Source organism: Phaethon aethereus (genome assembly GCF_964289735.1).
Source record: "Phaethon aethereus genome assembly, chromosome: 3".
In the NCBI taxonomy this organism is placed as follows: domain Eukaryota; kingdom Metazoa; phylum Chordata; class Aves; order Phaethontiformes; family Phaethontidae; genus Phaethon; species Phaethon aethereus.
This window is the reverse complement of record NC_138576.1, coordinates 3,246,240-3,516,316: the sequence shown is the minus strand read 5'-3', so window position 1 is coordinate 3,516,316 and position 270,077 is coordinate 3,246,240. Positions and strand designations below refer to the sequence as shown.

The 270,077-nt window shown below is 48.2% G+C and overlaps 2 protein-coding genes across 2 annotated transcripts; both read left to right on the top strand.

Annotated features, from left to right (window-relative positions):
• Nucleotides 1–34,217: 34,217 nt before the first annotated feature.
• Nucleotides 34,218–35,573, top strand: LOC309403737 (small basic protein 2; the record flags this gene model as incomplete). The annotated part of the gene is made up of 2 exons (XM_081997984.1): nt 34,218–34,275; nt 35,440–35,573. The coding sequence occupies 2 exons, from the start codon at nt 34,218–34,220 to the stop codon at nt 35,571–35,573; spliced, it is 192 nt and encodes a 63-aa protein (XP_081854110.1).
• Nucleotides 35,574–75,384: 39,811 nt separating this feature from the next.
• Nucleotides 75,385–266,155, top strand: XKR6 (XK related 6; the record flags this gene model as incomplete). Its single annotated transcript, XM_081998221.1, is given in 4 exon segments — nt 75,385–76,099; nt 76,102–76,117; nt 243,785–243,981; nt 264,687–266,155. Coding segments are annotated over 4 exon segments (1,893 nt in total). The 3' UTR covers nt 265,652–266,155.
• Between the last annotated feature and the right edge of the window lie 3,922 nt (nt 266,156–270,077).

Sequence of the window (270,077 nt, the reverse complement as noted above, 5' to 3'; positions counted from 1 at the left end):
AGGGCACGGGATGAGCCGGGAACGGCAACCCCGGACGGCGGAGGGGGAACAGACGCCGCGCCGAGCCGCCCCAGGACGCCCGGGCCCCGCCGCTCCCAGGAGGCGCCCGGCGGAGCGATAGCGGCCGGAAGCGCACGAGCCCTTCCCCGGATGTTGGGCGCTCACGTGATCCGCCAGGCGCCCAATCCCCGCCCGTGCCCGCCTTCTGGGGGCGGACCGCCTGCCCTTACCGGAAACCGTGCTGTCGCAAGAAGCCCGACGCGCCCCACGACGCCACGACAACCGTTCCGCCGCCTCATAGGGAATTTAAGGGAGGTGGGCGGGGTCGGAGGAGGGGGCTGGGACGATAGGGGCGGTGCTTTGCCGTAGGGGAGCCAACGGGGAAGGGAATCGGCGAGGGGGCGGGGACCTCAGGGGCGGAGTTTAGAGGAAGGGGCGGGGCGATGGGGGCGCGCCCTGGGGCGGGCGGGCTGCGGGGCAGCACTAAGGAGTTTTCCTTGCTGAAGCACTTCGGTGGCGGTTGCTGCCCACGAAGGCGGTCAGCAGCCGCAGTTTGAGTGCAGAACCTGCCTGGAATAAAATACTGACCTCGCAGAGGCCCCTACTGACCTCATCCCAGTGCGGCTCCGCTCTTGCTCATAGAAAAGGCCAATAATTCAGACCTCCCGCCCCACATTTGCATTTTCTGAAATACCCCCCAGATGCTCATGCAGCTCTTCTCCAAGACCACCCGGCCGTGGCAGAGGCACCGCCTGGCAGCAGGGTCCCCCTCGAGCTGCCTGCTCCGGACCTCCCCCAGCATAGCCTTCCTCCACGCTGGGTCATCACCCAACTGTTTTTGGTTTGGGGTGAGCAGCGGGTGAAGGGAGACAGCTCCATTCCCTGAAGGGGGCTCAGCAGCACACCAGGGCTCCAAGTGATGACTTCCCTTTCTCTCCACTCCTCTCCATTGCATAAGGTCCAGCCTTGAGGTCAGCATCTTCCCTACACGCCTCTCAGCAGCACTTCAGCCCTATCTCGTATCCCCATCTCTAGTGGCATCAATATTCCGTTACATTATACGCTGTTATGTGCCGGGTTTGGACATTTCCCAGCCTGCACGTCCCTATTACTCATCCTGGGAAGGAGCTCTCACAGCCCCCTCCAGCCCTTCGACAGCCCCCACACAGCTCACTTGTTATCTCTCATCTGCTGCTGTATTATTCCTGCTCCCAGGTTCCCCAGTGCTTTGGCTGCACCTCTGCGATAATTAGACCTCCTGATTGCCAGAATGCGCTGCCTGCACGGAGGACAGGCAAAGGCAGATGTGCCAATGCAACCCCTGCTTTAGGCTACGTCCCTTTTTTAATTCCAAGCATGAGTCCCAACCTGTGCTGCGATCTGAACTTTCCTTAGAACCACAGAAGGATTTGGGTAGGAAGGGACTATTAGAGGCCATCTAGTCCCACCCCTGCAGCGAGCAGGGACATCTTCAACCAGAGCAGGTTGCTCAGAGCCCCGTCCAGCCTGACCTGGGGTGTTGCCAGGGATGGGGCATCCACCACCTCTCTGGGCAACCTGGGACAGGGCTTCACCACCCTTGTTGGTAAAAATTCCTTCCCTATATCCAGTCTGAATCTCCCCTCTTTTAGTTTAAAACCGTTACCCCTTGTCCTGTCGCTACAGGCCCTGCTAAACAGTCTGTCCCCATCTTTCTCCTCAGCCCCTCCAAGCCCTGGCAGCTGCACTAAGGTCTCCCCGGAGCCTTCTCTGCTCCAGGCTGAACCCCCCCAGCTCTCCCAGCCTGTCCTCCCAGCAGAGCTGTTCCAGCCCTCGGAGCATCGCTGGGGCCTCCTCTGGCCCTGCTCCAGCAGGTCCATGTCTCTCCTGTGCCGAGAGCTCCAGAGCTGGACGCAGCACTGCAGGGGGGTCTGCCCAGAGCGGGGCAGAGGGGCAGAATCCCCCCCCCTCGCCCTGCTGGCCACGCGGCTTTGGGGCAGCCCAGGACACGGGTGGCTTCTGGGCTGCGAGCGCACGTTGCCGGCTCTTCTTGTTATCCCTACAGCCTTCGGACAGGGCGGACCACTCTGGTTCTACCACCCTGGGCACCATTTTCCCTTGCCAAAGGGGACAGCTGTGGGCTGTAGCCCCTCCTTTGTAGCGTGGTGCCTGCCACGACACGGCGAACATCCTGCGGCGGGTGGTGGGGACGTGGCCAGGCGTGCGTAAGCTGGAGTGCTTCTCCCGGGGCTATCACTGTATAGTCCATCCCCAAAAGTGCGTCAGGAAAGTCAGAGAGCTCGAGCACGGCTGAAAGCCAGACATCCCCACTGAATTTGTCGGCAGAGGGGCAGGCAGGGACGTGGTCGGCAACACCAGGGAGCAGCTCAGGGCTCAAGCAAGCCAGGACTATTCCCACGCCGTTTTGGAGACCAAGAAAATCTTAACATTGACATGGCCGGAGTAAACCTGAGGTCCAGAGGAGAGGTCCTGGCACGGGGCGGTTCACTAGCAGTTGGGTTTCACCAAAACCAGTACGTCAGCAAGATCAAAAGCCGAATTTGAGGTTTGTAATGCTGAAATCCAGCACTACCCTGAGAGTACTTGCGAGACTGAGAAGGGCTGCCTACAAGCCCCCGCGCTTCCAAGCGAAAACAAACTTCTAAGCAGTGATTAAGAAGATGAAGGACCCTTCGCACTGAGAGCAAGTACCAGACTTCTCCAGAAGAGGGGCCCTGCTGCCATGGCCGCTCCCCAGAGGGGGAGGCTGGACGGGGCGGGTGGATGTGGGCTCTGATGCAGAACCACAGGTCTCGCCCACTTGGAGAAACTCCGATTCCTTAGCCTCCATCTGCTTTATCTTTAAAGAAGAACAAAGCATGAAAATCAGGTCACCAGACATTTCTAGGGCTCTCTTTGGAGGCGATGAATAGCCCCTTGGTACCGTCCTGCCCATGATTACTTTGGTGGTGCAAGCTCAAGGTTGTTCAGTCCCTGCGTGATGGAAACAGCCTGGAACTATCTGTGCAGATGCAAACAGGCAGCTTTTGATGACAGCCTGTTCTAGGCAATTGCACACGAGGAGGATTGCATAGGTGTTTAGATATGGTGACCTGAATTTTTATACTCACCTCTGGTGGTGAGTTCATTCTGAGTTTGTCCAGGCTGTTACTTGCTTGTCTTATTAATGCTGGCAGTTTAGGTGGCTTCAATATCTGAGAATGATTTGAAAGTCTAATTAATGACATTTTCTTCTCATAGATATATGCAAAGGTTCATAATAATGAAGATTAATTCTCCCCTTACAGCGGTTTGCACTGATCCACATAACCAACCCCTCCAAAAGAGAAGAGGGGTCTCTCCTAGGTCTGGAGTGACCAGGGCATGGGAGTCCCACATGTAACTTAAAATAAAAACGTGTCTACACTGCTGCTTTCAGTCCAGTGCTGAGATGACCTGGAAGCAGCACAGGACTAATCCTCTCTGCATTTTACTGTACAGACTGGGAAGCTTTTGGTATGAATCCAGAGCTAAACACGAACTCCTGTTCTCAGGGCATCAGCAGGACTGTTAAAGTGCTGCTGGCCTGTCCAGTTTGTACTGACTGAAGATAAGAAGTTGTTTCACTGTCCCTCACCACGCACAGCAGTGATGGTTGGACTTGATGATCTTGAAGGTCTTTTCCAACCTTAATGATTCTGTGATTCTGTCAGATCCCTCTGCGATTACGTAGGGAGGGACAGTGCTTTGGGGATATCCTCAGCTTCAGGAGAGGTGCCTGGGCTCCCTGGCAATCAGTGTCTGGGTATTAACCATCCTGGACCTTCTAGAAGACATTTCCTGGGCTCTCACATGTTCACCCTTTCCATCCCCATGGCCCCTACAGCCCCCATCCTCACAAAGCACCACCAGACCCGACAGACCAAAGGACAGCTGCTTTCTCGGTGGGGTGGCCTCCATCTCGTGGAAGGTGCTGTGGGGAGTTTTATTTATTAAGAGCATCCTCAGAAGAATCATAGAACAGTTTGGGTGGGAAGGGACCTTTCAAAATCATCTAGTCCAAGCCCCTGCAGTGAGCAGGGACATCTCCAACTAGATCAGGTTGCCCAGAGCCCCATCCAGCCTGACCTGGGGTGTTTCTGGGGATGGGGCATACCCAGCTGAAGAGTGGCTGCAAAGGAAAGCAAAGGCTTCGTCCCCATGGGCAGCAGGGAAACAGCACTGTCGCCCCAGTGAAGGAGGGAAAAGGAAAATTTGGGCAGTGACTGCACACCCCGGGACTAATTATAAACCTAGCACTTCCCCCACGTTAGTCCTGATCAGTCTGCAATCCCCAGGTGTTGCGTGGAAGCGGATTGTCTCTCTCCCAGCTCAGAGAAAAAAAACCATTAAATATAGACCCCAAATCGAGGGCATATCAGATATCACACTGACAAAAAGGAGCAAGAGGTGCTTTAGAGATGTGCCTAAGAAGAGGAGCGACCGACGCGCAGATGGATTTCACTGCCTGCCTTTTTCTGTCTTTTTGCCATGTGCTTTAGGGAAAACGAACTGCTGTATGGCAAAGCCGAAAGACTTGTACTCAAAAAAATTCGGCTCAAATCTCATCTCTTCCAGAGGAACCTCTGAATATTGCAGTGAGAGTCATCCTGCTCTTTTGGACTCATTTTTCCTCCTGTAAAATAAGGATCAGTAACGTTTGGAGCAGGTTCCTTCCCTTCCTGTGTTTCAACACTGCCTGGTGCAATACAGCCCTGACATCGGTCAGTAAACGCTGCTACAATCTTCTGAAGAATGGAAGATGTACGTGAAGAGCACAACATGTCTCTGGTGCAATAAAACCCCACCGGGTCTGACAACCTGTTCTGTTGGTCCTACACAAATGATTCTGTCCTGCATTCCCAAACCCACAGCTGCCGCTCCCGACTCGAGGAGAAATAACCCAACCCGCAGGCTGGGCTGTGCACACCAACGTTTTTGCTATAACCTCATGGCAAGGGGGTAGAGATTTCCCTGCACGAGGGAAAGAGCTTGTACAGGTACTCACGAGGATGCATTTGGTTCATAATAACAGCTAATGGGTTGATTGGAGCTCACCAGCTGCCATGCACCGTAAGCCCTTGCTTGCTCTGATAAAGTGTCCTAAGAAACCGCATCCCTACCAAGCAGGAGTAGCGCGCACGTCCAGAGAGCGTCCAAGCAGAAGGAAATTCTATGGTTCTATTCTATGATTCTAGTCTATGATCCTAGTCTATGTTTCTATGACAAATGCAGCTAATCAGAACTCTTTACCAAATGCCCAGAGATTCCTCCTGCCAGACCCCTAAATGCCTGGCCATCTGCTTCCCTCTGCCCCATAACGTGTCTTGAAGACCTTCGCCAAGATGCTTGTCTGGTCTCAGCAGGAGAAGGGGGTCTTCCCACGTCTTCCTTTCCTGGCTGGAGAGCAGGATCAGAAACCGTCTGGGTCTCCGGCCACTCGTCCCGCATCTCCCCGGAGGACCCCAGGGCACAGGGCAGACCCCAGGGAGTGGAGGTTCCTCGCCCCGGTTGCTCGCAGTTGGTCTGGGTTCACCGGTGAAACCACGTCTCCCAGATCAGAGGCAATTATCATGATTTTAGGCTTTTCAGCGAGCGAGCTCTCCCCCACTACGCATGCTCGTACCAGCAGGGTTTCGCCTGTGAAATCCAAGAAGTAATTGGCTGCAGAATAGCAGAGAATCACCCTCCATATGCTGCAGTCCCATGATCATTTACCTCTTGGATGAGCACTAGCATTTTTTAGGGCTCTCTATCTGCTTGTTTTCATTCCTGAAATAGATTGTGATCATCTTATCCAAACACCCATCCGCTTTACCCTCTGATGTTTTCCTAGGAAGAGGAATTAAAGAGCAGCAAGCGCAAGGTAAGGATGTTTGTGGCTGAAAATCATCTGTGATTGCAGTGACCACATCCGTAGTGGTAAATCCAAGGCAGCCGTGAGGCCAGCTGGCACGGTCAAGCCATATGCAGTATATTAAGGTCTCCTGGCTTCCCAAAAAGGGCTCTACAGCGGGCAGCTTGCTGCGCGTTAGTCCCTGTGCTATCTCCTGAGCTCTGCCTGGGAGCCGGTTTGCCCAGACCAAAAGCGTGCCAGTGACTGTGCCAAATTTTATGTCTCAGCCTGGTCCTGGCACTGCTTTGTTTACTGGTGTGGATGAAGCCAGGGGGTCTGGAAAAGAAAGAGGTGGAGAGCAAAACCCTCCCATAAAGCAGCAGATAAATTATTCTGTTTATACGAAATTTGCTAGAATAGCGGGAGAGTCAGCTGGAGCTGATTTATTTGTTGTTGTCCACTTGACATCCGTCAGTATGTCGGAGCACACAGCACTTCCTAAGAGCTCCCACCCACCCTTCTCAACTAAACCCTGCCTGAAATATACGGTTTCCCACAAACCAGGTTCATCTTCTTGGGCAGCTGGGAGGAGGGAGCCTGCAGGCGTGGGAAAGCTTCCCAGTCAGCTCTCCTGAAACCACAGCAATGTCAAACTGGGGATTTGGCAACTGGAAGGTGAGTGGGCAAGTCTGAAGTCAGACCGCAGGAGGAAGGAGGCTGGCATGTGATAGAGCAGACGTATGTACCCAACACCACAGACACAAGTGTTCCTTGGGTCTAAGTTTCCATAATAAATTATTTTTAGCAGAATATAATTTTATTTTTGCAGGGAATAGCTAGTTTCTGGTGAAGCTTTTCCATTTTGTCATAAAGAATCCTGGGCCACTGCATAACACCCAGAAACTTAACATTTTTTGCAAAGCTTCCTGTCTTTTCCATCTCAAGGAGTTGTTTTTTTTTTTTAGTTTTCATTTGTCAAACTGGGAAATGTCTGGACAATGAAAAGGGAACTCTAGATTTGCTTTCTTCTCACTTTGGGAAAATCCTTTCTTGTCATGGAATTAGCCAGGCACTCACCAAGGACAAACCTACAGGTCTCTGCACTCTTGGAGTACCTTCAGGGCTGGCCATCCGAAACACACGGACATCTTGATGCCAAAGCTGTACGTAATTATACTGAGTGAGAACAATTGCTCAGGTACAAATTGTCCCCAAAACTTTCCCCAGCACTCATTACTACCCATGTGGGAAGGGTAAAATATCTGATATCATCTGCATTTGGCCTTTTCAGACATTGTTAGGGAGCAAAACCCAACCTTTTTCATCAACTCAAAAAATATGGAATTCTGAAGAAAACATCAACTTAGGCCACTGCCTAGAGGTCTGATAAATATTTGATGTGTTGATGGGCCGTGACCTGTTTTATTAGGTGGAAACATGGATGTTTTTTGAGAGTTTAGTTCTGGACGTGATTTAACATTTGGGGAGCCCCAAGATATCAGTGTGGTGGGAGAAAAACAGAAAGAGAATGTGGTAGCAGAGAAGAGAAACCCCTGTGGTTATAAAAGTTTTCCGTTAGACAGCAACGTGAAAAAAGGGGCATTAATGAAATGATCTTGACCTGCATATGGTTTTAAGTGGAAAGATAATTAAACAGAAATTTATACAGCGACCACAGTTTGCAATAGAGATAACTATGGTTTCTCTGGAGCCCACAAGAAAGCATTAAGGCATTCAAACAAACAGGGCTCTTCTTCCACCTGTTTCTGAAGGGGCAAATGAGGATAACATGAAGGGATAAAACAAATTGTTTATGAACTAATTTTTTATTATTACTGTTTAAAAGCTGTGGTGCTTTGCAAATACAGTTCTGGGTGCTTTTCCATAGGCTATGGTCAGGTTCTGAGTCCTGGGAGGTACAATTGTTGGGGTAATTCTTCCTGACTTTTCAGCTGGGTTCTTGGGGTCCTACTGAATTTAGGAAGTTACCAGATCATTCCTGAGAGAGCTGCATCATGAATTGCCTCTTGAAGAGTATAAATTAATATATCTTCAAAATCAAACCCTCCTAGACTTGATGGAGACTCCATGAGGGTTTCTGCTTAAAACAAACACAAAGGGTTTTATGCAGGAAGATCAGAACTGATGAAACCTGGCAAGCTGCCCCATAAGAAATTGCAGCCTGGTTAACTATTAGTTCATCCCTAACAAAGTGAACATGCTTGTCACAGTTATGTGAAGGGACTTAAGAATTCATTTCTTCCCCCTGTGTCTCAAAATGTGGTTATGCCACAAATACATCTGATATAGCTGTGGTCCTTCATCACAACCTTGACGGACAGAGAGGAAAATCTCCAACTGAAGTATTTTCTGAAGACCATGTTTCACAATGGGTTAAACAGGCAACACTGATAGGACCCACGGGACCATTTAATCAACTCCAGGATGCCCTTTTGATGCTCAAACCCACCAGCATGGAAGTCTGACTCAAAGGTTTAGAAAGTTTTGCTTGAGTGGGCAGAGGGACTTAAGGAGCTACAGGTTTCATAGACCCAGTACGAGCCTCATTGGAAGAGAGTGGACAGAGCCAGCAAAGCCAGCTCATGTCTAATTCAGAGAGAGCAGTGAACAACCTGTTTTGGAAAACAGGAGAGGAACAGAAGCAGCCGACCACCTTCTTCCTCTATGGACCCTCCTTGGTCATGAAGTCAGCCTGAGGAAATATCTTTATGCATCAGCCATACTTCCCACATTTTCCTACAAATATCCATAGATTTGTGCATGTTGGGTTACAGTAGACACATCTGCACATTTCACTGTCTGTCTACAGGTCCCATGAACTTCACAACCAGGGAAAATTGTTTTAAGTATCAGGAGCTGGAACTGTATGCCGGTGTTGTCAGTTCAGCAGTGACTGCTTAGGTTGTGCTGAGTATTTAAGATCAAATATGAATAGGCTGATTCAGGGTTTGCTAGCTTGAGTGTCTAGAGTACCTTGAGGCTATGTCTGAAGCATTGCTTCTCAGGGAAAAAAGGGTGCTCAGCGTGGGAGTAAATGTTCTCTCTGTTGGATGTTCAGAAGTGAAAATCTTTTCCTTCAGAATCCAATTAACGGTTCCGGTTAATAAAGAACAAATGGACAGAGTACCCATGCTTATATGTGACAAAGAGATTAGAGATAGGGTAGCCCAGTAGGGTCAGACATGCTCCTACAGGCTGAAATGCCTTTTGTTCCACTCCCTGTTGTAGGGAGTGGGATAAATTTAGAGCAATGACTCGTCCTTTTTGAAATCAAAAAGGATACAGAGAAAGTGAGCACTGGAAAAAGTCAAGCTGTGCTATAACACACCAACAGTGCTGAAGCAGAGTAAAAGTCTCTTTAGCCATAAGATCAGAGACAAAGCGGAGCCGCTATTGTAGTACGATGGTTTTGCGGAGAGCATCAGCACAGCTGATGGACGAATATTGTGCTGCATTGTTCAGAAAATCAAAAATAACTGGGGATGGCCTCACTGGAGGTTAGTCCCACAGAAGGGGAGAGCCTGATTCAATACCATCCTTCTCCAAATTCAGAAAAGTGGCATATAAAACTGGGCTGAAATAAGAACTTCTCAGGAGCATTTTCAGTCTTGTGACTCCACTGTAAAATTTAAGAACAGCCAACACAGTATTACAGTTCAGAGCAAGAAGAAAAAAAAAATCATCCAGGTGAGTATGATCTGATCTCAGTATTATGCAAGGCTTTGAGAACAAACAGGTGAGCAAGAATACGACAGAAAATGCATCGTGGGTTCTCTGCTGAACAGATTTCAACAGACCGACCTGATGAAATAGGGTTTCTTAGTAAAGAGAAAAAAATCAGATCTCATCAAATGCACTTTAATGAAGAGCATTAGTAAAATGTTCATGAAAACTACTTTAGATGAAGTGGAGGGGATTAATAAAGGCACCGTAAATTGGCTGAAGTACAACCTTGAAAAGGAAAGGGTCAGGCAGGAGGGAGGTTACTGAGAAATTTTCTCAAGTGTCATTATTATAACAAAAACTCAGGTGTGAAAGAGTACTGAACCCAAAGCTGGCATGTGCCATCAATACAGGAAAAGAATAAGGTAACACACAGACAGAACTGGCCATCATAAGGACTGGAGTTACAGAAACGAGATGAGATTCAGTGTAAAAAATCATGAGACTCATAGTGTAAAACTGTTCACGGTGTGAAATTGTTGCTCATGTGCCAGAAGACTAAAACCAAGACTCTGTTCTTGCGAATACCTCATCACCAGGATGGATAAAAAGAAAAGCTGTATTATTCTGATCACAGCAGAGCTCTGGGCCAATTATTTGATGTAGCTGTGGAGAAGGCAAATACAACAGAGGCCTCAGACTCTGGATAGAAACAGAGCAGGACTCATGCCTTTATTGATAACTTTCTTGTACTGAGGAGCCCAAAACTGGACACAGGACTCCAACTACAGCCCCATAAGTGCCAAGTAGAGGGAAATAATCACCTCCCTTGACCTGCTGACCATACTTTTGCTGATACAGTTCAGTGTGCAGTTGACCTTCACTGCTGCAAGGATACCCTGCTGACTCATGTTGAACTGAATGTTTGTGGTTGGTGATGCTACTGGAAAGAAAATATTTTGGAAAAAGGATGTGGATTTACATTGTGAAATGGAGGAAATGTCACCTTGAGGGAAGATAAGGAGCCACATCAGGGCGGCTTATCAAAATTCTGCGCTGAGGAGTGATTCAGTTCAGTGTACAAGTATCTTCACAGGGAGAACACACTAAAAAAAAATACAGCTGTTAAATTTAACAGAGGAAGGCATAACCTCCTGATGCTTCTTCTTAGTTTGATAGACTAAACTGAGAAAGAAAGCTTAGTTCTTAAGAGTGAGAGTGGTGATGTCTTAATTTTCTGGAGATCTTCAACTCATCACTGGATGCCATTCACCAGGGAAACTTGTCACCCAGAGTGCAACTCCATGGCTTTTGAAACCCAGAAGATCTGATTATATTTTCTCCTCTTTTTTTCTTTAATACATAGAGATGTTGTGATCTTGAGCTACCCTAGGGTGCACCCATACTCTGATTTAAACAGTGCTGTACTCTTAAATGGTTGGCATAGTCCTGGGAGCTGTTGTGTCCCAGGACAACTAGCCCCAGTACCACCAAATCCCAAGTGCAAGTTCAGGAGTTACCATGGACCAAGGACCATGCCCAATAGGCATTTTGGGTAAAGCCACACTGTTTTGGATGTTGAGAGAGTTGAATATCATCGCGATGGCCGAGACAGACCAACTGGTCCTTGGACCAGGGGACGGGCTCTGATGCTGTTTGTAGCAAATGAACATGTTTGAGCAGGTCAGCAGAAAAGTAAAGACAGCAAGATGAACCAAGGCTGCAAACACCCTTACCTCCACAGCTGAGCTAAGTTACCCTTTTGACATCTCCTTGCTGCACAGCATAAGGTTCAGCTGACTTAGACATGCCAAGGACTTGGCTTCAAATTTTCAGCTGCAAAGAGCCGGAGGAGAGGAGTTGAGAGATTCCAGTTCCCTTTGCTGTCTCACTATCTAAGCTGTTCACTCCCTTGTCTTTCCATCTTCTGGATCAGATGAGCCAGGAACAGTGGAAAAGGGAGGTTCTCTGGGCACCAGGAGCCACAGAAATAAACCACATCTTCTTGGAAGAACTAAGTGAGGCTTTTTATCTGCTTGAATGAAAATTAACAATGAGAAGGTTTCATGGATAGCTTGTAGGTATCTGATACCTTTGAGAGGTGATATGATGGTGTAGAATAGGGTAGGATAGGATAGTTGTCTTACTGCCCTCCTCCCCCATTGAAAATGTGCCCAAGCCCAACATTAATTTATTACGTGTGAAAAACAAGGGGTCTAGCTTAAAAGCAGCAAAGACCATCATTATTTAAATTGCTGGATAATTGATCTCTAGTTTTGACGAGCTGTCAAGGTACCCACTTTCTTCAACTGCATCCATTGCATCTGCCTTTCCTGGAGCACCTAATGAACAGTAACATATGAGTCTAATTAATCTGGGAATTACCATTGCTGCACAGCAGAAATACTCAGTAACTAATACTCTGAAGTAGGCTAGAACAAGTCTATGTTCACGGCTAAGCATTTTGGGAAAGATTCATGAAAACTGATAATTGCAAGGTAATGGACAAGGAAAAATAAACCCAGATTTATATTCATAATGGTGGACTCTACATTTCTTATTACCACTATTGAAAATATTTCATTTGCTGGTACAGAGGCAGCCTGTGTAAAAAAAATACAAGGATTACAGAGGAGGAGTATGGAGGTCACTACTCTTACCAGGAAAAAGCTGGAAAGAAATAAGCCCTACAAAAACTTCTGTACAAGGTGACTGGGAGATCTCCCTGGGGGCAAATAGTTCTAGACTTTCTGAAGGAAACAATCTGGGAAGTAAGGAAACAATGTGGGAGGCGAGGAAACAATCTAGGAGGTTCCTGGAGTGTGTGGAGGATAACTTCCTGACACAGCTGGTGAGTGAGCCCACCAGGGGAGGTGCCTTGCTGGACCTGCTGTTTACAAACAGAGAAGGACTGGTGAGAGATGTGGTGGTCGGAGGCCGTCTTGGGCTTAGCGACCACGACATGATAGAATTCTCAGTTGTGAGGGAAGTAAGGAGAGGGGTCAGCAAAACTGCTACCATGGACTTCCGGAGGGCAGACTTTGGCCTGTTCAGGTCACTGGTTGAGAGAGTCCCTTGGGAGACAGTCCTGAAGGACAAAGGGGTCCAGGAAGGCTGGACAGTCTTCAAGAAGGAAATCTTAAAGGCGCAGGAGCAGGCGGTCCCCATGTGCCGTAAGAAGAGCTGGCGGGGAAGGCGACCGGCCTGGCTGAACAGGGAGATTTTGCTGGGACTCAGGGAAAAGAGGAGAGTTTATCACCTCTGGAAGAAGGGGAAGGCAACTCATGAAGAGTACAAGGATCTCGTTAGGTCAAGCAGGGACAAAATTAGAAAGGCAAAAGCTGGTGAGGGGTCTGGAGCACAAGTCTTATGAGGAGCGTCTGAGGGAACTGGGGTTGTTTAGTCTGGAGGAGGCTGAGAGGAGACCTTATCGCTCTCTACAACTACCTGAAAGGGGGTTGTGGCGACGAGGGTGTTGGTCTCTTCTCCCAAGTAACTAGTGATAGGATGAGAGGAAATGGCGTCAAGTTGCGCCAGGGGAGGTTTAGACTGGATATTAGGAAACATTTCTTCACCGAGAGGGTGGTCAGGCATTGGAACAGGCTGCCCAGGGAGGTGGTGGAGTCGCCATCCCTGGAAGTGTGTGGATGTGGTGCTTCAGGACATGGTTTAGGGAACATGGTGGTGCTGGATTAATGGTTGGACTTGATGATCTTGAAGGTCCTTTCCAACCTTAGTGATTCTGTGATTCTGTGAAGATAAAATATAAGTTACATAAAGGCTAGATCGTATCCAATTAAAAAATACAGTGAAAAATATGTTTTGTGAAGAAATATAAAAGATCCTTCCCCTCCTCTGCTGGCTTTTCTCCAGCTCTCCTGTTTCTCCTGTGGTGCAGAGTGCTTCAGCATCTCCCAGCAGTGGTATCTGTAGACTCATCCAGACTCACCCTTTCTGGCCCTTGTGCCTTAACTCAAAGGAGGAAATCATAGCTGTTAGTTTTGCATCCAGAAAAGATGACTCCACACAAACACTGCAGCTCTGCATGCTGAGCCAACGTTAGCAATGCATAGTGGTGTTTATTTAAATTCAAATGTGAATAGCTTGAGTGAGGGATTCCCTGTTGAACATTTATAGGAACATACACAATCAGTATCTCTAAAATAAACTCTGCATCTGAAAAACAAACCGACAGTTGCTTGTCAAGAAAAAGCATACGAGTAATGACTTCTTTTGCTTCAAAATTCCAGTAAATGGAATTATTTACTTTAAAAAGTTATAAATGGTCAATTGCAGAAATGTTATTTCCCTGTAGTGGTCATGGGAAACAAGGAAAAGATAGAGTGAAAAGCAAAGGGAAAAGGCAAAGAATGAAGGAAGGGTCTAGGGGGTATGAACATGTACTGGCAAATAATTGGGGGAAGACATAAATAAGAGAGAATGAATGGTGAAAGCTGGAAAGAGGGCAAACAACTGACAGATGAGAGACCGGGAAGAGTCATTCTCCAGTTCACTCTTCAACAATCTTAACATAAAAAATGTATGGCCACTGGAGACTGTATTCAGAATTGCCCCACTGCAGATACCCAGACAAGAAGACTGTGAAGGAGGTAGTTCTTAGTTTTGGTGTTCCAGCTCTCTCTGTCCTCTCCAGCATTCTAGCTGCCGTATTACCTGGGTGGGCATAGAGAAAAACAAGAGAAAAGCAAAACAGTGGAGAAAATGCTCATGCCCGGAGGCCAGCGGAGATCTCGGGAGCAAAGAACAATACTAATCAGAAACAAAAATAGAGACATAGGTGCTTACAGATGGACTCCTGCCACGAGCGGCGTGGCGGGAGGAGCAACTTGAGCAAACCCATCTCCAAAGAGGCGTTGTTTGCTTTCCGGCATGTGCAATGTCACCCCGACCCACTGGTCCCACTCACAAAGGCACCTGGCAGCCAGGTCCATGCTCCAGTGGGCTTCTCCTCGCCACTCACCGGCCACTTTCAGCAACCCGGACGTGCGGGGGCACTTCCCCCTCCTCCAGATCCGGCTGCCGGGACTCGTCCGCCAGCACGCATGGAGCCGCCGGGCACAGCTCTGCCCGACCCGGCGCCAGCCGGGGCTGCCGACAGCAGAGCTGCTCCCCAGAGGTGCAGGAATTAAGTCTGAGCACCCTTCTGATAAGCTCTGGACACTGTCTGCAAGGCACGGATACAATGGACAATGCTGGGGCATCAGATCCATCACAGGGAATAGTTTTCAGGGTGCATTCAATACCCATCCAGTGCATTGGCAGTGAGGTTCCTCAAGGGTCTCCCCAAAACACGCAAACTCTGCAACATTTTCATCACATTAATTTGGCTGAGTATTTTGTCTCAGTTTTGGTTAGTTTTTTTCAGTATTGATCATGGCCTAAAGGAAATGAAGGAAAAATCATTTATGAACAGGAGTTAATAAATTTCCAGTTACCATGGTGATGGTAGAAGGACATCTCAGAAGGCTGTTCCAAGTCCTGAACAATTCAGAGTCTTCGTTAAGAAATTGCAGAATGCAATAAATACTGTGCTTACTGAATTTGCAAATAGCAGGCTGAAAGGGACTGCAGCACATTGGAGGACACTGGAGATGGACTTTTTTTGCAAAAGACAGGAACAATTGGTGGAGAAGGTGGAATAAGCAATATCTGGCAACGCAATGATTCTGCAGGAGAGGCGTAGGCCTGCAGTGGGCAACGAGGTGCGCATCATGGTACGATGTCATCCTGTTATGGAGAAGGCAGAAATAATTCTTTCTAAAAAAACCTGACAAGGTTATCCCTTGTCAAGCACTCAAATTAATCCATTTCTTACTCCAAGCTGCTTAGACTTCCAGGTCCTGTGCCCTTTACTGCTTAGGGCACCACACTTCAAGATGGGGTGGAATGGTTTGAGAGAACTGATATGGGTAAGGGACCAAGAAAATGCTATCTATAACAAGAATCTGGAAGAATTGAGATCATGATCATATGCTGGAATAAAGAGTACATAGGAAGGGAATAGTATGTTCCCCGTGACTAGGGCGGTCCAGGTGAGAAACAGTGGGCTAAAACTGCAGTGATGACAGTTCAGTGTTGTATATAGGATGGCATTTCTAGTGGGATGGAGAATGATGTCCTGAAGGAGGGGAAATGATGTGGGGGAGGCCAGTTATTGGTAGTATTCCCAAAAAGGCTTGGCATCTTACTGAAAGGGATGATTTAGAATTGTAAGGAACTCTGCCTGGGGGGTGTGGAGCAGTGACTCTGAGGACACCTACAGTTCCATGCATTTTCAGTAACAACACACATGAAGTATTTATGGTTGCATCTTTGTTGGTAAACTGAACAGTGCCAGGGCCAAATCTGTGGTCCTGAGGCCCGCCCACATCCATCGTATTAAACGCAATTCCACTCAAAGCAGAATGGCCACATCCCAGTCATGTTGGAAATCACAGAATCATTAAGGTTGGAAAAGACCTTTAAGATCATCAAGTCCAACCATCAACCCAACACCACCATGTCCACTAAACCATGTCCTGAAGTGCCACATCCACAAGTCTTTTGAACACTTCCAGTGATGAGTCATACCTGTCCCATGGAGACTCATGAAGCGTGGTGAGAAATGTGTTTGGGGAAAGTCAGACACAGAAGAGCAAACCAGGCTATAGCAGGGAACCATCTAGCCAAGTGTCTTCAGTCTGATGGGGGCAAATAGCTGATGCTTAGAAGAGTGGAAGAACATGGCAAACATACAGTAGCATGTGTTTGGAAACATCTATGATTCCAGCAGTCTGAGGTTTGGGGGGGTTGTTGAATTGTATGTAAATCTGTATCATTGAGCTGAATGCCCCTCAATGGATTTTATATATTTCATGGAAGTATAGAGTAATGCAGGGTAGAAGGGAGCTCTGGAGGTCATCTGGTCCAACCAGCTGTTCAGAGAAAAGCAAACTTCAATGTTAACTTGATGGCCCTACTTGCTTTCTGAAGACATTTACAGTTTCTTTCTCCACAATATCCATGGCAATGAGTGACGCCATCCTGTTGTGTGGTGAGTGAAGGAAGAATTTCTTTGTTCAGTGCATTGTACTTTTGTATGCCATCTCCAACTTCTCTGGTTATGAGAAATAGAAAACCAAATTTCTCTCTTTGTAAGGACATGTACAGTTTTTACACCGCTGTCACATATCCCCACCTACTTGTCTCCCCCTGGAGTGGAAGAGTCCCAGTATAATGACTGTCTCACTGTCTGAAAATAAGTCCCCAGCTTTCACCACCCTTGCTGCCATCCTTTGTACCTCTTCTTGTCCTACTCTAGGTTTGCAGAGACGGGGACACCGGCAGTGCGCACAGTATGCAGCACGAAGTATCCTCGAAACTGTTAGCGAACACACTGATTTTTGTCAGTGCCCATTCCAGTAAATCCGAACACTCAGTTTTTCTTTCTGGCTACCTCTGGACACTGAGGTGACTTTTTTCCTGAAGTGCTCTTTGGGAGCCCCTCTTTCTTGCAAAGTGAAAGTAAGTTTGCCATCATGGACTTTCATTTGCCATCTGCTTATGCTGCCACTCAGTGCTGAGATCCTTCTGCCTTGCAGACTCCTTGCAGCCAGCTTTCGTTTCACTGCTCTGAAAAACCTTCTGTCAGCATCAGAGCTCCCCTGGCAGCAGGGATCAGGCTATCTCCATCGCAGAAATTAAGCATACTTGAGACCCCAGAGCTGTCTGGAGGTTTTGTGAGGAAGAGGTGATGATCAAAGTGTCTTCAAGTGGTCAGCTCATGCAGGCTGCCGGGAAAAGTCTCGCAGCTTCTGCCTGTCAGTGGGGTAAGAGAGGACAACAGAACAGGCTACATTGAACATGGTGTTTTCTAAATTTATCAGAGGTATTTTTCAACCATGGTTCCCAAGAGGGTGATACATTGACATTGGGTCCTTCCCAAGCCAAGGCTGCTCACACCAGAGCCCCTCTCATCTTGTCCAGCCCCACATGGTGACAGGTCTAGAGAACAGAGGGAGAGTTATCGGCACTCAGCCCTATTGCATGCAGATGCATCTCTGCCAAGGGTTGAGAAAGGCCTGAAGCCCTTTGATACTGATCTTCTTTCCTATCAGGTCCCTCTGCCCCAGCAGATCTGTTCTATCTCCTCACCATTCGCTCCTGTCACACTCAATGGTTTTCATTTGAATTGGGTATTGATACCAGATCTGGGGAGAGCAGAGTTTTGCCAACATAACCAGGTGCAGGGTGGAGGGGCTGGTGGTTGTGCTGTGCGATGAACCATGAGAGGTCCCGTGAGCAACAGGACCTCCCCCAGAACCCTCCTCTCTGCTCAGAAATGCAATATAAATATGAGGATCCCCAGCCTTGCCACTCAGCAGCGTCCAGCTCAGGCTCTCCCCAACCCTCCAGCCTTGCTGAGATCCCAGCTCAACTCCAGCCATGAGGTTCCTCTACCTTGTCTTTGCTGTCTTCCTACTGGTCTCCTTGGCTGTCCCAGGTAAGAGGGTGAATTGTGTTGGAAGGTGAGCTGGACAACGGTGGGAGAACTAGAGTGAGGAGGGTCAGTGGGCCATGCTTGATAGGCAGCTTGACCAAACGTGGTCTCTATTGGCTTTAAAGGCTCTGCTTTTGTTGCCCACATAAATATGTCTAGTCCTTCAAGCATGCAGATGGGTGCTGGTGTCCTGCAAATGCAGAGGTGACTTCGTTACCCCAGGTTGTCTTAAATGGGTCTTTATGTTCATGTGCAGACATATGAGTCTTTAAAGAAAAAAATCACTATAAAGTAGTATGAGAGGCACATTTAGGATATTTTAGACATTTTTGACACCTTATAGGTCAAGGTGAGCTGGGCCTTGGTGTAATTATTTTAGCCATGGAGTACCAAGCAAGTGGTGGATGTCCTTTTCAGAGACACCAGCTTCATGGATGTTTCCTCTGCTCAGATGGTGCCACGTTTTGTGTCAAACCAGTTCTGAGTATATCTTCAGGGTCCAGTTACCTCGCATTTTTAATGTGCAATGCTGACAGATATTCCTCCAGTTCTGGTTCTTGCCTCCCTCTTCAATGAATGAAAGGGAGATTTGGGGCTCAAAAAGATTCACAGTCCAATATCCATTCACTCTGGACATAATTTCCCAGATATTTTAGGCCAACAGTCTCCCACCCTGGTGCCTAGTGTTTGGCACCTAAATCTCTTTTACCACATGCAGGTCAGATTTCTGGTTACAACAAGAACTGCCACCTGTGAAACCCTCCATATTTTTTGGAACACCAACTCAGTTTTTTGATACTATACTGGTGTTGCTTTTGCTGTTTTGCTCTGAAAACACTGATCCTGTCTCTTAAAGAGAGGTGCAAGACATCTGTAGAGTCTTGCATAGATGAACATCTTTATGAACTTTGCTTTTGGGTTGTCTCTCAATGTGGGGCATGAATGTGCTCTCCTTGGGAGCATCTCTTTCCCAAACTGTGTCATCAGCTGGCCCTGTAGTCACCAGCTGTGGGGAGAAGGATGAACAAGGAGTTTCTCAGGATTGTGCTCTTCAGGGTCCCTTCCTCCTTTGGGACTGGGTTTGGGCAGGAGCGTGGACATGTGGGAGAATGGAGCAGAACCTCCCTAGGAGCAGGGTCTCATCCTTCTGACCACTGCCACGCTTATACTGGGAGGTCATGGGAGGGCATGAGAGTGGGGCACAGCAGAGGCACCTGTCCTGACCCAAGCACTCCCCGTCTGTCTCCCCTTGCAGGCTACGGGCAGATAAGGAAGCACTGCCCCAAGGTGGGGTACTGCTCCAGCAAGTGCACCAAGGCGGACGTGTGGTCCTTCTCCTCCGACTGCAAGTACTACTGCTGCATCCCGCCCGGCTGGAAGGGGAAATAGGAGCTGAAAAGGAAGCACCTAGGGAAGAGGAAGCACCGTGGTGGCTTTGAGAGCAACTTCTCAACTGTCTAACTCAATTGTCATCCCCTCCTCTCAATAATTAAAAAGAGAAAAAAAGGGAGATGTAACCCTGGTGTGTGCAGTGTGGTTACCTGTGTCCCCATATCCCACATAAAGCAGGAGGACAGGTTCTCCAAGCCCAGCCCAAAAGGCCCATTAGCACATCTTTGTTCTTTTTGCAGAACATTTGCTAAACATATGGAGTTTTCCTCTCTGTTTCCTACTGTGAATTCAGTCAATGGTGGGTGAAAAACGTCTGGTTGGAATAACAACCTCCTGGGTGTCCGTTCCCCACTAAGCCTCACAGCAAAACCCATGGGTCTCATGTGTGTGAGGGAGCCTGGTTCAGTCCTGTTATTGCCATGGCTGAGTAACAAGCAGGAATGGATGGGTGCAGTATTTCACACTTCCTTTGGCGTATTCCAGAGACCTTCTCTAGAAGCATCTTTGGGAGAGCATCGTTCCTGCCTTCTAGTTCCCAAAGGCTTCTCTGCTAAGACCAGCTACAGGAGCATCCACTGGAATCACCCATAGGTGCCTGCTGTGGCCATACAGCAGCCCTAGCAGGGTCTGTAAAGGAGCCATGATGATTATGTCCATCCCCATCTTGGCCTGTGGAGTCACAATTGGAACCTTCCATATAGAAAACTGGGCCACTGTCTTTTTAATACTGTCCTGTTTCAATCTGCCTGTGTCCTAGATGTGTTTTCGTGAGTGCTGCTAATGATCAGTTCTACTGCAATCTTGTAGCATCTGAAGGTGTCCTTGGATTGTGAGGAGAAAGAGCTACAGGGTTGGAGAAACCCAAGAGTTGTAAGGGAACAAAATGCAACAAATCAGGGACTGGTGAAAGTGAAAAATGTTGATAGAGGGACCTAAAAGGGAGCACTGAGAGACCACTCATTAATGACCCACAGCTGCTGAAGGTGTTCAAGAAGCTACCTGCAAGCATGATAAGCACACACTGGCCTGTGGAAAGCTTCTACGTCTTTCTCATCCAGTAAATATGAGTGGTGTCCCTCAGGGGTCTATATTGGGACCAGTACTCTTTAATATCTTCATCAATGACCTAGGCAGTGGGATCAAGTGCATCCTCAGCACGTTTGAAGATGACACCAAGCTGAGTGGTGCAGTTGACATGCCTGAGGGACGGGATGCCATCCAGAGGGACCTAGACAAGCTCGAGGAATGGGCCCAAGTCAACCTCATGAGGTCCAACAAGGCCAAGTGCAGGGTCCTGGCCCTGGCTCGGGGCAACCCCCGGTATCAACACAGGCTGGGGATGAAGGGATGGAGAGCAGCCCCAGGGAGAAGGACTTGGGGGTCCTGGTGGGTGAAAAGCTGGACGGGAGCTGGCAACGTGTGCTCACAGTCCAGAAGCCACCCGTGTCCTGGGCTGCCCCCAAAGCCACGTGGCCAGCAGGGCGAGGGAGGGGATTCTGCCCCTCTGCCCCGCTCTGGGGAGACCCCCCTGCAGTTCTGTGTCCAGCTCTGGAGCTCTCGGCACAGGAGAGACATGGACCTGCTGGAGCGGGGCCAGAGGAGGCCCCAGCGATGCTCCGAGGGCTGGAACAGCTCTGCTGGGAGGACAGGCTGGGAGAGCTGGGGGGGCTCAGCCTGGAGCAGAGAAGGCTCCGGGGAGACCTTAGTGCAGCTGCCAGGGCTTGGAGGGGCTGAGGAGAAAGATGAGGGCGGACTGTTTAGCAGGGCCTGTAGCGACAGAACAAGGGGTAACGGTTTTAAACTAAAAGAGGGGAAATTCAGACTAGACATAAAGAAGAAATTTTTCCCACTGAGGGTGTTGAACCCCTGTCCCAGGTTGCCCAGAGAGGTGGTGGATGCCCCATCCCTGGCAACACCCCAGGTCAGGCTGGACGGGGCTCTGAGCAACCTGCTCTGGTTGAAGATGTCCCTGCTCACTGCAGGGGGTTGGACTAGATGACTTTGAAAGGTCCCTTCCCAGCCAAACTGTTCTATGATTCTATGAAATGCATATGCAGCTTGAATATGGCAGTATTATATATATATATATATATATATATATATATATATATATATATATATAATGGCAGTACCATTCCCAATGACCTCTGTGGACCTTGCATGAGAAATGGGTAAATGGAAAGGTGAAGAGAAACACATAACCAACATCTCTGCAGTGGATTAGAAAAGGGGCTGCAAACTGCCTGTTTTGTTTTCTCACTCAGTTGTTCCTAGAAGAGGAACAATTTGGAGAACCTAGAACATCTCTGACAGCATCAGCTCTGACCTCCCAGTGAACTTCGGTGTTCTCAAAATACCTTCTCACCAACTCTGGAGAAACTATAGGTCTCTATGTTGTAATATTAGGCCGCTGTTAATAATCTCTTTCAGGACGTTCTCTGTGCTATTGTTCCAGGAATTGATTTGGTGTATGTGAGCCCAAGTATTTTACAAGTCTCGAATCACCCATGTGTCTTGGTACCCTGAAGTCATGGTGGAAATTCTTACTATTTCAGCAGAGGATACTTTCCTCAATCTTCATCTGTATTTCTCTTCTAATACATTTTCTTAGACCAGTGAGTTATAGTAAGAAAAGCAAAAAAGATGAGAGACCTTAAGACTTGGGGTTCACAGGGGTCCAGACAAATCTGGAAAAGAAGCCATATTTTTCAATGACAAAGCAGAGAGAGCCTCATGTTTGTAGACTGCTACGGAACATGTGCAGGAGTGGACTAATGAAGTGATCATTAATTGCTGTTAGTTTTCATCTAAAACCCCATCACTTTAATACAGTCATTTATTCACCCCTCTCATGTGAAGCTTTCATGGTGTTCCACATCTCGAAAGGACAGGTATTTTGGGAAAAAACTCTTTGTCTTTTGTATCTGGCAGCTAGAGTAACTTGAGAAATTATGGTAAGTACCAATTAAAACAGCACCATAAATAACAGCTCCCAAAGGAAGGGTGTTTTTCTGAGCCCTGCTTCTGGAAGCCGCAGGGTGATAATAGATTGGATCCTGGGTTTAAGATTTTTTTTTTTTTTTGCCCCCACTGCTTTCCTCTGTATCTTATTTTTAGTGAAATATAATGACTTCTGCAGAAACATTTTAAAGGAAACAAGCTGCATAGAGCAGCAAAAAAAACACTTTCCACACAAATCTGGAGTTACCATATTGTCTGGCACTATACATTTTAAAGATCTGTCTTTTCTTGTAGTGACAGGCAGTACATCTGCCCTGGAAGAAAGAGGGATGCAAGGCATAATGAAGACGTCTGGTCCAATGATTCATGCTAATATGCCCATCTGCTGCTCTGTCACTCGTACCTACGTACAATCGCAGGCAGCGATAGGTGCAGAGTCTGCTCGGGCTTTTTTTGTGTCGGGACATGGACCTTTCTGGCTGAGTGTAGCTTGTATAAGTAGCAAAGCAATGGCCCGTCAGGGCTTTTTCTAGTTGATGCTTCCCCGGTAAGAGGGAGGCTGAAGGCTCACCAGATCTCAGATTTCACTCTCCAAATGGCACATAGAAGTCTTGGAGCCTCCAACTCTTCCCTCATCTTGCATGGGGATATTAGCTCTCATTAAAAGGAGGTGAAAACTTTCTCCCTGAAACAGAGATATCAAAAAAGAGCAACAAAAGGGTCCAAAAATTTCTGGCTAAAATTCCCAAGATTTATCAAGCAATACAGTGTAATGATGCTGTTCCCTAGTCTCTGTTCCTCTCCTAACTACTTGCATTCCCAGTCTCTACTGGGCAATATAAAAACCAACATAGAGCCATTAATTCGACATATAAAATTAGTTTGATTTTTCCTATGTGCATCACTCTACATTGATCTGCACTGTATCTCATCAGCCAGTTTATGAGCCAGCCACTCAAAACAGCAAGATCCTTCCAGAGCCGTCACCTTCATTACCATGAACAATGCAGCACCAGTAGCAAATTTTGCCACCTTTCTGTTAAACCCCTTTTCCAGATCTTTTATGATCAGATTTACCACTGTAGCCCAAACAGCGACCCATGTGGTGCCCATGAGCTCCCTCTCCTGCAACTCAGCCCCATAGTGTTGGTCCCTGCCTCCTGCATCCTGATCTCGCTAGTCCTCAGGTCCACTGCCTCCCTTCAGGGAGTTCCAGCAGGTTTTTAGGACAGGGTTTTCCTCTGTTTTTTTCCTACATTGTCATATGTATAACTGGTACAATCATGGCTTACAACCCTGTAGAACCTTTTAAGTTTTGGGGTTTTTCTTTGTAACATTAGCATCTCTCCACCTTCACACAGTAAATCTTTGTTAAGCCGTAGATCACACGCTGCAGTCAGGAGGGCGGCTATTTCATCCTTGAATTCCCTTAGGACTTTTGGGAGAAGTAGATGTGGGTGCTGGTGATTTGTTGCTGCTTATTTCCTCTCTTCCACCTCCTTTACATTTAAGACAAGTCCTTTGATGAGTCCCCACAAAGGAGAGTTCAGCATGAAGACCTCCCTTCTTTCTTGCAAGGTGAACACAGCTGCATATATTTCATTTAGCTTCCATGGAGTGGCCTTAGCTTTTATTAGCTTTAGTGCTCTGCCCATCTCCTGCCCTACACGCTCTTCATCAGGCTTCCCATTCTTGATGCATTTGGGAAAAAAAGACTTATTTTAAGAAGTTTCTTCACCTTTTGCAAGTTCTTCCTGCAATTCTCTACTGAATTCCCTTATTGTGTTTTACATTTTGTCAGGTACAGTTTATTATCTTTTCTGTTTTCCGTGTTTGGACACAATTTCAGCTGCTTCTCTCTAACAACCTCCCTCATCCCACTGTTCTGCGATGACCTTTTCCTTTTGCTCTTTCTCAGGGCTTTTTTTAATAGGTGTCATACATTTTCTCTGAGTCTCCAATATAGTGGCCTTAAATAGCTCCCACAGTGCTTGCAAAGAATCTGTTTGCAAGGATTTAACTCTTTTAGTTGTCCCTTTTGTCTTCTTTTTAACCATTCCCCCATTTTTATGTAGCCCTCTTATTGAAATTAAGCACAAAAGTAGTGGTCTTTTCATCCTTTGCTGCTCCTGCAAAGATGTGGAGTGTAAGTACCGTATGATCTGTGCGGCAGAGCAGCTCTCCCAGGGTACAACCTTGAACCAAGCCCAGTGTGTTAGTCAGAAGCAAGTGCTCTTTCTCTCTTGTTTAGCATAGCAAAGGCATTGCTGGGAAATCACTTGTTATGTCTTTGTCTCCTACTGCTAGGTCAGTGACCCTGTAGCTGGTGTTTTCTCCCTGTAAACATATGAAAACCCTGTAATCCAGTAATTTATCAGTACTGGCTTCATAAGGTAGAAATATTCAACTGTTTCACCTGTAAAAGGTGCTTGCCAGGACATAAATCTGTTTCTTGGCATAGCTAGATTTTATAATATGAACAGATTGAAATTAGAAAGAGACTATATTTTTAGCAGTAATGGGGACTGACCACGCTAGGGAAGATATGTTTTCTCTTTTTCTTGGACATCTGTTCACCCCTGGATACCTTTGTCCAAGAAATTCACTTCTGGGCAACTAATCCCCTCTAAAACAAGGCCTGGGCACAGTTTCTGAGATGCACAGTACCAGATCTCTACCCTGGCAAGACAGGACTGTGTCTTCCAACCCTATTTTGCACCATCATACCCAAAGCACCATCCAACGTGCAACAACTAGCACACGTTCAGTGTGATGCTGTAAAATGTGTGATGTCGGGGGTTGCTGTTTTAGGGTCTATGCTTTTGCTCACCCTTCTTCTGAAAACCCGAAACTGCCACAAGCACCTTCCATGTGTGTAATATCATTTGATTGCATGTCTTTTTTTGGATGCTAAAGCACATGGAGAACAGGGAGGTGATTTGAAACAGCCAGCATGGCTTCACCAAGGGCAAGTCCTGCCTGACCAACCTACTGGCCTTCTGTGATGGAGTGACTACATCCGTGGACAGGGAAAGAGCTACCAATGCCATCTCGCTGGACTTCTGTAAGGCCTTTGACAAAGTCCCCCACAACATCCTTCTCTCTAAATTGGGGAGATATGGATTTGATGGGTGGACTATTCGATGGATGACGAATTTGTTGGATGGTCGCATCCAGAGGGTAGTGGTCAATGGCTCAATGTCCAGGTGGAGATTGGTGACGAGTGGTGTTTCTTAGGGGTCCATGTTGGGACCAGTACTCTTTAATATCTTCATCAATGACATAGACAGTGGGATCAAGCGCACCCTCAGCCAGTTTACAGATGACACCAAGCTGAGTGGTGCGATTGACACACCTGAGGGATGGGATGCCATCCAGAGGGACCTGGACAAGCTCGAGGAATGGGCCCATGTGAACCTCATGAGGTTCAACAAGGCCAAGTGCAGAGTCCTGCCCCTGGGTCGGGCAACCCCCGGTATCAGCACAGGCTGGGGATGAAGGGATGGAGAGCAGCCCCATGGAGAAGGACTTGGGGGTCCCGGTGGGTGAAAAGCTGGACAGGAGCCGGCAATGTGTGCTCGCAGCCCAGAAGCCACCCATGTCCTGGGCTGCCCCCAAAGCCGCGTGGCCAGCAGGGCGAGGGAGGGGATTCTGCCCCTCTGCCCCGCTCTGGGCAGACCCCCCTGCAGTGCTGCGTCCAGCTCTGGAGCCCTCGGCACAGGAGAGACATGGACCTGTTGGAGCGGGGCCAGAGGAGGCCCCAGCGATGCTCCGAGGGCTGGAACAGCTCTGCTGGGAGGACAGGCTGGGAGAGCTGGGGGGGTTCAGCCTGGAGCAGAGAAGGCTCCGGGGAGACCTTAGTGCAGCTGCCAGGGCTTGGAGGGGCTGAGGAGAAAGATGAGGGCGGACTCTTTAGCAGGGCCCGTAGCGACAGGACAAGGGGTAACGGTTTTAAACTAAAAGAGGGGAGATTCACACTGGATATAGGGAAGGAATTTTGCATAATGCGGGTGTTGAACCCCTGTCCCAGCTTGCCCAGAGAGGTGGTCGATGCCCCATCCCTGGAAACACCCCAGGTCAGGCTGGACAGGGCTCTGAGCAACCTGCTCTGGGTGAAGATGTCCCTGCTCGCTGCAGGGGGTTGGACTAGATGGCCTTGTAAGGTCCCTTCCCACTCAAACTATTCTGTGATTCTATGATTCTAATTTTGGGACAAAGAGAAATAAACTTGTGAGCAGCCTTATGCTCTGTTAAATTATCCTTAGGACATGGGATAAATGTGAAATCCAATAACATTAAAAACTTTATCAGTTTAAAGACTGACCAAGGGTCCAGGAATCCTGATAAAGCTGTGGCAGTGGTTGGATTTCTTAATGGTATTTTTCTTGGTAAGAGTAATGAGTCTTTTTTCAAACTATGTGCATACTGTGAGATATTGTGAGGGGGTCAACATCTGGTCCATGGGGGCTGAGATCAGGCAGGGACAGGCAGCAGGTAAATGTCACAATTGATACAGGATGGTCCATCAAGAGCCACAGACTGTTGTCTTCTAAGCACTAATTTGTCAAGCTTCACCTGACCTCAGACTACAGGATATGAAAGAAGGAAGAATCACCTAAAACAACACTGTGCTGGTGAGAAGACTTTCACAGACACACAGGGTTGAAATTTTGATAAAATAATAAAAATTGCACAAGGAAACACTGAACAACAGTAAAAAAAAAAAAAACCTTTGGTGTTTCTTTCCCATTTTTCCCTGAGAAAAAAAATAAGAATTTTGTGAGGAGAGTGAAAAGAAAAGCCATGTGAAAGTGAATGGACTGCAAAATGGGTTTTAGAAGTGGTATCTCTTGCTCTGCTGCATCTCCAGCCTTCAAAATGTTTTCTGCAGCTAAAGAAAGTTTCCAACACCGGTAGTTTACTCTGAATTTCTGTTGTTGGAGAATGACAGTTCCCCCTGTTCCTGCCTCTATCATCTGCAGCTGTGCAGCCTCCTGGGGCACCGTGTTGCAGCCTCTTGGGGAGCAGAGGGACCCTGCAGCTGCACTAAGCAACAGGAGGGAAGGCATGGTCCTGTTTTGGGGGATTCAGCCTGGAGTTTGATATGAGTGTAATGCAAGGAGCGGGGGAGACAGGGCTTCTTCATCTTTGAATCCCACCTCTTTTACAGGCAGAAGGTTAGATCTGGGATCCCCAAGAAGACCACACTGCTCCCAGCAGTAGAGAAGCTCTCAAAGACATGGCATGTGGGGTTTTCTCTAAAAAATAAAGCTGCTCACAAGCTTATTTCTCTTTGCCCCAAAAATTAGAATCATAAAGTCATAGAATAGTTTGGGTTGGAAGGGACCATTAAAGGCCATCTGGTCCAACCCCCTGCAGTGAGCAGGGACATCTTCAACCAGAGCAGGTTGCTCAGAGCCCCGTCCAGCCTGACCTGGGATGTTTCCAGGGATGGGGCATCGACCACCTCTCTGGGCAACCTGGACCAGGGATTCACCACCCTCATTATGAAAAAGTTCTTCCTTATATCTAGTCTGAATCTACTCTCTTTCAGTTTAAAGCCAACATTGCCTGCTACATGGTCATTTGGTCTCCAGTGGTTGGTAGCAAGCCCCTCGGAGCAGCTTATGTTGCATGTACAGACATGAAAGGTGGATTCACCTCTCCGGTCAGCAGCAGAGACACTTCTGCAGGCACTGTGTGTTCAGACTCCCCATGTAATTGGAGGAGTTTTGAACCAATACAGAAGTTAGCTTTGGGAAGAAATGACTCTCCCTTGAACTACACGTACTGGTTGTAGTGCCCAGATCTCTGCTGACCGCAAAGGATGCTGCAGAAGAGAGGAGACACAGACCTTCCCCTTGCAGAAATTAAGCAATCTTTCTGCAAGGGAGAGGTTTATATCCTCTCTCTTCTCTTGCAGCATCTTTCAGTCTGACAAGTAGCCTTTTTCTGGGTTTGAATGGCCCCATGGATAGAAACTTATTCTGTTTCCTGAAGTGTTTGAGAAACAGGGCTGTTTTCTGTCCCATGAGACAGACAGGGAGTTGATCCTTTTTGACACAAACGTCTCACCCTCCCATATTGCTCCTGGGACTTGTCTGGCTGCCCTTTGCCAGGATGCCCTGGGCCACCCACCACCATATCGCTCCATGTCCCTGTCCCCCTGCAGAAAGCCTGCGGTGAATGGTTTATCACATAGTGGAGGGGGTAGGAAAGGAGACACTGAAGAAATCCACCTTGCCTTTTCTTCCATTAACGGTGACCCCCAAGGGAATAATCTGGTCACAGGCTACATTGAGAAGTCACCTACTTTGTGCTACAATGTCCAGGAGAGCCATGGGACCACGAAACCTGAGTGTCTGCACTGGGATGAGGATGCTCTAGAGGCACCCCAAGAGTGGGATTTTGGGGGCGTAAGGGGGAGACGATGGCTGTTTGCCTCCATTCTCTACCCCTGCAATGGGACTGAGGTCCCCAGTGCAGAGGTTGAATGGGACTGCTAGGACACTGGGGGCTGTTGCGTCCCCTAAAACTGGACTGGGATTCAACTTGTGGAAGAGGAAGGCACAATATTAGGCAGTCAGTCCTCTCCCAGCTTTTGCTACCACCCTCCACTGAAGCAATGGGAAAATCCCAAAGCTTTTTCTCTTCCAGTGTGTCACTTCGGTGTCACGGGTTTGGGGCTGTCAGAAATGTCCGTGTCAGAAGTGTGTCGTGATCATTGTCCAGGGAGGTCTGGCTGCAGAACCTCTCCTGATGTTGCCTTCCTGGGAGAGAATGAACAACGTAGCACACAGAAATCATGTCTACCCATCTTTACTTCAAAGCAGTGACCACCATCTCTATCACACCGTGAATACAGTGCTGGGAGCCCCACTGTGACTGCTGCTCTTTTTCCACGGATGGACAATCTTGCAATCATTTTCCCTTTTTGGGTGGGGGGATGCAGCAATACATCTTCCCGCAGGACTGGCTGAATGTCCACTCGTCCCTTTTGGCACACATGTAGGAACAGTACCCGTTACAACTGCCCTTAGGCTGCCCGTACCCTGCGATGGGAGAGAGAGAGAGATGGGTTATAAGAGAAAATGTCAGATACCGTAGGAGGGCAGAGCCCTAAAACCTATCTCCTTGCTGGCTCCAGGGTGGTGCTGACACACAGGGTACCTTTGGGTTTGAACTCATACAAGATAGGACCCATACTTTCTGTCCCCATTGAGCTGGGAGACCGCTGGACTCTTAAAGGTCCTCTCTGTACGTTTGTCAGCACTGCAGCTTGCTGGCAAGATCCCTCTGCACGGGCACGAGACACCGGCATTTGCAGTGCAGCATTCATCTCCTCCCACATTGGCCGTGCGAGCTAGGTTGGGTAAATTATGCCCTAAAGTGCCTGTTTCTGCCCATTCGTGCTGACGCTGCAGGGAACAGGGAGTGAGCAGCCAGAGCTGAGCTCCACCGCCAAAGCTGGGTGAGATGAACCACCTCCCTCTTCATCAAGGCACAATGGCTGGATGGGGGACAGGCACACGTTACCCCCAGCCTCCGGGATCAGCTCCTCTTTCTCCCGCCTCCACGCATTGCCAACTTACCTGGGGTGGCCAAGGAGAAGAGCAGGAGCACAGCAAAGACTGCGCAGAGCACCCTCATGCCTGGAGACCAAAGGAAATCTCAGTGCACTGGTAGCAAAGCGGGTCTGAGATGGCCACAGTGGGGGATGTTGGAGGCCCTGGATTTTATAGAGGGATTCCTGCCACGAGCGGCGTGGCGGGAGGAGCAACTTGAGCAAACCCATCTCCAAAGAGGCGTTGTTTGCTTTCCGGCATGTGCAATGTCACCCCGACCCGCTGGTCCCACTCACAAAGGCACCTGGCAGCCAGGTCCATGCTCCAGTGGGCTTCTCCTCGCCACTCACTGGCCACTTTCAGCAACCCGGACGTGCGGGGGCACTTCCCCCTCCTCCAGATCCGGCTGCCGGGACTCGGCCGCCAGCACGCACGGAGCCGCCGGGCACAGCTCTGCCCGACCCGGCGCCAGCCAGGGCTGCCGACAGCAGAGCTGCTCCCCAGAGGTGCAGGAATTAAGTCTGAGCACCCTTCTGATAAGCTCTGGACACTGTCTGCAAGGCACGGACACAATGGACAATGCTGGGGCATCAGATCCATCACGGGGAATAGTTTTCAGGGTGCATTCAATACCCATCCAGTGCATTGGCAGTGAGGTTCCTCGAGGGCCTCCCCCAAACGTGCAAACTCTGCAGCATTTTCATAGAATTGTAGAATCACAGAAGGGTTTGGGTGGGAAGGGAGCTTTCAAAGTCATCTAGTCCAACCCCCTGCAGTGAGCAGGGACATCTTCAACCAGAGCAGGGTGCTCAGAGCCCCGTCCAGCCTGACCTGGGGTGTTTCCAGGAATGGGGCATCCACCACCTCTCTGGGCAACCTGGGACAGGGGTTCACCACCCTCATTGCCGAAAATATCTTCCCTATATCTAATCTGAATCTCCCCTCTTTTAGTTTAAAACCGTTACCCCTTGTCCTGTCGCTACAGGCCCTGCTAAACCTCATCTTTCTCCTCAGCCCCCTTTCAGTCCTGGCAGCTGCACTAAGGTCTCCCCGGAGCCTTCTCTGCTCCAGGCTGAGCCCCCCCAGCTCTCCCAGCCTGTCCTCCCAGCAGAGCTGTTCCAGCCCTCGGAGCGTTGCTGGGGCCTCCTCTGGCCCCGCTCCAGCAGGTCCATGTCTCTCCTGTGCCGAGGGCTCCAGAGCTGGACGCAGCACTGCAGGGGGGTCTGCCCAGAGCGGGGCAGAGGGGCAGAATCCCCTCCCTCGCCCTGCTGGCCACGCGGCTTTGGGGGCAGCCCAGGACATGGGTGGCTTCTGGGCTGTGAGCGCACATTGCCGGCTCCTGTCCAGCTTTTCACCCACCAGGACCCCCAAGTCCTTCTCCATGGGGCTGCTCTCCATCCCTTCATCCCCAGCCTGGATTAATACCGGGGGTTGCCCTGATCCAGAGGCAGGACCCTGCACTTGGCCTGATTTTTACCACATTCATTTGGCCTGAGACCTATTTGTATATTTTGCCTGAAATCTTTCAAAAATGATTATGATGCTGATTAAAGGGGATGCAGGCAAGTATGTAAATGAAGTTAAGGTAATTAATTGCCACACCACATCTGATCTGTTCTGAGTCCAGTGCTATCCTGTCTAATAATTTTCATGGTTGTCTAGAGAGTATGCTTACTAAATTCACAAATAAGAAGTTGAAAGGGACTGCAAAGCCTTAGAGGACAGGATTAGCATTCCAGTGGAGCTTCTCATATTAAAGAGATAATGAAAAAAATATAATTAAGTAATAGGGAAAGCTACCTTGTCTATACAGACAAGAACAGTTACCTGGAGAATACAGAACAAGGAGTTTCTGGCTGTATCGGAGTTCTGCAGGGAAAATTTGGGTTGCAGTAGATCATAGGCAGGCACAAATGAGCAATGTCATGGTGTTGGGAAACCAGCACTAATTGTCCTACAAGTATCAACAAAAGCTGAGTTTGTAAAACACGGGATGTACCCACTGCACTGTGCACCCCTTAAAAGTGCATCCATCCAGTTTTGTACAACGTGGTTCAAGAAAGCAGTGAAAGGGCTGAAGGGAGCTCAGAAAATGACGGGAGGTCAGGAAGGTGTGACCTATAAGAAAAGACTGAAGCAAGTGGAATAATGATGATCAAGAAAGAGAAGACATGGAAAACATGAAAGTCCTCAAATCCACAAAAGGCAATACATTGGAAAGGGATAAGAAGTCAGTCACTCCAGCTGCAAGGAGAAGTCCTCACTTCAGGTATAGGAAAGGCTTTGCCACAACAGGATCATACAGCAGCAGAGAGGGTTGAATAGGGGGAGTGTGGAAATACCGTCGCTGAAGGTCTTAAATAGAAAATGGACAAACTCCTGAGAACAACACTTAGGAACAGTGGTGATGAAGCAGACAAGGTGCACAGTCCCCCTCACTCTTACTTTTACTTGGTTTCTGTACTCAGACAAGATCAGAGAGAGGAACGTAAGGCTGAGGCAAGTCAGAATGCAGAGCCTGGTTTGGGCAGAAGCGAGTGAAGGAGTACAAGAACATGTGTTTTCACTTGGTAAAACTCCCCACCCTCCAGTAACATGACTTTTGCTGGCTTCCTCAAAAAGGTTTTATATCTAATCTTTTATTTTGTACTTGCTTCATTAATTTATAAATTGCTTTTTTAACACATCTGTCATTTTGACCTCTTGAACTACTTGGGGCAACAAGTTCTACATTTTAGCTATGCTCACTGTGAAGGAGGACGTCTTTGGTTACTTTTTCAATAAATGCATGATTTACCAGTGCATCCCACCTTGGCTTATGAAAATTGGAGAACCAGAGTTCTCTCTTCCTTAAGCCTCCAAAATTTTTACAGCCTTGTGATACACCTGCAATAAGTGTTTCTTCCTTGAGCTGATGAGTGCCATTATATTTAATTTTATGACGAGTCCCCAGCTCTGCCACTGTTCTTTTAATCTCTTGTTGCCCTACTGTAGCCCGTCAGGGATGGGGAGATGAGCAGTGCACACACCACAGTGCGGTACCCCACCGACTGATGCAGTGAGGCAATGTTTTCTCTTGTTTTAATAATTTTCTTAAAATTTCTTAAGGTACAATATTCCATTTTTTAGTTCTTTCATGCTGTTTTCAGACCACTCTCTTCAAGGACTCACAAACCTCCTTCCTAACTGGCTTTAGGTAATTTAGACCCATTATTTGTACAGAGATTATATATTTTTACAAGGTCACAACCTTAACATAACTGACACTGAATCAGCATTTGACACTTTGCTGCCCTGTTACTCAGCGTTGTAAGATCCTTCTGCTGCCCTTTGCAGATTTAGGTTTGATGGTATTCAGTAATTTTGCTGCAGCAGCTTCTGTCCCTTCACCAAGCACCTCTCTTTTCTGACTGTTTATAGAGCTACTACACAGCCCAGTGAACTGAGGTTGGAAAAGTTCTTTTTACAGAGCTTTCCTCATGTTTGAAACCCCAGGATTGTGAGGAAGAGGTGATGATCAAAGTGCCTGCAAGTGGTTGGCTCGTCCAGGCTCCTGGGAGCTCTTAGCCCCAGTACCCCTGCCCCATCCATCAGAGGGATGAGAGGGGACAACAAAAGAGACTACATTGAACATGATGCTTGCTGAACTAATCAGAGAGATTTTGCAGACATGGTTGCCTTCACAAGTGGAGATGGGAACATGGGTCCTTTCTAAGCCAACAGCCCTGCATGGTGACCAGTCTGGACAATGGAGGGAGAGTTATCGATGCATCGTGGCCACAACTCAGGCCTATCGCATGCAGTTGCATCTCTGCCAGAGGTTGGGAAAGGCCTGAAACCCCCTGATACTGATCTTGTTCTCCCCTCATCATTATACCTGCAGATCTCCATCAGGTCCCTCTGACCCGTCAGCCCAGTCCTAACAATTCTGCTGTTGACAGCCCCTATTCCTTTGTGCTCTCATCAAAGCCAGCGTGCTGAAATGGTATCTGATGTTGGGCAACCAGGTCTGGGGGAAAGAGGTAGCTGCCAGCACATTTGGGCACATGTGGCAAATTCTGGTGTTTGTGCCATCGCTGCACGTCCAGACACAAAGAGCATGACTTGGATGAATTCCCCTGTCTCCCCAGCATCCTTCGCTCTGCAGGCAAACGCTCTATAAAAAACAGCAGCCGCAGCCTCCCTGTATACCTCCCCCTCCCTTCGAGCTCTTTCCGACTCCTCTCTCCAGCCTCGCTGAGATCCCAGCTCAAGTCCAGCCATGAGGTTCCTCTACCTTGTCTTCGCTGTCTTCCTACTGGTCTCCCTCGCCACACCAGGTAAGATGGCAAATAGGGCAAGATGAGCTCATAGTAGCTGGGATTCTCTCAAAATAACTTTGGCTCTTGAAGATGTAGTTATTAACATTTGAGGTGACTGCTATAACCTGGACAGGTACTTTAATGACTTCTTTCAAGGGACAATGAAATAAGGACTGCCTCAGAGAGATTTGTGTAGGAATAACGGAGGTTAAAACTTTGGTATCCAGTTTGGGAGTGAGCCCAGGCCAAAACATTGCCAGAGACTGGATGTGGCCACATCTCTTGGGGACTCAGAGAGTTTCATAGTACCAGAGGAGACTCTTCTGTGAAACTCAGTTTCAATGTCGAGGCTCAGTCCTGGGTACGTTTGATTTACTGATGTGACATCACTATTGCTGCTAATGCCTGTTCCTGAGATTCTAAGGCTTTCTGGTCCCTTTACAGGAGTCAAAAGGGGATTCTGGGCTGAGATCACCCAGACAGGCATTAGAAACCCCCTTTGCATATCAATTCTCATCCACCTGGGCCAAGTCTTTCACTTGGCCCACTTTTAACCACCACGGTGACTATTTGGTGCATGGCTGCTGTGGGGCCAATTTCAAGATCTTTGCAGCATCCTTTCATTTCTGAGTAAGAGAGAAATTTTTAAAAGCATGATATAAGTACAGAGACCTGAGTGGACAGCTAAGTTTTGAAATAAACTTGATGTAGCTTTTGCTGTTTTTCTCTGAGAACACTGCTCCTATCCCTTAAGGGGAGGTACAAGACAAGGAAACGCACATGCGCACAGATGAGCATCTTTACGAAGTTGCACAGATGATCATCTTTATGAACTTTGCTTTTGGGTTGTCTCTCAATGTGGGGCATGAATGTACTCTCCTTGGGAGCATCTCTTTCCCAAACTGTGTCATCAGCTGGCCCTGTAGTCACCAGCTGTGGGGAGAAGGATGAACAAGGAGTTTCTCAGGATTGTGCTCTTCAGGGTCCCTTCCTCCTTTGGGGCTGGGTTTGGGCAGGAGCGTGGACATGTGGGAGAATGGAGCAGAACCTCCCTAGGAGCAGGGTCTCATCCTTCTGACCACTGCCACGCTTATACCGGGAGGTCATGGGAGGGCATGAGAGTGGGGCACAGCAGAGGCACCTGTCCTGACCCAAGCACTCCCCGTCTGTCTCCCCTTGCAGGCTACGGGCAGATAAGGAAGCACTGCCCCAAGGTGGGGTACTGCTCCAGCAAGTGCACCAAGGCGGACGTGTGGTCCTTCTCCTCCGACTGCAAGTACTACTGCTGCATCCCGCCCGGCTGGAAGGGGAAATAGGAGCTGAAAAGGAAGCACCTGGGGAAGAGGAAGCACCATGGTGGCTTTGAGAGCAGCTTCTCAACTGTCTAACTCAATTATCATCCCCTCCTCTCAATAATTAAAAAGAGAAAAAAAGGGAGATGTAACCCCGGTGTGTGCGGTGTGGTTACCTGTGTCCCCATAATCCCACATAAAGCAGGAGAACAGGTTCTCCAAGCCCAGCCCAAAGGCTCATCATCAGCAAAAAAGCCTGAATATCCACTGACAACAAGCTGCAGAGATGCCAGTGGTCTTACAGGATAGGAATTGGGGAAGAAGGTGTCATTTTCCTCTTGCCTTCTCTATGGCCTTGAACACAACCCTCTGGAGACAAGAGAGACTCTTGCAGTTCCTTACTGCTTTTTCAGGCTACAGGTTACCTGTAGATGTCTTAAAAAATGTGGGTAGTTCAGCAGTGTCTCCTCTAAGCATATGACAACCCTTTTCCATGAAAATTTCAGCAAATCCCCAGAGGTGGGCAACAGAGAAGCAAGCAGTCCCTCACAGACCATATACAATGGGTTTTATGTCCTCTCTGTGCCCAAGTCCCAAGAGTGCTCATTCAGTGCTTCTCTTTTATTTGCAGATCCATACTGTACTTAGGGTTTGGTTTCTGCTCTCCCTAGCTCAGACTGGTTGTGTTGGAACAGAAAAAGGTCTGGAGCAGTGCCACGAAGGTGATCAAAGGTGTGTGGAAGCTCTGTAGCAGGAGCAGTCATGCACCTCTGCATAGACCAAGCGTTTAGAGACTCTCACCACTGGATTGGCAGTTTCATACTTTTACACCAGCCTAGGAAAGGCAACGCAGTTTTTAGGCTTCTCAGTAAGAAAACTAATTCTTTCTGCCACATAGCTATAGGTGTGAAGGTACAGCTGTAGTATGGGTATGTGGATATAAGCAGGGAATAAGAGTCTGTGGTGTGTTGACCCTGGCTGGACGCCATGTGCCTACCAAGCCCCTCTATCATTCCCCTCCTCAGCTGGGCAGGGGAGAGAAAATGTAACGAGAAGCTCGTGGGCCGAGATAAGGGCAGGGCATAAGGGATAAGGCCGTCACGGGCAACACAGACTCGACTTGGGGAAATGAATTTAATTTATTGGAAATCAAAATCAGGATAGGATAACGAGTAAAAAAATCATAAAATACCTCCCTCCTGTCTCCCTCCCCGGCTCAGCTTCACTCCCCATTTCTCCACCTCGTCCCCCCAAGCGGCGCAGGGGGATGGGGAATGGGGGTTGTGGTCAGTCCATCACACGTTGTCTCTGCCGCTCCTTCCTCCTCAGGGGGAGGACTCCTCACCCTCTGCCCTGCTCCAGCCTGGGCCCCCCCATGGGTGCTGTCCTTCAGGAACAGGCTGCTCCAGCCTGGGCCCCCCACGGGTGCCGTCCTTCAGGAACAGGCTGCTCCAGCCTGGGTCCCCCCACAGGTGCCGTCCTTCAGGAACAGGCTGCTCCAGCCTGGCCCCCGGGGGGTCCCAGGTCCTGCCAGCAAACCTGCTCCAGCCGGGGCTCCTCTCCCTCCCCACAGGGCCACAGGCCCTGCCAGGAGCCGGCCCCGGCGTGGGCTGCCCACGGGGTCACGGCCTCCTTCGGGCATCCCCCTGCTCCGGCGTGGGGCCCTCCCCGGGTGCGGGTGCAGATCTGCTCCCCGTGGAGCTCCATGGCCGCAGGGGCACAGCCGGCCTCCCCAGGGGCTTTCCCGGGGGCTGCCGGGGACCCTCTGCCCCGGCGCCTGGAGCCCTCCTGCCCCTCTGCTCTGGGCTGGGGGCTGCAGGGCTGCTCCTCTCACACCTTCTCACTCCTCTCTCCGGCTGCAGTTGCTGTTGCCATTTTTTCCCCTTCTCAGCTCTGCTCCCCCAGAGGCGCTGCCCCCGTCGCCGATGGGCTCGGCCTTGGCCAGCGGCGGGTCCGTCTCGGAGCCGCTGGCACTGGCTCTGTCAGACATGGGGGAAGCGTCTGGCAGCTGCTCACAGAAGCCACCCCCGCAGCCCCCACAGCTGCCAAAACATGGCCACGCCAACCCAATATGAAGTCCAGCCGTGAAACAGCTTCTACAAGGAAAAGCTGCTACAACCAGCTCTTCTCTCACTTGTCTGAGGAAGGGTCTATAGGACATTACCCACCAGCAGTGGCCATTTGCATGTTTGCTGGATGGTATTTTTCCAGGAGGAATTCGTTCTGAGTTAATGGCAGGCATCTCTGAACTATCTAATGGATACAGTGGTTGTTATTGGTAGAGGAGTCAAGGACCAGAAGAACTCTAGTGACCATTTCCCTTTGAGAAAGAGGCCAGCTAAGGGGATGCACCAGGAAAATTTGGGGCAGTTTAATCCTTCTTCTGCCTTATCTTTTCCGCTGCTTATGTCCTGCTTTCTTACCTTGCAATGCAGTGGACATACTCGGTGCAGAGAGGAGAACGACTGCAAATGGACTACACGGACTGGGATCTGCTCAGCATCTTAGAACTCTGCTGTCCAAGTCGGATGTGAAGGCCAGAGTGGAAGATGGTCGCAGTCCTTTCATGTCTTTGTCCACCTGGCACTCTCTGTAAGATCAAAATGGAGTTTAGGGAGAAATAAACTGAGGTGTTTACATGGAAGGATTTACAGACATGCTAGTGGTTGATTGAGTTGCCTAAATGAAGATGTCTAGTAATGTGTGAGGCACCAATGATTGCCTGGGATATCTATATGTGGCTGGCAGGTGTGACATGGAACCTATGGGAGACCATTACCCTCTAGACACAGATGGAGTCCAAGCTGGACTTCTCAAATACGCACCTAAGATGTCTGAGTCATTGGGAATAGTCAGTTCAGCCAGTAGCGTTGAGAGTGTTTAAAGCATGGTACTTACCTTATCAACTTACCTTAAATAATGCCCCCCCTCCAGTAAGCTGACCCTCCCAGCTCCGTGGATTGTATTGAGTCGATCTCCATTGACTATCAAAGGAGCGTAGACATTCATAACAAAAGGAGACACCCACATGAGAAATCAAAATATAGATGTATTCATCTCTGAATTAATCCCACTCAGAGTGGATAGACTTGGAGCAAGTGCTGCTGCAATTTCTGCTCTCCAGGGCAGGTAGCCCCAGCCTGCTTTCAGGCAGTTCTGGAGGGAATGGTGTAATGCAGTGCCAATATTGTTCAGTTTGAAACATTCACTCATTGCCAGGGAACACAACCTACAGTCTCTGGTTGAGTTCAGTTATTTCTTGGACTGGAGGTGCTGTGGTAGCTATTTCTTTGCTTCTCCTGAAGGGAGAAGGAAATGAGGGAAGAAACACATCAGTCACAATCTGATATAAATGTAAATGCTAGGACTTCTTCCCAGCTCATGGTGAAAGAGACTTTAGGTGGACAATGAGGCATAAACTACTTGCCACTCTTCTTTGGTCATGTCTGCACTTAGTGCTTTGCTATATTCTGTTCATTTATGTTTACAAAGTCCAACACTCAGAGACTAGAAATGAGTTGCTATTTATCCTATCTGCAGAAAGTGGCTTCCAAATCACTTGGACATGGTTGATGTAGGAGAGTAGGAGAAACTTAGGAAATTTCAGGAGGTGTCGAATGGTGCTGTCTGTGTTCAGGCAAATTAATTGATCTCCAAATGACATGGGCCTGTTGGAGCGGGTCCAGAGGAGGGCCACAAAAGTGCTTCGAGGGCTGGAACAGCTCTGCTGTGATGACAGGCTGAGACAGTTGGGGTTCTTCAGCCTGGAGAAGAGAAGGCTCCGGGGAGACCTTAGTGCAGCCTGCCAGGGCTTAAAGGGGCTGATAAGAAAGATGGGGACAGACTTTTTATTAGGGCCTGTAGCGATAGGACAAGGGGTAATGGTTTTAAACTAAAAGAGGGGAGATTTAGACTAGATCTAAGGATGAAATTTTTCCCAATGAGGGTGGTGAAACACTGGCACAGGTTGCCCAGAGAGGTGGTAGATGCCCCATCCGTGGCAACATCCCAGGTCAGGTTGGAGCAACCTGCTTTAGTTGAAGATGTTTTGATGAAGCTCATTGCTGGGTGGGGGTTGGACTAGATGGCCTTTAAAGGTCCCTTCCAACCCAAAGATTCGTTGATTCTATGATTAGCTTAGACTGGTGACCTCACCTTCAGACAGCCAGTGTTTTTCTGCAGGAAAGATATTTCAAGTTTATAACAACTTGCATGTCCCTTGCCACAGCATTTTGGAACCCAGCAGAGGGTCTAGGTCTTGATATACAGTTGGGAATGCATATGGTGGCATTAGCCAGTGTAGTACCAGTCTTCTGAGGTGTCTGTTTTGGAAAGGAAGAAAGGGTGTCAAACTTGTTGCTATAATGTCTACCACAACCATTCCTACAAGTCAATGCTTGACCAGGACTGATAGTCCCAACTGTCTGTGCTAAAAGCTTTGGCAGCCACACTGGGAGGAGCCCAGTTCCCAAGGAAGAGATGCCTGCACAGGCTACATGAGATGCCTTCAAAGAGCGAGTGACAAATGGGCACAGAGTGGATGTCTCATTGTCAGATGGCCACTGGGTTGGAGTGACATAATATTCTGTTAAGCAGCAAACAATGTGTCCTTGGACAACAGGGAAGTCACGCTCCTCCTTAACACTGTCCTCTCTGTCAAGAAATTACTATAAATATTAGGATCTCCAGCCTTATTCTTAGCAAACGATTCAAGATCTCTCTAGACGGCTGCATCCCAGACCTGCTGTGATCCTGGTGGATATCCAGTCATGAGGATCATCTACGTTGTGTTTGCTGTTTTTCTAATGGCCTTGATGGTCACCCCAGGTAAGGTGGCAAATTGTGTGGAGCAGAAATGAGGGATAATAGTCAACCATAACGGAATTAAGATTAAAAAAAGACATTTCCAGGAAAGTAGGTGTGGGTGGTGAGTCTTGTACAGAGGTTTTAGTTGGGCTTGGTTCACGAGAGTTTTGGGGTGGAGTTCAGCTCCAGAATCACACCATCCTAGATTTAGACATCCACCATCTGGGGGTCTCCGTGTGAACTGGATCCCATCACAGTCATTGGACATAAATCGATAGAGTTAGAGCAATGCAGTTCATCTCAAGCTAAATACCCAGGTATGACTATACTGATGAATTCAGCAGTGCCAGGGCTGAGGTCTCAGCTTGATGTTTGAACTAAGTCTTCCACATCATTTAATTGACAGCACTGTCACTAGTTCAATTTTGCTCTTGGCCCAAATAGCATGGACTCAAACCATTCCTGAGATGTGCTAACAGTGGCCAGAGTCCATTCCCAAGCATCAGTGCGGATGTGGACCCTTTATTTTAAAGAGAGAGTTTACTGTGTGGTGGTGGTATTTCTGTGCTGTTGATCATGATGAATTAGCCAACATAGACATACCTCTCTTTCTTTCTACAGGCAAAAGTCAGTCAAAAAAGAGCTGCAGTGGGTATTGTTCCAGGACATGTGCTAAAGGAGAGAAGGAGGAGCATACTGAAGACTGCAGGAGGATGTACTGCTGCCTGACACACAGGAAAAAGAAGTAGAGCAGAGACTTCTGGTGCTGAGAGGAGGAGTGGAACAGTGATGTTTGCATTAGTGTCTTCTTGTTTAATGGAAAGGGAATTTGCTCCTCTCATTAAAAAAGACCTGTTCTCACCCTGAAGTGTTCTGTGTGGTTCATTGTCTTCCAAAAAGTTGTGTGCAGAGGATCAGGAAAGATCTGATAAGTCTTGCCAGACAAGTTCATGTTTATGGAGATGATATGGTCAAGTGCAGATACTGCACTTTCTCATACCAGCCTCATCACAAAAGCAGTCATAAGTGAGTTTCTCAGTAGTCTGTTCATGTGAAGTTGCACCTTTGTGTGGTTCAAGTCCTGCAGGGATGTACAGGAGCAGAGACAGTGGGGTGGTATCAGGGAGAAATCCACTGTATGCCCCATCACTGTTCTCCAGAGGCCCATCCCACACTTTGCCTGAAATGATCTATCAGCAGTGACCATTACCAAGACTTTGCATGTTCACTGCATCCATCACCAAACATACTCACAGTGATAACCCTGAGTCGTGTCCTCTAAGCTCAGACTTGCTCATTGTTTGAGTTGTGGTACCAGCCAGCAGACCCCAGCAGGTCCCACAAAACCACTGAACTTGATTCTCTGAGAGGTCAGCCAGCACCAGTTGAAAGCTGTGATCACCAAGGTATGCAGCACACTGCAAACGCCATCTTTGCCTTGTAGGACCAGAGACCTCTACACAGGTTTTCATTACCTCTTTTTCTGGTCCAGACAATCTGATCCAGCAGCCCAGACATAATCCCATGAAGGTGATGGTTTCTGTTCACAAAGCCCTTCCACATTTCTTTAGAAGATGTATTTAACATGTGAGTAACCTTACAGGCATCTGAGATGTCCTAGCTCCAATCCTCAATCCCCTGCACCGCCAATACATTGGGAACGAATTCTCTAAATTCATTTGTACCCCATGTTGTTGATGCTTCCTCCTGTTCTTCCCCCACCGTTTGTCCATAGGGAGTTCAGAGCCTGCTTGCTCAAAACAAGAGTCGGGTGAAGGCAGCAAATTCCTACTAGAGCCTTCGGTTTGGACTGCGGTAGGGTCTTGATCCTGGAGTCAATATTTCATGGGCAAAGCTCTCACTGACTTGCATGGTGCAAGATCAGGACTGGAATGAGAGGGGGAATACGGTAACGACCATCGCTTTGTGAACAGCTCTGTCCTGTGCTGCAGAGGCACTTTGTACGCACAGGCTCCTCGGGACTGAGTGGCTGGAGAATTAAGCAGGAGGAGAGACACAATCTGTCACATCTCAGATTGGACCTAGCTAGGGCTGGTGCAGCCTGAAAATTGTGTTGCAGCTTCTGAATCTGCAAATGGCTACTGGCAATTAAATATTATCCCCGGATTGATTTTGCTTTTTTCCTTCAGCAGCCTTGTGTCATTAGCCCGTTTTCTCCAAAACAGGGGAACTCTCTCAATGAGTTTGCACAATGGGGTAGATAGCCCATGGCGTCCAGGCTGAGTCACGAGGAGACTCTTCCCAAGGACACAGCATGGGGAACTTGCCCTCCAACTGCTCATTCTTGGCCAAGGCAGCATCTTTTAGCATCACTGAGTCCACTTGAAGGAGGAAAATCTGGTCAATGTGAAAGCGATCCGTGACTGGTAAGAGCAGAGCTGCAGCCACTGACAGCAGCAAAGAGCCCGACGTTGTGTAGTGCAGCGCTTAGAAAATATAAGTAGTCGGGGAAATACATCCCAAACCCCAGAAATCGGCTGTTTGGAAAAATTCCAGAGGGTCTCACCATGGGTAAGGCATGTCCTGCCAAGGTGCTAAATAACACCTCTGAGACACTTGCCTTCCTGACATTCATTTATATCTCACCCTGCCGGAGAAATCCAACCAGGAATGTGCAGGGAACACAACGGCTCGAACCTGCCCCCTGCAAGGCACATCGGTGGCTGTTTCTGCTCAAGCCAGGCACTCTCTGCAGCCTCTTTCAGCTTTTCCCTCCCATGTCGAAGCAGCAGGGCTTGCTCCCATCTCGCATGTTCCCCAGGCATCAGCCAGCCTCGCTGAGGTGGGATGGTGCTGTACACATCAGGCAGTCCTCCACGTGGCCCCTTACCTTCACCTTTTTGTCCTCTGCTTTTATTTAAACAGGAATTTAAAATGCCCAGACATGAAAAGAAACATTTTGCCTGATCTCAAAGGAATCCTTTCTTTTTTTTTTTTTTTTTTTTTTGACAAACTGAAAAGGCAAAAACTTCATTTCTTTTTAGATCAAAGTCAATTTTGTTTCAGTTCTTGGAGTTTGCCAGTGAACCAGAAAATCCACTGCATGCCCCACTCCGGTTCAGAGAGCAGGGGCACGCACCAGTGCTGCAGTGGGAAGCAGAGCGCACAAGCTAGACGAGAAGGGAGTATCCAGGGTTCTTCTTTGCTCACTGTTTTCTTGGAAGACAAAGCATAAAGCAACCCAAACCAGCTTCATGCTTCCGTTCATCACTGTGATTTTCTCCTCTTTTCTAGTAATGCCTTCAGAAGGGCACTTAGAAACCCCTGCTGTGAGGTATCGTGGATGCTGAGACTTCACCTTGGTTCAAAGGGAGACTGGGTGGGTTTCCTGGAGGGGAATTCACTGTGGCTCAGGGTATTGCCTTCTGCAGATGTCTGACGCTAATTTTTCCTTTCACTCCCATCAGTTTCCTCAGCTGCGGACTCTGGTGTCACCTCCTACAAGGCACAGGTGAGTTACCCTAAGCACAGGGGAGGAAGGGCTCTCCTGTCTCTCTGAGGGGAAGGAAATTATGGTTTTGCTCAGTTCTAATGTACAGCAAAGGGAAATTATTTAAAAGCTCAAAATATCTGAGAAAAACACTCAGTTGAACCCAAATCTTTTCCCTTCCCCAGCTGTCCTCCATCAATCCCAATTTCACCTTGTGGGACATTTATTTAAGGACATTATTTTCTTTCTATGGAAAAATACCTATGAAAAAATGTCGGTAATACCGCTATCACATTGCCATTTCACTTTTGCCCTCATTTCTTCCCCATCTGCATTCCTGGGGCATAGTGAGATACTTTAGGAGGGGCAGGAACATCTATTTAGAGAACTAGGAGTGGGACTGATGCCTGCTGCTTGTGCATTGCCCAGCTTGCTGGTTGCTGCTTCCAACGTACCTTGAGGACACACAAAATACGCCGTGAATAATGACAATTTCATCTTTTAGTGAGGTTGGAGTCAACAAGGGTCAACACAGAGCCTATTACAGGTCTAACTTGGATGCAGGTATCAGTGATGGACTTCCCTCCTCATCTGACGTGTCAGTTCACTTTTCTGTTTGGAAATACCTGAGAATGTTCATAAAGGCAATTTCCATCCCACCTAGTGGTGCTGCAAAGCACCCTGGCAGGATCCCCCACATGTCCTGACCACCACACAGGCCAAGAACTACAGCCAGCCACAGTCAGTGCTTATTTCTGGGGTTTTCATTGTTATCATTGCTGCAGTTATTGCTTTTATCACTGTGGGAGCTCTTTGAAATGGTCCCCATCCCTGTGCCCTTGTAACACTCGATGCTGGGCAGTCAGGGAGCAGAGGACAGCAGAAGTCACCAAGAGCTGAAGACTTACAGTCTTCGTCACAGAAGCCAGCTCAGCAGAAAGCCAATGATTTTACTTCCAAAAGTTATATTTACCTCCAAAAGTTTAAGGTTACTCAGCAGAGACAACTCCTGTCTGGCAGGGAGGCTGCAAGGCCAGGTGAGGACAACAGAAAAGCTGCCCACCGGTGAGGGACAGGGGTGGCGGACGGGTGTGGGATTGCTGACACACCAGTCATGGACACGGCCCGGTAGTGCCAGTTGGCGTCAGGGACAGAAAACAGGCCCTGGCACTGTTTAATTCACTGGAAGAGATGTCTCCAGTGTGTCCAAGGCCACAGGAGTAGAGCCAGAAATACACTGCGTGATTTATTTCTCTTGGACTGGTGAACTCAGAGAAACAGAGGTGGGTGAAATAGAGCTGAGGATGTTGTTTTGTATTTGGGTCTGCCTGCAGATTCCCATAGGTTGCAAATGTAATGGGGAGGGAAGGGTGACCTGGTGGAAGGGATGCTTGGAAAAGAAAGGATTTTATGTTTGTATTCCCATATTCCACTTCCAAAGACAAAGCCTGGAGAACAAAGATACATGAGATGGGGACATGGAGCGGACCTTGCTTCCAATCCTGAGGAGGTCCTGCAATGAAAACTGACGAAGTGGAAAGCTCTGGGAAGGGAGGTGGGGATTTGTTGAGGGGACACACTGGTCTTTTGTGGTTGGGTGACCAGTGGCACAGTGTGCTTTGCCACATGATGAAGGCACTGGGTGGTAGAACTCTCCCCCACCATGTTTTTGGGTCCTTCTGCAAGGAAGGACGATTTGGGAATAGAGACCAGAAGACAGCTGAGACCACAAGCCAGTGTATTCCTGGCTCCTACAGCCTCTTCCTCCCCAGGTTCCCAATCCAACCACCCCCTCCCAAAGGAGCTGCTCTGAGCACTATGGATGGTGAGGAAATTCTGCAGCAGCAACTCAAGCTGCCAGGTCTGCCAGCATAAAGGCAACTTGGCTCGTACAACCAAGAGGAAATCCAAATCTCTCTTCCAGGAGGAGGCAGGTGTGATCACTTTTCCAGGCAGAGACGCGCACTAGCAAAACACCAAAAGCACTGCTAGAGACACAGCTTTTAGAAGGTTTCTGCAGCTTTTGAGCTCTGTCTCCCATGGGCCGTGCCGGCTGCAGTGTCAGTAGTGAAGGTGAGACGTATGTCCTGTTCAGGGTCCAGACAGCTGGTGAGGAAGAAGATTTGGGGAAGGCTGCCATCTTTTGGATGACTGCAAAATAACGGCACCTGCTTAGGAAAAGCTGCTCACAGACCCTAGAGATGTCAGCTCAAGCCTTTTTCTTGGAGGACGAGTTGCAGTCGCAGATGACTGAAGTTATTCCTGCTCGGCTCTTGCCTCCCACAGACCAATCCAGATATTTATTTACGGCAGACTAGGATCAGATCTGGAAATGATCTGGCAGTTTTTCTGTCTAGCCCTTCGTGTCCTTCAGCAGTTGTTGCATCTCCAAGGATGGAGACGCACATCTGGAGAACAATATTCAAGCTACCTTCCACCTGGCTGGCTCAGGTCCTACAAGCAATACAGAGGATACAGGTGGAAGAGGTGCAAGTAGGCTTGGTACATTAGTTTTTGGGGTTCTCTCTCTCTATCCCTGCTGCTGTTAGGTGATTTCAGGGGTTCATTTTACCTTTCCAGAGAAACCTTTTTGGTGTTTGTAATTGCTATACCTGCTCTCTCAACCCCTGGGGCATAAGCTCCAACCCTGGCCACCTCGGTCCTACACTCCCCTGATAACCTGTCCCCTGTGTCCCCTCCACCACTCCGTCTCACAGCCCCAGCTGCTCCATGGTCTTAAATGCATCAGAGCACCTGCCCGCCTGGTGGCCCACTTTCCTGCAGATTAAACATCCATCTAATGGCCATAAGCTGCTTAAATATGTCTTGGGCAAAGCCCCTTTGTGAGAACAAATGGTTCCCTGCTGGGACCACTGCTATGCCCCGACACCAAAGCATTTCTTATGGATGTGTCATCTGTTTTCTTTCCCTTTTGTGCATCCAGTCTGTTCATCTCCTTCCCACGGGCATGAACGTGTTACGGGACGATGATCAAGCTGACCGATTCTGGGAATATCTGGCCCAGACAGTAAGACTTGGGACTTTTTTCAAAGGGAACTTTTTATCAAGATGACTTCAATCTGTTACTCAATTTTTGCCTCCAGAGGATGTATGATATAGACCACTGTCCCTCTGCTGCATCCCTGCTTTGTTATACATAGTGAAAGCAAATATTGCCTCTAAAATCTAAACAATAATACATCTTACCATGCTCTGAATATCCAGCAAATAAATAATAGAAAAGATCCAATACAGAATGGAAAACACTAGAAACAAGGCAAGGAATTCCAGCAACACTCTGTGCCCTAAAACGAAGGGGATTCATGCAGGGCATATGCTGTTAGAGCGGGACAATGGGATGCGCACATCATGCGATGCTAAGCTCAGGCTCCTAAACCACGGCTCCTTGAGGATTAGCGAAGGAAAGCGTGTGGGGGAGGAGGCTGGAATGGAGTAACGGGGAAGGCTTAGCATTGCCAAGTATCATGGCGTTTGGTGGCTGTGATCCCCTTTGGGAGGGAGAGGTCTGGTAGAAGGGAAGGGCTCGTGGGCTGCGTGGGAAGGTGAAAAAGAGGCAAGGTGATGCGATTGCCCAGAAATACATTCCTGTCCAACCTGACCTGGGGTGTTGCCACGGATGGGGCATTGACCACCTCTCTGGGCAACCTGGGACAGGGCTTCACCACCCTCACTGGAAAAAATTCCTTCCCTATATCCAGTCTGAATCTCCCCTCTTTTAGTTTAAAACCGTTACCCCTTGTCCTGTCGCTACAGGCCCTGCTAAACAGTCTGTCCCCATCTTTCTCCTCAGCCCCTCCAAGCCCTGGCAGCTGCACTAAGGTCTCCCCGGAGCCTTCTCTGCTCCAGGCTGAACCCCCCCAGCTCTCCCAGCCTGTCCTCCCAGCAGAGCTGTTCCAGCCCTCGGAGCATCGCTGGGGCCTCCTCTGGCCCCGCTCCAGCAGGTCCATGTCTCTCCTGTGCCGAGGGCTCCAGAGCTGGACGCAGCACTGCAGGGGGGTCTCCCCAGAGCGGGGCAGAGGGGCAGAATCCCCTCCCTCGCCCCGCTGGCCACGCGGCTTTGGGGGCAGCCCAGGGTATGGGCTACAGTCCCTCAGCTCCCACCACTCATGGTGCTACAAGGGCCCACAGGAAGGAGCACAGTGGCATAAGGGAGATGTGGAGGAGGGAAGAGAAGCAGAATGGCCAGCAAGGGCAAGGAGGGATGCAGGTAGGACAGGCTCCAGGTGCAGAACATGACCAGAGACCAGAAAGGAGTAGGTCGCATTAACCAAACTGACGTGATGGCTTCATATATATCTCAGGACTTGGCACAGGGAAGGGACCTGTGGCTTGAAGGGGGCTAAAAATAGAGGGAGGAATAGTTTCAGGGAATGAAGGCAATTCATCCAATGCTTGTATGACCAAGAGGATTTAGAGGTGGTCCTGGAGAACTGGTCTGGTCTGGTGTTTTCCTGGAAGGGAAGAGTTGGGTGCTCAGAGTCAGTTGCTTAGAGAATCAAAAAAAAGATATGAAGTGCATCCAAAGTTGCTCAGAAAGGCACATGTACCCTGGGTAAGAAAGGGTCCAGTCTCACCAGTTCCAAGGCCGAGTCTGATGGAAGATGTGGCCCGGGCACAGATCTGTTCAATCCTCCCTAAAGACCTCTCTGTGGTGGGAGTCCCAGGCCCACTTAGATCTGTTTACAGCTATGTTGCAGGCATTACTGGTGCCTCCAGCATGCTTTTGCAATATCCACACACCACACACCTTGGGGCATCTCCCAACCCAACATGCAGCCAAACAGCCCTTCCAGCATCCTTGGATAGGCTTCTACAGCATTTGCCTTGAGCTTGACTTTAACCACCTGCCACTGGGTTCACCCATGTCCTGTTACACCCTTGGAGGGTGGATTCAGGCCTCCAGTCCCTATTTTGGATGGTTCTCCCTTTTGGAGGCATTTGTTGACTACAGAGGGAGTGCAGGATGATGAGGCCCAGGGAATGTTCTTCCATACTCATGGACCCTGCTTGCAAGCCACCTTGGGGGACAACGGCCTGAGCTATGCCAATATCCCTGTCGTGGTTTAGCCCCAGCCAGCAACTAAGCCCCACGCAGCCGCTCGCTCACTCCCCCACGGTGGGATGGGGGAGAGAATCGGAAGAGTAAAAGTGAGAAAAATCATGGTTTGAGATAAAGACAATTTAATAGGTAAAGCAAAAGCCGTGCACACAAGCAGAGCAAAACAGGGAATCCATTCACCACTCCCCATGGGCAGGCGGGGGTTCAGCCGTCTCCAGGGAAGCAGGGCTCCATCACGCATAGTGGTTTACTGAGAAGACAGATGCCATCGCTCCCAACGTCCCTCCACGACTTCCTTCTTCTTTGTCCCAGTTTTATATACCAAGCATGACGACATATGGTAGGGAATATCTCTTTGGCCAGCCTGGGTCAGCTGTCCCAGCTGTGCCCCCTCCCAGCTCCCCGTGCACCTCCAGCCTCCTCGCTGGCGGGCCAGCACGAGAAGCTGGACTGTCCTTGACAACAGTCAAAACATCAGCACGTTATCAACATTTTCTCATCCCAAATCCAAAACACAGCCTCACACCAGCTTCTGTGAAGAAAATTAACTATCCTGGCTGAAACCAGGGCAATCCCATAAAGGTCTAAACCTCAGGGCTATCTGCGTTCCTCTCTGCTCCCCCCAGACCAGACCAACCTCTGTTTAGTCCATTTGACCCAGGTTTGTTCTTGCCCACAGGCACAGCTGCCTCTGCAGAGTTGACCCAGCTGGGAAGATGGACAGGACCAAGCAGGCTGTAGGGCAGCAACCCAAGGAGCAGTATGGTGGTGTCAAGGCTGTGTGCTGTGTCTGTCTCATGCCCTGCACTCTTGTGCAGGTCATTGCTAGGTGGATCTGAGTCACTTCGCTCTCCAAGTGTCCTGGGCTTCTGCACTAAGCACAGAGATAGGGACCAGGCATGTAGATGCTGTAGCTGTGCTAGTCCACAGAGACCTCTCCAGAAAGGCTGATGTGAGCAATGACCCAAGTTGTACCCATGTGTATAGGGCAAGAGCACCTCAACAGACTCTCTTCAGAGATTTAGAAATCTCTTAAGAGACTTAGAATTTAAAAATGCTCTCATGCATGCACCAAAAAAATAGGGCCAGGCTTGCTCTCTAGTCCTGAGGCCTTTTGGCACAGTCTGGCCATGTCTGTGCTATTAAACTCTCGCAGTCGTCAAAACAGGGTGGTCCCTTCAGATAGTCTATTGGGAATGGTCCCTGGTCTACGCTAACTCCTGAGCTTCCCAGGGTTGTTTGGGTCAGTGCTTGTTCATCTGGGCTGAAACTAGCAATTTAGCAGTATGGGTGACTACCTGTGCCCCAGATTTTATCTCCCAGGTATAGACATAGCCCCAGGGAGTTCAGCTTCAAGTATGGTAGAGTAGGACAGTGGCCATGTGGACATTATGACCAGGACTTGAGCAAACCAGAAGGACTATAAAGCAAAGACAGACCTTCACCAACAGTGTCAGCTTATAAAATATGATGCAAAATTGTAACCCATGCAAAGAAAAGAAGTCTCCTTTTTGCTGTAAAAGTGAAAATGCTGCAACGAAGTAATTACTCCAGCCCTGGCTATCCAGTCAGAAAGCATCAGGCATTCTGAGCAGCGCTGAATGAGGGACCGACGGGACTGGCTGGCATTTCATTCCAGCTTCCTTTCACTTGAGCAATCCGCTCTTGAGACTCTTGCTTTAGTCACTTTTACGGCTCCTTGCACTCAAGGCTGGAGCAGCATGTGCTTGAAGAGATGCTAAATGTTTTTTGTGGCATTGTTTTTCTTAAAACTAACATTTTTTTCCTTCTCCCTGAATAGCTGTTCCTCCTGTTGCTTGTGATACCTGGTATACTTTCACTGAGAACTGTGATCTCTAGCCAAATTATACTCTGAATCACTGACTTTCTTCTTGTCTATAAATTTTCCCCGAAGCTTTAACTGGGTGCACTCCTCATCTTAATTCTTCTCCTGGTGTCAGCCCTTGAAATGACCTTCCTTCTTGCATTTGTATAATAGTCATGTTCTTTTCCCAAACATATCTGAAATCTTTACCCAGAGAAGCCAAAGGATATATAGGACAATTCATGGGTGATACTCACCTTTGCTCCAGGGTGCCGGAAAAGCCAGAAGAGCAGCAGAAGTATAATCATGTTGGAAGAAAGAAAACAGTCAAAAATCCAGAAATGTTTTGTAAAGGCAAAAGAAGAATTTGAGGATATTCAAATGAAAAAAAAAAGGGAACAACAGGCCTGAAACTCCCCTTCCATTTTACCCTGCCGTGTATAAGTCACTGGATGTCACTCGTTGAAGGTAAAGTTCAATGGAGGTGCAGAAAATCAGAGCTCCCTCTGCTGCATATAGCCAATTTATGGACTTCACTGCCAAAGAAGGTCAGTGAGTCAACTGCTGTGACTGGATAATTGCATGACCGTGAACATTTGTAGCTCTGCATGCGAAGATCCTGTAATAAAGGTAATCAAATCTTGTGCTTCAGCGCACAAATGGATCTTCTGCGGCAGCCAGGAAAGAGGTTTTCCACCCGCACACCCAGAACCGTGCAGTTAGTTTGGTGTGCTGTGCAGGTAACCTCTGAAGCCTCAGGTTTTGGCCATTGCTTGGAGGCAGGAAGCAGGATTTGATGAGCCAGTCGTCTAACAGGGTATGGCAATTCCTACAGAAGAGCTGGGGAGATCACAAAAAGGGAAATGTGCGATCGATGTGCTACCGTGAGCCATTTTGCTGCCACATTTAGAAATATAGGCGGTTCAGGAGATAGCCTCAACAGCAAGCCATAGTCAGAAACGTCGAGAAAGGACCAGAGGGCACTTATGCAATGGAGTCTGAAATATCCTGGGAGACTGCAGGTGGCACTTTGCCCAGCTCAAGAATGAGGACTGATGAAGAAGCCCTCAGTCCTCGGTGAACACTAAAACACTGAACCTCCCTCCCATGACAAGTCATTGGTATTCATGTTAACGAAAAGACCAGCCACAGTACTACCAGCACTGCAAACCAGGGAAGAAACATAACACCCCAATGGGTATCATGCTGGGGGTCAAATATTGTGGTCTACATGCATTTATGTGGATAAATCTTGGAAATCGGAATCTGTGCGGGCCTACCCTAAGTAAAATTTCCAAGAGAAAAAGAAGTAATGTGGCAATAAGACAACTCTTTGAACTGCAGCATGAACAAAGCACTGCAGAGCTGGGATGTTTGGAGGTAAGAAGATGGTACAGACAAGCAGCATCTTGGAGAAAATGGCATCATCCAGAAGCATGAACACCGGTCAGACAAAAACGCCTGCTGTGGCTGGTACAGGGAATGCTGAATTAGTGCTTTTCAAACCTCAATGTCCGAGTGGCTGTGCCTCTGATTACAAGGACCTAACCTCTGCGTCAGGAGGCTGTGAAAGCCTGTAACTTCAGCGGGTCAGCACAGACTGGAGCAGAAATGGATGTTTCCCAGCAAGCAGAGAGCTGTGAAATAATCTATTGAAAACCAGTGCCAGGAAACTGTTCCCATCTGATACACAGTAATTTTGCACAGTGGTGAAGGTTTTCACACATAGCAATAAAGAGTGATTTTGGAAGGCAAATAGCTGAAAGAGCAGTTGCACCTGAAAATGAAGGTATCACCTCCGGTCACGATTGCAGCTCCCTGACGTAGCGAGACAACACGAGCCCGGCATAGGATTTCCCACTGGGGTACCAGCCGCCAGACTGTTACACTGCCTTCACACTGTCAAATGCACTCGGATTCGCGATTCGCCAAGCACTGGGTTAAAGTACACAAGGCTCTAAAGGAAACAAGCTTTGCTGCAGTGCTGGCAGTCAGCTGTGACATTCACCGATCATTTCTGTGCATAGGGTCCATACAGCCTACTCTGTCCAGCATCCTTCACCGGTGCAAGTTTTTTGCTGACATATCCAAGCCCTTCTGAAGTAAAAAACATAGGTCCTGGAAAATGGTTGGGAAGGCACGGATTATTCAATAATATTTTCTGAATGTTGAACACAAATTAAGCTTGATCCAAGAGGCATTAGATGGAGCCATCTTGTCCCAGTGAAGGGTAGATCTGGAGATCATCAGTCTCAAGACTCTCTCACTGAGGTTTCCTTAGTTTCAACTGATCTATGTGCATCTGTTGCTGTGAAGAAGCTGCAAGCACCTACATCAAAGTCTCTGCTTATTTAAAGCTTTGCCACAGCAGAGCTGTATATTTTTCACACTGTTTAAGAGGTCAGTCCTCAGCAGACACCAGTAACAGGCTGAGTGGCAGAGCACTCATCCCTATTTCCCAGCAGTGATGCCCCTGAGGGAGTGTGTGGCAGAGTCTACACACTCACCTGCTGAGATCCAAGCTGTGGTTCATGTGCTTTGGGTGGGAAAGCCAGAGATGAACACAGCTTCATCTATCAGGAAAAATCCAAAGAGTGGGTGCACTGAGGCCAACGCACAGCCTGCCTGAATGAACAATAGGGATGGAAAATATACGTGCCCCAATACTGAAAACCTTCTCTCTCCTAAAGTTAAGTGCATATATGGCTTTGACTCTTAGGTGAGGCCCAACTATCAAGTCACCCTTTACCATAATCTCTATTAACCAATTCAAGATAGACCTGAAGGCTCAGGAGGAACCTGAAAGGTCGTTCCACCCACATTTGCTCCTGCAAAGACAGTGATAGCTTGCCTCTCCTGCAACAAATGGGATGTCTTCTTGCACTGCACTTCTCTGTACCTAGATGGTTGTCCTTTGCACCGGGAAAGCCAAGGTCCTGATTCAGCAAAGCATTATACCCCAAATTAATCTGAAGCCTGTCTGTGCTCCTTGGAAGAGGCACTGAAAGCTAGTGTTTAAATACTGCCACGTGGGCATGTCTCGGGCACGTGCTTCAGTAGGGATAAGGATTTAAAAGCTTGGTTTAACCAAGACCTGATAAAAGAGCTGTCAACAAAGAGGTGGAAACGGCAGCATGCCTTTCTGCACCAAAAGCACACGCGAGCAATGCAACGGCATTGCATTCCCTGCGCGGAATATGGGGCAAGGAACGGTGTCTGCCAGTGTGTGTGCGCCAGTCCCTGGTGCGTCACGACGCTACCACGGCTCCTGAAAATAAGATTTTGCTGTCTCGCATCCAGCCGGCCCAGCCCAGCTGCCATCTTGCACCCAGGCCTCCCGGCAGCCGCGAGCCGCAGCACGCCGCGCAGAGAGCAACTTGCTCGCACAAGTGGAACCGGCGACTTCTCTCCTGAATGTTAATTAATCAACAGCCAGCACGACCGACGCGCTGCGCCTTCACAGCACCTTGCGAAGCAGTAAGCGGCGGTTACTTGAAAGTACATACAATGAACGCCATTCCTTGTGATGAAAGTGTTTTCTCTAACGCAGAGATTTCTCGGTGGGATTTTCTGACCAGTCTTACGCAGGATCAGCAGAACTACTCTCAGTGTTCAGGTCTATGAATTAAGACTCTCTTTACATCTCAGAGGAATGAGAGTTCTTTCTTCTCTTCCAGGTGAAATACGAGAGGAGACGAGGAGTGACTAATCAAGGCCGCACAATCTCCACTGGAGCTAGAAGGACAATTAAGAACTTTTGGGGTCAAGGTAGGTCTCATTCAACAGGCACAGTTTTGCAGTCCTTACGTGGACAGTTGCCCCATTGGATTCATTGCAAGTACAGTGATCTGTAAGATTTAGATCAAGAGTTATTGTTTGCTGCTGTTTCAGCTGCTGGTTTTTTTTTTTTCATTCTGCCCTGAAAGTGCCAGAGCTTGTTATTCTCTCACAGATTCAACCTGAGCATTTGTGCTGCAGAATCCCCTATGCCCCTTTTTATCAACCTAACTATCAGATAACTGAGTTCCTCATGCTTCTCTTTGAGGAATCCTTGCTATCCTGCTTTGCTTGACCTCTTCAGGCTTCCCTCCGTATTGCACTGACCATCACCTGAGGAGAGCAGGAGGTAGGCTTCTCTGGTACTGGCTGAGCTTCCCACAGGAGATGCAGCAAAGAGTGCTGTGTGACATCTGCTCATGCTACCCAAAGACCAAGCACACCGTTCATAGCTCTCAGGCACTAACAACCCACAAAGTGAGACTCAAAGTGTCACCTAATCAAAGCATTCAGAGTTGTTGGGGGACAGCTCTATCTCTGAACATGACTTTGCTCACTCTGCCGAGTCTGGGTTCCTCTTGCCTAACTTCAGCTGTCTAAAAGTTAGATTTCTTGTGCAGTCAGCAGAAAGAGGACAGGCATCTCCAGAACATGGTTCATCCTGTCCCGAAGTGCATGCCTAAAACAGGGAGAGGAATTTTCTTCTAGATGACCTGGCATCCTCTCCATGTCCTGCAGTCTCTGAAGGACCAGCTTGAACAAGACACCCAACTTTTACATGGCTAAAACAAGGTGAGATCAATTCCTGTGCCTAGCCTAGTATTTAGGAACCTTATGGGGAAGAACAATTTATACAAGAGCTTTTATGCCTCTTCCATTGCTTTATTAAGCAATCTTCAAGCTATTTATAACTTCTTTCCAGTCTCTTTAAATGCCACTGAAGTCGCTGCCATCATAAATCAGAGTCATCAGAATTGCCTTTCAAAGCAGAACTTCTAACCGAGAATGAAAGACATCACTGTGATGTCAGTGAAATGACAGTGGATTATACATTGCAGAGGTAGCAGCACAGGGTCTGCTCCAGCCTCATCTCGCAGTGGGCCAAGCTGATGGACTTGTGGTGTGCATCACCCTGGGGAGCAGTCTGACCTGAGAGCATTACAACAGCTGGGCTGGTGCAAGGGTTCACCCAGTATTTTCCCCCAGCGTCAGCCATCAGCAGGACCCAATAAGAAAAGTAAGAACAGGGGAAGCACGTATAATACACGTACTAATTTCCCACTTTCCAGTCATTTTTAGCTCAGGGGATTCCTTGAACCTGTTGCTATTTGTCTCTAATGGATTGTTCTTCCTAGTTATAATTTTGGAAGAGATGGTGAACCGTTGGTCCCTATTCACAATTCGCAACTCCTCCAGGATTTTGCAGTCTCTGCTGCACAGAGCTCTGGGTCAGTCCATGCAGAACACATCAGGAGTCCCACTGGAGAGATTTGTCACCGTCCAACCTTGACGGCTGGGTGTCCCAGTGGTTCCCATGCTCCAGCAGTTTAGCATGCAGTGACCTGTTTCCAAGCACTGACATGACCGGTGATCAGCTGGCGGTCCCCAGTGATGACTGATCAGCTGATGAACGAAGCTTTTCTCTCAAAGAAATGTGCGTCAACCCTGGAGTGAATCTGCAGCCTGTGTTGACTTTGAGTCCCGAGTGAGCCCAAGCTGGACAGTGAGACTAGGAGATGGTGATTTATAAAAGAGCTTGAAGCGGTGAAGCAGAAAAGAGCAAAGGGAATAAAGGCTCTTTTATGTCTTTCTGGTTTCTTGAGGAAACAAGGCTTGGGAGATCGCTTCCTCAGAGTGCCCATCTGTGGTTTTTCCATGTCCTTATCATTCCTACCCCCTCCAACAACTCCTTCATCCCTTGGGCAGTTTCTACTAGATCCCGAGGAGAGACATCTGATTAACCTCTTCTCCCAGTCAAGGCTACAGATTACAGGCACAGCTCCAAAGGAAGGGAAATCTTAAAGCTACTCCTTGTTCAAAGATGGTTGGTTTCACTTCATTCGTTTGGATTATTTTTGCCATCAATAATTTTGTTTGATTAAAAACAAACAGCATCACTGATATGCATATATACATTTTAATTTCCATCATATAGTATTGCTCTGCTTGTGGGTTCGATGTATCTAAGTTTGTGATATTCCCAAAGTATTTGTCATGTGCTGGTGAACTACTCTACCTAAGCAGTTGGGGAAAAGGACATTGGAACAGGTTGGAGAAAGGACACATTCATACCTGAAAATGATATGTGAAAACTAGTTTCAATGGCTATTCGTGTGTTAGAGCAAAAATCTCACTCTATAAATTCCAGAGCTGAACACAATGAAATTGAAATTTATTTTCAGTATCAAAGAAACATTAGAATAAATCCTATCGTGAATTCAAAGGTAGCAATACCTCACGTCTGTGTAGCATGCATCCTCGGAGGGCTTTCTAGACGTTAACTCACGTGTGTATCATGAACAGCCTATGAAATAACTTTGTTGGCCCTTACTAGGACTCTCTAGGCTTGGTCTTTTCTGCTTTAGTATGGATTTGGAGTATGGGGTTTTTTCTCCTATGACCGACAGAAGATGCTTCTCTCAAGGGCATAAAACAAAGTCCAGTTTATATCCTGCAGCGGAGTTTCGCTCACCACTGGTACTTCAGGAACAGGTCTATAAACACAGCAGCTAACTCTGCTTGGCAAGGGTAGATTTTCCCCACCAGTGCATTACTGCTCTGTGAGAGTGGCCTGACAAACCCATTGACAGGACATAAGGGAAGATTTAGGAGTGGTTTGCAAGCGTAATAAATGAATCCCTCGTTGAGTTGACTATACGTTCCTTGGATCTATCAAGCAATCAGAATAAACCCTTTGGATTACTTGAGACAAATGCCTGTCTGCACAACAAATCACTGCAGATTGCTTATGACAGCCAAATGAGACATCCTTTCAGAACATCACCCAGCAACTCTCACACAGCTCTGGACCACATTATAAAGCAGGAGTTAAGAAATTTAAAAACCACCTCAGCCCCTTACACGTCTTCTTTCACAGGATAAGGACAAGTGACTCCAAATGTGTGTGGGAATGCCTGCTCTTACAGGGCAGTTTGGCCAAATGTTTGCTACAAGGCATTAGAGCTTTTGCATTGTCTTTGACGTTTCAGGTTACTAAAGGATTATATCTATAGACTGTAGTAATCCCTGTATATTTAGAAAATACATGCGTGGATCTCCAAACATCAGACATCTGCCTCATGGTGCCGCACATCTGCCATTCCTGTGGATTTTTGAACAATTTGATTTGATGAGCAGGTTTATTTCAATGGAAATCTGCAAATAAGAGAAGCTCCCATTCCCTCCGTGGCCGTGTCGAGTCTGCAGTTTTATAGCTTAACATTTTTATCCACGACAAAATACGCAGTCAGTCTGGACATCACACAAACATGCATAAATGCTCAATGATAAATAGGTGGAACACACATACATGCGCACACATACACACGCTAAAATCTGCTTTGCTAAAAAATCTGTCTCTGAAACAAATGTATATTTTTTAAATTAGCATTTTTTAGAGACACTAGCTGCATCTTGAGTGCAGAGAACACATTATTTTGTAGGCGTTTTCAGTAGCACAATACCAACCCCTATTTTTAACTATTGACTAATTACCAGTAGATCTTAATTACATGGTGTGTGGAGGCACTAATAAGTTTACAAATCTGCCAACAACACTAAACACATATGTCTTTCCAAGCATTAGCCTCCTTCTCTTTTTAAAAAAGCCCTTTCTCTTTTTTCCCCCTCCAATTTGGCAGCAGAAGATACTGGAAAAGGCTGTAATTGTGGCTGATTAGAAGGCGAGCATCTAAACACCCATCCTTGCAGAGAGAGGAATCAAAAGAGAAGCCAGCAGAGCCTGGAGAACTTGTCTTTTCAGCAGGGTGAGAGAAGGGTTGCCTTTGGAGTAGTTGACTTTTGTCTTCTGTGCAAGCTTCATGGAGCCGTGTGAAGGTTTTATTTATTAGCTCTGTTTAGGAAACAGGGGCATGATATGTCCCATATTTTGTGACAGGGATGAAAATCAGTATGAAGGGCAGCAATGCAGAAGGAGATGCCGGTTCTGCCCATGCCACCATGTCCTGCTCACAGGAGCCTCCCAGATCTGGCGCACACGACGGCTCTATTGCAAACCCAACCGTGACAGGATCTTCCCCTGGCCCCAGCTGTCCTGCTATGGACGTGTCCACAAAATCAGACACTCCAAAACTTCAAAAAACTCTTGCAAAAAACCCCCAACTTCCAAGATAAGGTAACTATTTCCTATACTAAGATGGATATAATCTCTGAGAAGCAGCATGGTGTTATCTTACGCAGTTACTTTTGAGCTTCTTATGCAAAAAGCTTTTGGCCCTTCCAAAAGTAACTAGCTTTCCAGGAGTTCCCCCTCTGTTCTGCTTTGCTGGGTTATGGCACAATGCAGCCAAATCCATCCCAGGGTGATGTTCTGACTGGCTTTTCCGCTCTTGTTTGAGGATTTTGACAAAGTTTTTGCACTCTGAGCTCCCCTTAGATGTTTTACACAGCAGCTGGACCCTCACATCTACCAAAATACCTTTCAGAGCCGGAGCCCACAAAGATGCCCGCTCGTGCAGACTCTTCCAACAGCCCCGAGTGGGGCTGAGAGAAGCTGTGAGCCACAGGGGATGCTCCTTTTGTGCAGAGTGGGTCTGCCAGGGAGGGAAAGCGGGTCCTGCAGCACTCCTGTAAGTCCACACTGGCATTGGCTTTCTTGGGGAGGTTTGCTCCGTCCCAGTGAGAGGTTTCACAGGGATCTATGAGGCAAAGAGATCGCTGCAGTTATCCGATCCTCTGGAAGTCACAGACTTTCACAATCCCCTTCAAAACTTGGTCTACCTCCATCTGAAGCCAGGGGGATGTGCATGTACACGATTAAAGAAATGTGCATTTGATAATTGGAGTTCCATCCCTTATAATATACCTAATAATCAAACCATACTTTATCATGCAGAATTCCAAGTTCTTCACAAACTTTCATCCTCTTGAACACCTTCATGTCGGTGACCACACTGTCACGCACAAACTTCTCCTCACTCATCCTGCTCCCTGAAGACACATACCCATTTGCTATCCGTGCAGAGTCTAGCACTGGTCAGGATTTAAGATCCTGAAAGTGGTTTTCTGTGGCACGTCAGGGATTTAGTTTTAATGAAATGTGAGATAAAAAACCTCCCTTTTGTGTTCCCAAGAGCAAACGTTCCCATGTTCTGCACAAAGCACCCATGCACTTCTACATGGTCCTTCCATCTCAAGCCACAAAGTTGATCACTGTGGTCTCTGTTAGCATATGAAGGTACTCTTCCAGGAAAAGAGCATTAGGAGGAGGTGCTTGTTTGACATCAGGCACAGAGGATGTCTGGGAGCTATTGAAAAATCCTTCAAGTAAATGTTTCCAAAAGGGCAACTCAAGTACTGATGACTATTTGCTCTGCAGATCGGCATAGAGAAACATAGAATCATAGAATCTTTGGGTTGGAAGGGGCCTCTAAAGGTCATCTAGTCCAGCCCCCCGCAGATAGCAGGGACATCTTCAACCAGAGCAGGTTGCTCAGAGCCCCGTCCAACCTGACCTGGGCTGTTTCCAGGGATGGGGCATCCACCACCTCTCTGGGCAACCTGGGACAGGGGTTCAACACCCTCCTTGCCAAAATTCCTTCCATATATCTAGTCTAAACCTGCCCTCTTTTAGTTTAAAACCGTTACCTCTTGTCCTATTGCGACAGGACCTGCTAAACAGCCTGTCCTCATCTTTCTCCTCAGCCCACTTTCAGTCCTGGCAGCTGCACTAAGGTCTCCCCGGAGCCTTCTCTGCTCCAGGCTGAGCCCCCCCAGCTCTCCCAGCCTGTCCTCCCAGCAGAGCTGTTCCAGCCCTTGAGCATTGCTGGGGCCTCCTCTGGCCCCACTCCAACAGGTCCATGTCTCTCCTGTGCCGAGGGCTCCAGAGCTGGACGCAGCACTGCAGGGGGGTCTGCCCAGAGCGGGGTAGAGGGGCAGAATCCCCTCCCTCGCCCTGCTGGCCATGCGGCTTTGGGGGCAGCCCAGGACATGGGTGGCTTCTGGGCTGCGAGAGCACATTGCCGGCTCCTGTCCAGCTTTTCACCCACCGGGACCCCCAAGTCCTTCTCCCTGGGGCTGCTCTCCATCCCTTCATCCCCAGCCTGGATTAATACTGGGGGTTGCCCCGACCCAGGTGCAGGACTCTGCCCTTGGCCTTGTTGAACCTCATGAGGTTCACATGGGCCCATTCCTCGAGCTTTTCCAGGTCCCTCTGGATGGCATCCCGTCCCTCAGGTGTGTCAATCGCACCACTCAGCTTGGTGTCATCTGCAAACATGCTGAGGGTGCACTTGATCCCACTGTCTAGGTCACTGATGAAGATATTAAAGAGTACTGGTCCCAACATGGATCCCTAAGAAACACCACTTGTCACTGATCTCCATCTGGACATTGAGCCATTGACCACTGCCCTCTGCATGCGACCATCCAACAAATACGTCATCCACCGAACAGTCCACCCATCAAATCCATATCTGCCCAATTTAGAGAGAAGACTGCTGTGGGGGACCATGTCAAAGGCCTTACAGAAGTTCAGATAAACGGCATTAGTAGCTCTTTCCCTGTCCACGGATGTAGTCACTCCATCACAGAAGGCCAGTAGGTTGGTCAGGCAGGACTTGCCCTTGGTGAAGCCATGCTGGCTGTTTCAAATCACCTCGCTGTCCTCCATGTGCCTTAGCATGGCTTCTAGGAGGATCTGTTCCATGATCTTCCCAGGCATAGAGGTGAGGCTGACAGGTCAGTAGTTCCCAGGGTCCTCCTTCTTACACTTTTTAAAAATAGGTGCAATGTTTCCCTTTTTTTCAGTCTCCAGGGACTTTGCCTGACTGCCAGGACTTTTCCAATATCATGGAGAGTGGCTTGGCAACTACATCAGCCAATTCCTTCAGGACTCTGGGATGCATCTCGTCAGGTCCCATAGACTTGTGCATGTTCAGGTTCCTCCGGTGGTCCCAAACCTGATCTTCTCTTACAGTGGGAGGGTCTTTGCTCCTCCAGTCCCTGTCTTGCAGGCCATCTCCTCGAGAGGTGCGGGAAGAGAGAGACAGTGAAGACTGAGGCAAAGAAGTCGTTGAGTACCTCAGCCTTCTCCTCATCCATTGTTACCAATCTGGTGGCAAAGGTTTCTGTGTACTGTTCCCAGCAGCTGAGTGTCGAACAAAAAGGACCATCACCCTGAGCCCAGCCTCACCACAAGTCTCTGCACACTCAACAGCACTTATTACAAGAGGTGAGCACTTGTGGGAGGTTTAATGTTGCTTTAGAAGCTGTACAGACACTAGTAATAATATCTGAGAGCTCTCAGAAGCAGGAATTTATAGCAGAGTTGCTGTATGGGATGACTTTTAGTATAAATAATTCTAATAAATTAACAGAACAAAAATTAATCTTGCATTTTCAAGTGCAAGTATAACCAAAGAGTGAGGAATGTGCATATTCTTGGGAAAAAAGTTGGGGACATTTTCAGTCTGAGTCCACACTGCTGTTGATCTCCTGAAGTATTTGCCATGGAATCACTAGATAAACTTGAGTTTTACAACTACATAAATGAGAGCAGGTGTCGCCTTTCCATATCCATATTTCTAAATGCAGAAGGGTATTTCTGTCTGGGATGATTCAATGTTTATTTTTACATGGTGGAGCAGAGGAGATTATTGTCATTTGCCTTGATGAAGGAGGTAGTTGTCACCTTCCCATTTTTCCATATTGAATCTTTGTTAGCAAATAACATGTCTTGAGTAAAATGAGAGTAGGAGATAATTTAAATGGGTGCCACACTTAGCCTCGGCAATGAAATTACAAAAGTGAATCAACATGAAAGCAGAATCATTTTTCTCAACAATTTAGGTAATTATGGACAAGGCAAGCATTAGTTTTTGCTGCAAAGAAACTGAACCAGTTACTCTGGTATCTTAGGGCAAAACTTCAGTTCCTTAATTAACAGATTCAGAAATATTGTGTGTGCTGGCAGATGGAAGAAATTATAAGAGGACTTGCCAAACTGGATACGCTGGTGATGTGCACACCACAAAGAGGGTCTTTGCTCGCAAGCTAGTGGGGTTTATTGACAGGGCTCTAAACTAGCCAAAAAAACCCATGACAAGCTGTGGGATGACATGCCAAGCTTACAGGGACGGGGTGCTAGCAGGGCCACTCAGCCTGATGCATCAGAGAAAGACCCTCAAAGGATCTAAAGGGTGCTCCTCTAAGAAGGTGACATGGCCGACAGCCTAGCTGAAGTGCCTCTACACCAATGCACGCAGCATGGGAAGCAAACAGGAGGAGCTAGAAGCCACCGTGCTTCTAGAAAGCTATGACCTGGTCGCCATTACTGAAACTTGGTGGACAAATCCCATGACTGGAGTGCGGCTATTGATGGCTACAGGCTGTTCAGAAGGGACAGGTGAGGAAGGAAGGTTGGAGGTGTTGCCCTCTATTTCAAGAAATGGATGGACCGTGAAAAGCTGTCTCTGAGGAGCAGCCACGAGCAGGTCAAAAGCTTATGGGTAAGAACCAGGGACCGAGGCAACAGATGAAAACTTGTGGTTGGTGTCTACTACAGGCCATCCAATCAAGGGGAGTCTATAGACAAAGGCTTCTCACTCCAGCTACAGGAGGTGTTGCGATCGCAGGCTCTCGTCCTGCTGGGGGACTTCAACCACCACAACATCTGCTGGAGAAGTAGCACGGCAAGCTGTAGGCAGTCCAGGAGACTGGATTCAGGGATGGGATCAGGAAGGCCAAGGCGTGGCTGGAGCTGAACTTTGCAAGGGATGAAAAGAATATTAAAAAGGGCTTCTACAGGTCTGTCAGCCAGAAAAGGAAGGCCAAAGAAAGTGTAACCCCTTGATGAGCAAGACTGACAGACTGGTAACAACGGATGAGGAGAAGGCTGAGGTACTGACTAATTTCTTTGCCTCAGTCTTCACTGGCAGTCTCTCTTCCCACACCTCTCAAGTGGATGGACTGCAAGATGGGGACTGGAGGAGCAAAGTCCATCCCACTGTAAGAGAAGATCAGGTTCAAGACCACCTGAGGAACCTGAACATGCACAAGGGGGTCCTGGTGGGTGAAAAGCTGGACAGGAGCCGGCAATGTGCGCTCGCAGCCCAGAAGCCACCCGTGTCCTGGCCTGCCCCCAAAGCCGCGTGGCCAGCAGGGCGAGGGAGGGGATTCTGCCCCTCTGTCCCGCTCTGGGCAGACCCCCCTGCAGTGCTGCGTCCAGCTCTGGAGCCCTCGGCACAGGAGAGACATGGACCTGCTGGAGCGGGGCCAGAGGAGGCCCCAGCAACGCTCCGAGGGCTGGAACAGCTCTGCTGGGAGGACAGGCTGGGAGAGCTGGGGGGGCTCAGCCTGGAGCAGAGAAGGCTCTGGGGAGACCTTAGTGCAGCTGCCAGGGCTTGGAGGGGCTGAGGAGAAAGATGGGGACAGACTGTTTAGCAGGGCCTGTAGCGACAGGACAAGGGGTAACGGTTTTAAACTAAAAGAGGGCAGATTCAGACTAGATATAGGGAAGAAATTTTTCCCACTGAGGGTGTTGAACCCCTGTCCCAGGTTGCCCAGAGAGGTGGTGGATGCCCCATCCCTGGAAACACCCCAGGTCAGGCTGGACGGGGCTCTGAGCAACCTGCTCTGGGTGAAGATGTTCCTGCTCACTGCAGGGGTGGGACTAGATGGCCTTTAATGGTCCCTTCCCACCCAAAGATTCTGTGATTCTATGATTCTCTATCAGAAAGCACAGTGTGTGCCTGAACCAAGAATTCAGAATTGCAATACTTAATTTTTAGACAGTCTGAAATATAGCCACATGATCATTTCTGCCATACAGATGAGAGACCTTAGGAGTCCATTTCAAGCCGGGCAAATCTCATCTGTCCCCCAAGCTATTAAAGAACTTGTGCAAAGCCGCGTTATTTAAAAGCATTTAAAAAATAGAGAAAGGGAAATGGTGATGCTTTTAATATGGTGAGAGAATCAAAGGAAGTAAGAAATAAAGTGTTCCTGATATGCTACAATCACAGAATCACAGAATCACAGACTCACTAGGTTGGAAAGGACCTTTAAGATCATCAAGTCCAACCATTAATCCAGAACCACCATGTCCCCTAAACCATGTCCTGAAGTGCCACATCCACACGTTTTTTGAACACTACCAGGGATGGCGACTCCACCACCTCCCTGGGCAGCCTGTTCCAATGCTTGACCACTCTCTCAGTGAAGAAATTTTTCCTAATATCCAATCTAAACCGCCCCTGGTGCAACTTGAGGCCATTTCCTCTCGTCCTATCACTAGTTACTTGGGAGAAGAGACCAACACCCTCATCGCCACAACCCCCTTTCAGGTAGTTGTAGAGAGCGATAAGGTCTCCCCTCCGCCTCCTCTTCTCCAGACGAAACAACCCCAGTTCCCTCAGCCGCTCCTCATCAGACTTGTGCTCCAGACCCCTCACCAGCTTCGTTGCCCTTCTCTGGACACGCTCCAGCACCTCAACGTCCTTCTTGTAGTGAGGGGCCCAAAACTGAACACGGGATTCAAGGTGCAGCCTCACCAGTGCCGAGTACAGGGGCACAATCACTTCCCTATTCCTGCTGGCCACACTATTCCTGATACAGGCCAGGACGCTGTTGGCCTTCTTGGCCACCTGGGCACACTGCCGGCTCATACTCAGCCGGCTGTCAGCCAGCACCCCCAGGTCCCTTTCCGCCGGGCTGCTCTCCAGCCACTTCTCCCCAAGCCTGTAGCATTGCATGGGGTTGTTGTGGCCAAAGTGCAGAACCCGGCACTTGGCCTTATTAAACCTCATACAGTTGGCCTCTGCCCATCGATCCAGCCTGTCCAGATCCCTCTGCAGAGCCCTCCTACCCTCCAGCAGATCAACACTCCCACTCAGCTTGGTGTCATCTGCAAACTTACTGAGGGAGCACTCAATCCCCTCATCCAGATCATCTATAAAGATATTGAACAAGACTGGTCCCAGAACCGAGCCCTGGGGAACACCACTCGTGACCGGCCGCCAGCTGGATTTAACGCCATTCACCACAACTCTCTGGGCTCGGCCATCCAGCCAGTTCCTCACCCAGCGAAGAGTAAACCCGTCTAAGCCACGAGCCGCCAGTTTCTCCAGGAGAATGCTGTGGGAGACGCTGTCAAAGGCTTTACTAAAGTCCAGGTAGACAACATCCACTGCCTTTCCCTCATCCACTAGGCGGGTCACCTGGTCATAGAAGGAGATCAGGTTGGTCAAGCAGGACCTGCCTTTCATGAACCCATGCTGGCTGGGCCTGATCCTTTGGCTGTTCTGCAGATGCCCTGTGAGCACTCTCAAGACCAACCGCTCCATAATCTTCCCTGGAACAGAGGTCAGGCTGACAGGCCTGTAGTTCCCAGGATCCTCCTTCTGGCCTTTCTTGTAGACGGGCATCACATTGGCAAGCCTCCAGTCTTCTGGGACCTCCCCTGTTAACCAGGACTGATGATAAACGATGGAGAGTGGCTTGGCAAGCTCCTCCGCCAGCTCTCTCAGTACTCTCAGGTGGATCCCATCAGGCCCCATAGACTTGTGGGTGTCCAGGTGGCTTAGCATGTCCTTGACTGCTTCCTCCTGGATTATGAGGAGTACATTGTGCTCTCCATCCCCGTCTTCCAGCTCAGGGGGCTGAATACCCTGTGGATACCTGGAGTGGCTATTAAAGACTGAGGCGAAGAAGGCATTAAGTACCTCAGCCTTGTCCTCGTCCTTGGAGACAATGTTCCCCGCCATATCCAGTAGGGGATGGAGATTCTCCTTGCCTCTCTTTTTGTAGTTAATATATTTGTAAAAACATTTTTTATTATCCTTTACGACTGTGGCCAGACTGAGCTCTAGCTGGGCTTTTGCCTTTCTAATTTTGTCCCTGCTTGACCTAACGAGATCCTTGTACTCTTCATGAGTTGCCTTCCCCTTCTTCCAGAGGTGATAAACTCTCCTCTTTTCCCTGAGTCCCAGCAAAATCTCCCTGTTCAGCCAGGCCGGTCGCCTTCCCCGCCAGCTCTTCTTACGGCACATGGGGACCGCCTGCTCCTGCGCCTTTAAGATTTCCTTCTTGAAGACTGTCCAGCCTTCCTGGACCCCTTTGTCCTTCAGGACTGTCTCCCAAGGGACTCTCGCAACCAGTGACCTGAACAGGCCAAAGTCTGCCCTCCGGAAGTCCATGATAGCAGTTTTGCTGACCCCTCTCCTTACTTCACTCACAACTGAGAATTCTATCATGTCATGGTCGCTAAGCCCAAGACGGCCTCCGACCACCACATCTCTCACCAGTCCTTCTCTGTTTGTAAACAGCAGGTCCAGCAAGGCACCTCCCCTGGTGGGCTCACTCACCAGCTGCGTCAGGAAGTTATCCTCCACACACTCCAGGAACCTCCTAGACTGTTTCCTCTCTGCCGTGTTATACTTCCAGCAGATGTCCGGTAGGTTGAAGTCCCCCACAAGAACAAGGGCCAGCGAATGCGAGACTTCTGCCAATCGCTTATAGAATGTCTCATCTGTGTCTTCATCCTGGTTGGGTGGTCTGTAACAGACTCCCAGCAGGATGTCTGCCTCATTGGCCTTCCCCCTCATCCTTACCCACAAGCACTCTACTTGGTCTTCACAATCTTCGATTTCTATGCAATCAAAACACTCCCTAACATACAGAGCCACCCCACCGCCTCTCCTTCCCATTCTATCCCTTCGGAAGAGCTTATAGCCATCCATTGCAGCACTCCAGTCATGAGAAGCATCCCACCATGTTTCTGTGATGGCAACTACGTCATAGCTGTCGCGCTGCACAATGGCTTCCAGCTCCTCCTGTTTGGTGCCCATGCTGCGTGCATTGGTGTAGATGCACCTGAGCCGGGCTATAGATTTCAACTCTGGCACGTTGAACCTACCCCTAGGTTCAACTCTAGTGAGCCCGGTTTTATCCCCTCCCCCCTCCAATTCTAGTTTAAAGCCCTCTCAATGAGGCCTGCCAGCTCATGAGCAAGAAAGAGATCTTTCCTTAGTTATGGAATAAACAGTATTTATGCCCAATGTCTTTATATCACTCAATTCCAAGTGGCAAAGCCAGATGAACGGTTCTCTTCAAAACAGGTAAAAAGTCCATGTTGCTGCCTGGAACTAGAGCCTGCTCCTGCCAAGAGAGGATGAATCAGAAGGGGACAGGGGCATGGAGTGGGACGGTCCAGGGGAAGCCAGCTGGCTACTTCTGCAGCTGTTGGGAAGGAGCTGACAGCTCTTAGGGAGATGGATCTTGTCCGTGCCTAGAACCAACATCAGTAATAGGTACATGCGGATGTGCAGTGGGGGCCTAACCCTGCTCCTACCAAAAATAATGGCAGAATACTCTGGGCTAGATGCGGTTTCTGAACGTCTACTGCCACTTGAGATGCCCCAAGATAGCTGGAACATCCTGCTCCAAGACTGACGGGTATGATGCAGGAGGTACGGGAGACCCAAGTCCTCTTGGAGCATCAGCTGGAGGCCAGGTGAGATTCCCCGGGTCTGTCAAATGCCACTAGATGTCTGCACGTGGGCAACTGAACAGAGCCATTGGTGCGCTCCTTCACGCTCAACTTCCTTCCCAGTTGCGATGGGAACTCGGACACTTAACTCACGCATTGATGCAGACACTCCAATTGAATCCAGCTCCCACAGACTTAGGATAAGGGCTCTACCAGGTCAAGGCATTTTATTCAGGACCATAGAAATGGTGGTTGTAGCAGAGCCAAGGCAGGGGGCAAAAGAATTACTGCGTCAAAAAGGACATGTAGAGTGAGAAATCCCACGTGGTTCATGGTGAGAAGGGCTGCAAAGGTGTAACCAACATAAATAATAGGAATAAAATGGTAATGGAAATTCTCTCCTCAGGATAAAAAAGGAGAGAAAAACAAGGAGACCTTGTGTGGACAGAGCTTTAGGAAAACAGTCTGTGGAGGATCTCACAACATCAGTGGGGAATCAGGGGAAGATGATTTCTCTGGAGTACCTTGACTAGAGGAAGGACCATGAAGAGAGGAAGTAGAGACACTGAGGTGTAATAGCCCACATTAGAAACAAGCAATGCTTGGGCTGATGTTTCAGCTAAAGGGAGATGGAAGAAGCTACAGTCACCAAAACAGGTACCACCAGCAGCCTTTTCCTTGTTTTCCAAGGGGAAACCCAGGCAGGTTGGGATTCGTGCAACATTCTGTCTTTATTTGGTTTGATAGAAAAGGTCATGCATTTAATTAACAACTCTGCAGTGACAGCATTAATTACAGGAAAATACTTTATTCTGTTACATGCATGGGTTTGGATGAGGTTTACAGCATTATCAGGTAGTAAAATCAGCATCAGGGGGTGTGTTTGGAAAGGGGGGGTCATGTTACAGGGAATACACTTTACCTTAGTTAAGGTGTGAAATCCAGCTCTGCTTCCTCCCATGGCCCGTGGCTATACATTGGCTCTCCCCGTGACCTAGAAGAACAGAAAAGCTATATGCTACGTGCAGTTCCTATGGGGACAGTGGCCAACCTTTGCATGCACCCAGTTCAGAAGGGGAAACATCATCTGATAACTTTATTTTTCACTGAGCTCCGAAGAGCAGTGTGGCACACTGACAACAGCAGCCAGCTACTCTATGAGATACGTCCCTGCCCTTCATAGTCAATTAAATCATCGGAGCCCCATGGGGGGAAGTAGGAAATGCTGTCTAGCTGCTTTTCCTAAATCCCAGCTTGGAAAAGCACCAAGCAAGTCCATCAAACTGGAGGTCTTAGCTGTTAATGCTTTTCCAAGGGGAGAAACATACAGTTCCCTGCACCACTCACCACCTTTTTTGCCTGATGAAGTCACGTTGCATCTTCCTACCCGGTAACCTGTACCTTGAAGAGCACGACTGAGGGGATTAGCCTGTGCTTGGTTTAACTGGAAAGCATCAAGTACCGCCTTTGCAAAGAAAAGGCAGGGAGGTCAGAAAGCTTCTTGCAGTCACCCTCTTCTGCACAGGCCAGTCCCCCGGTGGCCCTACGATCACGCTTCCAATGTCACTGGTTCAGCCGATTGCATCTAGACGGTGTCCCACAAAGGCATGCTTCTGAAAGCGGAGAGACAGGTTCCTTCTGACGCGCGGTAATGAATGAAAGCAGTGGCAGCTCTCGGGAGATTAAAGGAAGCCCGAGGAGAGCTGAACAAACCATGTTACCGCAGGTAAGATCTAGATAACAGGAGCCATGAAGTTTGCTAATGCACACTTCCCAAGACCGTACTAATTCTTAAAATTGTCAGGAGTTGTAAAGTGATTTAAGTAAGTATAATATTACTGTCCAATAGAGAAAAGTTTGGGATTCATGTAATTATATATTTAGTAGCGAATCATTATCCAGCTTTTATCATGTAACTCATGGGGACCTGAACATCTTTTGGTCCCTATGTTTTAGGGACGTTAATCAAGCTTCACAACCTCTGTAGGTTATATCAGTGACTCTGTTTTGCCAAAAATAAAGCCAGAAAGAGGAATTTGTTTTTAAGGAATAGCCTCTTGGTTTAGATGCCTTCCTCTGTGATAGCCGCACCCTGCTAAAACCTCAGAGAGCGAAACCAGTGTGGCTCACAGGGATATTCACTTTGACAAGGACGTGCCCCTGGTTGGACTACTGGAGCCTAAACATATTCTTTAATTTGAATGTATTTCCTGGAAAGTGTAAGTCATTCAAAACCACTCAGTTGCATGTGAAATTATAGAGTTGTAAGGAACTGGGATTAAAAGTCAAGCACCTGGTCCAGCTGTGAGAACACATCACGTTCAGTTGTTTCAAGATATCAGTAGGAACTAACACACACATGATTATTGGCAGTCACTGATAACACTTAGCCCAGCTGATTGCATTGCTAAATGGAAAGGTCAAAAACTAAGCTCTCAAATAAAAAAGTGCTAGAACTGGAAAGCTTCACCAAACGTTCCTCACACTCTCTTAGAGGCAGTTCTTAGGACAACTGACAGCTGGCTTTTCAATACATAACACTTGGCACCTTCTGCTCCCTTCCTAGAGAGCCTAATGTCACAAAGTGCTGTCACAGGGAGACAAGTAATAGCAAAAGAAGCATCGTGTTAATCCTCCCCTGATATATACACGTAGCATTCAAAAAGTCTAATAGAAAGTACAGAAGTTAATCAGCGTGTAGACATGGCACTTCGGGACATGGTTTAGCGGGCATGGTAGTGTTGGGTTGATGGTTGGACTTCATGATCTTAAAGGTCTCTTCCAACCTTAATGATTCTGTGATTCAGTAACAGAAGGACTGACCTAAGAGTGTTTTCTAAGTCAAGCTCACACAATAACTCTTAAGTTTACCAACATATTCAACTTTTAATACTGCAAAGACTTTAACGTTGTGGCGAAGGAAGCTCGAGTTTTTTCTGCCTCATGCATGAGTAACAAAGCCACCTGCTATATTCCAATGGTGGATGCTTTATTGTTAGTGATGATGCATGAGGCAGAAATAATGCAGTTTGATTTTTAGAGACAATACCAAGTTGAGCTTGCAAGGCTGTCAGCCCACACTCGTTTGACTTGGGAAGTGAGCAAACAACATGGAAGTAATTGATGGAAACTAATAACACAATAAGATGTCATTTTTCTGACCTACTTCGCATAAAGTAAATCCTTATTAATTGCAATTATCTGTGCACGCCAAACACTCAGCTGGATCCATCCCCCTGTTATTTAAATGAGGTAGTTCCAGATCTACAGAACTCTGATTCCGGCTTACATACATCTCTCTGTATAGTGTTTGTTCCCCTGATCTGAATAAATGCCTGGAAGATGGAAGACCACACAGCTCAATTAGTGTATTGGTCAGGAGGAAAAATGCCTTTAACCAACTGGCACAAGAAGGTTATGATCCCATGCCTTGGTTTGCTGGCTGCTGCTGGAGTACCAAACGTCTTCCCTTCTCGGTGTCTCGCTGGTGCTTCTGAAGAATAGAAAAAACATGAAACGCAAGGCACAGACAGATCAGCTCTGAGTGCTGCAAGGGAAAAACCCTTGCTAAACATGTTTTATAAATACATGCAGATCTAAGGGTCACCCAGAGTTTACCCGGACCTCTGGACACAAGTGCCTCCAGCGTGATGGAAGCGTGGGTTGCCGCTTAGCACAGAGAAAAGCTTTCTCCTCTCAAACATGGGAGTTAAGAGAGATACCAACACGAGTGTGATTGACACTCGCAACTTCCAGAAAACCCTTAAAAATACATAGTGTTGGCTAATAAAAGAAACAGGCTCTGACTAATGACTCTTCTAGCTCTCTGTAAGGGCCGGTGCTACAACAAAGCAGGACTGCAGCTTGTCTTGATTGGAGGGGCAAAGCACCTTTCCCATGTCCTTGGCTGAAGCGACCATGCAGCGGTGGCTGTGGGTACCAGGGAAGTGAGGGGTTTGTGGGGTGCTTTGAACATGGCTGTGTCTCTGCTGTGTGATAAGTGAGTGAGCGGGAGCTGGAGAACATCATGGGATAGTCAGGAATTAAGATGTAAGCGGTGGAGATATCACTTCTGGCCACCCACGGAGTCATGTATCCGTGACTCATTGCCTGATGCAGGAAGGAACGTATCATACCACGCACCAAAATGGACAAGATCTTTCCAAGGAGAGATAGATGATCTGGGCTGGAAAACCTTGCAAGGGCTTTCACCCCAATAGTTTATTGTTTCAAAGTGGTACGCAATTTCCTATATAAAATTATCAAGCTATGTGTTGAAAACTAGTTACTTTTTTTTTCAGTCTCTGTTACTCCTACTGGGAAGGATCTTCCGATTTCTAGACTAAATATATTCATGGCCAGTTCCTACTCATTTACTCTTCTGCTGTTGCCCTTCAGTGTCATAACGCCTTTCCCTGCGCTTGCATTTACTTTCCAGGGTGTATTTATAGGCAGAAAACATATTCCCTCTCCAGTCTCATTTTGCTAAACTAAACAAGCCAAATTCTTTCAATTCACGGTAGAAAGACAGACCGTCCTGATCTCTGATCAATGCCTTGCAGGCTCTTCCCTGCACGTATTCCAGCTTGAATTCACCCTTCTTGGACACAAGCGGCCACAACTGCACCAAGAAATTCAAAGGCAGACTCAACAGTATATTGGATCATGTCACATATTGCCCGAGAAACTGCTTTTCTCATTTAGTGTGCCAATGCTAAAATCCTTAACTGCTGTCTTCTCCCACCGGTATGTCTCATCGCAGAAGTTTGGGTTGTTTTTGTGTCAAAACAGATGACTCTTCTGCCCCCTTATTGGTTCATAAAATGCGATGTGCACCTACACTTCTATTTAAATAATAAGACTTAATAGTTTTATTACTTCTGTGCTGTTTTGGTTTGGTATTTTTTGTTTTTTTCTTTCAAATTATATGTAGCAAATTTGCCACACAGAAAAGTTTGAAGAAATGAGGAATGCTTCCATTTATATCTCATCATACTGCAAAACAAATGTTTAAGCTTCATACGGGTGCCTCTCACCCAAGAATACAGGTCCTAGGCTCCTTTTCCCTTAGCGCTATGAGAATTAATATACATATTTACTGCTTAGATTTTAAAAGTGTCAAACAGGAGAGGGATTTTATGTTGTATATTATTATACATGCCTTATGCACATGAATTTATCTTTGTCAAGTTGAGGGCTGGCGCTTGTCTCATTTATTTCCATATTAATATTTCTTGCCACAGCTTAAGTCAGCAGAAAATAAGGGACTACCCGCAACATTTGAATTCAGCGCTGTGGGGACCTACGGGATCATGTCCTCTCCGATCCCATTATATCTATTACACCAGTTTTCTTCTTTATAAAGAACTTTGTGCCAGAGTTTCATGTGCTACAAATGACTTTGATTTGGCCACATACGGGTGTGCATCAGAGTGCCTTCATCCGGCCAACACACAAAGCTTTGCTTTCTCTTTCCTTTCTTCTGTTTCTCTGTGACAAGAGGACCCAACCGCTTCAAAACCAGCAGCGTCTTTCAGACTTCGCAAAACTTTTGAGCTCCTTCGACATCACTCGGAAAGGCCAAATACATGTTTCCTAGAAAGCTTATTTAATGTATGCAAGTCCTCCCATTCTTCTCAAGATGAAATTAATTTTCCCTCCCTGGAAGAAGCATTTTATCTGTACTTATGCACCTTTCCACCTGCTTGTTTTTTTTTTTTTTCTCCCTGTTGAAATTTAGACTCTGCAAAGCAGCAACTTTGGCAGCCAGTTCTGGAGCCCTGAATCTATCAGACCTGATAGTTTGCCAGGATAAAAAAAAAAAAAAAAAGTAACAAAAGGGAAAGGGCAGAATTCAAACTCCCACAAAAAGAGGCAGAGAGAGAGCAAAAGAGCTGGAGAAAGAGCATCTGGAAGGCGCACGCTTATCAAACGGGAAAAAAACCTGACGGAGGGGGGACTGTAACCTACAGAGGACAGCACAGGACAGCACAGAAAAGCTGGATATGATGAATGAACAGATGTGAACGTGTAGAAAGGAAACTGGGGAGGGAAGGACCTTGAATTTGGCTTCCCCAGCCTGCCAACGGGTCCTTCGGTCGAACACCTGCCTGGGGTGCAGCGCAGCCCCGGGCAGATCCCAAAACCGGAGCTGGGAGCCCTCTCCTCAGCTTGCCAGAGGTTTGTCTCCTCCAGCAAGGAGCTGGGCCCATGGAGAGGAGCCGTCTGGCTTGCCTGACCCCGGAGGAACAGAGTGGGTGAAGCCGTGTCTCCCAAAGTGGGCGAGGAAGGGACAAGTGCAGAGGGCAGAGGATGGGGGATCCTTGTGCTCAGAAGGACCCGGTAGCGGGGGATTTGGGAGGTCACCGAGGCCACGAGAGGTCGCGGTGCTGAGGCGTGCTTGGAGAACGCTGCTATGCACTGGGGGACCTACGGGATGGGGGTGGGACAGGAGCCCCCTTCCCCAGCACGGCCATGGGGAAGGGAAACCCAGAGGAGAGCCTGGAGCCTCCCGGCAGGGAGCAGGGAGATGCTGGAGGTGGGAAGGGGCAGCAGGCTGGCCGGGGGGGGGGTGGGCTGAGGACAACCTGGGAATGGTGGTTCTGGGAGTTGAGGGTGGGCGGGTGACGGGGCGGTCGCTCTGCAGGACGGGGACCTGAGGCCAAGACCGCGGGCTGGGGAGCGGATCTGGGGGTGGGATGGGGTCAGCACAAGGGGCCCCAGCCCAGGATGGTCTGGGCGGCGGGTGGGTGCCGGTGCCAGCGCACGCTGGTTGGGGGAAGACGCGCGATGGATCCCGCGGGTGCTAAGGCAGAGTGGCCGGGGAGAAGCGCAGCGGGCGCCGGTGCGACGGCAACGGGGCAGAGGGCCGCGCCGGACGGGGGCAGCGCCGGGTCCCGGCCCCGCGCCGTCCCGGCCCCGCGCCGTCCCGGCCCCGCGCCGTCCCGGCCCCGCGCCGTCCCGGCCCCGCGCCGTCCCGGCCCCGCGCCGTCCCGGCCCCGCGCCGTCCCGGCCCCGCGCCGTCCCGGCCCCGCGCCGTCCCGGCGCTGCCCCGCTCGGTCGCTAGGCGGCCCGGCCCGTCCTGCGCGGGCGCGGAAGCGCCGCCCCCGGAAGCGGCGGGCGGGCAGGCGGGCGGGCGGCGGGTGGGGGGGTGCCGGGAGCGGGGACGGGGGGGGCAGAGCGAGCGAGCGCGCCCGGCGAAGGGGCCGGAGACGCGGCGGCGGCAGCAAGATGGCGGCCAAGTCGGATGGCGGCGGCGGCGGCGGCGTGGGCTTCGCCCAGCTGCACAACCTGGACGAGGCGGCGGCGGCGGCGGCGGCGGCGGGCGTCTGCGGCGGCGGCGGCGTCGGGGCAGCGGCGGCCGAGGGCGCGGAGGAGCCGGGCGGCAGCAGCTCCTTGCACATCTGCCACTGCTGCAACACGTCGTCGTGCTACTGGGGCTGCCGGAGCGCCTGCCTGCGGAGCCTCTTCGGGCGGGCGGCCGCCGCCGCCGCCGCCGAGCCGCTGGCCCCGCGCCCCGCCGCCGAGGGGCCGCCGCGGGCGCCGGAGGGCGCCGAGGCGGCCGAGCGGCCGTGGCTGGACTGCCTATGGATCGTGCTGGCGTTGCTGGTGCTGCTGGGGGACGTGGGCACGGACCTGTGGCTGGCGCTGCACCACTACGGCCGGCGGGACTACGTCTGGTGCGGCCTGACGCTGGCCTTCGTGCTGCTGCCCTCGGTGCTGGTGCAGATCCTCAGCTTCCGCTGGTTCGTGCAGGACTACACGGGCGGCGGGCTGGGCGCCGTGCAGGGCCTCACCAGCCGCGGGCCGCCCATGATGGGGGCCGTCGGCCGCCGGGGGGGACCCGCCGGCGGGGTAGGAGGAGCCGGCGCCACCGCCACCCCCGGGGCGCAGCGCCTCTGCAGGATCTCCGTCTGGGTCTGGCAGTCCGTCATCCACCTGCTGCAGATGGGCAGGTCTGGAGGTAAGGGGGCGGCCGGGTCCCGCCGGGAGCGGGTGGGGAGCGCGGGTGGCCGTTAAGCGCGTTGGCCGACATGGCGATGGGTCGGCGCACCCTGGGCGCCGGTCGCTGTCCCCTGGCGGAGGTGGGGCGGATGGGCATCGCTGTCACCTCGTGGTCTGAGATGGACGTGGATCACTGTCACCTCACGGTCCAGGGTGGACGTGGGTCAGCGTCACCTCATGGTTTGAGGTGGGGGACGGTCCCCTGGCTGAGATGGGGCAGATGGGCATCACTGTAACCTCATGGTTTGAGACGGATGGGGGTCACTGTCCCCTGGCTAGGTGAGGCCAGTGGGCTTAGTGTCACCTCTTGATCTGAGGTGGGGTGGGTGGGCATTGCTGTCACCTCTTGGTCTGAGGTGGACATGGGTCAGTGTCACCTCATGGTTTGAGGTGGAGGGGGGGTCACTCTCCTGTGCCTGACATGGGTTGGATGGGGGTCGCTGTCACCTCATGGTGTGAGGTGGGTCAGTGTCCCCTGTCTGAGGTAGGACCGATGGGGGTCATTGTCACCTCATGATCAGAGGTGGATGTGGGTCAGTGTTACCTTATGGTTTGAGGTGGAGGTGGGTCACTGTCCCCTGGCTAAGGTGAGGCGGATGGGCATCGCTGTCACCTCATGGTTTGAGGTGGATATGGGTCAGCGTCACCTGATGCTCCAAGGTGAACGTGGGTCAGTGTCATCTCATGGTTTGAGGCAGTGGTGGGTCACTGTCCCCTGGCTGAGGTGGGGCGGATGGGGGTTGCTTGTGGTCTGAGATGGACATAGGTCAGTGTCACCTCATGGTGTGAGGTGGTCATGGTCAGTGTGATGTCCCCACGTGAGAAGGAAGGGAATTTGGGGGTTACTCCCACTTTGGGTGAAGAGAGACCCAAAGGGAGGAGAGATTCCAACAAAACGAGCCTGGGGGGCTGAGGTGAGGGACATGGGGGTTGTTGTCACCTCATGGTCCGAGGTAGATGTGGGTCAGTGCTCCCCCGGGTGGAGGAGGTGCGAGGGCCCGTCTTGTGCTGAGAGGACATCCAAGGGGAAGAGAAGTTCCCCAAAATGTGTCTGTGGGGCTGGGGTGGGAGGAGTGGGGTTTGTTGGTCCAAGCAGGACATGGGTCAGTGCCCCCCTTGTGGAGATTTGGGGTGACCCCTGCTTCACTGAGGAGAGATGACCCCCAAATGAGTGTGTGGGGCTGGGGAGAGGGGAGTGGGGGCTGCTATCACCTCACACCCTGGGGGGGACACGGGTTGGTGCTCCCCACAAGCATGGGGGGTGGAAGAGGTTCTAGCTCTGAGGGGCTGTAGATGGTGCCTGAAGAGATGAGCTGGGTTCTTGCAGCACCACAAACATGGGGCAGGATGAGGAGGGGGGGATGGAGCTGCTCTTCCTACAGGAGCTGGTGGGGGACACACCCCACGGGTGACGGGGTGGAGGCAGGCCCGGGGCTGGGGGTGACCCTCACACCGGCAGTGCTGCAGAGGGAGGCCCTGTGGCCCTGGGTGGCGCTTGCCCCACCGCTCCCCTCCTGGAGCCGGGCAGTGGGGCAGCCATGGAAAGGCCCCACAGAAAGCGGGGGGCTGCTCCAGCGAGGGTCGGGGGGGGGGGGGTGTGTGTGCGGATGGTGGACCTCTGGCTGCCCAGCGCTGGGATGTGGCTTTTCCAGAGTGTTGGTGTCCTCCTGGCATGGATCAAGCCCCCCATAGATGCTGAGGGGGTGAGGGTCACAGTCCCCGAGAGCTTCTCCCCACCCGGCGGGGGGGGGAGCCCCTCGGCTGGCTGCCCCCTCCCAGCACCGAAGGAGCGGGTTGTGGGAGTGGAAAAACGCAGCGCGATGCCTCGGCTGTGGCTTTGGCGAAAGAAGAAACCAAGAAACGCTCTCCTCGGCCGGGCGGCGGGGCGGTGGGGACGGCGGTGGGGTTGCCGGTGTGAGGCTGAAGGTCGGGGACGGGGGCTGGTGCCCCCGCCAGCAGGAGAGGTGCTGGGGTAGAGGAGACGCTGGCCAGAGGAAGGGTCTGGGGAGTGACCCCAGGCTCCGCGGGAATAAAAAAACCCATCCTCTAGAGTGAGCTGGAAATTGCGTTATCCTCCCCAAAAAGAGATGTGGGAGGAGGCGGGGGGGATTCTCCGGGATGAAAGCCTGTAGGTGCAGACACTTCCACAGAGATGTCGGTCTTACGGAAAGGGGTGTTGTAAGGACAACTGGGAAGACCCGGCGTGGCCCAGCGTCCTCTGAGACGGGACGCGGGTTAATAAGATGGAAGGGGTGTGAGGTGCGGGTGACGGAGGGTGGAGAGACGTCTCCGGGTCGTGTCACGGGGTGCTGGATGCACCCCTCCGCCCCACGGGTGGGTTAGACTGTGGGGAAGAGGCTGCAGGTGGGGTTGGTAGCTTTTAAAATAATCCTTATGGAGAAGACGCTGAATTTTTTTAAGGGGGGAGGAGGTGGCACGTCACGGTGAAGCGGTGGGAAGCCCTGGAGGGGCTCGCCGGAAGGGTTAATGTCCCTGCCGTGATATTGCCCAGATGATTTAATGGGACAAAAATAACCTCGCTGGTGGATTTTAGGGTTTCTTCGCTGGGGTATAGATGAGGAAAAAAAAAGGGGAAGATGGAAAGTGATGATTGGTGGGGAGGCCCCCCCCCCCCCGATCTGGGTAGCCGAAGGGGTTAACCCTGGTGCCTAATGACATCGGTGAAGAAGTGGCTGGAGTTAAGATGGAGACAGCATGGTTGAGCCTGGGGGAGGGGTGCGTGGGTGGAGGCAGGGGAGGGCCTTGACACCTCTTCTGGGGACACGGCTGGCTCTCCGTAAAACGAATATACACATCAAAGATTTTTAGTTTTTTATTATTTTATTTTTCAGGAAGCCGAGGGGGTGAAGGGGAGGAGATCCGTGTGGGAAGGGTGCGTGAAATGTGTACCTGGGAAATAAGCCCACGGAATTGTGCAGCTCAACAGCAAATACATATTTCTTCTGCATCTTCAATGTCATTTGTGTGGCGTTCAAAGCACATTTGTTCTCAACTTCTGCTTGGGGGTTTATTCTATTTCTGGTTTTTTTGTTTGTTTTTTGCGTCGAGATTTGGGCTGGGTGATGCCTGCGAGGATGATGAATTGGTACGCGACCCTTTCCCCTGCGTTCCCCGGTACTCCTGAGTGCTGATCCCATCAGCAAAAGCAGTTCTCGATGCAGATGCTCCTCTGGCAAGTTGGATTTTCCGCCCCCCCCCCCCTTGGAGCCAGGCAAAAAGAAATAATCATATATTAGCCGGCGTTTGCCAAAACGCCCCGTGCCATGGCACGGGGAGGGGGACACCGGCAGAGATGGGGGGGGTGCATGTGGAGGGGTGATGCTTTTTTTTTGTAACGTGAAGCAGCAAAGCTGAAGTTGCCCCGACTTTTCCCAGCTTTGCTAATGCAGAGGAAAAACGTTTTTTTCTGAGGTTGTGCAGGGCTGAAAGGGACTGAAAAGGAGCTCTGCGGACCGGACCACGCTGGGTGAAATAAAGAGCTTTCTCTCCTGTTGATCGCTAATCCCACTAGCGCACAGCTCCTGCTTTTTAGGGCACGCTGGGCAGCGTGGAGCTGACTCCCAGTATCTGACCAGGGCATGAATTAACTTCATGGGATCTGTGGGCTAACCTCCACGAGGGTGTCTTTTTGCATTCCCACTATAGCTATTGCAAATGCCATGAAAATTAATCTTGAATGCGGTGATGGGACTAACACTGGGAAGCGCTGCTTTAGCGGTGTATGCCTGCAGCTAAATCGCTTCGTGCTGGTAAGAAGTTGATACGTGGGGACAAGGACCTAGGACGATGTAAGTTCAGTGCGTAATGCACCGAGCCTGGTTTCCTGCATAATCGCGGATACGCGCCGCGACCGCATGTAGCGTAATGGGGCTTGTACGCGAGGTAGAGGCTGTCGTGGCTGTCGCTCAGCGGCTGGAAGCAAAGTCGTAGGGAATAGAGGGGGCAGGTTGGAGTTGTGCAGAAATCCTCGTCCTCAGTTGCCAAGGGCTTGCTTCTTGGTAACTTTAGGTAATCTGGGTTTTGGTTTGGGGGATAACACCATTCCTGTAGGGACTGCTTTTCCTAAACAGGGGGAAGGCTTGCCAATAAGATGATGAATAAATAACATTTTATGGCAGAAATATAAACGTACGTCGGGCGCTTATTTTAGCAAGATTGTCTCTTCGTTTTGTCAGGATTGTGGGAGAAGTAGCAGCTTTTTTTTGGGCAGCCTGGGTGGGGGCTTTGTCTTCCGTTCATGTCCTCTCCTGTCCTATTCAGAGAGTGAATCGTGCCCAGGCAGGAGTGCTGGGGGCCAGTGCAAGTACTGAGGGGGGTTTTAATGATTTTTTTGTGGTTGTTTTTTGCTTGGTTGACAACCAAAGGCTATGTTAATACTGTCTGCCTATAGCAGCTGCTGGAAAGAAAGTATGCGTATACATTGTAAAAACGTGCGTGTGTGTATACATATATATGTATACAGATATTTTTAATTCTTGCTTGAAGTAGTATGATCTCAAGTGGCATTCCCACTGATAAGGTTCCGGTCCTGGGGTTTTTCACCTTGATAAATCTACAGTTTTCACCTTTCATCTCAAATTTTCTAGATTATCTTGAGGACTAGAACAATTCAGCCACACTTTCCAAAAAGTAATGGATGCCAGTTGGGCACACGACGCTCACTACTGAGCTGCTCCACTGCAAGCTGCAGAAGGGTTTTTCATTGAGGAGGGATGTCGCAGTGCTGTGGTTTCGCTGGAAATAGGCTGAAGGCAGGTCGGTCTTCAGAGGGCTGTTGCTTTTGCCGAAGCCGTTCAGCTGGGTAAATTCAGGAGACAGTTTTGACTTGAAGTTTTCTTGTCTTGGATGGTTGCATGAGTTGTCTTAATGACAATTAAGAGTACAACTTCTGTGTCTGATGTACCTTTCTTTAACCTCTGTTGTTAAGTGGGTTAGTGGGTCATGATTGCTGTCCCGGAGCATGAGGTTTAGAGTATACAGCATGATCCTTTGCGTTGCGGCGTGCTATTAAAGAAAACATTATTGGATTCCATTGGATTAACAGTATGTGGAGTTTGAGCTAAAATGAATGCTGATCAGCTGGAAATTGCTCTGTGTCTGTTCGGCTGTCAGTAAGGGTAAGTTTCGTGACTTGAATGTGATACTTTGTGGGTTTTGTTTTTCAAACTGATTTGAATAGGTATTTAGAAGAAAAACATTCTGTAAAAAAAAAACAACCAAGCAAAACAGAACAACCCTTGTCACTGTTTTGACATTAAAAACACCTTGTGTATGTTTGTGATTAAAAGAAAAATTCCTAAAATTGAGACGAAGACTTGACAACTTGTTTATTAGTGGAAAGACCAAATCTATGAGTTGTTCGTCTTTCGGCGTGCCTGGAGGTGGAAGGATGAATCAATGGGTTTAAATGGAATATGTGGTATTTAATGCCTACGTGATGAGTGGGCTTAGACTCTGCTAAAATACTTTGCTCTGGGATGAACTGTGAGTTAGATACATGCTACTTCGGATAGTTTAGAAATACAGGCAGCTACAACTCTTAAGATACCTGCCCAAGTCCCTTGGAGTGGGAGGCATCTGCTTGTCAAATGACAGATGAACAAGAAACTGCTGACCTAACAGTGCCTTGTTGTCTTGGTTTGGGATGTTCAGCTCCGTAGAGCCTTTCTGTAAATTTACTGCCTGCCCTGGCACACTCGAATATTTTTTTCAGCTTTTTCTGGTTAGCTTGTCTGGCAGCTAAGTTTTTCCCTTTAGCCAAGTTTTAACAGCTTGCTTTTATAGTATGGAGTTTTGTCAGCTTTTGACAAGTTGGCAGAGGGAAGACATTCTGGGATAGATGATAAATATGTTCTCCCTACAAAATCAGGTCTGGGGTATAACTTTTTTTTTTTCCCCAGCAAGGTTGTTCTCCCTGCCAAAAAGCTTACCTGCTCTGCCTCCATTTCTAAGAGTTTGCCGTGGCATCTCTGTAAGTAAGCGTGGGGCTGAGGGTGTAGATGTCCAAAGGCATTGAATCTGAAGTGCAAGGCAGGTAGATTGTGTGTGGGGGAAAATAAATAATCATCATCATCATCATGAAAAAAGGCTTTATCACTTGAGTAGGGTCTCCATTGGTTGCGAGGTGGTGGTGAGGCTCCGTGTCTTGTTGAGTGCTACCCACTAGAGGGGGTCAAACCACAGATGTTGAAGCAGATCTGCTGTGCCAGCCTTGGGAGGGCAGAGTTTTCTCCAAACCTTTTCTTGGACGAAACAAGGTGCTGCCCTGACCTGGTGGGAGCTCGCCTTCCCATGCAATTCAGTGTTGCTGCAGTGACAGCATGGCTTGGGTAGGTGGGTTAGCAGAATTCAGAGGAGAAACTGGAATTTGGTTTCCTCTTGGACTTGGGGATGCTGTTGAGGAAGAGCCATGTGGGCACTAGGTACCTGGTAAGGCGGTCGTGCAGTGACAGAAGCTCATCACCTCTCTGCCATGATATGTGGGGAGGAGAAAGGGGAAGCAGAAATGCTGTGGTGACCTGACTTTCATAGAAAAGTTTGGGTTGGAAGGGACCTTTCAAGGTCATCTAGTCCACCCCCCTGCAGTGAGCAGGGACATCTTCAACCAGAGCAGGTTGCTCAGAGCCCCGTCCAGCCTGACCTGGGATGTTTCCAGAGATGGGGCATTGACCACCTCTCTGGGCAACCTGGGCCAGGATTTCACCACCCTCATTGGGAAAAATTCCTTCCTTTTATCTAGTCTAAATCTCCCCTCTTCTAGTTTTAAACCATTTCCCCTTGTCCTGTCGCTACAAGCCCTGCTAAAAAGTCTGTCCCCATCTTTCTTGTAAGCCCACTTTAAGTCCTGGCTGGCTGCAGTAAGGTCTCCCCAGAGCCTCCTTCTCTTCTCCAGGCTGAACACCCCCAATAACTTCGTTTTTACTAGGACCAGCACAAAGTTTCCATGGCTTTCAAGGTGAAGACAGTGGTGCTAAGTATTTTCAAGAGACGATCTCCAGGAATCTCAAAACCATCCGGGAAGACAGCTGCTTTGAAGTTGGGCTGCAGGCTGCTTCCCTAAATGCTGCTATCCGCACGGTCTTTGACCAGAACATCTCTTTTCCGTTGATCAAGCCTCATGCTGAACTCTAGGAAGGAGAGTCGTGCCTTTTTTTCCAGTTGCCCTACGGCTTTATCTCCAATACCAGCGGCAACCTGAAAGCCCTCTTCCTGGTGGAGGGGAGGCAGCGTGCAAAGGGAGGGAGGAAGGATGGCTCACCTTTTTGTGCATTAAAATTATAAGCTCTCTATATTCCACCTTTCTAGACACTTCCATTTTGCTTTTAGCTGCACTGAGCTAGCTTTATTTCTTGCAGTGGTTCTCCTCTCAGTACAAATGTAGGTTATTCAGGGAGCATTTCTGTTAATGAAAAGGATGAAGGTAGAACTGATGGTGATAAAGCATCTCTTTGGAGGAGAGCTGCTTTTGCTGTCTTGAGACTGCAAGGTACAGAAATTGGACGTCAAACGTGTAATTTTCCTTGGTGACTGAAGGTGAGCCTACAGAGAATTCTGGATCCCTCACAGTACCTCCTGGTACTTTAATTTTCCTTTATTTCCTGTGAATCCTGACTTGATTTTTAGCACCTCACTGTCACGAGAATCAGTGGTAGTACACGCCAGTGTTTTATCACCTGAAAGCTTTTAGGAAGAACCATGAATCAGAGTAATGCTTTGCTATAGCTAGAGATGAAATTAAATTGCAATTAAAGGTATAAGCAAAGAACATGTGACAAATATTGTTACTTCATTGACCCACCTTCTCTGATGTGCTGGGATTCAGACTGATACCCTAGTCTGCTATGACTGCTTTAGGGCACTGAGATGCTTTTCCAAACCAGATCCCAAGAAAATGGGGAAAGAGCTTTCCTGGGGAGAAGGATCTTTAGAAAATCCTCAAACCTAGCAGCAGTCTGCTGGCAGTGGGAGGAACAGCTTGCATTTCTAACCCTGTGGAGCAGAGCAGCATGATCTTTGCAGAGCAGATCAACAGGCACATACCTTGTCCTTGGGGGACTGGTGGTGCCTGCAGGTCAAGGATGCTCCCCCGGAACGGGGCCAGAGGAGGCCCCAGCGACGCTCCGAGGGCTGGAACAGCTCTGCTGGGAGGACAGGCTGGGAGAGCTGGGGGGGCTCAGCCTGGAGCAGAGAAGGCTCCGGGGAGACCTTAGTGCAGCTGCCAGGGCTTGGAGGGGCTGAGGAGAAAGATGGGGACAGACTGTTTAGCAGGGCCTGTAGTGACAGGACAAGGGGTGACGGTTTTAAACTAAATGAGGGGAGATTCAGACTAGATAAAAGGAAGAAATTTTTTATGTTTGAGGGTGGTGAAACCGTGTCCCAGAGAGGTGGTGGATGCCTCATCCCTGGCAACACCCCAGGTCAGGCTGGACGGGGCTCTGAGCAACCTGCTCTGGTTGAAGATGTCCCTGCTCACCGCAGGGGTGGGACTAGATGGCCTTTAATGGTCCCTTCCCACCCAAACTATTCTATCATTCTATGAAAGCCTCCTGGGTTGTGGGACTGAGCATTTGGCTGTGTCCCAGGGTGGCTCGTAGCAGCCCACTGGAGCTCCCCTTAGTTGGATTTTTATTTTTACATTTTTTGCAACTCTGCCCACCCTAGGAATTTGTATTGCCCAGCACCATATACTTCAGTGTCTGCCTACGATTGGTTATATGTATCTGCTGTAGTGCAGGAGCCACGTTTACATTGCTCAGGCGGCATCTCAAGAGTTGCTATTTGTCCACCCTTAGGCAAAACTGACCCATGGACTGAGTACTCCATTTAAAGTATGCACATGCTTGAATGGCTACGCTTTTGTTATTTCAATATAAATGGGTGTGTTATTCCTGCCATCAGTCTCGAAGCCCTAGTTGAACCAGCAGCCCTGTTAGAGCAAAATCGGATCTTGGCCAAGAGACAAAAAAATAGAGCGAAAGGCAATCTTAAATGTGTCCCCAAAACTATAACAGGACCTGAAGACTCTGCTTCTCCTCACGTCTCCTTTCTCCTGAAATCTGTGAGAGCTCAGGTTCACCCATGAAATATTCAGAGTCTGTCCTTAAGTGACTTCAGCTGCACAGAGGAGCTTTTGCAGAATTGGCAGCTTTGCTGAAACCTCCTGTATTCGAGCCCAGAGCCTTTATCACGAGGACCCCCTCCTCCTCTGCTCTGCCTGCGCCGTTGCAGGTTGTGATGCTTTGGTTTACCTGCCGCAGAGGCTGTCGAGGATTTTTGCATCCCAAATAAATACCCGTCTATCGTATCCCCTTTTGCACAGGATGGGTTGAGGGAATAGGCGTGTTCTCGCCTCTCCCAAAACCCCGTGGGGAACAGTCCTAAGGCAGGAATGCATCACAAGCGCTGCCTCAGTGCCACGCCGTCGACGGTCTGTGGACGGGGACTAAGGAAAACAAGCCTGTTGTGAACAGGCTTAAATTAACGCTGCAGAGGTCTGCGCTCGTGCTGGAAAAACTCAGTACGCTGTTGTGCTACATCCCCCTTTCTACGTCCGCAGGTTGTTTTGGTGCGGGAAGAATTTGCTGTAAAACCCCCACCAACTTGGCAGAGCTCTTATGAGCAACTCTTCGGGAGCCACAGCGCAAAAGGCGCCGGCAGCTGGAGCTGCCTTTATCACCTTCCTAATTAAACCCACGGAAAAAGCAAAGCAAACCCAAGCGACAGAGACGCGTGGCCGGCTGCCCGAGCCTCCTTCAGCTCGCGGGTCTCGCTCGATGGAGTTCGCTATGGGGCAGCAGTGGGGCGGGGGTGCCAGGCCGTGCTTCTGCTCGCACAATGGGCACTGGACTTCACAGCTCTCTACGAAAATAAAGGAGTGATGGGCTCCCCCGTCCTTTCAGTGCGGTGGCTCAGGAGTGTCTGCTAAAGCAGGGCGATGACAAGTATCGCTGTGAGTTTGCAGAGAATTCCAGTGTCTGGGAAAATCACAATTTCCCCATTTTCTGTTGTAAAGGAAGAACAGTTTAACTCTTCGTGCTTGGTTCCCCCACGCAGGCAGTCCTGGATGACAGGACTGGCAGTAATGTGTTGCCTGATGTACCAAACACAGAAGACAGCAGTAAAGCACCAGGAGTGGTTTTGAGTTTGGGATTGGAATTCATCCCAGTTATGTCTAAGTGAGGGAAAAAAGAGCAACGGAGGACGATGTTGTTGAAGTAAAAATTGTAAAGAGTGGTATAAGCAGAAGGCATTTAAATAACGTAAACAGTCTGGCATAGAAGGAAGGATGGGAGGCATTCCAGAAACAAAAGGAAAATAGTTTTAAAACATGGCTGAAAATACACCAACTCTTGAATTCCAGAGGTTATCTCAATTAGCGCTTTTTCAATGTATCTTTACAACAGAATTGTAGGACTTCACAAAAGAAAATAGAGGCTATGAGATACGGAGAAGTGATATGAATTTGTTTAATTAAAAGGATGAAGGGCTCCCTAAAATAAGATTCACTTATCTTCTGTCGCAGGGAGGAACGAGGTTATATTCAGAAACCCGCAGCTTGTAGTGTTGTGGAGAAAGCGTGGCGAGCGCCAGGGCTGGGCGTGAGAGCCCTCTTCTTCAGCGTCGGCCGTTGCCTGCTCAGTGGCTTTCAATAGCAAATCCCTTCCCAGGGGATTAATGTGCTATTAGAGCAGAATGGTATGATTTTACATTTCCATGAGGATTTTGTTTGATGTTCAGGGAGCAGAAACTGGACACTTTCCTCCAATTAAAAAAAAAAAATTAATCTATCGGAGCTTTCAGGTGCAGGGAAATGCTCTTTTAACTGGGCATCTGTTTGCGTGGAACTATGCGTGCATGTGCTTGATGTTCTCTTTGGCTTTGGAGGTGTGCTAGGATGTGTCAGAATTTATGTCCAGCCTCAGCCCTTGGCATGGGGGAGAAGCATGCATTTATATCCGGCCATGTTTTAGGAAGTGGAGGGGGAGGGAGCAGGGGCCAGGGAGGAGAGACGACCCTCATGCAGATCTAAATTAAATAAGCCCCCCTGGATGTATATTAAAATGTTAAGCAGCACTAAGCTCTGTATCCCAGCTCAGCAATATTTCGAGGCACTTTATTGCTTTAATGGAGGGATAAAATAGAACCTGCAATTATAGTAATTTTTTCTAATTGAATATTTTGCTTTATTCTTTCCCTTTCAAAGCATGACTGTAACTACTAGCCTTCATAAAGCTTTGGAAATATTTATACTTTCCCTTTCTGACGATGGGTGTAAGTGCGCTTTTTCTTGGGCAGACCGTTTCAGTCCCTCATGGCTGGGGAGCAGAACGGCTCTGGAAAGCGCTGGGCAATAAATGTTTCTCTGCTCATTTTAACCATCGTGCCATTATCACTGGGAAATACTAGTTTCCCATCTGGTGGAGAGGGGAATGCAGTGTTACAGATGAAATGCTTTCTGTCACTGTACATGGGCTTGATGTGATTTTGTTGGGTGTCTTTTTAATGAATTTATTGCTCATGTAGGACTAGTGCTTGACAGCTGTATCCAGTCTTTGATCCCCAGGCCATGTTCTGCGTGGGCGGGGGAGATCCGTGATTTCTGACACCTAGGCTGAGTTTGGGGAGGAGGGTAAGAAAAAAGCACTTTCTGGATCTTGCTTGAGCAAGATGTAAACGGCAGGTAAAAGCAAAAGCTGAAGGGCAAGGTCCTCACCCAAAACCATCTGAGACTGGTGGGGCAGCCATGCCGACAATAGGGACGGGGAATTAGACTCGAATCACTGATGGTATAATAGGGTGTTGACTGAGGTTTTTGAAGTAGCCATTTTCGGTGACACAAAATTCCAGATTTTCAAACATAAGTTCCTACCTCTGGCTCAAGCCTCAAGTGGGCAGAAAAATGCAGATAAATTAACATAATAATTGCGTTGTTCATTCTCTGTGCTGAATCTCTGGTTTAAAGAGGGAGATTTGCTGATACTTGCTCCATGCGTACACCCGCAATGGGATGCTATCAGTTTTACGCTGTTGCAATAGCTGTCTTCTCGTCTAAAGGGGACTTTTGATCCGATAAACTGGTTATCTCGTTTAAGTTGTCCTTTCATCTGGCGTGGGTGGTGTGTGACGGCTGATTGAAGGCGCGGTATTGTGGTTCGTTTATGAATATTAATTAGGAATGGAAATAATTTGGAACGGCGTGCGCCGAGGACTCGCGAAGCACCGACTGCAGGAATGCATCTGTTCCTCCCGCGCAGCAGACGTGCGGCTACGAGTCCTCTCCCAGGGAAGACGCGAACTTGCGTCGGGGTGTGAAGTCACCGCAGACGGGCTGTCACGCCGACGCGTTGACTTGGTGATGCAGCAAGAGGTTTCTGTACTGCTTTGTGTCTCAGCGTTCGCTACGACTGGGCTGGGGAAGGAGTGGTTTCTTCGGGGAAAGCTGCGGCAGCGCCTCGCCAAGCCATGTGCATCAGAGCCAGAGCAGGAGCTGGAGGTCGAGGCTCTTGCGTCGCCGCGCGGCTGCGGCAAAAGGCAGAGCGACAGGCTTTCACGCCCTTCTTCTTGTGAAGGACGTCTTTTCTCCCGAATGCTTAATCTTACCTTAGTCCTTGTCAGTCCTCTCCCCTTGTCACACGTTGACGTAAACGCGTTGTACCACCGATGCCAGGAAAGACTCCAGCCCAAAATGTGGTACAGCCTGCTTTTGGGTGATAACAGAGCCTCTCTGTGGGTCTGTCCCATTACTTTCCTCTCCTTTTGCAAATAATAGACCCACAAAATCCTACCGTGTGCGCTCTTCAAGTGTAGACCCCTTTCTGTCTCTCTGCCTGGGAATTCACCCTCAATGGCCACGTCCCTGCGAGTGAAGTAATGGCAGGATCTGTCCTCTGACCCGAGACGGGCTGGCGCAGCGTGGCCGTTTCTATCACGTTAAGCTTTCTTGGCTTTCGGGAGAGGGTGGCTGCCTCCAGCCTGCCAGCTGGGAATGGCTTCTGGGCTGTGCCGACTCTTGAGCGATGCTGAGGAGCTGCTGGGGTCAGGGCTGGTAGGTCCTGGCCAAAGTTGTGCCAGGGATGGTCCTATAGCGGTTGAGCTGCAGAGGCTGCAGTGTCCTAATGTACAAGAAAAAGCCCAGAAGGATACAACACTTTGGAAGGAAAATATTCCCCTTAGGGTTATTAACCCTTAGGGTTAATTTTTATTTTCTTAGGAGAGTATGTGGGATTTTTTTCCCAGCTGGTGAAGGTGTATCCAGCCTATCAGAGTTGGGTAGGTTGGGTTCCCTCTCCAACCTAGAGTCTCTAGCAAAATGGTGACACCCTGTCCCAGGTTGCCCAGAGAGGTGGTGGATTCCCAATCCCTGGAAACATCCCAGGTCAGGTTGGACGGGGCTCTGAGCAACCTGCTCTGGGTGAAGATGTCCCTGCTCATGGCAGGGGATGGGACTAGATGGCCTTGAAATGTCCCTTCCCACCCAAACCCGTCTGTGATTCTATGAAAATCCACTTCTGGCTCTCGAGTGTGGACACGTGGTTTACCTGTTTGGGTCTAAATTTATTTTATGACCCATGTGTGTGGCTCCAGTAGTGGAGACCACATCCCGTCATTGGATTAGGTTGTAAATAACCGCCTTTGGGAGATTTATATTCAGTATGGCATTTTAGTATTAATGCTTCGGGGTGAAATCCAGGTGAGCGATGGGGAAAGGAGAATTCACTAGGCATGTCCATCCAGCTGAGACCCCAGCGCTCGTGTCCTCGTGAGCCCAGCCAGCTCAGATGCTGATGGGGGTGGACGTGGATCGTCATTCCTGCAGCGTGCTTCGGCGTGCTTTGCTCCGCAGCGAGGGCTTGGTGGGTTTGAGTTGGGACCATCCCGGGAGCGCACTGAGCCAGAAACGTGGATTTCTGGGGTCACCCATCTTCACCCAGACCCAGCTGAACTCGATTTGCGAGTTAATTATTTATATATACACATTTTAAAGCGAGCTGAGTAATTAGCTGGTTTACTTCAAAACTCCTCAGAGCCCTTAAAAACAGCGGTTTAAAAATGGGTCGGTCATTCCGCTTTCTTCAAAGCCGGGTATTGGGAAGAGCCGTCCCCGACGGGCGTGCTCCTCTCGCCATGGCTGTCAGAGGGCCGTCGTCTTGATCTGCCGGCTCCGTTTGGCCTTGGCTCCGTTCCCGGCCTGGCCGGGTTAGGCCTTTGAACCAGCACACGCTTCGCTTTTCAGTTGCGGGCTTTAGATCCGGGATAATAAAACATCGAAGTAGGCTATCCTGTTGTGGGTACAGAAAAATCAGGACACTCAGTAGGACTTCAGGGAGTAATAATTTTGTTCTATATTTAATCTCTTATTTATCGCAGCGTCGGTATGAGACCACTTCATTTTACTACTTTAACTGTATCTAAGAATAACGGAACGCTTGAAATCTTGAGAAAGTGGCTAATGCCTGGTGGTAGCGGATGGGATCCAGCTTTAATAGTTATTGATTTGTTTCAAAAAGCTCCCAGTAATATCACATCTTAGCTCCTGTATATTGGGAGTTAAAATCCTATCGGTTATTTAAGATTAGAATTAATTCTAGATTTTCAACTTAATCATCCTTCAGTAGGTGAATACAGCCAGGACTTCAGGTGTCATTTACAATTTTGCAAAAAAATTATGGTTGGTCTGCTGCAGTTTTATTGTGTGAAAACCTTGGCACCCCGAAATTCAAATGTTCTCGAGCATTTCCTCAGCTGTTCTGAAATTGATGTGGCTTCTCTGATCGGGATTGCAAACACCAGTTCGAAATCTGCTTTTCAGACAACGAACACAAGAGGCAAATGAACATTCTAGGGATGATCTTACTGCTTGATCGTTTCTGATAAAGCCCCGTATCTCAGAACGTGCAGGAGAGTCTGCAGAGGTAGGGTGAAAAAACCCACATATTCTCATAAGAAAATAAAAATTGACCCTAAGGCGAATATTTTCCTTCAAAAAATTCAGGAGAGTAAGAAGTAAGATTAAACACTGCATTTTAGTATTAAAACCCTGCCTGGGTAACTTAGCATTAGGCAATTAGTTATTCAGGCAACCTGAATAATCCCTCCATCGGTGTGCTTCAAAATACCGCCTTAATTGATGCTTTATTACCGTTTATGCAGAGCGTTGTTTTACTGCGCTGGAGTTTAATAATTCCATTTATAAAAACGTGGGTTTTTTTCCTGGTATGGCCTGTTGCACAATTACGACTTCGTTAAAGGCCGTCATTAGTTTTCCTTGTTCTGATCAAGCTCTGCCTGGAATGAAACACTGAATTTTCTGTTTGAACAGGCAGATTGCACTGTAATTCCCTGCTGCTCCTTTAACCAGGAACCAGCTCTTTGCGGTTCCTGGGAAGTGACCAATTTTTTAGCAGTGAGGGCAAATTATTTCTGACCCTTACATTTTTCTTGTTGGTATTCAACTGTGTTCTCAGAGCAAAAAAAAAAAAAAAGCCACTACAATTACCAGGAACTACGTAACTGCAGCACGGAGTTTGAATTTCTGAAGCTTTGCTGACTTCTGTGCCGGGGACTGGATTATTTCCCCTTTCTTTCACGGGATTAGGGGATTTGTAAACCAGCACTCCTAACAAAAGTGTCTAAAAAAACTGGGAAGGTCACATCTCTCTTGTTTGCTTTGAGTGAAACACTTTTACGGTCCTGAAAGTGCGTTTTGGGGGCAGTGGAGAGGAAAGGCAAAATCATACTTTTATTTTCGAGGGGAGCTGCTGAAATATTTCATGTTGGAATTGATGAACAAAAAGGTACCGATTGAAAATTCATTAGTCGGTGCCATTTCCCGTATCAAAAATTGGGCTCACGTGAAAAGAAAGCTGTTTAAGCCTCCCGACTTGCCTGAGGAGCTGGACTGTTTCTGGTTGGGGTCTGCTGCGGGGTTCTTATGTGCTGCTGTGAAGTTACTGCTCGTAAAGGACCGCAGCCCTCCGACAGCGCGCTTACTCTTCCCAAATACAGCGTTAAAACGCCTGTGTTTAGACTGGATACTTTGCCTAGCGTTGACCCTTATGGTCAATGAAAGGGTTCCTGCCTTGGTAACGCTTTCTGCTGGGTATAAATTGGTTGTGTGACTTAACTGAAGAGTAAACTTCATTATGCTGACGTTAGAGTTGCATTTGTGTTCTCCCCCCTTAATCCTCAGTGAAAACATCTGTTAGTCACTCAAAATAGAAGTCTGAATTCTTAGGAGCAATTTCATCATCACAAAAAAAGTGGATTTTTACTGATTAGGCTTAAAGAACAGTCGGCTTTAAAGAAATTTGTCTTCCAATGCCTTTTCCAAGAGGAAACCTTTCAGTAAGACACTTAATCTGTGTTAACTGTAACTGCAAGTTTGCATTCGTGTTTGTGCAGTTCGGCGGCATCCACCAAGAGCTCCGAGATGAGCAATGTCCTCCTCCCTTGGCATTGCTGGTCTTCTGCTTTCTGCTCTTTACCCATTTTCCTTCTGTGGGAGCGTATTCAACTTTTGGCTTGGAAGGTGGTGGTGTTTTCTTTAGCAGTACTGCTGAGGTAGGACGAAGTGTTTTATTTGGACTCTTACCTGTTCCCAGACCTGGGGTTTCTGTGCAATTGGTGCATTGAATTGCTGTGGTCATTCCTTTTTTTTTAAAGCGAGTGTCTCCAGTGTTAGCTACTCGCTGTATTTATGGAACTGACTAGCAGAAACAGCAATCAGCAACATATCTTTATTTTAAAGTTTCAGTATTTTCTTTGTTCCACACAGACTTTGTTGGGTCTTTGAGCATCATCTGCTGGGGTTACATCCAGAGATTGACCCTCATGAAATTTCAAGTTTTTGGAGCTTGAGTACCTTCCCCTTATTTGCCTTAAATGCAGAAGCAGTGCCTGGCAGCTGCCTATACCCTTGTAGCCCATCTGAGTCCGGCCAGCTCTTCCAGCAGACAGCCAGGCATAGCAGGTGAGAACTAGTGGTAACTGAAGGAAGAAAAACCAAACAACCATTATTTTTAGCCAAGGAGTCTTCAAACTCTCAAACAAAGGCTTGAACTTGCGGACTGTGCTGCAGCCTTGCTAGCTTGGCTTTTCCACCCTAGCTAGTCTTGGCTTGGGTCTTCAGCAGGCAGCCTTCCTGCTCGGGGCCCTTAACATTAACCCAAAATTTGGGGAGTGTAAGTCTACAAGTTAAAAGTTTTGAAAAGTGTCGGAGGCTGAGAAGCTAATAGTGATTTAAGGTGAAGAGACATTCATTGCAGGAGAAGTCATTTAGGGTCATCTTCCTACCAATAATGAAGAACTAGCTGAGAAGAGAGCAACAAAAGAGAAGGTTCATAACAGAAATGCAACTTAAAAGCCTGAGAAATTAAGGCTGGTTTTACTGAAAGTGCTGTTATGCACTATATTAGATTTCAGAAAAGCACATTCGTAGGAGCAGGGAATGACCATGAAAATTTACTGTCCCAAACATAAAATTTGCTCATGCATCCTTTGCTTGATGATTCTAATGATAACGCTGAAATGACTTTATTTGCCCATTAACGGATATATATTACTCTTCTTAATCATATGAGTAGAATTATAAAAAGAAATTTCTGCTTTAAATTAGGCTGTTTACCCAGCTCTGTGGAGTAGCTATTATTTTCCTCTATACACCGTTACCCATTCTGCGTATCTCTGCAGCTACACAGACCGCAGTGGTGGGGCTGATGTGCGGATGTGAAGAGTTAGATACACGTAAAACTTCTGGATTCAGTCAGCAAAGACAGCTTTATGTCAGTTTATGATCTCATGCCCTTTTTTTTTTTTTTCCTTTTCCCTGCGGGAGTTCCGTTATCTGGTAAGATCCTATCGCCTTGGGTCAAACCAGCGGGATTATCTAAATGAGATATTGTTTGCTACCCTGTCCTTCCCGACTCGGCAGTGGGTTTTCTGGCTCTGCGTTGGCTTTGATGGGGGCCGATCCTGGGGTGTCCTGCAGTTTTTCAGTCCTGCTTTTGATGAATTAAAGAAATAACTCTGTGTCCTGAATGGGTCAGGGCCCTGGGTGACAGGTATAACTAGCTATTGTGCAGAGCTCCCTGTGATCTGTAATGACTGCCTGGGTTAAAGGAAGAAACCACAAAGAAGCATCAATGTTTGGTGTTTTTAATGGAGTTCCAATTCAAGCATAAAATACCTCTTCTTTTTTTCTTTTTTTTTTTTTTTTTCTTTTGAACCCTACCAGCTATTGAAAACAGTTCACAATGCTTGAAAGAGCTTTCCTGGGAGTATAGGAAAGTGCAACTCAACCATTTGTATCTTCAGAGATCTCGGGCCAAAACGCCGTGCAGCTCGTTATCGTGTTTCTGATGGCGAAGAGAGAAGAGCACCGGTGGCCTAGGAGGAGGCGTTGGATCTGGGCAGTTGTGTCGTGGTTTTCTTCCAGGTTATCGTTCCGTCATCTGGCGTTTGTGGCTTAGAAAGTTCCCAGGCAGGAGGTGGCATGGGTTTAATAGCCCGTGATGAATCCTGTAGTCCTTTGATGGTTTTTGATGTTTGACAAAATTTTCTTCAGTGCTGTTTTGAAAATTGTGCTTCGCTTGGTGTCTCCTTGCTGTTTTGATCAGGGGGATTCCCACATAAGGGCGTGAATTCTGAGGGCTTGAAACTGTTTTCCTGCAAAAATCGAGAATGGGATAATTACAGCTGTATTTTTTTTTTTTCCATTCAAGTTCCTGTGTGGAATGGGGATCTCATTCAATCGCTTGAGCTTTAGATATATTAAGTTATCCTGGAAGAGCTGAAACCAGCAGGCTGAGTTTCTGCCCCTTGCAGGAGCAAAGAATACCTGTGCAAGAAGTACCTTTCCATGGATTAATTGTGGAGACTCTTGTTTTTGAGTGGAACAAGATACTGAATGTTGCAAGGTCAGTTTTCCAGCTTGTCTCTGGTGTAGGTGTGGAGGACCAAGTTCTTTCCTTGTGACTTATCAACAGAGTAATGTCAATTGAGAATTTGTCTTGTACTGAAAAGACTTGAAGATCCTTGCAGTTTCTAGTGTTTGTATGTGCAATTCTTCTGGCTAGAGTTAGCACGTGGAGTACAGTCAGGTGAGAAGCTGGGTTGAAGAGACATTTATTGCAGGAGAAGTCATTCAGGGTCATCTTCCTACCGATAATGAACAACTGTGAGGAATAATGAAGCACAGTGAAGAAGATTTGGAAAAATTGTCTTTGTTCTTGCTACTTTTGTTAGGTAATTATGCTTCGTGTGTGTTGGACTTTAGGAATATGTATAGAGAAAGTACTCTTGCTGTTGGATTTTTTAGCGTGAATGCGTTACTTACTTTGCAGTCGAAGCATGTTTTAGTGTGAAGGATTTTAGAGGTGAGATTGCCTTAAAAAAATACCCGTGCTCTTTATGACTGCTGCAAAGAGAGTTGAGCACCCTTCCAGGAGGTGGGAAACTGAGCTCTGAAAACAGGAGACGGGAGCTGTAAGACCCCCTCAGGATCAGATACTGTCTCCCACCCGGGACGCAACGAGCAGGGTACCGGAGGTGATTTTACACAGAGATGCCTTGGCGTGAAACCAGGAATAGCTTCAGCAGCAAAGATGCGTTCTCAGGCGAGTCAGCAAGCTGTGGTTTCTCTTGCTTTTTCTCTTTTTTTTTTTTTTTGCCTTTTGGAGTACTCAGCGCAGGGTCTAGTGAGAATTGGGTCCCTCCAGATTTCGCTGCAGCAGGTTATGATCCCAGCTGCAAGATGTACGGCTTGTTTGGAAGAAAAATCCTGGAAGAGGGCAAGCAGTGAGAAGGGAGCGTGGGCGTAGCAAGAAGATGCGTTGGCTAAATTCTTTCTGGGAGGCTACCAAGCGGTGCAATAACTAATCTCAAAGGTGATAGCTGTTTTAAAAAGAAAAGCTCGTTTCTGATTTCAGCTTCTAGATAACGTGGTTTGGCTCTTGCTTTGGAGCTGTCATTGCGGGAGCGGGTCAGGAAGAAGGTGGAGGGCTGGTGGATGAGTTGAGGAATATCATTGCTTCAACAAGTGGCAGCGTGAAGTTTTGTGCGGGGTTCTAAATTCGTAAGAGCAGGAAACAAAGTAGAAAAGCAGATGAATTCAGTTTCTTGAGAGCTTTCTGTGATCCTGCCTTCTAGGAAGGAAAATTCAAAGTACCTCCAGCCTGTTCATGTTGTGCAGTTAATAGTACCTTTCCATTAAAATAATTTATTTTCTCAGAACAGAAGCAAATCTGTAGGACTCTTTTCTGAGGTTTATTCTGTGCGTAAACTTTTGATGTCTCTCCTCACCCCTTTTTCTCTGTTTTTACCCCATTTTACATTTCTGAGCCACCTCCTCTCATATTTCCCACGGGGCACTGACAGTGTTACTGCTGCTTTCGAGGTCCACTTGCAGTGAGCGCAAGCACGCAGGCACCCGCATCTCCTCTGAAACACAAAGCCATCAGCTGCGTGATGCCTTCCCAGCCCTCCAGGGAGCACGGTCGTCCTCTGCTACCCCAGCCTGCCGCTGCGAAGTTGTCTGCTCTGTCTGAGCACGGAGCAGATCTGGATCCCACAGAGCCTTTTCATCTCCAGCGGGACTGCAGGCCACAGATCTCATGTTCTCCGGGATGTGAGCAGAGTGTAGTATTGATTATAATGCTTACTGTAGTTATTTATTACATTCATTAGCAGGGGAGAGATGAGAGGCTATCTTACTGTATTAAGTTGTCCCAGAGACACCTAGATAGTAAATAATAAATAAACAATCGACGGTAGAGTAGAACTGGTGGAAAACTGGGATGGTCAATGTAAGGATCTACCAGCCAGCCTTTTTAAATTAATAATGTGCAGATTCAGTGTGGTTATTACTTTCTGTGGCTGGGTAATGCTGTATTAAAGGACCTAAGTGGCTGGAGATGTGTCTCGACTGAGCTAACTGAAGTCCGTCTTGGGATGCCTGTCTTCCTCTCTGTTGCACAGCACCGTGACTTTGGATACATGTCTCCTCAGGATTTCACCCGGACATAAAAACCTCAAAACTGATATTTTGCTGTAAACACACGCTTCTTCTAAAGAAGCAAGGATATAGTTAAAATGATTAATGTCCCTGAAGTGGTGATTTGTTGGAAAAGGGAGGTAAAAACCAGAGCAGAGCAAAGGTGTTTCCTTGTGCTGCTCATGTAATTTCCTTCTAGTTTACTACCAAATAGACCTTTCGCTATCACAGGAGAGAGACGAATGTCTGTGCACAGGCAGGGGATTGTAGCATTTTCTGACTTTACTGGTTATTATGGTCATTTACCCAACAGTCAGCTTTACTGGAGGCTTTTGAACCCAGAACCAGCCCAGAGCCCAGTACTGCAGCTGTGTTGCCCCATTTCATAAGAAAAATAAAACTCATCATTTGGCCAAAGGGGCTTCAGAAGGAGGTCAGTGACAGAAGTGGCAGGAGGACTAGTTGAAGGCAGCTGAATAGAAAGCATGGTAGAATGGCCAAACTTTTTTGGCTGCTTTTAGTTGTCTTAACTATTAAAAAAAAACCCAAACAAACCTACAACTACGCTTTACCTTAAGCAGAAGTGACTCGTAAATGAAGCCGTTCAGCTCTGTGTTCACAGTGTAAACTGCTGGAGATGTATTTAAAGCCATAAACGCTGTAGTTGCACTGGTATTTTTTTTTTAAATCCTGTTTGTGTAAGGCTGTTAATTTACACAGGACTTTACAAACACAGATAAGACATGCTTTCCCTGCCCAGGTAACTCATTCTTAGAGGCTCGGGCTTTCCAAATTAGAACTTTGTCCAGGTATTAGGGCATCCCCTCGCTTCCTTGTGTACCCTCTGCTTGGCATCTGTCAGTGGTGCTTGAGCCAGAGCCTGTTTTTTTTTGTGTACAGACAGTGGTTCACCCGAGGGGGCTCTGATCCCCCGGTGGGCACCGGGCTCTGTTTTGATGTTGGCAATAATTTTGGGGGTGGTGACTACCGCACCCAGGAGTTGAGCTGCCATCTCGTGTAACGGTGGTTGTAGGAGCAAGCCCAGGCTCACGTTACTGCCAAACGCCGTGTGTGTATGTATAAATAATACTCCTGTTGTGACAAAGACTAGTTAGGACATTGTGCATCTAATAATGACAGTTCTTGGCGTTTCTTCTTGTAGATCTGTCCTGCTCCTCGACTTGGGAAGGATCCTCTTTAACGTTGGAGGCACGGGGAGTTTGGCGCGTCGTAGCGCCGGTTGCGTCTCCGGCGCGCTGCCGCGCTCTGACGCAGAGCGTGCTTGTTCCTGCGAGGTTTTTCTTTTGCTGGCGATTGCTTGTGGCGTCGAGCCCTTCAGACCGGCTGAAGAGCCCGAGTGTTTCCTGCAGGAGCGTGTTGTATCCTCCTGGTGCCAAATGGGTCAAAATCCCTGATGCGGTGGTGGCAAACTGCAGAGCTGGCAGAAGAGCGAATAAATCGGAGACCAGATGAACGTTATGGGGAGATGATCGTTAACCAGCATTCATGTGTAAAAAGCGGCGTCTAGACATTCAAACACTGCTAATAGCCTTTGATTAACCATTTTTGTTTTGTTCTTGCTCAGTGTGTTAATCACTGTGATTAAAATGCTTAGCCACCATGGAGCTAGACATTGTATAAATTAGTAAGTAAGCAAATCCAAACAGATGGGGCAGGGAAAATTAGTGTCTCTGGCAAGGCCAGCGTTAGACAAGGCAGGGCCAAGGAGGATTTAAGGAGAGACCCTAAATAATCTAAGAAAAGCAAATTTGCCTGTTTAGTGACCTCCCCACCCTCCTGCTTCTATAAAGCTTCGCCTCCTTGAGCCTTTTTTCTTTGCCTCTAGAACCATTGCTGTCCACACCTGGGCCACCAGGTCCCAGGATGAGCTGGGACCAGGATGCTACAGCCAGGCCTGGAAACCGCTCTTCGCTTTGCACTAGAGGAGTTACTAACGTGTCAGCTTTTCTGTGGCGTGGGTGCTGTCCCCTGCGCTGCAAAGCCCCTCCAGAGCCTGCAAATGGAGGATCTGGGGAGGAGGGTCAGCCACTTGGGCTGTTCTGGCTCAAGACCAGTCCAGCTTTCTAGTCAGTTGTTGGGTTTTTTCTTTTCCTTTTTTTTTCCCCTCTCTTTTTTATAGCAATATCAAGGAGTACTACTGATGTTCTACGCATCCACCACCAAATGTGTGTGGATACCATCCTTCACTGGGAGGACAGACTAATTTAAGCTGTTGGGTTTAGGGCTAAGCCCTCGTCTGATGCAGTTTTTCAAGGAAGAAGCAGAGCTGGAAAGGGTGGGAGGGGCACCTCACACTACTTGTAGGGTCAGGAGCCTTGGTAGGTGTTGAGAGGCATCAAAATCAGAACCCAATCATGTCAGCTCTGAAGAGAAATCATAGTTAAAATAGGTAAGCGCGTGAGTTTCTCTGCGGTAGGCTTAGACAAAGATAGAACTAACCGGAGGAGGGAGCGTCCGTGGAGGTGATAGTGAAACCACGCTAACAGCCCTTTCTGTTCTTCCTTCTCCTTAATCTGGTTTTCTCTGTAACTCATGTTCTGGTAGAGCTGTGAAAAAAATTAAATGGGTGGTTTTGGTGACAGCAGGATTTTGCCTATTATGTGCTGGGATCTGTAGCTAGGGTTTCCAATTTCCCTTCTAATCAAAAGGCTTCCTAAACCTTTCAGAAGTGCTCTCCTGGGATGCCTGCACTCACAGAAATGCAAGCGCTTTGGTTCTGCTGGTGTCTGTCTCTTCAAAGGTAACTAAAACATGGTGCAGCCAGCAACCCAGTCCTGCTCTTGTCGGTGCTGTCATGGGGCTGGGGGTATCCAGTGCTCTGCCTTTTCCAGTTGCTCCAGCCAGCCCTGTGTACATGATGGTCCTACGATATTGCAGTGTGAAAAGTTGGAAATTCTTGACTTTTCCTCATGTGTATGGAATGCTGAATTGAGAATCACAGAATAGTTTGGGTGGGAAGGGACCATTAAAGGCCATCTAGTCCCACCCCTGCAGTGAGCAGGGACATCTTCACCCAGAGCAGGTTGCTCAGAGCCCCGTCCAGCCTGACCTGGGGTGTTTCCAGGGATGGGGCATCCACCACCTCTCTGGGCAACCTGGGCCAGTGCTTCACCAACCCTCATTGTCAAAATTTCTTCCTTATACCTAGTCTGAATCTCCCCTCTTTTAGTTTAAAACCGTTACCTCTTGTCCTACCGCAACAGGCCCTGCTAAAAAGTCTGTCCCCATCATTCTTACAAGCCCCCTTTGAGTACTGGCAGGCTGCAATAAGGTTGCCACAGAATTTAATCTGAACTGGTGCCAAATCAGTGCCTGTGTGGTCCTTTTCAGGTTAAATTGAATTTTGTTCTTGCTTTTTTGCTGTGCCAGAGGGATTTTTACTGATAATCGCTGTTGGGCATTGGGCTGATGGGCAGCGGAAGGTTTCAGGCCGTGAGACAAGTGAGGCTGGATGGGGACACGTGTTTGGCAGAAGAGGTCACTGGCCAGAGCTCAGCAGTGAGGTGTCAGCACCCCTGTGGGGTTCAGGATGAGCCAGTGCAGCTCAGACCCACAAGAGGCAGGAGGTGAAATCCTTAAGAGTCCGTGGGAGCACTGGTGTTAACTGGAATTTGTCCCGTAGGGTCGGGTCACAAGACATCACAGGAGGCCACGTCTGTTGGCCGGTGCTTGGTTAAGTTGGAGGGTTTTCTCCATCCACCTAAGAGCTGAAAGCAGCTTCTGTTCCGAAAAGCGTGCTGCGGGGATGGGCGCTGGTGGGTGCGTGGGTCCGGCCGTCAGCAGCGGGTGGGCTCAAAAAGCCTCGTACCAGAAGCAAGGAGGGCTCCAGCCGAACAGATTCCCAGGCAGGAATCACGTGCTTGATGGATTCTGAGGGTATGTTCCTGGCTCCTGGCATTCTTCTCTGACCCCAGGCAATAGTATGCCTCATTTAAAAGTCACTCCTTCTCTGCTTGCTTGTTGGTTTGTTTTGTTTTTTTATTTCCCCATCCCCTTGTTATAGCGTTTTCCCTCCCGCCCTTATATGAACCATGCATCTTTTTCTTAATCTTTCTGATTTCTTTGTTAGCTCGACTAATCACAGCCATTTTCAAGGTTCTTAAAAAAACTTTGTTGCTTTTCTCTCCTCCCTTACGCTGGCCTGCCTTCCTTGCTTTCATCTCCTGTTTTTTGGTTTTTTTTTTCCTAGGGGCCTGTATGCAGGAAGGCATAGATACAGCTAAATAAAAATATGTGTCTTTTATAGCTGAAATATATAAGGAGACCTAAGACTCAGTACTGTGTCTATACCTTAAAAAGGTGAGCTTATTCAGCACTCTTCTCAGGCAATTGAGACATGTGAGTATACAGCTGACTGTGTTAAGCTGCGCAGTGACCACAATTCCAAGTGCATTGCAAATATTTTATTTACAGTGTGTTAAGGTTTTCAGGAACTGCTGTATTGTTATTGCCAGGGAAATGCTGACATATATTTTATGTAACACATCAGATGTGATACAGACTCACTTTGCAGAACTGAGTAGCATTGCTACGGCCAATTGTTCAACACAGCATTTTGCTACGTTTTCTGACATGCTTAATAAAGATATTTTCATGATTCTAGATTCAGTCTGAATGCCATTAAGTGCTGGCTTTCTGAGAAAGCAGGAATGCAGCTCGCAATGCCAGGCTCGGCAGGTTTTGCTCAGCAGCCATTAGGTCTGACTTCAGAGCATCTAAACCCTGGAAATAAAAAGCACCTGCGCTGGTTGGTGTGACCTGGGCTGCTGCTTTCTGTCCATCGGTGTTCTGCAAATTGACTTCGCCCATCAATTAGGGTAAGGCAGAGCTGGGGGGGTATTTTCTCAGGGATTTGGATAGAGATGGTTGAATATTCTGGCACACAGAAGACCTGGCAGAGAATATAAGGAGAGCGTCTGCTGTCAGCCTTTGTTAGGTCCCCGTGATATCCATGTGTTGCCTTGGCAGAGTCTGGAGCCCGTAGACTTGCGTACCTTGCAGCCAGAACGTGAAATCGTTGTGTCAGTACAACAGGAGCTGGGTCTCGCTGTAATTGGTTTAACTTGGATTTAGTATTTTTTCACTTACAGTCTTCTGCAGTGGTTATGTAGGGTGGGAGAAAAGCGGGAAACCTACGGTGGTGTTTTGGAATTGTACCTGGCTTGCATGTGGTTTAAATGTGCCGGGAGAGAATAATCTGCTCGTTGCGTTTCAGAGGATGGTGTTGATGGACATGGGGTTACTCAGGACGTCTCTGTATGTGCCGCACCTGAACTTTGGTTGTTCTTAGGAATCACTGAACATCCTCGTGGAGAGAGGATCAGACTCATACCACATCCCTTCCCAAAGGAGATGTACCTGCTCCTCAGGCACAAGCAGTTTTCTGTGGTTTTGTGTTTAGTGTGTAAAGCAGAGGAATTTTCGCCAGAAAGAAAAAAAATGTGCATGTCTAACTTTTTTCCACTGTGGAGACTGCAGGAGAGGAAAGAAGACTGTGCTGTCGTGATAGAGGTGTCCTCTTTGACCACGTGAGCTTTTAAGAAAGCTAGCAGTGCAAAAGAGGGATGGAGGCTGGGAACAGTGGGAAGGAGGGGCTGGGATCTTCAACGCTCCTTTCACAAATGCCAAGGATGCCCTAGTTCAGTGCAGAAATGGAATCAGAGGGTGGCAGAGAGTTGGGTTACTGTTTTGCATAGATCTGTAGAGCTTTTGAGTTGCTTAAAATATACACTTTGAAGGTATCGTGTTCCAGAGGAGATAAATGGTAAAGTATGCACAAATTGGAGCTCTGGGGAAGGATGCTTCACAGAGCTGAGACCATGATGTGCGGCAGTGGGAGTGCTGGACTGTGAAAGTCCAGACAGTGTCTGTACTGAGGTATGTGGCAGAGGGGCCAGAAGAAGAGGGTGTTGTGGCTCAAGTGAAATAAAAAGATGTATAAAGTTAGCTGCAGTGTGAAATGAACCCAGCAAGCTGGTGAGAGCTGTTGGGAGCTTTGTCACTGCTGTGACAGTGTAACCCTGCTGTCATCAAAGCTTTGGTACACCCAGATTTCCTTCCAGTACAAGGAGAGAAGTATAGCTAATCCTTGCCAAATTTATTTAGGTTTCCTCAAATACCTGCAGAACAGGAGGACTAATATTTAGAAGAAACAGTGGTTGAATTTATGCTACTTCTTAAAAAACTTAGGAGAAAACCTGATTATTATTTTCCGTAGTGATCTTTAGCTTCTTTTCTTGATGTGCTATTACTTTTTTTTTCAAGGAAAATGCATCTAAATAATGAAAAAGCACAGCACAAAGCACATGATCTTTAGTCTTTTTTGAAATGAGTTGATGCTTATTTTGATGATCAGCATGTGTGCAGGAGACACAGAGGCAGTCTCTGTAGTAACTTTTGAATTTGACCAATTTCAGCCAGATTTTTCAGTGTACATTTTGAAGATGCCAAATCATTGCAGAGTCCGTGAAAGGGGAGAGGAGAGAAAAAACCATTACATTCCCCCAAAGTAAAAGCTGCCACGTGTTGTGTCAGAGAGTCATGGAATCATAGAACGGTTTGGGTTGGAAGGGACCTTCAAAGGTCGCCTAGTCGAACCCCCCTGCAATGAGCAGGGACATCTTCAGCTAGAGTAGGTTGGTCATCTTTCTTCTAAGCCCACTCCAAGCCCTGGCAGCTGCACTAAGGTCTCCCTGGAGCCTTCTCTGCTCCAGGCTGTACCCCCCCAGCTCTCCCAGCCTGTCCTCCCAGCAGAGCTATTCCAGCCCTCGGAGCATTGCTGGGGCCTCCTCTGGCCCCGCTCCAGCAGGTCCATGTCTCTCCTGTGCCGAGGGCTCCAGAGCTGGATGCAGCACTGCAGGGGGGTCTCCCCAGAGTGGGGCAGAGGAGCAGAATCCCCTCCCTCGCCCTGCTGGCCACGCGGCTTTGGGGGCAGCCCAGGACACGGTTGGCTTCTGGGCTGCGAGCGCACATTGCCGGCTCCTGTCCAGCTTTTCACCCACCAGGACCCCCAAGTCCTTCTCCATGGGGCTGCTCTCCATCCCTTCACCCCCAGCCTGTGCTGGTACCTGGAGTTGCCCTGACCCAGATGCAGGATCCTGCACTTGGCCTTGTTGAACCTCATGAGGTTGACTTGGGCCCATTCCTCGAGCTTGTCCAGGTCCCTCTGGATGGCATCCTGTCCCTCAGGTGTGTCGACCGCACCAGTCAGCTTGGTGTCCTCTGCAAACTGGCTGAGGATGCACTTGATCCCACTATGTCATTGATGAAGATATTAAAGAATAGAGGTCCCAGTACAGTGCCCTGAGGGACACCACTCGTCACTGATCTCCATCTGGACATTGAGCTGTTGACCACTACCCTCTGGATGCAATCATCCAGCCAATTCCTCATCCACTGAACAGTCTACTCATCAAATCCATCTCTCTCCAATTCGTAGAGAAGGATGTTGTGGGGACCATGTCAAAGGCCTTACAGAAGTCCACGAGTGAGTTCAGCAGGAGATACCAATCAATGATGCATTGAGCTTCATCACCCGCTCTGCTCATTGATCTGGCCATCTCAGAGAAGCATTGCTCTTTTACAGGTAAGTCTTCGGCAGAAGTGATGCCGTACTCTGAGTCCAGAGCTCTGGTTTTCCTCCTGCAGCTGCTGCAGATCCCAGCTCAGAGGCATGGCATCCAAGGCATCGCAGAGCACGGCATTACGGGCAGGGTGTGTGATAGATCTTGATGTGCTTTGATATGCGAACTCCATACGTTGGCCTGGTTACTGAGATTTTGTTCGATTGTGTTGGTTTAACTCAGTGGGAGGTTATTTGAGAAGGAAATGAAAGGCTTAATGTACAGTGAATGCTTGAAGAGGTGTTAAGAGGAAATACCAGACATTCAAGCTTTAGGTTCTTTATTTCAAAATTCTTTGCTGTCTCTTTGCCTGGTTTTGAGCAGCACAGGAGTAAGCTTGCAAGTACAGAGGAATGTATAAGTGCAGTAGGAGTAAGAGAGTGCCTATTCAAGGGAAGAGGAGTTTGTACGGAATGGACCAGGGCGTGAAAAGAGCTAAGGATATAAGGAGACTAGGTAGAAGGAAGAATTTTTGTATGATAAAGGTGGTGAACCCCTGTCCCAGGTTGCCCAGAGAGGTGGTGGATGCCCCATCCCTGGAAACACCCCAGGTCAGGTTGAACGGGGCTCTGAGCAACCTGCTCTGGTTGAAGATGTCTCTGCCCACTGCAGGGGGTTGGACTAGATGGCCTTTAACGGTCCCATCCCACCCAAAGGTGGGATGCTGGCAGAGGATGATAAGGCTTTATGCCAGGACTGTTTGTTATTGGGACAGGACTCTGTAACAAGCAGCCTTGTTCTCACCGCTGGGAGAAATACTTCTATAAAATTAGTTTTGTCACTGAGAAGGGTCTCTAGAGGCCAGAATTCAGTCTGACGGGCGGGACAGGTCACAGCCTGGGCTGTCATGCCCCTGACCTGTGCTCGAGGGGGAAGAACTGCAGGATTTCCCTGTGGGATAGTAGGTACGGCTGGATGTGAATGAGTGTTCAGCGGGGCATGTAGACCTCTCTCTGTCACTGTGTTGGGGCCAAGCTCTTCTGCAGACGGAAATAATGATGAAGCCTGATTCTCTTAGGTGAAAAAGCAGTAGGTTTTGTCCCTTTAGAAACTATTTTTGTGACTTTCACTCTATTTATATCCTTAATTACTGTGAAATTGGAACTATTTTGAATTTATTTTCCTTGAAAGGAGTATTTAGATGGAAAAAAATCTGATTGTATAAATGGATGAGTGTAAAGTACTACAGAAAAAGAGGGCAAGATTGGCCATTCTAAAATCAAAACTTCCGTAACAGTTACAAGTGATCATGTCAATTATATCAGAAGCCTAGTAGCAGTGAGGTAATGAGAGGGAGATTTGATTGCTGGAAGAAATGTAATTTCTGCAGCATTAAGGGCTGGACAAAACTGCATTCTGAGGCAGTGGATTGCATTCTTATTAGACGATTTTTGTATAGACACACACAGACTTAATGTCTATGCAGGCCAGGTAGTCAGGGGTACAGTAATATCTCACCTGCTGCTCGCTGTGTGATTTCTGTCCAAGTTACAACAAGATGTCTGCTTCTGAAACCTATAATAGTTATGGCTGCTAATGTTTACGTAATTGGGATCAATATACTGGAAACAGGGTAAGCCTGGAGAGCTCCACTTTGGTTTAAAAAATTTGAGAACTTGATCTACGCTTAGGAGGAAAGCACTGTTTCCAAGAAGACTGCTTTCCCTTTGGATTGAACTTTAGTGCAAGAGGAGTTTCTTTCCCGATATTCTTAATTTTTCCTTTGTTCTGAAAAACCTAATAGCAAATCTAAGTCTTCTAGGTCTAGGATTGAAAGACTGTTTATCATAGAATCATCATAGAATCACAGAAGGGTTTGGGTGGGAAGGGACCATTAGAGGCCATCTAGTCCCAGCCCTGCAGCGAGCAGGGACATCTTCAACCAGAGCAGGTTGCTCAGAGCCCCGTCCAGCCTGACCTGGGGTGTTTCCAGGGATGGGGCATCCACCACCTCTCTGGGCAACTTGGGCCAGGGCTTCACCACCCCCATTGTGAAAAATTCCTTCCTTCTATCTAGTCTGAATCTCCCCTCTTTTAGTTTAAAACCATTACCCCTTGTCTTACTGCTACAGGCCCTGCTAAAAAGTCTGTCCCTAAAGTCTTTCTGTCTTTGCATTTAGGTTATATGGCTGGTGACTCTTGTCGTTGGTCCGGCATGAATGCAGTTCTGCCAGCAGCACTGGGGGCAATGCTTGCACGCATAGGCAAGAAGAGCTCTTGCCTGTTTTAAAAGTAGTTTCAAGGAAAGTTTTCATTGCTGGCAGGGAAAAGGTAGCAACAACATGGCAGAGGCTGAAAGTGGAAGGTGGTAAGACTAAGCCTTGACTTCTTTCTCCAGAGTTTATGCAGATGGATTATCAGTGACTTTTCAAAAACGGTCACTTCTTAATTATCCCTTCGGTTTATTCATCTTTCCCAAAGGTTTTTCACATGATTAGTGAAAGATGGTTGCATGTGTCTATCTTCTAAGCAAGATGCTGTAGTGGTCTTAAACCTAGCATTCATCTTCTAGTTGCCTGCACATCATTCTCCACCTCTTGAGCATTTGCTGTTTAACATTTCTGCCTGGGTACGTGTTAATTTCTATAGTTAATATTATAGCTGTAGTATACTGTGAGATCAGATGATTTATAAAAAGGAGGATAAAAATCTCATTTCATGAAAATAAAACTTGTGAAACCACATCTAATCTTTAAAGTGAGCAAGAGTACTTGTAGAGAGATGTATTTGTGAAATTACGCTGTTGAGAGAGAGAGAGTAGTCTCTCACTTGGCTCCAGGGCATTAAAACTCAGCCCCTGATCTTGATACCGTCTAAGAGATGACCTGGTGGGTCAAGAGCTGGCACGTGATTTCAAGCCCGCGGTGTGCAGTGCCAGCATCGTGCTGCGTTTAGTACAGGTTTGGTTTGCCAAGGACTGAACTGGTGCACTTGGATGGACCCTAAGGGTGGGCATCAGCCCAGCGTCTCGTGACAATCCCTGAAGTGGTGACATACAACTTATAAACCAAGGAAAGCAGCTAGACCATCTCCAAAGGAGAAGACAGTCCCTGGTTCAGCTCTTTCAGTGCTCTTAATGCTGCAGACAGTCTCCAGAGTGGTTTTGGCAGAGGGAGGTTTGGCACCGGTGCAGCATCACCTGGTAGCACCCTTCCTCGATTCGACGTTGGCACGGCCCATTTGCGCTAGCGGCTGACTTAGATCCTACCCCCAAAGTTCCTAATCTAGGACAAGTGGCAGCGAATGAGGCTGTAGTGCAACGGTGCTGCTCTGTCAGCAGCAGCAGGTTCAGGTGAATTTTAGCCTTTCTGAGACAGAGCAGGTGGAAAATGCAAAACCTTGCATTGCTTGAGAAAGGATGTTCTTGCTCTGCTCACCAAAAGAAGTTGCAGAGGACAAATCTTTATTTGATTTGATGGATCTAAATGGGTTAAAAAGTCATTGTGCCTTTGCTTTTAGAACGGGAGCAAGTCAGTAACAAATTTCTCCAGCTCCTCTTCCAGGCTGCAGGCAGTTTCTAGTAATACTCCTCCACAGAGGAAAGTGGAAGGAGTGGCTTGATAGACTAGTCCCTTTCCCATCTCCTGACGGGATTGCCTCCTTGCGAAGGCAGGACATCAGCCAAGGTGAGCCACCAGTCTGATACACTTCACTTTAAGTGTGTTGCCAGCAATGAATGTACCACGTCCCTTATTGAAGAGAGGTTTGAAAAGGGATTGACCTGAAACCCAAATTAGTGTTAAGGTTAGAGGCATTTGTGACTTTGAGTTCTCCAAGAGAAAGAAATGCAGGCTCTTTCAATCATTTTCTTCTGTCTTTAGTTCTGTTAAAGTCTTGAAGGTAGATATTGATGGTTTATAAGCAACTGAATGTTGAAATAAAAAACAAAAAAGATCTTTGATACCAAATAACTTCAGAGTTTGGGGATAGGCTTTATTCTTAGCATTTGTTTATCTGACATGGATTAATGCACCAAGAAAATGCATCAATTACATTGAAAAGTTTTTCCTTATCACCTCATCCCCCATGTCATTTCGGTGAAGTGTTGAGGGCAGCAATAACAGGAGGAGGTTATAAGCCCAAGTATTGAAAAACATTGTTTGGGATGAGGGTCAGGAAAGAGTGTTGCAGGAACATAAATAAATAGTTTTCTGAAGAAAAGGAATGCCTAGTAGAGCTTTCTAGTCTTGTCTCTTGGTACGTTTTTCAGTATTCCACTAAAGTTCCCAACTGAACCTGACTCATCAGCTGGTTGTCCAGTTGATGTCCAGAGTAAAATACTCTTGCTATTAGTTGTGGGGAGATTCAGAGCTGCATTTCTCCCCAGGAGAGAAAACCAAAGCAAGGCAGCTCTGTGCTGGGGAGAATATAAATGCGCTCATTGAAAGCTTCATTTAAGGTTTATAAAACATCATGGATCACAGAAATGTTGTAACTTCAGGTTGGCAATTTTTTTTTTTTTTTTAATACCGTTAATGCACTTTAAGGCTGCTAAAACACTGAACCAAACATTTGTAGCCTTGTAGGAAATCTGTGTCACGCTTCTCAAGTTTATAGCTGTGGGTAGGAGGAGAACTGTCATCTTATCTCCAGGAACTAAAACAGCCTGATTGTATCACATAGAATCAACCTCCAAAATTCATTCCTGTGCCAAGAAACTCAGTCAAATAAAATTGCCCAGTTTTGAAGAAGGACTTTGAAGCTTTGTGACCACTGCCATTTGTGTCAAGCCAGGGTTATTTACAGGCTGCTGCGAAGGGGCTTAACTAATCACTAGCAGCGTTAGCCAGTTTTTCATCTCTTGGAGAGAAAAACTATCAAATCCTTGAGTTTTGAGTAGAGTTGAAGAGGTTTTTCACTTCTGGCATGTTACGATCTCTGCTAGAGGAACAACAGGGCATTGTGGTTAATTTTGCTTTTACTATGCAAAAACACAGTGTGCAAGAGGCAGAAGCAGAGTCTGGCTCCAAGGATGGAAGTTGGAAACATTGTCCAGGCATGTAGGATTTGTGTTTGGAGAGCCAGAGCTCACCTAGAGTTGACTCTTGCCAGGGGATGTCAAGGGCAGCAAGATGATCATCTGCTCTTGCACGGGGGCCTGTGGTTGAATGGGGCGTGTGATTTAGCACCAGTGGACACAGATAAGGCTGAGAATCCTCAGTGCCGCCTTTGCTTTGGTCTTCAGCAGCAAGGTCTCCCAGGCCTCTGTGATCAGTGGAGGTGTTTGAGACACAGAGGAACATCAGCAGGGGATAAGGGTTGTGTCAGGGATTACTCGCAATCTGTGAGACCTGATGGGCTCCATCTGTGGGTGCTGAGAGTGGTGGCTGAGGTTAAAGCAAGACCACTCTCTGTTATCTCTGACATTTCATGGAGATTGGGGGAGGCCTCAACAATAGGAGAAAGGTGAATATTGCACCCTAAAACAGGAGCACAACCCGTAGACAGAGGGAGTTGACTTGACCTGCTTTGCTCGGTGTGCACGAAATCCTGCATCCAGTTTTGTGCCTCACAATACAAGAAAAACTTCTACAAACTGGAGTGAGTTCATCAGCTGGCCACCAGCGTGGTTTCCTTTTGAGAGAAAAAGCATTCACCTGTAACGCGTGTGTATTTTCCATAAGATCTTAGATGCTATGATAAAAAAATGAGCTAGATAGACTGTATCAGTCTGTCTGTATCATGTTGGTGCGAGTGCTGCACGTTGCAAAACCAGACTAAGAATAAGAAGTAAGCAAGTAGACAGCTAACCATTCCCAGAATTATCTGAGGGTTTTTTCGCTGTTGAGTTAAGGCTGAGAACAAGAAGCATGTGTTCTCCCCGAGCATAGCTGGGTCTGTTGGCAAAACTGTTACAAAACATCTAACAAGACTAAGGAGTGGGTTCAACTTCCCAGGTTTTACATTTGTAGGAGAGGCAGTCAAGATTTTTTTTCCCCACCAGCAGCAGATTGCATCGAATCCGAACTAGGTGGCTGCCATCTGCTTTCACACAGGCTTTGAAAACACGGGCCAGCCCTCCACGGCATGGGTGAGGAAGACGGTGGAGGGTGTTTACAAGTCTGTGTTTACGGGATTTGGGATTAATGTGCTGTTTTCTTATTTTGAGTCAGAGTAAAAATTGAATTAGGCTTTGACTGAAATGCCGAGTGCCACTGGCTTTCAGCACCGCAGTGTGATTTAAAAGATGAGCTTCTAAAATCTTTCTCTACCCAAATATTTTGAGCCCGCCCAACGCAGTTTGATAGCATAATCCTGGAACATGTGTTTTGACATTTTTCTGCTCTCAGTCCACTATAACAGACTCAGGTGATATATAGTCTGGAGTATCAGTGGTGAAGTATTCCTCAAAATTTTTGGAGGAAAAGGAGAATAAGGTTTTACAGACCATAGAACTGGGTCCAGTATGTGGATAACTGTGATTTCTGGAGTAGGATGTCCTGACGCAGACGGAAGGGAGACATCCCAAAGTCAGTAAATCACAGGGTGACTTGAACTTGCTGTGCTGCTGTCAGGGTATGTCGTGTTTGAGACACACAGGTATGTCTTCTGTTTTTAGTCTGATGTGTTTAAAAAAAAATAACAAAATGGAAAACCTGATGTTAGCGCTGCAGTTTAGTTCAGACGGGTGCTGGAGTGAGCACGGGTGGGAAGACATCAGGGCAAGGTGCTTGTGCTAGGCTTCTCCTTCTGCTCCGGTCTCCTGCATCCCCGTCGGTCCATCGTTGGAAGGTCACCTCTTGAAGGGCTTTCGAGGATGATGTCTTGCTACAAGGCATGAATAGTGGGGTGGTGACACCGGTCAGCGCAGATGATTGGGGGTATCGCTCAGTCTGCAGAGTCCCGTGTGAAGCCAAAGGAATAATGTGCCTGAAATCAAGTGGTGTGACCTGCGATGCATAAAAGTGCACTGGGAAGGAGCAGGGTTCCTCACGCACAATTGTGAGGTCTGGGTGTTTCACTCGGCTTGGCCGATTTAGCTGATTTTGCCTGATTTCACACGGAGGGGCTTGGCTTAAGCTTTTCTCGGCTGTGTGGGTGAATCAGAGAGCTTTATGGCAGCAGGTGGGCCGGAGAGAGATTTTTATATCAGTGAAGGTGCAGACACAGTAAAAGGAGTTTTTGAACGGTTCATTTTTTGGGGCATTTCCATGCCTATTTTTTACAGTGTCTCGCATGACGCTGCAGTTCCCAGGTGCCGTTCGAAGGAGGGGTGAACACCACCACCGCACGCGGCAAGCAACGTTTGCGCAAGGCATGAGACAAAAAACCATCTGGCCTCTGTGTTTCCTTTAGTTCTTAACTTGAAATCTTCAGCTGGGTTGTCGTTTACATTACAGCTCATTTACGCCGCTGTTAGAGGTGGTGTGGGTATAATTTATTCTCACATTTACACTGCCGGAGCGGTTTAAAGTGGTAAGAGAGAATCAGCCCCTCGGTTTTCTGGTGGTTTCTTTTTGTTCTAATGAAGGATGCACAGCTGGGTGCAGTAGCCTTTAACCAAACCCTGGAGCATCTCTTCAATACTCTTAATTCACGGTAGTGCCTGGGAGACCTGTTGCGAATACGTGAACGCAGGGTAAGAAAAGCAAGGCTCGTTAGGTCTCAGAGCCACTTTGTTCTTTTACTTTGATAATTATAGTTTTGTTTTTCATGGTTTAGGCTATTTCGGTTTGGTGGGCATGGTGGTGTTGGGTTGACGGTTGGACTCGATGATCTTAAAGGTCTTTTCCAACCTTAACGGTTCTGTGACGCTGTGTTATATCATCCTGGGTTTGCGCGCTGTTACCGATGGGACAGCTCGGGCGGGGAGGAGGGTTCCTGCCCACACCGCCTGCGCTCGGATTTACTCCTGTGACCTTTCGACACAGGAGTGGGTTGATAAATCTTTGCTGACAAGCGACGAGGTGTTACCACGTGTAATTTGCAAATGCGGAACAGTGGCAATTAGGGGAGAGTGGCTTTTGTAGCACTGGCTCTAGGAATTTATTTCAGGGAAGGTGGATTTGGTGTGAGGTGTTGATGATGAACATTTTGGTTTTGCCAGGTTCCTGAAAAGCTCTTTTTAGCAAATCAGTCGTCTTTGGAGGCCTGTAAGAAATACCACAGATTGCCTTTTATCAGCCTGTAATGTGCTTTCATCACTCCAGAGAAGTATGTGATGGTGATACCGAGTTGGTCCCTGGAGAAAGCCGAGGAGACATTGCTAACGGCTCCAGAGTTACGGCTGCAGCGAGTCTGCGTTAAAATGGAGCTTACATTTCCTCGTTAGTACAAATATCTCTCTATCCTTATCACCAAAGCGCTGCTGCTCGTTTCTCACATGCGGAATTACTTTTCTGTAACGGTACAAGTAATTTAGCTCAGTAATACTGGAGTCAAAACCAACTCCTTTTTGAAATGTTATGATTTATTGCTTCTTGAGGCTCTTAACATTGAAATGGCTTTCCAGTCTTAAAACTCTAAGACATCTAAATATTACCCTGCATTTGCTAAGAGGCAAAATCTACTTGGCGTTGAGGACATTGAGATAATAAAGATGGGATCCTGAATTGGTGTTTTGCAAACATTTGCTGAGAGTAGCATTGAAAAGTAAGCAGGTGTTACAGTGTTGTAACCATGCCATATTTCTTAAGCAGATTTCTCAGTTTACTCGGGAATTTGGGTTTTCAACTCTCAATTGTGTACTTGTCAAATGCTGTCCAACATGCGCCAGTGCTTGGGAAAAAAAAAACAAAGGAAAAAAGAGTAGACAATGATTTCTTAGTTTAATCTTCCACGTGGAAAAAAAATATGGTAACACTAGAGTTCTTAAATTGTTCATCTGAGCCTACCTAGGGATAGTAGTTTATCAGGTTATAAATGTGCTTTCATTACCTGGAGGTATATTATGTTGGTCTGTGAAATATACACTTAGGCAATGAGAAAAGAAGGTCACAGAACTATCACTGGATCCCTGCCAGTGAGTGTATTAAAATTAAATAAATCCTTGACGCGTCGTCGATGGCAGATGTACAGATACCCTCCCTGCTTCGGAGCAGAATGAATGCATACCTACTTCCCGCTGACGCTCGGCAGCCCTGTTGCAGATACGATCATTACCTTGTGCTGGTCCAACGTTTGCTATCTGAGCACGCCGTCTTCGAAGACTTTCAATGACTGTGTCCGGTTCCTGTGACTCCTGCCGGTGTTTTTACAGGTGAGGCTCTGCCAGGATCTGCAGAGGGGTAGAACGAAGCTGTGAGCAGGAGTGTGCGTTTCGTAGCTCCTGGAGCCTCTCCGCGTCGGGCTCGCGGCTGGTTAAGTGACCGCTGCTGGTTAAGAGGTGACGTTCTGCCCTGTTGTTAGCAGACATGTCCTGTTCTTCCTTCTCCTCAGATGACAGCGGGTCGAAGCAGGTTTTTGACAGATCCCACTGTCCTCCCACGAAGCAGCTGGAGACCCTCTGTCTTGCTCTGTCCATTGAACAGCAAGAGGGTGTCTTGCCACCGTCCGTCCGCCAGCAAACCCTGTGGACGCGCCAGCTCTCAGGTTTACCCACGTCCACCCGTTTTATTTTACGTTCTTGTTTCTATGGCTAAGTGGAGCTGAACTGGAGTTTGCCTCCGAGGCCACTTCGTTCCCCTTCTCCTCCCAGCGTACTACTTAACGGGCTTTAAAAACTGCTGACAGTTGTTTTAAGAGCTGATTTTCAGGTCGGGGCTTTTGTAACTCTGCAGCAGGAGGAAGATATTGTTAGAAACCAAAGGAATGGAAGGGTTGCTGTTGCTGGAGGCGGGAGGGAAGGGTGCTTCACTGCTGGGGAATAACACTTTCACTTTAAAGTGCTTCTCCTGCCCCTCCTGCTAAGGCACTCAAGAGTTCGCTTCGACAGCGCTCCGGCTGCCAGGCTGAGACGTATTATCGGTAGCACCGCAGCAAAACGGGAGGAGGTTTGAAACAAGGACTAGGGTCCAGAAGTGACTTGCTTAAATTGCCACTGAGAAACCAAGGGTACTGGGGGAGAAAACGAATTGCCGAGCTTTTGCCAGGGACTTGGGGAAGATGGAAGGGGGACTGTAGAGGAGAGTGTTCCCATGTGCAACATGCTGCAGCAGTGATTTTTTTTTTTTTCTCAAGGTGTAAAAGCAGGTGGGTGTGTGAACACTGATTACTTAGGTGAGTGCGTTTCAAACACTCATACTAAAAGTAGCACTGTTTAGCTGTTTAGCACATAGCAAAATAGCAGTAAGCCTGCTCAATGTGTGGTGTTGCTTAGAGTCTTCTTGTTTGTGCCCAGCGGAAAAGCGGTAGGTTCTCTTGTTTGCATGCACGCTGAAGAGCCTTAACAATGGAGGGCAGTTACATGCTCAATGTTGCTCCAAGCAGCAAACAAAAATACGTTATGGTCCAGAAGAAGCAGCAATTAATGGCATGTGCTTATAGAAAAAGGGCAAGTCCTCTTGCTTTGTGGTCTGAAGCCCTGCCCTCGTGAGGTCATCTCAGGCAAAAGCTGCTGGCAGATGTAAACCCCTTGGGTACAGCTTTTGAGAAGAGAAGGCAGTGAAAAATAAGCAAGAAGGATGCTTAACCTGTCCCTCTGCCTGGCAAGCAGCAGAGGAATGAAGCAGGACCAGGGCCCTCGCTGTATGAGGACCGAGACAGGCTTTGGTTTTGATCTTGGCAACCATGGAAATGTGAAACAGCATCCGGCTTGCGGCTTCGGCACTTGGCAGGTCAAACCTGGTGTGCTTGGGTGTGGAGCTCACTCCTTATCCTGTGCCATTGTTGTAACGGGGTCTTTCAGGGCACCCCGTACAAAACTTGGTTGAATATTATGAGACCCTGGACCATTTCCAACCCTTGGCATCATAACGTTTCAGCAAGCACTGATTTTCTTGGTTTTTCCTGTGCAATTGGAGAGTCGAAATCTGCGGTGAATATATTAACATACATTGAATTGTAGAACAGATATTTAGCATTTTTCCTAAAGGATCCTAAAATGCTTTACAGACACTTTCATGTATCACTACACAAATGCAGCCGCTTTGGCTTCATGCTTAGATTTAATTCGAGATGGAGGGAGAGAATTTTGCCCATGAAGACCAGGTAAACTAGTATTAGTCCCAAATTGATTGCTACATACAGGTCTTAGTTAACTCAGGGTATGTCCTACCACCCTGTAGAGAGAGCTGTCAGTGAAAGATCCAGATCAGTGGGTGTACAGAGGAGTGTTGTTGAGCCGTTACTACTACATCGTTTTGCAGAAAAGGGTGGATGCTCTGTTATATCACGAGGTTTCTTTACAGGAGGAGAGATCATGAGTATGAGCAGAGAATTTTGTTGCATAAACCCAGGAGATGGCTACAACTGCACCCAGTCTCCCTCTACCTCATCCTCCCCAAAAGAAGGTATCTAAAAATTGCAGCTGATCTTACGCTGCTGGTGGCAGGGGACGGCTTCGGGCTGAGTGGTGACATCTCACGTGGTTTGCTGTGTCCATGGTCTGTCTACCTCATCGGGATTCAGAGGTGCAAGACCAGGTCCCCAGCTCTTTTTGAACTAGCTGGATGCCCCACCATGCCTGTGCTGTGAATTTGCATCTTCCTTTTCCCCTGAAATGAAAAACCCTCAAAATATTCAGGCTGAAAACCGATAAAAAATTCATCTATTCTTAGACTCATTAAGGCAGCGTAATTGGATGTAGGCGCTTCCTCCACTCAAATAGTGCTGTCTCGCTCCTGAGCCAAGATTCATTTCCACAGGCAAGAGGATGATGCTCTGCGCTCTCTCCTCACGGATAACGGATGTGTGAAGATCCCCTGTAGCTCACCTCTCTTGGAAAGCGGCAAACTGCCGCAGAACCTACCTTGCTTCCGCTCTTTCCAGGGACGGCTTTGCTCACTGATGGTCCCTTTGCTGCAGCCCTCAGCAGGGGTTGCTCATCGAGGCCGTAATCAGCATCTTGCAGGTCTTTTGTTTCCCAGATTGGTGTTTTGTGGTTTCTACTTCCTGTGATTTTTTTTTTCCTGTTTATAACAAAGCTGCATCCATTTGAAAGCTCCTGCTCCATCTTCCCCTTTCTTTTAAGATGGATTTGTGCATTTTTTTCCTTTTGTAATTGAAACGATCCCTAGCCCCAGCTAGGATCAGGATCGCTCTGGGTTCTTTCAGTTGCACAGTGAGACACATTATGTCCTGAAGAGACCTAACTTGTGATTTGCACTCAGTGGAAGGCCTTCAAATGCAAAGCTGATTACAGTGTCTAAATTAGATGATTGAATAGCACGCATACCAGGCTGGAAAGGGTGGAACACCATTTTTAGAGGCCGAGGGGGCAGCTGGAAGAGCTCTGTGGGTCTGCAGCCATCAGGGGGATGACAGCATCTGGAAAGCCTGCGGTGGGCAGCTGCGTTCGGCATTGGCACTGGGCCCCCAACAAACTAACAGTGAAAAATAAGCTTATCACTGAAAAAGTCTTAACTTGTTGCCACCACCAGCTCCTCTTGTTTGATGGCAGAATGAACTACTGGCTGCAATTAAAGGTGGGTGAGCCTTAAAGATAACCTGGGGCAGAAGGGCGAAAGGAGAAGTTTGTGGTACCCCAGTGGGTTTGAGATACCCCTTAAGTTTGCCGGTGAGTAGCACCAATTTTCCTGCAGCTCATGTGCTGCAGACAGGCTGGTTAAAGAGGTGTCAAGGAAGGAGGAGGCCATGAGAGGAGCTGGAGGAGGACACCAGCACTTTTGCCTCTGGAAGAGCCGGCGAGCGAACAATTCACTCATTTTTAGTGTGTCAAATTTCACTTAATTTGCAGGCTGCTGTATTTAATGAAAGCTGCTGTTGAACAATTCCAGTTTCATTCACAGCTCCCAAATTTTGTAAACACTGTTGACTACAAAATGCAGAGTTACTGGAAAGGTTTGTTATTAAAGTCATCATGTGAGAGTTAATTAACATTTAAGGATTTGGGTTCATCTCATTTCGTTTGGGCTAATCTTGTGCAAGGATTAGACTTGCGCACAGTGGGCCCAATCCTGATGGGGTGGTGCTGATTTATCAGCTGAGACCGTGGCACTTAGGAGCAGAAATACTGTTTACATGTCGCGTCCCTGAGACATGGTGACTTTTAAGAGGGGTTCAGCGTTCATGGTCCTTGCTGAGCTTTTTTGGGGACAGTTTGGATGCTTTCATGTCGCCAGTTCACTGGAGGCATTGAATAGCTTTGTAATTATTGTTACAGGAGCTGAAGGAAGTGTTGCTTTGAGGCTGAAATTTGTGTATTGGAGGCAGAGGTGAAATGCTGAAGATAATCAGAGGTCAACTGGTTAAAGCTTATTTTTTTAATAGCTTTGCTGGGGTTAGAGAGTGCTTTCTTCAAGCGTGCTTACTGTATAATCTGTGGAGATGAGTGTAAGAGAGCCTTTGAAGGAATTAGTGACATTCGGTTGAGACTACTTTACACTCAGGCAGTAGAGAGCTGCTGAAGAACCCGACACTGCCCGAACGTGCACGGGACCCTCTTCTGCTCTCCCAGCTATGTTGACCCTAACAACGCATTTAAAAACTGCTTTCCCCCCTGCCAGACTGATCTGCGACTTCACCATGGCCTGGTGAAGTGGAGTTCTCCTTAAATGTGCTCCTGCTTTTGGAAGGAGGGAGTTAAATAATCCACCAACACCATGCCTGGGCTGAAGGATGGGACTTCAGTTCGGTCCTGCGTGGGCTTGACAAAATTGTCAAGCACATGTTGATTTTAAGCATGCTGACAGCTGGGGCTACATGAGCATGTGATAAAGTGTTCTGCTGGCATCCTCGGTCCTCTGTGGGGCAAGGGAGGTGAATTCTGCTGTCTCGATTTAAAGACAAACTGCTGTTTTTTCCAAGAAAAGGCTTAAGCATTAACACAAGCGGAAATTTTGGGTGCTTGGAGGATGCTGTCCCAGCTGTCAGAGCAGCTGCTGCATGGGGTGATTGTGTGTTTTGATCTGCTGGAGGGTAGGAGGGCTCTGCAGAGGGATCTGGACAGGCTGGATCAATGGGCTGAGGTCAACTGTATGAAGTTTAATAAGGCCAAGTGCCGGGTCCTGCACTTGGGTCACAACAACCCCATGCAACGCTGCAGGCTTGGGGAGGAGTGGCTGGGAGCTGCCCGGTGGAAAAGGACCTGGGGGTGCTGGTCGACAGCCGGCTGAACATGAGCCGGCAGTTTGCCCAGGTGGCCAAGAAGGCCAACAGCATCCTGGCCTGTATCAGCACTAGTGTGGCCAGCAGGAGCAGGGCAGGGATCGTCCCCCTGCACTCGGCACTGGTGAGGCTGCACCTCGAATCCTGTGTTCAGTGTTGGGCCCCTCACGACAAGAAGGACGCTGAGGTGCTGGAGCGTGTCCAGAGAAGGGCAACGAATCTGGGGAGGGGTCTGGAGCACAAGTCTGATGAGGAGCAGCTGAGGGAACTGGGGGTGTTCAGTCTGGAGAAGAGGGGGCTGAGGGGAGACCTTATCACTCTCTACAACTACCTGAAAGGGGGTTGTGGTGAGGTGAGTGTTGGTCTCTTCTCCCAAGTAACCAGCAATAGGACGAGAGGAAATGGCCTCGAGTTGGAAATGGCAGGGGAGGTTTAGATTGGATATTAGGAAAAATTTCTTTACTGAGAGAGTGGTCAAATGTTGGAACAGGCTGCCCAGGGAGGTGGTGGAGTCACCATCTCTGGAAGTGTTCGAAAAATGTGCAGACGTGGCACTTTGGCACATGGTTTAGTGGGCATGGTGGTGTAGGGTTGATGGTTGGACTTGATGATCTTAGAGGTCTTTTTCAATGATTCTGTGATTCTGTGCGGTGTGGTAGCATATCTTCATCTCACGCACCAACAGATCACTTTTGCTCCAGAAGAGTGGTGCAAAAATGCTGACACTTCATTTTTTTGAAGGAAAAATCCAGATGTCACAGTCTTGTGTGAACAAATGTGGTGTCTGGGCCAGATGGACAAAGTTAGTTGGGCAGTGACAAGTTTGCTCATGGTAAGAATCTGCATCAAAATGGGAAATGATGGGAGGTGGAGAAATCAGGCTTGAAAAGTAGCTATTTATTGGTAGCACTCACACAGCTAATGCTGGGATCGTGCTCCTCAGAGCATGCTGTTGACATGGAGTGTGGTGTCCCAGCAGGACAGCACTTAGAGTCTGTCTGTCTAGGAAGTCTACAGCATCTGCCATAAAGCTGCAGAGGTGCTGATTTACTCCTTACCTCTGCTGGGTATGAGCAAATGGCAAATTAATAGGGGCTTGATGGAGTAGCTTGTGCTCTCTTTGGCTGCGTGGAGGAAAATGTTCCTTTAGGAAATGGTTTCAGGGTCAGATATTTAGGTATCAGCACAGGCTTAGGAGGAGTACCCTCAGCAGCCGCTGGCGCTCATTAAATGCAGCGGCCTCTGAGGCTGCCTCTCCTCTGTAAGGTGATGTGGGAGAGGGCCTTTGCTGTCATGCCCACCCTTTTTCGTTCTTCACCCATTGAATACTCATAGAACTTACTGCCCTAGGGTGCTGGGAGAGTCTTAACTCTCTGTTGAGAGAACTTAAGGGAAAAAGAAAACCATGCTGATCCATTTGTGGTGGCCATGTGGATGTATACAAGGAGGTCAATCATCTCCTGATGAAAGCATGGCGATTTTGTTGCTACAGACAGGTAGGAAGGATGTAACTTTGCTTTCCTTTGAAACTATAAAAGCGATACTGTCAGAGGTGTTCAGAAGCGGTAGGTGCAGCCGGAGATGTCCAAAGTGGACAGATCTGCAGACCAGCTGTCCAAAGGCTCAGGTTGAAGCTGCACAGTTGTCCCCATCTCTGGCTCTAGAGCAAATCTGATGGTCCTGCTGCGTTTCATTTTCCCACCATGAAAACCGAGCCGTCCCCATACATGACAGAAGTGGTGTGGCCATCGGTTCATTAACGTTTACATTTGTTTTAACTTCTAAGAGTGTTACCACTGCTAAGCACTAATAGAAAGCTTCAGGGATTTTCCAAAACGTAAGCAGAAAGAGAGGCTTGCTACTTGTCCAGAGGAAGACTGAGCAGTCTGCAGCCATCGTCTCTATGCTCTGTGCACAGCTCGGGTTCCCGGCCGCTTTTGCCCCTCGGTGTTTTCCCTTGCCGCTAGATTTAACTCCTCTGCCTCCTCCGTGCGGAGCAGCCAGCCGCTGGAGCGGTGCGTGACCCGGCTTGCGCACCAAGTTGGCAAGGACAGCGAGAAATGGGAGAGGTTGGCAAGATCCGCGTTGCTGCTGCAACATCCTTTGCAGCTTCGCTCCCTTCAGGGGCGCAGATGGAGTGGGAGTGGTGGTGGCATTCGCAGACATGTTTGCAGGGGAGCCCTGTTTTTGTAATAGGGCGTCCAGAAAGGTGCAGGGGATTCACATTGTGTTGCCCTGGAAGTTCTTGGTACAGTTTTCCTAATTCTGAATCCTCATAATATGCGTGACAAAAACAACCCCACAAAACCCTAAGTGCTGGTCTGTTATTACTGTTTGTTATCCTGAAATTCCTTGCTGGGATGCTGGCTTGACCTTGGCAGGAAGGTGATGCCCGTGAACTGGAGAAAAAATTGTAAGAATTGAGGGGTTCAGTGACTAGCAGTGTCTGAAAGGCCCTTTTGCTCCTCTCAGGTTAATTTTGGTTATCCAGACAACCTGATTTGAGACTTGGAATTGGATTTAGAAGATGCCGATTTGCTGGAGGTCCTGTACATTCCCATGCCCCGGTTTCCCCACATTTTCCCCCAAATGTCTTTCTAACACACTTGACCACCACTCAGCACAAGGTTAGTCCTGCTGCTGAATCACCTTCCGGAAGATGCTGTAATACTAACACTGAGCAGCTAATTTTGTCCTTTGTAAATTTAATTAGGACTTTCAAAGGGCTCTCCATTGACCTCGTGAGTTTAGGGGAAGTTCTGTAAAGGAATCTGTTTGCCTGTTTTCCCCGATGTGCTTTGTTTTTAGCCCAGGTTTATCAGCAGTCTTTCCCAGACTTTCATTAAAACAGCAGTGTCTCGGTGTGTAATATTCTGGTGAAAGTCCAGCTGTATTAAAGTCTTAACTGATTTTTCGTGCAACGTTTTTGCTACCCAGAAGAAAACAGGAGAATGACCTCCCTCTAATGTGAGTATTCATACCGTAAGAAGAAAGAAGAGTAGGGATTACACTTAAAATCTTACTTTTGAAGCACCAATCTGGGTTGATGGAATTGGTCTGATACTGCTCCCCAAGGCATGCTATAAACTTGTAATGGAGGCATTGGACATAAATAAATGCTTTAAGCAGTTTAGCTGGAAGTCTGGATCTTCACCTTTCCCCCTTTCCCTCTTCAGTCTCCGTTCCTCCCTCCTGCCTGGCACTGGAATGATTTGAAGGGGTTTGTATCTGTTTTCACGTGGCTGCCTTGGAGATCTTTTCAGCCAACTTCCCTCTGGACTATCCACAAACATTAAGAGATGTTTGAATTACTCAACCTCAACCGTGCTTGAAATTGAGCCATGCTCTGTTGTGTCAACAGAGTGCTTCAAGTGGTGATTGTAGAGGCCAGAATAAAGGTTTCCAGCTCTGGTGCTGCCCACAAAACTGCCTTGATAAGTGATGTTCCCCCACCTGATAGCTTAGACGTGCTGCTCTGGTTGCTTATTTGTCCATTTTCCTTCCTCAATTTTATTTGGGTTCTATAATCAATGAAGGAGTTGAAACAGTCCCTTCAAGACCTGCTGCAAGACTTGTTCTTGCTTGTTTTCCTTTGCATGCTTGGATTTACTTAACGGGGAAGAACCAGGGGCTTCTCGGGTTATTGGAAATCCGTGGTATCACTTGGAGCCTGCAGAATTTCACGATGCCCTGGTTGGCAGTGCTGTGTTTTTTCCTAGAGCAGACTGTTTCAGAGGTGGCTGAAGCTGCCGCCTCTTCTTCACCTTTGTGTTGCCCATGACATACACGGAAGAGGAACAGTGAATTTGACTTATTTCAGACTCAGGTGGTGTCTTTCCTGAGTAATTCTGCTGACCGATAGACTGGTTGCTGTCTGGGTTATTAGGACAGTTAAATTTACACTCTTTATTTTGGAAATGATGTGTTTCAACGGGTACAATACAGTCTTCGGGTCTTTCCTGGCTCAGGATTTCTTCTTTCCGGCAGCAAGTCCGATATTTTTCAGTAAATATCTGGGAACAAGACACTATCAAAGGCATCCTTTAAGTGAAAGATGAGGAGTGAGGGATTTTTTTTAATTTTAGAAAGTATACTGTGCGTTCAGTGAGTGGGGAGCTGTGCTGATGCTGGATCAGATGTTGAAAAAATCCCATCTCTGCTGGTCCCACCTCAGTGAAAGCAGCAGATGACCTTCTGTGTTTGAGGTCAAAATAAGCAAAATATTTGAAGGGCCAGTGATTTCACAGTGAAGTCATATGATAGCATTGGAGCTGAGGATTTCAGAGGAGAGAGGTTGGTAAAGGCTTGTTTTGTCGTCTTCCGTTTTGGATGTCTCATGAGCAGTGCTGTGAGTGCCAGACCTAATGAAGCCTGGAGTCCCAGCCGGCTCAGCTGCTCTGGACCCCAGGAGAGTCTTGTAGGCCTGTGGAATGTTTTTCTGTCATTTATAGGGCTTCTGTGCAGATTATTCAGTGCCCAGGAAAGGAGAGGTTCACACTATAGTCTTTCCCCAAGGATGAGAGAGGAGGAGGGTCCACCACCTGCATTCAGCATCAGCGTGTCCTTTGATGGGCTCAAACCGATTCTAAGCCTGTATCTTTCATGGGAACCCGGCGCCTCTTCCCTCTATCTCTAGAAAACCTCAATAAACCTCAAATTACCTTTAAGATTGCTTCTGCGGTGTCGTATCTGGCATATGTGCAATATGGTCAGATAAGCTATCTGTCCATAAGAAAGCAACCAAAAAGGTTAAAAACAACTTGTGTGACAATCAGAGCTTGTACATGTCAGCTTGTTCTTTCACTGTGTGGCTGCCTCCAGGCAGTAGTGTGGCAAACGTGACTATCAGGGGAAAACCAAAGTTTTTGTGCACTTAAAACTGGAGTTGCAGTGTCAGATTAAACTTTATATGAATAAATATAAAATGAGATAGATATAGATAAATGTATAGAGAGATAGGTATAAAATCTGCGTAAATATATACATATATAAATTTCATACAAAAATGTATACATGCATAAAAATAGATATATATTGGGATTTTCAAAAGGGGATACCCATGTAGCAACCTCAGAAATCATCTACGCTCATCATGTCCTTCGCTGAACAAGGGGAAAGAAAACAGTGCAGGTGCGTGTTGTGGAAGGTGGGATTGCTGATTCAGCAGCTCTATGGGAAGATAGACCTGCTAACTGTGAATGTGTTATTTGGGAGATCATTTGGATCACCACTCCCCCCATGTACGTTTAGATACCTTTAAATCCTGTGATAAAGACATTTTTGTAATGTTGTCAATTCCGATTATAAGAAAGCTGTATTTCTGGAAGACGTGGGAGCAGAAGACCCTTGCTCAAGGATTGAAGCTGACCGTTCATCTTGGTGGCGGGTGGAGGGGCCACCATCCAGCTGCAGCAGAGCAAGAATGATTTTCTGTTTCTGAAGTGCCTTTGAAATCGTGATGGTAAGAGAAGAGACGTGTTCCTGAGGGTCAACGTTTCTGATAAACCCAGAAAGAACTTTACAGTGACAACCATTTGCATGTTTGGCCTATTAAGAAGGCGAGTAAATTTGGACCACTTCATGGATAGACTTGGAGACTGAAGGCAAGGGGGAAGGTGTCCCCTTGAAGGACACTTGAAGATGAGTAGGAATGGTCTCAGCTGTGAGGAGGACACGAGGTTGTATTGTCCCTGCGTGCCTGTAATACGTGTCATTGGGCCTGAGCCCTGAACTGACTGTTAGAGAGCAGAGGGAGGAGGCACCCCAAAGGTCCGTGCTTCTCCTGAGTGTTTGTTCAGAGGGGCGAGAGGCTGGAAATCGGAGGAGGGGTGTGTGGATGTGGGAAGCTGAATAAAACGGATGTCTAAGCAGAAACGAAAAAAGTGGGTTTCAAGTGAGAACGTGGGAAGGGATGCTGCAGACAGGGTGGTTTTGCTTTGTGAGCAAGTTGCAAGTCTTAAGTCTTCAATATTTGAGTTCCCAGAAGCTACTTAAGGACAAAATAATTGGGGAAGAGAACAGCATGCAGAAGCGTGGTAGCTGAAGGTTGCTATAATAGCTGGTATCACCTACTTCTGAGCACGTGCCTGTTGTCCCACAGGAGATGATACCTGCTGAAAGGGGGGAGGTTTGCAAAACCTGGGAGAGGGGAAAAAAAGTTAATTAAAATGTTTGTTGAAAGCCAGCAAGGCTCGCTCTTCTAATAATTGCAGAGATTTGGGAGAAACTTCCAAATGCAATTTTGAGAAGTCACTAGAAGTATTTAGGAGAGCAAGTTCCAGTCCACTGAAGGTTTGGGCATTTAAGATCCTCTTGTATGCTGAGAGCTACACTCCAGAGGCCGGATTTAGATCCCTAGAGGTGCATGTGGATCCCTGTTTGAGAATTACACAGTTTCAAGGTAGCTTTGATGCGATTGTCCCTCTTTAAAAACAGGAGGGAAGAAGCTTGAAGACCTTAGATGTCTTCTGCTCTGTGACAGCATCATTTCAGGCAGGTGGGGATGGATGGATGGATGCTCAGCGGTACCGGCAGCCGTAACCTCGTGGCTTCAAAAGAGCTTTGAGAACTCGCAGCAGCTGAGCTGCTGCGTTTCCTCTTCACTGCGAGCTTTCAGCGTGCAAGCTCCGTTTGGAACCTGGCATTCGTCTGAAGTATTCATTAAGATGGGGAATTATTTGCATATTATTAGCATTATTACATGGAAATAAAGCTGCTGCTGGTTCTTCCCTCCCTCTATGTATCTTTCATCACCCGCCTTTATAACGGCTCTGAATCCCGTTTGTTGTGTGACAAACTGGGCTGATAAATCTCGTTACTCACTTGAATGGCTGGGAGACTCATTGCACATTACTGAATTTTGTGAATTATGTAATAAATGCATAATTAAAATTAAACCCAGAGCCTCTCGTGGAACCTTATAAAATTCCGCTCATGATGAATTATAGAGAAATGTACACGGGTATTAAAATTTAAGCCTAATTATTTGGATTTATTTTTAATCAATATTTAATATGCTACCTATAAGTTCCTGTGTACCCACAGCAAATCTGGTATTGCAGCTTTGCTGGAAGGCACAGAAAGTGTGTGTGTGTGTGTGTGTGTAGAGTAAGATGTTTGTTTTCCTTGTGCTTCATATTTTAATATTTGATTACAGAAAGGAAAACTCCCCTGAGCACGATGTGCTCAAAAAACTCTTCAGCCAAGGGAAGTGACTGCTAGGAGTCTGCTTTGCCCCAGTCTTTTCCCACTTGATCACCTTTGAATATTGCCATTTATTGGAGGAGAATTGCAATCGTAGGAAATAATTTACTCTAATGGAGCGCTGCTTGGTTGTTCACTCATCGAATTGTCATTAAAATAATTCTGAAAATCTTTTCCACAATGTATTTCTCCAGTCCTCGTTCTTATTTAAAGGCAACTGCCCAAACTGCTGTCAGGTTTAAACTTGAGACGTGCTAAAAACTTATTTTCTACGTGCTAAAACAGGCTTTGGGGATCTTGTCCAATGCCTTGGAAAGACAAGCGATGTTTTTAAGGCAAACAGTCTGCAAGCCCCCGTTTAATTTTGAAAGGTTTGTCTCTTAAGTATGGAATTGAATAGAGGGGATTTTATTCCCTTAAATCCCCGATTCTAGAGAAAGCAGCTTGAGTTCTCGGTAAGAGAATTAACACGTGGGTTAAACTTACAACACGAAGCGGTACTTGGGAAATGCCTATTCAGATGCCGTTAGGGAAATAATAGGATTAGTTTTTGTCGTGTCGGTGCAGATTCCTCGGAGTGCTGGCCGCGTGCTGGCATGCGTGCGTTACGTCTTGCTGGCCTGGGCGTGAAATCGAGGACAAAGAAAATACAGATGACTTTTCTTGAAGGCAATTTGTTTGACTGTTTAAGCCGGTACTTCTGCACACACGTGCGACAGGTAATTCAGTATGACGAATAAGCCACTAATAATCTCCCCCGACGCGGTTGTTTGTGACCGAGATGATCTTAATTGCAGCTGTGTAACTGGTAAAATGCCTTTATCCTAAATCAGGAGTACGCCGCGGCAGATGTGTTTTCCGTTCCTGTAAGCAGATTTCTATCCATTTCTATGCATACCTATTACCTGTTAGAAACGTAATGCTTTTTTTTTCACCTGTTATTTCCATTATGTGTTTTTGATAAGCCATTTATTGTTCCATTGTATATATATTTTAATGTATATACATTATATCCATCATTTAAGATAAAGCATTTTTATCTCTTGATTTTCATTTATCATTTATTTATTTTTCACAATTCATGGTAATCCAGAATCCTGAAACAAAGCATTATTTTCAGCTTCCTGTGTCTGCCATTTCATAATCACCCATATGTATCTTTATTTTTAGCTTAAGCGAAAGACGTGAAGCCTTAAGGCTGAGTTGGGGTTATTTTGACATCACCTGATTTCATCGTAGAAGGTGCTGTAGGAGATCGTCGCGCTGAAAAACTTCCAACAAAATGGTAATGAGAAAAAGAAAGGCTTGTGTTGTGCTGTCATTCTTCTGTGTCTCTGTCTCCAGACGCAACTACCGCTTCTTTACACAGCTTCTCGTTACTTTTCTGCGGGGTTTGCTCTTGCGGATAGTCCTGGGGGTCCCGTAACTCCCCCAAAAGCCAGTGCTTTGGGAGCGGAGGGGAGGTTAGGCAGCGTTTTACCCAGCAAACACCCACAGGGTTAAGAATGATAGAGAGTTTTGGATAGACGGGTAATTGGAATATAGCAAATTTGGCTGTAAATTAACAACTGTGGAGGAAACAACGTAGGTGTGTGCTTGGGTTGGTGTTTCACGTCACAGTTGGGCACACGCCTGAGGGTATGCCCAAGTACCCCTTGAAGCTGGAACTTAAGAAGGAAGCAAAAAAAAAAGTGCTTTACAGATTGGTTTATGACAGAGAGTATTTGCTGTGTTTTGGCACAAGTTATATTTGGGGTGTGTGCATGAAGCTTTTGAAAGAATTTTCTTCACATTTTGAAGTGACAGACACATTCAGCTAACGCTGTCTGGTTTGAGTTGCAGCTAGATAAGCGCTCGTTTTAGATAGATTTAGCATAGTGTTACTCGAGACTTGCTAGAGTAATCTTTTCAAACTGAATAATCTTACAGTTCTGGAGGACAGCGATGTATCATATTAGGTAGCTTGAAATTCAAGATTAAAAAAAGAAGTCCTGTAAAAAGGAATTAATTTAGAAGAGCCGCACTAAATGCATATAAGTGTATGCACATGAGAATTCTATTATCCAGACCAGAAAACTACGTTATCAGGTTACTGTGCCATAGATCTTTCTCATTCTTGGACCGCTCCTTGCGTGAAATGCCTCATTCTGTTCTTCTCCGTAGCTGTTCCTTTCTTACTCAGTAATGGGAGTTGCTTTCTTCTAACAAAAAGTTCTTATCTGTATTATGAGTATATGCATTTAAAATGTGTCTATTTAAATTAATATTTAACAGCACAAAGATTTGTGTATGATATAATGTATCCCTTAAGTCTAATTGTTATTTGATGTGATCTATCTTTTTTGTACTTAATTTTTTGGTGCCTTTTATCCAGCAGGGTATTTTTTAGATGACAGTGTAAGAGTTGACTTAGACTTGAAAGTAGATTATTTCTTGTGGAGTACTTCTGGGTTTATCAGTTAGCAGTATCCTTTTACCATCACAACTCATGGTGCACTTACAGTGTTGAAGAATGTCTCATCCCGAAGTAGATCTCCCCATTCCTGTTCCAGTATAAGGTATAGTTATACTAATCTATTTGCACCTGCCCGTACAATATTTTTTTAAAGGCTTTGGGATGGTTACTTTGCCCTGCTAGGATTTTTTTTTTTTCCAGCTGACTTCATTTATCTGGAAGTTAGGTGTCCAGTCTGAGCTACTTGTCTTGGCTCCCTCCCAGTTGACGGCACTGACACCATGGTGTGTCCTCTCCTAGCGATCCTGTCCCTCCGTTGACTCCAGCTTTGACTGGATACCCACCTCTCTACAATGACCTGAAAGGGGGTTGCAGCACGGTGGGGGTCGGTCTCTTCACCCAAGTAACAAGCGCCAGGATGAGAGGAAATGGCCTCAGGTTGCACCAGGGGAGGTTTAGATTGGATTATTGGGAAAAATTTCTTCACCCAAAGGGTTGCCAAGCACTGGAACAGGCTGCCCAGGGAAGTGGTGGAGTCACCATCCCTGGAGGGATTTAAAAACCGTGTAGATATGGTGCTTAGGGACATGGTTTAGTGGTGGACTTGGCAGTGCTGGTGGACTTGGCAGTGCTGGGTTAATGGTTGGACTTGATGGTCTTAAAGGTCTTTTCCGACCTAACTGATTCTACGATTCTTTGACAGCTGACGTTTGGTAGGATGAACTCTGACACCCGCCTCAGCAGGAGCTGGTCTCTGAACATCCTCTGGTGCCTTGAAAATTTCTTTCCCTGGGTTCGTAAGCTGCAATATCCCACTGAGAGCTGCAAAACTGCCCTTGCTGCAGCAGGATGGTGTTGGCCATGCAGCAAGGAAGTTGCTATGCTCATTCCCATGCAACACCTTGTCTTGGATCTAAGCCATGTGGCCAGTAGTCCTAGAAGAGGGATGTGTGTCAATACTTACTTTAATCAAAGCCATCACCTGGCATCCTGGTGGGAGGCCTTTGCCAGTCTCATCCCCAGTGAGGGGTTTAATTTTTTTCTTCTGCACGATGCCATCTCCACAAAAGCCATGTTTGCAGGCATCCTTAAACAGCTTGGGCTTGCCAGGGTCAGGGAGCCATGTGGAAAGCTTTTCGTGCCGATGACAGGAGCACGCCATGGTTTGGGATGGGAGCCCTGGGACGCTGCAGTCGTACCATGTGGCATTGCTGCCGTCAGCTTGAGTGGCCACGAGCAGAGCACGCTTGAAACCGGGTGATGGTTCAAGACGCTGTTTCCAGTGATCCAGGAGCCCCAGGAGAGCACTCCTGCAATAGCCATACAGAGGGGGAGAAGTGGAAAAAAAAAAAAATAGCCTTTTTTAGCGTAAAATCCTCTCTGCAGTGAAATTACTGGAGAGACTTTTATCAGTGGCTTCTCTGTCCATGAGTCTTCTTGATGAAATGCTGCATGCTGTAGAGGGAGGAGGTCTGTACCACTGGGATGCCACACATGATGAGGTATGGATTCCCCAAGCCGCCATTCACCAGACCCCAAAAACAAGTCAGTTCTGGGCACAAATAAGCTCAGTTTAGAAAGGGCACTGTCCCTTATGGTTGTGCTTCTTGCTGACAGGTCTGAAACCCACCTCTTTTTGGTTGGATTCCGCTCAAAAACAGGGCATCTAAATATAAAGCCAAACCCCTACAAGTATTGCGATGCCAAGAATTCCCCTAGTTTTATTTTGTCAATAAAATACTATATTACTCCAGTTTTTCTGAATTTTTTCCTCCAATAAATAGGAAGATCAGAGTACACCAAGTGGAAAGAAATTCCTATTGTACTTAGAAGCAGGTATTTATCAAATGGTTCAGTTCCTGTAGGTTTAAAGCATTACTTTAATTTTTATTTCACCTTTTACGCTTTAATTGATTGATAATGCATTAGTTAATGCTTGAGCATTACTATTTATTTAATTCTTTTCTTTTCTTTTTTTTTTTTAGGTCTGAAAGGTTTTTATGGGTGGTGAAATGTTCCAGAGCTTGGATCAATGTATTTCATTTAATGTTGGGAAGGAGTGGATTTTGTTGTTGTTCGATGGGTTTTTTTAAGTTGCTATAATTATAAATCAGCGTAGCAGATCCAGGTGAGGTGTATCTATGTATATAAACACGTACAACGCTGCGTGTGCACAGAGCAGACGAAACCATCCCAGGGCAGAAAAAGACCCCGAGGAGCTGCCACAGAGGACAGTAGAGGGAAGGGGGAAGCTTTGGCCAAGGAGTTGTCCAAACTCAATTGGTATCGAAAGCGCGATGAAAACCATGATACACATGTGAACCGAATGCAGCTTCTTTTAGCGAGGAAGGAGACTTCCACAAACGAAACGAGGATGTCAGGGATTCACCTCACCAGCAGTGCTGCGTCAGCTGGAGCTCGCTTTAGCCCGAGGTTTAGTAAGATTTCCGCTACGGTGTGAGCGACGCGGAAGAGGGAAATCTCCCGCGCTTAGCAGGCGAGGCTGAAGCAGCATCTGCTGGAACGATGCGCTCTCACAACGCTAAAGGTTGTGAAGCCTCAGGTGAGGTCCCAGACGCCACGCAGCACAGCGGGGAGCGTTGCTGCTGGCTTTGGTACCGCCAGGATTTCACCCCTCGGCCAGAGAACTGAAGCGTGCTTTTAATTTCCTCCTGCGCTCAGGTCTGTCCCGGTTCAGCAGAGCGCTAAATCCTCTGCCTGAGCGCTCGCAGTCCTCAGCCAGGACAATGTGAGGATTGTGGGGAGCTGTGTTTCGGGGATTGCGTGAGCCAGGTTAGGTGAAAAAAAAAAAATTTGGGGGGAAAAAAAAAAGTACATAGATGTAAAAATAAAAGCATCTTGGGATTTCTGGACTGAGATCAGATGTGATGCAATGTGGATGACGACATCCTGCCAGTAACCGAGTGGAGAAACCTGTGTAACGATGCTTTTCCTTCGCTGCAGACCTGCTGTCCCCAGCCATAGGATTCCTTTAGAAAAGCCCATTAAAAATAACTCTGCTCTCTGGGGTATTTAACTTGCTCTGTTTTCAGTTAGTCACTGCTGAACCTTATAAAAGAGAGAGGTTTTTAACGCACAGCCTGGTGCGTATCCAGAGCTCAGAAATCTCTGCAGAAGATTAAGCAAGTTAGAGAAATTAGCTTTGATCCCTTTCTGCCAGCATAGGATTATTCCGCATCATACTGGTTTTGAAGTTCATGTCTAATCCAGTTTTACACGTCTCGGGGGACTGGCCTTCTTACAGCTTCTTCTGCGAAACAGTCGTGTGGTGTAGCCTCTGATTTAGAGGTACTTACTTGATACTGAGATTCAATTTGCATTTCCATTACTGCATCGCATTTCGCCCTGTGCTGTATACATGAAGTCGCTACTTCGTGGTATTTGGCTTTCAAAGGTATACGGATCGTTACCGTGCGCGTGCTGTTTGAGGTTGCTCACCACACACTTCGTCAAACCATAGATACTTGAACCCCGCTCTCGCAAACAACCGCGCGCGAATTGTCCGTAGGTCTTCGAACTGTTGGATGTATTTACACACAAAAGGGCTCGTGGTGTCCAGTGTGGATTGTAGTGCATGGAAACAACTGGCGTGAAACAAGATTAAGAGAGCCGTGTCTGCAGAAGTATGGCTAATCAAGGCAAAGAGGAGGGTCGTGCTGCTGTTTTCCAGCAAAGTAAAAGGCTTAAATGGTCAGTCCCGCACTTTTTTTTTTTTAATGCGCTGTGTTTTATGCTTGATGAGTTTGTAAAACCGTCTTTCTTTCTAATAAATGTGTATTTTCAGGCTTAAAAAATACTTGTCTGTGATCCTTTTGAAGTGCCTTCTTACAGGCATGCAGCGTTGGCAGCGCGCTCGGAACGTGTTCTTACGCACACCGGGCATCGCGGTAGCAGACCAGCAGAGCGTTTAAGCACATGATCTATTTTGAGTACGCAAGCGATGCGTTTAAAAGTGACAGCGTGTTTTGCTGGTTTGACAAAAGCTTGTTCAGAGCCGTGTTAGGTTAGCACCCAGGTCAGTCCCAGGGAAGTTTCAGGAACTGCCTTCTGGAGCAGAAAGTACTGGATAGGTCAAAAATACAGTTAATACACCAAAAATGTGTTTTATAAGTCAAGAGTTAAATTTTCACGTTGCTAAGGGGATCTGTATTTTAGTGGGAAGCCCAAGAGATCCCAGAATTGAACCCTCATCTCTGTTCCTGCCCTGTGCCTTCGCCCTTTATTCACACCTTGCAGTATTATTTCAGATTTTTTAAGAGTGTGGACCGCACCGCAAGGAAAAAATCCTGCAGCATTTCTAGAAGGGAGAGAGAGAAGCAGAAAGATGGTAAAGGATGAATACAATAGATAACCCAAATATTATGCTGTGTACACCGAGATGGATTTTTTTTTTTTCCCAGATCATCTACAGGATTAACTACATTGCAGTAAATTGGTGTGTGTAGACATTTAGAAATACATCAGCATTTCAGGCAGTTTTTAGCAGTGTGAAGGATGCCTTCTTGCAGCCTGGACGGCAGAGAATATTCTTGCTTTTCTGAGCTGAGTTGCTTGGATAGCCCCTGCTATTGCCATGTTCTTTATGGGCAACAGCTCTCTCAGCACAGTTGTGGGGTAGAACCCAAATCCGTCCTGATGACATTTAATGCAGTGTCCTCCTCCCCCAAAGCTGTTCTTGGCAGAGAAATGCCATTAATCCTGTCAGGAACCAGCATATTCTGGGATTTCATATCACTTGTGCAGAAAAGGTGGGTTTGGAAGTGTCCTCTTCCATCCTAACACGGCTTTGACTGGACCATCCCGTGCTCCTGCCACCAGGAGCACCTTCTATTAAAAACTAAGCGGTTTTTAAGTAAATCAGCACTGGAAGGTTGCAAGGCTGTCGGAGTGACTTACCTCTTCTCCCTTGGAAATGGCATTTCTGGAAGATCGTGGCGGATGCTGCTTTAACTGGACACAGCGTGTGCATCCGCGGCGAGCAGTCTGGTCTGAGTCCTGCGGAAGGTCTTCAAGAGATATATTGGCTGCCCTACTTAATTTAAAATGTTTGGGATTTTTTTTTTTCTGTTTTGTTCTCATCGCTATAGTAAAATTATTTTTACGGACCTTTGGGTATTACCTGCCTTTATAATCTTTCTATAATTAAATTTACAAATCCGCTTTTGAGCTGGTGATGTATAAAACCTTGCAAACGGGATCCTTTGTGCCTTAACCTATATTTATGTTACTTTTATTCCTTCTGGCAGTAATTATCCTGGCTCTAGGCCTAGGATTAATCCATAAGATGCTGAACACACTTGAATTTTTTTCCCTCTTCTCTGTGGCAAGCTCTCTCATCTTATGCAGAGCAGAGCAGGGCATTTTTAAAACCGCTTCCTATGAAGCAGTTTAACTATTACCCCTCTTAAGTGATTCACAGGAGGAGCCGTAGCAAAGGTTAATTGATCCTCTGCCATGGATACAGAAAGGAGAAATGATTCAGCCTCCGTCACGAGGAAGGATTTAAGGGATGTGCTTGGCTGTTTCCGAGCCTGATGACGCAGCTTTCGCTGTATGGCCAAAAGACCGTCACCCGTCACTGCTCCGTGCGAGTTTGGGGTGTCGAGCTGTAAAAAGGCTGGGCGCGTTGCAAAAGCAGTACAGGGGCCCCTGTGCTGATCTGATGGGGCTGATGTACCATCGTTTTCGAGCTGTTGGGCGTGAGGCCATGCTGTCCTCTTCTCCGGCACATACTATAGGTACTACCCTATGGGGCACTGCAGTCCTCAGTCGGTTAGAGCTGCATACAGGGCATGCCAGGGGAGCGTTGTGTCTCTTCATCCAAAAATGAAGATCTCAATGACCTCCATAGAAGTAGGACCCAACTTGATCCAAAGGTAGGGCAAAACCCCACTGAGTTTTGTGGACTTGGTGCGAGACCCCTTTAGCAATGAGCAAAGTGATGGCATTGTCCTGTCACTCAGAGCTGGACCAGAAAGTGGTCTCTTCCCTGGGTGTCGCACACAGCTAACATTTAGACTAGTTCTAAGGAAGAAGTTTTTCACAGCGAGGGTGGTGAACCCCTGGCCCAGGTTGCCCAGAGAGGTGGTGGATGCCCCATTCCTGGAACCATCATCCCAGGTCAGGCTGGACAGGGCTCTGAGCAACCTGCTCTGGTTGAAGACGTCCCTGCTCACTGCAGGGGGGTTGGGCTAGATGGCCTTTAACGGTCCCTTCCCACCCGAAACATTCTGTGATTCTATGATTTTGGATAAAACCTGTAGTATCCCAAAGCTGCTCTGCCACCAACCAAAAGTGCTTTCGAGGTGGCTAGAAAGAGTGAGGGAGCGAGTCCCATTACTTGCTTGGTGCATCTCTGTGTCTCGCAGGTGAATGTGTGGTTGCTTCAGATAATCATTACTTCTGCAAGTCCTTTCAGGTTTTCTGAACTTAAAATAAATTGGGTTTTGTTCTCATAATGAAACACATTGAACCTCGACTCCTGTGTTACCACGTGAAAAGAAAAGTAGCATTTCTGGCATCTTCCAGAGAATATCAGAAACATTGGGGTTTTTTTCCTGGATGATGTTGAGCGGAAATTAGTCTTACAAGGATGGGAGTTCTGCGTTTGACCTCAGCCAGGCTGGAGGATGTATTCCTGTGTGAAGCCAAGGACACCTTAGAGGACACAGAGAACAAAGCACTTGGGGTTCTGTTTTTCTTTTGTTTTGTTTTTTTTCCCCATGAAGCTGAATATAAGCTGTGCTGCCTGGGCCAGCCAGTGCTGACCCAAATGGTCCCTGGATCTGGTTCATTAGGTGGCCTGATCCAGGGGTTGTACCCAAATGGCATTTTAGATGCAACCACTTGCTTTTTGAAAGAAACAGTAGGATGTGGCTGCGGATGTTAGCACGGCGACCGGAGAATGGATCCTGGTAATGGATGTCCTACAATAGCGACCGGAGAATGGATCCTGGTAATGGCTGTCCTACAATAGCGATGTTGGCAGATTGCGTCATGGGCCCACCTGCCTTCGTGGCTACTGGTCCTCTCCAGACCGGTAGGATCATTGTGATCTGAAGCAAGGTTTTGCAGCCTACTTGATTAAAATTTTATCCAGTCATGTCTGAGAGAGAGAAGTCTTCATTTTGTTTGTTGTGGGTTTATTTGGGTAACTCTTCATGCAGTATGGAGGAGTATTGAAGTATTTCTCAGGTGTTAGTGTTAAAATTCACTATCTGCAGCATGCTACAAGACCCTTAAAGAAATCATGGAGGGTACACACCCACTGTGAAATAGCTGGCTGGAACATTTATCCATTGTCTTACTATAGAAGATTTAAGGGACATTAAGAGTGAGGTACCAACAGCTTTCTAGAAACAAGAGTGGGTGTTGTGTGAAAAATGAGCACAGCCCTTGGCATGGACAATGCACAAATTGCAGATAGCTGGGGAAGGACAGTTTTGGCTCAGGTTGCCCAGAGAGGTGATCGATGCCCCATCCCTGGAAACACCCCAGGTCAGGTTGGACGGGGCTCTGAGCAACATCTGAAGATGTCCCTGCTCACTGCAGGGGGTTGGACTGGATGACCCTTCCAACCCAAACCATTCTATGATTCATTGACTTATGTCCTGTCCTCCTGGTCCTCGGAGGCTGGCCGGGTTATTGATCAGACCTGCTCTAACCCTTTTCTAACAGCACATCCTTCTTCCCCTCTGGGGGCTGGCTGGGAAGGAGGAGGTGTGAAAGACTTGGTGCTGCTTCTGGGCTTCTGGTGGAGCATCAGCATTTGGAGGTCTTCCTCATGGCTGACCTCTCCTTGGAGACTGTCCCTTGGACGACACGCAGCCATCTCCAAATAGTGGTCAAGGCTTCAATTGTAGCTTGAAGCTTCAGCCTTCCTGGAGCCCTGGATCAATGCAGCATCCTACTCTTTGCTGCTGTGTCGGGAGAGGTGCCACGTGCTGTAACAAATGTTGCCCATTGGGAATTTTTCTTTAGCAAACCTTTCTGGAGTCATTGATTTGCAGCATGTCTGAGCCAAATTTAAGCATGGAGGCACATAGATCTGAATTTAGCTGTGCTGGCTGTTTTCCCTAGGAGGAGGGATCACGGGGATGGATTTGATTGCCTTGGAAAATTAGTGTTGATTTCAATGAAGAATATTTTATTACAGTGTTTGCATTGGCATTCTCTTCATAGGATAATGGCTGAGGGTTTCCAGTGTTTCCTGTGCTTGTGTGTATTTAATGATTTAATCTATTCCTTCTGAATACCGGCTTGGGGGAAAGGAAAAAAAAAAGGCTGGCTGCGTATTCTTAATATCCCATCATAAAATAAAATCACTAATCCCAAAGGTGGCGTTGCAATTGAGAAGAAAGAAAACCAGTCTTGGAAAGTATTAAAACTGAATAATATGCTCTAAAATAGACACTGACCGTGGTGTTTACTTCAAATTATGGAAGAGAGCGAGGCCGTAGTGCTTTCAATAATGGGGATGCTGTTATTTCCATCCCTTAGAGTGGATTTAAAAATCTGGGTTTAGCTTCACTAGTTTGAAGCTGGTTGCTGCTGAGGGGGTGCTTAGTCTTCCCTCTGGCACATTTAGTACATTGAACATCCTACAGTCACCTGCCCGGGGAAGAAAAGTTGAAACTTTTGCCTGGATCCAGCCCTTTTTAAGCTGAGGCTTCTGCCCTGATTTTTAGGCTACGAGCAGGAACAGCCTGCGCTTGTTCGAGTGCAGTTTTATGGGGCAGAAACCGCGCGGTGCTGTCCGATACCTGCCCGATCGCTCCTCCCCAGAATGAACCCGAGTAATAACTGATGCTCTCCAGAGAGGTGCCAAAGCCTCGTTAGGCACCGGCAGGTAACGAAGGCTGCGTCCTCAGCCCAGCCCCCCCAGGAGCAGGTCCTACCTCCCTATAATGTGCGGAAGCGAGCACGGAGATCTCTTTTGCTCTTCTGTTTCACAAACGTAGAATAATGAGTTGACCAAGCTACTGGCCTTTAAACCATGTTTCCCCCCTCCCTGGCCGGGGAAGCCGCGAGCCGGGGCGGTTGTCTAAGAGCATCAGGCAGTTCAATGCGGTTCAGTTTGGGCTCTGACTCGCAAAGATCGAGGTGGGTAAGAGTTGGTGCCGCAAGCCATGTGCTCAGGAGTCTCCCACATCCCCGCCGGCTGTTTCTCGCGAAGGATGGGCTTGCAGCAAAGGTAGAGACCCCCAGGACAGGGCAGGTGTGCAGCAAGCTTGTCAGCTGGAGCCCGAAGATTTGCCTTGTCTTCCTTCTCCGGCATCACTCCAGGCCATGGGAAATTTGGGGTCGACAGGAAATACCTTCAGACAGCTCCAGCGAGTGACACCGTAATGAAAACGGCGGCGTGGTGCTACGGCTGACGTTGGCCGCTCGGAAATTCAGCGCCGTACCTGTTGCACCAGGCTGCCACGTCTGGGGCCAGAGGAAACAAGCGTAATCAAATAAAGGTATTTCAGGCACGCAAGTTTGGCCGATTAAAATCATAATGATATGCTGGAGCTAATGAGACCGAGGCTGTGTTTTATGGGAGCCAGGGCATGCATCCAGGTCTGCTTGTGGAGCTTCTGGTCAAGGATGTTGTCCTGCTGAGGCCTGGGAAGAGAAATAGAGGAACCGATGGGAAAGGCGGGCTAAGCATCGCTTAAAGGTTGTTGCGTGCTTTGGGTAAGACCTGAGCCTTGGTTCATGGTGTCACTGAGCTGGCGGGGAGTCCTTTCTGGGGTTTGCCGCGGTGTATTTCTGGATCAAGAGTACCAGCCAGGCTTTGTTACCTCTGAGCATCTCCCTGAGCAGCTCCCCTCCTACGAAGGGAGCAGGGTGGTCGAGAAGCGGGTCCAGATGACCGATCGCTGTCGCCTGCTGACTTTGGGTCTCTCCGTTGGCAGCAGAAGGGCTCCGTTGTGGCATTATGTTTACCAAAGCTGCCTGGAGGAGGTTATTTAAACAGCAGTGGTTTGAACCATGTTCTTGACATTATTTTTCTCCATTTGCAGCCTTAAATACCAGCCTCTTCTCTGAACTGAGTGACTCCTGTGGGTAGTTGCACGCTTTTAAGGTGCAGTCGTTTCCCTCGTAAGCTCCTGTGCCGATTAGAACTGCCTAACCTGGTTTCTACAGCAAGATTCCAGCGTATACCAGACCCTGTATGAGAAACATAGCATTTGTAGAAGCGTATGTAGACACTGGCATTCAGGCTGGATCTGCTGCCTGAAATGAGGACACACAGGGCAGGACAGGGATGCCGTGAGATTGTGGTGCTGAGATTGAGCAATGTTTTCCCATTGATTCGGCTTAAAATACATGTATTTTTCTTATGTGCAGTCTTGAGCCACCTGTGTGGCTCAGGAGAATGAAAATCTAAGATGCGATAAAAGTGGTAGCTTCCAGCACTGAAGAAAGTTTGGCTGTTTGGGAAATATTCATAAGAAGCAACTTGTCCATCCACGTGCTGGATTCTTTGACTCTTGCAAGGGCTGGTGCATCCAGATGTGGTAGCTTAGGGTGTTACTGTCCCAGTGCTGTACCCTGTCCCTCTGCCAGAGGCAATGCCTCATCTCCTTGGCTTTAACGGGTGGAGAGGTGGGTCTGCATGTTGCGTGAGGAATTGCAGCAGCAGAGGCCGGAGCACGCCCGATCCCTGGGAGGTGCAAGAGCTCCAGAGATTCAGTTCAGTGTGTGGCTTTTGGAGCGCTCCTGAGCACCTCCCAAGATTGTGTCTCATCCAAAAACCTTGTTGCAATTTCGTAGGAGTCTGCCAAAAACGCATCGTGCTACCTGCCCCTTGGTAGTGGTGGCACGTGGGTCCTTGGAAAGTGAGCTGGGAGCATCTTCCTGGAGGGGACAGAGCTGACCTCACTTGGTCAGCTTGGTATCTCATGGCTTTCCTGCAGAACTGTTGGGGGTCCTCTGTGCTTGAGGTGCCATTCTCCACTTGGCCAAGCTCAAGAGATAGTGGTCACTGTGAAAATGTCCTAAGTCTGGTCAGATTAGCCAAGCATGCAGTAGTTTTGTCAGCATTGTATGTCCATGGGAGTATGGTGGACCTGGCATGAAGCAGTGGTGTTTTTTCCTAAAGTCAAGGCATCAGGTTGAGTTCGTGCTGGGTCAGTGCTTTGACTGAGGGAGCTGTGGAAATTTGGATCCAGTTCAAGGTAACCCAAAACCAGATTTGTATGTTAGAACAGAATAGTTCCAGTTGGAAGGGACCTCCAACGATCATCTAGTCCAGCTGCAAGATCCTGTGGCTTGAACATGGCTGTCAGCGGGGGCACAGTGCAGATACTTACAGGACTGCAAAATGGCCATCTGGGGTTGACATTTGCCTTTTCCACACCCCAGAGCAGAGGTGAGATGTTTTCCCCCAGTTCCTCTGCAAGCCTCAGGCCTGCCAGTCAAATCAGCTCAGAAACACCTTCACTTTTGACTGAAGAGATTGTCTGTGCGAAGAAGCACTTGAGTTAACAGCACCAGGAGCTCAAGGTAAGTTTGCAGCAAAAACTTGCTATTCAAAAAAGGTGGTGTGTCTTTTTCAGCTAGACAGGTCTACTCTCACCTAATCCTCAACGGCACAGAGTAATGGGTTCAAAAGACAAGTAGGTTTTGTGGCAGGAGGAGTGACGAAGAGTTTGCAGAGAAGGGTTTCAGCTGATTATTCAGGGGAAGGACTGTAGGGCCTGTGGAGGGTGAGCAGTGGTGGGAGGGGCAGTTGCTCTCATGTTGGGTGCACGCATGGTACGGCACAAAGGTGTTTGGTATGTGCAGGGCTGGAGTTTCTGCCTGTAAAAAGCTGGTTGTGGCATTGTGATGTTGTGAAAACGAGAGGTGGGACAGCCCAGCTCGCGTCAAAAGTCAGGGGTAGATGTCTGCCCGTCCCCTGCTGCATGAAGCTTATTCTCCGGTGGATGTCTTCTGCTCTGTGTGAAGTGTTCATCCCTTCTTCACGATAAGTGAGTTGCTTTGCAAACTGCAAATGTGATTACTAAACGAACCTTCTTTTTTTTAGGTGAGTTTTGAAACCTTTTGATGTGAGAACAGTCCCATAGTGTGATTCCATGGCCACAAAAATGTGCTTTTTATTTACAAAAGGAGAAAACTCAAACTTGGGGAGAAATTCCCAGGAGGGAATTTTAAAAGCTTTCAAAGCATTCTGCAGCACTTTTTCTTTGTGTGTGGGCGGGAAGATATCTCTCCTCCCCAAACAGGGAGGCTCCTCGCTGCAAAATCCCTCTGGGCTTTGAGAAGGTGGTCCCCTCTAATGGTGCCATGAAGTTGTCGGGTCTACAGGAAGCCACCAATGCTGTGATCCAGCTTGACAAAGAAGCTTCATGTTAATACCTTAGCTGTGGTGATAGCTGGGGTCTTCACAGTGTTCAGGGATCCCAAACATACTGTGCTTAGAGTCCACCTGGCTGTGCCCAAGAGCTGCAAAGGGTGTAAGAGCAGCTTAGGGAGCTGCTTGGCCCTCATGGAAGCACCTCTTGCCCTCTTCCAGGGCTCAGTTGTGGGGCTGGTCTTGTCTAATGTCTTTATCAATGATCTGGACCAGGGGATCGAGTGCTCCCTCAGTAAGTTTGCAGGTGACACCAAGCTGGGTGGGAGTGTTGATCTGCTGGAGGGTAGGAGGGCTCTGCAGAGGGATCTGGACAGGCTGGATTGATGGGCAGAGGTCAACTGTATGAGGTTTAATAAGGCCAAGTGCAGGGTCCTGCACTTTGGCCACAACAACCCCATGCAACGCTACAGGCTTGGGGAGGAGTGGCTGGAGAGCTGCCCGGCGGAGAGGGACCTGGGGGTGCTGGTCGACAGCCGGCTGAACATGAGCCGGCAGTGTGCCCAGGTGGCCAAGAAGGCCAACAGCATCCTGGCCTGTATCAGCAATAGTATGGCCAGCAGGAGCAGGGCAGGGATCGTGCCCCTGTACTCGGCACTGGTGAGGCCGCACCTTGAATCCTGTGTTGAGTGTTGGGCCCCTCACGAAAAGAAGGACATTGAGGTGCTGGAGCGTGTCCAGAGAAGGGCAACGAATCTGGGGAGGGGTCTGGAGCACAAGTCTTATGAGGAGCAGCTGAGGGAACTGGGGTTGTTTAGTTTGGAGAAGAGGAGGCTGAGGGGAGACCTCATCGCTCTCTACAACTACCTGAAAGGGGGTTGTGGCGACGAGGGTGTTGGTCTCTTCTCCCAAGTACCTAGTGATATAATGAGAGGAAATGGCCTCAAGTTGCGCCAGGGGAGGTTTAGATTGGATATTAGGAAACATTTATTCACCAAGAGAGTGGTCATGCATTGGAACAGGCTGCTCAGGGAGGTGGTGGAGTCACCATCACTGGAGGTCTTCAAAAAATGTGTAGATGTGGCACTTCAGGATATGGTTTAGTGGGCATGGTGGTGTAGGGTTGATGGTTGGACTTGATGATCTTAGAGGTCTTTTGCAACCTTAATGATTCTGTGATTCTGTGTGCGACAGCTTGGGGACTACCTAGAGCCTGGTCTAGACAGCCGTTCCCCACTGCTTGCCTTTCCATGTGCCGCCTTTTCAAATAAAGAAATCAAAATATTCCTGGGGTGAAACTCTCAAAGGCTTCTGCCATCTAAGAGAACTTACAGCAAGTACTGGCCAGGGTGGTGGAAGGGAAAATTTCCTGATGTCATCTTGTGCAGCTGCTTCAATTTGCAGTCCCATGGCTCTAGTCAAGCAGGTTAAGACATGAGGGCATGCAGGACTTGGAACTGGTGAAAAAAACCCCATGGTCTCTCACTGCCAAGAGAAGAGGCCTGACTGCTGTCCAGATGGTTACATCAAACCCAACTGCGCTGCCTGTGGTAGACCTTGACCACGTCTTGTCTGCCGAAGAGCAGGACAAGCCAGGGCAGCCGGGCTCCTCCCTGCCCAACAGCAGTGTGTCGGGATGCTCAGCTTCTCAGGGGAGGGCAGTAGCAGCTCCAAAGTCCTGCTCACAGCTTGGAAACACCTCTGATTTCTTTGTTAGACGTTGGATTATGTTAGGACTTAGCAGTCTCCAGCTGAGCTCGCAAGAGGTAACAGACTGTGCCCCTGTAAGAGCTTGCAGTTGAACGGGAAGCGATGGGCAGAGAAGGTGACTTCAGATTTTGCAAGCAGCCCGATGCGTGCACATTTTTGTGTTCTGTTGTGAGAGAACGGCGTGGAGATTTTCATCAGTATTGCCCAAGAAAACACGTGCTCCATCACGGCGCGGTTCGGAGCATCAACGCGAGCAGGCACGGCTGGAGCCCCGGCTCCAGCAGCTCGTCCAGGAACACGCGGCAGCCGGAGCCGCTGCCGGAGCAAGTGTAGCTATCAGCGAGCTGCCAGGTGGATTTCGGTCCCTGCGGTCCCATCAGTCCCAGGATTTTCTGATTCTCAGGCCTCCAGGGAGAATATCACTAGCTAATGCAATTTGAGACCCATCGCTCGGAGAAAGCCCATGGGAATTCAGCACCAATTCGCTCCCACCTTTGCTGAGCCCACTGCTTTTGCTGCAAGAAGAACTCGTGTGTTTGTTCCCATCTTTTTCTTACACCAAAACGTTTGTTTTCAGTGAAGAAATGCCATCATGCGTGACGCAGCGCCGTCTGCCCTCACAGCCAGCACGCCGTGCGTTTGTCCTGCTGCAAACCCAGGTAGTGCCGCGGTCCCGAATGAGGCGTCTCCACGGCAGAACGCGGACGGGCAGGAGTGGATCAGCTGGGGACACCTCCCCGTGGATTGAGTTGTGTGTGGATTTAGGGGTCGAGTAAGGATAGAAAGGAGGCACTCGGCCAGCCAGAGTTGTGTTCGCCTCCTCCTACGCCTCCACGTAGGGGTTGGCTCCAGGGAAGGAAACCTCTGCATCCTGCGCTGGCGGCGTGAAGGTATCTCCATTAGCTGCAGTGGCAGCCTGGAGAGGGGACTCGGACGTGGACACCTGCATTTCGGTGGGCTGCGACCCTTCCTGGGAATTACGTCTGCTTGCTTCGGTGAAGCCCGGTCCACAAAGCGTCTCCCATGGCGGGGCGATGTGCCGCTGATGAAACGTGGTTTTCAGTGGACGTCCAGGAGCATCGTGCAAGGACCGTGCGCATCCCGTTCTCTGCGCGCGGGTCAGGCGCGCCGGGGCCTTGGGAAGCGCTGCTGAGCCTCGCAGCGAGCGCGAGGTGTGGAGGAAGCAAGCCCCGAGTGGGAGCCTGTTTTGCTACCAGCTCTGAATTCAAAAGGAGCCGTGAGTGTAGAGACAGCTGAGCGGCAGCGCGGCCTCCGCTTTCCTCTGCACCAGGAATTATTTCTGCTAAAAGTGCTGTTTTGCATTTTTTTTTAATATTAATTTTCCATTTAACAGTGTCACTCATGAAGCTTGGGTACAGCGTGTGATTATTCACGTCTGAGTGCAAAAACCAGGCTGGACACTATGCTTTCCTGCACTGGAAGTTCCTGCCAGGTTAGTTTGTGGGCAGGAATACCTTCTTCCATGTTGCTGGGAGAATCAGAATTGTGTAGAGGATCAGATACTTCACTGGGTCCTGGGACATATGGATCTAGCACTCAGCTACCCAGTAACCCCCTGCTAAGTTTCTGGGGACAAGAGCTGTTGCCTGTTAGATGTTTGTGCTCTGTCTGGCACAGCAAGGCAGTCTGGGTGTTATTTTATAGCAGTGTTAAATAACTCATCTACAGGTTCTTGGAGGTAGGAGGGAGAGGGCTAGCAGTTGGCTCTCTTAAGTGTGACTTGGTGGATTATCCATGTTCACGTAATACCAGAGATGATATGTGGCTCTGCAGCCTCATGTGTGGCTTCATCCACCCCCAGCCCTGCCTCTCTCACGTGTCCTGGTGTTGGGCAGATCTCCACGGATGTTTTCAGTGATGGATGTCTTCACTGGAAATACTCGCATTTGGTTTAGATGAATCCTACCTACCCAAGAGCTATGATAGCAGCCACTGCCCATGCTTACAGGAGGGGTCTTAAAGGTCTAATACTTCACCATATCAGCCTCTTCATGAGGCTCATCAGTTACAGTATCTCCTAGAAGAAGGTCCTGTCTGGAGACGCGAGAGAAGACTACTCTGAACTTGCAGAATTTGGGCATCTGAGCATGAAGGGTGACACATTCGGGCCGCAAGCTTTCTTTGAAAGTAGGCTTCTGAATAGCTTTGAGGACCCAAGCTGAATTTCATATCAAGGGTGTGATGGCCCAAGCATGGAGAGGGTCTTGTGTGATGCGTTTTGAAGGGTGGCTCGCACGTGACGATTCCCTGGCATCAGCAAAGCTGCTTCCCCTGGCCTGTCCCGACCTGTCCTCTTTTGCTTCCTTATGCAGTACTCATTGCTGTGACATCAAGCTTTCTTCCTCACGTAAAATAAACGGTTTCCCATTGCAAGGATACCTTGGCCTTTAATAAAAAGATTTATTTCAGAGGGGGGTGATCCCTGGAACTTGTGCTTCTTCTCAGCGTCACTTCCCCGTTTTAAATTATCACAAATATTTGTTGAAGAACTCGTGTCTGTTGACCCCGGCTGTGTTTGTGCCACCCATTCCCTGCAGCCCTTCTCCATTCCAGTGCTCGGAGGCTGTGAAGTTGCAAAGCACAGAGGTGTGTAATCTTGCTTTACTTAAGACTTGCGGTCCTGAATTCAGTCGAGTAAACTGCATTAGGTTATGCCTCTACTAGTGAACGCACCTATACGCGGATTTGGCAGAGAGAAAATGACTTGGGAGAGAGTTGCTCATCCCATCTTGAGGCAGGTGTCCCAGGCCACTTCCAACCACCAGCCTTCCTGCTCTCCTGTCCTACTTCACAGCTTGTCTCAAAATGGAAGGAACAATGCCTCTGGGCTCTCACGGCCCATCGTCGTCCCCCAACCTATGCAGCATTTGAGAGTGGGTGTCCAAAAGCTCTTGAAGTGCCGGCTTCGTACCGGCCGCTGTTCTGTTTCTGCTGTGAGCTGGCCTGTCACACAGGCTTGGGAAACAAAGCAAGGACAGCCAGGTGGTGGAATGGCTCAAAAGCCTCTTTTGTTTGCTTTTTGCCCTTGAAACGCAAAATAGTGTCATGGAGGAAAGGTGATGGCACAAGAAAGCTCCTTGTGACACTGACACACGAGTGTAGGAAGTTAATTGCATAACCCACTTTGCCACACTCCCAAATCCTGCATCTTGGTAGTACCGTGTCAAAATGGAGGACATGAAGAGTCCAGAACATCATTCAGAGGTTTTCTAGCTCTGCTTGATGGTATCCCTGTTCGTGCATCACAACGGTCTCTATCGTGTGGGGTCTGGCGCAGAGTTCACAACACTTGTGCAGATGAATTATAATGACTTGAAAAATAAGGAGATCTGCACAAGGAGTCTTGGGGCAAGTCTTGAGGGCAGGTCAGCAAGGAAGCAATTAGCTTACAGGCTTAATCAAAGAGAAAATTGTAGTAAGATGTGTTTTCTGGCTGCTAATAGCAACGGGGATGCAGCCACAAATGAAGAAATGCATCACACATTTTAAACCTCCTATAGAAGAATTTCTGCAGGGAGGATAATAATGGCACAAGCTCAACGAAGTACAAGGAGGGACTCTGAGGCAAACAAACTCCTGTGGATAACAGAGAACGAGGAAAGGAAAAGAAGGGGGAAAACCAGCTGGGTTGGAGCAGAACTGAATCCTGGAAATACTCCAGGCTTTGGAAATCAGTGGGCTTCTGGTTCTTGATGGATCCCTCATGGAGCTTAACAAAGACTGGAATATAAAGATATGTTAATACCTTTTCTTCAGGAGTTGTTTGTCTCTGCTGTGGACTATGGGTCTTTACCCTCAAGCCTAAAAATAGGGATAATTGGTGTAATCCTAAACCAAGGGAACGGGCCAGCTGACTGCACAGATTATAAGCTTGTCTCCTCAAGACCTGGAGCTCTTGGGGTGACATGCAAAGAGGATATTTTTGAATGCTGCGCCCCGATCACCATGTGTGATGAAGTAACAGCAGGTGATGTGAGCTAGGGACGGATGGACCTATTTGGAAACCCATTGGCCTTCGTGAGAGGCACTCTGGGGATGGATTTCAGGAAGATGATACCTCCTTTGGAGGTCAGCCCATAACTGTGGGCTGCTGTGGAAGATAGCCATTCCTGAGTGGAAGAGGTGGCTTTTTGTCTGGATTTAAGGTGTCTTAAACTATCTACTGCTCTCCTCTTTCTATAGATGCAACCTGTGGTCAAGCTGGAATTCTCTCTTAGTTATAAAAATAAAGGCTGGCAGCACGGTCCTTGCAAGAGGTATCCAACTCTGAGGTGGACCTCCATGTTGGTCTGAAGGAGGACATCTCCACCAATGTCCTCACAGTAGGGATGGCCTTTGTTGCTTGCTGAGAGCCTCTGGGATGGCCTTGAATGCTGTGTTCAGGCTTTTCCCCGTGATGACAGGATTATTTTTTCTCTTTAATCCAAAAAGAGACTCTGTGATGTAGAAACAACTGTTTGCAAAGAGCCTTCATGAAGGAAGGGTAGGTCTGGAGGGTCCTGCTGGTCACCAGTGCCTGGCTTCAACCAGGATCTTTAAATACCATCCAGGATGTGTTGAGATCTGTCATGCAATCCAGCAGACAATATATCATTTCCTTACCACACCTATACTAGCACTGCCATCCCAAAGAAATCTTAGGCACATCCAGACTGCCTGTTTTGATGCCCAATGGGACCAGGGACCATTCCTAACAGGCAGCTTGGATGTGACTACCCTGTTCTGGATGCCAGGATGGTTTAATAGCAGAGATATACAGTTGAGGCTGTAGAAAGGTCGCTGGCTCTAGTTTTCTCCTGGTGCTGCAACTGTCTTTACTCATTGGCAGCAAGAAGAGTCAAAAATAAAACCATTTAGTGAAGAGTCCAGACTGGGAGAGGCAGGATGAGTGATGGCTGTCTGATTCATCCCATGTCCATGTCCTGGCAGGGGCAGCCAGTCTGGGAACACGAAAATGGGCAGCAGGAGGAATTGGGGCTGCAAAGGGGATACTGGTCTGTGCCCAGACCATCCTACGGCTGGGATGCAGACCAGCAGTGACCCTAAGCAGCCATGAGGCTGAAGATTTTAAAGCTCTTGTGGGCAGAGTCCTCATGCATAGCATAACTGAGTCTTCATTAGGTCTGGTAGGTGCTGCTGAAAAATTAATAATGCACTTACAGGTCTTAGTTAAGGAGTCTGCTCTGGGCCGTGAGTAAATGTCCCTGCTGACGGGGCCTGAAAACCTGGAGAGCTAAGTGTTGGTTGCTATTTATTCCCTTTTATTTAGCATCTATATTTAATGCTTCGCCTCTTTCAATGGTTTTGCAAATATGAACAAATTAATTGGAAAGTTACTGCTGTGCACATAGCGAGTAGAGCCCTGCTAATTAGTCAGGGTGGGGTGTTCATGTATCTCTGCTCAACAGGCTACTTCAAGTGTTCATGTTAACTTTCTTCCTTCAGTTCAAGTGCTGCTTTCAGCTACCCTTCGCTGATGGGGGAAATCCAAGATTCAGCAAAACTACTTTCTGACGGATTTTTCTTAGAAAGGAAAAGCAGAACCTCTCTGCTGTAGAAAGAGGAGTTGCACTGATGCATTTAATTTCCTGATTTAAAATGAGTTAAACTTGTCTTTTTTTCTTCCTTTCTCTTTCTCCTTTTTGAAGACTGATCAGATAGCATTAAAAATATACCTGTCTGGGAATGCATCTCTAATTAATTGCATTGCAGCAAATGAGACCATTTCAATAAATCCTCTATGCACGCTTTAAACCTTAATCAAGTGGTAACCTATTTGACAGTGCATTGCAGTGAGCTAGGTCATTTCACCCCTGTTGGAAAAAGACTTATCCACAGAAGTGATTAATGAATTAGGAGTTGTAGGTCATTCTATTATTACAATTGCTGTGAGGTGTGTTTCTCATCCGTGCCCAAGAGATAGTTTTCCGAGTGTCTTCCTCTGCTGGGTATCTTCTTCTCACCTCTCAACCTTACCCATCCCAAACCTCCCTGTATGTTAGTGAGAACATGATGGAACAAGGAATGAATGCAGGGAGAAATTGGGTGCTGTTTTGGTGGGTTATGCTGAATCTGTGGCCGATAGCACCCTCCAGTCATATAAAAATTAATGGGAACTGTACTTACTTTCTCCATCATCGTGACTTCAACTTGCACGCTGCTTTGGCACTGGTCACCTGTGGGTGATTCGGTGAGTTAGCCCTTGAAGCAAATGGAGACGGTGAGAATAGGACACCTCCAGCTTTGCCTAGTGACCTTGATGGGAAACCCTACAGCATCTCCCCATGGAGTCTTCAAAGATGTAGGGCTGAGACCAGCCCTAGCTCTTCCTTGCTTTCTAACTCAGTAGATCATCCATGGTTTGAGGACGGCATTGTATAAATTAGCATTGGTGTAGTCTTCAATATTATTTCATTGCTGTAAGAGTTTCAAAGTCCTCTAATCTCTCCTTTTACTGCTGAGTTTTCTGTAGCCCTTTAGTTTTGTACGATATGTTGCCTTCAACTCCATATAGCAGCAGAAATAGGATTGCGATGCATAGTAGCAAAAATGAGCCAAAACAACCAAAAGTAGCCCAAATGAGAAACAAAAGGAAATGCAGAAGGGGTGAAAATTACCCAAATCCTAGTAATTGTCAGGGGTGGTGACTGAGAGAGTGGGTGGGGGTGTTGGTTGGTTGTATTTTGCCAAGATGGGCAGAATTTTTCCATGAAGGTCTGGGGAGTGGCTAGTCTTTTTTCCTTATATCCCCTGGCTTTGCTCTTGCGTAGCTGAAAGGGCAATTCCCACGGTCTTCCTATACAGTCACAGGTTCAGTATGCCAGTCCTACTCATTTGTGAACCTGCTTACAAGTCCAAAAGGCTGGAAGTCTTGTCCAATAATACAGGCATCTGTATTTTTGCTGCTTTGCAGACAGAGCCAGCCAACAGTCCACCTAATTTGGGGTGTGTTGTTCATGCCCTAAATCCCAGCTGTGACCTCTAAGCTGAGGAGAAGCAAGTCTCTGGTCCCATCCTTCTCCTTCCCGCTTCATCGTCTCTCCTGACATCTTGGCAGCGGGAATTCCTCTCTGACTCTGCCCTTTTTGCTGTACAGAGACCACCAACCTCCTTCTTGGGTGTTTCCCCTCTGAAGCCTTGCACGGACCCCTTGGATGCTCCTTTCCTGGCTCTCCTGGTCCTTCCAACCCCTCTGAGGCGCTGCCTCAGCTCGCTGCATCCGGGACGGTGCTGATGCTTTGCAGGCTCCCGGGAGCACCGCAGCGCTGGGTTCATTCCTGGCACCGAGACGTTGCGACGCGGCCGTTACAGCGGCCGGGGAGATGCTCCGCTGGCGGGAAGCGTGGCCAGCACACACCAGCTGCTACACAGCCGCCGCTTTATCCGGCATCAGCCTCAGATAATCCCCTGTGCCTTTAAACGTGATACACATCACAGCCAAACAGCGTAGAGGAATTCCCCCTTCCCGCTCCTGCCTCCCAGACCTCACTCCCTCCTTTTTCGTTTAAATTTTAGGAGCTGGAGAGCAGATTGTGGCTGACACAGATTTGTAGCCGTCTCCATGGCTACAGAGACCGGCAAGTTGTATGTGGAGCGTGTTCATTGTTAAGTTTCCAGTTTCAGCGAGGTCACTGGATGGTTTTTCTCCTTTTTTTTCCACAGCTCCGGGATACCCTGGAGAGGGATGAGAGCTGTCGGTGCCCCTGCCTCCCCCTGCTTCGGCAGCTGTGCTCCCTTGTTGCATCCCTGCTATCCTTGGAGCACCAAGGGAACCAACCTCCAGTTTTTGAAGCTTTGCTCTTTTTTCCCCATCTGCCCATTCCTTTAGGTACTTGGCTCGCGTCTGCCTCGGCAATTCCCAGCGCTGCCTGGATTTCCTCGGTGCTTTCTGACATCTCGTCTCCCCTCCCTGCTGCCTCCTCCTCTTGCAGCCTGGCAAGCGCAGACCTCCCTGGGCGCAGACCGTTGGTGCACAGCCGGTGGGATGCTGTGCACAGGTTAAGGGGCAACAGGCGTTGCTGGCCACTCGCATCTGCACAACACAGCACCGGGCCTTAGGTGTCTTCAACGACAAAGCAGTAGCCAGTGACGTGCTGTAATCATTATCTTTGTGGCCTTTTCTATGCAGTATCAGGAGTAACGTGAGGGCTGTGTTGTAGCCTGCCGGAGTGACGTACGTGTAGGGTGAAGCTGAAGGGCTGTGTTGCACCAGGGAAGGTGAAGGTGGCTGGGCTGGTGGTGGAAGATTGTGCTGGATGAGGAGAGGCAACCTCCTGCAATTTGTCTATGCCATCTGTTCGGAATGGTCACTGCCTGGGCATTGACTGGGTCAATATGAGATTCCGTCAGCCAAAACCGAGTCACAAACCCTGCTAACTGGTAGCAATGGGGATCATCAGTTTCCCAGAGGTGAAGCTTGTGCCTCGGCCCTGTTTTGTCTGGCTGTAGAGGCACTTACGCAGTCAAGAAGAGCTTGAGATAGCTGGTAGCAGAGCGGGATGTCAGGATGCTGGCCACAATTTGCCCAGTTTGGCTGAATTGCATGAAGAAGGTCAGATCCTCTCGGGGTGGATGTGCTCAGGCTGTTCTCCTTAGTGGCTTGGGTTAAGCTGACCTTGTAGCAGAGATTCGAGACATCGCGTTGTAGCTCCAGAAACGGAGCAAATGACAGGCAACTGGTATGGTCAAGGTCATGAGTGATCCCATGGACATTGCCTTGTCCAACACTTGATGTTTGTCCTGTACAAAACCCTCCTTCCTCAAAGAAAAAAAAAACACACCTGTGTTTGACATTTGTCAGAACAAGTCTGCTACAACCTGCAAAGCAGCTTCTCCAGTGGGTTGTCAAGCAATGAAGAAGCCATCTGGCCTCTTGTTGTCTTTTGATCCCAATACAAGACTCTTCCATTGGGTACTCTGTGGATTTGATTTTCTCCTTGTTTTATGAATGGTATGCATGTGTGCTTGAATGTACTTTGAAAGCCTGAAGAGTAGCAGCCAGTATTTCTTGCCTTTAAAACTATGAAAACAAACGTTGGGGTCTTTTTGCAACAAATACCACCTCTGCTGGGATCATTGACGTCTTTTTTTTTTTTTTTTTTGACTACAAATGGAAAACAGGGGAAGATGGTGCATTTGAACTCCAGTGACCTGTGCTACCTTTAAATGTCCTACATCAGTGGGTCAGTTAGTAGCCTGGCTGAAAATCCCATGGGTATGCTAATTGAATTAAACTCCTTCCTATCAAACATTGGATTCTTAAGGTCGATGTGTAATGAAACACATAGTCATAACTGAGGTATTCGTTCACTCATGTGCATGCTGGAAGAAAGACTTGTCTGATTGATGTATCTACTGATGCGCTCCTTGAGTAAGGATTTGCCTGACATTTCAGGCCCAGCTGCTTTGTTTGGGAAGGTCTTCATGCTTCTTGCACACTCAGATAAGTTTCCTTTATCTGACTCATTCCCACTCCTTGTAGCTTCATTGAAAAGGTATCTTATCAGATGTGTTTGGAAATTAAATGTAAGGTTTTTCTCAGTAGTGACGTTAAGGGATGAGCCAGTCCCACCAGTGGAGTCCTACATCAGTTCCTCACTTTAGCACTACGTGGAGGGGTGGGTTTTGTGGTAGACCAGCCTGCACTGACCTGCTCCGATTTACCCAAGGAAGCAATTTATCCTTCCGTTTTCAGTACATGACCATTTTCTTCTGCTTCTTCACTTTTTGAAATAGACAATGAGTAGTTCCCAGGAGATGAAGGAGCAGTGGACTAGAGGAGAGATTAAATCCCATCAGGGGAGTGAGCGAGGAAGCCCCTTGCTGGAGACTGCTGTTCTGGTTGGGGCTCTGCAGGAGATGAAAGACTTTGGGTGGATTAACCCAAGCAGTAACACTTGCATATTCCAATGTATCATGATTCCTTCTGCTTTTGGAGAAAAAAACAGTGTGTTTTCTGAACAGGGTGGGTGTGATTACAGGAAAGGGAATTAAGTTGGGTTCAACCTTATGGGTCCTCCCCACCGGGCGTGGGAATGGACCACTCACAAGAAGAGCAGGAGGGCTGTGGGCGTCTGCAGGAAAACCAGGTGGCTGCTGTGTTGGTCTAGCAAGGGAAGGGGCTCTTTCTGCTCCTGCAGAGTGAGGAGGCATTGCTCAACCATTGCAAGAGAAGCAAAAACACATTGGGGACATGGCCTGGGTTCCCAGCAGGAGCTCTGGAAATGGCATGTCACAGCGGATAAGTGGAGATCACCACGCTCTTGTCTCCGGAGCAACTCGGAGCTGAGGATAGATAAAACCTGACTTTCCACTGGCAGAAAGCCAGAAATCTTGTCCATTTTCTGCCGGAGTTTGTCCTTTTCCCACTACTTGTAGGCTATAAAAAGGTCATATTATAAGGACAAATCCAGTCCCCAGTCTTAGAGAAGGGCTGTTATTACTCTGAAGTGAAAAAAATAAAATCAAATAATGCCAGGATTTGCAGGAGTCCCTCTGTACAGAGAGCTCTAGAGGCTTTGCTGTCTCCCTAGGAAAGAAATTACAGTCTGGGGGTTAACTCTTCTGCTTTAGTAATTTTTCAGAGTTTGTTTTGGCTTTGGTGTGGAATATCTCTCCAGATTTTTTGTTTGCTTGCTGACATTTTAATAAAAATATTTTATTTCATGTCTATAGTACTTAAAAAATAATTGGGAGGGAAGGCAAGGGGATAACTTTTCATAAAGTACCTCATTTTTCCAAAAGAAACTTGCTTGGAAAATATTTTTTTTCTGAGAAAATCTGTGTGCTCCAGGAGCTAAGGATGAACATTCCTGCTTCACCAGGAGAAAGAACTGGAAACGCAAAGGATTTGCACAAGTTCAGGCTTCCCCAAAGCAAGGAGCAGGAGGCTCCAGCCCTACTCCACTGTGGAGGCACCAGCACATGCCCCATCCCAAGAGAGCTGCTGAAACCAGGCGCTTCCCGCAGAGGCTGCTGCCACTCTTTTGGCTCTTTGGGATCTTCTTGTGGATACTGGCACCACCAGCACGTTGTGCTGCAAAAGGCATTTGTCTTACAAGCGAAATAGGATGTACAGGCTAGAGAGGGGGGTTCCTCAGACAGAAGCTTGATCTACTGCGAATTCACATTAATGAACTTATTTCTGTTAGCCCCACAAACCGTAGGTTGACCTCCAGACCTGGCCTTGGGGCTGCCCTGACGTGGATGAGGCCCATCAAGTAAGCCTAGCTGGCCTTGAGGAGCAGTGCATGGAGCAGGTGGAGTTGGGCATAGGCTTCATGGACCCGCACCCGGGGACTTACTGCAGTAATTTCTGCCAAGATGCAGGGGCTTATCTTAGAAATGGCAGGAGAAGGAAAGGAAGCCCAAGTGTGAGCTGACCACGAGGTGGAAAATGTAGCATGGAAGTGTAAGAAGGAGGGGGAATCAGAAATATCTCTAATAGAGACCAGCTTGACCCCATCATATCTTGGAGACCTTGCTGGAGCATGGCACCTATCTCTGGTCTCCCTGATACATCAAGAGTGAGTCCAGGCTGGACTGGGGAAGAGTTCAGAGGCAGGGTTCAGTTGGAGGGGGGTTGGACTAGATGACCTTTAAAGGTCCCTTCCAACCGAAACTATTCTATGATTCTATGACAGGACAGGGCGAGACGGGATGCCCAGATCATTGCAAATTCATCAGCTGGAGGGATAGAGGAAGCGGTTTGGGGTACCGACTGGAAGCACCCTGTGTTTCCCCATGGGTCTGAAGCCACTAGTGAGGAGACTGTTGTGCCTTGAGCCTGCAGATCGAGGTCTCCCTTTGCAGGGTCATTGCAAGGAGACCTGGGATCGGTTGAACCCATGGGTTGAACTTGGTGCTCCCCTTGCCCCAGATCTGATGCACAGGCACTGGCCATGACTCCACCTTCCCGGCAATGGCTCCTTCATCACAGCCTGTGATGGCTAAAACCATACCAGGACAGCTACCACCTCCAAGCAGCTGAGAGGGAGGAGGGACTAATTAACCTCCCTCATTAGCAGCACAGTAATAAAAACATTAGCATCCCCGAAAGGTTTGCAGAATTAATCACAGCTGGAGCAACAAAAGCTGAAGAGTAAACCTGACAGCGAAAGGAAAGCATATCCCACACATCGTCTTGATGCTCCTCAGCGTGTGCAGATCCACAGTCGTATTTTTGCCTGCCATCCCTCCCAGGATTGGTGTTGCAATAGCACCCAGAGGCCCCAGCTGAAATTACCCAGGTGCTGAAGGTGCTGCACATCCTTCCTAGATGGTTGCTGCTCTGAAGGAATATTGCAGCTCAATAGAAGGATTATTCTTCTATAGGAAAATGGATGGGACTGGCAAACATGACACAGAGCCTATGGGACTGAAACGGCAGCTGAAGGTCAGGAGAAATACCTTAGGGCATCACAGTGGGTGCTAGATGCCTCCCTGTGGGCAAGAGACTCAAGCATAGTGGAGCCTGGAGAGATCAGTCTAGCTCTCCTGGCAGAGACATCTGTTTTGGGGAGAGCTGAACTGCTTTCCCAGCCTTGCTGACTGTGTGGGCTAGGACTCCTGCGGCTGCGGTGGAAATGGAGTCACCTACTGATAGGCTTAGATACCTTAACCTGGAGCTGAGTCCCAGGCTGGTGGTCTTGACTGGTTGGTGGCATGTATGAGTCGTTTCTATGAAACGTTTTAGGAACCACACCAAAACCAATTTCAAAGTTAAGAAGAGCCTTTGGAAAAGGAGGATTGCGGTCTCTGTTTCTGAGAGTTCAGACCCAAAAGGCACATTGTAGCACCCAAACACCTAAGCGGAGGGAATGGCTCTGTCGGCAGTGAGTGGTGGATCTGCCTAGGCAGGAGAACGTGAACAGGAAATTGTTTTATCGGGTGGTAGGAAATGACCTCCCCCTCTCCCTTGGCTTATAACCCTCCCTCTGTCACAGCCTAGCCACTGCCAGCTGGATTGGAGAAAAACGCAAGAAATTTTACAGGAGGCTGTAAGGTAGCTTGGCTGGGGATGTTTCTTCCCATCACGTAGCTGTCCATCAGTTTATATGGCTCACGAGGCAGTGCCCTCTGATTTAGAAATGCCTGGTGGAGCGTGTTCAACTCCCTGCTCGGTGCCAGACCTCCTAGATGCCTCTGGGGAGACTCCTCACCTCGTTTTGCTATTTCCAGTGCTGTAGGGTTGATAGCACATCCCTGCCAGAAAAACATCGCGTGCAAAAAGCACCCGTCGCCTTTCTGCATGAGCTGTTTCTCTGCCCCTGAGCTCCTTCAAGCGGATGCTGTTGCAAGTCTGGACTGGTAAAGTTTTGCCAACATGCACTGGAGCTTTTTTAGCACCGCTGTTCATAATTAAGCTAATGCGATTGTGCGCTTGCACTCTTGTAGTTTGTGTGTTCACCTAACGCAGGGGGTGGGCAGGTGCTCCCAGCTCTTAAAAACACCCTCTGAAACCACAGGCTGTGAGGTGGTGGTGCTGGAGGCTGAAATTTGATTTGGGAGGAGGATGCTGTTCGGCTTCTGTACAAGGAAATCCAACTCTTTCCAACCTGAGGATCAGATCAAGCACTTGCCAGTCCACTAAATGCACTAAGTGCTAATTCTGTGGGTTTTTCATCTTTTTCATGCACTTAAAATAGTGTCCCTCCTTTGGCTATCCTTGGGAACTCTTCAAGGAGGTTAAAAATACAAATCTGAAAGCTGTAATAATAAAAGCCCCCTCAGGATTGATTTGAAGCCTTTCAGATGTGTTGCGGAGCCAGGGCAGAAGACCGCAGATCTAAAGCTGTAACGCTCACACAGCTGAAGCTCTCATTGCAGAGCCACAGAGGATGAAAAAAGAAGTTGCGTGATGACACATGCAGAATAATGCGTTGTTTCCTAGGAGCTGTTCTGCTCCTGGTCTCGTAGGACAAGGTGTGCATCTGCGTACGCACGTGCATAGCGTTCTTCAGCGGGAAGGAAAGCAATGAACTCAAAGCGTGTAAGGTTGAGCCAGGCCAGCTAGCACAGTTCCCAGCCACGCTCAGGGAGCTAGGAAGAGCCGTGGGCCATTCCCAAGAAGTGGTTTGGGTGGACCCTCCTGCTCTCAGGCAAGAGGGTTTAGCTGCAGCAAGCTCTAAGGACCAGGGAATGGTGCATCTCCCAGTTTATGTACAACTGTACACATAGCCACCAAGATGACGACCATCTGTTGGAGTGGGAGAGTTGTGTGGGTGTTGCAATTCTTGTGATTGATTGATGATCAAGGGGGAAGTTGGACATGGATGCTGGCATCCCCCTGCATGTAAATATTTTCTTTCAGAGTGGGACAGCTGTGGCTTTTGCCGTAATGTTTGTGCCCAAGTCTGCTCCCCCTTGGGGCTGGCCACCAAACCTTTGAACCTTCTTGTCAAAGGTGGTAGCATGCACCCTGGTGACAACCACATGTGCCACTTTCCTTCTCCACCTTGTCACTGTTTCTTATTCCAATGGGTCACCTGGGGCCTTCGAGGGAGCACATGAGACTGGCTGGACCATCCTGAGCCTTTCCACCCACCTCAGCTACCAGCACCTTCCCTGCTCAACAGCCATTACCTCTTGACCATATCCCTGCATCCTTTGAAATCCCAACAGCACTGCTCTGAGTTGTCCTTAGATGCTCTCCATGACAAGATGATTTGGGACACCACACCAAAGAGGTTCTCCACCAGCTCCCATCCCTCTCTTGGGGTGAATCTCTGCTGTCATGGGCTCCCTACTCTTCCATACTGTCTCCGTCAGTTAAGTTCACACAAAGCAGTTTCCCCTGAGCACCTTGTAATCCCTCTTGAATTCTCTTCTTTTCATCAACACCGACACAGCTCAGATTTGTATTTCTCTTTCCCCCCAACTTCTGCCATTCCGACCACCTTCACCAGCTCCTCCGGTGTGGCCACCAGCCAGCCAGCCTCCACTGTGGCCCTTGTAGAGCCTAGCTCTCTTCAAGCAAACCATTCATGACCGTACAGAAGTTCTAAGCCAGCTCAACCCATGTGAATTGTCTCCTCTGATTACAGTGACTAGGACCATCCTCCATTAGTCCATCACAACCTCTCCAGGCCATGTCTTTAATGACCTGGATATCACAGTCACTAACAGTATTGCAGTGTTCTTGGCCACTAACCAGGATCAGGGTTTCCACTTGCCAAGTACTCTATAAATGCACCGTAGGAGGCAGAACCTGCCATGGTCTTACAAAAGCCGGGAGGAAGGAGGGAAAGGACACGCATGAAGCAGTAGAACGGAAGAGTCAATGATATTTAGAAAATGCTCATGGGAATTTTTTCCTAAACCATATGTGTGTATGTCTACATGTGTTTGTGCATCTTAATTACCTATCTAATGTATCTGTGCTCAGCAAGTTATGAAGGTTTTAAGTCAAATGTAGCCACTTTAACTACCCCCAGCTAAGCCAAAGAAAGGTGGTTTCAGAAGGACATCCAATCTTAATTTAAATACATCAGGAAACAAGGCATTTACCACGTTCCTGGGCAAACGGTGCCAGTGGCTAATTCTTCTCTCTGTGAGAAATATGCATCCTTTTCACCTATGAATTGATGAGGTTTTTGATTTCTGGGCAGAGGTTGTTCCCTCTGGGTGCACTGAGCTCGGACCCATCTGCTTGCCCGTCTCAGCCGGACAGGCTTGCATGGCTTCATACCTCCAGGAAGCCGATTCCTCACTAAACCTCTAAATCGCTTGGCATTAAGGGCGTTAATTAGCATCATTGTGAAAGGACCCCGAGCAAAGCAGACGCTTCTGCAGATGAATTAACTTTTTTTCCAGTTGCATTGCTCTGGGATAGAATCACTTAATCCTGCAGGCACGTCTTTGTGGAGTAAATCGAAGTCAGCTGAAGCCTATTTTAATGCAGCTACACTCATAAGAGCCTTCAGCCAGCATGGTTAGAGCTGGGAAGGTCTCACCACAATTCCACGTCTTGCTGATCTTCTTAAAATGACTGAGGCTTGCAGGCTTGACCATAGCAAGGTTTTACTTCAGAGGCTGGCAGTGTTTCTGTTTTGGCCAGGCACACTTATGAATAGGAGCTGTCAAAATGCCATTTCTGAAGTCAATACGTCAGGCTGATTCTGGCTATTTTTTTTCCCCCAAAATTAATAATTTTCTCTCCAGAAGTTTGGCTGTGTGGAGAGGTTCCTACTGTCAAAGCTATTAAAGGAAAAAAGCTATTCTTCTTACTAGCTCGCTGCTCCCAGTTCACAAATTAATACAGCACTGTAGGTAATGGTAAGTAGCTCGATGGTGAAGGCTAAGACTCAGGCATATTTTTAACTGGTTTTGGCAACAGGAGAAGGAGGAATGTTGCTTGACTCAAATGGAAAGCCACAGTTCGGATCCCTCCCCTCACCCTGCTCTTTAGTCTTTTGTGCCTATGAGATAATTGCAATGGAGAGGCAGAGACTGGGTCTCCTTCTGCACCGGCACCCTGCTGTGGGAGCAGCCTAACAGAGCCAGGCTTTCAAATACGCTCCAGCTCTGCCATTTATTCAGTCCCGGTGTAGTCCCCTGTTTGCCATACTTGTGTCTGTTATTTCTTTGGGATTAGGATAGCTTGGAGCGGGAACAGCCCCTGCCCAGTTTCTGGATTGCATGGCTACTTTTGCTTCAGCATCTTGTGGGGAGCACGAATACATGTTCCTCCGATTTCTTCTGGGAAACAGCGAGCAGGGAGGTGGGCACATGGAGGGTGTACCCAGGTGGTGAGGGTATGTCTGTACAAGCAAATTAAACACTGCCGGGACCTGGATAATGGTGGTCATTTGTCTGTAACGCTAAATTTTAGGTACCTCCACAGTTTGGCATACGTGGAGGTAGCCAGCCAGCCCGGGGCGGTGGGTCCTTGCAGGCATGGTCTGGGTGTGCAGTCTGAAAGCTCACCAGGGCCATGTCTCTGTATTTGCACAAACCAGCCAAGCAGGGGAGGGGCACAAGGCTGAGCCCTGGCCTGGGATCATCCCTACCACTAAACGGTTACCGTGGTCCCAAGCATGGTTTTGGCCCAGACCAACTGTCCTTCTCCCAGACAATATCTGGGCATGCTTGAGGGTTTAGCACGGACGCTTTCCAACCGGCACAGTGCCAGCCTGTTTTGGAGGACGGGTGAGCTTGGCCATATGGATGTGAGCTGTGCCATGCTGCTTGCCCTCTGAGAACTGGCCGTGGCTCATTTTGTTTCCTAGCACGGATGTGGGACGCGTGTCCCGCAGGCACCGGATTTGTGCGCTGCGTTGTCAGGCTGTGCAAGCAAAGCTGCCCTTTGCCGGGTGTCTGGAAGTTTTAGGGACTGTTAACAAGAAGAAAAGTAAACCCCTGCCACCCCTTCCCAGGAAACCTGTGAGGTATTCCAACATCCAGTGTTCTCTGTGCATGCACCCAAGCAGAAATAGCCCCAGATCTAGAGGATTCGCAGCCAAAATGCAGGAGAAACTGAGGCACGGGACCCCTTTGACCTACTGGGATCCCACAGGATCCAAATACTGGATCCACATACCCTGGAAACCACAGCCAAAGAGGTGCCGTTTGGATGTGGGTGACCAGTTTAGGCTTGGCAAATCAAGGCAAAACCAGTGTCAAGAACCAGGCTGCTGCGTAAGTGGTAATGTCTCAGGGCTCAGAAGGGCTCGTCCGACCCTGCCGGCTCCTCTCATGCCGGAGCTCATGAGAGCCCTCAGGGTGGGTGGGGATCTACCTGCCAGCGTTGAACTTACCAGATGCAAATCACCCCTGATCTGGGAGCTGGTCAGCAGTATTAATATGACTATATTTGATCTCGGACACCTGCCTTCAGCATCCCGCTGTGCACCACATTGTCCTCACGTGGCACGTAGGCTGAGCTGTGGAACTCATTGCTGAAGAGGGCTGTGGGTGCTAGAGGTTTACATGGCTTGAAAAGTCATTAGAATTAGAAAATTAGAAAAAAAAAAAAACCCCTCTATAGGTAGTACCTGATATGGACATTGCTGGAGATTTGGAGTGTTGTGGGAAACAATCATCTTTCTTACCCGATTCTTATGTTCTCCTTGGGAATCTGTTATTGACTCTTGTTGGAGACAGAAAATGGATGTCTGACCCAGCATGGCAGTTTCCGAGATCTTCTGCGGTTTGATCCAGCTTGAGCAATTCAAGGGAGTTTGGATTTGTGACCCCACTTCGGACATCTCTTGAATGTTTTTAAATTATGTGATAGCACGGGCAGCCTCCAATGCGCAGCATACAAAAGGCTATACACAGCCTTGGGAGGAACAGGTTTTGGGCTCCAAGGGGCTGATAACAGTGTCACAGCATCACGACTTGAGCACAAATCTTACGGGGAGTGGCTGAGGGAACTGGGGGTGTTCAGTCTGGAGAAGAGGAGGCTGAGGGGAGACCTCATCGCTCTCTACAACTACCTGAAAGGGGGTTGTGGTGAGGTGGGTGTTGGTCTCTTCTCCCAAGTAACCAGTGGTAGGATGAGAGGAAATGGCCTCAAGTTGCGCCAGGGGGGGGTTAGATTGGGAATTGGGAAAAATTTCTTCACCGAGAGGGTGGTCAAGCATTGGAACAGGCTGCCCAGGGAGGTGGTGGAGTCACCATCAGTGGAGGTGTTCAAAAAATGTGTGGATGTGGCGCTTCAGGACATGGTTTAGGGAACATGGTGGCGCTGGATTAATGGTTGGATGATGTTGAAGGTCCTTTCCAACCTTGGTGATTCTGTGATTCTGTGATTCTGTGACTGCTGTGTGACTTCAGAACTGTGGTGGAAAATCCACCTCACCACCAAGGTGACAAGCTCCACCTCCGAGGACACGTCTGTATAAATGCAGCCTTCACTATAGGAGCCTGGCTTATACCTAACGTGTTGCAGGCCACATAGCTCCTAAAATTACCCCTTCCTCCAGGCTTTTCAGCTTTCTGTGTTAACCAAAATGGCTAAGTGGGGGACTGATTCCCAGTGCTGCTCACAGAATGTCTTTGGTGTTCACCTGCGTAAGGTGGATGAACAGCCCTGCTGAATTAATAAAGAGCAGAGCTTTGCTGCTCTATGTGGCGTTGATGCTAACATAAAATGGCAAACAGTGGTGTGGGAGGCGTGCACCCGCTTTTCAGAGAAGCTTCACCTGGTGGGAGCAAAGGCAGGAACTGACCTTGAAGGAAACTTGTCTCAGATTTGGACATCTGTGAGCAACTTGCAATGGCTGCCTTGCTGCTCAGCGTCGGTAATGGCAACGCGTTCAGCGCTGGTATGGCAGTGGCGTTATACCGTGTGCACCTGTAGGCACAACTGGGTGGTGAATGGTCCACCGAAGAGGCAGCTGCCAAGCAACACGAGTCCCCTGCCTAATACTTCCCCGGATTTCTTCCTGCAGAGAGAGAAGCTGTGAGGCGCAGAGCTTCACTGCGGTAGGAGGTGTTGGGCTTTTGTTCATGCATGTATGTGGCTTTGGTTTGAGAAGACAAAGCACAAGACCATTTCTTCACTCCAAGTGGAAAGTGTTGTCATTTCTACGACCCTTTGTTCCTCTGAACATCCTCTCCTCTCCTGGACCTGACTCACAGACCCTGTCTCTTGCTCAAATTATCTGAACCATCACTGTGGGTAGCTCTGTTGTGCCACCCATAACTGGCACAGGGATATTTTCTTCTTCTCTCCATCAGTCCAAGTGCATGGTTCCCTCCACCCATCAAAGGAGCACGGTCTATTCCCTTTCTCCCTGTCACTCCTGACCTGCTCCTAGCCAGACACTTGTTGCTTGAAGTGGTGTCTGACTTAACCAGAGGCAACTTAACACCATAGTCATCGGTCAGTTCTTGACACTATCAAGGCCTGGGAGATAAAGTAGCAAATTAAAAGGGAAGGGAATATAAAAAAGAGACAAAGAGAATAGTAATTTTAAAAATCCTATCCCCTAAGATACGATTTTATGTTAAATGTTTGCATCTTTGGAGCGAGCATTAACAGCTGATCATCAGTGTCTGCTGTTTTCACTCCCTCGTAGATGCAGTTGTTCAAAGAGACAGGGAATATTGTCTCCTGCAGGAGATGAATGGCTGGTAGCTGCCTGGATCTGGTGATCATGTAGGTTTACCAACCTATGGTGGGCTGCAGGAGAGGGCTGTCCTCCTTGCTCCCATCGCTGGAGCTTGAAAATCTGTGTGCCCATGTGGCTCTTCTTCCTTGGGCTCCTCAGCAAGAGAAAACTACTGTATAGGGGAGTATAAGGGAGGAAAGACAGGTTTTCAGGGCTTTCCTGAAGAGGTGTGACAGGCTACTGGTGGGACTGTTTGTAAGGGAGAATATCCCTGGCATGTGGCTGGGATTTTATATGGTCTGAAATAGGCAGTCACTGCAGACGGGTCAGCCAGAACTTCAGAGAAGTTTGTCAGCACTTTCTGCAGGCAGGAGTTAAGATGGAGCTGTGCCATTTGCCTTAACATTTCTAAGTATCCCTACCAATATTTTCATAGTCCCACTTTGACCCGTGGTTATGCCTAAGCTGGAGTACAAGCCAGATCTTCCATGGATATAGAGAAATGCAAATTGACTAAGCTTAATGGAGAAACTTTGATTTACAACAGTTGTGGTTGCCTTGGACATCATGTCATGGCCACTGGTTGATCCACAATTGTGGAAATACCCAGACTGATACTGCATTTGCAACCCCTTGGGTGAAAAGCTGGAGTCAAAGATTGCAGCCAAGGGACAATCTTGATGGCACTGAATAGGAGGTGAAGATGTCCATACCACTCAGCCACCTCAGGAGAAGGCAAATGGCTCCCATTTCATGAAATAAATGTTAGTCTTACATCTCATTTCCACTTGTTGCCATGTGTGCCCATCAGTGGCCAAGCTGGGAGTCAGGGGAATAATTTTAAAGGTTCTTTGACTGATATCTGGCACTATTCACTGGGTAGAGAACTGGCTGGATGGCTGAGCCCAAACAGTTGTGGTGAACGGAATTAAATCTGGCTGGCAGCCGGTCACAAGCGGTGTTCCCCAGGGCTCGGTTCTGGGGCCGGTCTTGTTTAATGTCTTTATTGATGACCTGGATGAGGGGATCGAGTGCTCCCTCAGTAAGTTTGCAGATGGTACCAAGTTGGGTGGGCGTGTTGATCTGCTGGAGGGCAGGAGGGTTCTGCAGAGGGATCTGGACAAGCTGGATCGATGGGCCGAGGTCGACTGTATGAGGTTTAATAAGGCCAAGTGCCAGGTCCTGCACTTGGGTCACAACAACCCCATGCAACGCTCCAGGCTTGGGGAGGGGTGGCTGGGAGCTGCCCGATGGAAAAGGACCTGGGGGTGCTGGTCGACAGCCGGCTGAACATGAGCCAGCAGTGAGCCCAGGTGGCTAAGAAGGCCCAACAGCGTCCTGGCCTGTATGAGCACTAGTGTGGCCAGCAGGAGCAGAGCAAGGATCGTGCCCCTGGACTCGGCACTGAAGTTGGGAGACTTGCATGCAGTTAATCTTAAGACAACTCTACATGCACTGTTCCCTGTTTTTTAAGTCATATTCCATGAATTCTGGAACTGGAGAAAAGCTTTTTTTCCTCCAGTTGACTTCAGGACATCATTGCTGGATTACTCTAAAATTGCTGTTACCCCAAAACCCTTTGTAGGATGGAGTGGGATGGTGAGGTAGCCTCTGGAGACCCAACTTTGGTTCTCTGAAGGGCATCATCTGAGAAGTGGCCGTGTCAGAAGTGCACAGCCTCTTATTTTCAAAACTGAGGCAGCCTCAGCTGTGTGTACAAACTTCCCAAAACGCAGCTGTATCCTGCTGCACCTGTTCCTGAAGCGATGATGAAATGGAAATATGAATCAGTTGGCAATACATCTTTAAAACGCTGTTTGCATCATTAGGCATTTATGAGGGTTATTTATGGAGAGCGTAGGGGTCAGGATGCTTCATTATCCCTGTTGTGATGAAACACACCACTAGAAGGTATTTGGGGGCTTTTTGTTTAACATTTCTGTATAAAATAGACGTGAAATTCCAAGCAATGCCATCTGATAGGCATTCAGGCTCCTCTGGAGTGAGGGAGTAGCAGTACCTGTCCAAAGGGCCAAGTAGATGGTCTCACTGGGAAGTCACTCCTCTGGTCCTTCACCGAAGTGCTGCATTTGGCTATGGTGCCACTAAGGGAGCAGTGTTTATCCACACATTGGCAACTAGTGCCATTGAAGACATACCGGGTTATCTGAATGTTCTCCTAAGGCTGTTAGATACACCACCAATCAGGTGGAGCAGCAGCTAGAGGCAGATGGGACAACCTGAGTCATTGACCCCTCTTCCTTCACTGTGGTGAAGGGCTGGACACACAGCTGATGTGGAGACACCTACTAAATGAATGTAGGTTTCTGAATCCAGACCTGACTACCGCCACTGGAGTTTGGTTTTGTTGCCCACCAGTAAGTCTCTGGTAAGATCTGAGATGCCACCAGGATCCATCTGACCACTGGGTGTTGCTCCAGGATGGCATGGCATGTGTTAGTGTGAGAGATCCCTTGGGACATCTCAAATGGGAGGAGGTGGCTACGAATGAGAAAGTGAACTGTGCTGCTAGTGTCCACATTTGTGTCTGTCCGAGTGAACTTCTTTGGATAGTCTTTAAGGCCAGACTTTTGCTCTATAGACAACAGGCATGAATGAGCACTGCATGAACTCGGTTCATCTGACTTATTTTAGGTGTCTACATTAGAGTGGGTGATGATGTGCCAACATCCAAGGGCTGTACTTCTTGATCTCCATTGCCATCTGTCTTCCACCCATCTGTTCCCAGGTGCCTGTGCAGCCCCCATATACTTGATATCATTTACAGTTTTCCAGTGCTCCCAAAAACAGAGGTTTAATTCCACATAAAGGTGGTGTGGGAGGTTCAAAGTCACGCTCTGCCATTAGTCTCCACCAACGTGTTTTGAAGTCAGGGCTTTTAATGGGAACTCTGTGGAAGAGGGGAACATACTTTTCACTGGCACCTGTAGAGAAGGGTTCCAGCATCTGGGGCAAATTAACCGCGTAACGTGCTTCTGCCGGCAACTACGTGAGACTCAGTGTTTGGGGCTGAGAGGATGTCAGAGAGCCTAGCCCTGAACCCACCAGCAGTTTTACAGTGTTCATACCACAGTCTTCAGATCACCATCAGATCTTCTGTAGAAAGGGGAGAATAGGACCTTATTTGCTGGGCTCGTTAATCTGAGAGCATTCAGGCTCATGGTTTCAGAGGCCTTTCCACCCACTTGCTGGTATTGAACCAAGACTGCCAGACTGGTTTGATACCATCAAGCATCAGACCATATGTTATGGCAACAGTCACAAAATGTCACAAATACATTAATTTAATGATAGTTCATAGGATGTTTCATAAGATAAACACTTGAATGGTACACATCACATTTCTGAGGGATTCTGAACATTCCAAGAAGTCAGTGATGTGAAGAAATATTAAAATAACTGGGAACTTCAATTTTTTAAAGGAATAATAGTTTTGCTAACAATATTGTGAGCCAGCCATGAGATGTCTCTGTGGCAGTACAGCATTCCTGGACATGGTCCTTGGTAAACAAGAAAGACAAAGCTGGAGCTGGAGCCAAGTGTTTATTCATCGTTATCTCTTTTTTTTTTTTAAGATACACCTCATGTTTAGGATTTTTATTTAAGATACACCTCATGTTTAGGATTTTTATTTAAGATACACCTCATGTTTAGCTTAGGATTCCTCTAGCAGTGGCAGCGGGCTCAGGGGTGGGCACTCTTTGCAGCTCCTTGCAGGCACCGTTTTTTTCTAACGTGTGCCTCTCAATATTTCCTTGTTAAGAGCAGCTTTTGGTTTTATTCCCTCTACCACACATTTTCACAAAGACCCAGTCTGCTACCTAATAAACTCAGCATGTTGGCAGCCAGTCGTCTGATACTTCTGAAGCAAGTGCCTCTGTTTCTACTAACACAGGCGACTCAATTTGTAAACAGATACTTAAGTGGGTGTTTTTAGTAGTATAGCAGATGGTCAATACAGCTGCCTTCTCTCCCTTCTCTGCATTTGCTCCCCTCCTCTACAATTACAGTTTCTTGCCATTTTTCTCTGTAATGTGGATTTGGTTTAAAAAAAAAAAAAAAAAAAGCATTACAAGAGGGAGAAAATTGCTCAGTGAATTTCAAGAGGAAAAATTGGATGGCAACCTCAAATGTTACCTTAAAAGCACTGTGAGAGCTACCCACACATCCTCGCTTTGCTTGACTTTCCCTGCTTGAGTAACTCTGGATCTCAATGGGACTGCTTGTGTGGGTAGAGCACAACACGGGGATCGACTTTCCTCACGCACAGGAACTCGTGACTAACGCTACAATACGCAGCTAAAGTATTAATTTTCCTCTCTGCTTGATGCAGTTAGTCACTAGTACTTAGGCAGGTGCTTCCCTGAGTTCTGCATCAAGGCTTGGAAGTAACGTGAGGATATGAGGGGATGGTGCCGATCATTCTCCAAGGGTTTGGTTGCGTTGGTCCAGCAGTGGGATTGGGGTCTCTGTAGGTGTTTTGCTCTTGTTGCCACATGTGTCTGCCTCACATTAGACTCAAGTTTTCTAAAGTTGCCTTGCTGTCTCCTGTGGAATCAATGATTTGGTAAAGTCAGCCCGAAGAGGGTGGTGGGATTGAGTACCCTTCCCTCCTGGGCACTGTACCACAGCCCAACATCTCTCTCTTCAGAAGGGTCTTTGTAAACACTTTAACTTCGCCTTTTGCTTGCTTTCAAGCTATCATTTTTACTTTCCCTTTCAGGACAGCCCCATTGCGTGGCTAACACCTTCAGGAGTCAGCACTTAACCTTTACAGACACATTAAAGCAGTGGAGTGAGACTAATCCAACACTAGTCTGGGGGCTGGACTGATTTAAGCCACTGCTGCAGCTTTTAAAGCAAGCCAGCCATCATCTCTCTCTTACAACAGGTTTGGCTAGGGATCAAAGTGCAGGTGGGGTCATTTTGAATAGTCTTTTGTCCTTGACAGGTTGTCACTCTCTGCAGTTCATCCATAAACCCTGGAGATGCTATCAGTGAAAGCAGGATGTGTTTAGCCTGTTCAAGCCTGAGTCCCCCATGCATTGCCTTCTGAGAGAGGATTGTGGTTCAGTTCTTATCCCCACAGCTTAAAATATTACAGGGTTGGCTGTCAGGTCTCCTGACCTGACACTTGAACAGAAACCTATTGAGAAGTTTCTGTGCTATTGATATAAGACGGTGGATTTAGCCCCTGGAACACGACATGATCTGTTCTGGTTGCGCCTGAGACAGAAGAAAGGTTCCCTCTGGGAAAGGTAGGACAACCCCTGCTTGAACTGATCACTTCCTCAGGTCTGCGTGCATCACTGCATGGGATTGACCTCTTGGGCTGGTCTATCAAAATACCCTGGGTTTAAAAACCCCACTCTTTGCATATTAAGCTAAGCTAGCCTTTTCGACAGAGTAGGTTGAGAGGAGCTGTGCAGAGTTGCACCAGTAGATCTCTGCCTGGAGCAGTGATGCCTTAGCTCCTTGCTGGTGGGTCAGAGCAGCATGTCCAGCACTGCCGGAGGCAACCGGGAGCGTTTCCTGCCTTTTCAGCCCTTTTCCAAGCAGATTGCACTGAGGCATAAGTCATTCCTTCAGTGCGCCTGTTCATGTTGCTTCATGAGTCTCCTGAGAGAGCTGACCAGGAATTTCTCAAGACAAAACTTTTTATTTCCCTGCTGGAAAGCACCAGTTTAGCACAAAAGGAAAAAAACCCAAAACCAACCCTTTTCCGGGAGGGTGCTTGTTTCAGTAAAGTCTTCAGGAGGAAGGGTCCCTCCGAACCAACGGTCTAGTGGCCTGGGTACTTACCTAGAGGTTACTATTTACAGGTTTTCCGCCTGTGGCGGGTGCCCCCGTGGGTGCAATATGCTCCAGTAGCCCATGGCGCAGTTCATCCGCCTACCCCACCCACCGGCAAGAAACTTCTCTCCATGACGTGCTGTATCAACTTCCCAGCCCTGCAAGGACAGGGCTTGGGGGGTTCGTTCATGAGGGGCGGATGGGCTGGATGCTCCAGGTGTCTCTTCCTCTCCAGCAGCACTTAGGAAAAGCTGCAAGGAATGTATAGTTTCTGACACTGGAGGCATCTGGGAGAGCTTGGGCACACACAACGATGTGGGTGCGAGAGGGATTGCACCAGGGATATTTGCAGCCTGGGCATCCCGGGACACAGACGGGCTGTCCCTTCCTTGTCTTTCCCGTCGCACTGATGGGTCTCGCTTGCTGCTGGCAGGAAGGACTGGAGCTTGGCACTAAATCCGACTGGGAAGACAGCACTGCTTGTGTTAACGGTGCTGGCGGAGGGATTTGCATGAGGGCAGAAGGAAACGACCTTTCCCAGGGACAGGGCTTTGCTGAAGGGTCTGCTACTCTTCCCCCGCAGAGGAGAATTCCTGGCCCGGGTCACCGCTGTCGTGCTGTTTTCTGGCTGGAGTCTCATTGCGTGGGGATGGCTCCGGCTCCCAGCTCCCGCCCGTGCCTCTGGCCTCCATCCATGGCTATCGGAGGGCCCTGTGCAATAGCCAGAGCCGCTTGTGCTTCTGTTCCCTGGACCCGAGCCCAGCCGACTGCCCTCCCCGGCCCTCCTTTCCATGAATGAAGCGGAGGGGTTTGGCTGGGTGCCCGAACCCTCCGGGCTTTTATCAATGGGATCAACAGTTCGTCAGATCTGTGATGATGAGTCGCAGCGAGATCCCGTTACTGTTGGTTAATACCTCGCGCGGCACAGGTCAGCCTGCCCTGCCCGCGGCTGCGACTCGGCCCAGCTCTGCAGCGAGCGGGGGGCTGCGTAGAAGGGGTTTGCTCGGACCCCCTTGATCGCGCGCATGCGGGCAGCCGCTCATCCCCTTGCGCTCTCGCGGCGCGCTCCGGAGGGCAAACAGACCCTTCACACTCAAGGCACGCGTGTCCCCAAGCACGCGTGCGTGTGCTCAAGCTTACAGGAGCACAAATGTGTAAACACACCCCCCAACATATGTGCGTCCTCAGACAAGGTGGCATCCTGCATGTCGCCTCTTCCCAAGGGCAGCCATGCAGGGCTGTGGTCCCTTCTTGGAGGAGGACACAAGAAGGTGGTTCACACACTCAGAGAAGGTCCAAACAGTGAATGTGGCCAAGGTCTGCACGATGCTAACAGCACGTGTTGGCTTTTCCATGGTGGTCTCAGAGATGGTTGATAGCAGGGGGAGGACTTGGTCACCACTGCCTGGGAGATGAGTGCTGAGCCACCCGGCAGAGTCCCCGTCCCATCAGTAGCTCACACTGGTGTGATCAACCAGCCCTTTCCCCCATGTTCAGCGGCTTTGTCTATGGCATTGCCAGTCTCAGGCTCTCCAGGATGCACGTCAGGCCCTCAGAAACTAACTGAAACCAAACGAGCAGAGAAAAAGTCACCAGCATTCAATTTTTTTATTCCTTTTTTTTTTCCTTAGGTGTCAGAGCCTGGAGGAAAATGTTCAAGTCAAATCTTCTCGCCTCAGAGACATTTAAAATGCCTGTCTTCGCATGAGAGGTGCAAAAATCTGTTTCCAAAGGTTTCACGTTTGCTTTTGTGCAGTGTTTTTCACCAGAGCAACTATCCCAACTTTACTTTGATTTCCTAGGGAAACCAGACCTATGTAGCAACGGAAGGTGGCTGCCAGCATCCAAGGGCCCCTTGCATCTTTTAATACTGATTTGGCAAAGGATACACCCTACAAGTTTCACACAACCAGGGACAGGGATAGAGAGGAGGGACCAGTTCATATCCTCAATGAAGGAAAAAGCAGCCCAGGAGCGTACGCCCTCTTAAATTCCAGAAGATCACCCATCAGGGAGACTTTATGAATGTGACAGCCTTGGGTAAATCTTTTGTTGGAGTTTGTGCTATATTGGACACTAGAGAATCCACAATCCCTTGGAAACCAACCTTGCTTTGCTTTTTTACTCACAGAGCAATTTGTTTTCTTAGTTGCATCGTAGCATAGGGAGAGATCTGGTAATGATTTCATGTTAGAGCATGTAAAGAAACACTTTGGGAGACAAATGGGAAAGGCAGGGTTTTTTTGAACCCTGGGATACTGCGAGAACATTGAAATTTCCTAACGGCCATAATAACAGTAAAGCTGATGTTGCCTTGATTGTTTATGGCTTTCATTTTCAGTCACCTCTTGTGGATGGCAGAGTGAAATTTAAAGTGTATTTATGCACAGCACTGAAAGTAGAGTTATACAGATTGTAATGGAAGGGAAGTTCGTAGGGGAGGATCATGGTTTTATTACGCTGGCTGATACGGCAAGAGAAGGACAGCTTGCGGGTTCCAAGCCTGCACATCTGGTCGTCCTTTGTGAACTTAAGGTCAGGCAGCTTCAAGGGGACCAAGCTGGAGAGCTCTTCTAAACTTGATGCTCAGCATGTGCCATGTACTTGGGATCTGCAAGCCCAGACCAGCTCCCAAAAACCTGAGCGTGAGGGACAAGCAACACGTGCAACGTGGGTCTTAATCCTACATATCCTAACAAAAATATTGACTCTCTGAATAAGCATTTCTTATTTCAGCCAGTAAGGATACCTTTTCAGAGACTGAGGGAGCTGAGGTGGTGAGGGATGGATGGTGAGGGATAGATGCCCCATCCCTGGAAACACCCCAGGTCAGGCTCTGAGCAACCTGCTCTGATTGAAGATGTCCCTGCTTACTGCAGGGGGTTGGACTAGATGGCCTTTAACGGTCCCTTCCCACCCAAACTATTCTGTAATTCTATGATTTTATGAGGTATAGCATTTTGGATTGGGAAGAGTCACACCAGGAAAGCCTTTGTTTTAGCATGCAGCAGGGTTTTCAGGAGAGCTACAAGGACCATGGTCCTTGCATGTGATCTTCTGAAGGACCCTCTTGCCACCAGATCTGGCCCATCCCTGGTCTGAAAATCATTTCCAAATGGCTTGCAAAGAAAAAAAAAAAGTGTGAGAGTTGGAAATTCATCAGGTTGTTGGCCCAGAAAATATTCCCTCTTCCAACAGTTGCAGAGCTCTTCAGTTGTGAGGTGGCTGAGACTCCTGGGGGCTCTTGGACATCCTTGGAAAATGGCAGGTTTTCCCTCCACACAGGGCTTTTGGAGCACATTGCTTCCAGGTCTACCCAGAGGAAACACGGCTGCTGAATGAATCATTGATGCACAAAGCCAGGTGGAGATTCGTGGATAAAATGGCTCTTCTGTGGGAAGATTGTGATGTGTCAAACCCCAGAAGTGTTACTTCTTTTCATCTGGAGAAAAATTTCTGGAAGGTCCTACCTAGCATGGTCATCTGCACCGCGGAGAAGTAAATGCAGCAGGGATTTGCACCTCGATCTTCCACATCTGAGCCACATGTCTCACCCACCAGGCTCATCCTGGGCTGGCCTCACCACCCTCCATTTTATGAGAACTGAGGAGGTTGTTTTCCATGTGCAGATCTCCACCTTCTCCCAGGAACATTTATAGAGGACAGAAAAGCCTTTTCTTCCTCCACATGCATAATTTTCCATCATCCCTCAAATAGCCTCCATCCATCTGTCCCCAAAACCCATGTGGGGACGAGGGGTGGGATGGTGAAGGTCATGAACCTCTGCCTTGTCTTGCACATAGCTCCTTCCAAATTTCCTCCAAGCTCCTGGATGCGACCTAGCCCAGCGCAGCGGCGTGTCAGGAGAGTAATTGCATTTCCAGCTCCCACTCCCTGAGCATCTGGTTCCCCTCCCCGAGCGCAGCGGAATTGCTTGATCTTCCCACAGCCCTTTCCGCCCATCAGACAAAACCAGCCCCCCCATCCCTCTCAGCCCCATTCCCTCCCACTCCTGCTTCCCCCCGGTGCCTGCTTAGACTCGTTAAGTTTTTAATCTGGCTCATGTTTATCATCTCCATTGGCTGTTGCTCCATTCTTCTTTCTTCTGTTTAATTCCTGCTGGCCACATCGCTGGTGATGCAGCGGCAGGAAGGCAGAGAGTCCCACCGGGCTTGAGGGTTATTGGCTTTGGGGTTTGTCTGAGCGTCGCTGAAAGGTTTATCGTGGTCAGGGCCTCCTCTTTTGTTACCTTTGGGGCTGGAGCCATGTCGCTGCAGCTGAAACAGGCTGGTGGATGGGGCATGAAGCCTCTCCTGGGAAGGTCTTATCACGGTCATCCCACTGGCGGCTTCTCCTGCCTGTACATCTATGGCAGGAGCTTGGTTAAAGTTTCCGAGAGCAGCACGTTGAGAGTGCAATCCCCCGCAAAGCACCCTGCTAGGAGGTCTCTTTTTGCCCAAGTCTGAGGGGCTGACGCCAGGCTGGGGAGTGGACAGAAGAACCTCATCTCCCACAGGGGTGCAGGAGGCATCACGGGTGGTGCAAGATCCTTGCATGTACAGCTGGATCAGGACCTGGAAGAGTGTTTGGAGTTTGGGCAGCCCAGGCAGAAGACCTCAGGACCTCAGAGAAGAGGCTCTGGTTAATTTACGTGTACAGATGTTGCCTTTACATGGCAGCTTTTACTAGTAATTCCCTTTTCCAAACATACGTGCCAGATGCCATCTGAGATGCCCTTAGGTGATGCCCTGGCTGTCACTCTGGGAGGTCATATGTGCTCGGTTCAGGGTTGAACCAAATAAAAATCTTCCCATGTTTTCATTTCAATGAGAGGAACCTCTTCCATCCAAACCAAATTGCTTGGCTTTTCCCCACCTCCCTTCAGCAGCCACACAGGAAAGCCATGTGTCCCACCTCCACACCATCTACACAGACAGGACATGCAAAGTTATCATCCCTGGCTGATAGAATGGGAAACCAAGGCACAGGCAGGTCACAGCAGAGACCAGGATCCAGCAGGCCTAGGGGACATCCTCAGCCACCGGACTCCCTTCCCTGTGACCACTTGAGCTTCTAGCAATAGGACCTGTTCTTCCTCCTGCAGGTATCCTGACTCAGCCCCTACGGAAAGGCACCCACCATAGCAGGGCGGGTGCACCCACACTGCCTGTGCTAACTCCCAGTCTTGCCCACCAGGACTATTTTGCTGGATTAAAACTGTGGAAGGGGCTGTGCTAAGAGGTAACAGCGGGGATGGTGCAGTCCCTGTCCCTGTGTCACCCACTGGTGCAGACATAGCCTTTCCATCCCATGTCTACCTCCACTGCATCCTCGGTCTTTCAGGCATCTTTCTCTCCAGCAACTCCCAGCCCTGCCCGGCCATTTACCCAGCAGAAATACGACTTTTAATTACTATTTTTGATGACTTCCTTTTCATAATTGCACTGGGGGCTCTCTGCTGTTCTGCTTTAATCTGCATCCTGAGAAATCACTTTCTCAGACACGATCTACTGAATGGGAAAGGGAAATAGGGCTTTCAAAAATGCAGCAGTGGGCTTGTTGGCAGCAGAGAAATGTGGGACCCTCTTTATCATTACCCCAGCTGATGTCCATGCAATGAATCCCAGAACCACAGAAGGGTTTGGGTGGGAAGGGACCGTTAGAGGCCATCTAGTCCCACCCCTGCAGTGAGCAGGGACATCTTCACCCAGAGCAGGTTGCTCAGAGCCCCGTCCAGCCTGACCTGGGCTGTTTCCAGGGATGGGGCATCCACCACCTCTCTGGGCAACCTGGGCCAGGGGTTCACCACCCTTGTTGGTAAAAATTCCTTCCCTATATCCAGTCTGAATCTCCCCTCTTTTAGTTTAAAACCGTTACCCCTTGTCCTGTCGCTACAGGCCCTGCTAAACAGTCTGTCCCCATCTTTCTCCTCAGCCCCTCCAAGCCCTGGCAGCTGCACTAAGGTCTCCCCGGAGCCTTCTCTGCTCCAGGCTGAGCCCCCCCAGCTCTCCCAGCCTGTCCTCCCAGCAGAGCTGTTCCAGCCCTCGGAGCGTTGCTGGGGCCTCCTCTGGCCCCGCTCCAGCAGGTCCATGTCTCTCCTGTGCCGAGGGCTCCAGAGCTGGATGCAGCACTGCAGGGGGGTCTCCCCAGAGCGGGGCAGAGGGGCAGAATCCCCTCCCTCGCCCTGCTGGCCACGCGGCTTTGGGGGCAGCCCAGGACACGGGTGGCTTCTGGGCTGCGAGCGCACATTGCCGACTCCTGTCCAGCTTTTCACCCACCGGGACCCCCAAGTCCTTCTCCATGGGGCTGCTCTCCATCCCTTCATCCCCAGCCTGTGCTGATACCGGGGGTTGCCCCAACCCAGGTGCAGGACCCTGCACTTGGCCTTGTTGAACCTCATGAAGTTCACATGGGCCCATTCCCTGAGCTTGTCCAGGCCCCTCTGGATGGCATCTCATCCCTCAGGCATGTCAACTGCACCACTCAGCTTGGTGTCATCAAATGGCCCTCCCTGTCACTGTTGTCTCCCACCCATCAGAGTGGCCAGGTCCATTCTGCTTCTTGACAATGGTCTCTGTCTTATCCTGCCTCCTGAACGGGGCTTGGGCTTGCTCTACCATCTTGCTCTGATGTCTCTACCAGCCTAGTGATGCCTCAACTTCCCCCAGAACAAATTACATAAGTTTTTTTACCTGCTGAGCTGTGTTTTGTCAAACTCCTTTTCCCTGTGAAACACTGGACAAGGTCTAGCTGGCTTTGCAGTTTAACTGCCTTCTCCTCACCCTCCATCTTCCCCCAGAAGCATTGAGGGGGTGGCCGAAGTCATGCAGACCCGCCCTGGTCTGGCTGTTACCCGTCTGGCTGCCTTTGCGTGGAGGTTTCCATAAGAGCCGCTGCCTTGATACACACAGGGACGCTAATTGGATTAAAATATCAGCGTTAAGACTTTAGCACAGCAGCCCCTCCCTCCACCCCATTTCAGCTTAGCGTCCCTGTCGTTACCTTTTATTAGACGGCATCTATCAGGACGCTGGATTTGTTCGTTGTCTGCCATCCACTAAGGAGGATCTGCGAACCATTTAACTGGAAACCCTTCAGACAATGCAAACATTTATTCCTCGACACGAAGATGTGGAAGCCAGCTGGTCTTCTCAATAGGACCAGGTCAAGGGCTGCTGGGGGCTGAATGGCTGGAGGCAGGAGCGGGGTTGAGGAGCATGCTGAGAACGGAGGAGGTTTTCTCTTTTGTTTTTTAAAAGCCACTCAGCTTTCAGGTTTCGTACACTGCAGGAGAGAGGAGATTTGGGTGGCTGCAAACAGCGGAAGGAGGGCTGTCACTGCTTTCAGAGGGAAATGGTATGGGACAAATTCACGGCCACACTGCAGGTCTGTGTCCTGTCTCATGCTTAGACCAACGTATCTAAAGAAGGAGACTGTGGCCACCAAAGAGCCTTTTGTCAGCAGTGGAGAAACTTCCATTCATCCCATCCACAAGAGGTGTCTGAGACACACAGGAACAACCACCTCTGGAGGTGCCTGTGGCTGTAGGTGGCATCCCAGCTGACCAGGTGACTCGCGTTAGGGGATCTGGTACCAGTACAATGATGAACTGAGAGCAAGGATGTCCTTGAAGGCCAGGGTGCAAAATATCCATGTGGAGCGAGCAGTAGGGCTGGAGACCCATGGCACAGTGGCATTATCCAGAAGAGAAGTGAGAGCTTTACAGAATAACCCCTCTAAAAGCCGTAAGATCCAGTCCTCAGTCCCTGTCCTGTCCTGGGCATCCCACAGAGGGATCCGTAATCCAGCGTGACCTGCATGGAGCCAGGGGAAACAGTCAGTAAAGGCACCTCCCGGGCTGGATCTCCGCACCATACCGATATGGGGCTGAGTGGGTGGTGGTGAGCAGATGTGTGGTGACTCACAAAGATCCTCAACACAACCAGCTTCAAACCTTGCAAGAGAACCCCCGAGCCATTAGATTTCTTTCAGACTAAAGCAGTGCGTAATATATAATTGATAATGGTTATTCCTGGTACACTCCTTGTAATGAAATTTTAATGCTAGGGACAACTTTGTGTGTGCGTGTATGTGGGTAATATATAGCTGTATCTTCATGCTGTGAAGTATGGGTGCTCGGTGTTTGTTCTGGCGACGAAGTGGATCTGAGCTTTTTTCTCAATGTCGATGAGGTCAACCCCATATTTCGCTGGTGCCTGTATTCCCACCGAGGCCAAGGGTCCAGGTCCTGAAGTGGGCTCTGTTCCCAACCCATGTTAAAACATGACTGCACATGATACAGAAGAATTACCCACGTCAGTCCTTTCCTTCACACACTGGGAATTTGGCTGCCCATAAGTAACGTTTCCATCACCTTGGGGCCCCATTAGGAAGAACCTCAGCTGGCAGCAGCAGGCTCTCAACACCCCCTCGTCCAAGCTGCCTTTTAGTAAGTTGAGCGATTTGGACCCCTGTGGTGTAAAACAGCCTGCCTTTCTGTTGGCACTGATAAAGTGGTCTTGCAAACAAATTCCAGCAGTGATGCCATTTTTTTTCTTCCCCCCCCTCCCCTTATCTTCCCACTGAATGGTTGTCATTCTCTGAAGAGCACTTGATCTCATGGCAATAATTAGCTGCAGGGGGGATAATTAACTCCTCGCCAATGGTCCAAGGTTCATACTGAGCTGTGTTTTCGCCTTCATTGATTGATTTCCATAGGCCAGGGCAGGCAGCAGTATATACAACTCCCTCATTCCTAGAGTCCAACCCTAAGCCCTAACTGGAAAGTAGACAGATTCTGCCTTCAGATTAGGTTTGCCCAGATTAATGGGAATGAGAAAAATAAGTCATCATACCCTCTCCTATACCCACGGCTTTATGCTGATTGGGGATCTCACCTCCCTTTCAACATGCTCTGCTCTTACCCCTTTCCCATTGCTGTGTTCACTATAGCAGAGTTCAAAATGCTGCCTCAGAGATTTGTGGCTGAGTCTGGTTTCTCAAACTCACAGTGATGAGCTTTTTCAAAAGGTGCAGGTTTTGACTGAAGCTTGGTTAGGGCTGTCCACCCTCCTTGAACTCACTGATGTCTTTTGCAGGGCGTAAGACCATGAGACAGTCTTTTCCTTGGGAAAAGGAGAACAAAATGAGTGCCCTCCTTCTACCTTTGTCTGCCTCCCTTTCTCTTTTCTACCCAGACACCTATTTTTTCTGATGTTTGTGGGGATGTAAGAATAGGATCAATTAGGACAACCTATCTGTGTTTGCTCTGTGTAGCAGCTGGTCCGTAGACCCATATGGTGGGACAATTTGGGACAGCGCTCGTTGGTCTGGGCCAAAGCTGTGCCAGGGACTATGCTGGCAAATGAAGTCCTCCCTACACATTGCTGGTCATTGGTGCTCAGGACTGGGATGGGGAGAAGACCTGCAAGAGCTGGATGTTTCCTTGACTGTTCTCTTGTGCCCCAGGTTACAGGGCTGCCATGTTTAGCGGTCATTAGCATGATAAGTTGTGCACATTTTGAGAAATGCGTTCCCTTCTTTCTCCTCCTTGCCCTCACTCCTGGTTCACGACTGCTCAGTGAGGATGTGCAGAGCTGGTGATTGCTCCAACTTGCATGTCTCCTCTCTATCCCTGGGCACTTCTTCATGGTCCCTTTTCCACCTGCACTCACCAGAACCCTCCCTGCTCTCTGGTCCCACCATGTGGCCACTTCCCTAGGCATAGCCCTTGCTCACTGCAAACACTCCTAGCAGGATCTGTGGAGGTGGCTTCTTGTCCTTGGTGGCTATTTAGCCAAAGCAGCCAGCATTTCAATCTACCCCCTGGAGCAGAGGGCAAGCAATTGTAAGGGTGTTACGTGAGTCACCATCTAATTTCCTGTGTTGATGAAAGTCATGACTGCTGCTTTGGGCACCTGCCCTGACATCAGCTGGGGCACTGATGAATTAAAAGCGCTGCCAGCAGCCAGGAGATGTGCTGGGGTTTGCCCAAGCCCTGCCATGGGGGATTGATTGATTATTGTAAGTTGTAAATGAAACAGCGTCAGGACACGAGGGCTGGGGTTCAGTCCTCTCTACCCTTACACACCCACCACCATCCCTAGCACTGTTTCAGCCCCAGCCAACTCAGACTTACCCAAACCGTCCTTGGCACAGCTCAGGAGTTGGCATGGGCCAGGGACCATCCCCAACAGGTGGTTGGGATGCAGCAACCGTGCTTAGGAGGGTGAAAAAGATTAATAGCGCGGGCATGGCCAGGCCTCAGGGCTGGAGACCAGGCTCCAGCGTGGGTTTATTCTGTTGTGGAGGTGTAACGTCCAGGTGTAACCGTCAGCTGTGGCCCTGAGTACTGGTTCGCCACTTTGCCTTTCCTGCATCCCAGCTGCGTCTATCTCTTCTGAGAGCCTTTCCTTGGAGCTGGGTAAAAGAGGTGATCCCCAACCTAGCAGCCTTCTTTCTGCACCAAGATTCAACTGCAATTTGGAGCTTCCTGCAAGGACCCAGCCCAAGGGTGTTGGCTTGACGGCAGCCCCGCAAAACCCCATGGAGGATGCACAAGCACCACGGGCTGTGCCTTGCGCTGGGGTGGGCGAGTGCTGCATCACGGAGAGGATCATGCGAGCCAACCGTTGTCACGGTAACGAGAGAGTTGGTGCGGAGGCGGAGAGGGGATGCCGAGAGTGCGGAGGATTCGGGGAGGCAGGGGGGCCGAGGGGCTCTCCCGTCATCCCTCAATGCAGAGATTCCCCCGAGGTAGAGACATCTCGCTGCTGCTTTCCACACCGGCACCCGGCAGCTTGCCGGCTCGGCTCCTCCCCGCTGGCGAGGCTGAAGTTGATGGATTTGTCTGCACTGTTCCTTCTCCAAGTCAACACGTTCCCTCCCTGTAGCGCCAAAAAAAAAAAGAAAGAAAAGAAAAGAGCAGGGTCTTGGTGAGCAAAGAAGCAGGATCCAGAGGTGTCAGGAGGAGTGACACCAAATTCCCACTGTCCCCGTACCCATGATTCCTGCATTGCCGTGTGGCACTGGAAGGCACCAGTGTAATGGCATCAGCCGTCAACACCTGAGTGCTTCAAGGCAAATGTGGTTGCCCCTTCCTCTGTGTTCCCCGGAACATAGCCTGCTCCCCACCTTGCCCTTCATCAGGGAGCTCCAAGAGGTGGCACACCACAGAGGTGATGCAGGACCACCGGCATGGCGGGTGTGTTGAGGGAACGCTGCAGTGCAGCCGTGAGTGTGGCCAGGGGAGCAAGACTCTGGGGAGTCCTCTGGGCTGTGCTCCCTCCCAGGTTGAGTCACGGCTGGGTCTGGGCCAGTATGAGTTGTGCGAGGGACCATTTTAGCAGTTTTGGTAGCAATGGTCAAGTCACAGTGGTGTGCCAGTGTTTAACTCATGATTCTAGAGGAAGCCATGGTGGCCACAGCTCTTGTTGGGGTAGAGGAGCAGGCGCCAAAAGGTACATGCCACACTCCTCAGCAAGACCCCACCCCTTGGCCCAGCTTCTCCAGATCTTCCTGTACCTGCATTGCCTTGCTGAGGATGTTCCTGTTCCTTTCCATTAATTTTTGGGGACAGGGCACTGAAACTTTGACTTTGACTTTGACTACCAGAAGACAAAGTGAGGGTATTGCATTTATTTGGAGTGTTGATGAGACCACCATGAGGAAATGAAGTTATATGATCTTTCTTACTGTATCACTGTGGGGTTGAAAGTCCTCACAACAGGGGCTGGGAGGAGAAGAAGGTGCCTGAGCAGTGGGAGATTTACTGCTGCGTTTTCCTCGGTGCTCCACGAAGAGCAGCACAAGGCCTTACTTGCGGGCTCAACTCAAAATCTCGGCCAACTCAAAGAATGAATCTCCATCTGGGCTTGGGATGAGTATTTTACCAGCACCAGGACGAACCCTGGTTTATTCTACTAAATATTAGGTGCTAACCTGAGACCTCAGTTGTGTGCAACTAAATACAGATTTAGGCAGGATAAATCCAAGCCAAGGCAGTGGGGGTCCATAACACAGGATAGAGTAAGTCCTTGATTTTGTTAATGCATGAGAAGTTGGCTTTGTCCCTCTAGCTTTGGTCAACAGCCTGGCATGACCCCAGCTACAGCCGAAGCACAACTCCAGTGAGAGATGAGGAAGAGGAGTAGGGTCAGACACCAGGAAAGACAAGAGTGCGGCCAAGAGAGAGCCACAGAGGCCCCGTCTCGGAGAAACATCTGAAACGCATCCGTGGCTGAAAACATGCCTCAGCTGGGATTGCCAGTCAGTCTGTAAATGCGATGGAAATCACAGGCGTATTTATTTGCTTCCAGTTCTTAATCCTGCATTGAACCTGATGGTGGTGATGGATATTAGGGCTGATTGGACATGGCTTATTATTATTATTATTACTATTAATATTATTATTTTGCCAGCTGCAGGGTGTATAACTGGCTCTTGCAGCACTCTGCGTCTTCTCTGCTGCTCAAGTGACTCCCGGGGACCTGCTCCAATTTAGTCCTGAGATGACCTGGAATGACTCCGTAGCAGGATCATATGTTGTTATTTTGTTAGAGGTTTGGTTTTGTTCTTTTTTTTTTCCTTTTTTTTTTCCCCTAGGGGAGAACCTAAAAATTTCCAGGTTTGAGTGTTTTTGAGTATGTGTTTTTGAGTATATGTTTTTGAGTATATCTATACATACGCTATTAGGGCACCTAAACCCTGACTTGTGGGGTGAGGACCTGGCCTAGGCAGTTTGGCAGGAGATGAGAATTGAACAATCTGGATGCGGCCCGACGGGGCCAGGTGGGCTCAAGGAAGGGACCTTGGAGTTGATTTTACGAGTAGAGCTAGAACCTCTGCGCGTCTCCCACACGGGTGCAGCCCCTTGCAAACAGCCATGCTTGACTATCCTCTCTTCCTCTTCTTCCTCAGCTTCATTCACTCAAACTCACCTGCTGAGCTTCTAAATAAGTATTTATTTATAAATATTTTTAACAAGCATCACTTCCCTAAATGCTGTGCTGAGCTGGAGACAAAAGGGGTGGGAAGGGGGAAAGAAGGTGCTAATGGAGAAATGAATGTTAAGACCAAATCTGAATCACCCGAGTGCTGCAAAGCTCTCGGTGAAGGAACTTGGTTAATGCCCCTATTTGAGCTGGTCCACGGCTTTGGGAAAAAATTATGAGGTCATGTTTTTAAACTTCAGGTCTCTTGTGACCGGTTTCTGGTCATTCTTTGGATCATGTTAAATATATTTTTTCAAAAAATGGAGAAAAAAAAACAACTTAAAAAAATTCTTCCCTCCACCCCAAATACCACAACCATCTTGCCCTGAGCATTTTCTCAGCTTTGATTTTTGATTTGCAGTTGATTTCTTTCATCAGAAACAGGTCTCGGGTATGTTGCAAACTTGTGGCTATGTCATTTGACTTCAGTGCTGGTGCTGAGCCCCTGGGGAAACTGAGGCACAGAGGGAGGCACGTCTTAGAACTCAGGGCTTTTGGGCACTCTGATGGAAAAAAATGGGGTTCAAATCCAAGTGTCTGGGAGCAAAGGGTACCAAAATGGCCTGGGGGGATGATCAGGCTTTTCAATGCGGTGTATTTTTTATTGCAACTTTCAGCATTTAGGTGTTGTCTGGGTAGACAGGAAACACACAGCCGCGGGGAAAGTTTCCTCCCAGAGCATAATTAGAGGTTAATTTGTGTCCGGGAAGGTCCTTCTGTGAGCGTGTGTTTGCACGGCAGCATGTTGCGTGTGCGCGTGTGCATATGCTTATTTAAAGCCCAGATCCTTTTGTGCTCGATATAAATTTTTAGAAGTCAGCTGGGCTTTTAATCTCTCGGGCTTCCGAAGAAACGTTACCTTTAGGAGACAACACAAAAACCTCGAGCTGCTGACCACTTGTTAGCGCCCAGCAGGATTAAACCTTGGGCCTCGGGGCTTTGGGGACTTGGGCTTTTGAAGGTGAAGTTTGCCGGGAAATCCTTGCAGCGTGAAGAGCCGCTCCGGCTCGATCGCGCAGGCAGCGCGCTCGCGCCGCTGATAAAAAGAGGCAGGAAGGGCTTTTTGCCATGCTGGGGCTGCGTGGGGCGGGGAGCCCTGGGAGGGGGGAGCGGGGAGGGCCGTGGGGACGGCAGGCGGGGGACGTGGTGCCCGCGGAGGGGGGGAGGGAGGCTTCGTGCCGTGCCTCCGTGCCGAGCGGGCGTTCGGGTGGCACGCGTGCCTTTCGCACGGCGGACCGGGCTCTTCGCCCCCGTGGGGTGCGGGACGCGGCGTGCAAATAGCCAGGCGCGGGGCCGGGGCGTCCGCGGGGAGGGCTGCAGGGGCACGACTTGGGTGAAGCATCCTCGCGTCTCCTTGGCTCCCCGTGGCCAGCCGGTCCTGTCACCCCGTGCTGCGGTGGGGACGGGATTTCTGTGCGTGCGGCAGCTCCCGAAATGACCCCGGCGCCGCAGGACCCATCCCTTTATCTGCAGCGGCGGTGTGCTGGAGAGGGGGATGGAGGGAGGAGAGCGACGGAGCGGGAGGAGGAGGAGGAGAGGGAGTCTGGGAACTGATTCCGTGGGAGGCATTTTGTCCAGCACCAGCAGCAGCAGCGAGGATGCAGATGAAAGAAGCATCCCGCCCGGGGGGGGAAGGCGATGGCGAGGAGGGTCCGGTGTGCCCACGCGCAGGCTGGCACGGACGCACCCAGCTCGGCACCCCCCCCCATCCCCAGGCACCCCTCCACCCCGGCGGGGCTGCGCGGCTGCCAGGGCTCGGATTAAGATGGATAGGTTGGTGAGAAGCATTCGGTGTGACCGGAATAGAAAGCACGGTGGCTTCATGCTGACTTGAGGGCACAGATCCAGAAAATAGCATTGCTTGGGAGATGATTACTTTACTATTGGAGCTTGTCCTTAAAATAGCAAGCTCGCTCCTCACTGCCCCTCCTTCGCCTGTGCATATTCCTAGTGATGGCTGTGAGATTCCTGGGGTCCCCCCCCCATTTATTCCTTATTTATTTCTTTATTATCCATGTCTCATATTTCGTAAAGACGTCCTTGAAGGCCTCCCAGTCGGTGCGTAGCTCGCAGAGGGGCAGAGCTCAGCTCTGACCGTCACATTTGTAGCAGGGAAAGGTTTGGGAGGAGCTGGTGGTCCCTGGGGAGAATCTCAGTCAGGGCAGCCATGGGGCGATGAACGCAGCGTGGGGGTCCCTGCTCCTGGGGTGATGCTGGGATGTCACCCAGGAGCATCACTGGGCAACACCAAACCCTTCCTTGGACATCTCCTCCTAGGCGCGTGCTGACCGCGAGCCCTGGGACAGAGTCCTGCAAGGACGTGCTGCAAGCCTTGGTGAGCAGTGCTGGGCAAAACCCCAGCTCCAAGGTGTCCATGTGGTCTGGCTCTGGCCACTGGGTTTCTTTTTCATGTGGGGAGAAGCAATGAGAAAAACAAAGCCAAAAACAGAGCGGGGAGCAACCCAGGGCAGTTGCCAATCCCTTGGAGCCAAAGCCTTCAGCACAAGCAGAGCCTTGTGCTGTCACCGTGCTGGGGGACATGAAGTCCATGCCACATCCCACAGGTACATTTGCGTCTTCTGCTCTGGCATAGAGAAAGCCACCCGTGGCAAAGGAGTCATCACTGCTGAAGGCTGGACGGGGAGGCAGCAAACCTCTTCCACCGGCTCAGCTAGGAGACCATGAGTCAGAGACCTCAGCAAGGGGTCTGAGCTCATTTCAGGGCTAAACTTAGTTCAGAGAGTCCCAGCAGTCACTCGGGAGCATTGCCACGTTGGGATGGATGCCCTGTAGCAGCTTTTTGTAGGCCAGGCCATCCGGTTATTATTGTTAATGTTAAAAATATCCTCTGCTGAGTTATAGAGGCTTTTGCTCTTGCTAGGCTGTCTCCACGTGATGTCTCATGTCTTCCCATGTCCTGGGTTTACATAAAATATTGAGTCCTTGCAAAGGGAAGGAGGATGAGATTTCTGGAACTGGGGATGTGCTGGGAGAGAAAAACTGGGGTCCCAGGGAGAGAGGGGAAGAGCAGTGGGTCATCCAGAGAACAGCGGGGAGAGCCATATAGGGTGTATCAGCAATGCTGGGACCCTGACACAGGGTCTGCCTTTTGACTGTCTACATTGCTCATTTATCGTGGCACCGGTTGGCTAAGACCAAAAAGCACTGACCAACATAATGCCCAGGCATGGGGCAGGGACTGTGACTGTTCGCATGAAGTGGTCTGGATACAGCCACCCCCCTTCAGGGGACAAAAGACTTTAGTAACATGGACACGCACCTACAGGCTGAGCTTTCCTCTCCCATTTTCCCAGCCTTGGGGCAGCCTCAACCTAACAGAGGCCATACAATTCCAGGCATGTCATTTCCTACATGGGCGACACCAACCTATGCAGTCATACCAGACATTAATTGGGACCAAGCTGCTTAGAAGTGTGGTTTCCACCGTGACAACATGGGGCTATGGTGGTCTGAAGTGCTTCTGGCATCTCCTGCCCTACCTGAAAGAGGGAGATCAGCTTCAGCCTCACCTACATGAGCAAATGAAAAGGTGCAAGGGAAAGCAATCATCCACACTACTAAAATGATGTCATGGCTGCTGACGCAGCTTTGATCTGGCTGAAGAGGACCAACCCAAGCAGTTGCCCATCCCAGCCCAGGGGCTGTTCCCAACAGGCAGCTCGGGTGCAACCACCCTACTTTGTTGAGTGAGGATTTGGTGGTGTGGAAGTGGTTTTAGGGCCAGCGTTGGACAAGGAGCTCTAAAATGTATACATATATATATTTATTTATTTAAAATGATGTAAACAGCTGCATGGACATGCTCCTGTTGGCTTCAGCTGGCCTTTTTTGTGCTTAATGATGACAACTCTTGCAGCATGCTTGACATTCACTTAAAAAAGGTGTCATAAAGGAGCTGGTTATTTCTTCTTAGTAATACTGCTAGATCAATTTTGAATGAGCTTAAGACAAACTTACAGGAGCTCTTTGGACACCAGGGTAAGATCTCTTAGAGACAGCTGTGCCAAGGGTTTATGTTTGGTGTGAAGGGTGACTTGAAAAGTTTCTGGACAACCCCACACAGAAACATCTCTCTTCTTCCTGGAAAATGGGAAAAAGGAAAGAAAAAAAAAAGGCAAATAATCTCTTTGCTGCTTAGTAAAACATTTTATTATCTGAACTTCTTGCAGGGACAGACTTTGAGAGGAGACCTGGCCAGTATGAGGAGGGAGCAAAAGGGAGCCCATGCCAGGAGGAGAGCGAGTCCCAAGACGTTGAGGATGGGGCTGGTTTGGAGGTTGGGGCCACATTTGTCACCAGTATGAGGACAGGATGAAGGACAGAAGAATGACCTTCTCCAACCATGTGGGGATGTCCAGGGAAAAGAGAGGTAGTGGGAACATGGGGGAGAAAGCAAAGAGCTAGAACCAACAACTAACTAATATCTTTAAAAGAGATTTCTGGGGCCATGCTGGTAATTTGGTGCTTTTTTGTTTTCTTTTTAAGACTGGCCATTCTGGGATTAGCTCTCAGGAGAACAAGGACTGGAAATATTTTTCAAGCTATTTGTGACTCAGCAGCTGGGAAGCGCTGATTACTGGCAGCAGCTGACGTCCGAAAATCATCTAAGTCTTTATTATATTATTCAGAAAGGCCACAGACTTTTTTTTTTATTGCCCCAGCTTCAGAACAATGAGTACCCCAGCCTTCAAGCAGGGCCAGGAACATAGGGCAGAAGAAGGTGCTGTAGGAAAATTGTAATCTCTTTCCAAAAGCTCTTCAAGTTTTCCTTTCCCAGGTGCCTCCAACCAGTTGCGTTTCCTGAGGGTGGTCCCTTTGAATTTAGGCAAGATGAGCAACCCACAATCAGCCAGTCTGGTGTCTGGCTGCTCCCAGCTGCAGCTCGTAGATGAAGTTCATGATGTTTCTAGGGAGCCTCGCTTCTGTGTTTTCATGGGAGAGTACTGTGCTTTCTTGCATGTCCCTGGAAGGCTGATTTCCTTGAGGGTAGCGTCATCCAGGCCAGAGGAGCATTGAGCGAGTTGGGTCACTGCTCTGTGGCTCAATTTCCTGGCATTTGTAGACTCAGTAAACCACACCAGCTCAAGAGTGTCTCCTCTCTGTCCTGGTCTTGGTCAGCAGCTCTAAGCACAGCTATAGCATTGCTTTAGTGGTTATTTGTCAGTGCCCACAAGAATCCATCAGGGTGCTCTGGCCTTGGCAAGATCTCCTTCAGTAACAGTGGAAGTCCAGGTCTATTTGCGTGGCAAGGCCCAGCGAGCGGGTGGCCACGGCAAAGGGCTTTGGTGCTGCGGTGTCAGGCCAGGGGCGAGGAGTGAGACCTGCCTCCCCCTTCTCCAAGGTGCTTGGCTGTAGCCCACGCAACGGAACAGGTCAAGCTGCGCTCGCTACCGGCTATCCCTCTTCCCTCAGCCTCTTCGTGCCTTTCCAGCTCCTGTTTGTCATTCAGAGACACCCCCCCTGCAGCTTTCCCCTCTGTCGCGGCTACAGACCTGCTTCCTCTGCTTGTCTCCCAATTCAGCCCGCTCCGTGAAGCTGGTAGCCGGGAGGTCCCCAGGGTGCTGCGTTACCGAACGAGCCGCGGGAGCGAGCCAGACACACAGCAACACGTCAGCAACACGCGCAAATCTCCGTATGGATGGCAGCATCCCCACGAGCCCCGTGGAGGGGGCTGAGCATCCCCGCTGCCTGCTGGAAGAGGGGTCCTGCCAAAGCTGTGGTGGGCAGCGGTAGCACCCCAGCATCTGGCAGCCACAGAAGAGGCACCAGTTTGGGATACAGGCTCCAGAGCAGCTTTGCTCATTTCTTCTTGTCCCCAGCGATGAGCAGAACTGGGGATAAAATGAGGGAAGCAAAAGGAGATGAGGTTTCAGGATACAGGAGGGCACTTCGTGCTGGAGATGTGAAGTGGCCTGTTGTCCTGCTGGGTGGAGAGCACGGGCAAGTCACCATGCAGGTCACTGAAAATGACAAATGCTTGGTGAAGAAGATCAGGACTGAAGCTAAATGTGGTCAGTGTCTGCTTTAAAGAGGGCATAGGTGTCCCTCTCATTACCAGGGATGATAAACCTGAGAGGCATCTGCGAGGGTTTGGTTTGCATGACGGGAGCTTGCAGAGGATGGAGCCCCACGGCACTATGTTTTTAGAGACAGAAGCACACGTTATAATCCCTGTCCTGAAGGATACGGGTCGCACAAGGAAAGCAACACTTTTTAGAAGGTCAGTAGCTAATTTGGGACTAGGACTCGTGTCGGATTTGGGGCTCACAGCCTGGGGCTGTGGACCAGGTGCCTCCTGAAGACTCAGTTCCCTTTATGATGAATGACTTCAAGGGACAAAGGGAATAGAGTTGCCTGAGACTGTTCTCTAAAATCATGAGGGTTCACAATGAAAGGATCAGGGGCAATCAGTGAAATGTTCAGGAACAGGCCTTAAAAAACCAGGTGGTCGTGCAGGGTGTTGTTGTATGGTGGCACTTGGTGCTGCAGGGTGCTGTGGCACTTGGGACTGGAAGTCCCTCTGAACAGGGAGCAGATGCCCATGGAGGGCACATCCATCCGGGGCTACCTATGCAGTCTGTACATTAGAGGGTCCCTGAGATGCTGATTTGCAGCTTCTGGTGGGCACAGGAGAAGGTCACCTTACAAAGCTGCCCCTAGGCACCTGCTACTGGTCACCGCTAGAGAGAAGAGATCTCTATCTAGATGGACCTTCTAGATCATCTATCTAGATGCCTGTCTCTTCTATAAGGACAGTGAGAACGAGAAAATGCACGTGGATTACAGTAACCCCCAGCTTTCATGTGGGTGCTCCTGAATGCTTCTAACAGAGCTCGTCCTGCAGCCTGTGGTGTGAATCAGGCCCTTGAACACCAACAAGAGCTTGCTATGGGCTCTTTCCAAACCTGCTTTCAGACACTTCTCCAGAGACACACTGTGTCTTAAACCTTCTCAGGGATGCTGCTTTTTGGGTAAGTCCTTGGTTTTTCTGTAAGATCTTACTGTGGGCTGCAGATCCAGCTAGTTCTTCATGCCTTCCTAGGCATGCAAACTCACGGAGAAGACCTCAAGGGACCACAGGCATGTCCTCACTGGTGAATCTGTGGGAAGATCCTGACCTACAGTACCACCAACGTTTCTTCTTCCTGGGGCCTCTGCTCTGATTTTCGTGCCGTTTTGATACTGCCATGAGGTGATTTTGACTAAGAAAAGGCAATGCCAACCCTCTATCAAACCTGCGGTGGCTGCGTGTGCCCCTGTGATTCCTTCTCCAGCCCCATCATCTAAGAGCAGCCAACATGCCCTGCGGCATGACGTGCTCACCCCTTGCAGAGTGGCCTTTGTGAAGGCAGGGACAGCACTTCAGCGACCGTCCCCTGAGATTTATACATCCAGCGTGTTACAGGAGTGGGATGAGTGATCTCGACTAGAAGGCTGGTGAGATGCATGGAAGAATCAATAACTCCCTGAACAAGCCAGAGCAAAGGCTCATTCCCCTCTCTAAACTCATTGGTTTTATGGTCCCTCTCGTTTGTCTTCTGATGTGAGCTCAGGGAGTTGTTTTAGGACAAATCCCCATCCATTCGTACATGTCTTGCCCACGAGGATGAATTATGTCCTCTTTCCTTCCCCTGCTCTGCTTTCAGCCCTGCCCCTGCCTCCCACTTTGCTTTTCTCTGTGCAAAAAGCTTGTCTGAAACTTGTAATTACCAAGGAGAGGAGGGGATTGGAATATCCAGACTTTGTGTTCATAGCAAAAGGATATAAGAAGTTGACCTTTAGGATATGCTTGTGGAATTGGATTTCTGAAATAGTTTGATTCAGAAATAATACTAGCAAGATTTTTATATTAGAGTGTGTGTATGTGCATGCATAGCTGTGTGGTTATGGATACAAATTCAAATACAGATCTAGATGTATATGGAGACATAGATGTATTTAAGTACATATACATACATGTATATTAATTTATATACAGGCCTCGTTTTGCTGCTACTGTTGTAGCCTTCTGATTCCAAAAAGTCAAAATTTCATCCTGTAGAATAAAAACAATGTTTTGGAAGTTAATAAGTCCTAATGCAATAGAAAATAAAAAAAGGAAGTTTCCCATTTTGATTACAGAAGATTTCAAATATTTCTCAAAATGGGAGCATTCCAGTGAAATAGCAGATTTTAACAAAACGATCCTTGCCTGTGGACGGCCACCTGGTTGGAGAATACAATCTCACCAGCCGTAGCGACCTCCAGAGCTTGATGAGGAGCAGCAGTCTCAAGGCTGAGGCACAACGCTGTGACATGGGATTTGGGATTTTCTTCTGGGGTCTGACACCATTTCACTTCCCCATCACTGCAGTGCACTACTCCTGGTCGGAGCTGGAAGACATCCCTTTGTAGGACCTCAGCTGAGATCCCCAGTGCGTCTGTGCTACAGGAGGATGCCAATGAAACTCTTCTGCTAATAACCATAAATCATCTGGGGAGGACTGATTCCAGCTGTGTGTTATCCCTTTCCTAAGGAGGGGAATGCAACGACTGTCATAACACAAATAATTAAGATCGCACTGGTAAATGAGATGTAAAGAGGCCATCTTCTGAATTGCCAAAATTTCCAAAAATGGCAGAAAATCAAACTCTGTCCAGGAGTAAATGTTAATATCTCAGGTCTTATTTTCCTCTTGGACTTCCTTCCTTGGGAGAAGGAAGTTGAGAACCTGTACCTCTTTGTTCTGCAGAACAACCTTTCCCTTTGTGGAAAATGATTTTACAAGTGGGATTTTCACCTTTTGGATTGGTTTTCTGGATAATCAGTGTCCCAGGTCAGCTCAGTGTTAATTGGTACCCATCCTGGCCCCATGGCCTCATAGGATGCAGTTTGACCGTTTCAGGTCTCTATCGCTTCCTCGGGGACGAATCTCCATTTTGGACTGTTTCACCCCACCCACATTAAAAGGGGTGAACCCCAGATTTTTCACAGAGGCTTCTTTCTCGGCCAGGGGCTTGCTCAGCCTGTGAGCTCCCCACCCTGTGTTGCAGTAAGAGTTCTTCCACAGACCCGCTCAAAAAATCAATCGAGTAACATAATAAAAATGCTGCAGTGATTTAATACATCTATTTCCCATTAAATCAAGACTTAATAAATTGTCTCATTTTTTCCCCACCCTTTTTCTTCCTTCCTTCTTTTCTTTCTTCCTTTCTGTTAAAATTGCATACATTATTGAATTTGTTTGATATGGAGTGTGTTTCAGAAGCTGTATAAATCTGAAGGAATTCATTAAGCCCCACTGAATTTATTGAAAGTTATAAAGTTTTAAAATCTAAAAATGTTTGACATCTTTAAAGAATTATTAATTAATGCATACAATTAAATACTGTTAAAAGTCATGTCGCATTTATGAAGCATTTGAGCTTCATTGAAAATGCAGATCAGGTAATTCATCTTTTTAATCTCCATCAATCTTTTGGTTCTTAAAAAAGACAGGACTTTACAGGAAGGAAGAGAAACCAAAATTTTTGGAGTTCTTAGGGTAGGAGAATTCACAGCCAAAATCAGGATTTCTTTATTTCCAGGAATTTTTACCTGAGTCTGCTGAATGCCATCCTGATTTCTGGTGTCTTCAGCTTTGCATTAGAGCAGTGCCTGGTTGTGTTGCTTAGGGTCATGGTCTTGTCCTGGGTCATTGTCATTCAACCACTGGGGGCCAGTGGGTTGTGTTAAATTGTGACAGTGACACAAGCTTGAGAAAAGCAAGCCCACATATGCCAGGCAGTCACCTGGAGGTGTGAAGTTTCTCAAGGAGATCGGGAGATGTTTGGAGTCCTGGGGTGGAAAGAAACTGTAGACTTGCACAGATGGGTGACAATGGCTGCTCTGTACAGAGATTGAGAAGGTTGCTAGAGAAGATGAGGGGAAACTGAGTCATGGAGGTAGTGGGGTGACTTACCCTGCGCTTGTTGCAGAGAAATGTCCTCTGTCTACTCATACCTAACCTATCAGAGGGAACTGGGGAAGCCGGGTGCACTCAGCCCAGGGAGGAGAAGGTGATGGGCAACTGAATTGCTGTCTTCTACTAATGCGTTAGGGGTATGGTGAAGATCAAAACATGCATTTCTCAGAGATGCCCAATAAAAGGTTGACAGGCAGTGGGCATGGGCTGCAGCAAGGGAAATCCTCAGCTAACTTCATCTAATGTCCAAGCTGGCCCTGCTTTTTACTGGGGGGCGCAGGGGCCACAGAAGACATCTGGAAGTCCCTGAGTATGTGTGTGTGCGTGCAGGAGAGCTGTCACTGAAAAGCTGACATCACAGCCCCATCCGCCCTGAAGTGACATCACGGAAACCCAGCCCTCATAGAGAGCATGTGGAGACCCTGGGAACAGGAGCTGGGCACTGACAGGGATGTCCTTGCAGCCTCACCACAGCGTGGGTTTGGGAGCCAAGCAGACAGTCCCCATGCATGCTTGGGGTATGTCAGATTTGCACCCAGACTTGTATGTAGAGGGGCGGGTAGAAAATACAGAAAATACAGGCTGTGTGCCTGAAGATGGCTTGATTTTTGAGGAGCCCCAGGAAAATGAACAGCATTTACTCTGTGAAAAAAGGAAAATCCTCTTTGAGATCTTCACACTATCACCCACTGTTTGTGTTGTAAAATTGAGGCTTACGCTGGGCAGAGACTGTTAACTGCTTCCTGAGAGGGTATGTGCAATCCCCCAGGGTTAATCCCAAAGGCTCTGGGAGGCAAGGAGACACATCTAGCAGCAAGGCTGAAGATGAGGTGCATCCCAGACCTTCTCCCTGCAGAGATGACGGCTCCTGGAGGAGACCTTCTCCTTAGCCCCTTCCCATATAGAGATGGGTGGCACTTTCCCAATTTGGAGCAGTGCTGCAGTGACCACCACAAAGTCTGTTGTTGCTGTTAGGTGCCAGGACCTCCAAGTTCCCCCATAAAACTGGTGGAGAGTCATCCCAGCACCACCCAATTTGGGGCAAAGCTCTGATATTGGTTGATATTGGCGAGACGTTCTCAGTTGCTCTTTTCCAGGCAAGAGCATCCACCCAAAATCTTCCCCATCTTCCTCATCACTTTCTGGCTCTTCCCACCTCAGAAGCAGATGCATCTCTTCAGCAAACACAGTCCCGGAGAGATGGATGTCCGCTGCATGGATAGGACATCTTGAGAGATGAGTATTGCTACTGGCAGCCCATTACTGCAAAATCACAGAATCACAGAATCATTAAGGTTGGAAAAGACCTTCAAGATCATCAAGTCCAACCATCAACCCAACACCACCACGCCCACTAAACCAAGTCCTGAAATGCCACGTCCACACATTTTTTGAACACTACCAGTGATGGTGACTCCACCAGCTCCCTGGGCAGCCTGTTGCAATGCTTGACCACTCTCTCAGTGAAGAAATTTTTCCTAATATCCAATCTAAACCTCCCCTGGCGCAAGTCTGAGCATCTCCCTCAGCCTCCTCATCTAGTGACATGCCCATCATGTCTGGGCGGTGTCAAACATCTGGAAGGAGAAGAGAGCAGAGAGTGAGCATCCTTTTTACATACGCCCAGGCACAGCAATCACTGTGTCCTGCCCTATTGCACTTTGTATCTTCGTGACTACCTGCGGAGATAGATGTTGGCCATCAGATCATATTAAGGCCCAGTTAACTGTTACTTTTGTTAGGTTTATTTATGACTAGTCACACCGGAACCATTAAAGAGAGTCACAGGTTTACTCAAGCAGCAATCAAGACACAGAATTACCCTCCCTTACTGCTAAAAGCAAAGCAATAATTCATTCCGTTGACTTTACCAGAGACTGCACAGTCGGACGCAGAGGCCAAAAACTTCACGTTACCTCTGGGAGATCTCCAAACAATCTGCCCAGTAGGGTCCCCTTATTTTTATCTACAGTCCACATGGATTTTTCTGAGGATGTCTTTGCTGTATTTGTATATTACAGCATCATTCTTAGTGGCTCTACAAATCACTCCAGTCAAACTCAGTCTAGTGTTTATCCTTACTTTGTCCTGGCTATACTGCAGCTGGGATTTGCCCATGCACTTCGTCTCTAAATGAAAACAATTTGATCAAAGAAACGACAAACTGAACAGAATTACCATGTCTCTATTGTGGCCTCTAACAAGGTTCCTGAAACTTCCCAGGACAAGAAGGTAGTTTCTGTAAGCCAGCATACCCACAACCCAATGTCCTCATGCCAAGAAAGCTTCTCATGTTTAAATTTCACCTGCTTACACTGCTGCAAGGCTAAAATTCTTCAGTGGGGCCAGCACAGGAGGTTGCTGTAAGGGGGTGGTGTCTGCACCCAGAGCTGAGCAAGGGTTATAGCTAACAAGGGGACCATCGGCTGCGTGTGCAGGACGGGCGAGGGCTCAGAGAGCAGCTGTGCTTTGAAACGAGTGATTAGTTCACTGATCTTCTCAAGATGCCTTGGTTACTGGGGATCTCCCATGCTGGGGAAGGGACCTACGACCCCAGAGGTCCCCATCCCTCCCAGTGGGGGTAGCTGTGGCTGAAGTTGGAGGCTACTGATGCTTCCCACCTTGGTGTAATCCTGCTGGAGGTTTTTTGCAGGTGGAGAGTCTGTAGCATTCAAATTAATCCAGGGTAATTAAAGACAGGTGAACTTTAGTGGAGGCTCAAGAGGTTGAATTTACATGGGGAGATGGCAGAAAGTCTGTCTGAATGTCTGCTAAGGTAGGCGAGTTAAAACCCCAGATATGCATATTCTGAACAAATAGCTCCTATTAGACTCAAAATGAAATTAAATAAACAAAAATAATACTGGGAGAGGATGTATACATGGGGGATTGACTGAAGAATAATTCACTGGCTTTGAAAATCACACTTTCCACTGGTTCAGTTTTTCAGAGTGCTCCCATACAGTCAGTCTTCAGGAAAGCTCGAGAAGGTCTGTACTTCTTTGGCTGAACTCTGATTAGGTGAGGACTATGATCTGAGTAACTTGTTTTAGACAAAATAAGCCTAGTGACTTAAAGGGCAAGATCAAGACCAAAGTGTACGAAGGACTTTGCACACTGAGCATCCCATTCACAGAGCTGATATTGAGGGATCGGGGCGAAGGCAAAACATTCGTGTGAGTATTTCCTGACAGACAGATCAAGAGACAGACCAAGAAAAAAAATCTGCTTTTGAGAAAAATGAGAGATGGCCTTAAGCCTCATCTATCCAAGGACTTATTCTGGACTACGTACTTGACATTAATGGTTCATAATTAATTCCCTGTGTTGATGCTCTTATTCCAGAATCAGACACGCCTTATTCCCAATTAGTTCAACCCACCTGGGACGCCGCCACAAAACCAGGTTAAGAAATTAGCACAACGCAGCTGAGCTTTGGTAACCAACTGGATAGGCAGGCAAGGCTGTAGAAAATGCAAAGGAGTTCAGCTTAATTTTACGTATCAGAGAGGAGGATAAAGTCACATAGCAATACCTGCCTCTGAGTAAAAAACACACGCGTGAGCAATAACCAAGTCTCAGCTGATGTACGGTAATATTTTCAGTTGCAGTGATGTGATAGAGTGTAAGAGCCCCCAGCACCGCTGGGAAATAGCTCTTCTACTCTAAACTCTCTTGCTGCTGTAGTCAGAGTGATTTTTACCCCGAAAATAAATCTGCAGAGAAAATTTCATAGATTGGTAGCCTGACTAGGAGAAGGAACTGGGAGAGCTCCGTTCTGGGTGTAGCTGCTGATCGTTTACCAGTTCTTTTTCCACTTGGCATACAAGTTAACGAGTCACTAATTTAGTGTTTCTGTATTGTTGCTGATTTTTTTCTCTATGTCTGAAGAATTTTTAAATTTGAAATTTCATTCCATGAACAAATCTGGTTCTGTTCTAAGAACCAATCTAGGTGAAAATTGAAAAACAAAACAAACCAAAACAAAGGGGAGCCTATTTAGTAGCAATGTTGTATGACTGCTATAAGCTGCCTGAGAAAAGGACCCTGGGGTACCTAAGCTCTGATGGGGATGGTCCGTATCTGGGGACTTGTTTGGGTCAGTGCTTATTCACCTGCTGTGTGTAGGCATCGTTCCAGAAAACGAAAGCATCAAATGCACAGGGTGCATATCTGAGGGGTAGCTGCACATTTTCTGGGGACTATTTAGCTTGCAGAACCAGAAGGGACAATGCTGAGCCCCTCATTTCTCTGACCTTCCATCAGACTCTCTGTTGGTGAGTGAGGCAACAGCTTGGACCTTGGCAGAGAGACCTTGTGGTCTCCATCATCTACTGTAAGAGTGTGCCAAACCACCATAGGTCTTCCCTTTCGTGTTGCTTTCTTCAGCTTGATGGGGTTGTGATATTGTTTGTTGGAAAAAGTCCCCACTGGCATGAATTAGACAAATTCCTGCCTGAGTGCAGGAAGGGGCTTTCTGAACAGTCCCAAAGGAGACTGCAAGCAGAGTCCTGATTTATTCATGGAGAAAGAAGAGGTCCCCTCAGTAATTAATCTGGAGTGCTTGAGCACAGAACCTTCTGCTCTGCCACAGAGGTTTCCAGCTCCAAAGCAGCATAAAGAAAATCATTCTGCTTTCAGAAAAAGACAGGGAAAAGAGAGGTGAACATTCCTCTGAGAGTGGGACTGTGGGGCATTTTGGGAAAACAAGCAGACACAAAGCAACCCACCTCTGGTTTTGAGCCTGGTAGCAAGAGATCTTCCTAAATTACTGGGACTTGCTTTTGCTTCCATGAAACTCCTTCAAGCTTTACAGATGGTGTAAAATAAGGTTTCTGTGTTGTAACAGCCCTTTAAGGTACTTCAGTTTGCCACCCTGAGGTTCTCTGTGAACCAGATGTTCTCTTCCAGTCCCGTGGTCTTCAGACCTCCTTGCTTCCAATGCTCATGGTATAAAACCAACGAGTCCAGAGTTGTACCCCAGCAGTCACGTGACCAGTTTGTATCAGACCTAAGCCCTAAAAGTGCCTGAAAGTGGCTTGAGATATCAACTGCTCCATCGTTTTGGTGAGCCACCTGCAGCCTACAGCTGTATGGATGAATTAGGCAGTGCCAGGACATGATTTGGGGCCAGTAGCGTTCCTAGGTGCACGTTTGGAGTTAGCACAGGGCAGGGATAGTGCTGGGGTGGTACTTTAAAGGTGGAAGATCAAAGAGGAAGATGCTTCTTCATGGTTTGAAACCCTGTCCAGGTTTTGCTCTGAACAAATGGCAGGAGCTGTGATACGCAGAGCAGTGGGAAGGCACCAGGATCAGTGAAATACAAAATATGAAGTCAGGGAGGGGAAACTGTCTGTAAGATCATCTGTCTCCTGCCCCCGTGATGCGACCAATTGAGACAGCTCAGCTCCCCAGGGAGGCCGGCACTAACGAGGCCTCGGGTGAACTTCTCAAGTGCAGCATGGTCAGACCTTTTGCATAGCTGCCCTTCGGCTGTGGGACTCAATCCTCGAGAGATTAGGATGACCGAAGATCTTTGTCGCTTTTGGAACAGATGATGGTGAGGCCCATCTCTTCACATTAGCTTCCTCTTGATGTGCTCCCTAGGGGAACGATTATGATGATGATGCTAATGTGAAGATACTAGCCAGGCTTTCTCAGCCAGGTCTGCAGCAAGAAGAGGAGCCCATGCTCACTGAGTGAAGGGGCGGTGGTTTGAGGATGGAGCATGCCAAGGTGGTGGGGAGGCCACAGCTCTTCTCCCAGGACGCAAGCTGCAAATTTAGCTTGCTGTGATGAGAACCCACTTCTCACGGATGCTCATGTTTGGGGACCTCTAGGCACTTTACAGCACAAGGTGCTTGTGGACAGGAAGGATGGTCTAACTCTGTGACCCCACACAATGCAACACACTGTTTTTTCCTTGTATTTTGCATTGTAGCTTGATTTGCTTGCTCAGATGATTTAGAGATTTGAGCTCTGTGTTGGAGAGGGGGGAGGTTAAGTCACAAAGATAGTGAACTAGCCTTGCCAAAGATGCTTTGGATCAAGCTTTAGACAGAACTACCCATTTTAGCATCTCCTCATGTGAGCTCTTACAAGCAGAGTTAGATATGTTGGTCTCTCTTCTGGTAGCCCCTCTGCACTGCAGTTCTGTACCTCACACTGCTGCAGCCCAGAGCCACAGCTTTTCTGCTGTCCCATGAGCTGGTGTGGCACTGGCTAAACTTCAAAGCTGATGGCTTCAGTGTGGAGGAGAAGTTGTAGAATGCAGCTGGTGGCTGGGGAGTCTGATACTATGGCCCCTCTACCAGCATGTGTCCTGAAATGCAGACACATCTGGCATGTGACTAGACAAGACCTTGTCTTAGTGGACAAAAAGTGGACTTGAACAGCATCTCCATTTCACCTTCCTAAGTCAGGGCAACTTCCAGAAGCAATGGCAGGTATGTTGAACGTCAAGCACCAATCCCAAGTGTTTGAGTCTGTGGGCACTGCAGCACATCAAAAGTTTAGTCCAAGGCCCAGATTCAAACACTTAAAGTGTCCCTTTGGTTCAGAGTATGTGCAGGAGTTTTGCTAGGTTGTAGTCAACTGGGTCGTGATCAGACCATCTATGAGGTGAGACTAACTTGGGCATCCCGCATTACCTGGCCACCGGGTTCAGGAGAATGCCAAGTGATCCAGGTGGTTTGTGCTTCACTCTGGCCAGAGCTGGCTTCCCGTACAGGCAGGGTCGAGATGCCACCACAGTGCCAGCAACAACATGCTCCAGGACATTGTCCGACTGCAGGTCCCGGTGTTTCATGTACAGAAGGTGGTGCTCACCGCTCAGATCCTGGATGTCCAAGGGAGGGTTGCTCGCCCACTGGGGGAGATGCCCACTGTGGGAGGTGCCCACTGCAGGTCAGCCTGTGACATCCCACCATCTTGGGTCTCTTTGACTGGGGGAATAGGGACAGGAGAGGTGCCAGTGCTGGACAGATGTGTTCAGCAATAGGACTCAAGACTGCATCTTGCTCTGATGGGGTCTGCCCACTCTTGCAGTCTGCTCAGCGATTTCTGTTCAAGAGTCCAGGGAAAACTTAACGGTGGGGAAGACAATGTGACACCCACTATTCACCTATGGGAGGGGAAAAATATCATTAGCTGTCTAATTCTAGGTTTTGCTCCTTGTGTCTCCTGTCCTCTTCCTAGCAGCATACCAGCAAACCAACCAGAGTACAGTTAGCTACATGTGATGTGCAAAGCGGGACGGACAGGGCTGATTAAATGAGAGCACATTGCAGCTGTAAATAAAGGACCTTAAATGAAATCTGTCACAACTGTTAGGCTACAGCCACAAGTAAAGGACAAAGAAATATCTACAAGAGCTCAATAACGCAGACAGCAGGTTCTTTATGACTGCCTCACAAGGTGCAGTGAAAACGTCTTTGGCTTTGTGGGAGCTGTGCCGAAAGCCCGTGATAATGTGCGCGGCAATAGTTTTTATAAAAATCTTTAAAAAAAAGATTAATGGAATTTATGCTTTTAGGGGCGGATTTTGCAAAGCAGTTCAGTACTGGGCTATGTCAGCTCCCATTGAAGTCAACAGGGGCTATACCTCTGAAATCCATGGAGCAGAGTGTTGCGGATTCTGAGAGCTTTTGAAAAGCTCATCCCTCGTATATTTTTGGCTAAGAAGGCAAATAAATAAATACCCCCAGCAAAAAAAGATCCCTACTCCCTTTGGGATAGCCCAGCTCCTCCCATCCTTCCTTGTGGGGAGAAAGGAGAGGGGATTTCAGTAATCGTGCCCTAAATGGGGAGGAACACTGATCATACCAGTGGATTTACATCCGTGATCAAGGGGGGCAGCCGGTTCCCTGTTTCACAGGGAGATGATGGGCAACTCAACCTCACAGGATGCTTCTCCACCACATCTCCTCCTCCCGTGGTAAAACCAGGGCTTGTGAGTGGTCCAGCTGCTGCTGTCGGTTCCCATTGCATCTCCCAAAGTGCCTTTGCAGCCCTCCAAGCTCCAAGTGACCCAAGGGGATGGGTGGGGGAGAGGAGGAGATGGAAGGGGGAGCAATGCAATCTTTTCAGACAGCATAAATAGACAGAACAGGAGCCTCAAGAAGAGCAGGGCTTGGAGATGCCTTGGCTGGAGCAAAAAGAGGCACTTGGGGCATGACAGAGGTAGGTCATTCTGCCTCCAGTTCTTTACATTGTTACAGGAGGCAGAGTGGAGAGGCAAGGAGTCATCCACCTTCTCCTGCCTGCAAGGCTTGTGGAGATGCCACCTTCACCTGCTCTTGCTAGCATGCATAAGACCAAGGGCCACTGCCTGGTCTGCCCTGAGCACCAGCGTGGCAAAAGACTTAATGCTTCTAAAATAAAGTGGTTTCATCTCTAAACGCATCCTTTTCAGAGCAGCCAGGAGTGAACATAGCTCCCCAGCCTCAGGCAGACAAACAGTCTCAGGACACCTCCTCCTTCCACATCTTGACTTTTCCTCTGTGCTCCAGACGGGCTGCTACACCTTCCTTTTTCGTATTTTTCATATTTTTATCTTTCCATTTACAAATGATTGCTGGCTTGCAGGGGCCAGAGGTTACTTATGCAAACCTGGCTGGTTTGGCTTTCTCTTACCTACCTCTGTGGACCATCCATGCTCTGTGGGCACGTTGCAAGGAACCAACCTCAATGGGAAAGACAGCCTTGCTTCTTGGCCTGCCTTCAGGCTGAGCTGTTGTCTAATTCCCTGTGGGAAGCAAGTTTGGGGAATTTATTTGCATTTTGTCTTTGCTGTCAGACTTTTGGCTCTTTCCAAACAAGGCTGCTTGCCCATTGCTTTGCAAGGGATTCCTTAAGCCCACATTCCCCTTTGGCTTTGGACTACACAGGTTTGACTGCAGTCCACGGACACAACCTTCTTCACTACATGCATTTCACAGAATCACAGCGTATTTGAGGTTGCAAGGGACTTCGGAAGACTGCCTAGTCAACTCCCCCATTTTTTCTTTGGGTCTCAAATTCATCAAATAGCTATGTTTTGGGAAGTGATCATTGGCACCACTCTTACTCAACTCTTTGTCCACAACAACACAGTGATAATTTTTTTTTTTTTTTCATATGTATTGCTATCGTCCATGTTCACCTCTGCAGTAGGCCTTAGTTCTTCTTCCCATGCCTGTATGGAGGCTCTTCTCCCTGGCAATCTTGTGCTCCTGGCTGCTTTAATCTCTCCATGCTGCTTGTTCAGATTCACTTTCTGGATGCTGCGTTGTTTGCCTGTTAATTAGTCTTTCCCATGCTGCATGTCTGGCGGTGATGCCTCCTGCCACCATGTTTCATGTACCACCTGCTGGAATACAGTACGAAGGGACTCCATGTTTGCAAAACTATACGGCCTATTTATTAAATGAACTACTTACAGAAATGCTGAAGCCTGGGAGGCAGCACCAAAGCCTGAGTATGCACTTAACCTTTGTGTCCTGCTTGACATGAAGCATGCTACAGCCGTGGTAATTCCCCTCCTGTCCAGCCAGCCTTGCAGTCCAGAGCACCACCACATTTATTTTGCTAACATCTGAGCACTTTGCGTCCTTAATGTGTTTCTCATCCTCACAGTTACCATAGAATTACAGAAGGGTTTGGGTGGGAAGGGACCGTTAGAGGCCATCTAGTCCCACCCCTGCAGTGAGCAGGGACATCTTCAACCAGAGCAGGTTGCTCAGAGCCCCGTCCAACCTGACCTGGGGTGTTTCCAGAGATGGGGCATCCACCACCTCTCTGGGCAACCTGGGACAGGGCTTCACCACCCTTGTTGGTAAAAATTCCTTCCCTATATCCAGTGTGAATCTCCCCTCTTTTAGTTTAAAACCGTCACCCCTTGTCCTGTCACTGCAGGCCCTGCTAAACAGTCTGTCCCCATCTTTCTCCTCAGCCCCTCCAAGCCCTGGCAGCTGCACTAAGGTCTCCCCGGAGCCTTCTCTGCTCCAGGCTGAGCCCCCCCAGCTCTCCCAGCCTGTCCTCCCAGCAGAGCTGTTCCAGCCCTCGGAGCATCGCTGGGGCCTCCTCTGGCCCCGCTCCAGCAGGTCCATGTCTCTCCTGTGCCGAGGGCTCCAGAGCTGGACGCAGCCCTGCAGGGGGGTCTCCCCAGAGCGGGGCAGAGGGGCAGAATCCCCTCCCTCGCCCTGCTGGCCACGCGGCTTTGGGGGCAGCCCGGGACACGGCTGGCTTCTGGGCTGCGAGCGCACGTTGCCGGCTCATGTCCAACTTTTCACCCACCAGGACCCCCAAGTCCTTCTCCATGGGGCTGCTTTCCATCCCTTCATCTCCTGGGAAACAAACGGCCACAACACATCCTCAGTTAATTTGTTTTGTGCAGTGCTTAATTCAACTGAGTGGGAAGTTTGAGAGAACTGTATTTTTTCATAGAATCATAGAATCTCAGGGTTGTAAGGGACATTTAAAGGCTGTCTAGTCCAACCCCCTGCAGTGAGCAGGGACATCTTCAACTAGATCAGAGCCCCGTCCAACCTGACCTGGGATTTTCCAGGGTTTGTGATGGTTTAACCCATTCTTTCCTTGTCACTCCCCTGTTCATGTGCTTTTCTCTCTCTGATGACACCTTGCCTTTCACCAGGGGGAATCCCAAGGCAAACAGGGACAGCATAAGTTTCCCCATCAGGCTCTTGGACTGCGCTCCTAGCCTTCAATCACACTTTTGCACACTAAATAAATGCAAGGGACATCCCCTGTACTAAAAGACTCCTTAATTTATCAAGAAGATCCTAGATGCTTAATTGGCAAAATTCAGCCTGGAAGTTAATGCAAGACCAGATACTTGTGAGCAACATGGTTAGAGTGGGGAGTGTGAGCTGATGTGTGTGACTTTTCTTTGCAATGGAGCAGGGGCACAAACATGATCAGTCATTTTTCTGCTGAAGGGACAAGACATTTTTCAGTTTGTATACAGAGGCAGCTGGAAATTTGCTCCCCAAGAGTATAACTTGGACACTGAGGGCAGTAGATGGTCTGTGGACTTGGAGTTAATGAAGGAGGAGGAAGGTGTTTTGAACACGGGAGTAGCAAAGAAGTGGATGGCACCTGGATGAGCGTGACTGTTCCTGGATATCATATCAGAAGGTGGCTTTGGGGCTTTGCACAATGGTCTGATCACCCCTGGGACAACACTGCTGTCCTCCATGAAGCAAAACTGTGGCCATCCATGTCCTGAAACTCATACCTGTGGCCACGGTACCCAGCAAGGCTGATTTCAGGCTATTGTTTCGGGGATGGAAGAGATTTGCCTTAGATATGAACAGGATTGTGCCAAGTTAAACATCCCTTGCTAGTTGGTCTTAATGAAAACAGTACATATTTGTATTACGGGTGTAGATATCAAACAACCATTGTCCAATTTCACTGACCAGTACCCTTTCCAAATTCACTCTTTTGCTAAGTAATGTATTAACTTACTACAGGCCTGTCAGCCTGACCTCCGTGCCGGGGAAGATCATGGAGCGGTTCATCTTGAGGGTGCTCACGGGGCATCTGCAGGACAACCAAGGGATCAGGCCCAGCCAGCACAGGTTCATGAAAGGCAGGTCCTGCTTCACTGACCCGATTTCCTTCTATGACCAGGTGACCCACCTAGTAGATGAGGGAAAGGCTGTGGATGTTGTCTACCTGGACTTTAGTAAAGCCTTTGACAGCGTCTCCCACAGCATTCTCCTGGAGAAACTGGAGGCTTGTGGCTTGGACAGGTTTACTCTTCGCTGGGTGAGGAACTAGCTGGATGGCCAAGCCCAGAGAGTTGTGGTGAATGACGTTAAATCTGGCGAGTGGCCGGTCACAAGCGGTGTTCCCCAGGGCTCGGTTCTGGGGCCGGTCTTGTTCAATATCTTTATTGATGATCTGGATGAGGGGATCGAGTGCTCCCTCAGCAAGTTTGCAGATGACACCAAGTTGGGTGGGAGTGTTGATCTGCTGGAGGGTAGGAGGGCTCTGCAGAGGGATCTGGACAGGCTGGATCGATGGGCAGAGGCCAACTGTATGAGGTTTAATAAGGCCAAGTGCCGGGTCCTGCACTTGGGTCACAACAACCCCATGCAACACTACAGGCTTGGGGAGGAGTGGCTGGAGACCTGCCCGGCGGAGAGGGACCTGGGGGTGCTGGTTGACAGCCGGCTGGACATGAGCCAGCAGTGTGCCCAGGTGGCCAAGAAGGCCAACAGCGTCCTGGCCTGTATGAGCACTAGTGTGGCCAGCAGGAGCAGGGCAGTGATCGTGCCCCTGTATTCAGTCCTGGTGAGGCCACACCTGAATCCTGTGTTCAGTGTTGGGCCCCTCAGGACAAGAAGGACATTGAGGTGCTGGAGTGTGTCCAGAGAAGGGCAACGGAGCTGGGGAGGGGTCTGGAGCACAGGTCTGATGAGGAACACCTGAGGGAACTGGGGGTGTTCAGTCTGGAGAAGAGGAGGCTGAGGGGAGACCTCATCGCTCTCTACAACTGCCTGAAAGGGGGTTGTGGTGAGGTGGGTGTTGGTCTCTTCTCCCAACTAACCAGCGATAGGATGAGAGGAAATGGCCTCAAGTTGCGCCAGGGGAGGTTTAGATTGGATATTAGGAAAAAATTCTTCACCGAGAGAGTGGTCAGGCATTGGCACAGGCTGCCCAGGGAGGTGGTGGAGTCAGCATCACTGGACGTGTTCAAAAAACATGTGGATGTGGCACTTCAGGACATGGTTTAGTGGGCATGGTGGCGTTGGGTTAATGGTTGGACTTGATGATCTTGAAGGTCCTTTCCAACCTTGGTGATTCTGTGATTCTGTGAAATCTTCAGGAGACTGTCCAGACAACCCAAATGAGCTTTATTAACGAACTGCCAAAAATCCGTACTTTTCACAGAAAGAAATCTGAAGGATTTCCAGGAAGCACTGAGGAAATCCAGGCAGGACCTTCTCATTCTCATTTGGTTTCTCAGACCACTGTTTCCTGGGTCACGGTATTTGACCTGCTCTGAAAATTTGATCCCGATTGGATGCTTGTAGATTTCATTTCACCGCTGTTTTCCATTGGGAGAGCTACACCAGAAGATAAGCCATGTCTTCCATGCAGCCACTCATGCTTATTCCTGTCTATGCCGTCAGTTGGCCCAAAGGCCTAGGCATCTCTTTGCAGACATCATATTTCTGTGAAGTTATGGTCCAATAGCCAGACATGACCTCATTTATGAGCCACTGACACCACTCACTGAATATTTTTAATAGACTTGAAACTACAGGCACACTGTTGACCGTGGTGGTCAACACTGACTGTTGGTAACTACCACCCATGCTGTATTTCCAGCCAGCTCTCCAAGACGCTGCTGTGCCTTGTCTTGGGATCCTGTTGGCCTTTCTCAGACATCCCTTGGACATATCACTTATTGGCTGTCTTCTGAGCCTTTACTGGAGTTGGTCGGGATGCCTAATCATGTGAACACCTTAATTGCTGTGTATGTCAATCACATCACATGCACGGTTGGCTGTCACAACTCTGCTTCTGCTTCCTAATGGCGTCTGCTTTCAGCCCCATTAATGGCCATAATTATTTTCCTAAGCATAAATTGTTCCTAATGACCGTAGTAATTTTTAGCATGATAGCACAGCAAATGATGCATCCATGGGACAGGATGAAGCCAAGGAACAGACCTTTCAAACCCTGTTAAATGTCAGGCACACATATTATTTACAGGGTGCTTTAGACTCTGCTGTATTGTTTCCATTGTTGGTTTGGAAGTTCAGTTTGTCACTTCTCCTTGGCCTTTTTTGGCTGTGATCAAGGGTGGTCTTGGTAGTGTGTTTCATTTGCCCACAGCTGAAAACTAGATATTTTGCTCAGGCGAAGGGAAAGACTCAATAGGTCTCTTTCGATTGCTGGTCACTGGGTAGCGGGGCAAAGTGATCTACAAAATATTAGATATTTCAAGGGAATCTGTCAAATCAAATTTGTCTCAAATAATTCAGCACTCTAAGCTGCAAATTATAGGTAACCTTCTTTTTTGAAGTTTTGTCTCTTCATACCCATCACTCCATCTAATCTTCATTGTTTTAGTCTCTGCTTTGGGGCTTTGTCAAAGTATCTGCAGCTCAGACAGAATGTAAGTCTTGGGTGTAATTTTCTTAGAAAACTTCATCACACATGATTAACTCATTTGTAGTCTTAATTAGATCTTGATCCTGGATGACTGTTGAAACATCTATAAGTTGATACTTGATTATTGGAGTAGTTAATTGTGCCCTAGGCACAGGCACCAAGGATTGACTCTGCAGAGTTAGAACTGTAAGCAGTAATGCCCAAGGTAATGCTAGAGCATCCAGGTTAGGGACAGGGCTGACTGAGAGCTGATGACTTCTGCTCTTGGGACTTCATCACCACTCTGGATTTGCAATGTTTTTCCTCAAGCTCCAGCATCCTAAAATCATACTGTTGTTGGAGAGTCTTTGCTTCCATTAGAGATATGTTTTTATCTGTCACACTTGGTAAGAAAAGCAATTCAAGTGCCGCCCGTGAGCTCGAAACTTAAAACGTCTGTGGTATTATTAGTAATGCCATCTGTTCGGAGAGGGAAAGATATTTCGGAAGAGTTGGTTAACTGTATTTTCTGTGCAGGACTGAAATTCCCAGGGATTTCCCCAGATTCAGGGAAAATCAGTGTGTAAAAGGAGGTTTCTGGATCTGAGTGACTTCCAGAGCCCCGAGGCTCCCGGTGCTGTCAGAAGTGGTCTCAGCTGCCATTTGTGAGGTACTCTGTGAGCACCACTGGTGATTGTGGACGTTGTGGCCGTGGTGACTCTCATCCACAGACTGGGCTCAGCCCAGCTTAGGAGCAGGCAGTGGTGGTCGACGTGTCTGCGTGCACACGTAGACGGCTGCCCAGTGCCTGGGATGGCACTTACCAGGTGGTTGTGCACCTTAGGAATGGATTTCCGGATGTGTTTTCTGTCTCTGAGGCCAATTGGTGCGATCTGGCAATGCCCTTACTACCGTGTCACCCGTCCCCGTTGTCCTTGCATCCTTCTCAAAACAGAGTGTTTCCATCCAGCCTCCCGGCTGGGAACTGCCCCCCGCCCAGGCCACCTCCCAGACCAACCTCGGGAATCGTTTTGGGTCATTGCTTGCTGCTGCGGGCCAAAATGGAACAGTTTAACAAAACAGACCACCAAGCAGTAGCACTGATGTCTTGGCACGATTTTGTGGAGATGTTTGCTGGCCGTAAAGCCCTACCTGCACAACTCGGTGATGGACGGGCTGGAGAAGGGGTTTAAACTCAGCAAGCTGCTTAGGAAGGGCTTAGGAAGGGCAGAGCCTGCACGAAGGAGGACAACAATCTGCTGACCTTACTCCCCCTCCCTCCCAGCCCACCTCTCCAGGGTTTTGGGTTGAAGGGCTGTTTTGGGGCATTTGGGGATTGCTAGGTCTGGTCGTGGCAGCGGGCTCAGACTAGCCCTCTGCTAGCCGGCAGCGTGGATTACATACAGCGTGGAGCCATACATTACTTGCCCTGGCTCTAGCCATTTTTCAGTTAAGTGTTGTTTCTCCAAGATATTGGGAGGCTCAGGCTGAACATCAGGAAAAGCTTTTCCACAGGAGATTGTGCAGCGCTGGAAGAGGTACTGAGGAAAGTGGGGGAATCTCCATCCTTGGAGACTATCAAGACCTTATTAGCCCACAGCGTGGCTGACCTGATCAGATGTTGGACATCATGAGTCCTGCTTCGACCACACGGTCAGACAGAGACCTCCAGATCTCTCTCCAGATCTTCTCTTTGCTTCCCAAAGCAGCGCAGAGAGTTTCCCAAGTAGCCTGAAACAGAGGAGCCCTGCTCCTCTCGCTTTACCCGCTGATACCTACGTACGCCGGGACGTGCCCAGCATCGGTCCTGCCCGGAGGCAGCTCCAGCTGCCCGGCGTTGCGCCGCGATACATCTGGGCAAGGAGGCTGCAACCGGCTGCACCACCTGGTTTTCAGATGGGGCTCGTTTTGTGCACTGATTCATTGCAGGCAGGGCTAAATCCAAATGTTAGGCAGGAGGCAAGGCTGATCCTGTGGATTTCCTCAGCCCGACGAGTGTTAATTTGATCCAAGCTGCTGTGGCAGGGGGAAAACATGGGGGTGGTACGACTGAACACTGAGATTTGGAAAAGGGTAATGGAGAATTTAATGGATCTTGGTGGCTTAATGCTCCATTTTTCTTGTGATTCCCCCTCGTTTCTTATCTCTCGTATTTACATAAATTATGTGGACTCCAGGGAAGCTGCTAGGCATAGAAATTTAATCAACCTGTTTCTCAGGAGTCCGGTCACTGTGCAGCAAAAAGAGAAAAGTGGAGGGGGGGGGGGGGGGGAAAGAAAAAAATAAAAAAAGAAAAAAAAAAGGAAGAGAGAAATCACCAGAGCACAGGATGTGTCAAAAGGGACTGTTAATAACACCAGCCCCGAGCCCCGTTCGGCAAGGAGCTGGATTTCGGGAGCGGGGGAAGGATGACATCACCTCTTGCTGCACACGGGTTTTCTTGCAAGCGAGAGCGAGCTGGCTTTTACGTGCGGCAGGTGAGCAGGGAGGCGGTTCAGCCACCCTCAACCCCGCACCGCGGCACTTTTAACTGGGGGACGCTGGCCGGGAGGTCCCGGCGCGGGGTCTCCTCTCGCAATGCCCTTCCCCTGTGGCCAGGCTCCTTTTCCCCGGTTCTTCAGCAACGCTGCCAGAGGAGGGACCGAATAAAAGGGCTGGGAAAGACGTCGTTGCCGAATGGCCCAGCTCCTCCTCGCAGGATGACATCATGCGTGGTGTGGTCTCTGGGCTCGTGGTTTGCAGAGGAGGGGTCTGCTGGGGTGCAGCGTGGTTAGAGGTACACCCACATGTTGGTTAAGGGTGCTGGGTGGATTGAAGCAGGGGTGGAAATTCAGGAGGAAAACTGAATGAAGGGGGATCCACCCCTGAGTTTACTGCCTGATTTTGAGCGTGCCCGACTTCTCCGCGTTTGACAGACGGACCCTCCCCAATGCAGCAACACCCTCTGCTTTTGGATATTAAAAAAAAAGTTCCTTTGTTTCAGGACGATTTTTTCATTTTATTTTGAGCTAACTGCTGACATGAAACGGAAACACTGAAACCGGCTGAAACACTTGATTTTTAAAATGTCAGACTAGAATTCTTATACTTCCCTGCTCTTTCTTTGATGCCTTTTTACTTCTACTGCAAAAATGTTACCCAGAGCCATACATTACTTGCCCTGGCTCTAGCCATTTTTCAGTTAAGTGTTGTTTCTCCAAGATATTGGGAGGCTCAGGCTGAACATCAGGAAAAGCTTTTCCACAGGAGATTGTGCAGCGCTGGAAGAGGTACTGAGGAAAGTGGGGGAATCTCCATCCTTGGAGACTATCAAGACCTTATTAGCCCACAGCGTGGCTGACCTGATCAGATGTTGGACATCATGAGTCCTGCTTCGACCACACAGTCAGACAGAGACCTCCAGATCTCTCTTCCATCCAGTGTTTCTGTGATTCTCTGCAACCTCAGCCAGGCGGGAGATCTGTGGGGCTGGTTTTCGACCTGAATATTGCGTGACACGAGACTTGACAGAAGTCCTTTGCAGTTACTCTTATCAACCAAACCCCGTGTCCGAGCAAAGAGAGACGGGAGGATTTTGTCACGGGAGTTTCAGGCTGCCGTTGCACGCTGCACCCTGTTCCTGATCCTGGTCTTCACCTGCTTGCTTTCCCTGCAACTGGTGGCAGGATCAGCAAGTCCAAGAAATACTTTGGAAGGGTCCCATTAAATTTCTTTCTATTCCTTCACTGCCGACAGTCTGGGAAATTACACTGGCTGTCAGTGTTGAAGACAGCTTTATCGGATGCTGGGCTTATCACAGCTCACCTTATGCATGGTGACAAGCTGCATCGATTGCATGATTAATCTGACAGGCAAATGCTCCTGCGCAAAGGGGAGCAGGCCAGGATATGAACCATTAGATCCAAGGATCTTCGTTGCCAAGGTGTGGAGCGGGAGCATCCCTCCCTGTCTTGCCCATTAGCTGGACTGACTGCTGTCTAGGCTACCGCTGCCAAAATGCTCAAGAGAATTGGGTCTGATGACCAAACTGCTGCTCCAAAGCCCATGGAAGCATTACGAGACCCTCATTGGCACCAGTGAATAAGTGTTTTGTCAGTTCATTGTGTTCAATAGTGTTTAATGAGCCAATTGAGGAGTGTTTGAGGAAGCTTTTATCATTAGTGTACTGTTAGTCTAGAGCAGAGGGCTTTTTTTCTTTTTCTTTGATTGTTTTCTCCTGAAATATCCCTCTTTGATGTCTTTGTACCTCTCCAGTTCTGAGTAAGTGTTGCTTCAGCCCATATAGAGTTGGCCCATCACTGACAGCAGAGCAGAAGCAGTAGGAGCTCCGCAGTGACACTCTGTAGTGAGAGGTGTGATACAGGGCAAGGGATTATTAATAGCTGATGTCTTGTGTAATAACCCATCCCTTCCACTATGGACAAGAACAAAGCTTAATTTTTCTGTGTGTTTTTAAAAAACTCAGGGCATTTGTATTTTTGCTGTATAGGCAGTGGTGGCTACAACATACAGTAACTGGGATTCTTGGGTAAACAGCATGAACAGAGCAGAGGGCTATCTACCTTTGGGAAAAACAAGAAGATATAAATAGTGGGAGTCATCTAACCAGATGAAAACCTCCACAATGTAGACACTTATTTCTGAGCTGTTACCTTGACTCCCTTTGCAGTTAATGGAGGGAAACGTGTATCTGGAGTAGCACAAATGCATTTCTCTCAGTTGATTACAGAAAGGACCTGGGGCAACTAGCTCAAAAGTAGGCACTTATATTTTAGTCACCTAAGGAGGTTCAGTTCAGCTTATTGCATTATTCATTATTAGTGCTTTCTCAGCTTCAGCATTTTGCCTAAATACAGGTGCCTAGCATCATCTGAGATACCCAGCGACATCCACGTTGGGATGGCAGCTTGGATATAGGACCTGTGGGAGCCCCATGCCCTTCTGGACCAGCAGCAAGAGGTTAGATGGCATCCTTAAAGCTATCTCAAGGGGTAGAGCACAGGCTCTTCGGGGAGATGCCTCTTCGCAAGTGTGTTAACAGGAGGGTGTTTTGGAGCTCACCAACAGGACAAGTTTCTGTGATGTTGGGCCAGTCAGACCTTCCTTCCTGCTGGCAGTGGCTGGTGGTGCAGCTAAAGGTAGCCCAGCTCTAGCCCCACAGCGGCGCTCTGCCTTCATTCTTTCCCCTGAGGGTTTTTTTGCACGTGCTAAGTGTCTCCATGTCTTCTTCATAAAAGGACACCAGATTTTATCTCCATGATGTCATATGCGCAGGGAATAAGGCTGGTACATCCTGGAAATGCAAGTCTGCCTGGAAACCTTATCCTACTGAAACTGAAAGTATGGAGTACCTCAATCACAGCTCCTAGGAAGAAACATCATGCCATTTCTGTAATCATAGAGTCATAGAATCTTTGGCTTGAAAGGGACCATTAAAGGCCATCTAGTCCCACCCCTGCAGTGAGCAGGGACACCTTCACTCAGAGCAGGGTGCTCAGAGCCCCGTCCAGCCTGACCTGGGCTGTTTCCAGGGATGGGGCATTGACCACCTCTCTGGGCAACCTGGGCCAGGGCTTCACCACCCTCATTGCAAAAAATGTTCTCCTTGTATCTAGTCTAAATCTCCCCTCTTTTAGTTTAAAACCGTTACCTCTTGTCTTATCACTAAAGGCCCTGCTAAACAGTCTGTCCCCATCTTTCTCCTCAGCCCCTCCAAGCCCTGGCAGCTGCACTAAGGTCTCCCCGGAGCCTTCTCTGCTCCAGGCTGAGCCCCCCCAGCTCTCCCAGCCTGTCCTCCCAGCAGAGCTGTTCCAGCCCTCGGAGCGTTGCTGGGGCCTCCTCTGGCCCCGCTCCAGCAGGTCCATGTCTCTCCTGTGCCGAGGGCTCCAGAGCTGGATGCAGCACTGCAGGGGGGTCTCCCCAGAGCGGGGCAGAGGGGCAGAATCCCCTCCCTCACCCTGCTGGCCACGCGGCTTTGGGGGCAGCCCAGGACACGGGTGGCTTCTGGGCTGCGAGCGCACATTGCCGGCTCCTGTCCAGCTTTTCACCCACCGGGACCCTCAAGTCCTTCTCCATGGGGCGGGCCTCCATCCCTTCACCCCCAGCCTGTGCTGATAACAGAGGTTGCTTTGACCCAGGGGCAGGACCCTGCACTTGGCCTTGTTGAACCTCATGAGGTTCACATGGGCCCATTCCTCGAGCTTGTCCAGGTCCCTCTGGATGGCTGAGGCAAAGAAATCAGTCAGTACCTCAGCCTTCTCCTCATCTGTTGTTACCAGTCTGTCAGTCTTGCTCATCAAGGGGTTAGGCTTTCTTTGGCCTTCCTTTTCTGGCTGACATACCTGTAGAAGCCCTTTTTAATATTCTTTGCATCTCTTCCCAAGTTCAGCTCCAGCCGCACCTTGGCATTCCTGGCCCTATCCCTACACAGCTGGGCAGCATCCCTGTACTCATCCCAGGATCCCTGTACCTGCTTCCACTGCCTGTGCATTTCCTTCTTGCCTATTGGTTTGCCCATCAGGTCTCCACTCAGTCATCCTGGTCTCTTGCCTTCCTTTCCTGTCTTCTTACACCTGGGGGTCAAGAGCTCTTGTGCTCTATGGAAAGCCTCCTTAAAGATCTGCCAGCTCTGTTCTGCTCCCTTGTCCCTGAGGGCAGGTTCCCAGGGGGTCCTATTGACCAACTCCTGGAAGAGCTGGAAGTTTGCTTTCCCAAAATTCAGGGTCCTGACTTTACTCTTCACCTGCTCCATAGACCTCACGACTGCGAGCTGCACTGGTGCATGATCACTGCAGCCTCCAATCTTGATGCCACCAATAAGCTCACATGCGTTGGTGACCAACAGGACCAGTATGGCCTCCCCTCTGGTAGGACTGTCTATTGCCTGGCATGGGAAGTTATCCTACATGCACTCCAGGAGTCTCCTGGATTATCCTGTGGGGTTTTAAACTTTCTCTTCTGAAAAGTTGAATTTTCCTTTGAAAAATGTGGATCAGACCCCAAAACCTTTAATAGTTTTAGTAACTGACAGGTGTATCCCATTCCTGGTTCCTCTTATAATCCAAATGTCTACCAGTTACTATAGGAAGATATTTCCTAGGAGAAAGCCAGCCATGCTGAATTGCAGATCAGGAAATTCTGGGTACGTATATACTTAATAAATAAAGCCTTTTGGCCACATCCATTTTATTAAACTCTTTTACCCTCCAAAACAGAGTGGCCGTATCAGGACTGCTGTCCCTGACCAAGTTAATTCCTGAACCTTGCAAAGAATTTTTAAGAGTGGGCAAAAACTACAGCAAGAACCATCCTAAAGAAGTTCAGATGAAAAAGAGTCAGGCCTAGGACCTTGATTTACTAACACAGATGTAATCTGTCTGTCCAGAAGATCTTGTGCCCAAATGTGGGGTCCGTTGCATGTCTATGTGGCTCGTTAGGATAGGAGGGTTGTGGCATGCTTGTTGGGTACCAGAGGTACCCAAGATGCATCCAGCATCACATTGCCTTGGCTTGGTTCTTTAGTCTGATAAGCAGGTAGTGACAGCTAAGCTGGTGGTCCCCTTCAATCTGGAGCAAAACTTGGACCCCAGATCAATTCTGAGGTGTGACTGCACTGACACAGCACGCCAAAGAGGGTAGGCTAGGCAGGGCTCTTCAAAATGTTTGCAGTGATTTGTCTGCTGCAATGTGAAGAACAGCTTTGTACCACATTTTTATTCAAAAGTTTAATTAAAAAGTTCTCTTTTCTTCTTTCCTTTTGTCCTCTGAAAATATGAGGAGAAAGGAGATGGATAAAAATAAAATAGAAGTGAAGTTAAAGCATGCAAATGTTGATTAAAAAATACCAACCCACTCTACTGTGAAATGCTAACAATGGTTCCCATGGCTCCTGTCTCCCAAGTCAGAACAGCCCCAGTGGGTGAACTTTTGAATTCTAAAAGCACAGCCACTTCTTGAATGGGCACCATTAGTTACTCACTCTCAGAAAGGCAATACCTGCCGTAGGAGATAAAATCGCCTAGTGAGCTCCCATGTTTGGAAAGTGCTGTCAGTCAAATTCCAACTTGAAACAAGCTTCACATCTTTCAACAGTGTGGGTGGGTAGTAATGGGAACAAATCAGCAACAGGGATCATGATTTTTTTTCCATTATTTGCATGGATAAGTCAAGCCTGGATAGCTTTCTAGAAGCCAAAACCCATGATAGGATTCTGATGATGTTCTCAAGTGAAATTCCCTACCCTAGGTGCCAAGGGCAATCACTCCAGATCATTACCGTCCTGTTACGCCACCTCCCAGTCTGTGCATCCGTGAAGAAAAAAACCCCAAACAGTCATTTATTAAGTATTTAATTGTCACTTTCACTTTGCCCACTTCACAGCAACATTTAGCACTAACACAGCACTTCAACCTGTGGAAATTTCACAGTGTTTATTTTGTCTGGTGACTAAAGGGTAGTAGTAACCTCAGTGTGTTTCTCCAGAGCTTGCTCTTTTACCTCCTCCTTCTTTCTTTCCAACAGGTCAGCAGATTTCTACTCGCAATCAATATGATCTCTAGGAAAACATTAACCTCCGATAAAGATCCCCTAATCCATTAGTAGCCAGCGCACAAGGTAGGGAGCGATGGCCAAGACAGTGGAAAGAGTTGTAGCTTGTTTATAAGATCTTGGGCCAGCTGCACTAGTCCCTACTGAAGAGACCGCAGTAGGTAGCGTTGACGCGCCCGACCACCTTCCTCCCGTGATGTGGACCCAACATGCAATGAGTGTGTGATGACATTTGCAAGCAGGAGATGGGATGGGGACATATCACGGTTCAGCCCACACAGCTTCTCCCTGACCAACTCCGGGGCTTCAAGAGCTTCAACTGGGGCAGCTTTGGAGGGAGCCCTGGGAGCGAAGCCATCCCTTGCACAAGCTTTCAGAGCACTGGGTACCTTTGCTGCAGTCACGAACAGCAGGCTGCCCTGCAGATAATAACGTAACTTCTGGGTGGAATTTGCTGAGAAACTTGAAATGAGCCAGGCTTGGTGTTGACAAAACTAAGGGTTGTATTGGGCCGGCCAGCTTTCAAGTCCATCAAGCAACAGCAGGATGGTGTAAGAGCAAGGAAAACACACAGTGCTGCATCCCAGGATGCTCCGGAAGGGGCTTGCTGAGGTAGATGTGGTGCTGTCAATTTTATAACAGAATTTTCCTCGGTGGTGGAATTTGCCTGTTATTTTTTTCTAAATGCTTGGCAGCATGAAAAGGAGTTCCCCAATTTAACTGTGCTGCATAAGAAAAAAAAAAGGCTGCCTTTTGCTAGGTTTGAACTGTCACCTAGCCATTTCACACGGCATTCCTAGCTCTTGCTAGGAAAATCTTTCATTGCAGGGCACTCATCTTTTTAGAACTGTTTATCTTACATGACATCAGTTGTCCCTTTTCTGGACTGAGGAGTCCTGGTCTGTATGACAGCTTTTCCTACAGAAACTGCTCCGTCCTCCTCTTCACCACCCTCCTCTCAGCCTTTTCTAGTTCCGCTACCTCCTTTTGCAGGTGAGCGGGGACCACAAACAGGCAGCACGCAGCATCCTCACAGCGAAGCAGCAGCACGATTTCTGGTTTGTTTTCTTCCTTTCTCAGTACTCCCTTTTACCTGATTTTGCTCTGCTGACCCGTTCCCGGGCTGTGCGTGTTGCACAAGCCGCAGCGGCTGCAGGGCTGGCAGCGGCACATTGCAGCCGTCTGGCTGGAGAGGACGCGGTGCAGCGAGAAGGTTTCCAGCCCTCCCTTTACAGCCTGCAATGCTTTCCCCCTCTCCGCTCTGCCCAGCTGCGATGGCCCTGCCTTCTCCCGCTTCCTCTGCCTGGCACAGATGGGTGGAGGTTTTTCTGAAGCTGAAAACACCGTGTAAAGGCACCGAGGCCACCGTATTGCTGCGTGAGGCTCAGCCTTTCAGAGGGAGCGGTTGGCCACCGCAGCCATCAGGCTGTGGCAGCTTCTCGTCCCCGTCTCTTCCCATTGACCTAGCGTGGTTTTGTTACAAACAGGTTGGTGGATTTAATTAGAAGCAGAAAAACATCTTGATTTATGATTTCTGCCCGCCTTACCTCCTCCCTTCCCTCTCTGCTCGCCAGCTTCACGCTTGTCAGAGCAGATATTTTTAATATATATATATATTTATCACAAGCCACTCCTTCAGTGCTACAGGCAAAGCTTTTAGCAGGGGAGAAGATGCCCAGCTTACAAGTAGCTCTCCAATTACTGTTGCTTGCTTTGGTGATTTTCCAAGAGAGGCAAAGGGCTGTATGCTGGCTGTTTCTCTTTCCTCCACAGCAAGGTGTTCACCCCTTCTTGGAGCATCGTCCCCTGGCTCCCCTGGGTGGCACACCCATCCTTCGCTGTGGTGGAGAGCCATTCCTCATTGCCCCGGCATGCACTTGGTCCAGAGCTATGCTCTCTGGCTGCTTTCCCTTAGCAGACATCAAGGCATTAATAAATGCCCCTCACTACAGGAAGGACGTTGAGGTGCTGGAGCGTGTCCAGAGAAGGGCAACGAAGATGGTGAGGGGTCTGGAGCACAAGTCTGATGAGGAGCGGCTGAGGGAACTGGGGTTGTTCAGTCTGGAGAAGAGGAGGCTGAGGGGAGCCCTCATCGCTCTCTGCAACTACCTGAAAGGGGGTTGTGGTGAGGTGGGTGTTGGTCTCTTCTCCCAAGTAACCAGCGATAGGACAAGAGGAAATGGCCTCAAGTTGCGCCAGGGGAGGTTTAGATTGGATATTAGGAAAAATTTCTTCACCAAGAGGGTGGTCAAGCATTGGAACAGGCTGCCCAGGGAGGTGGTGGAGTCACCATCCCTGGAAGTGTTCAAAAAACGTGTGGATGTGGCATTTCAGGACACGGTTTAGTGGGCATGGTGGTGTTGGGTTAAGGGTTGGACTTGATGATTTTAAAGGTCTTTTCTGATCTTAATGATTCTGTGATTCTGTGAAATGAGTCCCTCTGGCCAGCTACCCTGGAGTTTATCAAAAGCTGTTTGCCAGATCCGCATTTGAGCTTAGATTTGATTCATGAATTAATATGAAAGAGATTCCTTTATATATACATCCGGCTGGGATGCGTGCATGTATGTATATAATCAAATGAGTCCTTTCCGTGCTCATTGGTAGATCAAATATGAGGTCACACCTCCCAGAACAAAGACTGGGAGATGGGGTTTCTGGTGAAGGCGATGCAGCTCGGGGATGCAGGGGTGGGTGGGCAGAGCACCGGTCCCCATCACACGGCCATGGCAAGACAGGCTCCTCCATCCACCGGGAGCAGCCAGGAGCAGCGATACGATCTCTGCTGCCGGCAGTTGCCGCAGTGGCTCCGGGGAGACTCTCTCCAGACGCGCCGTCTGCGGCTCGGGAGGGAAACCAGAGAAAGGCAGGGGAGTAATGGAAGGACTGAAAGAGGTGCCAGATGGTGAGAAAAGTTCAGCTCATGTAACGCCTCGGAGAGTGTGGGGACAGGGGAAGGACAGTGAGAGCTCATCCACGGTCTCTTGATGCCTCCATGTGGAGCAGGAACCCAATAAAGCGACTTTTCTCCTTATCTTTATCTGCAACAAGGGGTACCAGGACCTATCTGCTTCCTTGGATCACCAGTGAGAGATCCTTTACCTTTCCAAAGACAATGATTCAATTTGTATTGTTACAGCTGTCCTTATTTTATTTTATTTTATTTTATTTTATTTTATTTTATTTTATTTTATTTTATTTTATTTTATTTTATTTTATTTTATTTTATTCTATTCTATTCTATTCTATTCTATTCTATTCTATTCTATTCTATTCTATTTATTTTCAAATAGCGTTTTGCCATGATAATACATTATACAGTAATGGGTCATCCCACACAGCACTGTGGACGGCATACACTGAATATGAAGTTTAAAAAGTGAAATACAACCAGGAAGAACAATTTTTCCAAGAAGTGTCATTCCCTAGATTTCTAAAAAGAGTTTTCCCAAATCGTTCCAAAGGTCTTTTACACAAAAATCTTCAAAACATTTATTTATCCCAGCTTGACCTCAAAGCTGATTTTCCATATTTACACCACACAGGAATTCCTGGTTTGACCTACTGCACCAGCCGGAGATTGTTTAATATATAAACTTTAGATGTACAAATGAATAAATAAACCATGTATCTGGTGATATATATGATATATAAACACACATATTGTTTATTTATTCATATAAATATATAGGTCATAAATCGGTTTTTTATTCATTTGTTTACATATGCCATATACCTCTATGTATATATATACCACATGTGTATCCACCTGTAACGAATAAATAAGCCATAGATATATATGCATGTAGGTTTGTACATATATGTGAACCTGTATCTATGTTTAAAGGTATGTATATGTGTATGTGGTTTATTTATTATATATTTTTCCGTGGGATACATAGCCCTGTGTGGTGCTCATAAATTAAAAAAAAAGAAAAATATCAGAACTGTTAAAAAACTCATTCCAGAGTCATTACATAAAGAAACTTGAGGGTGAAATCCCAGGAAAGATGAAAGTCGAGCAACAGTCTAGTGTCAGAAAACAGATTTGGGTGAATACGTAGATGATTTCTGAATAGCAGGACAGTTGGACCAGAAGGATGAGATTCACCTCACCTGACTTGGTACTTTGGAAATAGAGATATTTCCAAATGAGGTATATAATATATAATTAAACTCATAATTCATCTCAGCCTAAAGCAGACCTCTGAAACGCATCAGATGGCTCTCATTGTCAAAAACCACACTTTTTTGTTCCTGTTGAATATAAAGGGCACTGCGTGTTACCAGCGTGGGTGGACATGTGGGCAGTGGGTCCCTGACTGCCACCTGGAAGGAGCCCCATCCCCTGCAGCCATAGGAAGCAGTGACAGACATTGCTGCTCTGCTGCCCATGAGTTTTGTGTACTACCTCATCCTCCTGCTCTCCATCCGGGAGAGAGGTTCCTCTGGAGGATGACTCAGTGCAGGAGGCTGATTTCGGGAGATGAGTCACCCTCTGCCGTTGCCCCTTGCTCTCCCTCAGCCGCAGAGGAAGCCCGGCTGACATCAGACATCTGATGTTGGAGACACGAATAACCTGACGCCCTGAGCACGCACTGCACATCCGCTCACCACAAACCCCCAAGGTGCTGCCAATGTCTCGTGTCAAGCTGGCGACCTGCCATACCCAAACTGCTAGAAAACCATGGACCAGAAGGACATGCCAAGGGCATCGCCCCATGCCACCCGGGCTGGCTGCACCCCAGCATTGCCACCATCCACCTGATAAGAACTTTCCATGTAGACCCTCTCATCCTTGCCTGACTCTTCACCCAACCTCTCCTACTACCTCTTTGACCCAAGCCTTTGACTTCAAGGATGCTGGTGCTATCCTGCAGCCGTGTCAGGCCGTGGGAACCAGGGGTTAAGCCGCACCAGCTGCAGGTTGTGCTCCCAGCATGTCTGCAAAGGGGCTCGTTCACATGAAGGCGGTCACAAAACCTTTCCCTCACTGAATGATGAGCCTAAAACTCTCTGACAGCATCCCTTGAAGGCACTGTCAGCCATGATTGTCTCGGACGTTGCGCTGCAGGCGCAGGCAGCCTCTCACTGATTTGGGATGATAGAGGATGGGGCAAGGAAGGTTTTATTTTTTACTGTACTTCCTTCTCCACGTGCTTGCCCATGCAACTTCGTAGTGGTGTGGCATCACATGAGTAATCCCCCAGGACTTACTGTATGCCAGGAAGCCTACGAGGCACCCTGCCAGCTCCCAAGAGGCTTTACAGAGCCCAGACATCTAAGCATGTAGTTGTGCCTTCACCGACTGACGTGGCAGGGGTGGGGGGCCCTGCATGCCTGCGCCTGGGCAAAATACTCAATAACAGAAGCAAGGCATTCTACGGGGAAGCTGCTTATTTTTCCCCAAAGGAAGATGTCCATTTGTCAAAAGCAAGTGTTTTAGGTGCGAAAACACCAGTGTTCGAAAAGCTTTCATGGGAAGGGTTTTCTTCTGGGTCCAAGATGGTCTTCAGGGCCCATATCCCATCTTCTGAAGCATGTCCATATGGGAATGGAGTGCATCTCCCATACCCTAGCATGTATGGGCAGGAGGGGGACCAAGAGGTAGTAGGCAGTTTTGCAGCTGTAGACATAGCCTTTCCGTCCCATCTGTCACAATTTCACCTTCTTGCCCCTGTTTTACAAATGCTGCCAAGCTGAGGAAGGCAACCCAGATCTCCTGTCCCATCCAGGATCTCCATCCCATTGAGGAGGTTTTTGTTAAGCCCATGCTAAATGGCATTGTGCACCCTTGGTGTTAATCCCAATGTCATATTGCACTTAAAATTCACACCCCCACCTACAAAATGCCTCCGAGGAAACAAGGGTTGACACACGGGCCGAGCAGAGGGGCTTTCTGCAACCAGGCTCTGCAGGAGTCGTCCATCCCCAGCTCTCCTCCTGCTCCATCCTTTGGATCAGGCTGCGCCTGCCTGTGCCCGCCGGTTTTGATGAGGCTTTTTCGGAGCCTGGGAGGGGAGCAATTTTCCTGTGAAAACCACTGAACAGCAGGCTTCATCTCCCGAGCTGGCTCTCAAACGCAGAGCAAAACCATCCCCGGCTCTCCCTCCGCTCATTAACGCGCAACTGGGAGAGAGGCAGGAACTTCCTAACGACTCGCGGCGCGGGAGCGCGGAGCCAGCGCTTTTGTTATTTGTCATGTCGGAGCCGGTTTCACCTTTGATTCCTCTGATGGTGGGAGGGGACGGCTGACAGCAAGGGCTGAAAGCAGGCATCGTCAGGAGAGGAGATGAAGGCCCAGCCTAATACCTTTTTTTCTGTCCTGTGCATTTAAAGAGCTGGGCTGGGTGATCTGGAGGTTTGGACAGCATGAAACACCTCGCTTTTGAATGGCTGTAGCAGTTTAAATGGGGGAACTCAGAGACAGGTGAATTATTTTTTTCTTCTTCTTCTTAGAATGCTTTTATTGAAGTGGTTGTCCTGGAAAGCACTGGAGGTAACCAATACATTCTGCAATTTCTGCTTCCCAGTGGGAAAACAGGCAGAAAACCAGCCCCGTAAGTCCAGGAGTGCTGGAGCAGTCCATTTTCCATGGAAGATGCAGCTCTGGCTTTCCTGCCAGTGTCACCAGAGGGTTTGAGCATCATTCCCCAAATGCAGGAGGATGAGTAGGGTCTTCCACATTTCCACTCTTTTTATCTTGTAATCAGTTGGTGACGCCAAATGACAGACAGCAGAAGACCTGTGTTCAGGTCATATCCAACGTGACTTGCCGGGCGACAGGCTGAAGTGAGCTTTATTTATCACCTCCACCCATTAACACCCCCTCCACAGCACTGGTCATGGGGCTGACGACCATCATGCACACAGCAGGGTGATGCTTTGGCCATTCTGCCTCCTCCAAAGGGTACAAATGGGCAGGTGGCACCTGTCCTCCCAGAGCCCCGCACGACCCCCATGTGCAGGCTGGGCACGACCTCCTTTGGGGACAAGCTCAGGTCTGCCCATGCTCCCCAAAGCCCTGTGCCCACCTCTGCCACGTCAGTCTGATTTCTGAGAAGGAATCTGAACTCCAGTCCTTGCTCACCACGAGCTACCCCACGAGGATCTGCTCTCACCAGCTGCTTCCAGCATCACCTCTCTTACAGTTTCTTCTTTGGTTCCACCAGTGAACCAAAAAAAAAGTTACATGCATTGCTTCACTAGATCTTTATTTAGTACAAAAAAATGCCATAGTGATTTTAGTGGAGTTTTGAAGTCCATCTAGGTAGGCACAATATCATCTGTCACCGCAGCCTCTGATCGCCTTATCATATAACCACCCAGAAGATTGAAAGAGAGGTTGATTTTCAACGCAAAGATGTGCTTCCATCCCCTATGTGCTTTCTTTGGTTTATGGAGGAAGGTCTTCTAGAGCCATAAACAGAGTTTTCTCATAGTTAACCTCACACCTTTTAAAAAGGAGCTCTCTGTTGTCTTTCAGGTGAAAAATACATAAAACATGGGATTTGAAACCCAAATTTTGTGGTGATGTTTCAACCAGGGAAGTAATTAGTGACAGTTCTCTCACCTTGAGACTGACCTGCTTGGTCTGCACAGTCAAACCTCTCAACCACCAAAATGATGGGGCAACACCCCAGATGTTTTATTGTAAATGACCCCTGTTTCAGCTAATTCCTCATCCTGGGAATTGTCTGGGAGAAGGCTAATTCTCCTAGCACAAAGCTGTGCCAGGACCATGCTAACAATCTGAGTGTGGACAGTCAGGCTTCAGCCCTTTTCCACATTCCCACACTCTGCTGAGTTTTTCAGCATGGATGTAGTCATACTGTTCCTGCAAACATTGAATAAAAGTTATTAAAAGTGATAGCTGAGATGTGAAAAATCCCAGTCGTACAGTAACTTTGTTTTGTACATTCTTAAATGGCTGGGCATGTTCCTCTCCATCACATGAGCAGATGTTGGAGTCCATTCCACATTCATCTACCTTCCCTGTGTTCCTCATAGCTGATGTGCTACAAAAGTACATACTTAAATTGTAATACATATATCCATTGTTTTTTTCACTGCAAACCAACCAAACCTTGCAGTACTTGAAACCTTGTCAACCTTGAGGTTTAATAAGGCCAAGTGCCAGGTCCTGCACTTGGGTCACAACAACCCCAAGCAACGCTGCAGGCTTGGGGAGGAGTGGCTGGAGAGCTGCCCGGCGAAAAAGGACCTGGAGGTGCTGGTCAACAGCTGGCTGAACATGAGCCAGCAGTGTGCCCAGGTGGCCAAGAAGGCCAACAGCATCCTGGCCTGTATCAGCAATGGTGTGGCCAGCAGGAGCAGGGCAGGGATCGTGCCCCTGGACTCAGCACTGGTGAGGCCGCACCTTGAATCCTGTGTTCAGTGTTGGGCCCCTCAGGACAAGAAGGACATTGAGGTGCTGGAGCATGTCCAGAGAAGGGCAACGGAGCTGGGGAGGGGTCTGGAGCACAAGTCTGATGAGGAGCGGGTGAGGGAACTGGGGGTGTTCAGTCTGGAGAAGAGGAGGCTGAGGGGAGACCTTATCGCTCTCTACAACTGCCTGAAAGGGGGTTGTGGTGAGGTGAGTGTTGGTCTCTTCTCCCAAGTAACCAGCAGTAGGACGAGAGGAAATGGCCTCAAGTTGGAAATGGCCAGGGGAGGTTTATATTGGATATTAGGAAAAATTTCTTTACTGAGAGAGTGGTCAGGCATTGGCACAGGCTGCCCAGGGAGGTGGTGGAGTCGCCATCTTTGGAAGTGTTCAGAGAACATGTGGATGTGGCACTTCAGGACATGGTTTAGGGGACATGGTGGCATTGGGTTAATGGTTGGACTTGATGATCTTGAAGGTCCTTTCCAACCTAGTGATTCTGTGATTCTGTGATACCACCGTTAATGCGCTGTTGTTTTTGCAGACATTATATGATTTACTAAAGTGTTAATTTCCTATAGCAAAAGTTATAATGGATTACAAAACTAAAATTGATTTTAAATTACCATGGCAAGCTTGCAGAAACATTCCCGTTATTCAGTAGAATGGGTGAAGGCACCGCAGTTTTCACTGCTGTGAAGGAAAATACGTTGTTTAAGATCACAGGCTCTTGAGTGGCATTGCCGGGCTTTGGTGACACCATTATGATGGAGTCTTATTATTAGGGAACATGCTCTTAAAAGACCTTGATTGAAAGCAACCTGGTCCGTGAAGAAAATCCATGTTACTACAACTTGGTTTGTGTTTTATTGAAATGGTGCTGGTGGGGATGGTGCTGTGACAATCACCGAGAAGCTCTCTGACTTTGGTCAGTGTAACAGTGGGAGGTTCAGGCATGGCTTTGCCTCCTGGGGGCTTGTCGTTGATATTCCTAAAAGCAAGGATTGCCCCTTCGTTGCAACCACCTCTGTGCATGGACAGCTGCCCTTGGTGTGGTGCTTCCCAAACGAACACCATTTTTCACTTGAAGGCTGGCATCCTAAATTAACTTTCACCGAGGGTGGCTGAAGCCAAGGGAGAGGCAGGGGTGTAGATTGCAAAGCCCGAATGCTGTAGCTCGAAGACAAAGTCTGCTTGAGCCAGGGTGATGTTTTTCAATGCTGAGACGCATCAGGAGCACGATGCACAAATAAGCCGTCTGTGTTGTGAAGAAAATGAGAGCCCAGGACTCTCCTAAAGTCACAGTGATGAATTGTGGGGTCCCATCTTGAAGGCTCTACTCTTCTTCAGGGGACTGTCCAGGAACGAGCAGGCTGTCAGTGCCCTGGGACGGGATCCTGTGCGAGACTAAGGCTTTGTAGAGGCAACAGCTATCCCAGATCGGCTTAAACTCACAGAGCCAGAGATGCTTTCCCATGGGAGAAGACTGACAATATTAAGTGTTTACAATAAATCAACATAAGGCATTATTACATCCTGTCCTTCCTGGTTTATGAGAGCGCACCGCACAGTTGCGGCTCCGCCGTAGCTGACCCGCTGTCTGGACCGGACCCCCCTGCTCATCCCCTTCCCTGCAGGCGCCGGATGAGCCCACCCTGTTTTGAAGGCTCAGAGGGTTCAATAGCATGGATGTGGCCAGATTCTGCCTGTTGGCTTCAGGGCAAGCTAAAGACCCTGAGATGTTTAGTTAATTACTTTATATGAGGCTCCAGAGACTGGAACAAAGCTCGGTGTTAAAAACAATTCCTTTTCTTGGCCCAATAAATGACACGAGGCCTAAAACTGCTCGTTCCTCACCTAATGCTTCTGCTCCGTAAACATCTTGTAAGGAAAGTGCTTGTTTGTGCTCGGGAGCACGCGGGGACTCTATGATTTGACACGAATAATTCATGGGAATGTTTGCTCCCGTGACGGCGTCCTGCAAGGAGAAGATGAAATGAGACAGATCATTTGAATTCCCCGTTGCCGTGGCTGCGTACGAAGGCTTACATGCAGATGTTGAGAGCACCCACAGCAGTAAGCTATTTATTGATATCATAACAATTTCTAATCCAACTTGAATTCTAGGGTAGCAAGGAAAGACAAGCAGTTACACAAGAGGACAAAGCTATGACCAAATGGAGGCAGGGTGATCTCAGAAATGCGGGTTTTGCTGCGTATGACCATGGGCAAATTACCCTATTGACTTACATTATAGCTACGCCTGTCTGAGGACTACGGCTTCAGAATAGAAACCAGTGTAATGACCACCAAATGTACGGTATGAGCCAGGGATGCTGGGGTGTAGTCACGAGGGGTGCAAATACAGTCCTGCATATTTCTCTGTTTCTGTTTCCCCTCGTATGCAGTGTGGCTCCGCAACTGAAATTCCAAGTTGTCTCAGTAGGACTTGACATTTATTTTTGCTAAAAAACAGCTTTAACCGCTAACACCACTATTCTATCTTGTGGTTGCCATTTTTATTGGTGTTTGTCACTTCTGAAGAGTCCAAACCTCAACCCCACCATGCTTCTTCATTTCCTCTTTCTCCCCTGCAGATCTGACCATTACAATTTCTGGATAGTTAGAGAGTTTGGGTCACTTTAGGGCCAAAACTGGTCAGACTGACAATGAGCAGCTAAAAGAGACACAAGGCTGGATGTGACAATGCAAAAACCTAAATTTACTGGTGCTCATTGACTGAAATCAAATCCTTCCATACCTAATTTTAAACTCTTCGGATTTGGGGGTTCCACTGACTAGTTATCTGGTATAAATCCCCTTTGCATCACTGCTATGGTTCACAAATCCATCCCTAAGAGTCAAAGGCTAATGGAAAAGGAACTGATGTCAGAGGTCAAATCTCCAAAAAGTAGTACCAGCCTCTGGTTAAGTAGGCAGAGTTAATTTATTTGTCTTCATGTGCTTCCTCACACACATGTAGGGCGTTGTAGGGACCATGTGCACAGACAAGTGGGATAATCTCACCATGCTTTGAGATGTCCTGATAAGACTCAGAAATGATCAACAAGTCTTACCAGTCTTATCATGGTGTTGTGCCCGACGCAGCAAACTTGCTGAGGGTCACTCTTTCAGGCAGGTGTCCCCTGAAACCCACCCCTTCAGGCAGGTTTCCCCTAAGGAAAAGTGATTTCAGCTTCGCCTTCCTTCCTTGCAGTCTGTAGAAGTACCTGGACTGGTTTATCAGCCTCATCCCTGACCACTTTAACAGGGCTTGGAGGGTCCTGTTGGGGTGAACCAAAGCCAGTTGACAGGGGATGACGATGACACCGGGAGGTGTTGGTATCAGAGGGGGCTTTTCTCCTCCCTCCTGGTCATGCACTAATGAGGAGGCAGGGGCAAAAATGCATTTGTGCTGGGCTGGCTTTTTTTGGCAGGGGTCTTGGCCTCACCTAAACCATCAGTGAAGTTCCCAACTCACCTGGATTCCCAGCGCGCACCTTCCCGAACGGCTGAGACATGACATCGGTGGCAGGGAATCAAAGGTCAGGTTTTGGCTCTTCCACAAGCTCCCTCTGTGACCGCAGGTGATTTATTGCATCTCCTGATGCCTTGGTCCCCTGCTGATAACACATCCTTTCCTTTTCTGTGTTCCTGTCCTTGTCAGTTTAGACTGCAAATCCTTTAGGGCAAGAACAGTTTCTTACTACGTGTACGCACCAGACTCGGTACAATCAAACTCCGATCTCCGCAGAAGTCTTTTAGCATTGCTATAATATAAATAACAGTGATACCTGGGAGCCAGGACTCCTGGGTTCTGTTCCCAGGTCTCTCAACCCTGCGTTGCAGCCAGGGACAAGTTACTTTACCTGTTGCTAGAATAAAGCATTTCTAAGAGAGTGGTCAGAAGGACTGGCTGAATGGCAGAGGAAAATAGGATCTATTTATGAATAACTTTAATTTAGGGTTGATGGGGTGCAAGAGTTGAATAACCAGTTGTGAGTAACAAATATGAATTAGATTTGGCTTCCTACAGAACTGATCACTATTCCTAAGGAAAAAAAAGAAAGGGGTTGCACATACTTATAGAACCGATCCAGTATCAGACAAAGGCTTTGTGGACAGTGTCCTGGCTCTACTGCATGACTGCTGTCCTGCTCCCTCCTGCTTCCTAATCTTCCCCGCTTGCTGCCTTAATAAACAAAGCTGTTCAGAGAGATGTATTCTGCCCATGTACCACGCTCTGCTGCCTACAAACCTACCAGCTGAGTTCCCAAACCTCCTTTATATGCTGCTGCTTTTCTAAGCACTGCACAGTGACATCTTTGTCAAAGGGCATAGCTGGTGACGGGGGGACTAGCAGCCCTGGGGGTTGCAAGGACAGAGGGTCCCGGTAGTTGTGGCTTGCGGGGACATGTTGACTCTGCTGTCAGTCTCACAGTGAGGGTTTCTTCCAGCCAGTGCATGCGGTGGGCAGCAGGGGCAGGGAAGGGCAAGATCTCCAGGCATGAGGTGAATAAATTGAGTGGCTGCCCATGGGCAACGCGTAGATGGATAAATGAATAACGTGGGAAGGAGGAGAGCCTGCCTTCCTGCCTGTAACGGTGTGGAGTTCAAGATGCTGTGGGTGTCCCAGTGCACTCTCAGCTGTGGGTCCAGAAGGGCACAGGTCTTACATTCCTTGTGTCCTACCTGCCAGCAGCCCATGGATATCTTCAATACTCTGAAGTGGTCCCAGATGCCTGTGAGTCTTGCCCCGGTCTCCTGCTTCTTCAGGGATGCCGAGGAGAAGCCAGCTGGGGCATTATGCATGGGATTGTCCTCTATAGGGATTTTCACTGAAAGGCAACAGTACTCCTGTAGATGGGGAAGGACGTGGAATCTATGGGACAGGGTCTATTCTAGACGAGAGCTATTCATGGTATGTGTCATCTTCCCAAGGCTGTGTATTTGCTGTACAAATTAAAAGAAGGCTAAGTTAAGAGATGGCTGGGACAAAAAATATCCCAGACAGCTCTGGGAGCTCCTACTCTAGCTGTCAGATGGGAATGCGTTCAGTATTAGTGTAAACTTCCTTCCAACAGGAAAAGCCTTTCCTACCTGTTAGCATGGTCCCTGGCACTGCCCCAGTCTCCATGTCCCCCAAGTCTTTTCCATGGGGAAGTATGTGCATCCAGTGCAAATGAGTCCTCAAAATGGCATTTCAAGATGATGGCAAGGAGGTGAGAGGCATCTGATAGGAAAGTGATGCCAAGGAGATGGAAGACATCTGGTATCAGCCATCAGATCTCAGCTAGTTGTCTGGACCCTTCTGTAGTCAAGGGAAGGAGACAGGAAATCTGTAGGAGGTGTTGTAGACACTTATCTTGGGATTGGATGAACGGCTATCTGGAAATCTCTCTCTTTCCTTTGATAAAAGGTGGAACCAAGATGATGAGTTTAAATTAGCTTTCCCACTTTTGGGCAGCTGAAGTAGGGAAGAAAATCCCATTCAAGGAGACTTGGGTGTACTTCTGTGGCTCCAGAAAAGATTTTCAGACACATGAACTTCAGCTTCAACAAAAAGCTGCAATCAACGGGAGCAAACTCCTACTGTGTCTGGGGCCACTCCAGGGACTTGGGGGTGCCAGAGGGGGAAACATTTGACACAAAATATTTCTTACAGCCCAGAGAAAAAGGTTGTGTGAGGAAGGCAAGGGGAAAAGGGATTCATTCACAAAGCTGCCTTAAAAGGTGTAGGATCAGTGTCCTGCTTTTAGCTGTCACCTCAAGAGGCAGGGCACGCAGGCAGGGGGTAGAAGATGGAGGCTTGGTTCCCCCTGTAGCCTAGAGATGACTCAAGCCTGCAGCATCCTCTTTCCAACAGGGTGTCCACATGAGACCGTGTTAGTAACCCAGCCCGCTGGCACCTGGCCACCCCGTGCGGCTGAGGAAGTGTGTCCGGCTGCAGGGAATCAGCCTTGGCATTATCCTCTCCAGCCCACAGAGAGAGCCTTCGAGCCAGCAGACATGAGTCTTCCTGACATGCCGCCGTGTCTCAGGAGGTGTTTAAGTGTTAGGTATCCTGCACAGCAGACCCAACACAAGAATCTGAGAGCTTTGTCTCCTCGGTTGGCTCAGGGTGGTTAATGTGTTCACCTGTGATGTTCGATGGCCAAGGTCAAGCCCTTCCTTCACGTCTAGCAAAGAAGGGATTTGAACCCACAAGAAGGGGGTTGAACACACAAGAAGGGGTCTGAACCCATCTGGGCACTCTCCTAGGTAGCAGGAGAGGGTGCGGGGACTGTTCCTAGTTGGGTGTTGAGGTCTGAGACTACACATGGGATGGTGTGTTGGAAGCAGGGGAGAATGGAAGAAGAAATTATGAATCTTTTGGTGGTCTAGACCTGTCGCCAGTGTTGAATGGGCCCTCCTGAGTCTGTCTGCTGCAGCTTACCTCCTTAGGCGACTCACATGCCTGAAGTTTTAGACTAGGATTTGAGGGATTTACATCCTGGACTGAGATGCTTAGAGTCAGCTGCATCTTATTAACCAGACAGGGCTTAACTTTGGAGGCAAAGGGCAACCTGAGCTGGATTCAGAGTTTGTAATGGAGGCGTTATGGGAAACCCCAGCTCCCTAAGAATGGCAAGTGGGATGCTGAGCTCTACAATCTCAGGTTTATGGGCAAGGCATCTCTCAGAGCCTGTTCAAACTCGTTGCTGATGGCAGGTCTCCCCAGCATCTTCTGTGCAAATGTAGGAGGTGACATATGCTATGTCCCATGATGTTTGAGATCCTAACTCCTGGTAAGGGCAAGGGAGGACGTGTAGGGGCAGGAGGGCTAACGGTGTCAGGCTGCAGCTGGGAACTGTGCCTGCAGAAGGGCTCTTTTGAACATGTGCGCAGGTAGCTGGCACGTCCCTTAGCTGCAGAGCAATCCCCCTAAGCCGTGGCCAACAGCAGCTGGGCAGCAGGTTGCAGGGAGGACAGGTCACTTGAACGTGGGGCGATGGGAAGAGCAGGGTCTCAAAAGCAGGAGACCGGCTGTGGCACGTCAGATAAGCTACGGAGACCTGGCTGGGCAGAAGCAAGACGGTGGAAGGGGGTTACCAGGGGAGGAGCCGGGGGAGTCAGAGAGAAAGGACATTTTGGGCTAGCAGTGAGACTCCTTGTAGCCAAAAGAGGACATCCCTTTGCTTCTCAGCTGACCCCAGTGTACATGGGGTTTTATTTGCTTCAACCCATAACTGCCAAACCCGCGGCTGTGTTTCCTTTAGCTCCTCAACAACCACAACGTCTGCTCTGCTCCTGTTTAAGAGCAGATCCCTGGGGTGCTGGCATCTCTTCCAGCCCCATCCCAACAGTCAGCTGCACCCAACCTTTCCCCACCAAGTCTGCAGCGTCAGACACACAGCCTGAGCTTAGCCAACACTGTGGCCACACACGTGCCTTCTTGGGAGGAAAACTTTCATGTTCTCCATTGCCTGGGATCCTTGCCTCACTGCATGAGGTTAAATCCTCCCCCCCCGGGAAGCAATGCTCTGCAAGATGAGAGAAGGCAGGTGAAAACAGAGGAGCCAAGGCCAGGGCTTTGGAGACAGTGTGCAATGCCAGCAGGGACAGGTTGCGTGTTTGCACTTCGGAGAGGCATTTGGGCAGTAAATGACAGAGGCGCTGAATTATTCCACAGGAGAGGGAGGGGACGTGAGCGCAGAAGGGGAAAATCCATTCATTCATTACAGAAATCAATAGCCCCCACGTGTCATTGAAGCTGGCCTTCCCCTGGAGAAGTGCAAGATGGAAGAGACCTCTACTGCTTTGCTGATGAGAGCAGAAGCCCTGCCTGGGCTCAGCCAGAGGAAGGTGCCTAAAGAGATTATTCAGTGGTGACTCCTGAGTCACGTCTAGATCAATGCGTTCAGCAATTTATTGGTGCTTCTGGGATATGTCTCGTCTAACCATTCTCCATAGTCAATGTTAATGCAAACATCCTCCGCGCAGCGCAGGGCAGCTGCCTCGGCCCTATCAGGCATGCAAGAGGCATTCGACTGGGCTGGGGAAGCATTTTGAGTAGCAGGAGGTCGAGAGGACACGTGTGAAAATGAAAGGCTTTGTATTCTTTTGTATTAGGGACGTAGCTTGCGCTTCCAAAAGGAGGCAAGGAGCTCATCCAGGGACAGACAAGGACCTCCCGAATTAAAAAACACCAACCCCCACACTGATTTCCCCCACTAGCTCGGGGACAGTCACTTAACCTCTCTGCCTTCATTTCTGCACCTAACTGTGCATGAAAATCAGTGCCTTGGGCTGGGCTGCAGGATCCTCTACCTCGCAGCCCAGATGCTGTTCACTGGTAGAAAGTTCCTGTGACCGCATTTCTGTCACTTGGATAAACTGTCTGCCGGCACGAGAAGGCTCAGCTGTACCCGGAGGGTGGTGGAGCGAGGATGTGGTCAGGTGGCTTCACTTTTATTAAGCTCCAAGCAGAAAGCGTCTTTTAAATTAGTAGAAGAAGAAAAAGAAAAATTGCTGTAGTACTGGGTAATATTGTACCTGGGTTGTTTCTTCCCCTGAACATGACCACTAGAAAGTAGTCCTCTTTGTCATGTTATTTAGAGTCAGCCTTAATTAGGAGTCACCTATTAAATGAAACAGCTGGAAGTGCAGCCACCCATAGGGTCCTGTGTAGCTTGGCTTGTTCCGCTGTGTTACATCCTTACTGGGAGCCCCCGAGCCCGCAGCAGCTGGAAGAAATACTGCAATTAGGCAAAGCCACCGGCAGGCTCATGGTTAATCACGGGGCTGGGAGGAGACTTGTGAAATAACTGAAATAACCATGTGAACTTCCTAAGCGTGCCGAAGGGGAAAGGGGTGTTTCTGCCGGGATCAGCAGAAAGGTGATGAGGTAAGGGCTCCTATACCGTCCACAAGTGCTGTGTCTCCTCTCCTGAGGGCTTACCACATCCTTGTGGCCTTTGAAAAGCCACTGCGAGTGGATGGTTAGGCTCGTTTGGTTCTCTTGTACCCAATGCCTCAAAAGCCCCAGGAGACCGCGACGCCCAAATGCAGTGCAGCACGTGCGTGCTTGCACGGCTGCTGTCGTACTTATAGCCCCCTTAAAGAACAGAGTACGTACACCCTTCAGAACCTGCCAGCACATTTCCTCTGGCCAGGAATAGCTGATGAGTAATACAAAGCGGCAGAGGTAATAAATATTAAAGAGCTGGAAAATGTTGAAGTGCACGGGCAGCGGAGCTGACACACACGGTGGGTGTGAAGTGCGGCGATCGTCTGCGTGCACCTCGCACAGGCATTGCTTTTCATCCTTTCATGAAGAAAGCAGCTTGGAAATGAACATCGCAATTATTTTCTGTTACTAGTGCGTTGAAAGGCATTGTGCATTTCAGCCAGCTCGTGATCTCCTGCCCCATCCCTGGCCGCATCCCCTTCATGGGCCCTTTATGGGCTTAAGCAACGGTTCTTCTGGCGTGATGAGTCTGGACCAGTGGAGACACAGCCAGTGGGAGGAAGGAGATGCAACACCAAGCATCTGAGGAGCCTGTGTGGTGATGTGGTCATGTTTCCCAGGAGATTGCATGGCTAGAAGGTTGCAGATTAGGATCAAGCACCTCATGGCGGGTGCGTTGAGAGCGACACGTGGCCGTTCATGAATGGCAACCATCTTGGCCGTTGTGACAGGTCATTGGAGTTGAGGCATCAACTCCTGGGCCCTGCAAATGCTCTGAACTCCTCCATGCCCCTCTCAACCCGTAATATGTCTGTTTCCACGTGGTGACAGGAGTCAGATCCCATTTCTGTGCTGGAGTTTCTTTCCAGTCCCCAGTTGATACCAAAGATCCCTGCTCCTCCCGCCAGGTATAATGATGTAAGAGCCACGGGGCAAAGACCCCCCAACTCTTCTTCCACCTGGCTAGATCCAAGGTAGCCATGAAGACCTTTCTACCCCCTTTTCTAGTCCCCGTCAGTGCCAATATCAAGGTGCAGCTGGATGGGGCCGACTGCAGCGAGATGACAAGGGTTAAACTCCTTCCTGGCAGGCTGGGAGGACACCGTGTGATTTCTCAGAGCCCTGCGCACCCGGAGAGGAAGGCAGGCCCTTGCTAATGTATGCGCAGCCTCTGCGAAACTAAAAATAGCCGGGATCTGAGGCCGTTCTTCCAGGATTTCACGGGCGCTCACCCAATTTTTAGCTCCTTCTCAAACGGACGGCGGAACGAAGGCGACAGCCTCAACCCTCGCGCAAAGCCGCTGCGTCGGGAGCCTTGCTCCCGGGATGCCTTCGACCCCCGCAGCGCGGGCGAGCCGGGACGCGCTGGTCTCAGGTCTGTGACGTTCCCCTGCGAGGCTGGGGCGGACCCAGCGCTGCCGATCGCTGCTGAGCGGCGCCCGGAGGATCCGCCGGCCCCCGAAGCTTTGCTCCGCGGCGGCGTGTGCCCGGAGCGGGGTGCGAGCGGCGGGGAGGGGACGCTGCAGCCGGCCAAGCCCCCGGCTCTGACCCTGGCAGCCCTGCGGCAGGCAGGGGCTGTTTCTCAGCCTCACCAGGTCCCGGAGAATCAGCACCCCCCTTTTCCTAGGCAGGGTCCTCTTTACCCTAAACTGCTCCTGGCTGGTGTTTTTCTGGCGTGGTGTTAAAAAATCCCTTCTCGCTGGCAGAGTCTCTCCTGGAACGTTCCCCTCCTCAGCCCTATAAAGCCACTGTCCATGGGGGTTAGGAGGGGCTTTGCTGTACAGAGAAGTCTTGCCTATGATTTCAGGTCCTGAATCAGGGACCTTGATGGCCAGGGAGAGAGTAAATACCGTAAAACCAGTGAATACCATCCTAGAATCCATATTGGTTCCTGCATCAGTTCCCTGATTTTCCAGTGGGAGACATGACCCCCTTGTCTTCCCCAGCAGCCAGAGCCCAGGCATAGGAAATATTTCCCTTTGAGTGACGGGACCAGCTTCCAGTCATATCCCTCTTCGGCTCTGCGGTCCACATCACTGTTTGAAGGTTTAGACCCCAGGCAACCTGCTGTCTTTGTTCAGATCTTTGGACCTGCTACTCCACGTTGGCTTGTTAAATCACTCGGGAAACGGAAAGCCCTTAGAAGAGAAAATCACCACAGTACGCCTCCATCTCCAGGGGACTCACAGATAGTTAAAGCCATTGCTTTCCCCTCTGCTCCTCTGCATCTTCCACCAAGGGATCTTGGAGGCTTGCAGAGAGCCATGAGGAGACAAAAATATGTCCCTGTCTTTGACAGGCCTCCCAGAGCAATGCAAACTTCTCCTCTCCCGAGATATCCTGTGGCTCTGGTGAGTCCATGTGATGCCAAATCACTTCTCAAGACCATCTTGGTTAAATACTGCAATGTGGCCCATCCTGTAGAAAGGGCAAAGTCAATTCCCATGTGTCCCTGTAGCATCGTGCCCTTGAACTCTCACATTTTAGGAGCCCTCAGGCATTTCTCTGGATTCTCCCTGAAACTTCCCTTGCTTGGAGCCAAGACCAGTCAACTGAAAGACCTCAGCTTACTTTCAAGGCCTTTGGCTGCATCTATTCCTGTAAGGCTGGCTGGACTGGGACCAGTTTTATTTCCAAAAGGAGATCCCTGACATGAAACCCTATTAGCTCAAACACACTTGAAGCAAAAATTCAGTCTGAGTTCAACCTCTTTCTTTTTGTGTAAAGCTATTTAACAGCTTTGATTTAAAACAGAAGGCTTTGCCAGAGGCAATAGCACTAGGTGTCGGAGTATACTTTAAGTAAATAAATATGTGTAAAATAGGGAAGCGACTGGCGCTTAAGTATTCATAACTAATTTGGGGGGGAATCTGTGATAAAAGAGGGCATTAGCTCAGTGCTAGGATGCGAGACCATCCCACATGTGATAAATGCTGTGACATGTCTCTGCAACACCCATCACTTTAATACCCTCTCCAGCAGCCCCTGCTACCCTGCCTGCTCCTTTATGCAGCACAGAGATGCTTCCCACGTTAAAATAAAAAAAAAAAGAGTATTCATACCCTGGTGGTGGAGAGGTCTTTACAGGGTTTTTTCTGGTTTAGGACTCTACACCTCACAAAATAATTGACAAGTAAAAACATAAACATGATTTCTACAAGCCTGGCTCAAAACTGTGGTAGGTCCCGCTACAAAGCTGTTCTCCCGTGCTGTACGGATTTACTGAGCAAAGATCTGGAAATAGGGATTCTGCAACCTGGATATCCAGTGAATCCCGCAGCCCATGGGGACGCAGGCAAGGAGAGGCTTGCTGGGCAGAGCTGCTTGCAAAATTTGGGTTGTGATGAATATGCCAATGATACATTCATTACTATTTTTGCAAATAAAGAAGTGCTGGCCAGGCTCTGGCTAGGCATGGATATTGCAGTAACAGCCCAGATTTGGGAAAGTTTGAAAATTAGTGCCAGAAAGGGGGGCTCTTCAGGGCTAGCACTTTCCTATGATTTGTTTCCCTTCTTCTGGTTGTGATCTTTCAGTCTGTGAGTCAGAGGAAACTATTCTGCAGCTAGGAAAGGAGAACAGTCACAAAGATGAATCCCAGAAAGATCCCCCAGATTGAGCAACACAGGTACAGGCAGCTCATGCATTTTTGGTCTCTGGAGCTTTAGCTGCAGTGATGTCCTTGCCCCAGTTTTCTGCCCCATGCATCTGCTGGAGGTTACGACCCTGGTACCTGTCAGCAGGATGAAATCCTCACCTGCAGCTCTGCCGTGTGGTCTCGCAGTCCCAAATATCTGCTTAAACCATCAGTAAAAAAGGAATTGAACAAAGACCGTAGACGATGACCCGGAGGAGGCGATATAGGTAGATGTCCCATCCAGCTGGCATTGCAACCAAAGCAGTAATTTCGGAGGAGCTGGGGATATTACTCTGAAATTATCGAATTACCAACCACAAGTTAAATCAGCTTGCAAACATCAAAGCTTCAGGAATCGGATCCTAAAAATCCTACAGTACCATGATTTTATTCTCTCTCTCCAACAATTTAATGGAATTTACTCTTTTCAAGGAGGGGTTGATTTGTAGACTTTCTTTGAATAGTGAAAATGATCTCAGGCTGAAAATTATTTCTGCAATGATTGTGGTTAAGTGCTGGAACAGGTTGCCCAGAGAGGTTGTTGAGTCGCCATCCTTGGAGATTTTCAAAACTCAGCTGCACAAGGCCATTACCAACCTCCTCTAACTTCAGAGTTATCCCCACTTTGAGGGGAGGCTTGGTCCAGAGCTCTAGAGGTCCCTTCCAACCTAAATTATTCTATTACTCTCTGATAGGATCCTCCCCAACGTACATTTTGTAAAATAAATCAGATGCCTCTTTTGTGGTTGGTGTATAGTAAAGACATCTGTGCTTTAAAACAGCTTTAAACTGGCTTAGAGTACAAATTTATTGCAGTCTCTCCTGCACAGCAGGAGACTGGCACTGTCATTCTTTCTAGTGGATATTTCAGTTGCAAATAGTATTTCACAAAAAGCAAAACTTTCAAATATAAATGGACATTCAAGTATCAACCTCTCGCAAACACGTACGTTTAAAGAATAGGGTTTTGAATTCACATAAAACCCAGCATTTTCCCTGAAGTGCCGGCTCTCCTGCCTATGAATTATGGGTACTCAGTAAGTTTGACTTGACTTGACCCTTTGGCTTTAAAGGGAACAGGCCTTGCCTCATGATTTTGAGACTCTCGCTCAGAGAGAAGTTTTGAAACAGGCATAAGTAAACAAGTCAACAGGAACGTCTGGATGCTAGAAAATGTGGAAACAGGTCAAAGCAGGCATCGGTACAGTTTAACTCAAAAATGTTAATATAGGCCAAGTAATCCCATTTTCTCACCTTGATGAAATCACTGTTGTGTAATCTTGTTGTGAGTGACTCCTAAGCCTGACTCTGGATCGCAGCGTTGTTGTGATAAGTGAGGAGGTGGATAAAGTCTTATATTGGAGTTCCAGGTTCAGCACTGAGATGATGATAAACTCTATGTCGAAAGAAAGATAGTGTCCTCCATGACCTGCTAGTCTACAGAACTCATGGAGGATGTCATGCCACATGTTTAAGCTTTTTAAGCATCTCTAAAGCATGGAATAAGCTTGTTTTTGTTCAGCGACATTGTCCTCAAATAAGCAAGACATGGCATGGAATGGCGATTACTAATTGTTTAATAGGAGCTGATAGAAGCAATTAGCTAAATTAGGGGTATTTGTACACTAAGGCATATTTACCAGGCACAAGAGGGCAGAAACTGCAAGGCAGAAGGACTGAAACACTTGATGAACACTCTTCTTGCTGCATTTTATTTATTCCTGGGTATCAACCATATCAAGAATTGCCAACAGTAGCAAGATTTCAGAAAGCTCTGAGAATCCTGATTCTGAAAATCAGGGCCCATCAAAATGACGAGATACTTCATCATATGTGGCTGTGATGACCTATGAGGAAGCTGGATTAAAGGAAGGGCTTGTGTGCTGCTTGCTTAGTCCTATGAGAAGATTTAAGGTGCCCTTTCTTGCTTTTGAGATGTCAGGTGATCTTGTTGAGTTGTTGAGTTGTCAAGTGTCAACTGAGAGTTTGGCAATAGTCCCAGCATGGTTTTGGCCCAAGACAGCTAGCAGTGGTGTAAATAAGTCCTGCACACCCTTCAAGGACTAGCCCAGGCCAGGAGCCATTCCCCAGAGGTGGTGTGGATGCAGCCCCTTCTTCTGGAGGAGTTTGATGCCGAGGAAGCAGCCAGATGAAGCTGTGGTGTATCAGCACCTGGATGGAGCCTATAGTTGCGACTTTGATACTCAAACTAGGAGCAATAATTATCCATCTGTGAATCCTTATCACTAACTTGCAACATCACAACAAAGCAAAAAATCGCTAACAAATGTTGATATTGAGCACATTAATAGTGATGGTAACTGTAAGTTTGATTTTGATTTTTTTAATAGGCAGCATTTTACTTTCATGCTCCCCTGTTGCTTGAGCGCTGCATCTTGTATTCCTTTTATATCCGTCAGAATGAAAATAATTCATTAAAATTAAAAAAGCGGGCCAAAGCCGCAGCTGGTGTAAATTGCTAGAGCCCTGTGGATGCCAGCTCGCTCCAGCTGAGATCTGGCCTTACATAACCTCGTTTTAAGGGTACGTTCAGGCAGCCTCTGCTGCAAGCCTTCCAGCCAAGCAGTTACACATGTCCTCATTTCCTCCCTTGCAAGGAGTGGGCTTCTAATCTGTAAACACCCTCTAGTGTGTGAGGATAATGACCCCCTGCAAAAGTTAGCAGGAGTGCCTGAGGAGGAGATGGCAGGAGGGTGAGCGATCAGCTGCGTAACATGCCCGATCCCACACCTCTTCTTCCAGCAGTGAGCACCAGGGAGGAGGTTGGTGCCACGGGATGCTGAGGGAGATGGTGTCCATCCATACGGTGTGTGCTGCTACAATGACACCTAGGACATAACCATGCTCCTGTAGTGCATGGCAAAGGGTTGTCTGGAGGGAATTGGAGGAGGTTAATGAGATGCTGGGAAGGGTGTTGTACCTGTTGCCCTCCTGGTCTTGATAAATCCTGCTCATCCAAGGGGGCATTTAAGGTACTGCAGGTGTAAGTTGCAAGCTACTCAGCAGAGTTAATTTTCTGAGCTCCTCCTTTCCCTAGAGGTCTGTTTCTGACTTCTTAAGCATGCTCTCCCATTTTTCAAGCCAGGGTTTGTTTCTCTGAAAGCAGTAGTAGGCTTGGCTGTCCTTGGTCAAGAAGAGTTTCCCAACTTGGAGTTGTTGGGAGTGGACTGGGTACCTCAAACCCTATTCCTTCCTGTCTTTCCATATACCTATACTAGTAAACTAGGCAATTTCAAGGCCTGCTCATGGGCACTGTAACTTCATCATGCTGCTGAATTGTTAGTGTAATCGCTAGATCGGTCAAGGCTTACTGGAACTCTCCCAAATAATCATAACCTGGGCAGGACTCCATAGGGGCCAGGGGTTCTTCCCAATACTGAGTATGAAGGCAGCTACCTGGTTTTGGAGGATGAGAGATTCATTTCTGTGGTCAGTCTTGGCCCACTGGCCTCAGGAAAAGTGATCAGGCCCTGTCCTTTGTTGACTAGTGTAGATATAGTCTGAGAGTCCTGACCTTGGTCAGTTTGTGGTTGTGTGGGACTCATCAGGACTCTTCTTTCCTCAAAACATAGCCCAGGGCCTGTGCTGATATGCCTTTCCATGCTCCTGCACCCCTCCTACACATCATCGTTTCAAGCCAGCCTGTTGCCTGAAACATCCTCCTACACTTTCTGCTGGTGATGTTCAGAGCCACCTCTGTAAATCGAACCGTGCCAAGGCACAGGCACCATCCTGTAATAGTTCACCCTGTTAAATTGTCAGCACGGTCTCTGGCAATTTTGGCCAAGGCCAACTAGCATGGGCATAGCCACATGGAGTCGAGTTATGCCAGCTGGCCAAGGACAAAGGCTGGTCTGTGGTCTGCTTTGTTTAATGATACAGACAGAGCCTCTGACTGCATAATCCTGTGCCTGGACATTTCTGCGACGGTCCTTGCTGAGACAGCTGAGCAGCCTCTGTCATCCACATAGAAATCATAGAATCACAGAAACATTTAGGCTGGAAAAGACCTTTAAGGTCATCAAGTCCAACTGTTAACCTAATACCGCCAAGTCCACCATTAAACCACGTCCCTCAGCACCACATCTACACGGCTTTTAAATACCTCTGGGGATGGGGACTCCACCACTTCCCTGAGCAGCCTGTTCCATGAAGCATCTTTTTCCATAGCACTTAGGGTGGGTTTTGATTTTTTTTTTTTTTTTTTTTTTACAGTCGGAGCATCTGTTCTCCTCCTCTCCCTCCTGGTAGCATCCTGGGGCTCTCCAAAGCTTATCTGACCACATTTCTGGAGCTGATGGCTTGGGCTCCTTTAAAATGTGCTTTGGCGCAGGGACAACAGTGACTTTGCCCCGTGCAGTTTGTGTGCTACTGCAACATACATAGTAAATAAGCGTGAGGGTAATTATACCAACAGAAATTCTGGGAACCCGGCCAGAATGGAAGGGATGGCCAATCCTTTGTGCATTTAAAGAAAATCACCCCGAATCCCCTTCCCAACCCCAAATTCATTCTATCTCTTGAAGCCATTTAGAGCTAAAAATACATGCATACACACACTCGCATATAAAAATAGCCAGCATTCAAAAAATAAAAAGCACAAAGTTAGGCTCCTGTATCCAAAATTAAGCTCTTAAATAAATAAATTAGCCTGATTTTCAAAAGCACAGAGCGGTGAATGGCTTTCACTGACATAAGAGGAAGCATCGTGTTGCTAAAGATTGAAGATCAGGCCTGAATATGGATTTGAAAGTCTAATTATAGAATCTTGTTTGCTACCAGCTTGACCAAGAATAACAAATTTCAGGTGAAGTAACATCGACTTTTTTTTTCTTCAGTTTGTCTACACTTAACCAGTGTTAGTAAAGGTAGGAAAAAGCCCTCAAACAAGTAAATGAAATACCACAAAGAAGAAACAGATATACTAGAATAAAACTGCTTACACTGGTGCTGTATATTCGTGTTTGGAAATAGGATTAAGCATCACCAAAGTTACAGCTGGGTGAAATTTTATGTTGATTAATTAGGTATGTATTAGTTGCTGAAAGCCTACCAGGTAGAAATACTACTCTCCCAGTTACTCTCTCACTTCCCCTGCTGAAAACTTGACTGGTGTCAAGGAGGAATGGCTTTTTACTCCTCCTTTTCCTCTCTCTCTCAGATTTGAGTCTGAAGGGTGCTAAAGAGAGAACACCATATTTTTGCATGGACCAAAAATAGAGTACAAAGGGAAGTTCATTACTCCTCAGCGTCAAACGGTCTTTGGAGCTGTTTTGCTTACACGCTGTTCATTTGGGAGGCTGTCACCTTTTGTTGACCAATACTACCAAAGGGTTCCTGAGGTCACAGTCCCATGTGGCAGTTGAATAGGGACAGATTTGTCCTTCTGGATCTTCCAGCACAGATCAAATTGGACAGGGCTGGGCTTTAGAGCATCAAGGAAGTATGTCCACCCTAGATGGGACATCATCAGCAGGCAGAGTAGTACTCCACTCGGTGTTTGTGTTGTGTTGTTTAGAGACTGGGAACAGCACTAAAAAGCCAGAATACTTTGGGAGAGCCGTTCTGGTGCTCAGAAACTGTGACTCAGTTTCCACATCTATAGAAGGGGCATGAAACAGCTGACCTTTGCAAAAGGCTGTGGGCTCCACAATCAAGAGAATTTGGTGTTACTGTCATTGCCGTTGTTCTGGCCATTGATGGAGACAGGACCAGCGCATTACATTTATCCAATGCATTTTTATGTCCTTTTATGTGTGCTGCTTCCATTAATAGGTAGCATGTCCTCTCACTGGGACCAGTTAGAAACATTCGTGCTAAAACTGTGTGGTTGGTGGTGAATCCCTAGAGATCAAGGAGAAATCATTGCAGGATGTGGTGTCCCTTCTGTTAGTTTCTTCTTATTCTTTCTGAGTGACTCAGTGCCATTGTTATAGTTTGGTTCTGCCAACCTGGAGTGCTCAGAAAAGTAAAGACAGTCTTAAAAATAATCAAAAACTGGAGACGGTGGGGACAGCAATGTGGCAGAGTAGAGGTCTAGCAAATGTGAGTTGTGAGAAGGGATGGTGTCGTGGTTTAGCCCCAGCCAGCAACTACGCACCACGCAGCCACTCGCTCACTCCCCCACGGTGGGACGGGGGAGAGAATTGGAAGAGTAAAAGTGAGGAAACTCATGGTTTGAGATAAAGACAGTTTAATAAGTAAAGCAAAAGCCGCGCACGCAAGCAAAGCAAAACAAGGAATTTGTTCACCACTCCCCATGGGCAGGCAGGTGTTCAGCCATCTCCAGGGAAGCAGGGCTCCGTCACGCGTAATGGTTTCTTGGGAAGACAGACGCCATCACTCCGAACGTCCCTCCACCCCTTCCTTCTTCTTCGTCCCAGCTTTATATACTGAGCATGACGTTATATAGTATGGAATATCTCTTTGGCCAGCCTGGGTCAGCTGTCCCAGCTGTGTCCCCTCCCAGCTTCCCGTGCACCCCCAGCCTGCTCGCTGCAGGCCAGCATGAGAAGCTGGACTGTCCTTGACTACTTAGCAACAACTCAAAACATCAGCACATTATCAACATTTTCTCATCCCAAATCCAAAACATAGCCTCATGCTAGCTTCTATGAAGAAAATTAACTCTACCCTGGCTGAAACCAGGACAGATGGAAAGAAATTGTTTTTTTTTAGTCTGGAGAAAAGAAGATTGAGGGTTTACATGGTAAGTAGGTGCAAACAGGTAAAAGACTGCTGCAGGGTGAAAATGAATAAATTCTTCTCCTTGTCCATGGCTGGGATGATGAAACCTCTGAACCTTCAGAAGAGGAGTTTAGTTTTCATGTACTAGCAGGAATGGGAGCTCCTGGTAAGGGGAAGCCATGCAAGACTACAGGACAGTTTTGATGAATATGGAAAGAGTATGGCAGAGGTGATGCTGTCTTTGCCCATGGGTACCACCTCATGGGCACCACCGCCTTGGTTTTTGGTGGCCCTGTGTCGCTGATATTATAAAAACAAGTTGCATGCTCCTTTTCTGTGCTTTCTCCTTGAGCCGTTACAATTCACTCTCCCCAACTTTGCCTTTCCAGTTAAACGACATTTATTTTTTTGCATGTATGAAGGGAAGGCAGGATTCCCGCGTCATCCTGCAGCTTCTAGGGCTGGGGTCCTTCAGGAAAATGCTGCGTACAGGAGGTGGCCTTGGGCATGTTGAGAGAGTGGAAGGAGGACTGGTGTCCATGGGAGAGCAGGCGGTCCACGGGCATTTCCACCCCACTCGAGCTCTACTGGGGATGTCACACCAGTGTCATCAGTGTGGTATGTGACTGGCGTAGCATTTTCTCGAGCGTTGAGCCCCATCTGGTGGCTTTCCTGCGTCATTTTTTGTGTCTTTCTGTCTTCTTTTGGGATTTTTCGTCTTCTGTGCTTGTGAACTGCAAACGGGAAGGACAAGGTGCTTGAGAAAGGGCAGGGCTTGCAGAGCTGCCTTTGCTTCTCGCCCGGCTCCCTGTCCCTGGGTGCAGTTTGGAGATACAGATGCTGTCGAGGCTTATGTCCTTTACTCCTGCTCTTCCTTGCTGTGCGATCTTGCCCCAAGTGGCAAGGAATGATCTAATCTTTTTTGGCAAAACCCCAGTTTGTGCTGTGAGCCCCTCCCAGAGCCTTCAGAAGGCACTTCATCCCACTGTCATGCTGGCATCTGAGGTGGGACAGATGAACCGTCACGGGAGGGGACATTTCTATCCATTGACTAGCTCAGATGACCAACTTTAGGGTCGGTGTTAGGTGAAATGACTCCCATCCCAAATTTCAGAGCACAAGGTTACAGCCACCGCTCAGGATGAGAAGGAAAAAGACCCAATATTAGATCATTAATATTAGCAAGCATTAGAAAGGACCTTGTTAGGAGATGCTTCTTTTCTTAATGGCATGAGTCCCATGACATCTGGGCACTTTGTGCTACCCTGACTGGATCACCTCTGTTTACAAAGGTTGGCCAAAAGTTCCCTGAAGGGAAATTGTGTCCCCAGGGTGAGGTTTGCAGGTCTCCTTGCACACCTGATATGGAAACAGAGGCAACAGAAGCAGTACCTGTCCGTGCACGAGACACCGCTTTCTAGTCCAACATTGCCCAAAGTCTCAATAGCTGACCAAGATGTGGCCTTTTGCATTTGTGGGTCACACATGTGCTGAACGTGAAGGTGGTGTCTCGTTGCTCCACCTGTGATGAAATAGGGTCAAAATCTTTGGGGTCTGTGGGGGAAACTCATTACTACACTGCTGAAGAGGCTTAGATGGTCTGTCAAGCCACTGCCAAGTGTCACAACCAGCATTTGTCAAGTAGCTTCTCGTCTTCTCATAATGACAACAAAATGAGGGAGTTGTTTTCTTGTGCAAACGTTTCATGAGCATTTCCAACTCCCCATGCTTTACGTAAGTCAAAGGTTGCCCACTCTTGCAAAACAAAAGTGGTCCTCAGGTCTTGCAGGAGATAGTGTTAGAGCTCTGTAGGCACTTGTGTCTACCCCAGATTCCCTTTCCCCCAGACAACCTCGCTCTCACCAAACTGGCCCACAGCCCCACCTTCCTCAGGTTTTGATGCACGCCAAAGTCTCACATTCAGCTTTTCCTCCTGTTTCCTGCAGGTATATCCGAACTATGTACCTGGGGATCCAGAGCCAGAGGCGGAAGGAACACCAGCGGCGTTTCTACTGGGCTATGATGTACGAATATGCAGACGTAAATATGTTGCGCCTCCTGGAGACTTTCCTCGAGAGCGCCCCTCAACTGGTGCTACAGCTCTGCATAATGATCCAAAAGAACCGTGCAGAAACATTACCATGTAAGTGGTCCCCCTCGTCCCCCCCTCCCTGTCGTCCCGACCTCCCCATTCTGACCCCACGCTCAGCTGCCGATGGATGTTTTGCTAACTGTGCGCCCTACGCAACCTGGCGTGTAAGGGGCTGCCACTTGGGACAAATCTCATTCCAGCTCCGCGCTGTGTTCGCTGGGTAAAATTTCTGCTCGTTCCGTTGAGAAAAGAAAAAAAAAAATCAGTATAAAGACGAGATTCAGCTCTTTCACACCTAGTCCAGTCTAAAGAAAGGATGGTGGTGTCAGGAGGAGGCAGGCAGTCTCTGCTGCTGTGGGAAGTGTCGCCATTTGTTCGCCGCCTGGCACCGGGCAAACACAATCATCCCCTGCCTCAGTTTCCCTCCTTACATAAGTAGGATGATAAAACTGGCCAGATCTGAATTTGTGTTGTGAGGACAAATGCCTGTGCAATGCTCTGATGGTGTGAGGTGTAGTATAACGGGGTTTTTTTAATAGCTAAATGCTGTAGGACCTTTTCTGAAGGCTGGCCAGGAATTGAGGTTTAGTCATTGGTACCATGGTTCTCAGCAAATGGAAGAAAAGAAAGGGGGGAAGGCAATGGAGGGGATCGTGTAGGGACAGAGATGTTGTAGCGCGGGTATCGTTGCAAAGGTAGATAGATGAGCAGAGACCTGGAAGCAACCACAGAGAAGAGTGTGCCGATTCTCATGTCCTTTGCTTCAGTGATGTTCTGGAGCATGGGGCATCCACCCCAGTCAAGATGCATATGACCCTGTCCCATCCCTGGGGTGAGCAGCTCTACCAGGCTATGCCCATGGGAATGTTGGTGCCTAAGGGTCACCAGCTCCAGGGACAATTGTCCTTTCCAAGGACCAACAGCAGTATCAGCTGGTGAACTGCTAAGTTATTCAGTCCCTGCTCAGACCGAACACTGGGGATGACACTCAGATTATGCTTCCCAAAGACAGCCTGTTTGTTACATGCCATTTCTGGCAGACCTGAGGAGTTTCTTGGAGCTGGGATTAGAATTTGGCAGTTCTTCAGGGTTAAATTTTGCTGGTTGGACCAACCGAGGTCACCACTATCTAGAGCAAGTCAGGTTGCTCTGCCTTTCCTCCATAATTTAAACATGTCCATCACAGTTGCTTATAGAGGAATCCCTTCTCTTATTCACTCAGTCTTTTTCTGAAACCTCTCATCACGAGCTCTCCAGGCCTCCAAAGTGATGACATGATGAACATGCTTTTCTGCAGCTTCTGCTAGAACTGCTCACACTTGCCAGCACCCTTTCCCTGCTGCTTCCAACATTATTGACCCTACTAAAAATGTATAAATTTCAACCTAAAAGGCTTGCCAGGGCATTATGCAGATTGTTGGACTCGCTACAGAAAGCGCTGGGTGAAGTTTGCTGGTCTCTGTTGTGCTGGAAGTCAGACGAGACGGCCAAATAATCCCTCTAGGCTTTCAGACCTGCGGCTCTTTCAGTTTGCCACTTCCAGGCATGGCTGCCTAATCCACCGAACAAGCTGCATCGTTTTCCAACCCCCCTTTCTTCAGCTTTGCAGTTCCTCCACTCCTCCACCACACCGACCAAGCTGTGCTCTCTTCCAAGGCAGCGCACGTCCCTGCCTCCTTCCCCGAGCCCTGGAGGGCTCCTCGCCCGCCACGCTCCAGCAGCCGAGCTCTCGGGGCCCCCAGCGCACCTTCTCCCCGCCTTGCGCCAGAGACGCGGTCGCACATCTGGGGGCTGCGTGCTGGGCGGCGGGCGCTGCCGATGGGTGCGCGCAGCAGAGCTTGCTCAGCGCTCCCGACTCAGGTGCGAGGCTTCCCGGAGCTCCTCCATGCCCGTTCGGTGCTTCTGCCTTCCTCCTCCTCCTCCCCGGCCAGTGCATAATTATGTGAAAGGAAATTAAATGCTGAGAGGAGCCGTTGTGAAAGGGAGCGTCACACATTTCCCTGAAAGCAGGCAGCAACCAAAGGAAGACAGATATTGTTAGGAAGGCAGTGTGTTTAAAAATCGAATCAAGTCTCTCCTGGTTCATCGTGTCTGTGTGAGCGTGGCTTGTCACATGGGACAGGAAAAGGCCAGTTCTGCCTCCGAACAGGGACAGTTCCGGCTGCGTCACGGAGGGATGCGTGCTGGCAAAACAGCCCACAGCGGGCATTATAAACCCGAGTACAGCCCGTGCCAATATATACAGACACCAGCTATTTCCATATGGTTCACACAGTCTCTTATGGACTCATTTAGTGCTACAACAAGGTCAAGTTACCATTTCATATGGCATACATCGCCCCAAGCCTCAGTCCTCCCTTCTCTTAAGACTGCAAAGCCAAGCCCAGTGCAGGAAGCCAGGCTTCAGTCTTCTCCAAATGGGTCAGCTAATGTCTCCTTCTCCTATTTAAGGAGCTGTAGAGCGAGAGTTACTGGAATGGATACCAGGAAATTTTGGGTTTTTGTCCTAGTTCCCATGTTAGGGTAGCTGTTGAGGTAAGAGGAGTGAATACGCTGGAGGTCTTCACTCAAACCCAGAGCATCTCCTCCAGAGATGTGTAGGAGCATGGTGACAGAACGGGCTGATCTTGCCTGTTGTGGTTGCAGTGAGTGCAGTGAGTAGGGGAGCGTTGTGAGGACTAGCAGAAGGGAATGCAATTTGGATAATGCTTAATTTCCTGGTTTCCATATCTATTGGGTGGGTGGGAGAAAGAAAAGCCTCACTGTGCCTTGCAAGAACCATTTCACCCTGAGAGGTACCTGTTTGAAAGGGTTGGGTCGAACCTTGCATTTATTGCTCCTTCAGTGCTCAAACAACAGACCAGCTTCACCAATGGGCCCCTGCATGGTCTGACATCACCAGCAGCAGAAGTGCTGGAGCTGAAATTTGAGGTCAAGTCACAGCTTCATTAAAGCTTGGGACAACCCCCCTGAGATTTCATGATGGTCGGGATTTGTTCCTTCATCGTAACCCTAGCACAAGACAGACCAGATCCAGCTTAGATGCTGTTGCCCAATGACTCGGGAAGAGCAGAAAATAGCACAGAGACAAGTAAGAACTCGGTGTACTTTGCTGGTTGAGCAGATCTGACCTGGAAGGTGCACGCTGAGAGCATGAGCTAGAATACTTTGTGCTGGGACAAATGGGTCAACATCAGCTCCTGAATATGCATGTGGAAGAGGCTGGTGTTGGTATGCAGGTCCTTTGCAAGTGATTCACCTGCTACAACCACAGGTATGTAGGTCCAAAAAAGAGTCAATGGAAAGCGAGAGAGGAAGGATGCCTCCAAAACATGGATCAGCCCAGGTCCAAAGCAACTGAAGGAGGTGAGATGAGATGCTTATCCTCCAGCAGCACCTTTCTCCAGGGAAATCTAGACAGAACCTAGGTGATGCATTTAGACCTACCCTTAGAGTTAGGCAAAAGGAGGTGGTGGGACTCTGAAGAGGATGCAGCCCCATCCCTCACTCACCTTAACTGTCTCCGAGATTTAGGATAGGATGGGATGATATCTCACATTCCTGGACAGCACTGGCCAGAGGACTCCCCTCAGTTAAATAACATGGCATATTTGTCATGGGAAATGTAATATCGACAACAAGAAAAAAAAGCCCAGCAACCCAGATCTTCATTCTGTAACCACTCCTAGCAGATAATCCACCTCACTTCTTGCAGAATAAACCATCCGTAACCCACTTCACCCTGCAGAGGTGCCTGTTCCTCTGCCCTGCATGGAAAGGAGCACATATAACGAGCTTAAAGGAAACACCCAACTTCTAGGCCATTAGTGAGGTGAGAAGGATTCCAGTTTTTCAGCATAAATCTTTTAAAGAGGTTTCCTTTTACTTAATTTTTTCATGTGGCTACTTTAAGACGTAATGAGATTCAGCAGAACCTCTAACGCCCTTCCACTCGTGGCATGAGTGCTTTACGCAATGCTTTTGCTGGGAACTTGCCCGCGTGAGGCTGCAATTTTCAGCGCAGGGTTTCCCCCCACAGAAAGGGCTCTCTATCCACCAGTGCTGTGTCTGTCTCCTCTGTAACTCTGCTGCTGATTTGCAGCGTAAGCCTTCATTATGCAAAGTCCTGTTGAATTCTCTGGGATTTTACGAGGTGTCTGCACCCTCTGCAGCCTGCAATAAGTAGTCTGAAGATGCTCGTGTATTTAAGAAAAAGCAACATTAGCTTCAGCCTGTCTGGGGGGTCACTTTTTTAATCAGAGTGATACAAGTTAGACACTAAAAGGAATTTTAGACATCTCAACTAGAGATGTGTGCTGGCTGAAGGGTTATACCGGTGGAGTTCGCAAATGATGTAGCCAAATTTTGTTGTCCCTCCCAAAGCAAAGTCCTACCTGTTTCATCATGTCCTCACTCTTCCTGTACCACGTCTGGAGGCCATTTATGATCAGGGCTTGTCCTTTTTTGCAAGGGCACTCTAAGATGCTTTCCCCTGTCACTTAGTTTAGAAAACTTAACTGGTCTTTGTGTGCTGTTGGGGGACAAGCAGCATGGGTGGGTTAGCTGTTGTCCTCACTGCCCAGAGAAGGCATTCCCTGTCAAGCTGTGTGGGCTCAGGATGAGCCAACCTCAAGTTAAACACTCCTGTACCTGGGTGAGGGGTTTCCTGTGTGGGTGATAATGAGTTAAGCCTCCTGCAGAGATAAATTTCTCAATTAGTTTTCCCCTGATGACAGGCTGATAGTTAACCAATAATATGCGGTGAATAATGGATATGCTGTGAACTACATACTGTCTGAAATGTCCTGTTAGATATATTCATAGGGTAGGAAACATCCCAAGGTTCCCCGACTTGTTGAAGATGGTTTGAGATCTAAATACAAGGCCATATCTAAAGGACAACAAATAAATGGATTACTTCTTACTCAGTCCTCTTCTCACTCAGGCCCCAAAGATCAAAGTAAGCTTCTTAGCTGGGGCAACCAAGTCAGAAAGGGTGCCTTCAGCCTTTAGTTGATTTTTAGTTGAAAATCAAGGGTGTGATTTTCAAATGTGATCAACAGTGGCCTGAACCTAACTGAAGAGACTAAAACTCCTGTGGCTCCACTGAAAGTGGAGAAGACACTCAGGTTTGAAAGTTCATCCTATAAGTAGTGCTGCTAACCATGAAGGAACACGAGAAGTTAGAGCAGGATCCTTCATGCTGTCCTGGACTGAGCAGGTACATCCATTGCAGAGCCCAGTTCTGGGGTGCAGGTGGACAGGTACCAATAATAGGCATCCATCATCACCATTGTTGCCCTGTTAGCATGGGCCTGACATGGTTTTGGCTTGGACCAGCTAAGTCTGAGCCAGACGATCGCCAAGGACTGCTTGGGAGTGAGCACAGATGAGGGACCATTCCCAGTAGGCAGCCGAATGTGGCCACCTTGGGATGGCAAGACATGGGGTATGGATGGGACCAGGGTGTGCCTGCTGGCCTCAGGGCTGGAGAACAATCCCTGCAAATACTTCGTTCTTAGTAGAGATGCAGCCACACAGGACTATGGGTGGGAGACACCATGCTGGATGGAAAACCATGTGTAGGGGAGAGTGCTTGTTGGGGGGTGTTGCTGCCTGTTTTCCACACATATTTTTCAATTTGTGTATAACTAAATATATACATGCCAACAGTGCTCAAACATCATAAATAAGCCATGGTTCACCCTTTCTACACCAGCATCATATTCCACAGGGCTCACTTCAAAAAAAAAGACCAACATGTCATCTACAGACTCTCTTTGGGATAGGTAAGACATTGATGCAGGCCCAAGCAAAGTCCTTTTCCTCCAGAAGCAGAAATCCTCCTCCCTTTTCTGACCAGTGTGTTTTTTTCCTGAGATCTGGCAAGATAACTGCTATATCTGCCAAAGAAAGTCTTTGCCTCATAGAGTCCTTGGTAAGAGGAGATGGGGTGGGTGAAAGGTCTACCAAAGTCACATTCTGGGCTTTGGCTTGGGCTGTGAGAGCACAGGGAAAAAAGATGCTAGAACTTTGTTCATGGGGTTGAATTCTCCCTCCCTCTCTCTCATGCCATTCCTTGTGGAATAAAAGAAATGGGAAACATCCATCACGCAGCCCTGGTTCCCTGTGACAGAAGAGTCACAAGCAGAAAAGCAGTTGCTCATTGCCATGTGGGCAAGGGACCCCACCAGTTGTGTGCTTGCTGAAGGGGCTTGCCAGGGAGGAACTGGGGTAATCTGCACTGAAACTTTGTCCTGATTCAACCACAGTTGCCCTTTAAATGTTCATCAGCAGACCAAGGAGGCACCTCACAAAATGCCCAAATAACTCCAAACACATAAGCAGCTCGCCTGGGAGGCCACTCATGTGACTCAAGTGCTTTGCCAGACCGGGGCATATGGCTCTGTTCCTGCCTTCCCCTCCTTCTCACCAAAGCCGGATGACAGATAGCAATTTGGTGCCCTGTTTGAAATGAGTCGCTGGTCCTGGGCCAACTCCCAGCAGCATCAAAAAGCCATCTCCACAGTTGGCAGTGGGCACTGAGGACGTCTTGCTCTGGCATGCTGAGAGCAGGCCAAGCCCGAGGCATGCTAGTGGTCAGCGGCATGGGGAAAGCTTGCCCTATCATCAGCCGTATTGTCCCAGCACGGTGGGGAAGGACTGGGTCCAGGAGCCTTTGAAGCCAGTGACAGCTTTTTATTTTTTTTTTTCCAATGGGCTTTGGAGCAAGCCCAAAGAGAGACGTCATCCCTTAGCCCATCCCCACCTGCAGCTTCTCCATCCACCGCCTTGCCATAGCTCTTGCTCTGTTATTTTGGAGTGCTGATAAAAAGCCTTCTGTTCTGTACCACGTGCCACCATCACGCATATAACATGCCACAGCCAATAAAGATGAGTCACCATTCACGGGACAGCACTGGCAGGTAGCCAGTGCTGCCAATTTTAGGCTTAGTAAGAATGTGGTAATCATTGGGAGGGGGTTACATCATCAGAGCACTACACAAGCATTAGCCCATGGTGCTCCTAGGAGCTGCAGGCCAGCTGGGAAACTGAGGCACAGAGAGAGAGATTTGAGTAGCCTAAGGTCTTGGGGAGGATCTCTAAGCTGCAGGCTCCTGGGGAGCAAGTTCTTGCCAAACAGATTCCAGGCAGGAAATTAAGGCTTTTTTCAGCTAATTTTATGCTGCAGACTTTCTTGGAGACATACCTCTCAAGGCAGATTTGTGATTCAAAAGGTGGCTGCACACTGCTGTGCGATTGGCTAGTAAAATGCATGGAAATGCAACTCTTTTCGTCTTCAGGTTGCTCTAGTGTGCAGCTCTGGGGTTCACGTCAAGCATCTAGGAGGGCATGCTAACTCTGGATAAAGAGAGAGCACGTAGCCACTGAGATGTTAAAAAAAATGGGGAAGATGCTGGGTGGGTGCTGGGCAGGGACTTCTCTGTGCCTCTACCCCTGGTGTAGATGGAGCAGTTCAGGTTGATGCAACTGGCTCAAAATCACTGAGTATTGAAGGAAAAAACTTTCTTATTTCAGAAACTGTCAGCTATTTTGTATTATTAGCTTGGGGTGACAGTCCTGAGTCTGGGAGTGCAGCAGGTTTACTGAGTCAGCAGAAATCTCCTGAAATGACTTTTGTCCTAAGTGGCACTTGACCAACCTCATGCTCCCAGTGCCCTCAGTATGTTCATGCCTTCACATGGACGATGACTGACGGGGGCGTCCACCCGGCACAGCCGTTTCCCTATCACAGGAGCCCATACCTGAAATACCGTAAGGTGCAAACAGACGTTTGCAGTAGGGGAACGGCTTCATGGTTTGATCTCAGCCTGTCCTTGGAGAAGGTGATGTTCATTAATCTGTTGAAGAGGCGACCTCAACTCCATCTCGTACACACATGAACTTCTGAGAATGCAAAAAAAACCAGGAGAGACAAGCCAACCTGAGCATGACTTAAGCGGTGGATGCTGGCATGCCATTGAGTTCTGACTTGCTACACGTCACTTAGACCTTTGCAGAGTGTACAAAGTATGGGAAGCAGAGGAAGAAACGGGTTCCTGCCGTTATCCTTGGAAATCAGTGTCCCTGGTGCCTTCAGCTACCCCACTGCGAGACAGCACCAGCTGCACCACATCCGTTTTTGTCACTTTGTCACTCCCCCTCACAGAAGTACGCTGCCAGACTCACTGTAATGATGCCTGTAATGTGTACTCTCCAGAAGTGTTGAGATGCTCTTTCTTTTCAGGATACCAGTCTCCTCACCTGCAATTACGCTGAGACAATTCCAGCAATGGCCCCCTACACAATAACAAAGATTTATAAACAATAAGGTTAGCAAAGTGTGCACTGCTGACACATCTCCCATAAACACACTGAATGAAAACCTCTTACCTTGGCCAATGAGTGTGAACCAGGTTGGGTTTCCGTCCTCGTCCCCATCAGGTCAAAAGCTTTTCCAGGACTGGGATGAAGTTATTTCTCTAATGGCCTGCAAACTTTCTGTGTCCAGGCCAAACCATTAACCAAGGGTGGTTTGCAGGATCTGTGTTTGGTACTGTCACAGGCTGTTTGAAACGTTGCCTTGATGTTGCCTCGTCTCCAAGGAACTGGCCGTGGGAGCTGTATTTATAGCAGGAAGTTCCTTCGCTAAGCCTTGGCAGAAGATGTTGCTTCCCCAATCTGGTGACAAGTCTGTTGGGTTTCATCTATGCTAATAAACTGAAACACATCAGAACATGAGCACAGCCACCAGATCTTGGTCATCCATGTGGTTCAGTTATCAGCACCGTCCTTGGCACATTTTTAGCCCACGGCAGCTAGCACCAACACAAACAGTTCCCATCCTTGGCTCAGGTGGTAACACAGGCCAAGGATGATTCCTAACAAGCAGTCTGGATTGGGGCACTCTGTTTTGGAGGCTGAGACAGAATAATAACATGGATGTAACATGACAGAATTAGGCTTTGCTCAGTTACTCATCTCTAGGCACAGGTTCAAAAGCTGCCCCAGACTTGTGCTAGGGAAAAGATGTGGTTACTTTCAGAAGTGGACAGAAGAACTCCTAGGGCTTTCATTTCCAGTGCTGACATGCTCCCCTGTTTTTCAGAGTATTTTAGTCCCACCTGCAAGATTACAACATCCTTTCAACTTGTGCTAGGCAGATTTAAATTATTCTCAACGGCTGCAATTCTCATCTGAATTACAAAAGAATTCCAGGATAAAGATTCTGTAACAAATATCAAACGTACCGTGTTAAAATGCAAGTATATTGTATGTGTTTGTGGTAAGAGTTGTGTTGGTTCATGCCAACTACCCCTACTCAGAACATAAAAATGGATGGGGAAAGATTTTATTTTAAATCAAGCCATGTGTTGTTTTCCTTAGCAAAGGGGTTTTTTCCCATTTCAGTGCATTTTGGTAGCATCATAAGATGTGTTTATCTTCTAAACGTTCCTAGTGGTAGAGTTCAAATATCATTAGGTCTGAAAAATCTCAATATAGGAGGCTCAGTCTGATGTTTGCAGATCGTAAACTGTGAGTGACTGCTGGAGTCTGTGAAGAGTTTCAGTATACTCAAGAATCTAAACAAAGAACTGGCCACTAAAAATTGTGCCTAAAGTGTCCTTCACAAAGAACCAGTTGTTGAATGTACAATATAACTTCTCCTCCAAGAGTAACTCCTCTTGCATTTTGCCGTCTTATTTTTCCCAGTTAAAGTAATCACATGTTCAGGTTTTTTCTCCTGTTGCTCTGGGAAAAACTATTTTAAATAGCAGAGGGGAAAACACCTAGATTTCAGCAATCAACAACCACATGGCTGCATATCTAACCAAGAGGCTACAAGAGCGGCACAGCCATAGAATCGTAGAATCGTAGAATCTTTGAGTGGGAAGGCACTGTTGAAGGCCATCTAATCCAACCTCCCTGCAGTGAGCAGGGACATCTTCACTCAGAGCAGGTTGCTCAGAGCCCCGTCCAGCCTGACCTGGGCTGTTTCCAGGGATGGGGCATCGATCACCTCTCTGGGCAGCCTGGGCCAGGGCTTCACCACCCTCACTGCGAAAAATGTTCTCCTTGTATCTAGTCTAAATCTCCCCTCTTTTAGTTTAAAACCGTTACCTCTTGTCTTATCACTAAAAGCCCTGCTAAACAGTCTGTCCCCATCTTTCTTCTAAGCCCCCTTTATGCCCTGGCAGCTGCACTAAGGGCTCCCCAGAGCCTTCTCTTCTCCAGGCTGAACAACTCCAACTCTCTCAGCCTGTGATCATTTTTGTGGCCTCCTCTGGACCCACTCCAACAGTCCATACTTGAGTGTATTTAGTCTCTAGAGATCCATGGTAGATCCATGCTAATGGTGGTGCTTAGCTCTCTATATTACCTATAAAGGTAGCGTAGGTTGACTTTTTTCCCCATCTCAGGTGTTTGGTAAGATTTGGGTGCCTCTGGGCCACGCTGATGACCATGTAGATGCAAGGCCCTGCTCAGGCTACTCTGATTTCTTAACTGAGGTCAGAAGCAAGTTAGCACAAGAGGAACCAGAAAGTACACCAAAAAAAAAGCACTGGGAGTCTATAGAGATGACTAGTACACTTCTCAGCTGGCTATGTTCCTTTCAGGTTGAACCAGGTTTCTGTGATAGACTCTACTGCCCTGTAACATTGCCTACAAAGAGGGATTTTGCTCTGCATGAACAAATTTAAATCCTGTCCTTGCTGGAGGAGTTGTCAGGACATTCCGGTGGAGCATATCAAGTGAAATCTCTTGGGGTCTCTCAAGTATCTTCAAATCCTCTTGTCTGTGACTGTTCACTTTTGGGGATTCAGGTGGCGTTCTTTTTCAGTGTGATTCTGAGACAGCGGTTAAAGGCATTCCAATTAACGAGAATTTAACTGAAGCCTTCATAATTACAGTGATGACTGTGCAGAGGGTATCTCGCTCTGAATAGAGTGGCAATTCATACAGCCTTTGACAAAAATAGACACATATAGGAGTGCTCATGCTCTATTTCCAGACAACCTAAACTGTGCCCAGGAAATCCTGGCTTCTGCTCTCCCAGCCCATTTCCCTGCAGAATTAGCCTAGGTGATTGGTATCTGGGTACATTTAGAACAGGCTTAGACCAGACTGTCGCTCATCCCTGTATTCGTGGCATTAGGAGCCGGAGATGTACATAGCTGTTGGTGCTGAGTTACGAACCTTCATGCAGCCCTGCCCATGTGAGATTCAGTCTGCCCTTTGGAGGATGCACTGGAGAAGGATGGACCAGGGCATGGTGGGAAGATCCTGGAGAGGTATTGGCACTTGTGTAAGATAGCCTGAATCCTCACTGCTGGGGGTGTGGGTTACCAGGTTACACAAACCCCAATTTAAGTGATAACAGCAGCTATTCTAGTTGGAAAGACCATCAATTATAGCCCCGCACCGACATCAAAAACACCGTCAGTAATATTAATGACATTTCTGGTTTACCGGCCAAAAATCACAAAAGAAAGAATATTAACACCTCCAAAACAGTATCCACTGAAGTGCAACTGTTTGCTTTTGGTGAGAAGGGAACAGTGAACTCTTTTCTTTACATTTTCTTAACGTCTAGGGAAAGTTACAAAGTGGAGGAGTAATTTCAAAATAAATAGCTACATGTCATTAATGTCATAATAATGTCACATCAAAAAGGACTACAAAGGAAAGATTAGTCTTGTGTGTCCCTCCTCTCCTCTACTCCATGATTGCCTAGCTTCTTTAGGACTGAGACTATTCACCAAACTCACCTCAGATTCCTGAGTGGTCTTAGATGCCTGCCATGCATTGCTCCCCCTGAAAAGTGTGATTTTGAATTTATTTTCCTTTAACTCCACCATTAGACTCCCATCAGAGACTCTGGGTAATGGGTGGACCTTCAGAAGACGGCTTTTCTCCATAAGGCAGTATTTGCCCATCTAGCGGTAAAGTCATGCTGGCATTTTCCTCAGGCACAGCTTTGAGAGCATAGCTGAGACCACGTTCCTTGAAGGATTAACCTATACCGCCAAAATAACATTTTGCTGGCATAAAGCTGTCTACATGTCTGTGTTAAGCCTTACTCAAGCTCTAGCTGCCATGCCTGGGCTCCCCAGAGCTGTCTGAACACAGCAGCCACCTGGGCTAATTTACTCTGCCAAAAAGCCCAGCCTGGAAAATCTGATAATATGAGAGGCTCCATCTCCAGGACTTGAACCACAGGTCATCCACATTATTTTTAAAGTGATGAAGAGGATTATATGACCATGTTTGTGATAGGCAGAGGACTGCGTACAGATTACGTCTATACCTGTAATGCAAACAGTGCTGGAGCCTGAGCACTGGCACTCAAGTGGTTCTGTTAACGTGGTTCCTGGTACAGGTTTGGCCAACTAGCCCTTACCCAAAGCTTTCTCAGATATGGGAAAATGAGTTCACATAAGCCAGGGACATTTCCCAAAAGACATATTGGATACAACTTCTCTCTTTTGGAGTCTGAGAGAGTTTAATAGTATGGACATGGCAGACCATGCCAGCTGGGCTCAGGTTTGACAAATAGTCCTGGCTCTCTTGTTTGCTAGTTTAGATGTCACCACCGTGACCCAGGTTGTCTCAAGGCCTGGGTTCCCATGTGCCCTTCTCCTCTGTACGGTTTTTTTATAAGCCATTGTCTGGTGGCAAGCCACTCTACAAGATCAAAGGTCTTGGTTAGCTAAGTGACATGAGGCTTCTTTGAAGATCTGTGCATATATAAGGTCTGAGATTTCAGCTAAGTGCTGCCAGAAATGTTTCAGCTGTGGAGTGGATGTCAGCAACTTTTTTGCCTGTATAAATAGGTAAAAACTGAGATACCTGTGGTCAGCATCCTAGGAAACAGGCAAGGCTATTATGGAAAGCAAGTAGTGGACTTAGATGCCTATGAGGATTGTGTGCATACATGCCTGTTGAGATCAGCTTTGTTTTCATTGATGTAGCAGGGGGATATTGTCTTTCTGCCACCACTTTCTTGAGGATGGTGATAACTCTGTCTGGCTGTTCAGAGAAATGCAACTTGAATATGTCCTCATGTGCTCATGGCACCCTTCTCTCATCAGGAGGTTGCTGGGGAGTTGTTTTGCCTGCTTGGTCTGCTGTGGTATAAAATCGTTGTGTTGCCTCACTTGAATTTGCCCACGTTATGTTGGGGCTGGCAACTTCTGCTCTGCAGAAGCCAGTGCCGGCTATTCTGCTTATCTTGGAGCCAGGAACAGGTTTCCCCAAGCCTCCTTTGTGCTATCCTCACCTTGCTGGGACTTAGGTCTCTCCTCTGAGCTCTTGTGGGAACTAGGTGGATGCCAAACCACTAGGGTACTTTTCATCTTACTCACTTCTTGTTTGGTCATTTCAGTTTGATCATCCACACTCCAGGTAGAGTCAATGGAGAGACAAAGAGGCATTTCCAGAGGACAACTCACCCCATGTCTCATTTGGCTCTCCTTGGGTGGGATAAACACTGAGGCACATGATGCAAGGAAGACATTCATTAAGAGTGTTTTAAAACATGAGGAAGCTTTGCCAGTCCTTATGTGGTGGGTGACAGCTAACATTTTCAACAAGAGATTTGGCACTTCGCTGAGGGAATTCAAGGACAATCCAAAACAGAGGGCAGATTATCCCATTTCTGCTTGGCCTGGGGTCCTTGTGCATCCTGCAGAAGGATCAGTCGTTGGCTTGCATCCAGAAGAAGATACAAGACTGGATGTCCCCAGGGCCTGAGCCAGTTTGGCAGCTCCCGAGTTTCACAGAGGAGATGAATAGGAGACATGACAGAAGCAGCCCAGATAATGAGAGCACAGATCAGATGAATGTGGCTAGTCACCTCTTCTAGCAGCAGAGAAAAGGGGACCTTCAGGAGAGCTGAAAGACAGCAGGATGAAAGGGGAGAAAAGCAAGTCCTTTTGAAACACAATCCATAGTGAACCTGTGGACCTCAGTTCCTCAAGGCAAGCTAAGGCAAAGGCTGGAGGGGAACTAAAAAGACATCAAATGTTTCTGAAGTCAGTGAGGACATCCTAATTGAGCAAAAATAAAAGGTTTTAGGAAGCATTCACATCTCGGGACATAAGCCAGCCTCTAACTGGCAAGGTGTGGGAGGGCAACTCTCCGTGTGAGCAAGCTGTTCTCAAGTTGCCTTGCCATGGACTTTCGCACTCTCACAATAAAAGGTTTGGGAACATGGGTGTTCCTCTGGTCTAACGTGGAAGAGCCCTCCTTGTACTAGCTTGAGCATGGACTGTCCTGCATAGAAACTCAAAGCAAGCAAGGCCCAGTAGGATTCAGTGGTAGAAGACCTTCTTCTTCTTGCCCAGACTTATTTGGAGTTAGATCCCTGAATTGAGTTACTTACCTTTGCTTCCTGCCTTTCCCAGTCACCGGCAGTTCTCTATTTCTTATGAACTAGTGAGGCTGAGCTCTGGGGGAGTCAGATCCTGGGGAGAATGAGGCTGTGATGCTCCTTGGGGGAAGGTCTCAGAAGAGCTCCCTAGCAAGGGAGCAGATGCTGAGGATTTGAAGCTCACCTCTTGCCCAACGAAGCCAAAACTTTTTTCATGAGAAAAAAGCAAAGGACGGGACACTGGTGTAACCAGTAGAAAACCCAATGTTCAAGTCACATCTCTTCCTAATGTCAGGCTCTGTTTTTTCATCGCTGGTCACTCCAGCTCTGAGTAGAGTACAGAGGTGTCACATAGATGTGAGCAGGTCATTCCTGGGTCAGACTTATGAGTGATGTTCACCATAGGTGGAATAGTGCTCATCTGCCATAATGGGCTGGTGGCACACTGGAGAAACTGGTTAAGGAAGTGTCCTGAAGTCCTATGAGAAAAATGAAAGTCAAAACAGTCTGTGCAGCCCTTTAGTATTTATATAATGGTAATGATCCATATTTTTCCATGTTCAAAGTGAAAAACAAAGAAGGAGAACGAAGGAAAGAAGACAAAATTCATTCCCTCCTCTGAAAGGAAAGGAAAAAGGAAGATCAAGCATCAAACTCCATCAGGAACAAATGAAATCAGACCTGTGGTCTGATTCTGACCTCTTTTACTCTGGTGGAAATAAATAAAAACAGATTAAAAAATAAGAGGGGGCAACTTTCAGGCCATGTTGTTACAAAAGCAGAATCTGGCTTGATCTTTTTTGTATATAAATGCATTTTCACTCTGTGTGCATCAAAATGAAAGCCTGTTCCTAGATTCATACTGAGCTTCAGGGAGGAACGTGCCACCCAAAGGGGAAAACACGATAAAAGGGTTCACAGCGCAGAGGCCTGAGCAGCCAGCGAGTGATGGGGAGGACCTGAGATGTGGCACTTGGCATTAAGCAAGTGCTGCCTTCACACGGGGGCTGACGGGAGGTTTCACGTCGCACTGAATATTTGCTGTCCAGATCACCTGGGAGAAATGTTGGTATCTTCCTTTTTTTTTTTTTCCTAGAGTCTTCAGGAGAATTAATGTCAAAAAAAGAAATAGAACACCATTTAGGCATCATTTTCAGCTTTAAAGGGACAGGCACCACAGTAAATACTTAGGGAAAATGCTACAGTAAGTGCATTCAGATTACTTACAGCCAATAATCTGCAGCTCGATTTGTGGTGAAAACTGTACATATCCCTAGTGAAAAACCACTCTCCTCAGCTGAACAACACTGCGAGTAAGGGAAAAATGTATATATTGTTCATTTTAAATATTCATTTTTGTGTGTATGTGTGATTTGTCTACAGCTTTTATTAGATTGGTTGTAAAACCATGTGTAATTGCATAGCATGAATAGGCCAGATAGGCTGGGATGGCTTTCCATGTGCCGTTTTTATTCCTGCATATACATGGGCTTTAAAAGCAGTGACGGCAATTTAAAGGGAGTCATTGTTTTGATTCTTTCTTGTGGATGTGGATTTTTCAAAGGCAGACCCTCATTATATTTCTGAGACGACCTTTTCTTTTTCTGAGCCGTCAGTAGGAACTTCAGGATGAAAACTGAAACAGGCTGAAATTCAGCCTGCTCCTGTGATCTTCAGCAAGGCTCCAGGACCTTCCCTTGAACCCAGACTGGTTCATGTTCCTCTCCTCTGGTAGCCGATAGCTACCTGCATTATATTCTAGTCCACTCATGTTTTCATGATCCCAAGCAACGGCTCTTGTTTCCCCTTCTCAGAGACTCTATTTCTTGGTCTGACACTCTTCTCAGAAAGTTTAGCCTCTTATACAGATGCCTTATTTCCCACTGCTTTCTCATTTCTCTTCACCATTTACTGTTGCTTAGTCTCCATGCCTTGTGTATTTACCACTGAGGACTGTTCATTAGGTCCCCCTGAGAAAGGCAGGATTATTAAGGCGAGAAGTCAGCATCAAGGTAGCTCAGGATGATGGGCGCATTCAGCTCCAGACTCAGACACCTAAACAAAGGTGTCTTCGAGGGAGGTGTCTCCATGTGATGGGGGTGTCCAAGCTTCCCTTGTGTTCAGTGATGTTGGCAATACAGCCACAGGGTCTAAACAACAACCTTCATACAGCTCTGGCTCCATTGGCCATAATGACTACGGAAACAATTTGTTTGACTTTTGCCTAGTGTCATTTGAGATGCCCCGAGCACCCTGCCTCATCCGTCTCCCAGCTCAAAAATGTTCTTGTCTCTGTATGCGAGTTTGTCACATCTGCCAGCTCCACATGGGGGTCTGGAGTATCCTAGAGCATCTCGAATGTTGCTGGATTCCCACCTGTGATGGTTACAGCAAGCCTTAATTCTCCACTGAGTAAAGTAAGAGACACTCATCCACGGACACCCCAAGATAAGTGTCAACAGTAGGAACTGAATCCTGTCTGAAATGCTGTGGCAAGGTGCGCTGTGACGTGAAGGAGATGTACTCCCTGCTTTAGCATGGTTTATATATCACACCTTGGATAAATCCTTCAAATCTTAGTGCTGCTTCTGTCCAATGGGGACATTTTGAAGCTCTACCTCGCCATGCTGAATGTAGTTTAGGAGATGTCTCACCATAAGGACTTCAGGACACATTACTAAAGGGACCTGGGGGGCTAATTCTTGTGATATGTCGTTCAAGACACATGGGCTTGATTGCTCTGACTGTGGCCTGTGAGTCACTCATTGCTTCCTAGCAGGTGACAGGAGGAATTCAAGGGCTGTTGTACAGCCTCATGCAGAGAGTTTGAAGGTAACCCCATTCTATGCCAAAGTGACTTGTTACAGGCAGACAGGGTACAGATCCCACAGATGCAGCCACAGGGCTTCCAATCCCATGGTAGCTGATGTCCTCCTGGCTTGAGAATGCCCACAGAGATGTGGCAGTGCATGGCAGGTATTTTCCACTCTCAAGACTAAGCACAGAGTGGGAGGTGTGGGGGTGGGTTTTTCGACGTGACTTCAGTTTTAAACCAAGCCCAACTCTTTGACAAACAAACCTTGGAAGGGAGTTGAAACCCACTCATGCTAGATGGAGGTGCATCAGTCACCATGCACAAAAGTCAAAATCAAAATAAAAAAATACTTCCCATGTGATCCAATTCGCCAGGACTTTTTTTTCCTAGTTATAATTGAAGAGATCTCTACAGTTGCTTAGAAATAAGGCCTGGAGAAGTGGAAAAGAAAAGAACCGTTTATCCCAGTCTGTGAGAATTGTACATTGCATGAAGATCTCACAGGCTAGAAGTAACAGAGAAAGATGGGAATGAGAAACTCACGGTCAAGATGACAAAAGCCAAGGTGTGCTTTGTCATTTAAGTCTGTATGAAATAGCCAGGGAATAATTTCCGTGGCAACACAGTAAGAAGTACTGGAGAAGTCTTTATATCGCTCTGTGGTTCCTGTTGATGTCCACTTACTGATCGCAACCTCCCTTGACACCTAGGTTCAAATCCTGCTCATCACTAGGATGCCAAAATTCACATTCGCCAAGAGTGGTGAATTTTTAAATAATGACAGGAATATGTCAAAATCTCTAGATATACCTCATTCTCCTCCTCAGATCTCAGTGCAAATGAGGAGGCAACCAACTTTTTTGTAAGGGTAGGACTCATCCCACCTGACTGCTGGTGTTCACAAGTCCCCGCACTCCTCTGTCAAGGGATGGAGTCAGACACTTTGGGAGCATGAGTCAACCCCCCTTGTCCCACACATGGATCTTAGGACAGGGTGAATCACTTTCTGGGGGTGTCTGCCTCTCTCTGTTGACTGAAGGAGACATTCAGATGACTATCAGCAGGCATGGTACCGTGCAATGTGGGTGACTCAACACACATACTCCTAGCCAGCTCCGTGCAATTTACAGCAAAGACTGTGATTAGTGTATGTTTCTGCACTGAAAAAGTTGCAGCGAGAAAAGCCTTTATGTGTATACTGCGTTTTTGTTTCTGGTGTAGTTTATTCCTCTCTCTATTCTAAAATAAATGAACCCAATAGAAACATATTTAAGCCAGCGTGACACATCTGTCTCTACTGGGTTGGCACTGCTTGAGTTTCAGTATACAGATACATCTAAAGCTGTACAAGTTTCTCGTATAACAGCACTAAAATAAGCCAATACATTACTTTTTTTTTTTCCTGCTAATCCTGAAAAGTTTTTAAACTGAATAGCTAGAAGATTCCGTAACAAGCAGTACTTATACACATACCAGCACTTACCTTAAGAATTGTGTGGCATTGCTCAGCCTTCCAAAACTGTAACACATCTGGTAGGCTAAAAATAAATCTCATCTACATCTGTTTGGGGCTGAGGCTATTCACTTTCAGAAGTTTCCATCCATTAGAGTCCCCAAGTCCTATATACAAGTGTTTCTTATCAACGATTGAGGACTTAGTGAAAATTGTGGTTTTCTTAAAGATGGTGGCCTAAAGCTTCCCTCTTTGATAAAGTCACTGATCTTATTGGTATATGGTTTGTTGCTTTTTAAAAATTCAGTCTGAAATGCTAATGCACATGTGAGCCTAAAGCCAAGGTATTCAGAGAGACACTTGAGAGCTGGTGGAAAGGCCTATTTTGGTGGACCTGCAGACTGGGAGAATTTGAGTGAGGGGCAAGATGGAGGTCTGCCATCCTTCCTGGCCACCCTCTCCATCACCTCTCCTCCAGACGTAGCTGGGCTGGAAGGGGAGAAATCTAACCCCACCGCACTGTGAGGTGGGCTCCTCAAAGAGAAGAAAAAGTCTCTAGTGAGGTCTGAAGAGCCAGTGGATCTTCCTCCTGCTCCCGTAGGAGCCAGGTCCTTGTGGGCAGTGGAAAAGGTGAGAAGAAAAGAGGAGAAGAAGGAATTTAGTGTTTCCAGACAGTTTAGTTTTTAACCCTAAGCAGCTGAAGCAAGCTGCTCCTTGGGTTTTCTTAAAGCAGTAAAAGCTGGACCTACTTTCCAGTACGCTACACATCAGAGATGGAGGGGCATTTGTTATTGTTTGTTTTGCTTGAAACTGTTAGCGTTTTTCCTTTAGATTTTATAGGTGGTGCTCCCAGAGAACTCTTTGGCAAAGGTCCAATCAAACTGTAGCTACCAAATTATTTATCTTCCCAAACATGGATCTTAGTCCATCTTCTGTTCCCTCACCTGTAGAGCAGTTGCCCAGTGAGCAGCAGTGGGAACAAAGGAATGAGATGCCAGTGGCCTTTTCTTTTCCCAGCAATCTGTCAATTAATTTTTATTATGATCCTTTGCTCAATGAGTTGTTCAATTTACCCTTGTGATAATCAATGGTATTGTATTTTTAAAAGCTCCTGAAGTGTCATGAGGCACTATTTTACCCATTGGAGCAAATAAATAGTTTAAGTGTTGGTTGTGATAGGGAATAAGATCAGGCCCCTTTGGAATATCCTGGGCTGCCTGCCCCATGCCGGGGCACAGGGGGACGAGTTGGGAACCGAGGGTGACCCCAGCGCAAACAATGCCCTCACTGATGGGAGCAGTGCCGCAGGGTCTGAGTGCACTGGGCAGAGCTGCACGCTGGCAATGGCTCCCTCAACAGTCCCAGGTAAAGCAAAGGATGGACCAGATCCGAGGTCTCTTCAGAGGGTCCCACCAGGAGCAGAATGAGACAGGGCTGGAGGCAGGGCTGGAGACACGACTGCAACTTGCATCTGTGGTCCATCCAGAAGACTGAGCTGGAGATAAGCTACCTCCAATATAGGTCTTCTGTCCATCCTGGAAACAGGGCAGGGAGTTGCTGGAGGAATCAGATTCTTTGTTTTGGGACCATTTGGAGGGTATTGATGAGCCTTGATGTTCCTCGTATTTATATATTCATCTCCATGGGACCAAAGGGTGACAAAAAACGTGACCAACTGCCTATTTTTCCCAAAGGCAAATGCAAGTGGGGATTCCTGATTAAGGCAAAATCAAGTACAAGGCAATGCGAATGTTGCTCGTATGAAAGTATTTTAAAATAAAAAAGATCCATGAGGTTACAGGGAATATAGATGTCCGGCTCTTGCAATAGTGCACTGCAAGACAGACCCCTTTCTACAGAAAGTAACCTTCATACTTGGGCTGCAGGGATTTAAAATTCTCAAATGTGGATCTAATCAGGATGAGGACAGAAGCTGTTCCCTGTAAGAGCAGGACTGGGGTGGGGTGGCAAAGCCAACAGCTCAGGAATACAAGCATAATGTGCTGTGTCAGAGAACTGAATACAGCATAATTTCCAATTCCCACACTGATATTTCTGTATTTCTTCAACCAAACCTCCTATCTAACTCAGTGGATCTGTGTGTCTTCCGGCAGGTGTGTCCTCTGTGGCCTCCCTGATGTCCCTGGCTTGGGTGCTAGCCTCCTATCACAAGCTTCTTCGGGACTCTAGGGACGACAAGAAGAGTATGAGCTACAGAGGGGCCCTCATCCATGTCTTCTGGCGCTTCTTCACCATCTCATCCCGAGTTATTTCTTTTGCTCTCTTTGCTTCCATCTTCCAGCTCTACTTTGGGATCTTTGTAGTGGTCCATTGGTGTGCCATGGCTTTCTGGATCATCCATGGTGGGACAGATTTCTGCATGTCTAAGTGGGAGGAGATCCTTTTCAACATGGTGGTAGGGATTGTGTACATTTTCTGCTGGTTTAATGTCAAGGAAGGGCGGACTCGATACAGAATGTTTGCGTATTACACGGTAGTCCTGACGGAGAATGCTACCTTGACGCTCCTTTGGTATTTTTACAGAGATCCTGACACTACTGACTCATATGCCGTGCCAGCACTGTGTTGTGTCTTTCTTAGCTTTGCTGCTGGGATAGCTTTGATGCTGTTATATTATGGTGTGCTGCATCCCATGGGGCCAAGAGCTAAGATCTTTGCCAGCTCCTGTTGCGCCGAGCTGCTCTGGGGCATTCCTTTGCCCCCCGATGTTGAGCCCATGGCACCCCAAGCCCCTGGGTACCGGGGGGCCCAGGCTACGCCCACCAGAGCGGTCACGGAGCAACAGGAGGAACTCACAGCTGACACTTGCTTGCCCGTTTTCCAGGTGAGAGCAATGGTACCATCTACTCCATCTGGGCGACCCTACCCCCCCGAGGGGCCTCTCATTAAGATTGACATCCCAAGAAAAAGATACCCTGCATGGGATGCTCATTTCGTAGACAGGAGGTTAAGAAGAACTATCAACATCCTCCAGTATGTCACCCCCACAGCTGTAGGTATTAGGTATAGAGATGGACCTCTCTTATATGAGTTGCTACAATATGAATCTTCACTTTAAAAGCTCCTTAAAGCAAAAGTAAAAGAGGGGACCTTATTTTTGTTTACGGTAAACACAGATCATGAAACAAACACAAACCTTCAGATAAGCTTTCTTTCTGGTTGCTGTATGTATAAAAAAAAAAAAAGATATTCTCTATGTTTTGTAAGTAAAAACAAAAAGAAAAACTTTTCTTTTGTTTTTTACACACAAGAAACAGTATTTCAACTTCCACACCTAGGATTCACAGGTGGAGAAGGAGGCATCTCCACATCAGTTTTATACCGTACACCAAGTGTAGAACATTATTTATGGGATTGGTGCTGATTGAAAAATAAAAAAACATACAAACAAACCTACAACTGCCTTATGCCCTTAGGTGCTGAGTTTCATTAAGTACTGTCACCTTTCTCATGCAAAACTCTTTGACGATTATATGCCAGGAAAAAAACAACCAACTGAAATACAAACCTTAAAATTAAAAAAAAAAAAAAAAAAAAAAAAAAAAATTAACAACAACAAAAAGAGAGAAATGTATGAAAAAAAATGTTCTTGCTCTTATTGGATTTAGCCAAAAAAACCCAAATGTCTAAAGATTGGAAAGCAAAGTCAAGATATGCCCAATGGAGTTTGATTTTTCCAACAGTTGTAAGACAAAATCAGGTCTGTAACTCAATTTGGCAATGCATTTATAACACCATTTGGCCAAGCCTGCGAGCCTTGACCAAGTCATGTTATAAAGGCGATCCCACCATGTAACCAAATGGGCCACGCGTAATGGTCGGTTTGCACCGAATTCATGCGGCGGTACAGGATCTGATCTTGTTTTGAACAATTGCACACGCTAAAGCACCACTGACGTCAGTGGAGTGAATAACAACCGTCTGAGCCCAGAATAAGGCCTGCCACCTTGATTTCTGGAAAATAAGCAACCTGCAAACTTTGAAATTCTATACCAAAAACGTTATACTAAAGTACATTTACGCATATCTAATAACTATTTCAGTAATAATAAAACTCAGCATAGTAGCAAAAAGCGAGTCAATTTAAAGGCACAATACTTGATCAGTGACTGGCAAAATAATTTGACCTACTGTATCATTTTAAGGCTGTGAAAGGCATACATGTATTATTTGTAATCTCGTGTAAGACCTGTCATGTCTCATTCAGTGCGAGCCTTAAAGTGATTGTAAAGCATCCTTCGTTCCATTTTGGGATTTTGGGGTTTTGATTTTTGTTTTGTTTTGTTTTTAAGGAAAACAAAACATGAAAATCGGGATAAAAAAAAACAAACAACAACAAAACAACCAACAAACTTCTTCAAACGGTAATAACCTGTAAACTGACTCACGTCTCGAGATGATTTGGTGCTTTGTATTTTTGTTGATGTTGTTGTTGTGATTTAGCTGAGAATTCTTCAACTCGGTACATGTGGGGAACTGCTGATAAAAACTGTCTCGTGTCACCCTCTACTGTAAGTACATGGCGAGAAACACCACCCGAGGAAATTCAAGAGCGTAGCGAGAGCGTCGTGGTTTAGCTTAGCCTTCTCACCACAAGGAGATGCTGCCACCTCCGATGATGGCAAAGCCTAGACGGTCACCTGCCGAGGGTTGTGTGGTTGTCCTGACGTTTCCAAATAACCCGCTCGGTGTCTGAACATTCCCATCTCGAATTCTGTTTCTGTGCTGGGATCTCCTGTTTCGAGTTAAATCACGGGTTTGCGTCTATCCGACACCCTTTTCTGTTTCGAGAGTATTGGTCCTTTAAAGGAGTTTTCCCGTTTCAGGGCATCTTTTCAATCCCACCATCCCTCTACTTGGGAGGGGAAAAACAACAACAACAAAATGAGATATTTTTAAGTGAATGCTGTAGTATTTTCTGTGTGTAATTGCAATTTTTTATTCCAGAAATACTGTAACTGTCTAGGGTGCAAAACTCCCATGCTGACCTATTCCGAAGAGAAGATCAGCATGGGGGTATATTTTTTAATTATTATTATTATGATTTTTTTTTAATTTGAGGAATCTTCTTTTTTTAAATTATAATAGTATTTAAAGAAACTAGTACCAATTTTATATAACAGTTTAAAGAAGCTGAATGCTTTCTTCGCCTGAATATACCTGAAGAAAAACATTTTTTTCATTCAGTGATCCTTTGCAGTGTTCTGAGAAAACATTGGGGTTTCTTCAGTTATGTCATTTTGTTTTGTAAAGAAAACTTTTAACTGGTGTCTGTCCCTTTTAAGGAGGGCAGGACTCATTCACGCCAAACTATAGACACACGGCAAAGTTTATAAGAAGCCAAATTGTCATTGGTACTGTAATTCCCAGTAAACTCCATTTCAGGCAAATGTTTCTGGGCTCTGATTACAATCAATATGATGGTCACATTTTCATGCAAAGGGAGGGATTTAGTCTTGTCTTCGCCTATCTAAATTCCCAGTCCCTTGTTTAATGTGCACATAAATATATATACACAGACACATATATATTTGTGAAAAGCTTTCATTTCCCTTCTCCATTGTCTGTGTCCCTTCTCAAGTATCCTACTAACATTTCACCCTGTCTCTTCCCTAATCAGTATGCTGTCTCCATAAAAAGGGGTAATTTGTGAAGTGAACTTGCTGCTCCCAGCTTCTGAGTCATAAAAACACAGAGGTGCCCATCCTCCAGCAACAGGCCTGCATTTCTCCTCCCAGGACTTTCTTTTGACTTGCCTTTAATACTAGTGTAGGTTTACTCTGATCCAGTTCCCTGAGACTCATGCCCTGTGTAAAGACTCTCCTTGGTCCTTCCATGAAGACCTTTCCTCTACACATCTGCATTCCATTGGCATAAGCATGAGAAAGGAATGGATGACAGAACAACCCTGCTGTTCCTCAAGGACCTTTCCTCCAGGTGATAGCATCCTCAATTTCAAAAGCACCATGAGAAGGTCCCCCTCCTTGAACTTGTCAACCTTGAGGTCTGGTTTGGAGATGTGATCCCACTCCCTGGCCCCACTGAATAGCTGGACCTTGCCACTTCTCACCAGAACAGTGAAATGAGTCAACGAGTCAAGGCACACTCATCAGGAGTTGAGGAGGAGATCCTTCAGTGTTGCCTCTCATGAGCATCTGCAGCCTGCCTTCCCTCAGGAACGGGACCCTTGCTCCAGACCGCCACACCAACAGCCGTCCTCTCCATCCTGTTATGGGAGCAGAGGGGCAAAACACTCAAGAAGTGACCTTACCTCTCAATGCAGTGCTAATTTTTCACAGCCAAACCAGCTTGACTAAGGGCTTGACACACCCCTGCTCCAAAGTCCTCCTTCTTCGTGGCTCGTAGTACAGATAACAATGAAGGCAGGTACCTCCACTGTGTGTTAAGACTGTTTCATTACACTTAGTTGCATAAACTTTCCCCCTCTGCTATTAGTTCTTTCTTTGAATGATATCCACTGGCATCTTGATTTAGCAAAAGGTTTCCAGTGAGAGCCTGTGTCCATCCTGAAGAGCTATGTCTCTTTGAAGGACTTCATTACAGCCTTAACATGAAGCATGTGCTCCGCCACTACACCCAGCGAGTTCATGGTGGACAGTTTGGTGTGGTGACCAGTTCCTCTTGGGATTATCTGTGATCTTCTTGCCAAACAGCGCCTTTTGCCAAGCCAAAAGCATGGGGAGCAAAATTACCCCCAGCTCTTGTTGGTACTAATCTCAATGCTAAGAGCCTAGTCCTCGCCTCCTGGTTATTTTTGCCCAGGATCCCTTTGATTTTTGGTGTGCGCTTTGTCAGGACAGTCAGTGACTTGCTTTAGTTTCACTCGATTTTTAACTCCTCAGCTTCCCGCTGGTAGGTTAGTTACACCATGTCCCACCTCCTTGCCAGAAGATACTGCACGAGGAGTTTTTCAAACTGTCATGGGGAAGGTTGAGTCCATATTTATTCACATCACAAGATCAGTGGGCAACTTCTCTGTCATGTTTGTGCTGCTGGATTCACCCTGGGATCATCTAAACCAGCCAACTATGCCTTGCCAGGGCAAAGCTGGGGCACGAGGACTCCACCGTCCCCAGTGTTACGTTGTTCACACCGTCCCTGGCATGGCTTTGACCCACTCCAACTAGCCCTGGGCATGGGCACAGCTTGCACTGATGCCGGCCACAGACCATCCCCAATCCGCAGCTTGGAGGCAGCCGCGCTGTAGTAAGGGTGAAAGAGTTTAGTAGTGTGGATGTGGCCAGTACTTGCCAGCTGGCTTTATGGCCAGAATGGCTGCTGGCAGTGCTTAATTTACTAATAAAGATGTAATTACATGCCACAGACGAGGACTCAGGACTTGGTGCCATACATCAGCTCTGACCTGGCATTTTTCTATTTTCTGCCTGATTCAAGGGACAAGGTATTTTTCAGTTCACTTTGTTCTTTTTGCTGAGGTTGTTTTGCAAACAGTGTCACTTTTA